General features: G+C 40.7%; 1 protein-coding gene across 2 annotated transcripts; it reads right to left on the minus strand.

The window, feature by feature from the left end:
• Positions 1–11958: 11958 nt before the first annotated feature.
• On the minus strand, positions 11959–239725 carry APP (amyloid beta precursor protein). 2 transcript variants are annotated; one of them, XM_074813921.1, is made up of 17 exons: positions 239517–239725; positions 191497–191664; positions 161418–161547; positions 130163–130275; positions 128468–128661; positions 108128–108330; positions 97716–97883; positions 84079–84212; positions 75391–75465; positions 74092–74250; positions 63390–63518; positions 61275–61374; positions 41470–41691; positions 34538–34591; positions 23738–23838; positions 20505–20651; positions 11959–13211 (listed from the first exon to the last, which is right to left on the minus strand). In XM_074813921.1, exons 1-17 carry the CDS (start codon positions 239571–239573, stop codon positions 13110–13112), a joined length of 2256 nt encoding a protein of 751 aa, XP_074670022.1. In that variant the 5' UTR covers positions 239574–239725; the 3' UTR covers positions 11959–13109. The 2 variants fall into 2 exon arrangements, with proteins under 2 accessions (XP_074670022.1, XP_074670031.1); XM_074813930.1 differs by lacking the exon at positions 97716–97883.
• Between the last annotated feature and the right edge of the window lie 48633 nt (positions 239726–288358).

The following is a 288358-nucleotide window of genomic DNA, read 5'->3' on the forward strand; positions in this document are numbered from 1 at the left end:
CAGCTTTTTTCTACCCTTGAACTGGGTTCCTCTGTCAGTAAATTTACCTACTGGGGTTCCTTTTTGGCCAGCTGGTGAATGTATAATACATTTATCGTTGGTTTACAAAGCCTCTGGTTTTGCTAGCTACTGTGGTCTACTTTGGTACACTTGCTCCCAATTTTGAACCAGGTTCCTTGTTGCAGAGCTAGTGACCCTTCAGTTAGCATCCTTAATTACTCCATTTTGTCTTGCCTCATTTTAAATCTCTATCATGTAGCTATGAGTAACACGTACAGAGTGGGTCCCTAAGACCCACGATGGTCAATGGAAAGGCCACTCAGGAGCAGATGCCTACACTGTAGACAGATAAAAGGAAACAAGAGGAACCCAGTATCTGGAGAGAGATGATTTTCTCCCATTCAGGCCAAGGTTATAGTTCCCCACTGGGATTTTTACATCTGTACTGCCACAAGAGGTGTCTGTAACAACTACAGTCCCCCCACACCCTACCATGTTGGCTGCCTCCTCTCTCATTTCAGTCAATGGTGATCTAGTTTAGCATGCAAGTTCTGCAACCAAATGTATACATTTTGGGTTGAGATGACTCATTTGCTTGATTGCACTGACTGTAATGCATAGTGTGAAAGCATAAAAGCATTGACAAACTGCGTGGCTTGGACTCATATGACCGGGATAGCAGTAAGAAAACCTAATGCAAACCTTTTGCTTTTTGGTGGTGTGTCTAGTGAATTCAAAGATTGACCCTGTACACTTGCTAGATGGGAAAAGTGGTTATCATGAGCAAACCCAGGGCAGTCCAAAGGGTAAAAACAAGTCTGTAGTTGTTTGTAATCACAGAGGGTTGGGGAAGGCGTAACTCAAGTAACCCTGCTTGCCCCATGTTTGTAGATTGATTGTTACTCAGGAGTGAGTGAGTGGAGTAGGCAAATCTTAGAAAAGGGTGTAGGAATAACGAGGAAAGGGAGTGGAGAAAGTTGACAGAGAGTCTCTTTGTACTGACATTACATCCACTGACATTTAATGACAAAAGCATCGGTGATTAAGCATGTTCCCCACCCTGCCATGCAATCCACTCCTGGTGACCACTGTGTTTGTGGTCCTCATCAATGACAGCCATTATCTCCATGTCCTGGATGCCATGGGAGGACTGGCACCTCATCAGCCACACAGGGCTCTTCTGTCAAGAAACAGCCATTGACTTCCACCATGCAAGTGGTGAGGGCTTGAAAAGAAAGGTACCAGCAAAGCTGTTGAATCCAAGGCTGAAAGCAAATGCCGTGGGTGACATGAGTCCTGCAGAGATGTCCATAACTATATTGTGAGAGTCCACGAAGGCCCCTATATGACTAGGCAGCCTTGGTGGCCAGAGCAGTCACGCCTCCCTGAGCTAAGCTTGGGACAATAAGGTGAGCACAGCCAGCAGCTCCCCTGATGGTCTCCCGTGGGGAGCAACGGCCAGGAGGGTTGCATTATTTTGGCAGCATCTCCCACTTGCACTGCTCAGAGGAAACAAGCCTGGAGGATTGGCTCACAAATGCTGAGCACCACCTTACCCTGGCAGTCTTGCCCACCCCAAACTGGGTAGTGTTTGACTGGCAGGACTTGCATGGTGAGATGCCCCAGGGCAGTATCTCCACTTCTGATCCCAGGGATATGCTCCCAAAAGGTGACATGGAGCACTGGAGTACACTCACAGCTGATGGTCTTGACTGTGGCCACTCACATCCAGAAACTAGATGTCTGGAAGCACCCCAAGAGTGATGCAGCCCCACATGTCCCCAAGGGTGTGATCACAATCAGGTAGAGGAGTCCAAGCATGGTGGCCACTCAAGAGGAAATCCTTCCATCCTCACCCTTTGGGAAAAAACAGTCCAGGACAACAGATGTCAGGTGTCCTCCCAGTACTGCTTCAGGATTAGGCTCCCACCCTCAGCCCTCGGCCCACAGCCCCTTGCAGATCACACTGTCCAAACATGAGCAGGGAGGTGGATGGAGAAGCCAGCTTCATGGTGCCACTCAGGACCAGCACCAGGAAAGACAGAAATAGAGAATTTTTTGGCATTAAGCCTTAAAAGGGAGATGATGTGTGTATGAACTGATGTGGGGAGTGACACTTTAACGGAAGACAGATGAAAGGACAGTGCAGTACTTTCTAGAAGGGATGACAAGTGAGGGAGACAGGGTTTGGTGGGGTCACTCAGCTCCTGAAAGTGCCAAACCGTATGTGCAGTCGAATTGTTTAGCCCTGGAGGCTGGATTATAGATACTCTGAAATGAACACCTTGAATTTAGGTTGTAATGGGGACGTGAGACGCCTCAGGACCAAATGCTTTGATCAGCAGATCCACACTTATTACACTGCATTAATTGCTAAGGTAGGCTCAGCCAGATGTCACACCAGCTTTCTCTTCATCAAAAGCAGCAGCAGCATGAAGTTTTCTATGCATCTCAGCACTCATTTCCTGCAGAACAGCTTTTATATTTCATGGTTCCCCTGCTGTCTTTTCCAGTTGCTTGAACAGCTCTGTCTAATTCAACCCTGGAAGAATTTGCATTTCTTTTGCAATATCGAGACCTATGCACTACCCTCTTTCATGAAGTCCTGAGCTGAAGGCTCCCAAACTGCAAGTGATACAAGATGGAAAATGTTACATGTTTACAGAGACAATACTTTGCCTGCTTTTAAACTAATTAAGACCTTTGCTCACAGAGAAGAAAAGGCTAACAGTGTTTATTAAGATCTAATTATTTATTATTGAAGAAGTATCAATTGTGGACCAGAGTGTCCTTCAGCTAAGTGCCATCAAAGCAGATTAAAAAAAGACACTTTCAAAGAGTTTACAGTTTATGTAGTCTGCAACCAGGTGGGAGGAAAAGAATCTGAGCAGAATTATAAACAAATCCATGGTTTTGTGTTAATGGAGCCAGAGTTTGTTCTTGGGTTGTGTAATAGTCTGCAGCACTATAAAAAACTGAAGGAACCATTATGCAGTAGCAAAATGTTGAGGACTTTATTGTGTACATTTACAAAGTAGTTTAGTCAAAAGCATATGGAGCCGTTTAAAATGCCATTCAGCTAACACTGACTTGCCTACACTGTGCATATATTTGGTGTTTATTGTAATTATAGGTTCACAGAGATGGATCTACAAGTGTGTATTCTTAATGTAGTTGACTGTGTGATAGAGGCCTATTTTTATTATGGCCTTTGACTTAGAAATTTTCCTGAGTTGTGTATTTAAATTTGAACTTTTAAATATAAAAGTCTATGTTAATGAGAATCTTGTGTATTTTATAAATCCACAGAGCTGCGGACCTCAAACAGCTCCCAATTATGTCAAAATAGAAATAATAGTAGCATTTTCTGTCTTCCTTCCCAGCCAGCAAGAGAAATTGTTTGATTAGGTATTAGCTGTGCTTGTGTTTCTACATACTAGTGGGCTAAGAGAGTTTACTGAGGAAAAAGTGAATCTTCATGCTCACTTCTGAGTCTAAATCCCCGATTCTAAATCCCTGGTTCTTGGTGTCTTGCCTGCATACAGGCATTGCATTTTGAACAGGTATGTATTTTAGGTATGCTAACTTGGTAAGATTTCTGACATAAAATTGCTTGGTTTTGCCAGCATGATATAGAAGTGTTGTGGTGCTTTTTTGTCTTTGGGTTTTTTTTTTTTTAAGGGCAATTTTATAATCACAAAATATGATCTTTTACTCTGTCTCAGTCTCAGCAGCATTAGGGATTTCATGTGGGCTGATGATGGACTGGACTAATCTCACAAGTATCTCGCCTTGCGCTTTGACCACCGCATCACAAGCAGGCTGTAGTCCGTGTGAGTGCAGCCAAGCGCTTGGAAGTGAGCTGTGAGTATATCTTCAAGGCCCTGAAAGCAGGAGGGAGATAGATAAGAATGCATAATATATTGAAGTCTCAGGATCTTGCATTGCTCAAGCACATGTTTTGAATGCATAGGACTGCTAATGCTGCGGAATGCTCCTTCTTTCAACTAAACTTGTTACAGCACTCACATATGGCTACCAAAGCCATATGCCCGGGCTTATGATTTTAGGCAGATCAATAGAAGGCTGATGCACATAAAAGCTGTGGTGTTGTTTTTTATTTCAATGTGCTTGGTTCCCAAGCCTCAGATGATGCCTTACAGTCAGGATAATTATTAGAAAGCCCTCTAGAGCAAACCAGTAAGAAAACCTGAGGATGTGGGTGTTTATTCCATATCCTCAGGGCTTCAGAGCTCTGTCTCTGCTTCCTCTTAAAGTAGGGCAATAAATCCTCCCCAGAGAGTAGGTTTGTATGTCTCCTCCTTCCAGAAACTGTGCAAGGTTTAATCTTCTGCTCATAAAATGCAGTTGAGGTTTTTGCCCCTTGTTTATTTTGTATTGAACTGATTTTTAACACAGAACTCCACAACTTCCCCTATCTGGATGAAAAAAAAACCCAAATCCTCATGATTACCTTACCAGAGTCTTCTTAGGCTCTTTTTCCCTCTCAGGCTCAGTTAACTTCATGCTATAAGGTGTCACAGGATGGGCAGGAGAGCCTCCTCCCAGTGCTGAACTCTGTGAATCTCACTGGGTAGGCAGGTTACTCTGCTGGGATAAATGGAAAAAGCATGTTTGAAACCTCTGCAGCTCAGGACTTGAGCCATCTTGTGTCCCATATGCTGAGGAAGGCTCCTGTCAGTGGGCTTATCACTAGAAAATAGAAACGATGATGAGACTAATTAACTCTTTATACTCTGAAGTCATGAAGAGCTGTATCTCTTCATTATGGTACATTCATTGTTAACAAGTCTGTAGGTGGGCATGGGGCTGAGCCTGTACTTCAGGAAAGACAGGAAGGAAAACCCCGGCTTCCTTGGCACATCTACCTGCAGCATGGTGGTGAGGGGTGGGCAATGCCTGGTCTCATTGCTACCTCTTCTGTCCCAGGAGCAGGGATGTGAAATCACAAGCATCTTCCCAGAACAGGATTCACATGGCTTTGCTGCAGCGGCAGAAGGGATTTACAGGTCTACAGAGTTCAGCAGTTTAGGTGGCAATATGGGTAAGGTCTGGAAGCTCCCTGAACTTGAGTCCTTTCCCTTAGCTGGTATCTGAGGCTCGTCTGCTGTTACTCTTACAGTCAGACATCCAATAGATTTCTAATTGCACATACTTTTTAAATGTGGCATTACAAAGAGAAGTCCAAAATGCCATTTACTTACCTGCCACAATACTGAGACTACCTTTTCATCTAGAGTTCAGATTTGAAAGCTGAAGCCACCTTCAATGTGCATTTATACTGTTTAGCTTTAGCCATGAGCTCAGTAGCAACTTCAACTAAAATCATACCGAATCCCAATTCCTTAATATTGCCAGAAGGCTAGAGAAGGTGGGAGTTCTGAGGAATCTGCAAAATTATCATTCTGATTTGCATTATGTCATTTAACCATTATGTTTAAGCATTATATTATTTGATCAAAGTCATGTTCAGAATGATGATTCAGTCCTCTGGTGGGACTGGTATATGTTCAACAAAATTAAAGAGAGTTTATTCTCTGACATGTTGCTTGCTTAAAAGTGCTGGGTTTTATTCTAATGATTCTGTGACACAAATGTGATTCTGCATTAAAGTGTCAATACAGGCCAAAGGCTATAACAGTTATCTTGGCTAGACACACTCTGCTGTGTATTTCTATTATAAAGAGGGCCTATACATCTGCATTCCATAAAGGCCCACATTGCACTGCCATGTTCTAGAAGTGCCTATCTGGACCAGGTGTTGTGGATGTTAAATGTTCTCTGAGGTTTGCACCAGCTGCTGTACACTCAGTAACTAGCACCCTTCAAGGAATCCTGGCAAAGAGATACCGCTGGGGGAGAACACAGTGGATGTCTAGGAAATCTCTAAAATTACTGAAGGGACAAGTGAAGATCAATTCCTCAGGGCTTCTTTTGGTACAAGAACTAGGGAGCATCAAATAAAATTACTATGTGGAAGGTCCAAAAGAGGAAAAAAGAGGTGGTTCTTCACAAACATGTACTTAGACTGTCATAGGATGCTAAAATGCATGTCGGCTTAAGAGTGGCAAGGCAGGCTGTGGAAAAAAGATCTTTACTCAGGGGAATTAAATACAAAACCACTATCTCTGGGGCAGGCAGATTCTCTGAACCATGGTTTTATACAAGGCATGAAGAATACCCAGGGAAAGCAGGACTGCAAGCTTGCCATGCTCTGACACTCTTCGCCAGCCTTCCATTTTTGGTCACCATGGGACGCAGGATCTGGGTTAGGTGGACCTTTTCTCTGACACCATATATCCATTGCTGTGCTTCCTCTATTCCTATTCTTTCTGTTCTCTTCTGGGTTGGCTTAGGATAGCCTTGGTCATGTCAGTGCTATGCAGTGCAAACCAGACTTTTCTCTCTCTGAGCCTCCATTGGTGGGTCCTACAAACCTTTTGGAAGATGTTGTCTGGTCCCTGCCTAAGGCATTGATCATGCATTGAAGAGGGTCAGGGTGAGGGAGTTGGTTGTTTTCTGGATAAACTACAGATCACAAGTCAGATGGGGATCATGGGTAAAATCTTTTTGTGGCTCCAGGTGTTTCCTTCTCTCAGCAGAGGCTGAGAGTTGCTCCACTCTCTGTGGGCACTTGAACCTTTAGTGTGCCCCAGTGTCAACAGATGTGATAGAGGACACCCTGACACCCTCTCTGGACCAGGTCGGAACTCGGGCTTTAGGGCTGTCCTTGGCAAGAAGCAGAAGGAGGCTTGGCCAGTCCTCATTGAGAGAAAGCAGCTCTTCTTTGCTGCCTGTTATCGGCTAGCTCCTCCTGCCTCCCTCTTCATTTATGGGGACTTTTAAGGGTAACACCTATCCTGGGGCATTGAGTACAGAGTTTCATTCTCTATATCTAGGTTTCATATACCTTTTCTATACTAACCATATAAAATTTAGTCTTTGCAAAACACAGGCTGTTGACTGCTACACTCTTTTGGCTACTGAATTTTGGCACCCCACAGACTTTCATAGCAGATTTTCCAGCAACCCTACTGCCAAAACCAGCCAAGTGCCTTGGCAATGCAGGTTTTCTATGCCAGAAAAACAAAAGACAAACTGTATTACAATGCTCTGTATAGGTAATGGGTACAAATGATATTCTAAAAAAGACCAGGTAAATTGCACCTCGGTCTTTTGTTGTTCATTGCTTATATCAGCTCTGGGGAGACTTTATTCTGTTGCAAATAAAGGGTTTCTAACAATCATACCTCGAAGGCAGGTGATGACGATCTTTTGCAGTGCTGTATCAGAGAGCACTGGCAGCAGACCAAGGGCTCCATAATAGCTCCCCAGGCGCCAAAGCCCGTTTTGCCGTGGTTCAGCTCCCCAGATCCAGCCCTTACAGCACTGATGAGCAGAGTCCCTCCAGGGGGTCACTGGGCAGCACATGCCTAAGACACCGAGTAGGATTCCAGTCCTCACTACAGCCGATACGACATTGTAACATCAAACTTGTCATTCTTGGGCTGGATCCCAGCTAGCCTAAAACGCTGGTGCATCCCCGTGTTGCCTGAACACTACAGACACCAGCAGCTGTGCCCCCGGGCCATTAACGCTCAGCGAAGGAGCGGTGTATTCGAGATGGCTGCCGTGGGCCAGCACAGCCGCATGGCAGGCCGAAGCACAGGGTTCAGTGCCCTCCCTCCAGGCAGCCCTCAGAGGGGTGCCCTGGGCCTGCAGTTTTAGGGGTTTCATCGCAAGTGGGTGCCTCATGGAGGGCAGCACTGGTTCTGCCGTTGTAACAAGGTGAGAAGCCACCGCACCAGCCATGTGCCAGAGCCATTGGGCCCAGGGCCTCCGCGCCTGCTGCCCTGGGGCCCATCAGCACAACCCATGGCAGTACGGCCTCCTCCCCTCCTCATCGAGGGCCAGACACCTTCTTCACACACAAAATCATAAACACAGACCTCTCCCTCCCCATCACCTGTTTTTTTCCTGAAGTGGGTTGAGGGATAAGGCTGTTGAAAGGGAAATAAAACCAGCTTCTTCCATATTTGTTTGTTCTAGGATTTTAAATTTTTTTTCAAGGGACTTAGAAATCAAATTACGTTGCCAGAGCTCGGTCCCCTCCTGACAGCCTGGCAGGGACCACTGCTGGCCCTTGGGTTTGTTCCCATCTCTATGCAGGGGTTGGAGGGGTGCAGAGCTTTTTCCATAAACCCTTTCTGGAGAAGTAGCATATGGAGTAAATGGTGTCTGTTTTTTCCCCAGCCCTCATCCTAATTAAATGGAAAAAACATCCTGCAGGGGAAATGCTCCTCAGAACTATAGACTGAAGTAGCACTTGAGCATAGTTAGTTGGACTTGGTGTTGTGATGAGGGACACAAAACAGCCATAATTACCAAGTCCTGTTTTGGACCAGGAGCAACGTCGCAGCTATTTCAAGGATCTGCTTCCTGCAGGTGCTGGACAGCCTCTGCTGAGGAGTGTCTGCCCTGTGCCAGCTAGTTTTCTCTCTCTGCTTTTAAAAAACGTGTTTATGGGCAGCATTTAAAAAGAGTAACGTCTACCTATCTGAAACCAGTGTGGGTGCTTTTCTCCATTGAGCTACCTTAGAGAAACTAGGTTACAAACACAGGAGGCACTAGTTAGGGAGACTCATTCTCTAATTCAGTGTCCAAATTCAACTTTAACTAAGAAACCCATTAAAGCCAAAATATTTTATTACCTCTATATAAATCCCAATACTTGTATTTGGAACCTTAAAAGATTTTTCTGTATAGTCAGACAGATAAATTTCCCAGGAACTGTAGGAAGTTGCAGGGAAGATTTAGTGCTTGCTCCTCCTAGGAAGAAGGTGGAGGAGAGAATTACCGGGAAGCAACAAGAGAGAAGAGCCATCCTGGACTGACCGAATCGAGACCCTCATTTTCAAGTGGTGGAAAAATTGCAGAGAAATACAACCAGGACACTGCACACAGCATTATTTGTAATCTGTTCTCATATGTCATTAGGATATTTTCAATCTTGCTGCCTGGAGGCATTTAAACAGCAGCTTACCCACCACCCACAGAATCCATTAGTTTAAAACAATAAAAATGAGCGATTTGGCCACACAGCAATGCCCCTAAAATTGCTTTGGTAAGTGCAAATATAATGAGGATGGAGACTTCAGAGCTGTTGCAAGGATCATGACAGACCTAACGGAAACTAGAGCCGCTGCAAGCTGCTCTCTGTAAGGGCAACACCAGGCCTTGGTTTGCTTTTCCTAGACCAACCTGTAGCTAGAGAACCAAATTTAGCATGAGGCAGGTACTGAATGCAGACCATGGCACATACATGCATATTTTTTAGGGTGCCTCCTCTAGTATGTGCCTGATCATGTCTGAAGCTTCACCTTGTATCCTGTACTCATTAATCTGAGCGGGTCTGTGCAAACCAACCAAGAGCACCTTCAAAAGGCAGATGTGTGAACAGCCGAGGAGGTTGGGGCTGACCCTCATCCATCCCTGCCCAGCCCCACTCTCCCTTGCTGGGGACTACCCTCACCATCTCTGCTGATGGACCCACAGCCTAAGTGCTCCCTAACCCCATTCTGTCAAAATGACTCGGGCTAGAAAACTTTTCCCATTAAATGTATCAACTCAACAGCCAGGGATATTTTTATTTTATCTGTTTTTCCCCCACAAGAGTAATTTCCTCAGGACTGGGGAGTGGAATTTTGTTTCCAGCACACAGCTGCACCCAACTGCCCCACTCAGTTTATTGCTAAAGTGGGTGATACTCAATCCATCCTGCACATGGAAGCAAGGTGCTTAGCTATCGTCCTCTGTCAGTTTTTCTACTTTATGAGCCTATCAAACTGTTTTTATTCACTCCTAATATAATCTTTCCACAATAAGGAGCTTGCATGGCTAGAGACGGGCGGGAGGCTGCCACTGTTACCTGGGAATTGTGATAAACTGCCAGGCAGGTTTGGTGTTGCAGCAGCTGCGGGAGTGCTCCTCTCGAAGTTTCAGGAACTTACTTTGCCCCCTGTGCATTATGTGCACGTCATGGTGTGTGTTTATTGCCTTTCTTTCAGGAGTGTACCTGTGTGGAGGGAATCATAAAAACTGATCACTTAGTGCATAAAACTGAGTGATTAATTAATAGCTCATCCATGGGTAGCAAGAGCAGCACCAATGTCTCACTGGACAAATAACCCCACACCAGGAAGCTTGACTACCTGGGAATTACAGTTCAAAGCAATTGCATTTTTCTATAACTGGGATTGCAGGGATTATGGTATTATAAATGAGATTTGCTCTAAAGGCCAGTGGCCCTCTGTATTTTATGGATTACTCCATCTTCTGAAAGGAATTTTGATAATGCTCCTTTAATGAGACTGCACTAAATCGAATTACATCCTGCCTTCCCCTTGAAGTGGGATCCTTCTCTATGATACCGGACATGCACACAGAAGAGAGTCTTATGCGTTCTTTCTAAGGAGTATGTGACCTATATAACAAGACCTACACAAACAGACACGAACCTAACCCTAAATATTTGTAAAAGAAAACAATTTTGGTTCTTTTGGAGCAATTTGGGGGCTGACTCCGCTCACCATTACCCATTATTCTGGCCCAAACAGTCCAGCTTTAAAACCAGAGATGGTAAATCCTCTGGGGACATTCTGCAAGTTCTTTATAAAACACTGGTACTCCAGGGCCTGCAGTTAGGACCAACCATTTTCAGGGCTCTGATCCCTTGCGCTGAATTCCCTTGATAGAGTGGGGATGGGAGAGCAAAGGGAATAAACACCAGGTTGGTGACAGGCAATGGAAGCTCTGCAGTTTTTCCTGCTACTGGTTCAGAGTAGCAGGTGCCTCTTCATCATCCTGCATCCTCGCAGGTGGCTTGTGAAACTACCTGCCCTGGCTGTCCCCTCGCTGGTTGAAGAGATCTCCTGGTCAGCTGGCCAGCACAGCCGTGTCCCAGGCCAGCAGGCGAGCTGGCCAAACAGGTGAGGTTTTGTGCAAGGTCATGGATGGGGAAGGACGCGTCAGCACAACAGGGCTGGAAACTGTAGTCTTAGGTGAGGTCTGGAGCAACTCACCCACTCACCTGAGCTGGGCAGCCCCACCACAGCCATGCTGCATCTCGCTGTGGAGACAAAAGCTGCAAGTGATGCTGGAGAAGAGGCTGCCATGGCTTGCAGACAAACTGAGTTAACAAGAGGCTTTCCCTGGATAGATCTTGCTTTCTTTATTCTACTTCTAGCTCTCCTTCCTCAGTCCTGCTTGATCTAACCCATTTGCTGTAGAGAAACAGCCATTAGCTTTCTTTTTCATGCAACATGCACCTTCAGTTTTACTCCATAACCCAGCTTGCAGCTCCATCAACTGATCTCCAAGCTCAACCTGAGGAGTCCTTGCTGCGAGCTGGGTACAGAGGCCACCTTGGAGATCACCAGGTCCGCTCACCTGCTGCGGCCTCGCCTCTCTCAGCAGGTCACTGCGCTCTCCCTGCGCCACAGGCCTGCCCCTGGAGGGCCAGGGGCTGAAGGAAGCTCTCGGCTGGCTTCCACCTGGCAACGAGCGGAAAGGTCCCAAGGCTGGGGTTTATGTACCACAGCTCAGCAACAGCTTCACCCTCTCCCTGCAGCTTTTGGGAAAAAATTACTGGTGGTGCTGTTTTACCCTTCATGGGCACCTGCTGTCATGCCACGGTGCTGGGCTGGATGGTCTGGCAACTCGGGAGGCTCCTCCTTGAGTTCACTGGTGGGGCGTGTCGCAGGGCACTGATCTCGCCAGGAAGCCGACAGGAGCGGAGCAGTGGTGGCGAGGGAAGAGCTTGCCGGCAAGTTGCTCCTGGGCACAGAGGGGGAGGCAGGAAGATAAGCACTCACACCATGCTCCTCTGCATGAGCGAGGGCAGCTGGTCAGCACAGAAACACACCACTACAACAGGGCTCCTCCAGGAATGTATTTATTTACATTAAAACACTATTATACAAACTGAAAGGAAAAGAAAAAAAAAGAAAGAGACAACATCTTAGAGGGACAGATGTGCCAAAGTTGGCACTCCTCACTCCCCACCCTGTCTCGCTGCCGCCTTCCTTCTGCTCTGGTCTGACTGCGCGTGCCACAACCCTTGTAGGAAAATCCCTTCCCAACCCCCTCTCAGTGTGAACATCCATGTTTTCTGTTTAAGTGGCTTTCAGGAATCTTTGTTTTCTGCCTCCAAAGAAAACTCTTGCCCAGAAGTTTTTTTCTTAATTTATTTATGTAACACAGTGTAGAAAGCTATCAATTCATAAGCAATGGTTCTGTACAATCATCCTGCAGAGGATCCCCGTTAATTTTCAATCAGCAGGCACTTTTCCCCCCCAGAAGTGCTCACAATTAACAGGGATTCTTTTTAATATTTTTTTAAGATCAAAAAGATACATGGAAAAGAAAATAAAGTTTACCTTTCAATGCCTAAAGTGTGCACATAAAACAGGCACAAAGAAACGAATGTGTATTCCCATGATTTCTACATCACTAATACAGCAGGAGCAACAATCTGTACAATAAAATGCAGCTGCAGAGGAAAAGAATTTCAGTAACTCATCTGGAATACTTTTTAAAAAATGTTGGTTTACTTTAAAATGCATAGTGATCAGAAAAAAACGCTCAGCAAAGAGAAGCAGCTAAACCCCACAGACACAGAAAGCATCCCCCATCAATTCTTAAAGCATATTTCAATTAGGACTTAATTTTTGTCACAAATCACAAGAATAATATACAACTGGCTAAGGAGCTACATGATAAATAATTGGGAAAGAGAATCTATCCATGCACTAGTTAAATACAGCTAACCTCTTTACAGTACACAAAAAACATTCATTAATAATGTAGTGTAAAGACTGAAATGTAAAGAGAAAGAGAAAATACATTACTGATTTTATTAATTCAAGTTCAGGCATCTACTTGTGTTACAGCACAGCTGTCAAAAGGCGAGAATGAGTAAATAATAAAACAGAGTGTTTTTCTTTCTTTCCACATTATTCTATAACTGAACACCGATGGGCAGTGAAGCAATCATTCTGCTGTCCAACTCATGAGGCTGCTGTGGTGTCCTAGTTCTGCATCTGTTCAAAGAACTTGTAGGTGGGATTTTCATAGCCATTTTGCTGCATCTTGGAAAGGTGACGCTCCTCTGGCGTCACTGCAGCATCCACCTGTCGTGAGAAGAAACAACCAGGGTCAGATTCTTGCTTAATTCACAGCATACTCCACACTTCCCCACTTCACGGCCATCCAACATACTCTGTACCCTCCCCTGTGCGTTAAGGTAGAAAGCATCCTCTGAAACACATGACAGTTTGTTTGACAGGTTCTTCTCTGCACATGCCCTCCCCCCAAGTGGGGAAAGTAAGTTAGGGCCCAAGCTCAGTCCAAATCTCCTAAGACAGTCTAAAATAAAGGTGACTGGGAAGTGATAGGGATACTTCTCCACTAAACAGAGTATTAAACCTAAGACCTGGAGACCCTCACTTTGTCTGAACTGTCTCTGAAAACTCTTCTCTCCAAGTAACACAGAACTGAGAGTGGCCTCATGAACAAAATCAACAGATGGCACTGCACCCAGCAATAAACGAGAAGCCAGCAAACAGCTTTAAAGAGAAACTTGAAAGAGATGGCCCCTCCAGCTTGGACAGTCATGGTTCACTTTTTGGACAGAGTAATATGCAGGAGAAGATAAGGCAACAGGAACAATTCTGCAACTAATTTTTTTGATGCAGGACTTCAAAACCAGCTGAGCAAACTCAGCAGTACCAGATTTGAGTTTTGTTTGTCTGGTTCAGGAGCATGCAACTCCACAAACAAAAAAAGAGGACATATTTTGCATCTCTCCTCTAGTCCCCCATTATTAGTTGTTTCCCCCAGGATATATATTGGTATCTGTCCTTGGGACCAACTGAATCTCAAAAGAAAAGAAAAAGCTCACTAAAAAGCTGTAGGAAGTGGCTTGAGGCTGCCTTCTGTCTATAGTATGCTCTCAGATGTGTTGCAGATGCTGTGGTCTCAAGGCAAAGAAAAATTAATTGGAAAGAATAAAATGAGAGTAGCAATGAAATGCCAGAGTAGCAAGGCACGAGGTGAGCAAAAAAATCCCACTGCACTCATGGAAACATAACTTCTCTGGCTCCACAGTTTGGTTCAGTTCAGTGACAAAAAGCTTGACATGTCTGCACTGGTTTAAGTATTTCTACTTAACTAAAATTGACTTGTCTTGATTACTTGGAAGACAGGCACAAAGACAGCTCAGTCAAGACTTCTCCATTGAATACCTGCTGCTCCACAAATTATTTTCTTCCTTCATTGAACATTACAGTAATATAAAACTCCATTGAATTAGAGTGGGCAAGAACAGCCTCTAAATGTTAATTAGGTATTTTACCTCTGCTGTATGAGCTCAATAGCTGTTGTGTATTCAAAACCTACCATATCCTGGCTATCTGGCTAACCACCTAAGAAAACAGAGCTAAGGAAGCCTGCTTGTCATTTTATTTGCTATCTGTTATCTCTAGTGTTTGACAGCTCTTATAAGAGAAGGTAAAAAGTGAACTTTACATTGTCAAAAATTTAAAATCAGGAAGGTCCCTAAGACTCTACACTAAAATACTAGGTATGAATATTTTCCTGTGGATTCCTGTAGTGACATTTAGGAAAAAAGAGCCATTTACTTTTAGCATCAAAATAGCCTTTTGGATAATGGAAAGTGTATTCTCTCAAGAAAGCCTTATATGGCAGGCTAACTTACTCTAACCTTTTAATAAAAAAGCCAAGGAGAAGTACTTATGTCCGATACCCATTTTAAATCTACTCTACAATACTGGAAATAACAGCTTAGTAAGGACAGACTATGACCTTCAGTAAGTTGTTACCTGATACCCTGGAGAAAGATTAAAGGCATGTTCTTCCATGCTTGGGACAAATGCAGGCTGCTCAGCTTATTTTTGCAGCTGTTCTTTTATTGTGGTAGGTTATACACCACAGTACACCACCTTACCCACAGTACCAACCAAAAAATGGCTCCTCTCAGAGACATCTTCTATCTTCACGTTCTTTTATTTGTTACTTAGGAGAAGAAATGGTTCTGTGTGGCACGTGTATTGGACTGCTCACATGAACTGCTAACCCCAAATCTGATTCGTTTTCATATCTGCCTCTTCTAAATCTCCTTGTCCATGTTCCAACTCTCAAACTGTATTTTCAGTATCTTCCATCATACATTTTTCCTACCCAATAATTGCACATTTTTGTGAAATACCCAACTTTAAGGGTCACATACTGCTTTTGCTCCAAGCTACTGTGAAACTCTCAATAGCTGGGAGCCCTGAGCCTTCCAGCAAGCCCTTGACTCCTGCCGGCAGGGAACAGGGTGCCAGGCAGAAAGGATCACTGTGCTGAGCTGACATGGTGCTTCCTGGGTTTCTGATTCTGTAATATAACCTAGCCTTTTTTGCTGATAAAATACTGCCATTCAAAGGCTGCCTTTAGCTTTTTTTTTTTTTTAAGTTGGATTTGCATAGAATAATTCTCTTATGCAATGAACCCAAAATCTATCGATTTCTTCACCTCCTGTGAGACGCTCTCAGGCAGCGAGATCCTGTTTAGAGAGATGGTGCTCTTGCTTTAAGCTGCTCTTCCCAGATTTCTCTTGTTTTAGAAAGTGGGAGTGGAAAAAAAGATAGTGTTTTTCTTTCCCTGCCCCTCTACCTCTCCAGAAGTGACAAAAGAAACTTCTCATTTTCTTCTGAAGGATGCAAGCTTCCCCTGGCCAGCCCACATGAGCAGCGGGTGCTCAGCTTGGCTGTCAACAATCATTTTGATCCATCAAGGACAGGAAAACCCCTGGGAATTTCACAGCCCGGCTCCTCTTCAACCTCTACACCCAAATCCCCAAGACATTTCTGTACAGCAGCGTACAACAGCGCACTCACATTTTAAAGACTCGTCCGCGCCTGCTGCTCAAGTCTCACCTATGCCCAGCAGAGAGGGCAGCAGCGGGGCTGGGCAAGAGGCAGCGAGAGTCGCCACAACTCACAGCACTCATCCCTGCAACCGTCTCCAGGAGCTGGGTTGCTTCCTGCTCCTTTCCCTGTCCTTTCTCTAGGGGCTGCCAACTTGTCCCTCCACAAGGATGCACTATCTAAATCCATATGCAGCAAATCAACCTCTGGCAATTCCTTGATGCCACTGCTGTTTGGCAGAGCACTTGTTTTTGATGTATGTCATCAGTATAACAGCAGTAGGGCTTAACAAATCCGTTCCATATAGGTTTTTTACAAACACGTAAAAGGCGTAATCCCTGCCCTGAGGACCATGCAAATTTAACAGCGTTAACTATTTCCGTTGTGACAGGGTCACCGCATGCCATCTGCTGCTGCTAAAGTTGTCACTAACATGGCTGCGAAGGGAAGAGAAGAACAAAGCAGGGAAAACGGCAAATGTCCCTGTAGCCTCTCCAGCACTTACAGAAAATAAGAATACAAAGCAAGTGCAGAGGAAAAGCCACCCTTCCTTTCATTCTTGAAGGGGCTGCTGTAGCATCAAGTCAGCCCTGGTTCTTGTGCACAGTAACATCATCCTACCGGAGTATCTAGTGCTTCTCCAAGCCAAGTGAGAACCTCACAACTCACAAACCCACTGACAGATTCTCTTCCAGCATGAAATTAAAGTGCAATATGAAGCTCTGGGGTTGAAGGATCAGGGATCTCTGTATTTCAATACATGCCTGAGAGAATCTTCCTTTCTCAGAAGCTGCTCCCACTAGGGGATGCAAAGGAGGGGTATGACAGAACCTGTGTTGTACTTCTTCATATTTAAGCTCCAAACAACACTATATTGAACTCTGTCACCCATTTTAGCTTAAGCCTCCCACTCAGCACTTCTTATTCAGGACTAGAAGATGTGATAAGCACACAGCATAACCTGCTTGTAGGAAAGAAAGGGGGTAAGACAACAACATAAATAAAAAAGAATCAAAGAAAGTGCAAGGCAGAAGAGACTAAAGAATTGATGAGGAACTAGAGAAACTTGGAAGAAAATCAGGGAGGAGAAAGAGATTAGGAAAAAAAGGAGGAAGGACAGTAAAATCAGACTGAAAGTTTAACACCCTTGCACAATATTCCGTATTAAAAAGTCTCACTTTGATAAAACAGGTTTATAGTGAAAGTCCAATAACCTCTTAAACATGGCATTTATAAATGAAAGGGATTTATTGAGGGTCCTACTTGCAGTCTTAGTCATTTTGTTTTTAAATTTCACCTTTAGCCTTTAAAATGACTAGTGCCGGTACTTCCTCTCCTTCCTGTAGCTGTTTGATGCAGGGTAATCCATCTCACCGCCAATGTACTGCATCATTGCTCATCCTGAATGTCTTCTACTCACTTTTACCCATTTCAACTCTGCCAAACTCTTCCTCTCATTCCTTACAACCTCTGTCCTAGGTATGGCTCTGCCAAACAACATGCCTTGAACCTGATTATCTTCTTGTTGGTAAATCCCTAAAGTCCTTTGCCACTTTAAGAAGCTTTTTGCACCCATTATGGAGGTGGCAGAAGTTGAACACAGCATGTAAGAGGTGTGGGTGCTCTGGTGCTGCTGAAAAGCAGCCTAAACACTTCTCTTTTCTACGACATGATGTCTCTTGAGAAAGCAGCTTGGTCAGGTAGATAACCTCTTTTGAGACTGTTTGTCCATCTATCCCTTTCTGCTCCAGCAGAAAATCCTAGTATGGAGTCAGGAAGATAGTAACGCTGCAGAAAAATTCACGTGCTGCCCCTACACACATGGGGCAGATCAAAAGGCCAGACAGGAGGTGCTGGCAGCCCTCACAGATGCACTAACACAACATTGTTGTTTAAACGATGGTAAATGGATGCTGCCTAATACACACATGCAGACTGGACTTTGAGAGATGGACTTTTGACAGTACTATAGCAATTTTAACAGCTTCTTTGCTACTGCTGCGAGCCCTCCCGTTGTCACTTCTCCCCACATGCTCCTGCTGAAGGTGCTGCCTCCATAACAGAAAGCAAATGAGCATTAAAGAGGAGGAGTTGAGACAGTTGGCTGTATTCTGAAGCACAGGAGAGGTGAGAACCTCGCTTTTCCCAGCTGCTTTCATGGAAGAAATAACCTCCTGCAGACAGCTGGGGTGGGCGCACCAGCAAAAAGCACCTTCAGAATGTTTGTCAGAGCTCCTATGTGCATATACAATAAGTAATTTTCAATCACTCAGTCATTTATTTAACTGTGGCAGTCCTTCTCCTGGAGGGGCTGAACCACTCTGAAACATTTATATTCTCAAACTTGGAAGACAATTACTATGACACTTTTTCTCAATAGGACAAGTATATTCCTCCTCAGAGGTTCAAAAAAGGCTAACAGCATTTTTAATAATGCCTTTTGTTAAAGAAATAGTGAAATGAGAAAAAGTACTACAGAGTTGTCTTTTTCTGGAAGATAAGAATACAGGTGGAACAGGACCTGTTTTAATTTCGCATCCATTATCAGAGTTATAATTCTCACAGTAACTTCTGACATGGAACAAACAGGTTGCAAGTTTGTTAAAATATACTCAGCCAACCTAGAGCTGATGTACAGCTATTTTTACATGAAGTGATTTTGCTCTTTTGTGCACAGCACATTAAAGGTTCACTGTTGCTGAATAAATTAATCCTCTTCAGAATGGAACAGCTTCATTTTGAAGACATTTTAACATTAAACATCAATTGTATATGGGCCTTTAGGTGTTGGGGTTCCCCCCCCCCCCCCCAAGTGCTACAAAATTTTCACCAACCTAAGACAAAAATAGATGTTATGCCTTTCTTGCAGGTGAGAAGCTCAGACAGTGAGGCTATGCAGTCTGCCAAGACCACAGAGCAAGTCTGGCAGAATAAGGAATCCTGTCTGCCAATGCCAGACACAATGCAGCAAACCTACAAGGCGACACCATCTACAGTGTAGTACTATAAATCAACTAATATTCTAGGTAGATCTGCATGATATAGCTTTACGGTTTTATCTGTAAAATTTTTTATTCCCCAAGTGATGCTGTCAGTTTGGCATGAATTACTTGTTCAGTTTGTGCATGTTATTTCTAGTCTAACACTTTCAAGTTCACTGCCACTGAAGAAAGCTTGTAGGAATCCAAGATTACCTTTCCCATGTCATTTCATCAGGTGAAGCCCATCTGAAATTTTAAGGTCATCCTGCAGTAATGGTATGTCCACATTCAATGTCTGATTTGGGTGTCTGGCCTAGCAAGCCTCCTGACCTATTCTGTTGTTGCTAAACTCAGTGAAAGGGGCATCTCAAGTTGCACAACTGTTGGTAGCAGCTACCAACTAGGTGGCTCAAATCTCACCCCAAACGGTTGGTGCTCTTCTGACCATGTGTCTTTGAAGGTTTCAAACCACATGGGCAATCACAGCATGGTCATAGGGACACACAAGCACAGACTTAAGACAAAGGCTTACTCAAATATTTTTAAGACCCTTCATTGCCCCAGATGGTAGAATACATGCATCAGGAAGTGTATATGTCTCCAGCAAGATCAAAGCAAGGTTCGTTCGACTCAAGGTGAAATCAACATAACTGTGGTCTTCAACAAGATTTAGTTTTAATCAAAAATTTAAAGTACCAGTTTTGGAAAGCAAAAACATATAAATGTTTCAAGTGCTGGCTAATTAATATAAGTACTATCTGCAAACCAGACACTCAACATGGCAAACTAGATATCAATACACAACGGGGGGAAAAAAAGCTACATGAACCCCCTTCCAGTTCTCATAATTAAGTTTTTCTTCTTACAGAGATCCTTTCTTATATCCAAGCAACAGATGAGGTATTTTAAGTTACTGTAAACTGACCACAAATTCACTTGGTAGTTTGGGAAAAGACAAGGGTTTTCATCTTGAAAATCCCATACAGAAGTCTTATATATTATTTCTCAAATCCATGAGTTTAGATTAGCCCTAAATCAAAAGCTGTTGGTGACAAAAGAAAATCTGGTTTAGAGAACAAAAAGTAATAAAGTATCTGTATAGGGAAAATCCTTGTAGTGTACAGCACAAGACGACCTGCCTCAAATGTTTATTTGCAAGCTAAATAAAGAAATCCATGTATGTGCATTCCCAACAACAGTAAAACCAGATTTCTTCTCTTGTGCAGTATCTGCTTGTTGGCAGAATTGGTTAAATTTCTTATAAAATGAACTTTCATAGTATGAAGTGATTGGTCTAGAACAGTTCCAGAAAGTATTCTTGTGGTTTTACATCCAACTTAACACAGTTTATAGTGTCTGCAATTTGATTACACTCTGCCAGATACAACCACTGCAACTCTGAATGTTAGGCTAGCCAAAACCATGTTTTCTTCATTTGTGAATATATTTACAGAGCAGCGTGTTGACTGTGCTGTACATGCGATGCCAGTTGTGCTCAGTAGTCTTTTCTTACCTCCACAACCCCATGATGAATAGATGTGTACTGCTTCTTCTTCAGCATCACCAAAGTAATGACAATCACTGTTGCTATGACAACACCTCCCACCATTAGTCCAATGATGGCACCTTTATTTGAACCTACATCTTCAGCAAAGAACACCTACAAAAGAAAAACAAAGGAAGGTGGCTAATAAAAAGTTCACCGAGTATTTAGCTAACCTGTCTAGCTGCCACAGCAATATAAAGCCTATTGAAGTATCAGCAGTTACGCAGCACTGCATGTCACACTAATTGTTCAAAACTGGATTGCCATACCACAAAGCTCTCATAGTTGGAGAAGAGCAATTTGGGAAATCTGTATTGCCTATGGTGTAGCAGTGCTGTGGCTACGGGGAAGACTCATCTCTATGTCTCTGCTTCACATGGGTCTTAGATAGTAGATGTTATTTCTTCTTGGGTAAGCAAGTCAAGAAAATTGCAAAATGACTGATAAGGTTGTAGGGAGTATACTAATTTCTTTACTTTTAGAATGCTAATCATAAAAGTGTTCATAAATCTACATCTGTGTGGCTTGTTTGGACTATGCCTGATGCATTTCTTTGATAAAGCAGCAGTGAAGATCTGTAGGACAACAGTGAAACTTGCACACAACCAGTTGAGAGAAAATTCTCACATCAAAGAGACAAGAATCCAAAAAACACGAGAATGCTGATTCATGTGACCACCAAGGGACACATCGAGATTATGCAGGGTAAAGGGAGAATGAGCTATACATGGATGATGACCATACTCATGTGAGACCTAGATGAGATGACAGTTGTGTGAAAAGCAGAGAAGATCCACTTGAATTATGTGTACAGATAAGGCAAATCAGTGAACAGCAAGATGCTTTACTATGCATTTAATAAGACTGGCTTTTAGCAACAGGAGCAGGTATGAAAACTGAGTGTTTTCACACTGCTTTGTATTCAAGGAACATACTGGATTATTTTACATCTATGCATACTTACAAACCTTTTGTCCACTTGTCAATAGTGGGCTTTTATTATTATTATTTTTAACCAAAATGTGCAAAAAGGATTAGAGAATAAATTACATTCACAGAATTGTAAGACTACCTCATTCTAAAAGACTAAATACTTTGATAAGTATTTAACAAAAATGCAGAGGGAAGCAGGAAAGCAACTGAGAATTCTAATGAGCTGTATAACATTTGCACTCTTTAAGAAACACAATCTTCCTCAGAGAGGTATTAAAGCATGCTGTATAAATATTTATATTGTTCCTAGTCATAAGCAAGAAATGTGCTTACAGTTAAGAATTCAATGGAAAAGTACATACAACGGACAGTGTTGGCATAAGATGATGTGAAGTAATAATTTCTTCTGTCAATTTTACCTGCCTGGGACTGAAATTGTGTTACCACGCCATTTTTGAGCACTGTGAAATGCCCCAGCTAATACACATATGCAACAGAGGAAGGCCTTAAGCACTCTGTGCCATGAAAAACAACTTAATGTACAGTTAAAACGTGAACATTCATAAGGGAGAAAATAACTGCAATTTTAGCTCACTTCAGAAGTTTGCATGTAAAATACAATGTGCAGCTGAATTTGAAGCAACATCCTAAGGAGACTGTTTCAGTAAAACCTACCAGGGCACAAGAGAAGGAAAAGACAGATGAAAGTATTTTCTGCTTACTGCTTTTGAATTAAAGCTAATGGAGAAGGGCATCAGCTAGGATATGGCATATGGTGAACAAGCAACGCCCTCTAAGGCATGAGTCCAGTACTTTCTCAGCAATACCGGACTCCTTGCTCAGTCTCAATTGAAAAGATAACCTAGAGGACAGCTTACTGATTTTTAAATAATGACTGTATGGCGTAAAATGCTTTAAAAAGCTGGAAGGATCCCATTTTAAGCATGACACAGATTATCCAAGTGCAGAGATTGCACTGCATTCCCGATCGGCCACCACAGTAAGGGTAGTTTCCAGCACCACACTGCTCGGGATGGTATCAAACCACTTAAACGTCAAAGGTTCCTGCTGGGAAGTGCAAGTGACACAGGCTCAATAACTACTGTGTCAAACACATTCCTGCAAGTTCCTTCCCTTCAGTAAACTACACGGGTTTACTCAATCAGGATGTTTAACCCATCTGAGCCAAGCACGTCAGAATTTCCCAAATTAGTGCTAATGCATTTTGGATTAGCTAGTCAAACTGGGAATTCTCAGTTCTCAGCATCAAAGAGACGGCAGAATATCTTTTCACACGGTGATTGCCTAGTTCAAATGCAAATTCGAGTCCCATGTTAATTTTAATTTTCAGCACTACTTAGCTTTAAGAATATATTAAGAAAAAAAAGCTTTCAAGTTTAATATCAGGATATTGAAAGTCACGGAACTGAAATCTCATCATGTAATATACCTTTACAAAAGAGAATGCAGAAAAGGTTTATAGTCAACACTGCTGTATGGGTTCTTCATTACTTATTAAGGGACCGAAAAAAGCTTTTAGAAGATGCTTGTTCTTTCTTACATTGCTTCTGGTTGTTATTTTTATGTTCATAAGAAGCACAGTTCAAATGGGGAACAATATTTTGCCCCTACCTGCCCTTCACCTGTTAATAATTTAATATACCTTCAAGAACAAAACACACAGATACAGACAAGTACAAATTAAAATTAAGGCCAATAGAGAATCTCCTCTTAGACCAAGCAGGCAATGTTGCGGAAGGTTACGCTCCATGGAGTTCAGACTCCTTCATGTACCACCACCATCTGTTCTGACAGAAAAGAAATCTATTCCTGAAACAGTGTCACTCTGTTTCTTGCTGCACCGTGCTGTGTGTCTCCAAATATATTTTTTTCTTTTTTAAACTTACCTAGCATTTTCCTTCCTCTGTATACCTTCTCTTTAGTTATGTGACCATGACAGATGGACTGTGGGACAAGTATTGTCCATATGATCACATCCAGCCACAGGGCAGTGCAAGGTCAAGAACTGTCAGAATTGTCTCATGCGAGACTTGATGGCTTTCCATCCTCTCTGCTGAAGTTATTCCAGGCTTACTCTCATTTAAGAGAGAACCAGAAAAATCATAATCTGTTCACGTGAAGACTTTTTGTTGGCACTCTCAGCATGGACATTACTCAGGGGAAACACGGCCATAATGGATCCACCAGTTCAAGACTGAATCACCAACTCAAAACTCACGTGCGGAAAGCACTGTTTGTTCACTCACCAGCTTTTGATGATGAACTTCATATCCTGAGTCATGTCGGAACTCCGCATCCATCTTCACTTCAGATATCTCTTCTGTTTTAACATTGGTCAGCCCGGAACCTGCATTGCACCGCAATAACAACTCATTAAAGTCATCGACTCAATTACACTCTGCTTACCTCCACCATTACAAGAGCAGAAGGCAATGGTATCATTCACACGGAGGAGGTGTGATGCAATGTGAAAGGGAACTGGGAGGAAAGTGAGGTACATCTGATGTTTCAGTCCCAGTGAGGTGACACAGAATGAGCTGGTAAAATTTCTCCTCTGTTACATGTTCCTTAATCCACTGCAGCTACGTTGGTACAAGCATCAAAGGCTTTCAGCACGAAACACTGCAAGAACTAAGCTGTGAGGGACCAACAGCAGACTCCTGAATTGGCTCACAGGATGCAGACAGATCTGCTCTGACAGCCTCTTCAGCAATGTCAAGAAAATTTGGCATTTAGGCTGAAATCTTTCTCCTCCCTAAACTCAGGCTGCTGTGAGGAAAAAAACACATACCTGTGGTGTGAGGTGGGGAACGTCAGATACTGTACCTTCTTGCTGCCTGGGAGCCCGTGCCTTTTGCACAAACATGTACAAATAAGAATAATGAAAATGTTTGTGAAGTTTACAGAGTTCTTACTTGTTTTCAGATTTCAGACTGCTCAGAATTAACATGATTCAAGTCTTGACTTCTGCCTGAGAGATGATAACTGTCCCTCTTGATTAGAAATATACAGTAAAGCAAATAAGCAAAGCTTGCAGCCATTTTAATTATAGATAGTTTGCAGTCCTGTTCTCCCCTTATGGGTACAAAGGGGAGATGTTGCACTTGTCTAACTAGAAAGAAGGCCAGGATTTCCTCCTGGAAAACAGTGTTAGGAGAATGAGCCAGACTTACAACAGCTGATTATAATGCTGTTGTAAGCTGTAATGCTTACAACAGTGATTGTAAAACAGTATATATGTATCATGTATCTGTGAATGTTTTGTCCTGAAAAGCTGGCTCTGGCTTATAGATAACATATGGGTATTCATGAAGCTGGTTATTTTCCTTTTCAGTACCAACTGACTGACATTATACTTCTTAGAGGTACAAACTCTGCAGAAGCATGGTGTTTATAAGTTATTTCCTCACCCTATCTAATGTGATAAGAACAAACTAGTTCTATATTTATTTTAGCATTTTATCACTCTAACTCCTCTCTCCAAGCCTTCATTATGATTCTTAGCACTTTGGGCTGACCTTAAGCTCTGCTGCAGAGGAAGAACATCTAAAATTCTCAACCCTACTGACTGCTCTTGTGCTCCACTGTCTCTCTGGACTCTCAATAAATTCTTGAAGACTTCCATGTGCCAATGAGCTCCACAGTCTTAAACTATCACTCAGTGCAAGAATTACTGCCTTTTTATTGCCTTTGAATATGCAATTTCTTTTTTCATTAAATGCTGATTTATTTTTGTGTTATGAGTCAGCAAGAACAGACCTTCCCACAAACTTTTCTGGACTGTACAGACAATCCCATTCTAAGGCTCTGATCTCTTTTTTTTTTTTCCCACAGTAAACCATGCAAAGGAGAGAACAAGAATCATCTTCATGCAGTAAAGTATTTACGGTTATTTTCTTGAACAGTCTGACTGCCCCATAAATTCCACCTTAGTAAACGTCTTTTTTTTTTAAGAAATAAAGCACTTAAAATCTCAAATTTCTTTATTAAGCATTTGATTTTTGAAGCATGTTACAGTACTGACAAGTATATTATGACATTTATATACAAGAGACCATTTCTAAATTCAAGAACCATAACGTACTTGAGAAACTGCAGTTTGAAAACAAACCATGATGTTCTGTCAGTGAAATGCAGGAGGAAATGGAGATGAAGGAAATAAAACCCACATGGTACCTGAAAAGAGGTTTAGCTTTCTATCCTTGAAGCAGCTATGGTTAGTTTTCCAAACTAAAATAAAGATGCAATTTACTCTCCTTTGTGCATCATATCAAAATAGCCCCTACACCTGCATCAATGGGAAGTGAAGAAAATGAGAATGTGTATTTGGCTGTAGAGAGGCTCACCTCTTCACCCCCCACCCTTTTTGTTTTTAGGGTTAAAAGGGGGGGGGGGGGGGGAAACATCAGTGGAATAGCAGTGCTTCACATAGGCAGCTGCGGGAAAGGTCTTTCCCAGGACTTGGTTCACTGCCCACTGCTGCAGCGGCTGAAGCAGCAGCCGGCTCCCAGCTGCTCACCACTGTCCATGGCCACACTTGCTGCCCCTTAGACACGCTGGCAAAAGCACCACGTGGAAACTCTCCCAAGGCAAGGGCCTGGGGAATGGAACAACTCTACTGCTACAGCTGGCACATTCACTGATGCTATAAATATTGATTAGAACATATCCATACAGACATGAGACACATCTGTGAAGAAACAACATGTCTTTTGAGGGAAGTCCTGACTCCCAGACCTCTCTGAGGTCACTGGAAGAGTTAGGAAGCACATGGGAAACAGTGATTTGTCTTGAAGTGAATCTGGATTTCCAAAAACCTTTAGGAAGGTCCCTGATCAAAGCTCTGGCAGAAGCTAAGATGGCAAGGATTAAGAGGCAAAGTCCTACATGACTTTCCATAATTGATTAAAAGACAGGAAATGAAGTGTAAATACACAGCCATTTTTCACAATGGAGGAAGGTTACCAGCAGGGTCCCACAATGATCTGTGCTGTTTGTAAAGTGATCTGGATAAGGGAGTGAGTAGTGATGTGACAAAGTCTATTGAGGAAAAAATAAAAGAAAAAAAGAGGATGGTCAAAGGAAAACCAGCTGTAAAGAACTGTAAAAGGATATTACAAATTCTGAGTGCACAATAAAAGGGAAATGGTATTCGATGTTGATATAATGTAAAGTGGTGCTCGCGGGGATACACAGCCCTAACTATACATACACAATACGCTCTAAATTAGCTCTGTTCCACCCAAGACAGAGACCTTGCAGTCACTGTGGATAACTCTGGGCAGTTGGCTCAGTAGCAGTCAAAAAGGCAAAGAGAAAGCTAGGAGTAATTATGAAGGAATAAAGAAAACATCGTTACACCACTGTATAAATGATGCATCCTCATAATTTTATGTCTATCCATTCTGGTCATTCCACCTCAAATGAAGGCAGAAGAACTAAAAAAAGATACAAAGCAAGGAGAGACAGAGGATCACTGGTATGGAATGGTTTCTGCACAAGAAGGACAAGACAAATTGGAGGTCTGTATGACAGTGAACGACAAGGAGAAAGCCTACAGGAAACAGTTATTCATTATTTCTCCTAAGAAAGTACAGGACACCAACACAGCTATGACACAGCAGATTAAAAACTAACAGAAGAAAGTGCGTATGTGTGTGTATATATATACATATATATATATAATTTGGCACAATGCAAAATTGGACTGTGGAACTCATTGGCACAAATCATGAGGATGTTTAAAATACGAATGAACAAATGCAAAGAAGAAAGGTTCATCCAGGGTTACTAAACACAACAGTGAAAATACAGTTTCCAGTCCTGGAAGTCTATCAAACACTGACTGTCAAAAGCTCAGTGGCTATGCCAGAAGTATAGGGCAGAGGTGAAGTCTGGAAGTGTCCTGTATGCACCAGTGCTAGAGGCAGGGTAATAGGTACCCAGGCTTGGGTACTCCTGCTCCTGGGCTCTGACCACTTGCTCAGGCTTTGCTAAAGCCACATTTCTTTGAGGGTTCCCTTCCCTCCTCCCATTCCAATCAAGCAGTAGCACAGGAGCTGTACTTCCAGCATGCAGCAAGTTAAACAATCTTTTGCCTTGAGATGTGGCAGAAATTTTTTGCTTTGGACTGTATGACCAGGGTCTGGTGGTCAACTCGGCCTTACTTGCCAATCTACAAAAATGCCATGCAATCTGAACACAAAGTAGGACCTGGTACTAGGAAGTTAATGACGTTAGAGTTACTAAAACTTGTTTTTGGTAGCTAGCACAGGAAAAAGGTCAGAAACAGAAAAACCTTCTGTTGACTAACAAACCTGATAGCAATTTTTTCCCTCCTCCAATTCCCTTAGAAGTGAGGAAAAAGACTTAAAAGTACAACTAGGGTAAACTGGTGGTCTTCTGCAAATAACTAATTATACTCTAAGAGAAGCATGACTCTGCACTGGAATCAGTTAAATACCTGGTATGAGACAAAAATATATATGGGGTTATATATGCCTTTCCACCATATTACATTATAGAATTTAGACTTTCTATTTAACAGACTTCTCTTTATTTCCAGTTCATTCACTCTTCTGTCCTGGTGACTACATATTTAGACCTACATGCTAAAATCAAAGACTTATTTTTCAAAGGTAGTAACTGAAGAAAGAAAAACTGAAGAGTCTTTCAAAAAACTTATCAGAGGTGTGTGAATCAGGGAAGATGGAAACAGCTAAGGGCTGCCTAATACTACCCTACTATTGCATTGAAGACAAGCATACAAAGAAAAGTTAACTACATGACAAGAACCTTAATTCTGACACATGATGTTTTTTCACTACCAAGTCTAAAATACACTACCCAAACACAAAAGCCAATGTAAAAGAAGAAAAGTGAGAGCAACAGCCTCACTGCAAATTCACAAATAATGGTAATTATTAGTGCTTTTTCTTCTGAACTACATATTATCTTTAGGGAGTTGCATCCCTAATTACTTCAATTTAAAAATGCTACAGTTCAGCTGGTAAATGTATTAACTTGCAACTCCTTAGAAAAACTGACAAAACTATTTAGCCATCAAAAACACAGGCTTAAAAGCATCTAGCAAAATCCAACAAAATGAGTTATGAAGGGCTTTTAATTAATTACTGTTAATTAGCAATAATTGCTTTTATACACACACGTGTACAGACGCATGCGTGCGCACACACACATCCAAACATCAAAAAGAGCAGCATATGCAAACCTTACCGTTCCTTGCCCTTAAAGGAAAAAAATCTTATGGAGTTAAAACTACTCATATGAAATAAAAACCAAGTAGCTGCTTTGGGGAACACTTTATTCTCACACAGATGAGCTTTTCTGTTTGTGTAAATATATATTTAGGCTTTAAGAACGATAAGAAAAAGATGATAAAATGAATTCCACCACGGAGGCAATTAGGTGGACATTATCTACTACACTGCTTGTAAATTGCTTTATCTACCAGTTAAATAACAGCCTAGCAAGATTTTGTGATTTTGTTTTGCAAGGATCTGAAACAGTATTGCCTGTGGTCTTCCAGTTACTTTTAGAGTTAAAAATTAAACCTCCAAGTGAAATGCAGTTGAAACTACCAGGCCTGGGTGGTCTCTATGTAGACAAAACCTAAAGTAACACGTTTAAGCAACAGATGAAATGATCGTGTTCAGGAAAACTTAAAACTCCATGTCTGTGAACTGTATCTGAGTAATGGCAAGAACAAGAAAAGATCTGTTGAATCAAGGCCTGTTACAAGTGTAGTAAAGAGCTTTATCTGGGTAAAGCTTCATCTAAAATGAAAGAGTGGATGGAAAGGAATGCAGTGTTTGAACAACTACCTGGGTAGACAGCTGCAGGTTCTTACTGAACTAGTTCAGTACTCACTGAACTAGTTCAACTACTACTTCCATATGACTCATGACTTTGTGCAGGTCATTTCATTTTGAAATGAAAGAAGAATGAAGATTGCATACTCCCTTACAAAGATTAAAATGAAGATTATATACTCAGTTTTGTAAGGACAACTCAAATATCTCTGAGGAGTAAGTACTTTTAAGACTGCATGGAACTAAAACTTTCTGGTGTCTCCTTGGAAGTTAGTAAAACGGTGGTTCGCTTTTACTTCACGGATGACTACAGGGCTCTCAAATTGGAGCTCTCAAATTGCAGAAAGCAGAAGATAAGTGCGAAAAAGAATGTTATCCTTTAAAAAAAAAAGAATCTAATTGGAATTTAGGATGAAATAATTCTCAGAATACCAGAGATTATTTTACATGTGTGTAAAAATGAATAATCAAAACAAGTAAAATTTGGTAATCTTTCTGGCGCGTCAAATGCAGATGCTGTGCATTTGCACACATAATTGCATTCACAGTTAATAACTACTGGATTTATAAAACAAAATAATCTAATAGGAAAAAATCCATTAATGATTTTTATTTAGTAGCTGCAGACAGCTGGTTTAAGACAACTGTACTGAACTAACATCACTAAAGACAGGAAAAAAAAACCCTGGCAATTTCTGGCAAGAAAATCATAAATAATTCACTAAGCTGCTCTATGCCCTCACCTCATACAGATGCAGCATATGTACTGATGATTCTGCAGAACAGCCATTAGGTGTACAGAGTCTCTGCAACATGTATAAAAAAAATCCCTCAGTTTTCTATATAATGTAATAAAGACAGACATGTCATGATTTATCAGCGGAAGGGCAAGAGACACAGAAGCAGCTTTATGTGCAATGTCTCTACAAAATTATTGACTGTTTGCACAAGCAATCAACTGACGACAAGTTGGGAGAATGCAAAAAAAACCCCCTCAAACTATACTACATGGAAGAAAGTAACACAGTTAATATCATAAAATCTTTGCATTGTGAATTATGGGCATCCTGTGAGTGATATAATTACAGCTGTTAGTGGCATAATTACAGTTGCAACTGTGCAACAGATGAGAATATGATCTACCCTGAACAGAGCACTGGTTAATTTCTTTATCACCTTGAATTTCAGAAAATCTGCTGATACTAAGCAACATCCATTCTGACGGCAGGTTTTCTAATCTTCACTCAGTTTCCACAGATCAAACCTGCTGAATTAACATGAGTAAAAAGGAGCTTGCTTATGAGTATCTAAACATGATTTTATACATATCTTTGCGTATATGTGTCTCTATGTATACACACACATACACAAAGAGAAAAAAGTTACTAAAAAACACATACCCAAAATTCAGCGGCAAGAAATTAAATGTTCATCACAAATAACTGACCTCCCATGGGGGAGAAGGAAACACTACTGAAAAAGCCATTTACAGTGAGGCTATGAAGAGGTATTCTTTCTATTTGAAGCTCTTCCTATGGAAGAGGCTGACTGAAGCCTTCTAACATCTCCTTGTATGAAGCAATTTATAAATAGCAAGAAACATGCCATAAATTTCTTATTTTGTGCTGTATTAAAAAATAGCTCACTGATGACTGCCTAATAGGTCTAGATATTTACCTTCCCTTTGACCTTTTATTATCTCCATCTCCTCCTTTTTCAGCAAAGAGAGTACAAGAAAGGGATTTAGGCATAATTTTTATTCTTGTTTCCCCATTTGTGAATTAAAAAGGGGAAGGACAGTGTGTGGAAGCACTAGGCTCCTTTTCAAATACCAGTGTGAATCACACAGATGTTGTATCTATACTAGGAAATGGGGGACCTCTGACATTACTCTCCTCCTGGGACCGATGCAAATCAGATTCAAAATCAAGCCTCAACTGCTGACAGCCAAGGCAGAATGCAACAGAGGTAGGGGTTTGGACAACTGGCCTAGATTTTAGTAAATGCTTTAAAATTGATCCTTACTGAAAAGCTTTTCTGCTCTACAGACTGGACAACTCTTCACATTTCCTGACTTCACTCACAGACTTTAATTTATTTATATTTTGAAAGAGAGAGAATGATGTGGTGAAATAACAAGATTTCAGTGATCACAAACACTACTAAGTACTTGGTCTTCTTTTCTGTACTGTGACCAAATTATCAAGGGACAAAGATCATCTGCATGATTTTGACCTACTTTTAAGAAAAACATTGCGATCATTTTAAGAACGTTGTGTGGGCAAAAAGTGGTAAAAAGAAAATGGAAAAAAGAAAAAAAGGCACATGTTTGTATGTTTGTCTTAGTCCTTTCAGAGCTGATTTTCTTCAAGGATTTTGAACACCTACAAAAAACATTTACTTGTTCTTATTCCCAGGCCTGGACTGTTGCAGGCTGACACGACACCAGTATTTTCACCCTGAAGAAGCAGGTCACCACCTTGTTCACTTGAGCAGAACAAGTAGAAGCATAAACTGTAAAGTCAGGATTATGAAAAGGGCAAACCTTTCAGGAAATCAACAAGAATCTAGGCAATTAATTAACAGAAAGTTACAAGCAGCTGTATGTATTAATTTGCCTCCAGGTCCCTTGTTAATACTTCTTCTTTCTAGAATAATATATACATTTTCCAGATTTTCTTTTCTGACAAAGAATAGCCCCAAACCATAAAAAACAACTATCCCAAAAGGACAGGGACTGTAAAAAGAAGTATCTATTTTCCTTTCTCTAACCTCTAACAGAAATTTTATTTATAATTAGCAAGTAGGACAATTTTAAAGCACACATTTTTAAACCGTCAGAATCACTTTTGTATTTCACAGTTTAATTAAGCATCCATTTGCTTTCCTCTATTCCTGGTTTATGAAGCTACTCAGACTGGTATCAGTTTTTTGTTAAATTTAAATTTTATCAGAGATAAATTGTTTCTAAAGGATGATGAAAAATCAGGTGGACTTTTATTGCCAGAATTTGTACTAGTAAGGAAAAATTTGCGGAGTCTGGATCTGGTGATTAAAGACATAAGGATAAGGTCTTCCAGGAATGGTGAAGAGAATATATTTTGCTTACTGTTACGATACATTTAGCACTATTATACAGGAGCAAAATCTGTATTTCACATGCACATATAAGACACTTTATGCTGTGAAATTCAGAATGCAGGCACAGCAGTGAAAGATTTCAAGTCCTCCAGTTCCTCTGCGCAGAGGAATGCAGCGTGTGTCCTTGCCAAGCTGGCTGAAGGGATTCACTCTCTGCACCAAAAGCCTTTGCAGCACTTAAACTCTAAAAGCGTGCTAAAAGCGACAAAGGCGGCACAGACCCCTGGACAGTACCACTTTTGCACTTGAGCAGAAAATTGAGGAACTATCCCATGTGATTTTCATAGTGCAAAAGTTACTGTATCTGCTTGAAATTTCAAGCCATAATGGTCACATGCTAGAATATTTTTTACCTCTCCTTAGTAGTCTATCATACACATTCACAAAGACCAGTCATGACCTATGCTAGCTATACTTTCAGTACTACTTGTATCACCCCAACCAACAAAGCAGTCTGATACAGTGAACTAATGCACATCATTTCACTCTGAAACTGGAGTGCGGCAGTGTCAGAAAATCCTTTCTCTAGTGAAGGGACACCAAAGATTTCTGTTACACGTGTGTATGTGTGGGGGAAGAGAAGGGAGGAAGGAATAATCTTTAGTAATAAATATGGGCCTCATAACAGGAGATTTTTCAAAACAACTGAAATTAAAACAGTTAACAATCACAATCTTTAACATTACAAGAAAACTGCTAGATTAAACTAACATTACAAAATTCTGATTAAACACATTTATGTTTCATTTGCGATGATATTTCTACTGCTCTTTGTGAAGAAATCTAATCCAGAAGGCAGAGATAACCCAGTACTGGGGGGATGTTCCATGATCCCATGATTTTTGGCACTGTTGTACAGCTAGCTCTGTACCTGTTTCTAGGCTCTCTTCATGGAATGAACTAAGACTCTAAACACAAGAAAAGATGTCAGGCTCCTAAAACAGTGCTAGGAGCACATCACCTGGCCAGCCTTGACATGTATCCAAATTGCTGTAACATAGGAGCTTATTTTACTTCCCACTGTAGCAATTTCTGTAGTCAGTAAACACAGTTATCAGAAAGATTTAAACACACTAGGAGGGTATTGACCATAATGCTATCTAATGGATGTTTGGAGGAAAAGATGAAGGGAAAAAGACGACATATTGATCAGTTTGATCCGATCTGAAGAAAACAACACAATGATGATGTGACACTGAAATAATTTTGACCCTAAAATATACCAATCTAATCTCACTCTGTGTTGGAGAGTAACCTCTTCTGAAATAAAAGGCTGTTTGCTCTCAATGGAATCAGTCATTTCTAGATAATCCTAAACAAAACCAAGGGGAAAAGCAATCTAAAAAGCAAAAAAAGTATGAAAAGCAAGCTCTTACTTTTGAAAACTGCATTTGTCCCATTTAACTTTTCCAAACATTTGCAGCCTGGCTCAGGCTAGTCATCTGCTATTACTCTGAAATCAACAGGAAGACACAGGTACCTACAGAGGGCAAATAATCACCCCTCTCTATCCTAGAATTGAATGAATAGCTGTATAGAGGTGTCTTCAGTGAATTCAGAGGGAGAATATATGTATCAATTTTTAGATATCTGGAGTTAGCTAAGGTAAGCATCACAGCAAAAAAATCTTCATGTCACCCGCAATTCTAAAATTGCATGCATGAATTCTTTATTAGCCCCAACTTACAAGAAACTGTACACTCTACATCGAGGATTTGACATTTCTGTCATACATTCCCAAATTAGAAGTACTCTGTGCACTATGGGGTACTGTGTCTACTGCCTCCTGCACCTGCCAAAGCATTACTGCTAGAAGGGGTGACAACTTGATATGAGTATCAGTCCTGGCTCTCTGGGTCCCACTCCCCCTGCAAGTACCCATCCAAACACCCTCGACGGAGAGTGCTCACACAGGCTGATGGGGGTTTGTGTGGGAACTCTTCCCCGGTTCATGGCATAGCATTACGTTTTAAGAGAGGGTTATACCAAAGAAAAGGTGACCATTTCAGCTCAAGCAGACCACACGCATGCTGGGAAAACACAGGTTAGGTAAAAGCCATGCAAGTTATATACCTGGTCGTGTGGTGAGTCCTCTGTCTGCAGCTGGGCGGGCATCAACTGGCTCAACTGGGCATGTGCAAAAAAGAAAACAAAAAAGCAAATAAAAAATAAACAAAATCCCCCAAAATGATAAAGTCAACTGCTCTTCCATTGGGACAGTGCAGGAGAGATAGTGCATAAACAAAGTTACCAAAGCAACAGCTAGAAAAGATCTGCCTTCAGTTAATCCTGGAAATAAAAGAAAGGGAGGGGCACGACTTCAAAAGGAGAGCTTCACATCCAATGTGTCAGTTTTACATCATATTCTGGTTACTTCTTAAAGTGAGAAACCATCAAGATCAAAAATTTTCTGTCTATAAAGCGAAACCATATTAATTACGTGCAAACTTTTTCCAGTTGTCTGATCAGAATCGATGCTGACTTATAAACCCACTGAATCCTGACTCCTTTTTCCTTTCAACAGGGATTCTTCACAGCACTAGCTATAAAGGTTTGAAAAAAGTAAAGCACATTTTGAAAATACAATCAATACTTCATTCTGATATGCTCTGATTTTTTAGACAGTAAATTTGCCTTCTGATTTTTGAAAGGGAAGCAAAAAAGAAACACCACTTTCTACTCAATTGTGTCATACACAGTTTTAAAACTCTTGTATTACTGTACTGAGGCTTTACCAGCTGAAATCTAAGATTGATGGAGCTCACTGACATGAATAGAAAATAGAATGCACAGAACTTTTATAGTTGAGTCATTACCTACTGCCTCAGTTAAGTCCAAACAGAATACACCAGACACATTCATTATAACATTCAGATTCCCCCCCCCCTTTTTCTTTGTTATTTCTCTCTTTTGCTCCCATACTGTTGCTTTCCTTATCTACCCGAGTGCCAGTGTCAGAAAGAAATTCAGAAATAAAATTTTACGTTGTAGCTTGAATTCAGAATTTTTAAAATAATGTATTCTCATTCATTTGAATTTCAGGATTCAAGTAAGAGCCTTCTAATCAGCACTAAGGGAGCCACAATAACATAGCCAACCTGACAAAAGCACAGTTTTCAAACATGAACTGCTCACTGTATTCAGCATAGGAAAATCATGCTAACCTGGCGATACTGCTGACTTAAACAAGGGAACTGCCCATCTTCTTGGGAAGCCTGTGTCACTTGCTTAATGTTTCTATGGATTTGACCTACCATGCTTTAAGTGAGAGACTATGTGGCACCCAAGTCCTTTGTACAGAGGAGGTGACTGCAATAGCTCCTGCCTCTGGGAAAAAAGCAGTAAGTCAGCTTTATAGTAGCCGCAGACTAAAAGTGCATCTGCACATCTGACTTGCTTGTGTTTCCAGAAGGGCAAAATTTTCATAGAGCTTGCTGGTCTGGTGCTGCAGAGACAAGCCATCAAACCACTTTCCTTCACAGCAGTTCAGAGTGGCACCAGCAGACCATGTAATTGCTTTCTTTACATAGCGCTATATAAACCCCAGTTTCCATCCTTAACTAAAAACTACAATTTTGAGTATTCTTCTATTTAAGTCTTCTGCTAGGTTTTCCAATATTGTCAGCACCAACCTTCAGGTAGGTCAGCAGTAATTTTCAGTGGAAGGACTGAAGGGAAGAAATAACCAAGGACCAACATTAAGCAAACTGCTCCTGTAGAACCCTCCTTTGTCACCCTGGCCCCCACCTCCTCCCTAGAAAGCTGAGGGGTTTTATTTCCCTCTCACTCAGCACTCTGTAACCCTACACGCACATAGCTATGGTGAATTGAAAGAGCAGGTTGTGGGTAGCCATAAAAATAGGAGTAGGTAAAGGGAGAAAAGAATGGAGGAAGTATCTGTTGTATAGTAGTATGGAGACCTAATCTCAGGCTAATGCAGCATTTGTGGAGTTAGGTGAAAGTATGAATAATGAATAATTCTTCTTGCTATCTATAGTTTTGAAAGCACTTTACAGGGGAAAAGGCAAACATCACCAGCACATTTCATAACTGACACAAAAGTGAAACGACCTGTTCAAGGTCACAAATCAATTGCAGAGCAAAAACTGGAGGCAAAAGCTCAGAGCCAAGGGTCTTCCAAAGCAGATTGTGATTCCAGGTGCACTTAAGTGCAGCATGCCCGGGGCAACACGATACAAAGGCAGGCTGGTTTCTGGAGAGCCCTGACCTGCCACCTTTTGAATTTCAGTTGCATTTTAAAACCTGCTCGCTCTTGCCCCTGATTTGATGTATGCACAAATAACAGTTAACTCTGAAAAATCTTGTCTGCGGGCTTCCTCACCGCCTGCCCCAATGAACCACACCACCTCACAACCATTGATAAAGAGGGGAGAAGTTTAAACCTATTACAGCAGTTATCAGTAATCAAAACTCTAAGATGTACTGTGTATTGTTGTAAAAATGGCATTAATTTTGATGCTCCAGAATCACATTTCTCTTGAACACACCCACGTACACAGAAGTACACAGAATTAAACTGAAAATTTATTTTCCAAATAGCCTCACAAAACTAAATTGGTATATACCTGCTTATGCTGACCACACAGGCTTCATACGGGGTACACACCCCACCTGTCTCATGCTAATACATCTCAGAAAAGTGAGAGAGAATGTGGTTACTTCTCTTTTCAAAAATAAAAGAAAGGTGAATGGTGAATCAGAAAGCTCAAAAGCTGGCACAAACCCACAGGCAAGGAGAGCAATGTGATGCTCACCTACCAAGAACAGCATTGAAGGGAGTAACTGGCCAAGTCACAAGGATACCACAGTACATTCACAAAAATCTCACTTTAGATAAATAGTTTGTCACTAATACCATAACCGCATGGTAAAATACAAAAGGTAAAACACTAAACCCAGTCAGTCATTGGCAAAATGCCCAGTTTTGGGACCTTGGCAGTTTCAGGGCTTCACAGCTGTGGGGGTTTTGCCCCCACCTCTGAATGTGCGTTTTTCATTGTTAAAATACAATTTCCTGACAGTTTGGCAGTGCCTTCTGCAGTGTCCTCAGAGGGTATTTTTCATTAACCTAATTTGTATCTCAATATGCTAGACATACGTTCAGCCATGCAAGTTGTGTAGTGTATCACCTGGTGCTTTGGATTAATTTCTGTGGACATTCACTGGGAAACTACCTCAGGGAAACAACAAGGAAGAAAACACTTTCAGAAACTACTGAGCTATGCTAGACTTGCAAGGTTTTTTCTATGTTTAGGCTATTTTTCACTCATTCATCAGAAAAAACCAATTTTAGTAAAATAAACTGTTTGCATAAAACCTATCCTTTTATCTAAACATGCAGTTTAGATTGGGAAAATTTCAAATGGAGTTATGAGACCTTGAGATTACATGGCAATGTACCAATCCAATACATTATTAATATCTCTGGGTGAAACCTGGGATTAGATCACAGCCATGGAAGAAAACAGGCATGGGAACTAATGACAAGGTATTTTTTGTAGTATTTCAACTTCATTGCTTGTACGCAGAATACTGGATACTTTGAAACAAAGACTTAATGGCTGCATTTCCTTCCACTTCTCCCACAATCCCGTTTTGGTTTAAGCAATCCCTGAATGGTTAATTAAAAACAGTCCCCTCGCTGTGGCTGTGCCAGAGGGGGTAGGATCCCAGGTCTTAACCTAGTCAGCTCCAGGATCTGTTCAGTTGCCTCTCAGATGTCAGCACTCCCATTAGAACTCTGTTTTGACAGTAACGCAAACTGCACCGAGGTCAGTGATTTACCTGGTGTGTCTGCTCAGGACTGAAGAAAACTATGGCTTATACAGTGCAACAGCTCTTGGCAGTGATGAAGTCAGGACTCTCATTCTACCTAGGAACCTACTTGCATAAGCCGAGCTGAGAGCACTCCGGATTTGTGTTCAGCAGAGTTTTAAAAAAGTTGACTTCAGCTTTCAAAGTAGACCAAAACAGTATCAACAACTGAACTAGTAACTTGCTTGCCATCTTAAACTCCTCTGGTAGCCTCTGTTAAATCTGCTGGACCAACCCCTCAGCAGATTTCCCAGATGCCAGGCTGTTCACATGGAACATGCTGTGATTTTCCTGATGGTGCTGACTACCCTCAGCCCTCACCCAAGTAAATGGGAGCTGAGATGCTCAGTTCTCTGACCTTTGCTGGCATGCTCAGCACCTTCCAGCAGCAAGAGATGCTGACTATCCCTAATACTGCAATGGTTACTCTACAGTATTTTGAGGTTTCTCTATCACATGATTTTTGAACTTATACCTTTTTTGGTCTATGGTTATTTGTTAAGAAACAGCAGTGACTTGCTCAGTACTGCATAAAATATGAAAACCTCCCTGCATAAGGAGAACTTACTGTGTGAAAAACAGACTATGCAAAAAAAAACCTTCAGTGAAGAGGGAGAGGAAAAAAGAGAATGAGAAAATTGTGTCAGTTGTTATTTACCTCTTGCTACTTCCAAAGCATATAATAAGAAGACAGACACATGTTTTTGGAAGCAATTTAGACAAAGCCTGAGATTAGACCATAGCCATGGAAGAAAACAGGCATGGGAAGTGAGGACAAATGGCACAGTTAGTCCTGGGTTTCTGGAACAAAGAGGTGTGAGACAAACACAAAGGGAAAAGATGAGGCTGTGAAATTCCCCTTTGATACTACAGCAAAAGTACGGAGAGGGTATCTAAAGAGAGAAGGTATTGTAGGCACTATCACATTAACAACATTCTGGTTTGGGTAGATGACAGAACTATAATGAGAAACAAGAAGGACTTGAAGAGGTTTAAGGCATCAAATATTTTTACTTCTAACTGTGCGTACTTAAGCGCTAATAATGGTTGGCCTAACAGCATTGTTTGCTGCAGTAACTTCATGACAAATACAATCCCGATATCAAAAAAACACCTAAACCCCAACAACTTACAGGCATGAAAGTTAAAAGATGTTCCCACAGTAAACATTAAGGAATGCTGCAGCAAAGTGTAGTGCAATAAAATACACAGGATTCATAATTAAACAGTATGTTATTCAAGGCAGGGGAGTTTTTTTTGCTTATTTGCTGTTACACATTTTAGAAGGAGAACCATGCTCAATATACTTGCCTATGGGAATTCAGCGTCACATTGTAGTATGTACCTTTCATTATTAAATTCTGAGCTTAGCCAGGTTTCTGAAGGAAAAAAAGGCTTGTGTGTTTAAACTGTGGGTATGTCTGGGTGCACCTGTCTACCTAATGACTTCTGAACTTGGTGACTGAAATCAGTAAAAGGAAAGCTGGGAGGACAGACTTCAACAGTAATTAAATCCCCCCTTGCAAGTTTCATGAAAGCAGGCAGCAGGTATAGCTGATGCCCTGTATGCCTCAGCTATGGGAAAACTGCAGCAAGAGCTGTACTGGAAAATTCCTGCAGGACAGACACTACCAGCCGGACTGGGGCTTGCTCCTGGCGGACAGCCTTGACACATGTGCTATAGCAAGCTGCAGCTGATTCCCCAGGAAATTGAAGTGTAGCCTGCCAGCCTGGTCAGCCCTTTGTACTACTCGCCAGCACCTGACGTAATCCACCCAGCTGCTCTTGGCCACTCAGCACATCACTTGGCTGCAAGTGCCCTCCAGACACATCTGGAACCCTTGTGACCATCTCCTGTCTTCTGGTTCTTGCTATTGCCCAGTTCACTGAGTTTGCTCCAGCTCTCTGCTCTTTTTCTTGGTCCCTACCTGTACTGCTAACTCCCTGGCAGTCTCATTTTAGCCCCACTCCTGACCAGCCTCTCTTCTTCCCCTCGAAACTGGTATACTTCTGCCTCACTGATTTGTTGACCTGTGCTCAGATCCTAGCCATGTCTTGTCTTTCACCCGATCTTACGCTGACTCCTGGGGACAACCCACTTTGATCACAAAACTGGTTTTGACTCCACTGATTTCACTTGGCACCAACACTGGACTTGACAAATCCACGCCAACATCCCATGTTCCATCTCCCAAGCACCCAGCTGCCCACAGTCACGCATCATGCTGGAGTGAGACTAACTGTATAAGGTTAGTCTCAAAACTCATTCTGAGAGCAGGTATAGCCTAAACCAGTGGTTTCAAAAGACTTCTGGATGTCTGTGCAGTTCAGCTATGAATCACAGATCCACAAAACACAAATTTACCTGAAAAAAGACTTCTATAGCTTCAGCCTCTGTAAATCTACTTCTGCTTTGTTGTAACAAACTTTTACTATTAACTTATCGCTAATGATGGTAGAGTTTAAATGATAAAGGAAAGCAAACACAGTAGGAGGAAATTGAATGACATGATCAAAGTCCCTCGGGTTTCTGATTAATTGGCTCTGGCACCTAAGTAAACTACCAATCCCAGATCATACATAAATTATTAAAGTTTTATGCAGTCACTTCAATAAATTAGTCCATGAGCAACATAAAATGCTCCTCAGGAAAAAAGTTTTCATCAGCCAGTTGCTTTGCTGAGTATACAGGAACATTTCTGCAGTACATTCCAGAGAACCAGTGGCAGTGGTGGTGGGGGGGGGGGGGGGTGGAAATCAACGCTTATGCTAGGATTGTGATGGTTCTGTAATCATTTTCATACCAGCAAATAAAAAGCTCTTCCTTAACTAAACCACTCATTTCATCATGGCACAAATCTAACAACTTATCTATCTCCCTTACCTCATCATCATGTATTTTATAAGACTATCACTCATAATTTGCTGGAATTTATTTTATTTGTTTTTAAAGCAAAGCTCGCTCAACACTGAAATTTATGGTGTGTCTAAATTCCAAATTTTAGTCAGGATTTTCTGTTCTATCAGAGACACAGCAGACCAGTTCTAAACATTTGAGAACCTCTGTCCTGCTTACGTCAGAAAGATGTAAATTTTCAGGGAACAACATGAAGATAAATCACAAAGCTTAACTCAAACTATTCTGTGATTTCTCCCCCTACTGTACATACCTTCATTTTCAGTATTGGCTGGAACAGAATCAACACCAAAGGGATGCCATGGCTGAAGGTCATCTAGGCTGAACTCTCCATCCACTGGAAGAAGTTCAACCGTGGTCTTAGTTTCTGTCAGTGAAGGCATGAGAGCATCATTTCCATAGCTGATTCTGGGTTCGCTGATCATGTTGGCCAAAACATCATCAGAATAGTTTTGCTCTTTCTGAAGTAATTCATCTGCAAGGAAATTTCAACACAGAAATTATCTAAAAGAGACGGCATTTCCGAGGACATATTTCCAATGCTATTAAAGTAATAATTTACTGTTACGAGATTCCGGTTTTTTGTGATAAAGAAGAACATAAAGGCTTGGGATAGTCAAAACTCTGTGATGAGCACTGCTGACAAGGCAGGCATTTTTTTTTGAAACATCAACCAGAATTGTTCAATACCATTTCCTACCCACATTTCCACCACATAACAGATCACAGGTCTGTGCTTTACAAGTCCCTGGACTCTTCTCCACCACTTTTAAAAGAAGCATAAATCAATTCCCTTCAACTCAACACATTGCCAGAAGTCAACATGTGAGAAACCTACAGGAAGGAATGTCTTTGTTATTTCCCCTTCCTCCTAAATGCTCACTATCAAAGCTCATCACAGTTCTTAAATCCTAGATCACCACAACGGTCACTGTATTAAATTAGGCTTACTACAACACACTGAATCTGAAGAAACATTTGCTCTTTTAGCACGTATAACTTCACCAAATTACTGAAGTAGTTACTTGCTAAAAATCTTTAGTAATAGACAGCTGTAGGCAAATTATTGTACAAGCAACCAGGACCTACGGCTGTACAGCATTATCTAGGTTGTGTTTTTTGTTTGTTTGTTTTTTTACTTGAAGCAAGGTGAGAACAATCAAAGCACATTTCAGCTCCATCAGGTGTATAGGACAGACTGTTCAACTCAGTGTTAAAAACATGTTTGGAGGGTGTGTGTGCTTCATTACTCCAACTCCCTTCTCACATCAGAGTTCACCTACTCTTAATCTCCCCTTTCATTGCCATTTTTTTTTGTAGGAGCAACATGCTATTTGCAAGTTCTTTGAGGGAGTGGTGCACAAGAGCACCTTCAAGTAAGCAAGCAATCGCTATGAAGATATATCATTGCTAATAACACACCAATGTAATCAGTAAGCAGATGTTACAGAGTTACAGAGCTAAACAGTTCAGAATGGAAGAATATAGAAGTTACGTTACCAGAGTGCAAGTGCTTGCACACGTGAGCACACGTGACAGTTGATGATACAAAAGCTTTTATTAAGTCTGGCTTCTCTCCACTTTGTTAAGGACACCCTGACTGTCCTGCTTCCCACCCACATCTGAACCCTGTAGCAGTTCAGGGACAGGAATCACCACCCTACTGCTAGACCCTTTATGTCACTCTGTAGGGGCTCACTTATTTCCCAGTATCATCAGCAAGAAAGGGCATCTAAATTTCTGTACACACCAGAGGTTCAGACCCCTCAGTAAAATCTTTTGAATGTTATTTCCCTCCCAACTTTACACCGGGCTGTACCACCACAGAAGTACACCGCACCCATGCAGCAGCCCTTGGTAAGGCTCCTCACCAAGTCACAAGGATTAGAGTTAGCACTGCTTCAGTGCCTTTATCAGCGATGATGTAGTAGGGCTCTGCTCTGCATACTTTTCTTAAAGACCACCTTGATATAGTTGACACAACTCTCTGCTACCCTATTACTATGCCAAATTCAGAACACCAAACTAAACAAGTTGTAACCTCAGCCCTGGGGCAAACACAGCTCCTGAATCTTATAAAACAATGTTTTAAAACACATTTTACTGTTTAAACAGCAATTGCTTTAGTAGACAGTAAGCCTAATGTGTATATAAAGTTTAATTCTGTGATTTAATTTGTTCATTAGAATGACTTACTAGAACAGTAGAGAAAGCCTATGTAACACTGAATTGTTTTTCCCTTCATGCTCATTTTATTGAAAACAGTATTATTTTATAAGGTACCTAATAAATCTTTAGCATGGAAGGCAAGTCCTATTTTTGTCTCCCCACTGCACTTACACTAATCCTTTACCAAATTAAAGTGTCTCCTTGTATCAGAGAAGAGACAGGTGAAGCACCTTGATATTCTGAGCAGACATTGTATCACAGTACAGTTGTTGGTTTTCATTAGCTAGGGATGAAGAGACTTTACAAAAAAGGAGTTGGATGTTAGTGGCCTGAGCAAAAAGTCTGGTGTCCAAGGGCCTTGCAGGGAGCCACGGGTGATACCAGTTGAGCATGTTATAATATTAAGTCATCACAGACCACAGGAAAGTGAATATTAAAGTACAGCCAAGCATCTTAGTGCCTGCAAGCCTTTCAGACCCAAGAACCAGAAGGGTTTTGGGGTACAGTTCCCCTTGTTCCCAATGTCCTCCCCATCTCCAGAGGATCGTGTGGGGCAGCTGTGGAGAGCTGTAACCCATGCAGTGATGGCAGGGAGCAGCGCTGGGGGTGCTGTGCCCCAGTCACCCCTTTTCCCTGGGGAGTGCAAATCCTCCACAACTCCTGTCTGTTCCCTGCTGCCGATGCACTCCACATTACCTGCGGACTGCTCCTGCCCTTGGAAAGGGACAAATAGTGCATGGAGGGGAAGGAGCAGAGGGAGAAGGACCTGAGCTCTGGCAGCAGAGGAGCTGGGTTGGCACGGCGCTTGGGAGGAGGCCGCAGCACAGGCACGGCTGGGCCTGCCAGGCTGACAGAGAGGGACATCCAACTCCCATCATGATACCGTGATTATATCTAAAATCCCTAAGGCTCGGAGGGATGCATACACAAAGTCTCTCTGCCAACGCTACCCAACTGGGAGCATGTCGTTGCTGGTGCTTGCAGGCTCCATTGTTTCCCATTCAGCTGTGGCACACAGCACGGACATTAACTGACCCGCACAATAGCTCAAGCGAGGCGGACAGATATTACAAAGAGCAGATTATGATCGCATCCATTTTACAAGGAGGCAAACAATGGCCAAAATTAATCAAGCCCATCTGACATGATGAATCAGACACTGAATGATAGTGAGAAATTGGAAGTGCCTGGCTTAGAAACTGTGCTGGAGTCCATCAGACTGAGGCAGCTTGTCTGCACTGAGTAAATGATTTGCAAACACTTGTTTCAATCTCTGGACTGCTAAAGAAGTTTGCCCTAGGATTTCCAGTTATTGACACTAGCTGGCAAAGTCCAAGATCAATTTTTCAGTGCTGATTTTGTTCCGAGTATTGATGGCTACTTGAATCATCAGTTACGCTAATAGAAAGCCACACAGCCTCACTGTTACCCATCGATACAGTATTCCCTCCTTTGTTCACAGTTGCCAACCACTTCCCCCACCCTGCAGAAGACAATTCCCTAAATAAGCAGGGAGGACAGACACAGCTGGAGGCTAGGATGTGCATGTTTCAGGAGTTTTCTTTGTGTGGTGAGTATCTTCATTATTAGGTGCCAAAAACAGAGAGATTCTAGGCTGCTCTTCAAAATTTCATCTCCTGTCAAACCAACAGGACAAAAATTCCATGGTAATCTTCCTATAATAAACTTGTTGTTTCTCAGCTCGTTATCTCCTTGTAGCATTCTGCTAAGTCCTGCCATTGTGAAGAATAAGAGGATGTCAAAACTTTCTGTCCCTCTGAAAGCATGTGCTCAAGAGCAACCATGACCTTGGGAAAAACCCATGCTCAGTTGGGACCTCAAACCTCTCAGCAGCTCTGGATTTGGTGTGAGAGTGCACAAATGCTGCTTCACTTTCAGGCACCCAAAGTTATCCTTCAGTCACCTAAACCCTTCCTTTCCCAGGATGAGACACAGGCTCATTTTCTGGTACTTCAATAAAACACTTCTCAGACTTATCATCTCTAAGGAAGTTTCACTCCTTCCTAGGCTGGTTGCAGGCATCTCCCCATGGGTCATTACTACTCAACAACAGCATTTAGAAAAATTGAAGTGAATTATGTTTGGGAAACTAGATAGGAGGGTAATACCACTACAACCTCCTTTCAAGACTATTCTCTTATCCCACAGACACACACAGAGCCAAAAGCAAAGAAGGAGCAGAGAAAAAGAAAGAAAATTTATTACAGAATCTTCTTGTGTATGCTGGATTGTTAGAAGCCTTTCGTCCACAGTGGCCCTAGACCACACTTCCACTTGTAAAGCTTTGCAAGGAAAACTGTACTAGCAAAGATACCATGACAAATCCCAGAGGTGATGGAGTCTTAAGAGTGGCAAAAACCATTCTATTTTGTAAGTTTATCTACTTTTTATTGGCATACAACATTGTTTCAAAAGTTGGACTGAGGCATACTTACCTCAGCCCTTACCTGGCATAGCTATAACGACAGAAAATGCGGAACAGTTCCACTTGTTGCCCAGGAAAATCAGCAATGCAATAGTTATCTTGCAAACCATCATTTTTATCTAGTTCATAGTTCATTATTTAAAATTTCCAAAAGTGATTATAATATTTGTTTGTGGTGTTTTCTTTTCAAGGAGCCTATCTACTAGATGAAAGGCTCTGTAATCACTATTATGTGCAGGACTTTTGAATTTACTTGAAAAGTAGCTTTAAAACTGGCAATTGTAATTTTCAAAGTTCTATAAAGCCATTTAAGGTCTTAAACCATATTAGAAACAAAGTGCATCCAAACCACCATCTACTACTAATTAAGACACCATCAAACTACATGTCATACTTTTGACCCAACAGCAAATTTCCTTTGTAAAATGACACCTACATGATAGAATACATATTGATTCAATACAGGTTTGGGAACCAGCTCAAATAAATTGGTTCAAATGGAGAGTCCTATTGCCTCATACTCATCATCTTATCCATGACCATTCAGTCTGAACAGAACATGTTTTTCCCAAAGTTATGGTTGTTTTTGAGCATACGTTCACAAAATGACAAAATTATAAAGTGACAGCAACCTCCCTATTCTTCTTAATGGCAGAAATTACAGAGTGCTTGAGTCACAGCAGTAACTTCATTTGCACGTGCACACGTATTATCTTACAACAGTTTGAAGACAGTTTAAATCATGCATATGCTGTATGTCACAATTTGGATTCACTAGGAACACTTACACAATCATTTATTACAGCGCATGTGATAAGAGGTAACATGTTTAGATGCAGCTTTCAGTTGTACGCCTACCTTATGGACTAATTCAATATGTCACTGTTCATAATCTTCACCATGAGCATGTGCCTAAAGGATTTGCACTGATGTAATGCAGTCAGGTTTTAACTAAATTTCAATGTCTGCATTGTCAGCTGTATGAATCAAAACTCCCCCAAACGGCTAAATATGAAAACAAGACCTCCTTAAAGGTTTTGCCTTGGTGAATACTTTAAACCAAAACAAAACCAAAACATTATTTACCTGTACATCTGCATTTATATTAGAGTTCTTACATAAACTGACAGCATACTGGTGACCCACAGTTACGCCAGTAGCACTTCCACAAACTTGATGCAAATGAACAGATGCATTTCACATTCAGCAAGTGCTTGTATTTCCCCACAAGCCACTTCTACTGAGACATGTTGTAAATAAGGGTTTATGTCGGGAACTCCAAAATACAAAGTGTTAGTAGCACAAGTAAGGGTTTTAGAGAGGTAACACTTACGGTTCAAAGGGCTTTCTGTACCTGCGATGAATGTAATTTCTACAGAGTTGAAAAGTAGTTAAGTCACCTGTATAACCCATATATGGGTTTCATATATGAAATTTCTTGCATCAAGTAGGAGTTCCTCCTCTGAGGTGAAAGAATATACCAGAAAATACCATGGGTATTTCCTCCAGCCTCTGCCCAAGTCAGAGGAAATTTCAAGCATGTGCTTAAATTTAATCACACTGAAGTCTGTGCCTTACCACAAAGAGTTAAGCTCCACTGAATTTCAAGTATGTTATTATTCTAAGGTGTTTTGCTGAATCAAGCATTATAAGATTATAATGTTACATACTACTAGATGTCATAATTATAACATTACCAAGCTGCAAAACACAATTACGTGGTATTCAGTGTTGAACTAATTCATTTGTATAGTACAAGTCAAATATAATTTAGAGAGCAACTCTGATGAGAACTTTATTGAAAGTGACCTGCCTACTGGAAGGTGTGAGACTGGCTTTGCTGCCTGCTTTGAAGATGATGATAAAAGAGAGATATGCTAAATCATTACTGCAAAATACTGGAAATGGGCCCAACCTGCAATGCTCAGATCCATGCTGACAGAGAAATGTGACCACTCTATTAGATTTAAGGTTTCTTCTCTTCTCCTGGTTAGCCCGTGAAATCAGGCCACAGGTGGTCTTATACGGAAACTTTAACAGTCCAATATGTCACACTCTCAGGGTTAAACTGAGACTGAAAGAGCAAGAACCATGGAAAACAGTATTTCATAGTTCTTATTTTCCATCCTTTAAGAGACATCACCACTAGGGCAAGAGTAAGTAGCAGCAGTAGTTTTTCAGATTTCAGAAATTTCTTACGTGTATGAAAATCTTGTTCAATAAGGTGAAAAGACTTTTTCAAGTTCTCAGAAAATGAACACTTAAGGTATTATGAAACAGCTGACCTAAGAAATTTATCCTACAAGTTAGTAAGAGAACAACCATCCCATAGCCTTAGACAATACCCTGTTGCCTAAACACCAAACTTTATAAGAAATACACCTCTGAACTTAAGAATAGCTGCAATATTTAGAACCATACTGAAAAGAACATGCTTCTAATGTTTTTTTAAAAAATCACAACTTTATCACTTCCATTTCTTTCCCATTTCTTGCCACTTCTGCTCTTTCAGCTTATGTAGATTTCAACATGTCCCAAATCACATCATAAGAACAACCCAACTGAGTCTCCTCCTGTAAGCAAGTACATATAATATTTTAGTTACATTTGCGTTGCACAGCATTTCTCTTAAACTACAAAAAAACCCAAAGATGTTTCTCATACACAGAGCAATTCACCTTTTGACAGTAGATCATGGTATAACAAGTTTTCTGGTAGTAAACAGTGTTCAAAGCATAAGAAAGCTTGGAAGATCCAATTCAGGAAAACATTTATTACCATGTAATGATTAATTTCAATATGACCTAAGTGTCTTTTTCATTAGGGATGGACTTCAATGAAAATTTGGTTTTGTACACGGCTATGCAATTGCAGAAAGCTTTGAGCAAAGGTTCATAAGAATTTCCACTCCACTTCATCAAGGAAGAACCAGAATCATCCTCTCTCATTTTTGCAGCCTGCTATGAAACTCAAGGGCTTGAAATTTTGTCTAATTTTGTAAGAAGGCTGCTATGACACTCTTTACCATCAGTGAAAGAATATTATAATTACTACAGACCCTTAGCTATCTGACAGCTATATAAATTAGTTATTAACTAAAATTAAATATCAATATATGGCTACGGATGTAAGCACATTTATAATTTTTTTAATATTTAACAGCCAGTCATCTGATTAATGACTGCATTTCCCCCTTCAGTTCAAAGCAGAGAGTATTAAAGGAAGTTTGTGGGATAAATTAAGTCCAAAACCAGAAACTTGTGTTATCTCTGAAAAAGAGTTATTAAACAGAAAGTAAAGACCCTGCTCTTCTCTTTCACAGCTTCAAGCCTTTTTGTCCATTTCTGTGGTCTTCTTCCTTCCCTCTCACACTCTCCTCATTCAATTTGGTTAAATTAGTAATACTGTCTCAGAAAAATAATTCATCATTCATAGCCTCAAAAGCTCTGGATAAAAATGCAAAAAATCCTACTTCCATGTTATGGCACTCTTTTGGATAAAAATTCTGAATGAAACAGGTTTTTTTGTACACTGGGCCCTAAGTTTTCAACATTAGGATCTCTCAGTTTTAGCATATGGGAAGTTCCTCTCCAGGTAAGATGATGGCAACCTAACATCAAGGTAGATGAGGGAATATTAAAAAACACTTGGGGAAAAAATTGAATTGAAACTCTACACTGTAATCAAGAACATACATTGTATGTCATCATCCTGATCCACAAAAGGCACTGTGACAAATTCCCCAGGTTTAATTTTAACTCCATCTTTAATTCCAAATTAACATATCATTAAGTGCTTCAAAATAGGCTGACGAGTTTAAATTAAAACAAATAAACAGCTCCCCCCAGTCATCACTGACATTTCTGCCAGATGAATCAGCGTTCATTATTCTTCCTCGGTCTTCTGCGGAGAAGAAAAAGCCAAGTACCTTTCCATCCTAAATAAATAGGTTATAAGGCTTGTAAGTGAAACTGCCCTAAAAAAAAGCATTTATATGAAAAACTGCTATGGAATTTATTGTCTTCTGAAAATAATTACTTTATCAATTATTTATCGGTCTTATTTACTGATAAAAATGATCAGATTTATTTATCTACCTTATAATGCACAGTAAAACTCAAAACTGCAGTAGAACCTAAAACTCTACCACCTTCTAACACCTGAAAAAAGTCAGTCAGTCATCATTTTCTAGAAACACTTCTAAAGGTCAGAGTACAAATACCACAACAATTTTTGATGTGTACTGAACTTAGAGGCAGCTTGGGAATCACTAAACAATCCATTAAAATATGTAAATCTGTACATTAATTCGTTGCCCCTGACTCCCTTGGCCAAAAAAGAGCATTTTCAGCTTGACTCGCTTATAATAGTTTAAATCAGAATTTGTCAAACCTGAATTCTGCAGCATCTGCTCCAAATATTTTGCCTATTTATTAACTGCAATTTTAGTACTTGATAGGCCAAATGTATCCTGGGTTGTGTGAGTATTCTAAAGAGATGCATTTATTTAATTTAACGAATATATTCATTACACGGGATATGAGCTATACTGATAGGTTTTAGACCATTTTTCATATGCATGATCTAATAGAAGGAAGCAGAACAGTGAAAGGACTGGAACCCTGCCTAGGTAGCACTATTCAGGAAAATGCATTTTTCAATTAAATTGGACATATGAGAATCACACAGCAGGAGAAAGCTATGCTGATGAAAGACTGCTTCATTTGTAATCCCACGTGCATGGGAACTGATTGTTAGGAGATTAATGCAACATTTTCATCAATCCAGCTGTTCTGTAAAATCACATATCCTCAATAATTCTTTTCGCTTTTTATCTCAATAGTAAGAGCTTGCCTAGCAAGAATACATCAGATACTGTTGGCCATAATAAGCACCCGTGAATTTTCACTTCGCGCATCTGAAGCGAAAGTTATGCTTGAGTAAAGCAAAACTTTGTACATCATTGACACTGAAGGCTTACTTAGCCCTCCCCATTCAAGATACCTGCCCATAGTGATGCATTTCAAACTTCAGTGTTTGAATTCCCCTGGATAACAATTCCAGAGACTGCTATGGGAACGACAACTGACACGCTAGCTCTGCAATATATAATATATAAAACTATAATATATACCTTGTGCAGACAGTCTCTACCTGGTTCTCACTGGACACTTGCGATTTGATTGCATGTAAGAATTAAGACGATTAATTTGCTTCTTTCACAATCTGACACTCCCTATAAGGAATCTGATCTTAGAGTGAATCACACAGAATGACACAACTGTGTTTCCAAAGCAAGTAATTGGGAAAAGAAAATCCAGCAAATATGAAGTGGAAGCTGTGGGAGTATCTGTGGTCCTATGATTTTGGGCTGCTTCTGTACTTGTGGACACTAACATTAACTTGATTTAAGATGATGAGAAGGTAACATATTTATGAATTAAATCACACATATACTCAGTGCATCAAGAAAACTTTCAGTAACTAACTGTAATGACATTTCCGTGAGTGGACAATGTCCACCAAGCCAGTGCCTCTCCATCTGAATGGAAGCTATGCATTCAGAAAGTCAAGCTCATCTGAGCTAACATGCTCTCAGATCGTATTTGCAAGCTGGACAACTGCAAGATGTTTTCAGACTTTTGTTATCCATCCAATAAAAGAATGACATCTTAAATTTGGCACGTGATGAACTAACTTACTAGTTCCTTAAAGTACAATGGTAGAAACAATTATTGGGAAATACAAATGAGAAAGGCCGAGAGAAGCTATCCCGGTTCATAAAACAGTAAAATCAAATTTTAAAAAAATGTTAGTACCACCACATGCTTTATCTGTGTCATCTCAAAAACAAGTGCTCCAGCTGTTCTTTTCACTTACACCGAAGACACAATAGAGCAGGAAATCAACTCAAATAGATGTTTATGAACAATCCATAACTATGAGGTAATCCTGACCTACTATGCTTTTTAAAAATCAATCATATCCAGCACACTGATTTAAAATAATACACGCACTCCTATATATTCAACATTCTCATAGAACTGTAGCCGCTCTACCAGCGGAAACAATGCTCTCCAAGACACAGTTTGTCAGCCTGTTGTCTCTATGACACCATGAAATGACATGTGAAATGACTGGAGAGTTAGAAGAAAATCCTCATCGAATCCACACACTTCCATGTATCCTATCAAACAAGAGAAAATAGAATACAACCAACCATTGGACAATTATTCAAAGTTTAGTACTTCTTTTCTTAATTCTTGGACAAAATCCATTGTGAACAAGGGTCACCTGTAGACTCCTCCAGAGGGCTATTTAAAAAAAAAAACCAACTGTGAAACGGTCATGGTACCAGGTTCAACCTGTTGCACTGCGAGTCCAGAGTGGTCATAAATTTCCTGTGGGACCTGTGGTGGGTATGATAACTTGCTATTTAAAGAGAAGTGTCTATGAAAAAATATTTTAGGCTAGAGTTAACGGAACAGATACAGAATAGAGACTTCAAGAAGGATCTACCAATGCAGGACAGAGTGCTCTAGCTGTCAGCTCCTGAAGAAAATCAAGGCCATACCTTTAAACCTCTCCTGCTAAAGGATGAATTATTTAGAATGAAAGATTTAAATACCCACTGAAATAGTAGACGCCCAGAAAATGAAAAAATTACTTTGTTTATAATCTATGAGTCCGTAATTATTATCAGAAGTTCCTGGTTTTCAGTTCTGACACTTGGCTCATAAGATCAGACTTCCTTACAAGCACAAGTGAAACAGAACAGTGTTTTTCAAACCAGAGGAAAAATATTCTCTTAATAGACTTCTTAAGACCTTTTTATTCTGATGAAATTTCTGAAAAGCAGGTGGAAAACAAGATGTCCCATATCCTTCCCTGATGAAAAAGCCACCCTAATCCAAAGTCATCTGAAGCCATTTACCCTTTTCATAATATCTGTAAAATCTGGGGGAAGCTGGCTCTTTCACTGACTAAAGTCATGTTCACAATATTTATGAGATTGAAAAGGGCTTGTGCACACAAAAATCAGGATTCATACATTTTCTGAAGAACATTAGCACCCATGACAAGACACAATAGACCATTTAGCTACAAAAGATGGGGAGGATATAGTATGCTACTAATGAAAGCATTTGAGAACATCAGTGGCAGTGAAGTGCATTTATAGCTATTCTAATCATCTACTATTCTCTGCCTAATTTTCTATGACAGTTAAATAATCTGGACAGAAAATAAGAGATGCTTAGAAGAGGAAAATGTTGGATCTATTTCCAGGATTTTTTTCCTTCTTTCCTAAGCTGCAGCAAAGGACATATTTTACTAGCAGACAGAGCTGAATCCCCAACCTGGAGAAGTAACTAAGGTTCTTCAGTTCATCCAAGCTCCTTAATGGCATACAGAATTTACAAAGCCTCAGCAACATGGAACTCTCAGCCCAGCTGGCAACTTCCTTTGCCTATTAAAATATAAGCCACTAAGGGAGGACAGTTAGTTCAGCAAGAAATGCAAAGTCCTGCACCTGGAGAAGAACACCCCCATGCACCAATATATGCTGGGGACTGACCAGCTGGAAAGCAACTTGGCAGAAGAGAACCTGGGGGTTGTGGCGGACACACCGAGCTGAACATGAACCATAAATGTGCCCTTGCTGCAAAGAAGGCTAATGGTATCTTGAGTTGCATTTGACAAAGCATTGCCAGCAGGTGGAGGGAGGTGATCCTTCCCCTCTACTCAGCACTGGTGAGCCCACACCTGGAGGGCTGTGTCCAGTTCTGGGTTCCTCATTGCAAGAGAGGCATGGATGTCCTGGAGAAAGTTCAATGAAAGGCCACAAAGATCATGAAGGGACTGGAATACCTCTCCTTTGAGGAAAGGCTGAGAAAGCTGGTACTGTTCAGCCTGGAGAAGAGAAGGCTCAGGGGGATCTCATGGATGTATATAAATACCTGAACGGAAGGTAACAAAGGGGACAGAGCCAGGCTCTTTTCAGTGGTGCTTAGTGACAGGACCAGAGGCAATGAGAACAAAGTGAAACACAGGAGGCTCCCTTTGAACATCAGGAAACACTCTTGTACTGTGAGGATGACTCAACACTGGCAACTGGCCCTGCTTGAGCAGAGGGCTTGCACTAGGGGTCCCTTCCAACCTCAGTCATTCTGTGACATCTGTTGATTCCCCACATAAACAGAATATTATCACCTTGCTCCCACAAATAGTTCAATGGTATCTTATTGAGCTATTTATGGCATTTAAATAATTACAAAAATATTTTACAGGGGTTACAAAGTGGCAAAACTGGTTGCTTAGTAAAGACCATAAGCTTGTGATGATTAAAAAAAGCCCTGAAGTGTGTGTGCGTATATATATATAAAAACTAGATAAATGCTTTAAAAACCCACGTCCTTGGGTGGAAGAGGTCTTGACTGCTTATCAGGCAGACCACCTGGGCCATATCATGTTCGTATTTAAGCATACAAAAAAAAATCTATCCAAATGCTGCTATGTAAAGCTTAACAGAAATAATTTGCTTTTGTGAGAGAACCCTCTGCTACTTTTAACCACTGACCCAACAATATATTTTCTTCTAGAGTTCTAACAAATCATCTGCTCAACTTAATGCTATAGGGCTTCAAGGGAGAAGATTAAATGTAAATAACCACTTCACAGAAAATTCAAATTTTTCTTTGAAAAGCTAAGGTTACTGGATATGCACAAATACATCAAGTTATTATGGGGAAAAAGCACAGGCACAGTTACTGCTGGAAGTCACTTCAGGGTACCTGTGCAAATATACATTTTCTGAAGGCTGCTCTCCACTGCTTGTTCCAGCTGCGTTATCCTTATGGGCAAAAAGGGCGGAGCAGAACAGGACAAACGGTAAACCTGTACGATACACCACAAATACACCAAATGGCCTCTTGAAAACTAGAAGGTAGGTTTTACACTACCTTAGGGGAAGACCTGCACATTAATTGTACTATTTTCAGAAAAATCTTTTTAAAGTTTACTGAGAAATTTCTGTATGGTGTAGATATACCCATCAAATCTGAATGGAAGAATTGCTGCCATGTTAAAATGTGCTGGTTTTAAAGAAATGAGGGTAGAAATTCAACACTTATGGTTTGGTAAAGATAATGTTCCCTTGTGTCCAAAATTGAAGATGTTCCCTCTCAAGTACTAGCCAAGTGCCTGGGGCAACTTAGAAATGACAATTCCATTGATCTCAAGAATGGCAGAAAGTTTAAATCTGAACAGGAATTGTCCAACCTTCCTTAGCTACAGATTTTTACTGCAACTGCACACTGGATTTGTGGCTGTTTATTTTACCCTAGGTAAAAAGTTCAGCTCCATTTGATTCCTTTAAAAAGAGAAAAAGAAACACTAACTGGAAAGTATGGATAACCAAAACCAGAGAGGAACTGCTTTTCTTCAGGAAGAACACTTCTAGTTTCCCAGTCCTCAGAATGCTTCTCTGCATCTCCATCTACTGCTAGAAAGTGCCTGTATTTAACAACCAAGTGGACCTCTCCAGTGCCTGTTCTCAAGAACAGTCAGAGCCCATGCTTACACTAGCAAGTCATGAAGTGGAACACCACAGTAATTAGGGATGACAGAGACATTTGCTACTAAAAAGTGCTCCTATGTGAGCTAAAATGCTACTGTAGACAGACCCAGGAGGATTTACATTGACTGGTTTAAGCAGGTTTGTCAACTGGTGCAAAACCCAACTGTTCTGAGGATGATCACCACTGATGATAAATTCCCCATCTTCCTCTATGCCAGTTCACTGAACTTGGTCCGTCCCAGTACAGATAAATCCTAAAGTGCTTAATCATTTACCCATGCTTCAACATCCCCATTTTCCTTCACCAGAAAAAAAAAATTAGGCATTATAACCACGGTGATACATGACATTAATTGCATCAAGCAACTGCTACCACAGTACTGTTGCCTCTAGTCTAAGAGGAACACTAGAACTGCTTCCCATGAAGCTGACTAGAACTGCCACCTCCATGACCAACAAGAAATTTCAAGAATTTTCTAGTGTAATGTACTGAAATTGAGTCATAACTTAATTACTGTTCTTACTTGATATGAACTATATTGTTCTGTAAGATTCCATTCCAACATCCTTGGTAACCTTACAACACCCTTTAACAAGCTATTGACATTTAATGTATGTCAACTTCCCTTTATTATTCTGCTACCTCAATATAGGAACCCAACTTCAAATAAAGGTGCAGAAATCCTAAGCATTGCTTTATGAATTTAAATATTTTTTGAAGGTAGAGTTCTTCCCTTCAGTTGAATCTTAAGACAGAAAGTACAGAAAAAACAATACACTGAGAAGTCCCACTGTAGTCTGAAAGACATTACTAATTACCTATTCAAAATATAACATTTTAAGCGAGAGGATGAAGAAAACAATCACAAAAGAAATGGCACCAAACAGGACAAACACAAAATTTGCTTTTGCAAAGCCCACAAGGGTGTGTTTGGTTTTGCAATATAAATCCCCAAACCACAATGGTTGTCATTTTTGGACTGTCAGCCTGCAGCAAGCAGCTAATGCCCTCAAAACTTCTTAAGAAGGATACCACAGAATGAATGGAGAACAGCATCCTAATTCAACTCTTGGCAAGAAATGCAGTAAGGCTGTGGATTGACTACAGGTCAAAATTAACAGCTAGAAAAAAGAAATTAACAATTACTCTTACAAATGCTGAAAGACCAAAACCATCTGAGGTAGCGTTAACTTTGCCCTCCACAGATGCAGACTGACAGGTATAGAGATGTAATGGTTTAAAAAAGCAAGTCTTCAGACATCTTTAATCTTCAGCTTGTCGTGTATTTACAGCTTTTTCTAAAATTATTTAAAAAAAATCTTCACAGGAAGTTGTCAACCAAATGTCAAGGGGCAAATCTCTCTTGCTCAAATTCTGTCATGCCAAGACAGAGCACACAAATACTTGAAACAGCACATGACCCACAGCACACTATGCATTTGAATGCAAGCAGTGATCTGGGGTCTGCTTGTGTTTGTCCTCTCTCCCAGCTATGTAATGTGAGTGTGGCATCCAGACCATGCTGCAGAACAGGATAGGCAGAATGGAACAGAATAATAAAATAACAACAGCTTGATTTTGTTTGTCAAGGGACAGATGAAATCCTAGTCTCTTACTTACTGCTCATAACTGAATGTTTCAGAACTTAGTTATGATACTGCTGCGGTAGGTGGTGCTGAATATTTAATCAGTGGTGGGCTAGAAAACATGGAGCTGAGAACATCAGTTTGGAAACGGAGCAGCAAACACAGAATTAAAAATTCAGCTCACTGTCTGCCCATTTGACTGATGCACAAATCTCTGACATAGCTTCTGATTCAGAAGCTGTGCCTGCTGTGCCACTCCCAGCAATAAATTGCCTTTTACATACATGGATAAGCAGTCTAATCAAATAAGGATTTAAAGCAGGATGTGCTCAAAGGAACTGCTGATTTCTCTTAAAGCCTGCCATTGCTCGCTCTGAGCTTTTGTACATATTAAATAGTATATGAGATTTATCAGAGGGAAAAGGTGAGTACAAATACCAAGGTAACCAAATGATCTGCTCACCTACAGTGTGCAAGTAAACATCACTTCTCAGATTTTTTTGTGCTGCTCTCCTATTCATGGGGTGTACTCCTGCCCATGAGAAACACCATTTAACACCAAGAACTACGCTGGTTGCTGAGAGTGACCTGGTTTGTAGCACATTTGCATCACTGCCCCTTGAGAAATCATTTGCAGCTAGTATGCCAAATGGAGGACTACACAAATGATCTGCTTATGCTTTCCAAGCTTTGTTGTAACAGTCATGGTCAGACAGATCTCTTTCTGCAACTCCTACACTGATCCTTTTCCCCTGCCCCAACATAAACAAAAGACAGGCAGCAGTATTCTTCCTTACACATCTGGAATTTGCTGCTACAATACGTGCCTGTCACCCTAATGGGATGGTTGCACATTACACACTGGTCAAATGCTTAGCAAAAAATTCCTCGCTTCATGTAAGTGCTGCTGTCTACCCTTGGGAGAGCTGTGGGTCTTCCTATGTATCTATATACTCAAATAAAGACATACTCTGTTTAAGCCAGAGGACATCAACTGGTGATGAAAACCTGCAGATAAGGACTACAACTCTTAAATTTTACCCTAACTTCCTGCCACCATCTCTGCTGGAGTTCTGAAAATAACCAGAAGTTTGCTTTTATCATAGAAGCTGAATTTCGTATTTTGGATTCCACACCTTAAAACTATGGCTGTGAACCTGCCTTTTGAGGTAGGAACTTCAAACATACCCTGTATTTTAAAGGAACTTCAAATGTCCAACTGCTGGATTGTGATTTATCTGATCACCAAGCATTAATTTAAAAATCTTCAGATTGTTGAAAAGAACATTCTCTATGCAGCTGCTATGCCCCAGGAGTAACTCCAGATTCTATTTCATATAATTCAAATTCATTGCTCAGCATAAAGACTTCAAAAGTAACAGACAGAAATTACAAGTGTACTCCTTATCTTCAGCCACATATACTTTCCAACGACAGCATACCACCACTCTCATGGATGAACCTTTTGTAGTGGACTGTCAGGAAAACATAAGGGAAATTTTAATGTATTTCAGGTTTAGTTTCTAAAAAAATAATTAAATCCCAAGACGCGAGATTCAAATTTGTCAACAGCTAATAATGAAGAAACTGTGCAAAATAGGGCATAATATTTCTAGCAATGAGAAGGTCTAGTAAAAACCAGCATCTTGTTAGATATGAGGAATTAAACCAATGGTACAAATTCACAGGAAACTAGATCTCATTTATTTTGCTGCTCACGCAACTACTTGCTCAATTTAGGGAATAACTACCTTTGTCAGAGCTGTGTCTTCTAAAGCAAAGATTATTCATTCCTCAAGGTGAAAACTGTTCATGAAGAACTCTGCAGTAAATCATGGAACTAGAAACTGAAAGAGTAACGAACAAAAAGCTGAACTAAAACATTAGCCATCTAACTTGCATCCCAGCCTAAGAGAAGAACTATTTTCAACTATGCTTCCTTACATGTAATTTATTATTTACACAACCATGTGTGTGAGATGTTCTTACCTAGGTTATTTTTCAACTTTTCCACTGATTCCAACTTTCTAAGTCAACAGTTCTAACCGTTCTAAGATAGTTAATGAAACATTTGTCTTTTTAATAAGAGTTGTAATATTTCTTAGGAATGTTACAAAGTGCGATTTTATTAGTATTTTACTTCTCGCCAGATTCTGAAGCTGTAATAGATTTCCTTTTCCATGGGTTTATGAAGAGCACAGAGACTAAGAAATTCACTAATTTCAGATCAGAATCTGAAACAGACTGATCAGTGCTCAAAGCTAGAAGGGCACTGTCTCCTTTAACAGATGAGAACGACCACAACAAACTTTCATGAAAACCAATATGTAATACCAAATGTACAGCCAGTGTTACAAACAAGAAGAATGTTGATACTGAAAGAGAATAGGCTTTCTTCTCATTACTGAAAACTATTTTATCTAGTACAGCCCAGATCTGATAGTGCTTTCTTTTAATTTTTGCTGCCTGGTAACTCCCAGTATGAGAACTTACTTTTCATTGCTTTACACTTTGCAATGCTTTGAGGAGTTTTTAGTATGCCCCAAATCACAAAAGAATCAAAGTAGGGAAAAAGTACTCAGGAGACTGTGATAGACTTTTTCTTTGCGATATCTTAGCTTCTCTCACCTTATTAGGAAATAATATCCTACTAATTTTAGGCTATTTCTTCCCCTAAAAATTAATATTATATTTGAGATTAGGAGTCAGATTTTTTGTAAACCACTTAGCAGTTAATAGACTTTTGTTCCCATGTCACTTCAAAGCCTCTAAAATTCCTATTCCATTTCAGTATTTAGGAGGGAGAAGAAAATGTAAAAGAATGTCCTTCACAACAAGCATTAACATTACCTAGAATAGAAGAAATTGAAACTTCAAGCAAAAAATCCTAATGATAACAGCTGCAGAAAGAAAACAAACCGAGCATCTTGAAGACCTAACAGTATCAGCATCTCCTTTGCTACAGAAATTATATGCTTTCAAATGATCAATAAAGTGTTTGGTTCCACCCCTCCCAAAAGGCGCTCTCCAACTACAGACTGAGACTGTTGGTTGTGCCTTATAATTGTGGAGCACAGAAACACATGGTGAAGGATAATTACTAATTCAGCTATCTTTTTGCTTCCTCCCAACCCCTTCCTCAACTTCCTGATCTCACCCCCAGGCCTCTCAAGCTACCTCACAAGTAGAAGCACATCTCCTTCCTAACTTGTGCTTTGGGCAAATGAATCCACCACTACTCCCTGGTCCATACTCTCCCTGTGTCCTAAATGCATCCTAATCCTTACCGCAATGGCACACCTCCCTCCCTTGTGTTTTAAAGAAATCAATAATTTATTTAGTCAGCAGAAGCTGGTTATTTGTGAAACTAATCCATTAACTGCTATTTGGCAGAGTATTAAATCTTGCAAAAAAAGCTGTTCCAAAGACAATGACTGTTCCATCTCCGGCCTTTGCATTCAATCATGTATTATTTTTATTAAAGAAACACATTAGCAACCTGATGTCCAGAGCTCTGGCTATATCTGAAATTAATATAGGCTAAGTGAAGTTGCCTTGCTGCAACACCAGCACATAGCAGAGTCCAAGTGCTATGACGGGGAGATCTCTGTTGCAACAATGCCACAGCCAAAAGCAGGAACCTGAACAGGAGGGAAGACCATTCTCCCTCCCAGCTATCTGCTGTGACAGCACTCGAGGAAGATGCAAACATGGGACTGTGGCTACCCAACTGCTCCACAGCCCAGCCTTTGTGCTGGAAAAAATGGAGGAGAGGAGGTACCATTTGACCAACTAACCAAGAACTAAATGCATGAAGATACTGCCAAGTTGCACACAGCAGCTTCGAGTTGATACTTACAGTTTTCTTGGATGCTTGGGCCTGCAACTAATTTTCTAGCTGGGGGAATTTCCAAAATGTCTACATCAGATAATGTAAATACTTACCATGCACATTAAATATCTGAACCCAGGAAGGATTTGTTAAATCTCATTGTCAATAGCTGCACCCTTACAGCATGTAGGCTCCAAATGTAAATTAATATATTTCAAGGAAGACATTTACAATAATACGGTGATGCCACTGCCTGGGTTATACAGGATGTGTCTTCCAAGTATTCATTAAAATGTAATTTATAATTTAAGAACATTAGCAAGTTTATTCTATTTTTCAGCTGGGCCAGTATATCAACAGGAGAAGTAAGATGCTGTATTTTAGCTTTTGGTGGTAGTTTCTCATCACAGAAATATTTGCCTTTATCTATATTAATAGCTTGCATACCGACTTCATCCTGGATCTCCTCTGCCACAGCAGGCACATTGTAGAGGAAGGAGAGAGACTGGTTCATGCGTTCATATATCACACGTAGATGTGTCATAACCTACAGAAATAAAAGTATTTTAAGGAGGGGAATACTACTGTTAACTTGACATTATCACAAATTTTATAGGTTATAGAGAGCAAGACAGTTTTGACTTGTGCTCGTTATAAGATTTCAGTATGCTCTATGTACTGAAACTGTCAAACCCACTACAAAATTCACCCCTCTCCTACAGTTGCTACAAAAATAGTTCTAGATGCTCTTCCATAGCAACTACCTGAAATCCTATGGGAATGCAGTAATTTAAAGTAGGGATTTACATTTGCTGTGGGGCAGAGCAGGTACACAAGCAGCTATTGTGGCAGAAATCCACAGCCTCATTTACCTTTCAACAACATTTACATTTGTCCATATCCGTAAGTTTTCACATAACATGCAGACCAAGTGAGGCACAATGATTGCTGCATCAAAATGCTTCAGCTGTTTGGATTTTTTCTTTATCCTAATATTGCAAAAAGAAACAGCGCTCTCTGAAAAAAGCTTCAATTTTCTTGGTAAAAGCATTTGCAAGCATTTTCAGTTGAAAACAAAAATATTTTCACCCAGAAGCATTACTGCATTGTCTCATGTGATTACAACTCTATTGCCTCAGGTTCCTGCACGCTGCTATGGGCTGAGTAATGACACCCCATGGTACATGTTCCCCCACAATACTCTCCACAAGTATCACCTCTCTTCAGTAGAAAGGGAAATTGAGGTGTGTCTTAGAAGACTTAGAAGACTGACAGGGCAATTAAGCCTAAAAAGAAAAATGGGTTGCAGGTAGCAATCTTAATGAAACAATGGTATGACTTCTTCAAATCTAAATATAGTATTTATGCTTTTGAACAAAGTATTTTGTTTTCCATTTTCCACTAAAAATAATTCTCATGAACAGATCCTCCAGTCTACAATTCCCCCAACCTTCTGACCAATTCAAGAAAGATACTATAGAAAAAAACTCATTCCTATGATGATACACTAAGCAACACACTGCATTTCTTGTATTTAAATGTCAACTTCCATTCTTCGCCTGTGCTGCCACACAATCTGGTTTTCATTATTAAATAATCCAGTGTTTTAGAAACTGTTAGATGTGAAAGGACACACTTTAATGTTTAAGACAACCGTCACTGCAGAGGACTGTTAGAAGTGTGCTTTTCAACTCTAGCAATTTTAAGACAGCATGATCTCCCTGTACATGTCTGGCTGGAATAGATGTCTGAGAACTCTAACACACAAAATGTGCCATTCAGGGAGGTATATGGGTTTGATTTGGCTTTTAGCGATGCCAAACAGTTCAAAAACTGTGGCTGGAACAGCGCTTCCCATTGCATCCCGCAGAGGGAACAGCAGCAGATTCTGCAGATCACTGCACACTTGTTTTACAGTTTATCCATTATGCCTACAATTTTAATCACTGTTTTGAAAGCCAGCTACACCTTCAATCTCCCCCCAGCCCCCCTTGCCCTCCAAGCTGTTCCAAAACATATACATTGAGGACTGTAGTAATATTCAGCAGTTCAAATGCCATGAACTACAGTGTCTTTTTTAAAAGAACATGTCAAACTTGAGTGCCTCGCAGTAATCACATTTATAGATACTACAAGTACCTCTGCAATGACTACAGAAAGGTTGATTGCAGTCAGATGGCTACACCACTTCTGGTTCTGCCACTTCAGCTGAGGGAAGCATAACCATGTGTGATCACTAAATCTAATACTGACATTTTTCCATAGGTGTTATTTACCAAAGCAGTAATAAAGGCTCTGGGCATTAATGCTCTGGAGGGCTCCTCAGGAAATGCCCATGATGGACTCACTGTCTGGATAGACAGAAAACTTGTTTTTTCAGTTCTTCTCAAAAGAAAAATTATACCTACCCTACTCCTACATCACTTTGTCTTCATCTTCTGCCAGAAAGCAGATATATTGCATGTAAAGCTGTCCACAGAAAGGAGTCAGGTATTTTTTTAAAAATTAGGTTCACAACAGTTATGAATAAACATGACACCATTAATCCTTAGTGGGGATTACCTGAGATCTGATTTGGGCAGCTTTCTTTGGGTCTACCATGCGGACGTGTTCGAAGTGTTTGAGAGTGTGCTGTCTGTCTTTCTGCTCAGCACGCACATACTTCTTCAGCATGTTGAATACGTGACGAGGCTACAGGGAAGAAATAGGGGAAAAAAAAAAAATCAGTTTAGAACATGTTTTAGTTCCTTGCACTGGACATGTATCCTAAACCAAAAGCACTTGGCCAGCTGGTGCCTGCAGCTATCTTCTGAAGGCAGGTCTGTCTACTTATAAGGAACATCCACGCACTTAATCGATTCACCAGAATGCACCATTAAACAATAGTTGTAGGTAGTAGATAAGGTCCTCGGGGAGAGCGTTCAGATTTTCTCCCCAATCATAAGGGGAAATTTGGCTGTTGCATTTTCTTGTCTAACTGACATACTATTGCCCCAGCAAGACAGCAAGTGCCACTTTAGCATGCTATTTAATGGACACCCAACATCAATTTCTTCTAGGCCTTGGGCTTCCATTCTCTCCATCTGCTTCTTTCCCCAAATTCAGGAAGCCCCCATCATCCAAGCTCAACCTTCACCACCACCAGGCAAATCTCTCCCCCAAGATCCCCTGAAACCTAGACTCCATCAGAAGCATTTCAAAGATTCTCCATATACACTCTACTATGCTGAATACTCAACCAGTATCAACATCTGCAACTACAGTTAAATTCTAGCAAAAAAAAGATTACAAATGGTAAGTTTTATCAACAGTAAACTGAATGTACATATTCAGATTCACATCACGAAGTAAACCTATTAAATCTATTCCTTGAGGCCTGTCATTGAATACAAACAAGGGAAAGGTCCACAGCTAAAGAGAACATGAAAATATACACAGACTGATGACAGAACAGTGAAGACTAAGAAATGTGTATTTCTACATACTTTTCTACTCTGTACTATAATACAGTGCCAAAACAGGGAAGTGTTCTCCAGCATTCAGCTAAGACATTTGTTTTTAACCTAGTGTTTATGCTGGATTTTGGAAATTCACTCCACCCCCCAACTCTGCTTGTGCTGTTGTGCTTGTGCATCCTACCTGGAGCTGCCAAGCAGTGAAAAGCATGAAGCTAAGGCAGGTGAGAAGAAAGGGAAAGGTGACCTTACTGTACAGTAGATTAAAGAGCAAGCAGAAGTGGTGAACAGCTGGTCTGGGCACTGGCAGCGATACAGGGACGAGGGTGGGGAAGTGACAAAATAAGCATCAGAGGCTCTGTGCACAGCTTTTCGAAGCAGGAAGAACTGTGGGCGAAGTTGGAAGTTTTAAGAAGACTTAGATTCATGGACAAATATAGAGCCTAAACTAATTTAACATTTACACAAGAGATGAATACTTAGCTACAGAGCTCAAAGATTTAAGAATCTCTTCAGCTTAAGAGAAGCAACAGATTTAAAAATGTCTGAGGAAAGTAAACCAAAGGTTATTTGAAGAAGATTTGTTGGACAGAAATAGAGAGATGTGAAGCCATTCCCTGCCAGAGGATTAAACTTAGTGGCTCCGTGACTGAAAATTCATTCATGAGGAAAATAATCCCAAGACCCCAAAGCCAAGCACCCTGGGACAAAGTTGCAAGAAACTGTGGACAAGTGCTGGAAAGCAAGTAATCCTAACAATGGCCAAACAGAAATGCCAGCTGTAAAGCTTTATAGGAACTAAGGTTAGAAGACCAGAAAGTTTAACAACAAGAAATTTCCAAGACAGAAAACGTTGTTATCTTTCCTGACAACTCAGCTTTCCTTGCCCCCAAGACACATCAAGATAGCAGGTTAGGGCAGACTAGAAAGAAAAGGATTAATTTCTATTTCTTCAAGAGATATTCCAATTTAAGTGTCATGTCTAACACCAGAAGGGCATAGTTTTTGTTTTCCTCTAGTGTGTTTGTATTCACTGCAATACAGCAATATAACTTTTACCTTAGGAGTCACAAGTAGACTTGTTAATAGGATAACAATCTTGAAAACACCTGTCAAATACCACTAACAGTAGTAGTCACTTGGGTAAATTAGTAGCCCACTTTCGGTGGCTTTTCTAACATTGAGGAATGTCCCAAACGTAACGCTATAAAGGAGAAATGGATAAGCAAACCTCTAGCATGTCTGGCCAAGAAATCTTCCTGTGATAGCAGCAGAAAACCATAATTCAAGTTTAGGACAATTCAGAAAGAATATTAAATGCAACGTGTTTCCTTACAGGGGCAGAGACTTTGCTTTTTCCTCCAGCAAAAAACCACCCTACTAGAAACATGCTGTATGTAGGTATACAAGCCTAGAGAGTTTCAGTGTTTTGTTTTTAAAACTAGTCATACACACGTTTTAACCCTGGATAGTAACTACTGATCTAGTGATCTCACACTACCTGAAAGCTCGTGACATTACTCTAACAACAAGTGATACAAAGCTAGGAAGTCCTTGTGAAGCATTCGGTCACCTTGCACAGATGCACCAGGCTTTCACCGTCAGCAAGGCACCGCACTACACACAAGCTCATAGGGTGGATGCAGGCACCTATGGAAACAACAAGATTCCCTGAACATAACATTAAGACCTGAGATATATATGTACTCAGGCTTCCCTGAAGGAGAAGCTGAAATGGATTAGAAGTCTTAGCATATAAACTTATTGCCAAAAATTTATGTATTGTGACCTTCAGGAAACATGCCCTGCCTCAACCGTTAAGGTAACATAGTGGGTAATTTCCACACTGATCAAAAAAACCCAAAAGGTGGCGGAATCCCCTGAACATTTGACAGTACACTAAAACAGCTCTGCTTTCCTGCTGGAAGTCCCAAGCACACCGGATCAGGTCAGGCCTCCAACCTTCCCAACAAATTTGCAATGCTACTGTTGCACGGCTTCAGGGCTGTGGCTGAAGGCAAAACTGCCAGAACTGGTGACAGGCAATGACAGCTCTCCACTGGGCTTTGCATACCTGAGTGTGGTGGTTATCATAAACCAAGTTCTACAGTCGAATGTAACTTAGATAGTAAAAGAAACATAAAATCAAATGAATCGATCATTTTCTCCTCAATGCCTAGAACTGTAGACCTACTGCTTGCAGAGTTTTAACAAATTTCCGGATCAACAAAACTACCTCACCCCAAGTCTCACCTCTGTATTGTATTTCATACACATTTTCCTTCAAATGTCATTTCTGAGTGAACTGGTTTTGCTTAAACATCCCACCCATGCAGGCACTTTTCAGAGACACTTTCAGCAGGATTTGTCCCCAAATCTAGTACATGGTGATGTGAACTCTCATGATGGTAGAGCAGAGGGGCCACAACAAAGAGGTGAGGGAAGGCTCCACAGGCTGAGGAGATGCAGTCAGACCCTGTGTCTGAAGCTGCTATATCCATGGCTGTCTATTACTTCAACCCTGAGCAGGAACCTTCAGATTAAATTATAAATGAAAGTGGTGCTATTATCAGCTAAATTAAGTTCACGAGGCCCCAGCTCTGACACTGTCTCTGGCAGAAGAACAAACGGCTGACACATCCCAGGGCCAGCTTGGCAACTCTTGCTCTACATAAATAATGTACCAGCCACCAAACTTCATTAAAAAATTCTGGGTTTAGCACTTGAAATTCTTCTGCATGTCTTGCCAGGGAAAACAGTGTGTTCACGCCTCTAGTCACCTTAATAAAAAACACCTCACAGAATAACTAACCCGTATCAGCCACCAGGGGCTACCTAAACCTCATGAAATAATTTCACTGTTTTCAGTCGTCTGTACTTGTTTTGTTGGCTTGGGTTTTTTTCGGTCTTCCTGTGAAAGCGACCAGGATATGACTTCTGTTACCCCCACGTTTTTAGTTACCCTGGCCAATGCTGTCAGCAACTGTCATTTATCCAGTGGCAAGAATGGTTGGTGACTTCCTAAGCAACAGGATCCAGCACCAAATTCAGAATGCATATTATTTCATTAGCAATGCTGTTCAGTTTGGAATAATATTGGCTACTGAGTACTGCAAAACCCTGGGCTGGCTGACAAGAAGCTTAAATCTAGTCTTATGGCACACATGCACCATTCAGGCAAATGCAGAAAAAAAGACACAAACACATCTGATAGAGTGGGCAGTGGCCAACGCAGGGTGAAGCAGTGTGGACGCTACCATTACATGCTGCTTCTGACTATTTCAAGTACATGCTATCATGCTATTTGCTCCCATGAAACTCATTCCAAAGCTCCCCCTCATCAGTGGATTCAAACACCTGTTTTTTATCTAAAACTAAGCACGGATTGATCATAGCCCTTTTACAAGCTATTGTGACAGGCCAAAAGATGTACTCACTCATGTCTGTGGGTATTTTAGTTTAAAATCCTGTTTATGCTGGAGAATATTGTCAAAGTATTATTTTATATAGTCTTCATGAGTATGTTGGGACTTGAATGTATTCAATACATTTGGTACAAAGTGGACAGGTTCACAGACTACATATGCGGTCTGTGTAGACTACCTAGGCTGACAATGCACCATTAAAAGACTAATTTTCTATCGAAAACTGTAGAGAAGATTCCTTGTCTCTTATTTGGAAGACAATTCTTCCTGTGAATATATATACACACACATACGTGCACCAGGGCAGAGTTAAAGACCTGTACTGCAACCCCCTGGTTTGAACATTTCCAGCTGCACAAGGCACAAGCACAAATGAAGCAGAAAATGCTGATGGCTCTTCGGCTACCTGGTGGTGAGTTCCAGCCTCACCAACTCTCTAATCCAGTACCTTTATTTCAGGTGGCATCAGCACTGAGATAAGGTCACCCCCATAAAAGAATCATATATGAGCTCTAAAATGCCCCAAAAAGTTTCTAGCAAGTAATATATATACACATAAATATAAATATGAATGTATGTGCATGCAGATGTCCTCCCATGAACTCTATATTGATCCTAGTCTACTATTTCAGATTTTAAAGGAGTGATGAAACAGTACAATTTTGTTGAGCTTGGAAAATGGAAACATCAAATGTAGTTTGGATTGCTACAAATATAACTTACACTCTTCTCATGGAAATCCAACATACTTACTACAGACAAATGACATAAAAATCATATTAAAGCATTTCTGTGTATTTAAAATACAACTTCCCGCCTCTGTGCCATGGAACTTCCATAGGAAATTCTGAGCTGGCCTGTCATTTTGATCTAAACTCTCTCTAAAACAGAGGGCAAAGTTTCACAATGCCATATTGTGCTATTTAATCTTAATTTTAGAGAAAAATGAAACACTAGTCCTTTCTGATTACTGCTCTTGAAATGTGCAACAATTGCTTCTTTTCATTCACTTATTAGGAATACCTTGCATACTGTATTAGGTATATATTTCACCTGCTATGTTATTAACTTGGGGGTCATGTTTGACACAGGAGTAGTAGTTCATTTTAAGAACATTCAAGAAAGGCTGGCTAGGATGAATGCAAGATTTTACTCATGGGTGAGACAGCTAAACCCCCATCCAGCTACCTTTCATGTGGAGTTAAAGATGCCTTCTCATCACTTCTGCTAATTTATAAGAAAACATGTTACTGCACACATCACAAATACATGGCTATAAGGGTATTCAAAACTTCCCTTTACCTGCCCTCACAAGGACTTGTCCTGGGGCAGAATAAAATTAAAACAGTATTTGATACAATCTCATTATTTGCTTTTCAGGATTTGAACTCTGACAAATTAAGACAAATTTTGTTTCTGCTCATTCTTTAAAAACTTTGCATTTTAGACATAATCAATCTGCGAGGGTTTTGCAGAACTTAATAGTCATTTGGAATTGCCTCCTCTGTCTTTAGATCACTCGTAAAGAAACCTAACGGCAAGCCTAGGTGTATGACTATACCATATGCTCAAACTCACAGACTGGGGAAAAAAACAAAGACAGTCTGGTTTTATTCACAAAAAAGCCTCAGAAGCTGCTGGAAAACAGACAATTTTTTTGAAGTCTGACTTGGTTTAAAAGCAGAGCTGAAATCCACACTCTTTCACAAAATCCTACAAAATTAAGTGTATGTGAGAAATTCCACAGCTGTACGTTTATGAGTTTGGAGGAGCAAAGCTAAAGGGTGGAGTATTAGAGCTGGCCTGTTCTTTCCTACTGCACAGGATTGGTATCACTAGATCAGCAGCAATGCTTTGGCCTGTCTCCAACTGCATATTTCCACAGCAACCTCGTTGGACTCAGGAAAGGCTTCAAGCTTCCTGAACGCAGAGGCACTGAGTAAGGGCCTCTCTGCAGATCCCTCTTCCACGTCCAAAGAGCCAAACTCAACTAGTTTCAGCCTGCACCATACTCTCTCTGTATGAGCAGACACCGCTCCCATAGCACAAAAGGTACCAGAGAGAATTCTGAAGGCAACAAGAAAAACAACACATGGCAACAAACTTCAAATGGATTAATGTACATGCTAGGGTTGATCTTAAATGATCCTGCTCTGCTCAGCAATAATTTACATTTCAGTAAAAGAGTGCCGAATTAGAAGAGAAGCATTTTAAACTGATTTTAATGATTATATGCTCACTTTAATCGATGCACAAAGTAAAGGAGGTTAATTAATTACCTTTCAAAGTTTTCCTGTATGTTTCCTTGCTCTGAAACCCTTTATTTCACCACTAGTAGCTGGATTTCTTTGCTGCTTCTCTCTGCCTCTCGCCCCTTGCCACCGGCTTCCCGGAGAATGTGCCTCTCTTACCAACGAAGATTAAACAGCGAGACATAAATCCAGCAAAATTTGACATGCACGTGAAAGAGGGAATATAAGCAAATTACAGAATCAATCTGCTCACAGAGAATGACGGATTTGAATTCCTCTATTTAACTTGCAAAATGAAGGGGAAAATTTCCAACTGTTTTTAAAACTAAAGGCATATTGGTTCCAGCTGCCACTAATCCTTCTTTTCTGTAGTAAGGCCATCAAGCAGGATGAAACAATACAGTATTTTGACACTGGATACTGAACAGCTGCACCCCATTTTCAAAGGCAACAAAGTACAGCAGCACAGCTAAGCTGCATCAGGAGTCAGGGATGAGGATCAAATTTTAAGTCTCTGAGCAGCCTGCATGACAGTGCTTCCGAGAACAGAACAACAGTACAAATATTTGGTTTTGCTCAAATTTCTTTTCTAGTAGACCTAGAAGCTATGCAATTTCATCTCTGTACGCTCCTTGACTCCCTTGCTGCCCAGAGTGGTACTCTGAAGCACACCTCTGACACTGGCATTGGGCAATCGTCTGCAGAACACCTGAAAAAAACCCTGCAGTTAAAGATTTTGGTCTGGATCATAAACTATTCATAACAGATTCCCAGACTTTTGTAGTTCTAGGTAGAACAGCACTGAAAACAGCCTATTTTCTAGGCATGTTCAAGAACATAATGACTACCCTACTGGCCCAGGCCAAAGGTTCCCCCACTCCCATATCTTGCTATACTACAAGGAAAGCCTCCTCCCAAGGAGCAAGTAAATGATGATACTTTTCCTCACACAGCCTTCCAGCTTCCCCCTGTCCAAAGCTCAGGGACTTTCTGAGCCTTCTGAGCTCTTCATCTCCCCTGAAGGGTCTACCACCCTTGGAACACAAGCACCATGTAACCTGTACATGTACAGAAAACAGAAGTTCCCAGTGGATCAGGATTTCATCACTCATGGAGAACCATGCATCACATCCATGATCAGTCTGATGACACCAGGAGTGCCAGACTCACTGTACTGCTACAGACAACTGATCTGCAGGAAAAGACTGGTCATGGATTTCTAGACATCCAAGAGTGAAATGAAATCCTGCTGTTCAAGTGGTCTGCCAGAAGTCCAAAAAATCTTGGGAAACGTTCAGATTCAAGTACAAGTGATTAAACAGCACATAGAAAATACTTTTTGCACACACACATCTATATACATACATATACACACACAGCAGACTTACGGTAGCCCTCCGAGCTGTGTGCAGAAGACATGCACTTCAATAAAACAGCCTAATTTATTTTTCAATTTAAACCCAAATTCTGTCCTTACGACTTCAGAGAAAGAAACTCCATCACTTTAAATATTCAGAATCTAATTTTGTAGTAAACATACTAATAGCAAATCATGTAATTTGAAGCAGGCTGTGGAAGGGGGTTCTTATAAATATTTTTTGAGAAATCCGGAAAAACTTCTCTTTTGTAAGATTACTTAACAAGTCACCAGTAAGGTTATGACTTACTCTCCCAAAGACAACACAATTGCATGAACTGAACTTTTGGTTTACTAGGGAACTGCCAGAGAGAAATATAGCTAGGGTATCAGAGTTGAATTTTCCATTAATCCCTTTTTCTCTTTGGGTAGGCAGCCAAAGTTTGGATTCACAGTATATTCAAATTTCTGGCTCCATACCCTGCAAAGCAGTTATCACACTGGATTCACTCATTAGGCCATTCAGCTATTATCAATCACTCCTCAGGTCTCACCCTGTGCCCCACAACAAAACCACACAAATCCTCCCACTGAATTCAAGGTCAGTTTTTTCATGTGTTTTGGCACACATCTCACCAGCAGTTCAGAGGCACATGCCTGAACTGTCAGTAACTACAGAGCACACAGCCAGAAAATGCTGAGACAAGGAAAGTACCATCAACAAGACTGGCAAAAGAACTGTTTAAAGACATTCTTTAAACTGTTCACTCCCATTAGTTTTGACATGAATCCCCATTTGGTAGCACCTTCAGCTGATGTTACCTCCATGCTTGCTGCCTGATCCTTTCAGAATGATGAGCTTTTGTAGGGACAAAATACAGGATGAACCTCAGTCTTTTAACAGTACCGTCAAAACTTACTTCTACTGGAGTCATCTATCAAACAGCATTCTTTGACACAGCCTTTCAGGCCTGATGCTTTCCCACTGACACAGTAAATGTATTATTAATTTAAATGTCCTGGGAGCTGACTACAAGCATCCCAAGCATAAAATGCAGGTTTTCCTGGTCCCAAAGTCAGTGTTAACATTTTCTTCCCTTAGTGTTATGCAGCTGAAGTTCACTTTTTTTTTCCAGTGGAGATGTCATCTGTATTCCACAAACATGAAAGTTGTGCTAGGAATGAAGTTGCACATTCTGGCAGCAATAGAGACCATTCTGCTGTTATGTGTGGGTTCCCATCTTCACCTTCCACAACCTCAGACACCTGCAGGACCAAGCTGTCAGTCTCATCCATACACAACTTGAAATCAAATAATTTTTCTGGGATACTTTTCAGACAGGATTACATTTGCACAAGGTTCAACTTTACAGCAACAGCTGACTGGCTAAAGCCAAATGTGAAATCAAATCTTGGGTGAACTACCCAAAACCACACTGCAAGAGAGCAAACACGACCTGCAGCCAAGTCTATGCACTCACCTCACCCTCAGTTCTGAGCTGCATACTCCAGTTTCCTAAACGAAGCTGCATCCCAGCCTGTAATTTGCTAATCTGTCTGCTAATGGGACACTCAAGTCCAAGCCCTTCACTACCCTCACACAACAGTCAGAGGTTACAATATGCATCTCACACTCAGACCAAACATCATCTGCCAATTTAATACAGATTAGCTTCATTTTCCACAAATTACTGTGTTGCAAAAAGCAGCTCATTTCTTATTACAACTACTCTGAAGTGTCCCCATGACACTTTTACCTAACTAGAAGATTTTTCTTTTACTTCGCATCCAGCAAAAACAAGATAGCTTTGCACCATGAGGTGGAGAAAAAAGTTTGATGGTGATAAAGGTGACGATGATCGCTTTTCCATGCTCACTGAATATGCAGGTTTCTCTGCAGAAGGAAATTCACTTAAAACATGCAATTTTATCAGGTTAGCCGTATTGATGTAATTCCCTGTGAGACCAAATTCAGGATTTAATGGCTACATCTTACACTGCTGATCTAAAGGTCTTTTAGTAACATAATGTTTTTTTCCATCTAGGAAGTGTTCAAGAGGCAAGAGGTATATAAAAAAACCTGACTGCTTTCCTGCAGTGTTCGTGCAGATTCTCTTCTTCTGGAGGTCACAGACCAGTTATTTTGGTATTGAATACAAACATCACAGATTTGGAGTCATTAAAAATTCCATTCAGTCCACATTCTGAACTTAGTGTTTACACCCACCAATAGCCATCACATCCAACAGACAACTCTGAATTGCTAGTGTGTTATCTTCACGCCATCCAACAATCCACACAAGATCCTTCACCAAACATTTCAACAGTTCAAAAAACAAAACAGAAAATCACAACCACCCTCATCCTTAAGTTCCACCTTGACGTGATGAAGTATCCTACTGTGCGTCACTTGGAGGAACACTTCATCATCCTTCTGCAGGATCTGTGAACAGCTGCAATTTCTGACAATCAAATTACTTTCACATTAGTTAAGTATCTTTATGTATGTGTATATCTACCTATAGGTATATACGGGGGGGGGGGGGTGTGGGGGGGTGTGGGGGGGTGGTGCGTGTGCTTGTGCCTACACTTTATTGTACACATGAAGTTTAAACTTTTAAACTTTCAAACTAGCTGACTGCTGTAGTAGGTCTGGCATGGGGAATACACACTCACTGCTCCATAGATGGACTGTACCTGGGCACACCTCCTTTTTCTCCAGCATGACTACAGCAATTTTGACACAGCTGACAGAGCTTGTGGTATTGTGCTTACCCTGGGCGGGACAGTCTGCAGGGCTGTGATATAGTTCTCCAGAGCAATGCGGCGACGGTCATTCAGCATGGCTTCCACCCGCGCCATATGAGTCTCTACTAGCTGTTGTCTTTCATTTGCTGCTTCTTGTTCCAGTGATTCCACTTTCTCCTGGAAATGCTGAAAAAACATCCATCACAACAGGGACAGCGAAGACATCAGCAGAGACCAGCTGATGTGAACACCTCAGTCTGCAAATCACCAAAATCCTTCCCCATGTCAGCCTAGCTTGGCTCGCAGGAACTCTGCACCGAACACACCTTTTACTGATTTCAGTGGGAACTGCTGATGCCCTGTATTCCTGAACACCTGCCATATTTTATTAATCTAATAAATCTAATAAAATCTAATCTAATAAAATATTCCTGACAAGTTCAGCACAATCACCAGTGAATGCTTCATTTGCCCCCTGAGACAGTGGTTCAGCATTACGGAATTGTGCCTAGAGGAGGGTGGAGTTTGGCAAGCATATGCCGCCCCACCATCACGAGTCATCAACGTGACTTCATGAGCAAATCTACATGGGGGGAAAAAGAATTCCAACCTGAACAGAGTCACTAAAATTTCTTATAAACTGGCCATCAGGAAGAAAAACTGAGCCCAAACTTATTCCAATAAAGGTAAAGATTGACTGGGTAAAACGCACAGAGAGCAAAGCTGTGGGATCTAACATGCAAAGCAATCTGGTTCTGAACATTACCTTTTTATACTTTTGCATTGAAATAATTCTAGAAATACTGAATAATACCTGACATAGCCACAGTGGGATTCAAGGAGTGTCTGGCTTGTCAGAATTTTTGAATTATAGTATAATTTTGGATACAATAGTTTTTGGATGAGGGTTTCTTTCAGATAAAACTGATGGTGATTCCTTCCTTAAATCACATTTTCCATCTCTGCTTTGAGCTTAGGTCCTGCAGCTTATATTTGTTTATCACGGCCTGAATTTTGAAAGGGGCCCATGGGAACCGAGCTTCCAGTTCTTACTGAAGGCAAATCTAAATTCAAGCAAAATTCTGCCCTGTCATACAGTCATGAGAGATGTCCTGCACTGCTCTTCCAGGGACTGGTGGCTGCAAAGTGCAAAGTACAGAGATGCCCAGCAGCCACAAACAGCTGGAAACAAAAATAGCAGCAGCAAGAGCAGAGAATAACATTAAATCCCCATAGAAATAGGTTTTAAAATTGTATCACACCAAGCATCCCTTGTATTTTAACTGCAGTCCCAGCTGGTAAGGTTGTGGTTGCGTTTTCCTTTACCTGGATAACAGCTTTCTTGTCAGCCTTTGGCAAGTTCTTTGCTTGGCGTTCTGCCTCTTCCCACTCTCTCATGACCTAATGAACAAAACAAGGAGCGTGACTTTTGTATTTTCCTCTTGTCTCAGGGCTTAGCAACAGCCAAGCACTGCAGCTCCCACAGTCATATTTTTATATTCCTCTCCTCCTTTTATCTCTATAAAAAAAGCAGTTACAACATTTAACGAAGGTAGGATCCTGTTATTAAATAAAACAAAGACAGTACTTCTGTGTCTGAACATCGTGCCAAGCTCTCACAAGTCCTCTGTGAAGCAACACAGCCATTAACCAGCCCTCAAGTGAGGGCTCTGGGTGAACACACCAACCCCTTTTCATCTCAGACAGAAAGGAAACTGCTTCCATCTATTGCACATCCTTGGTCAAAATGAGTTCATTTCAACTCACTCTAATTGACACTTTTTTTCAAAACACAAAAATTTTAGATTTATTTGGACTATATCGCTGGCCTTTGAGTAGGACAGATCAAGAATTGCATGCAATTTGTGCTAGTCTGTCCAGAAATACGTGTCCAACACTTCAATAACTGAATATATTTATATCTCAAGTACAACACTGACATAAAAATGATGTAGGAGAACTTTCCGTACCATTCTTTCAGCAACGTGAGAGGCCACCTCCTCCTGTAACATTGGGCAGTATGTCAATAGTCAGGGAATGAGTTACTCTTAACTTGCTGTCCATGACATGTGAAACTTTCTCATGGCTGTACTTAGGGACTTTACTCATTTCACACCTAGACGGCAATTTCCTCAGATTTTATGCAGGAAGAACTGCTTTCACCAGATGTAGTACACACACATAAGTGACTTATTTGCAGGATTAGCCCAACGTCAGAAGAAGACAGAAGAAACCTAGAAGCAATTACTCAAAATGTGCATTTCCTTTCCTTCCTTCCTCACCAAAAAACACACTTTCATACCATTTAATAGTAATAGTCAAACATACCCTTTCTAAAGGAGATTTTTGAAAAGCTTAAGAGTCTGCATGTATGATGTGAAATTTTACCACGACCAGTACCAAAGACAGGAGAAATTAGACCTGCTGTGTCTTGTGTCTGCAAGTTGAGCCCCCACCACTCATCTGCTGTCTCAAGTTCCCCAGTTTCCCCACATGCTGAACATTACTAATCAGGCTCCTTGATGGACAGACTGGAGAGTACTTGTTTGAGCCTGTGCCTTTAAAAAAAGGCCACCCAAACCTGGGCTCAAAGGAGACTTCTACAAATCCCAGTCCTTGAAATGTAATCCCCTCTCAGTCCTATATAGGGTTGCAGACCCTAATGATTAGCCAGCATGCAGATGCCTGTAGTCAACATATGGGATTTTGCTGTCAAGTTTTCATCTTCCTTTTGATCCAAAATCTGGGAATGTATTTCAAGACAGCAATAAATCAGTAAAAACTGATCAACTCACTACCAGTGAAATTATTTACCTGCAAGAGATTCTGGCCTCAGTAACAGCCCAAGAGAGTGGAGACATATATTTTGGGGAGCTAATGTGATGCTGAAAACTTTAAAGTGGGAAATTGCTTCTGGACTTCAGCAGGGGCATGGTTAGACAGCAACTGTAAGCACAAAGACCTGAAGTCAAGTATTCAGAAATCACAGACTTAACCTTACTCCACTCTTTTACTGGGTACTGTAAGCTGAAATTTATGTCCTGAAAATGGTACTACAACCTACATAAACTGGCAGCCTAGAAGTACCTCTTCAATTTACGTTATCTTCTCATCAGACAAATACACATTGATGTGCAAATCGCAGCCAAGCACTAAAGAGGTAGGAAACCAAAATTTACAAGGAGACATGAAAATTCATTTGCAAGGGGTTGTAGTAAGCAGCTGAGGACAGAGAACATGCATGATGTGCAGCGCACTAAAGTTACAGGTCACCCCACCACCAGTTACTTTCCCGGTACTTTGGCACAGATTTTACTGCTTCTCTGACAAAGCAGGACTAGAGGACATGAACTGACACCACAACTTAGAGCACTGTGACTTGTTCTGAAAAAAACTTACTAATGCTCAGAGAGCTGCTGTGTATTAAGTGCACATTAGGTATTCATCTCTTAATTGTATGCTTAGGCATGTGACTGTGGTGGTCGAAAAAACTTAATTCGTGTATACAGACAGCATCCTTCTACAGACCTGACACGTCAGTGGTGCCGGGATGTGAACATTACAGAAGACCCAGAAATTACAGCATTAATTCAAGTCATGAACTACAATGATGTGTTCAAATTTGAGCACTGGCCTAGGTTAGCAACTTTATGATTTTCTTCTCCCTCCTCTCCTTTTATGTCTTTAAATCACATCTCTGACATCTGCCTAATACTGTTTTTACTCTGAATAGGCAGTTGATGGGTTTTCAGAACAGTTCCCTTGCCATCTTTATCCCTCAAACTAACGCTCTGCTAATCCATATGATGAAAACAAGTATTGTGGGTAATGTGATAAGGAGACCTTTGGCTAGACCAGGTCTCTCTGCCCATTTTATTTCTTTAAACCTTTTAAGGCACAGAAGGCATGATGATAAACTGACAGCATACACCACTAGTTGGGAGGGATGTAAATTACAGGCTTCAGAGTTCAGCTCTGGTGCAACCAGAGTGAATGGCTAATAGAAAAAAAAACAGAATGACATGGCTGTTTGCAGAAACAATGTTCAACGTAAAGATTGCAGAAGCTGTGCTTCAAGTGCTGATTTTTGCAACTGCGAAGACTTGAATGGTTGAAAGCAGCTATGCTAACTAACGGAAGATATAGTTGCCCTACAGCTATCTATGAACAGCCATGCTACCACCCAGAGAAAACTTCTGCTCTCACTGAATCACCAAAGGTCATCACTTTAGAGAATTAAGAGTGACTAAGAAATATTCCATAGTACACTGTATGAAACCAAAGAGCAAGAAGGGAAAAAAAAATTCCCCAGATACACATGTGCAGAAAAAGGCTGAACTTGGCTTCTATGCACTTATAAACCTATTCTCCTTCATTGACAGCACAGACCTATCAAAGCCACACAGATTTATGGCTCTTCAAGGCTTGGCGGCTTTGTGCAGGAAAAATGACAACTTCTGGTTGAGATTTAAAAAGCAAGCCATTTCAAAGTCAAATTCCTTCAGAACCCTGGACTTAGTGCCTGGCAGACTCCTTTTGAAATTGGGCTGTAGGGGACAGCAAGAAGGAAAAAGGAAATATGGAGATTGTCATTCATTATTGAGATGCTAAATACAAGAATCTCATTATATTGAAAACAGCAGAATTTACTCTCATTTTTTAGTGTGGGGCACAGTAGCATATCTGCAAGAGAAGAATTTGACAGACGTTTAGGATACAGCAATCAGACCAGCAGAGGCGCTTGAAGGTTTGTTTAGTCAGAAGGTCAAAGTCACGCCAATAAGATGCCTACCTTTGTCAAGGGCTTTCATTCCACACTTGACCCTTTTTCTGGTAGTAACATCATTAAACCTCTCCAAAGAGCCCTAACTGTAACTGAGGTGGATACTGCTACTAACCTGACAGACAGTTTTAAGAAAGGAAATAGCCTTCCCACACACAATAATAGAGATGGTGGGATCCAGGGAATAAAGACACCAGTATTATTTAACATCTTTGTGGGGGACACAGACAGTGGATTGAGTGCACCCTCATCAAGTTTGCCGACAACACCAAGCTGAGTGATGTGGTTGACACGCTGGTGGGAAGGGATGCCATCCAGAGGGACCTGGACAGCCTTGAGAGGTGTGACCCTGCAAACCTCATGAAGTTCAACAAGGCCAAATGCAAGGCCCTGCACATGGGTTGGGGCAATGCCAAACATCGATACAGGCTGGGCAATGAGTGGATTGAGAGCAGCCCTGTGAAGGAGGACCTGGGGGTATTAGTGGGTGGAAAACTGACTATGAGCCAGCAATGTGCACTCACAGCCCAGAAAGCCAACCATATCCTGGGCTGCAACAAGAGAAGTGTGGCCAGCAGGTCACGGCAGGGGATTCTCCCCCTCTGCTCTGCTCTCGTGAGACCCCACCTGGAGTACTGTGTCCAGCTCTGGGGCACCCAAAATAAGAAGGACATGGACCTGCTCAAGCAGGTCCAGAGGATACCATGAAGATGATGGGGGGCTGGAGCACCTCCCTTATGAGGACAGGCTGAGAGAGTTGGGGTTGTTCAGCCTGGAGAAAAGAAAGCTCTGGAAAGACCTTATAGCAGCCTTCCAGTACTTAAAAAGGGCCTACAGGAAAGGAGGGGAGGGACTCTATCAGGTAGTAGTGATAGGACGAGGGGTAATGGTTTTAAACTGACAGAGATTTAGAGTAGATCTGAGGAAGAAATTCTTTCCTGTGAGGGTGGTGAGACACTGGAACAGGTTGCCCAGAGAAGCTGTGGCTGCCCCATCCCTGGCAGTGTTCAAGGCCAGGTTGGACGGGGCTTTGAGCAACCTGGTCTAGTGGAAGGTGTCCCTGCCCATGGCAGGGGGATTGGAACTAGGTGATCTTTAGGGTCCCTTCCAACCCAAACAATTCTATGATTCTATGGTGTCACTGGCACTAAAAATCAGCTGAAGACCTCTCTAGGATGTTGGAACTAGTGGCATGCAATGATCCAAAAAAAATCTTGAACATAACGCCAGCCCTGTTCAGGCTGGTTGAGGACAGCAGTATTTCCAGATGCTTGCTTTGGAAATGAACTTCCAAGAAGTAAGACTATTCTAGGAGACAAGGTATCATTAAGTTCCTGTCATAAGTATTGTACACGCTATGATTCCAAAAATACTGTAAACAGCCAGAGGAAGAGTAAATCTAAGACACGAGGATGTCACAAGATGTTTGAGGAGAGAAATGTATAAATATACTGCTCCCTGGAGTAAGGTTCAGTATCTGGTTCCACCAGTCTATTTAGCATTAACTATCTAAGTGAGGGACCTGTACAGGAATTAACAAACTGAAAAGAGAAGGAGGAAAAGGGGAATTGTACCAAAACATGAAACAAGAACCACGGTATCCTGCAATCAGTCAGCATAACCTCTCCCTGTTATACATCAGAGAACATTTAAAGGTTACACATGCATGGCTGAATGGCTATCCTGTTTGCATGGGAATGTAGCTTTGCTCTTATGTGGTGTTGCATTACTAATTCTTGGGAAAAGCTTAAACTTGTGTGTTAATACAATTCTCTTTACAGTACTACCTAGGAAAGTTTATAAGCCTTGTTGCTCCAGGTGTGGTGCAAGATGTAAAGGCAGAAAAAATTTCATGGTCTGTAGTCTAAGGGGATGGACACTTAAGAGCAGAAGGGATTAAAGCAGTCAGAACCAGAGGTACATCAGGTCATTGTACAAAAAGAGCAGAGACCCCCCTAGTAAGAGAATCTTTTAGGAATTGTGAACTATGAACCAACACAACCATCAACAAACGCTGGGTCTCTGCCTGTGTGAATATCTTTATGCAAGTGAAAGAGAAACACGAGTTGTCAGAATTTTATGGTAAACAAAGGGAAATCTCAGAAAGAGGATATATAGCATATGTGCATTTGCCCTGATGACATGTTTTGATTAAAATATTTAATTTCAATTTAATTTTTTTAATGATAAACTTCCCTACTCCTTAGATGATTACATTTTATAGGTGAACTAGAATGCAGCTGATTTTTTTTACTAGTTAATTGGCTGTTGCAAAGTAAAGTGTGCATCAAATCAAATACTGTTTTAAAACTAGTTGCTTTATTAAATATCTGTATTTTGTGAACAAACCTATTTATATCAGCTTATGACATTTATCAATATTAAAGAATGACTTGATCATTTTCCTAAAACCACTGATCATTTCCTCTCTTCTTAAATACAAAAAAAAAGGGCACTTCTGCTGCTTTATAAGCCCCCATTTCTCAGCTTTGAAAGAACTGGACTTTGAGTTTAAAAAAAATGTTCGGTGCAGCTGGAGGACTTAGATAGTGACTCTCACTTGCTTTTTTTTTTTTTTTTAAAAGAGAAAAACATTGACAGCAAAAGCTTACGAAGTTGAATTATTCAGCATTGTTTTTAACGTAACAAGTAACAGTTTAAAATTAATTTTTAGTTAAGTATATTTAAGAACATACCTGATTTTAAAGAAAATGTAAAATGCAATTTTTAAATATATTCCCAGAAAAAGAGACCAATGTTATGGGACACAGACATATCACAGTTCACATGAGGAAACACAGAATGGTAAACTAACTGGCTTTTCTACTTCTCCACAAGATTTTATATTTGCTAAACGTTTGAAATGTTAACTGCGAGAGGCTAGTTCAATACTGTATGTACAAAACATTACTCATAGAAGGGAAAACTAATTTTTAAAAACTTAAGTCTCTGCTTCAAAGCTCTACAGGGGTTCTGTGCACTTCAAGACATATGTACTTCAAGCTATGATTTCATAAGCAGCTTAAGCAAACTAAAGATCAAAGATCTGTCTTTCCTGATGTACCTATTGTGCTGCTGTTTCCTAGGTCTGATTTAGCTTGCTGAACTGACCAGAGTTGGTGATTTTACTTTTCTTTGGAAGAGTGACCTTGCAGTGAGATGAGGGAGCTGACCTGCGTCACCCCGCAGCTGTACGCTCATTAGCGCTGACAGAAAGGATGGCTGGGAGTGTGCTAATGAGGGCAGAGCAGGCGGCAGCGCCAGCATGATCGTCAGTCAAACCCTTGCACCACAGCCTTCATTTATGAAGCTGCCCCAAACACGCATGGTAAAATGTGCGATGCATTTACCCGCAGGTTTTCTGATGCTACAGTTCAGTGCTTTTCCCAGTTCATTTTGTTGGCGTCGAGCACTGACATTGTACGGTCTCTCTGTATGACCTTTTCTGGGTGTCTGTACATTCGGTTAGCTCTTTTCCACAAATCATCAGCTTTGTAGAAAATAGAAAATACACAGTTCACCCAAATACTGCCCTTAATTACTCAGCTTAACCTTCACATATTGGGATTTTGGAGTCAAATCTGAAACCACGGTGAGAATCTGAGGATTGTTCCAGGGAAACCTGCCTTTCGCACTGACTATCCTTTGTCTTCCAGACACCCACTCCTATAGTGTTTTTAAAAAAAGGTTATTTCAAGGGGAGATAATAAGAGGGTAACGACTGCCTTAACCCGCCAAACCTCCTCGTGCAGGATCTCTCTTCTCTGTTGGGCAGGCTGCATGCACAACATTTTTTATCCTCCCAACTCCCAGCCTGTCCTTCCCAAATGGTAGTCACACAGAAGTCTGTTACAAAGAGGACTGGAATGCAGGAGCCCATCACACAGGTGCCTCGAGAGCCATTGCCCATCTCCCTCCTGACTCACCCCATGACTTCAGGCCTGCTCCAAGCCAGGTGCTGCAGCACCCACACTCAGCAGCGCCTCGGCCACTGGTCGTTTTAATGAAGTCATTTAATCTTCCAGAGGAAAGGGAATTAAAACACTTAAAAAAAGCACATTAAATTGGGACTATTTTATCTATTTAAGAAGGAGATAGATTGTTTGTGCTACAATGCTTCTGAAGCAGAGGCAGAGGAGGAGCATGTATCTTCCTATCTATTAAGTCATATTAAGTCATGGCATGTGGCTTGCACCGATCGGGTGACTGCTTCAGGTAAGATGCCCTACTCTATTTGTTAGAAAAGTGCCAGGTGTGACTACAGTAACAGCAGATGGGGACTTATTCCTAGAGCTTATTTTCAGGTCTACTCAAACATTTTAGCACAGACCTGAAGGTTAATGTATCAGTAATACACAGAAACACTGAAAATACAACAGGGGAATAAAGTTACAATGAAAAATTATAGTAAAATAGCTACACAGATATATGCAGTGCATCTGAGTTATACTACATTCATTTTTGTGGTTCCATTCTAAAAAATATGCACCACGGGCTTTCCTTTAAACTTCTTATATTTTTTCTTTGTTGTTATTAGAGCAGAACTGTGACAATTTTTTATTGGCACTGCTATTATAAACTCTATTTCTCAGAGAGTGGATAGCTCATCTCTTAGTGTTCAATAGGATTAACAGCAGCGTATAGTTTCAGGCTACACAAATCTTTCTGGTTAAAGCAAAAAAAGGATTGATTCAGTTGGATTTTGCTTCAGTTCAAAAGCACTAATTTTTCCTCTTTTCTTCGGTTTTAGATGCATTTCATGTTACCTTGAGGCTCAAGACCATTAGATGAACATATGCAAGCTTATGTTACCCCAGGGCACGGTCACGTATGCCTGCACACAGAAAACGAAGCTAATCACAGGCAATCTCCCTCAGCTGCTACAAAGGAAGGATGACTAATACAGTGGTCAAGTTCTTTACTTAGAAATAAGAATAATCTCACAAACCAAATATTCTTCCGCAAAGATGAGAGAAATTTTTAACAGACTTTTTTCCTTTCTACCAGCACAAGTAACTGATCACAGCTGTGATCCAACCACAAATGTATGTCCCAGCCAGCTGAATTCTTAGATGGAGTCAAAAAGGCAGTAAATGGTGTATTTACAAAATTTCCAATAGGTAAGACAGCTGGCTGAAGCCTTGGGAAATAAGAAAATGAAGGACTCCAAGCATATGATTTGACAGACAAAACTCCCTCCCGTATTTAGAAATAAAGAAATCTCCCCTTACCTGAGACATCCTTTCACGATGCTTAGCTTCAAGTCTCTCCTTGGCTTTCTGGAAATGGGCATGTTCATTCTCATCCCCGGGTGTCTCCAAGTATTTGTCAACAGCATCAGGAGTGCTAGCAGCTGTGGTAGGGACTGAGGTGAAATTTTCAGGGCAGGGAGAGGGAAGGGAGGGGGAAGAAAAGCAGAATTTCTAGGTAAAATTTAATTGGACCAAGCAAGAAACATCTGTTCTAATTTCCATCAGAATGAAGTAATTCATTTAACCTCAGAGAACGATATAAAAATGTGGTTTAGGCAGATGTATGAGACACACAGCAAATATATGTAAATATACAAGGATTTCCCTTCCACCCCATTTTCTTATCCAGGAGAAATCTTCAATTTGAACAAAGCCATGTTATTCAAACCGGTTAGAAACTGCTCCCAAAGGAAAAATTCCAAGGAAAAAAAAGCTTGGTAATGACTAAAATGCATAAACCAGCAGAAAACCCTTTGCAAAGTTACATGCTTTGTGTATTAGTTTATTTTTGAAAGGTAAACTAACACAAGTGCCAATGCAAATGTTTTAAAGCACCTATGGACCCCGCACATACCCTAATGAAATACGTCAAATCCTTCCCTTAGTGACAGTTTGGCCTCATAGGTATTTACTTTATTTGTAACAACTTTGATTAAGAAAAGCCCTCATGGATGCAGGAAATAATCAGCAAGCATGCACTAATTGCCAGCCATTCCTGTTGGCAATACGTATCACACTGGTAGCAGAAAGATTTGCATTTGGGGTAATTCAAGCAGAGTGAGCAACAGCTCCTTTGCTACACAGTAACATTCATCAACTTCTAGGTTAACTAGAGTAACATTTCTGTGCCTGAGACTTAACATCAATTTAAAAAGCTCTCCAATGATGATCAACTATTTCATTTCAACTATATTGTCCCTAAACATTTTATTATATAATTAGTTTCATTTCCCTGGTCACATTTAGTTCAACAATTGCAGTTAGTTTAAAAATTCTGACAATTGAAGACTATACACATATTTGCACAAGACTTTTTTTTTTTTTTTTTTAATTGTTTGACTACATGTACTTTAGCTAACTTCACTTACAGAGGTAACACATTTTAGTAAATAGACTAATACAGGTAGGGAAAATCCCAGGACTCTCCCACACCCCAAACATTTCTCAATGTCTTCAACAGAAGCAAACTTTAGTCTGAATATCAGGCTGAGTAATAACAACCAATATTTATTTATGACTACTTTCCCCCAAATAAGTTGAAAAATAAACAAATCTATGTTAAATTATTAAAAAAGTTACAACATGTTAGTCCCAATAAAACACCATCTTCAAATTTCAAGAAAAACTTAAACCAAAATCCAAACTTTTCCTCCAGTTTTACCTTAGATGTATAATCCCAAAAGCAAAACAAACAAAAAACCAAAAATGAACAGAAAGCCTTTGGCTGCGTTTTAGATCTCTCTACGCATTCCTTACAATAGGCATGGGTGGTTTTCAATTCTGTTGGTATAAGTTGCACAATGAATTTTCTAAGTTACTCACTGGATCAAAGGAAAGACCTTGCTTGTCTCAAAAGAAACAAACAAACAAAAAATCTAAAAGCAACCAGAAAAAAATTGAATTGAGAAGTCATAGGCAGTGCAAATTATCACTCCTCCCATCATTTTTTACATTTTTTCATAAATATTTAGTCACACGTTTACACTTTGTAAAATTGTAAACTTTGTTACTTAAGTACTGTAACAAACAGGAACAAATAAGCTTCCTGACAGGTCACAAAAATTACAGAAATAGAATGCAACTCTTAGTATTTTCAGTGGTTACTCTCACAACTTTGGACAACTTAAAGTCTCTGATACTGTTATAAAAGCATAAAAGTGCTCTTTTTAAACCCTTAATTAATAATAACAACCCATCTTCAATAATAATGTGGTTTGTTCCGGGGTGCAGTGCTGCCTGCTGTAACTGCTATAGTCAGTGTAAGCAAATTCCAAAACCAAATCACCCAAAGCTTGGACTGAGTGAAAATATTATTGTAATGCTCAGAAGTATTTCTAAATATCTTTGCCTTTCAATCTTTCAAGCACCAAATTAATTTAATCTTTCCTGAAGCTGCAGGCGAGTACAGTACATTTTAATTTCATTTAGAAAATGAAAAGAAAATTTGATTTCAAAGCAGGAAGAAATTTAAGAGTGTCAGACTAAGCAAAGGCTATCCCTTCCAGCCTCCTGTTTCATGACGGGTTTACCAAACACCCCCAGGCAAGAGCAGTAAATACTCTTTTGCAATGTTTAACTGACCTTGCTGGATTTTCCCTCCATGACTCTAATTTCCTGGTGTGTCCCCCCCCCCCCCCAACTTGCATAAGATTTAACGTTCATAATACAGTGCGGCAATGAGTTCCACGGTTTAATCAGGTTCCATGTGAAGAGGATTCCCCTCTGCCTACACCCTCCTCTCGCTGCCTCTGCAGGACACAGCAGGGTTTAGCATGGGAAGATCAACCAGGAAAGAGCTCTAGTGCATTTGTCATCCTTATACATCTTTTATAGAATTTAAATTTTTTTTTTAACTGAACTTAAGTCTGTACAAATGTGAGTGGAAAGAAGTGACAATCTAAATAACTGTCCAATAAATTATGTAAATTTAACCTTTAATTTATTGAACAGGAAAAAAGGTCACCAGGATTTGCGCTGAGATCAGTTAAGCCACCTGTACATTCGAGGTCTGATTTTCAAAAGCTCCAGTCACACACGTGTGGCCTTTATGGCCCAGATTTTCGTACAATACACTTACTTCCCACTGGAATGCCTGATGGTGTGTTTCTGAACAGGTGAGAGTAGCGGGTGCTGAGAACTGAAAAACCTGATTCTAGTGCCTGCCTGGTGCAGAGGATGTCAGGGTACCAAGCCCCCTCCAAAAGCTGCGCAAAACCAAATCAAACAGCAACTAGGCATTAAATGCCACAGACCTGGATGCCTGAGACAGCCAGGCTGCACCCAGGAGCATGGGAAAGGGGCGGGCAGTACAGAATCACAGAATCATTCAGGTTGGAAAAGACCCTTGGGATCATCGAGTCCAACCATCAGCCCTACTCTACAAAGTTCTCCCCTACACCATATCCCCCAACATCTCATCCAAACGAAGTACATTGATACACGACCGCAACCTGCTCTTTCAAGCTAATACTAAAGAAGGTAACACTAATGAAGAGCAATACTGTGTAGGAGGAGAAAGCTACTACCCCGACCTCATGCAAAAGGCAAAAAGGCTGGTGTAATGCCACACATCCACGACGCACTCCCAAATAGAAAGTGGGCTTGGCAACAGGCATGTGAGCTGATGGGAGCTTGGGGGACCTGTCTCTTGGTAAGAAGCTCAGACCCATTCACCGGGGAGTGGACTACTAATTTCATTTAGAAATCTCCACTGAGAGAAGATTGCTGACAACAGCTTTATTGGAAGAGAAGCAACTACGGTGTGATGGTTGAAAACCAAAGCTAGGCAGAAATAAGTCAGGAAATCCAGATCAGAAATAAGCCACTCACTTTCAGTAGTATGTGCAATTAAGTATTTGAACAACTTATGCAGAGATACTCTGATTCATCCAAAAGCATCCTTGAAAAGATCCTGCTTCAGCATCTCCTTCCGAAACCTGGCCAGTGAACAGACCTGAAAGCAAGGGGTGTTTTCTCCCTCCCTGCTTGCTGCTGCCACCGGTCCATGCTCAGCACACGTCAGAGCAGGCCAAGCTTGAGCAAAGCCAGCCATAAGGACTCAGCCTGCCTACTGCTCCTGCAATGTTTATTTGGCCGCTGATGGCTGCAGAGACCAACCAACCTACTGACACCAACCCCATGTCACTCTGCAGACAGACACTGTTTGAACTCTTAAAAAAATGGGATAATTTTCATTAAAAAGAAGTTCAGCATGTATGTTTAGGAAAATACAAAAAGGTGAGATTAAATGGTCATATACATTTTTGTTTTCTGTTATAACTGTGATTCAGAAGCAGTTGTTTTATGAGTGTTTAGCTACTCGGGTAATTTGAAATCAGCAGTATTTCTCTGACAAGAAGTAACTAGTCTGCTTAAAACCAAAGAACCTTATTAGATTTTGCTCCCTGTATTTACAAAGCCTGCCAATGATTATGTGATAACTTCTCCATCCAGTATTAAAAAAATCATAATTATCAATAGTAAAAAGAATTACAAAAATACTGAGCTTTCTTTCTTCTGCATAAAGCAGAAACATTTTAAAATTGCTTCATGGCTCTTGGCATAAAAACTATCCTTTGCACTCCAAAACATTTGGGAACTTTGTTTCTAGAGACGTATTGCATGTTTTCTCAGAGCAAACTGGGAACATTCGGTCAGACATCAGTTACATATAAGAATTCCTTAAAAATCTGCAACCTCATCTTATTTTTTGACCACAGCTGCTCTTAGAAGGTTTCATTTTCTATGCACTGCTTGTTTCATAAGGTAACTCATTCTAGTACTGCATGAAGACAGATCAAAAAGTGTGTGTTGACAGGTGTGGAAGAAATGCAGTATCAGATGACATTTTCTTCACACTTGCACTCATTTTACCTGTCAATTCCCAAATAGATTTTTTTAAATTTTTAATTAGACTTTAAAATCCTAACCTTCCTAGAAACACAGGTGCTATTCAACAACAATCCTTACATACCAGAAGACGGGGGGGGGGGGGGGGGGGGGGGGGGGCAAGAAAAATGCAACAGTATGCCCCCAGATCCTGTTTTACTATTTTGCATAAAAATAAATAATCCGTTATCAGCCTCTTCAGTGAAAGAAAAAACAGTTGCTCACCAACCTCACATGAAGTGGAAGGATTAGTAGATGCTCCTTTTCTGAAGGCCATCGGCTGTTGCATATGAGATGGGATACCATTAGAAATGAAAGCATTACCCAACTACAATGTACTACTCGGTAGATGCATTCATTGACTCTGAATTCCACATAAGCAACTGCCTCATTAATGAAGGATTAAGATCAAAGCTTTCAGTTGTTGACTAAGATCACAACTAATTATAGAACTTCTGACAATCACAAGTGCATATGGAATGTCTTTAGTGGGAAGGGTTTCTATTTTGCTACTGCTGCCTTGGGAAATGAGCTGTTTTTACAAGACGGTATCCCCATTCTTTTGTGAATAAGCTACTCCACTTACATCAGGATGGCAAAACCAATGAACAGAATCTAAACAACGGGGAAGAAAAATGATTACCCCTCTACTGCAAAACAAATAAATTACTGACAGAAAGATACAAGACAAATGAAGGCTGGGAAAGGTTTATCGAAGACTGTAGCAAATTAGCATTATTTTAAACGTAGGGAAAAGATGTACCAGGATGAGTTTTTACATAGAAGTTAAGTTTAATATCATTTAATTACTTGGAAAGAAGTGTGTGCTGAACTGATATGCCTTCTAGTAGAGACCAATACTGGGGCACAGAACAGTAAGTGTATTTACATACTGTATATAAATTATAATCTACTGCATTTCACTCCTAATCAACTGTTTTCATTCGTAGCACTGTAAGCTGTAGGACTATCAGGCAAAGTGACATTCCTTTTCACTTTTAATTACTTTCTCCTCATACACACTTTCACCAAGACCACTTTCTGAACCCTGTCTAAAACTAAAGGGGAGGGCAGAGTTCCTCCCACAGTCAACAGCACAGGGGAGACCTTGTGAGAACGAAAACCAGACATGTCCCCAGTTCTAGTATTTTATCTGTAAGCGGCAAGTTGCTGCTGGTGCTCATTTCTTTCTAAGGTTTTGGGGGGCAAACAGACAGCACTGCTGTGCTCCAAGGGTTCATCACCCCTGGACTGGCATGAATTCTGGGAGCTAGATTTTTTTGCCTTGTGGCTTATCAGCACATCTCCCTGCCTGGAAGCCAACTGCAGAGCAGTGAACTGTCCCAATCATGATCAGAGACTGGTGCTCCTGTCCTTCAGGCCACCCAACTCCAGCTTCCCACTTTTTAATTTTCAGCAAAGCTGCTCAATAATGCAAACTCATTAAGTTATTCATTGATGTTTAGGCTTATCCAACTCAACTACATAGTTATCACCCAGCCTGATCACATAAATAAAACCCAGCTGAATGGTTATCTTGCACATTTTCTTTATCCTCATGTTCTGACAATTATATTTAAGACACCCAAAAAGTCATGAAAGTGTTCTTCATAAAAACTGAGGAATTCTGACTACAGTGGTGGAGACTCAGAAAACACAAGACATGGACTAACATACAAAACAGAAATATATTCTTCTGTCAGAAAAAAATATGCACATTGGTACTGAATTAAGAAAAAAAGTCCCCTGTAATAGTAGTGGTTGTATGCTCAGGGATCACATCTGAAGCAGTAAAAAGAATCACCAGTTCTGAGACTTGACTTCTCCACCTTCAATTTCAAGCTACCTCTTAGCTTCCAAAATTTTGTTAAATTAGATGAATGCTCCTAAAGTGGATTGGAAAGCACATTGTTTAAAAATGTCTACTAGTTTAATTGAAAGAGATTCTAGGCACAGGTTACATCAAGAGAGTTAACACATGAAAGAGAACCCAGTGTTCCAGAGGGATGCTTTTTCCTTTCTTAATAGTTGGGTTATCTCCTTGTTCTTATTACCCATCAAGGCTAAACTACTTTGTCCTAAAAGACTGCATATTGTTTCTGTAATATTTTGCAACTTGCATTAGTATTCAAAAAATAATTACAGGTCAATGTAGCAACCTTGGCCTGAAAATATAATTAAGTGTATTGAGATGGAAAAATCACATGTTTAAAAGTTACATTTCTTTTTGAACTTTACTTTGCAAAGACTGATCCTATGTTCCTTCAATATGTTATAATTTAAATAGCTGGCATAGCATCAAAACAGTAGGCAGCTTGAAAGACAGTTTAGTGAAATCCCTCATGGAGACTTTTTGGAGAGAGAAAAAAACCATACCATACTCATATTACTCCTCATCTATTGCCTTAACTAAAGTTGATACTTGCGACCTAAACTAGCTTTAAGTTAAAGTTTCTCATATAAGAATCCTTCTGTGAAAGAACTTCAGGATACATTTCCTATCCATGCACAGCTAGAACTTGGCAATCATGCTTTTGTTGCATCTCCACGAATGCAACTTCATTTTCATCAGTCCCAACAAATGCCATTTTGCCTTACTCATACCCGTTTGACACTCCTCTCGGCCATTAATTGCTCAGATCACCCCCTTCAGAGTTCTTTGATTCATTCTGTGCTTGGGAGAAGGTTCCCAAAGCAAACTTTCCTCAAGCATCTTTGCAATACTCTGCTTCAAGGTCATTCTGATTTGTCACTGTGAATTTAAATATTTATGAAGAAAAAAAGTCCATTAAATTCTTCACCTGTTACATCAAATAAGATCGCTGTGAACAAATATAAGATAGAAGTATTTTCCTGAACGTGCCTTCTGCCAAGGCTGTAAACAAGAGTTAAAGTTCCACAGTCCAGGCATGGACACAGCTTGCAAGCTCTGCTGCTTTTATAGACAGAGGCCTGCCAACCCCCCTCTAAAGCTCACGAGCAGCGAAAGGGCAGTATCAACTCAGTCGAGATGAACATACTCTAGATGTGGCCTGCTTTTTGTCTTTGAGCCTTCTACCTGACCTCAAGCTCAAGCAGTCTGTAGTTGTACAGACAAAATGAGCAATCACCCAGTAAATAAGACAAAGGATTAAAATGTACTACCTAACTAAAAATACAGCAAATCATTCTGCTTACAGGAATGTACTGCAGTTCTTTAATGCCTTAGACACACTCTGGAAATTGGCATGGAAGTTTAGCTGTCAAAACATTTTACTTGCTGCTAACTATGGAGATGTCAAGATCCCAAACAAGTAACAAATGGATAAAGGAAATTACTGACAACAGGAGTATCATAAGCTGCTGCTGCTAAGAGGTACAGATTGTTATTCACAGTACCTCTGAAGAGAAATTAAACTGGACACTGCAAAATGCAAGAGGTCATGAATTCCCCCCTCAAGAGCATGAACTGGAAATACATTAAGACCTATCTCATCAGTTATCAGGGACAGACGAATACTAATCTGTAGGCAAGCTGAAGTTAGCCTATATAAAAAGCAGTAAGAGTAGATCCTCCGTATTAGTCTTGTGCACAATATTTTAATCTATATTTAAGAGGCTGTGAAATTCCATGTATATTATGAAATAGTAGATTTTAGTGTGCTTCTTTTCCTATCTTCCATTAGAAATGGAAATAAAGTATCTGTCACTTAAAAATCAAAAAAGATTTAGCAACTTTGCAAGTTTACAACATTTAGTCTAGAGAAGAAATACTATTCTACCTAAATTCATCCAAAAATCCGTGATTGTGCTCTAAAATAATAAAAAATAAAACAATGTGTGTTAACACTTAAACTTACTACTAGGTTTTGTGGTTTATGCAAGGAAGGAGGCAACACTGAACCCTGTTGGTTTCCTCTGTTGCTAGCAGTAGAAAACCAATACAATGTTAAAACCCCCTATTTTGTAAAAGGTCATTTTAGTGATATGTCAAAGCTTTCAAAAACTGACTGTGCCACCAAGGTACAGTTCACTCCCACTTTAGATGCAGAACAAATGAAAACGTGATCACAAATTACACTCCGCTCTGAAGGCACCACGCCATGGCTGCAGGAGCTGCTGGGAGAGATGTCTCCTATGCAACAGCCGACAAATGAAGTTGATTGAAGAGAACAAATATTCCCAGCTTTGAAACTATTTGTGTCCCCAAGTCAAGACTTGAAAGTTAACATAACTTCAAAACAGTGTTTATTAAAAAAAAAAAAAGTATTTCCTATTTTAAGGATGTTTAACAAGCAACAATTAAGAAAGTGAAAAAATTGACACAAATTACTTTTTAGTATGACAATAAGAGAAATCATTCTTTTGATAACAGCAGTTTATCACCTTCTGCTTATTCTTGTCAATACATACCCATTCTGAGGTCATTAAATCTGAATTAACCACCTGACAGATCCTAATGACTTCAAAGGAGCCATTATGGTCAGTCACACAGTAGAAGTTTGAGTCCTTATATTGAATAGAAACTGTAGACAGTATTGAACATGCTTATAAAAAAATCAATAGAGTGAGTATGTGGTCTGGCAGGCTGAAGGAATTGGTAACAAGATCCTTAAAGCCTTCTACTTCTAGGGCAATTGGATATCAATTTCCACGTAGCTGGGTGATGAATGAAAAGATTTGACAGTAGTAGCTGCTGCCCAACAGACAAATCATTTTTGTCAGACCTCAGAGCATTGGTCAAATTAGTTGGTAGTGGAGAGTGTCTAACGCTTTGCATGACAGGACAGTCCCACCTTTTCAGATCAAGTCAAAGAGACTTCAGCAAAGAAGCAGAATAAAACAGGATTTTTTTTTTTTTTTCCTGTGGACAGTGTGTTCAGGATAGTAGTCAGTATTCACACTTCCAGTATTCATAGCATGAGCATTTGTGACAACATCCTCAGGTTTTGGTTCAGTCCAATTTCAATGCATTACAAGAAAAATAAACTCACATCCCATCCTTTGATCCTTTGCCCACTATTTAAGAGAAACCCAACTGCTATCCACTATCTCATGTTACTCTCTCTAAAATCTAACTAGTTTATCCTGCAAAGCAAGCTACAGATAGACAAAGGGAAGACTTGCTTTTAGCATCCATCTTGTCTCCTGCCTAAGAAAGGCTCACTGTTTTTTTATAGGGCACAAGGGAGAAACAATAATGTGAACACTGGAGAGAAAAGGAATAAATAAATAAGCATGAAATGGGGGGAGGCACAAAGATCAAATGGAAAGATGAAGTTAAGGGTGACAGGGCGGGAGTGATGGTGGGGAAAGACAGGATGAGAACAGAACAGGGGTGGCCTAGATGGAAACTCTTCACCTTTTTTCTTCTTTCCTTCTGTGGGATTGGGGTGAGGGCGGGGTCTGTGCTCCAGCCAGCTTAAAAAAAACACCTTTCAGCAACATTAGATCAGTATCAAAGACAAGATCTCACTTAAGTGCTGAAACATATTGTATTCATCACTTCTAATTATTTTCATTACTATTTCTATTCAGCAAAATGACAAAGAATAGGAGAAACAGCATGGTGATACTGAAACAGTAGATGAAACCAGAGGAAAACAAAGTTATTTTAGGAACAGAAATAACATGTATAGATCAGCGTATAGAACACACTGAAATAACATGAAAATACAAGGAAGAAAAATATACTTAAAGTAGCTTGGAAAGCATACCCTATAGACTCAAATGTTGTTTTAGAAACTACCGAAGAAATAAAACCAAACAGGAAAAAGCCCTCTGGGAGGTATATTTCAAAAGTCAAGACCAACTCTAGTTTTACTTAACATCAGTTGTGCAAATGAAGCCAAGCAGCTCAAGTACTCAACCTAACTCAATTTTCCTTAAAGAGAAAATCCCAAAGTAAACCAAGATAACTATGGAAAGAATACAAATTATAACACTCTTGGCATTGTTTTATTGAACTGAACCTAAGAAAAAAAAGAACCACAAAGCCAACTTCAATGAGATAGAGAGGAAACTCCTGGGCTTATCTGAATATCCTAATGAATATGATATATAGCAAATTTAGAAGTTGTTTATTTCATTTCCACATGCTACAAGAGAATTGCCAGTCTTAGAAGAGAAGATCATTTATCCTCCCAAACAGCTTGAGCTGAACAACTTCTGCTGCCAAGACCAAGTTTGAAAAAGGAAGACAATCTAATTTCCAAGTTTCATTCAATCCGTAATATTCTTTTTAAGATCATGGCTGAAGTCACCCCTTGTAGCAGACGATTTCCTGCAAAAAGATCACTAGGTTGATTGGCAGTGTATAATACAGTAAACTCTGCTAGTTTGCTACTACAAGCAGTCAGTGCTATGATTTCACCTACAACCTGTATATGAAAGGCAGCCACCACTGCATTATCAAAGAGGCAAATCAGAATCTCACCCCTCCAAGTTTTACTGTGTAAGAATAATTCTCACAAAGGCTGTTCAGCGATGTGATTGCTCTTCCCTCTGTGTAATAATTTTGCTGCACTATGAAAGCCAGAAACAAAACTCTCAGATTTGAAGTGCTGGGTGAGTAACTACAGCTCTGTATGCAAGATACACAACCTTTGGAGATCTTTGAGTCTGCACATAGTCCTGCTGCAGAATTTGGACAAAGAAATGCATCCATGTGTCTCAGCTTGAAGGGCAGGAGCCAAAAGCAACCTGTAAAAACTGGTATGTGACAAAACTGCAATCTTGCAAGAGTCAAGATCTACTACAAGTCCTTGTTTATGCTGTTGTCCAGACTTCACAAAAATATTATAGATTTGTTACTAATGCTGACAAAGGCAGTAATAATTCTTAATTTCCACCAGGTATGTGAAAAGGCTGACTTTTTCCAACAAAAAACAGTGTATGCAGCTTCTAGAAACTCTTATACTGACCATAAAAATAAAATGCTCAGCACAAAAGGCCAATAGCTATTCTTCATTTAATCCTACCTTGCTGGATATGAAATGTAAGGATGAAGGACACCTTACCCCCCCTCCCGCCCCGCCTATTTTTTTTTGTAATTTCTGGGGAAATAAACAGATACAGTTACAAGAGGTGTACTATCAGAGGTAGGTGACTCTCATTTGCCTCATACCAACCAAGGCAAACGCCTGAAGTATCCAAAGCTCTGTGCAGGTAAATCATGCTCAGTCCTGTCATTCTTCTCTTGCTAACTGGCACTACTTCCAGAGGAAAGGAGCAAAAGGTTCAGATTCTCAGCTGTTTTCCATTGTTAGTTTTGATGGTCTCATTTTGTCTGACATCCAGTCACCACTTACACGATACTCACATGTGACTCAAAAAGGTAATCATCCTTTACAATTTCTGTTGGCCATAACAGTAAAGAATAAACCTCATCTTGGCTACCTGAAACTAAATGTTCAAGTGGCTTTTCTAGGCTTACTGTCCAACATCTCTCTCACTGCAGTGTATTTTCTATGCTTCTAATCTGCATAAGCCAGCTATCTTCAGTTTACTTTTATTTCCTCCTTCCATGTCTACAATATCAACTGCTTGTCAATATCACATACCCTGCATTTTTCATTGTATAAATATTTCTTTTTTAAAATTCTCTTTTTTTCTACTATTGTCCTAATTTAACTCATTACAAAGTCCTAGTTTTTCTTGCCCATCATAGGGCACACAATCAGAGACAAACCATGTTTTGCATCTCTGGAAACGTCTTGCCTACCACAGGAAATGAATGGTTCAAAATGTCATTCTTTTAGCAAATCTATTATAGACCTCACTCCAAACTACACAGTTGTTCTCATTCTCCACTACGTTTTTTGTTTTGTTGCAGAAACAGATCATTGTCCATGAGGTATCCTCCTCACTTACCTTGTCGTAGATTTTCTCCACGTCCCTCCATAGAGTTTTGCCACGAACAACTCTAAAAGATGATGAGATGAAATGCAGCTGGAGCACGAGAGCATCAATCCTGCCTACACAACTGCTCTTGCTCCCAGTCCAATAAAATACAGCTCAGCTCTTCTGCTTCACAACACACAGAATACACCTTGCTGCCTGTGTTTGTGTGCATTTTTAAGCCTTCTACTACTGCAAATGTTCCTAGGTGCCATTTAGAAAATATTTTACTGAAAGCAGCCCTGATGTGCTGCTTCTGTTCCGCTCCTCCATGCCCTGTAACCAGGCAGGGCAGTGAGATATGTACTCCTTAATGCATCAGATGTAAACAGCAGCCAAAACTGTCCCAAGAGTACGTGCTGCAAAGGCAGGTGGGAGGGAAGTGTACCAGAGGCTCCCGAACCAAAACCTAGCTGATAAATCCAGTGTCTGATTCATCAGCTTCAATACCCTGTGATGGAGAAAGCCATCCTTCTCAAACCAAAATCATAGTGCGAACACCATTTCTTCATAGAAAATGATCATTAAAATAAATGCTATGTTAAACAAAGTAAGTAGAAGGTGAATCATATCCACGTGCAGTGCAGTCCTTCAGGAAACCTAAAAATCCAATGTCTTTCTCCCCTTTTTGTTGCGAACACAAAGTATTCAGTCAAACTAAAAACAAACAAAAAGAATTGGTTCTTCCAAAGCTGGAAATAAATATTCTAGTATTATGATGAGCTCATATTGTTTTGATTAAAAACAGTCAGAAATAATACGTGACAATACACTGTACAAACTATGAGCTATTTTTAAACTTACCTGAGGTTTCCTAAAGTTCATTTTTTCCCCTGCACATGCATTGTACGTGCACACACAGAGACACAGAAAACATTAGTATGCTTTGACAGAAAATTAAGAGAAGTGAGCGCGAAGGCCTCGTCCAGGAAGTGTTAGGCTTTTAGCTACCTACTTGCAGACCCCCCTCTACAGCACCAAGAAGTCACCCACTACCGTGCCGGGTTAGTGAGAGTCTAAGGAGGATCTAGCAGTGAGCGGAGGAGTTTGACAGACCGCGGCTGGGGGTTAGTGTGAGCCCAGGCCTGCACCCTCAGCACAGGAGCTAGGGAGGATGGAGGGGCACTTACTGACGCTGCCACAGACCGCCATGCAGTACTCCTCCGAGTCAAAGTTGTTCCGGTTCCCGCCGCAGCCACCGTAAAAGAAGGGCGCGCACTTTCCTTCGGCCACGTCAAAGTACCAGCGGGAGATCATCGCGCGGCAGGGACCAGTCTCAGCTTGCTCAGAGCACACCTCTAGTCACAGGAGACCCGGAGGAACCACATTTAGCATGTAAATGGTATTGTCTCCGTTTCTTCATTAGGTGCCTCTCTGTCCATGCACACGAGCGAGGAAGGAGATGCACCAAGGAGGTGTTTTGGGGAACAGGAAACCCTTCCCCAGAAAACCACCCCGGAGACAACATAAGTGAATTTTGAACTGACTCAGATTCATGCCACTAAAGACTCCTTAACCTGCCTATACTGTTTTTACTTTTTCAGCTATGTTATCTGTATACACTGAGGGATGTTGCCCTGAAACAAGCTCCAGCATGGGGGCAATGGTACAAGCATGAAGTTTTGTCTTCTTCCAGGCCAGAGGGGTACAACCACCCTCCTCAGCTCCTGCCCACAGCATTGCTGGCTGCCCACCCTGGGCAGATTTCTGCCCAGGCAGCCCACTCAGTACCTGTCTGGAAGGGGAACATCTGAGAGTAAACGGAGCAACGCTTTTTCTTGTTTTTTAGCTGTATACCCCCTCCCTGCCCAAATTGAGAAGGTTTCCTGGCTTATACAAAAGAAAAAACAAAACCAAAACGTTTATGAGTTATGGAGGAAAACAAATTCTCTTCAGACACTTATTTATATATAGTCTCTGCCAAAGAAACTCCCTTGCAAGCCGCCTGGCACAGCATTTTTAATTCATAGTTTGAGGGCTCACACATATAAAAGTACTGCCATAACTATAACCCATCCTTGGCAGGAAATCTCACCCCCAGTGAATATGCACAGGAAAAAAAATTAAAACTGTTTGTGTTCATTGTGAGCTGCCACAATCTCTGCCTACATCCTGCAACAAATGAAAACCTGAGGGAAGAACCAAACCACACAAATTAAAGGAAGACAAAGCAAATTCTGCCTGTAATTTGGAATTCAGCCAATTACACATGTAAACGTATAGCCCTTTACCAATAATGTTCCAAACAGACAAAAAGTTTCATCTTTCAGTGTGCTGCATAAGTCATTTCAAATCTACATAACATTAAACACCAGTACGCCCCTCATTTGCTTTCATCCCACGTACTGCATCGGCAGACAAACTGGTACGTTCAACTAGAGGCTTCAAAATTCTCTGCATATATTTGAATTTTGTGGAAGACAGATCCCTAAGGGTTGAAAGGTATGAAGAAGTATCAGTGCATTAGCACTGAAAATCCCCCGCACGCTCATCACCTCTCAGATGTTGGCTACAAAGAATCCTGCTTTTCAGAGTCTGTCCTGATCCATCACTTCACTCCCCCCAGGAGCAGCACTATTTATAAATAGATTTTACATCCATTAGCAGTCAGTGTATACCTACGCTTCCTTAAATATATAATATAGGTATAATTTTACATGTGTTTAACATATTCACATATCGTATATATAAATAATGTCAAGAATCAATTTTAGGGAACATACATTTAGTCTAAGAGAAACAGATTCAAGTGTATGCATCCATCAAGGATGTGCTACAAATGTCGCAATTCTGTACCAAGCAATTAGGGGAAAAGCAATACTAGATTTTTTTACTTTAAGAAAAAACAAAATAAGCATATTTAATTGTACAACATGTTAATTGCAGTTAATTGTTTACTACCATATGATTAATTATAGTTCATATTTAGTATACAAGTGTTTCTTCTGATTTATTTTAAAATCAAATCCAGCCCCGCCATCCAATTATACAGTCAAATCTTCACACAAAGCTAACTGCACAGCCTTGGAAGAGCTGTCACATGTCAATTAAAAATGAATAGTGACTCTTGACATTAAAGAGACAGGTATAATCAAGAGAATTTTTGCTGACAGGAAATGTCACTTCAAAAAACACAAAAGGTCTCAACAACTCAGTCTTTTTTAGTTAATGTCGACTATGGGCTGACCTCTACCCACACAGTAAGCACCTTCTAGGTTTCCCTCAAAATATTAATTCTGCTATAAAGTCTGATTTACTTCATCTTGCACTGTTAAGTGTTATCATGATGGGAATGGTTCACAGACTTATTCTGAAATTTCCTATAGGTACTTCTCTCACAGAAATAGCAGCAGAGATTTTTTTGCATGTCCAAAAGCAAAGGTAATTGCCCATCAAATAACAGATGCCAGTGATAACAAGAAATTTGCTCTCTGGAAACTAGAGTCGTTTATACATGTGAAGATGCACTTGAACAAGCATTCAGGAAACCACAGTGTAACATGTTAAAAAGAGCAAGCCTGAAGCACTGCAGCCCAGTGTTGCGGCCAGGGACCTGCCTCCTGCCCGACCTGTTACCTCCCACCAGGCTGGCAGTGACAGTGCTGAGCAGTGGAGGGACATGCTTCCCTCCAGCCTACACAGCCAACCGTACTGCTATTGGTGAGACCTAAATGGCAATTATTTCATTGCAGAGAGAAATGGCCTACTGTGCAAACAGTTTATGACCTAAATGAAGATTAAACAAGACAGGGGGGGAAAACACTCTGGGTTACTGTTTCACGATTGCTCTAAGGGAAGCACGTTGCTGCTCCAAGCTAGGAAACTTCTTGCCACTGTCATCCCTTTCCCAGTGTCATCACCACCATCCACCACCGCCTGTTCTCTATGGAGGGCTCAGAGTAGCATTCCTTCACATTTGCTCCGTGGTGAAGGTACATTTTTTAAACCAGCCTCAATGCCTGGGGCACGGTCCCATTGCTGCTGTTGGTGGGTCAGTTGCTCCTCCCATGCCTCTCTATATCCCCATCAATTGTCCTTACAGAAAAACGCCACCGCCTTTGATCCTCAGCTGTACCACTTCATCTGAGAAGATGGGGAAATGAAGTGCAGAGATGAGAAATTCAAAGGGTTTTCTTGGGCTATTAATTCAAATACCATTTCCCTTTCCACTGCTACTGAGTGGAGCAATTAATGCCTATGATGGATGAGCTACAGTATTTTCACAGATATTAGCAGCATGCAGGCAGCATACACTGCTACATGATTCATCAAAAAATTAAAAGCTGTCTTTGCTTCATATATTAATCTTGTTGCTGCAACTGATTAAAAGATGAGTTACTTTTTGCCACTGTGTAATCCAATTTTACTTGATACCACAAATAACTTGTATCCACAACAGCACTAATGGTGAGCTTTGCTTTAAGGAACTTGCTCACTCTCCCCTCTCCAAAGATGCATTTTTGCCTTCGACTCCATGTACCTGGGTAAAATTGAAGAGCACAAGCCTTTACCACAACCCAGGTTCATAAGCAGTCTAAACTCTGGTTTCAGATGCTTACAGTTTTCAAACCATCCTTCTTCAACATGAAAATTTCTCTCATCTTCCCTGTGCCCTAAACCAGAGATTACAGTTGCCAATACCTTTCTTCTCTGAAACCTTAGATAAGGCAAATTATTTTTGAGATAACCAGGGAAGTATAATTCAACTTTCCTCATTCCAAGCTTCTTATACTTATTCCAGCCTCTCGATGCAAAAAGAATTGTTTCTAACCAAGCAGGTATATCATTCCCTGAAGGACAGTGCTGTGGCAAAGCTTTTTGATTTGCTTTTAAATTAACAGTTAAAGTGATATACTGAAAACTAATCAGTTACACTAAACATCAGCACTGACTGTGTTATTTTTTTCTTTGAAAAGCACAGACTTCAGCACCCTAGGAAATACACAGTCTTCAAGTATGTGGACATTGATTTATAGTGGCTTTACACAAAGTACTTCCATAAACACTCATTTACCAAAATGCTGTAAGTAGAGCTAATTAGAATTTATGTGCAAACATTTTAGATACTTTTGATGATCAGTTTTTACAGAGGGAAATATAAAATATGATTCTGAATGTCATTTTAAAATTTTTCATTACCATATAAATTGGTTTCTTCTGTTGCTCGAAGAAAACCGATTTTAAACCAAAGTGAAATTACACTTGCTTTATTTCAAAATCTTAACTCCATGTTTCTTTTTTCCACATGGACTAACACTCTGTGAACACCAACATTTTCAACACAGCAATCTGAAATAAAATTTAAACTTCTAATTTGGGGGGGAATTAAAGCTACATTTACATACTTTTTTCGCTGCAAACATCAAGGTTACTCTGTATTTTCTTCAGAATTTGAATTTATTTACATGATCATGAGAACTAAGCTCATTTAAATGCTGGCTCAGTCAGTCCCAAATCTTAAACCAGAAATTAAATTTGAAGAGATTTAAGAAAAAAAGGACAAACAGTAGGAGTTAGACTACCAACTCTGACCTGTCTCAGAAGTTGGGTCCTATGTTTAGTTTACACCTCTGAAAAAGCTCTTTACCTTAATGTTACAGTAGAAAAATACCATCATTCTGGCTTATAAATATTATAAGTTCTTTAACTTAGCCATGGCAATGGAAAACATATTGTATTGATGACTCTTTCTATACTACCAGCCCTTCAAGTTGGAAGTTGATATTGTCAAGTACATACAAATAAATCATACTGGTGGCATGAACCAACTCACTAGCACTGGTATGTGTTTGCTTTGTCTATGCTGCTGTCAGTTCAACTGTGTATCATAATCACATGGGACCCAAACAAGTCTTAAACAAGGACCTAAAACACTTAGCTGCTTAAGCATATGGGATCACAGTCTTGTATTTTACCATTTATATTTCACTAAAGAACACAGTAATCTATTAATGCAGGAGAGGCCAAAGTAATAAACCTCTCAAATATATATTGTGAGGCATATGCTCCACTTTATCACATGCTAGTATATATAATATTACAACCAGAGTAATTTTGACTTCCGTGTCCTCAGGAACTGAGAGCTATAGTTTGAGATATTAATACACATGTATCTATATTAGTCTCCATTTTTTAACTAGCTGAGAAAAAGCAGACAAGAGTAAATGCACTTTTTCTTTTAGTTATGCTGTTCGTGTTCCAAAAAGGCACAATACTGTTTTGCTCAATGAATTAATCAAAAGGGAATATTTAAAGATAATTTCACTGAAACAAAACTTCCTCATTCTGAATATATGGTTAGAAGAGGCAGCCAAAAGCTAATTTCAGAAGAGGTTTTTGGAATTAGGAGAAGACAGCTGTGAAGCTGGCACATACTCTAGGAATAAAGTTGATGCACAAGCTACACAATTGCTAAAACACTTTCTACAGAGAAAGTTAAAAGAAAAAAAGCGCAAAATTATGACTTCTAAATACAATACTGAAGAACAGCTCTTCTAAAATTGTTAAATACCCTAAAATTGTAATTTCCATCCTGTGCAATTAAGATCAAAATTCTCTCTCTAATGTTTATTCTTAAGCTACTGAAGGGGGATATTTGGAACACAAAAAAAGTTTAATTGTATACTTGGCTAGAATACAAAGCCTTGCAATTCTGAAGTGAAACAAATACATGAAAATACATTTTCTATTTACTTGTGCACAACACATTTTGAACCAAAGTGCCACAGAGTTACTACTGATGGCCAGAACTCAAACAAAAAGCCCAGCTTGATTTTAAGTGTAGGTCAATAAAATTTCATTAATTTATGTGTATTTTAGAAAAGGTATCATTTCGACATAACATGATGATTATGCTAACACAGCAATACAGTGAATATAAGGATTAGCCCGAAAATGCATTCCAGTCTTTTTACATAGCAAAACAAAATATTCAATTAATTATTGCTTCAATATAGTAAAATGACATTTTCTCTAGGGAAACAGATTCTTGGCGGATTTCTTCTGGCCAGATGTGTTTGAAATGAAACCACTCTCCAACCTGATGTAAAATAATACTATTACTGTTTAGTATTCCAGTACCTTTGCCCTTGACCCAAAACAGTGATAATATATTGCTTTTCCATCAACAAGATTACTAGATCATAAAAAAGATTTCTTCCAATAGCAACGTATCTTGATTACGGTGGAATAGTTGTGCTTTAAATTATAGTGTCTAATTAAAAGCTATCAGTTATTTTAATGCAAATCCATTAGGTTAATTTTATCAGCTCTTGTTCATATGTTAGAGTAGATTATCATTCTTAATGAAAATCTCCTAACAAAAAAGCAGTAGAGTTATCATAATGTGTATTATTCACATAGAAACCTATCGATGTTTTCTTAATATGGAATACAATCACACATCATCACTTTCCAGCTAAAGCATACTGCATAGTCTTGAAGCAAATGAAGCAGAACAAGGAACTACAACTTTAAAAGAAAGATAACCTTTCAGAGAAGGAAGTGGGGCAAAGCTAAGGAGGGTGAAAAAAAGCCCAATTAATCTAGCATACACTACTATTATCCCAAAATTTACAGCTGATGGGTCTAACAATCAGGGTTAACCTCCTTTGCCTTAGAATAGATAGTAGCTGTCACCAAATGGATTTAAAGTCTTTTAGACATAAAAATTTTGAGCAAAAAAATCCCATGCTAGATCAATAAAACTAAGAGCTGCCATACAAACATCAGGCTACTTTTCTCTTGTTAGGAAACCAGCATATAGTCTCTCGCTTGCAACTCCAGATTGTAAACACAGTTAAAATGTCACCGTCAAGCAGCACTGATTAAATTCTTTCCTGTTTAAAGAAATCCAGCTGAATTAGAGAAAGCAAAACCAATTGCTAAAGGGCAACATTATATGCTAGACAAGGCAGGTCAAGCTTATGCTGCTGGATCCCCCGCATCTGCTGCTGATAGGTATGTGAAGAAGCGGCCAAGTGTTTTCTGCCAGGCTGCTGCACTGACCCCGCTGCTCTCCGTTAAAGGACACCTGATTGACTGCTATGCTGACGGGAAGCACTAAGCTGAAATTGGTTATTCTTTGTTGTACGCCAAGAGAGACTGATTTTTCCTGTCACCTGCTGTGCTGAAGGAGAACAGAAATAAAATCACAAGCAACTGCACATGACGGGGGAGCAGTGCTCCTGCTTGCTTCGGTCACGCGCTGGAAGAATCACTTGGAGCATCGATACCTCAGGAGCAGCTCTGCAACACCTGCAACACTGCGACGATGACAGCAGAAATCTAACTGTTCCCTTGCTTAAATCCTGGCCAGCAGAGAGTCACCTCTCTTGCTCCGTATGGAGACAAAAGTCAAAAGCCACAGCTTTCCTGCAGGGCTTCATAAACGAGCCACGCTTTCTCCAGCACAAATCCAGTGATAACATCTCCCAGTGACCAAAGGTGAAAAACATTGACCTGACACTAATTTTACTCTTTGGATCCCTCCAACCTTGGACCCACAATCAGCTGGATTTAACACCTGAATTCCAACAAGAGTGTATCTGGAAGTTTAAACTGGGTTTGCTGCCCTACTCGCTATGAACTGAGAGTAAAGATGGTCATTCACAAAAGGCAGGAAAGTGAATACTGGCAAGTACCATGTTAGGAATAATTGATTCACATTTTTGAATAAACACTATAGTTTATAAAAATACGGTTGCTGCAGAAACTGAAAAGACTGTCCTCCTGCTGATGACCTCTCCCATTCTCTAGGCAAGACTAACTTCCTTTTCACTGGAAATAAGTTTGCAAGTAGTTCTGCTATTACTATTTTGATCACGATTCATTAAAATATGCATAGAAATAAAATTGCCTGACAAATTGATTCTACAATAGCTCAAGTGTCTTTAAAGTATAACATTACGTTTATGCTTTTCAATTATTTATGGTTGATGGCAATTATTCAATTGATTTGGGGGAGAAAGAGCTCAGTACCAGCCCACAATTAGATCCTAATTTATTGTTTTAGAATAGTTGCTCTTTGTTGATTTCACATATGAAAAACAACTCCTCTCAAATTGGACAAACCCACTCTCTATGCTCTTTAATTCTAATGACATAATATTAGTTACAGCTTCATAAAGCATACATAAAACTGGCTATAAAGTGTCTGTGAAGAGCATCCTAGGATACATTTTATGAACTGCACTTAGTAACGCTTGGGAAAATTAGCCTGAGCAGAGCTCATGTGCATGAGAATGAAGCTCCGACACTTAATCTTTCAAGGTGTCTCCATAGGATGGACCCCTTCTTAATAATGTACGTTGTCTACAAGGTACCTCTGCCTCTTTCATTTGCACTGACAGCGACAAACTTTTCTGTCTGCAACAGCAAGACAACAGCAAATGCTCACCACAGAAATTCTTATTCTGGATCTGCTGGATGGATTATCAGGACTGGGGCCCTGTAGGAAGCTTTCTCTCAGGTGCAGCAAGGGAAGTAGAAGCAAGGGCCAAGGCTTTAAGTTATTTGAACATTTCTACATTTATAAGTAAGCAAGCATTTTGCACAGTGGAGCTCTGTCAGATACCAGTCACACACACTCAGGGACAGTCTCAGCACCCTCCATGTCCCAGGACAGCTGGAGGTCAGAAAGCCCAAAGGGCTGTGGCAGAACTGTGCTGAAAACTTGTCCTGGTAACAGATTGCCCTCGCTTCACTTGCAGCAACACATTTCACTCACAGTCACCCACAGTGGGAAATTCTAGACTTGGAAAAACAGGATAATAGCATTTCATTATCAGCTAGCAAGTGTATATACTTCTAAAGAATTTTTAAAAGGTGGCTTCAATAGTTCACCTCATCGCTTTTGTATTTTACATTCATATTATTATACACTACTTTCCTGAAGGCTAAACATCTTAACCTCTTTGAAATGTCAACCTGAGTAAAGAAACATGTTCTGCCTAATTTGTCCTCATTTCCACTCATCCAAAATCCCATTAAAGTCAAGTGTACTTTTTTTTTCTCTCTCAATATTCATTTACCAGAGAGAACAGGGCGTTTTATCCCCAGGTGGTGAAAGCTCACATATGGAAATATATTTAATTGGTTTAAAGATTTAAACATAATCTCCTGCCACCCCCTCCTCACTGAAATGGCTCTCCAATAACTGAGCAAAACACTCAACACAGTTATATAAGACAGAAACGCACAAGACTGTATCACCAGCCTTAGAAAGAAACATTTGCAAGTGATTTTAGTGAAGCATTAGCACTTTTGATTAGCGAGATTATCCACACACAGACTGAACAGAAAAAAGGTAAACGAAGTAATTCTGCTTTTTCCAAAGCATCCCCTGGGCACCTCTGTCCTTGGTGTGTGGGATGAGTCATAGCCAGAAGCCCTCCTCTCCACACCTGCTTTGCCAAATATGGGCACCATGGTTCAAGAGAAAAGGTCGCTGCCACATGCAAGGGACTCCACTGGCACTTCAGTCCCAGGCATCCCCAGAGACAGGGCGTGGGAAAGCAAGGGGAGAGGAAAAGAGCCAGGCCAGATGTTTTTTGTCTCATTTCACAACTGCCCCAATCACAGTCATTTTTCCTCTGCCTCCCATACATCCCAACTCCTTTCTTTTCAACTGCGGCTTTTACTCTCATTTTCTGCCATCATCTCCAGCACCTACTCGTAAAGATATAAGCACTGTAGAAGAAATGACATCTATCTTACCAAGATTTACATCATACGGAATTGTACTTATTAAAACAGAAATACAAGGATAATTCATTCAAACATGTATCACAGGAGAAATGTGGTGGCACTTAAAAATAGTATGTTGCTATGTTGTCCATAGACTAGGGTAAAAATCAAAGTTTAAAATGCAGTTATGTTAATATTATAAAAAACAAATTTTAGAAAAGAAGAGCTCTTTCTTACTCCATGCTTTTTTTTTGGGCAATGCACTCCTATTCCCCCACCCCTGCAATACAACTCATTAGTTAAGTTCATTTTTCTGCACAGCTATTTCTAAATTCACCTAATTTTACTGAATTACTAGTTCACGGAAAAATATTGGAAGCAGGTTATCTAACAGAAATCACACAAAATGACTAATCACTGCTGTTAATATAAGACGCCAAACCAGCTAGTGCTACCTCCTGCTCCGAACTGACACTCCCTATCCTTCTGCAACACATGCACATGATAACCCACACACATACTTTTCTTGTGTTATTCACACATACTTTTCCTGTGTTATTTGCTACATATGGCAGTCAAGTTTCATTTAATGTAACTTTAAAATAAAACCAACCTTTCTGCTTCCATCCACGTTATACACAACAATCACACTTCACAGACAGACACCTCCAAAGAATATTTGTAATGAAAAATGGAAAGAAGAAAGGATTCAATGTGTGAATTACAGAAGCCAAAGCATAACAATGCTGCAACTTAGGATATTTTGCTGTTTGGAACATTTTTTTGTTGTAAAGGGCAAACATGAAAAGCAACAGCATCAGTTTTCCAGCCCCAAGCTAAATTCCTAAGAATTTACCTCTGACAACCTCTTCCACAGATTCTGTAGTTGTGGTAGTAGTGGTTGCAATACTGGTAGTTCTTTCAGTTGCCTCCTCGTACTCTTCCTCTGTCTCCTCTTCAATTTCATCACCATCATCATCATCATCGTCAACATCTTCATCTTCCACAACGGTTAGCTCCTCATCTTCCTCTGGTTGTTCTTCCACTACCTTATCATCGCTAAATAAAGAAAATTATAATGATGTGTTAGCAACAAAATGATTTCAAAATGACAGGAGAGAACATTTTATTCAGAAACTCTATGAGGACAGAAGTCCTGTTAGTACCTGCACAAGTACAATAGTACCTGTTTCTCCATCTCCCTCTCTCCCCTTTAAATAAAAAAGAAACAATCAGGAACTCTGGAACATCCCAATGAGTAAGAGATCAGAAATGCTAAAAAACAAAGAAAGTCAACATTAACAACGCAGTGAGAAAACTAGCAAGATGCCAGACTGGAGCTCCTCCTTTTGTACAGGGATGGAAAAAGAACCCCATCAGTAATACTGTATTTTGACAGCTGAATAACACTCCAAACATGCTTGTTCCACACTGCCGTCAACAAATCAATTTTTATTTTGAAAGAAGCTCAAATTAGCTCAAAATGCAGTCAGTTCATACGGCCATGGAAACGAGAGAGTTCCTTACGACTTTCTCACCCAGGAGACACCTTACCCAGAGGCTTGCTGTGGTCTACCTTTCATGCTGTTCACAGAAGGACTACCAAGTGTTGAACTGACCTGGAATTGTCTACACTGCTGAGCTTTTTGTTCTGTTGTTAAAGTAGTGCTCTGTGAATGGAAAAGGCACTCCTACAGGAAGAGCACACAGAGCTGTCTGTTTTCACAAAGGATGGGACAGAGACAGGCAGCACACATGATGCTGCAACTCAAGCTTCAGCTGACTGTTGCTAGTTTTCATCTTTGAGGTTTTATCTCCTGGTGTCTCAAAGCAGATAGTGGCCACAACATCGCCTTTCAGGATCTAACACTCAGAAAAGAAAGGACCCAGTTTTGGTGTTCTGTGTGACAGCAGCACTGATGAAGAGGTGAAGGCCACACAGATTTCCGGAGGAGGCTGCTATCTCAGCCAACATGCGTAGCTGTTCAGCACAGCAAGCTCACCTCAGATGCTCTGCACTACTAACACAGCTGTACAGCTGATGTGTAAGGCCTCCATAAAAGATCCACTGTACCAATGTGTATTAGGATGGCAACACAAGCAACCCTACGCTCACAAAGAAACCCCAAACTATTGGGCTAAACATTGTTACCCATCATAGTGCTCAAAATTCATATAACTGCCTAAAATCCTCAGGACTTTATTCAGTCTTGGATGATAGGAAGGAATACTGCACTTGACTATCAAATGCATTTGGTGGCTTAATATGTCAAGAATTTTCTGTGATCACTCTTAATTTTGAATGATACACAGGCAATAGGCCAAAAAATGTACGCTCAGTTACTGCTACTGTTGCTGTTGAAAGGCTTCCTAACTCAGTGCCCAGCTGTGGCAAGGTCTCAGGTTTGTTAATCTAATCTTCTACTTGAAACTCACTACTAATGAGTAAATGATCTTTAAATATTCAAACTTGCAGTGGCTTTTTGCCACTTTCATACACAAGCGGTTTTGCATCTTTTTCATGGCATCACATATGCTTGAACAGCCTTTTATCTGAAGTTAGCAACTTCTTTCCTTCAGCTCATTTCAGAGACCAAGCCTGTAATATTTCATTTTATAAAAGGTTGCCCACTACAATATTGAAAGTGAACTCAGAACAAAAAGAAGGACAGTATGATCTTTCTTAATAGGGTGTTATGAAAAAGTTAAAAAATTTATTGATAAAAATCTTATATGCCACTGCGAGACACGACTCGTAACTCCCCAACAACAGGGCCTGAGAGGAACAGGCCTGCGAGAAAAAAACAGCCTGAGAAAGATAAGGGATGAGGGGGAGCGGAGGCCCTTGAGCCAAGGAACATCTCAAACACTCGCAAGTAGCGAATCTATAGTCGCAGGGTAGATAGTGTGGAGTTTGGAGCTGATAAGGCTGCCTGGACAGCACAGGATGCAGCTGGAGGAGGGAGCCCTGTGAAGGCAGGATGGTTCTGTTCTGGTGCACCTTGTGAAGTTTCAAGGGCCATCTGTCTAGTAAATGACCTTTGCTTCATTATCCATGAAATGCACATTAAAGTGACACCCCAGAATAGGCTAATAAAGATTAACAAGATCATGCTAATTACAGCATCCCATGAAACACCTTACCCCTCTCCATACATGGGATATGTAGGTATGTGGGCTGACCTAGGGGATGGACCCAAGGAAAGTGTGTATAAATTGAGGGGGGAGGGACGAGGAGTGAAAGGGAGAAAGAAAGAAGACGACATGAAGAAGTGAAGAAGACAGATGCATCCCTGACGAACTCAGACAGGACCAATGCAGGAACCTGGACTGGTGATCTCTGTTTCTCTATTCTATCTCCCTCCTTTCCTTTCTCCCCTTTTCTTTCACTACCATTAAGTAATGCAAGGCATGCTGTATTGCTTGCCATAACCTATTATATACTTTAGCCAATTATTGTGTATCCAATTAGTACATTGTAGAAAATTAAGACTTGTCTCACCATTGTCCACTACGCTGGGGGTTTACGAAACACTCGTCTCCCTCATCTGAGCAGGAGGTGACAGCCACAAGCCTGACTCTACTAGGAGAAAGCTAAGTCTCTATACAAACAAGAATGAATCTCCTGTTCCTTTCTCCCCAAAATATTTGGCCTCCAGAAACACAAGAGAGACTTACAGTAATAATGAAGCTTTCAAGCCCTGGTAGGTCATACAAGTGAGAAAGACTGAAAAAGGAGCACAAAACCACTTCTTCTTTTAATTTCTTCATTTCAGAGAACCAGCTTAGAAATTTCACCATCTCCACTGTGTGGTTTTCCCTGACATTCTAATTTCAGTATGTCCAAAATTTTCTACTTTTAGTAACTCCTTTCTGAACAATAGATTTCTTCTGGTTCTATTTTTCTTACCAAGTACTTCACCTTTTTATGAGCATGAAATAAATGTTTTATGTACACTATCACCTTTCAACTGCAAGACTGAGGTGGATTTATAAGCTCAGTATGTGTTTCTGATCTCCAGGTTAAGGCGCTTCTAGTATTGGCCAGCTACACATTTAAACTAGGCACGTTGAGTATAAGACATGCTGATTTTCATCAAGAGCATCAGACACCATATGCCTTTCAACATTAGAGAAAGCTGCTCTCTTTCTTTCACCTAAGCTACAAAAAAGGCATGCTTTAAAAAAAGTGCAATTATTTTCCTCTTCCTTTCACATGAATGATCACTCTCAGATATTGGCAAGCTCATAAAGTTAAAAAAGGACAACAAAAACAACCTAATGAAACAAACAAAGGAAAGTCAATTAGTCACATGGAAAGCCACTTCAAAAATAATTTCTATGTGTGCATCCAACACCCATCTGTTTTTAGCTACACAAAAGCTATGTCAGTCCACAGCATTTTGCTGGGAAATTCTCAGCATCAAAGCCCATCTTTTTGGTTTTTTTTTTTAGGGGGTGTGATAGGAAAGGGTGCAGGATGAAAGAACAATTCTCTGTGCATATTAGTTGGCTATGCCCACCGTTACAATGGGCCCTTGCTTCCTCTCCAGTAACTTACCAGAAGTAAATGCCTTAAGGTAGCTCCCACCTGCATCCCCTTTATGACTTGCTGCTTGCTGCAGAACTAGACATCTGAGAAGGTAAAAAAAGCCAGAAATGATGGAAGACTACAACAGTTTATGGGATCAGGCTCCTGAAAATATTCTAAGAAGCTTTCACAAAAATGTACTGGAATATTCCTTCTACTGTTTTGATCACTGCTAGAAAAATCATATTTCTGCTAGCAACATACTCTGCAAGACTCAATCACAGAGGTAGTATTTCAGAGGATTATATTTTATTGCAAGTTTCAAGAAAAAGGAACAATGAAAACAGAAGCGACTTTGCCTTAGATTTAGATACGTAAATGGAAGTAAGACTCACAAGGTATGCTTATAGAATTAAGATGCCTGAAATTGGGCTTTAGGTCATTTCACTATTTAACAAGTTTCAAAAACTCTCATTGTACAAAAGTGTGAAGGTACACTTAGGTTCTAAAGCAGCACTCCAGGCTTTCTTTAAAGGTAATTATTTTCCCAGCTTTTTAAAATTATTATTTTATTTTTATTTATACAAAGATGAGTTAGTCTCCTCCCCTATTAGTACTGTCTTTCAAAGAGAAAGGGCCAGGGAGATGAAATGCTTTACACTCTCTTAACAAGTTTCTTCTTGAGTGAAGCCAAATACCAGAAACTAACTGGACTGGCATTATTCTGGTAGTTTAATCATGCTCAGCTGTACCACACAGTATCACAGACCAAACAGCACAAATACACAACAGGCAGGTGTATATCCTAGCAAGCCCTAACAGTAACAACAGCAACAGCTTCACATTAGATATCAAGGCTACCCACTAAGTCACGCATTCCAAAGAGTCAATCACTGTAACCACGCTCAGCAGTGCATACAGACAACAACCACAACTTCTCAGAGGTCATGGTTATGAAACGGATGAGAAAAGCAGCAATACCATGCAGCCCCTTAGCAGCACTTCTCAGGAGCCAGGGGGAAGGAGTAGATCCCTCAGTATTTGTCAGTAATAAGGGAACTTGGAGCCTCATGCTTGACGACACGGGTTTAACATAAATAATGCTACATTTTGATGTGCATCTGTTGCAAACAAAGACAGTGGGTGGACTTCACATAGTATTAGAAAAGGTACTACATCTTGTAAGAAACATGAAAAATTATGCTTGTTTTTCTTTCTTTGGATTTAACCACTGTTATCATCCTGGCTCTTCTTCAAAGAGGGACCATAGAGAACATCAGGGAATGGAATAAACATATTTCAACATTTGGAATAAAGCATCAACCTTTCAGACTGGGACAAAACCCTCTCTCTTGCACAGTCTGTAGAGCTGTTTCTCCCTGTCATGCTAAATGCTCTGGTACCGTCCACATTTCTCAGTTAGCACCACTACAGTGCTGTTTCCCAGGCAGCACATCTAACTTCTGCACACCTTTCACCTCAGTAATCAGTTTAAATCCACTATTTTCAAACAAAATGTTTACTACCAAATGAATGTGGATACTGATCCTTTTCTCAAAAGTCTTGAAGTTTTATTTAATAATAATACCAGGTGTGCTTACTTCCTGTATTGTTATTACATTTTACCTTCTTCGGTAAACAGGTATGACTTAATCTTGTTTCTCCTGGAACCATGATGCCTTGACAGCTTTTTCTGTATATTCCCTTGACACCATCCCAGACAGCGTTTTATTAGCACCACCGACTGCAGCGTCTCATTTACAAGAAAATCTTGACATTTCGCCTTAGCTTTGTGGTGCCAGTCACAGTATTTTTCAAAGGCTACTCAAAAATACTTGATACACTGATAAGTTCACAGATTTGTAAAGCCATATTACCATCATCTGAATTTAACAGTTTAGCAGTAAACAACAGAGGTAAATAAATTGTTAGGCTTGAATGCAGCCATAAAAATACTTGCAAAATACTTGTACCACCCCCTGCATGAGTATTTCTCAATCTCCTGTCAGTGGAGACTTCTGGCAAAGACGGCTGGCACTTTCCTTTCACGGTGGACACAGAGAGCCTCATGGCTTTGAGCCTTCCGCTTCAACCTCCTCACATATGGGATATTAAAATCCATTCTCCCTTTCATGGAAATGACGCTTCCTTTGAGTGTCCAAGCAGCATGCTGGGTCACTAATACAAATCATCTACGCTCCCCTGTGTGGTGAAACGGGGTATCTGAAGTTGGGTGGTTTCAGCTCCATTTCCAATGCTGAGGACACACTGGGGTTCCAGGCAGCCTTAAGAGGTAACTGACCCCCACAGAAACATACCAAGCACTCCAACGGGCACGTTTCTGGTTTTAAAACACATACCACTGTACAACTCCTGCTAGTGTGCACCTAAGCACATCATTAAAAGCAATGTTTAAACCATGGATCAGTAATGTTTATCTATTAACTTCCTTTCCTCAATCCATCACTGCAGTAGGAGCTGACACCAATGTATTCACTCAGGAGAGTGCACTGCCCTGTTACTTTGTGAAGATAAAACTGAAAGAAAGATAAAGGAAAGTGAAGGAAAGCAAAAACTATGCTATGTCTTGCTGTTCAAGAAATAAGAAAATGTTAGTTTCCTTTTTGTATTCCAATAATCTGCAATGGGGACAGAAGCAGAACACGCATGACAAGAACAATGAGTTTTCTTCCTAACAGTGTTTCAGAACTCATGGGGCTGCAGCATAAGCTACGTTTTAAGAAGAGGTTTCTGTCTGCAACTATTAATTTCAGACAACAATGTGGCAAAGCTTTCAATTTAGGATAACAAATAACTATGGACTAATTACTGGTTTTGGGAAGTGACTCATGTTTGTCTGCAAAAATGCTCATCCATTTGGATGTATTTAAACCATAATTTTGCCAAGTAACTTGAACAAAAACATACACTCCATCAGTGGGTGAAAAAGAATGAAAAGGTGTTCAAGACAGGTATTTTAATATCTGGGAAAGACTAACATTCACTACATTTTGCAACTATATTTTATTGCAAATAGATTCCATCTGGACTGTGGTTTTAACCAGCCACCAAGCCTGAGCAGATAGTTGGGCGAAAGCTAATTCCAGGAGAGGAACTGAATCAGCAGTAGCGACAAGCAGCTGACTGCCTACAGAGAGCAAGGCCATGTATGCTGGCTCTAGACAGTCATGGGAATTCACATAGGAGAAGCAATCATTGCACGTAACTTGCAGCCTGTGCTCCTTCAACCTTACAGACCAAGCTGATGGTAATTTATGCATTCATAACCTTTACTACTGCAGGTGCCATCATCACAGGTTCCAGCATCTTGTGCTTCAGGTTCCCAAAAGCACAAAAACCCCCACCTCTCTCTAGACTCTACAGCTCCCCCAAATGAACTCCAGGAAACATGTGATGGACTGGATTGTCAAGCATTCGGTCTGGGTATAGCTTTGCTTACAGCAGAAGATTAATGATGAGCACAGATATGTATTTATCCCCATGTATAGGAAATCTCCAGAGCACAAAGTTCTTCAACTGTGGGAGTGGAAATGGACAGATTCAACTTTGAACCTCTATATGCTTTAAGAGTTAATGCCTTAAAAGAAAACACAAAACAGAATCACAAAGCAAATTACAAAAGCAGGACAAATGCTTGGAATCCAAAGAAGATGAGTGCATTTGAGGTGGTCTAATTACCAGGCTTTTAGTTAAAAGCAAATCAGAAAGCTAACAGACAAGGAACCAAACTCTCCCTCAAAAAACATGCACATCAGAGGCCTGGGTATTTTCTATCTAATGTTTTTCCAAACCCTGCATGCTAGGAAAAGTTCTTCTGACCAAAGGACAAGATTTCTCAGGAATCAGGTTTGATCCAACCATTGCACTCCTCTGAATAGTGGTGATAATTAAACACGAGTCAACACGGGAACTACTTAAAGCTAAAAACTAAGCCAACAGTGCACTCTGGCACATGAGCACCCACCTCACTGTATCTTCTGTTACTTAACCTTGACTTTGGTACACTAGCCAATGTCAAGACTAAGTTGAGTATAGTAACTATGTGAAACTTGAGTATCTACGTAGTCAATTTAAACATGAACTACCAAAGTAATTTTGCATGGAGTAGAAGAGAGGAAATGAAGTCAAAGCCAAGTGTGAAATGAAGATTCCAGCATTCGCCTTGAAAGTCTAGGAGTAAGGAGCTATACCAAAAATATCTATTTTCCTCAAGTGGGGGGGGGGGGGGGGGGGGGGCAGGGGGCTGTGGGGGTGTGGGAAATGGACAGCAGGGCAAGAATTAAACTGTGCTGCAGTGGTGAGATTAGGCACAGAACCAGGAAAGAAAGAGATTATACCAGACCTCTAGTCTACATAACTGATCTTTTAAATGGCTTATTGGCATTAAAGTCCAGAAGATTACTGTGATTGCCTATTGAATTGAAAGTCTGATCCACAAGGTACCTTACCAATAAAGTTTCTGGTCTATCTTAAGTGACCAAAAGCACAAACTGCTTAAAAACTGCCTTGGTTATTTTCATTAGGGTTGGATTATACTAGGTTAGTAAATCAGGTTATCTCATAAGAAAAAATAATGTGATATTCAAACACATATAAAAACCTATTAAGCAACAGCTAAATTTTTAAAAACTCAGACGGGCACCTTCCATTGCGCAGCAAGTCAGGATGAGCAATTCTTATCGTCTAGCATTTTTCAGACATTCATTTTGTCAATTATAATTATTTTCCTTTTTGCTTTCCTTTACTGAAGAGGTTGCAATTATGTTTATTTTCATGTTTCCTAACAGAAAAAAAATGTTGAAAGAAACTATTTCAAGAAGAGTCACACAGGCTGCTTTTAAATTCTTAGACCTTATCAAACAACTGAATTATGTGCTTCTCTCACTTCACTGTATTTGTTTTAATCTTTTATACAAAAACAATACCAAAAAGTGTGCCTGGTTTCATGAACTTTGATAGAAAACAAGAAAAGTTGTACTAAAAATCTTTTAATCTACTTTTTAAATAGAACATTATAAAACTCACATATTACCCTACCGCCTCTGACAGATACATTTATCTTTTTCCCCATAATGAAACAAGAAGGTATACTTTATACCATTAGAAATTTGTTTCCACAGCTGACCTGCTTAAAAAGATGGGTATACGAGGTAGCATGTAACATCTGATCTCCTGCATTTGCAGAAGGTACCTGTTGACTGATATGCAAGAATACCTTTTCAAAACTGACCTAATTTTCTCTCCGAAACAAAGCCTCTGTTAGTGTTACTGTTCTGACAGTTTTCTTTGGAAGGTGGAGGATTCAGCAAAAAGTATGGCATTTTTAGGGAAGGACAGAGTAATAATGTATTTAACCCATATTCTTTCTCACTTTGATTACTTTTGCCGAAGAGAAAACTAAAAAAGTAAACATATCTGCAAACACACAAAATCAGGCTCTGTGAGCCTGATGACACTGAATAAATATTAAATTCAAAATCCTGACATCAGAAATGCATTAAGACTGAATGTGATGGAAGATGGCAGAGTGAAGGTCACCTGCACAGCCCCATTTCTGCCAGCTTGAGAATCAGCAGAAAAATCTGCATCTGTTACAATACATTTGTTTCCACTGAACTTCTGCTGTACTCAGAATGGACTAATCAGTATCTCTTTGTCCAACCTGCTATCCTACAGCTTATCTGAGGCAAGACTGAACGCTGTACCAAACACAGTACTTGCCCTGTTTGTGGAGTTCATCATCTTGGTACCCTCACACAACAACAACAACAGGGTAAAACTGCAAGAATAACAGAATCACAGAACCACAGAATTGTCTAGGTTGGAAAAGACCTTGAAGAACATCCAGTCCAACCATCAACTCAACATTAACAGTTCCCAACTACACCATATCCCTCAGCACTATCTCGACCTGACTCTTAAACACCTCCAGGGATGGGGACTCCACCACTGCCCTTGGCAGCCCATTCCAATGCCTAAAAACCCCTTCTGTAATTAAATACTTCCTAATACCCAGTCTAAACCTTCCCTGGCACAACTTGAGGCCATTACCTCTTGTCCTATCGCTTATTACTTGGTTAAAGAGACTCATCCCCGGTTCTCTGCAACCTCCTTTCAGGTAGCTGTAGAGGGCGATGAGGTCTCCCCTCAGCCTCCTCTTCTCCAGACTAAACAACCCCAGTTCCCTCAGCCGCTCCTCGTACGACATGTGCTCCAGACCCTTCACCAGCTTCGTTGCCCTTCTCTGGACACGCTCGAGTAATTCAATGTCCTTTTTGTAGTGAGGGGCCCAAAACTGAACACAGTAATCGAGGTGCGGCCTCACCAGTGCCGAGTACAGGGGTAAGATCACTTCCCTGTCCCTGCTGGCCACGCTATTTCTGATGCAAGCCAGGATGCCATTGGCCTTCTTGGCCACCTGGGCACACTGCTGGCTCATGTTCAGCCGGCTGTCAATCAACACCCCCAGGTCCCTCTCTGACTGGCAGCTCTCCAGCCACTCCTCCCCAAGCCTGTAGCACTGCTGGGGGTTGTTGTGGCCGAAGTGCAGAACCCGGCATTTGGCCTTATTGAAACTCCTACAGTTGGCCTTGGCCCATCGCTCCAGCCTGTCCAGGTCTCTCTGCAGAGCCTCCCTACCCTTGAGCAGATCAACACTCCCACCCAACTTGGTGTCGTCTCCAAACTTACTGAGGGTGCACTCGATCCCCTCATCTAGGTCATCAATAAGGATGTTAAACAGGAGTGGCCCCAAAACCAAGCCCTGGAGGACACCACTTGTGACCGGCTGCCAACCGGATTTAACTCCATTGACCACAACTCTTTGGGCCCGGCCATCCAGCCAGTTTTTTACCCAGCGAAGCGTGTGCCCATCCAAGCAGCGAGCACCCAGTTTTGCCAGGAGAATGCTGTGGGAAATGGTGTCAAAGGCCTTACTGAAGTCATCCACAGCCTTTCCTTCATCCAATAAGCAGGTCGCCCTGTCATAGAAGGAGATCAGGTTTGTCAAGCAGGACCTGCCTTTCATAAACCCATGCTGACTGGGCCTGATTATCTGGTTGTCCCGCACGTGTTGTGTGATGGTACTCAGGATGAGCTGCTCCATCAGCTTCCCGGGCACCGAAGTCAAGCTGACAGGCCTGTAATTTCCCAGATCATCCTTCCGACCCTTCTTATAGATGGGTGTCACATTGGCCAAATTCCAATCTGTGGGGACCTCCCCGGTCAGCCAGGACTGCTGGTAAATGATGGAAAGTGGCTTGGCGAGCACCCCAGCCAGCTCCTTCAGCACCCTCGGGTGTATCCCATCTGGTCCCATAGACTTGTGTACATCTGTGTGATGCAGTAGGTCACTATCTCCTCCTGGAGGGTCGTTCTCCCAGTCTCTGTCTTCTGGATGAGGAGGCTGGATTCCCTCAATACAACTAGTCTTGTTATTAAAGACTGAGGCAAAGAAGGCATTAAGCACCTCAGCCTTTTCCTCATCACTTGTTACCATGTTTCCTCCTGCGTCTAGCAGGGGATGGAGGCTCTCCCTGGTCTTTCTTTTGCTGCTCACATACTTATAGAAACATTTCTTGTTGTCCTTGATTGCTGAAGCCAGATTAATTTCCAGCTGGGCTTTAGACCTCCTGATTTCCACCCTGCATAGCCTCACAGCATTTTTGTAATCATTGTGAGTCGCTAGACCCTTCTTCCAAAGGCCGTAAACTCTCCTTTTCTCCCTGAGCTGCAGCCAAAGCTCCCTGTTTAGTCAGGGTGGTCTTCTCTGTCACCGGCTTCTCTTACAGCAACTGGGGACCGCCTGCTCCTGTGCCATTAACACTTCCTTCTTAAAGAGTGCCCAGCCTTCCTGGACCCCTATACCCTTCAGGACCGTCTCCCAAGGGATCCTGTCAAGCAGGTGCCCAAACAAGACAAAGTCAGCCCTTTGGAAGTCCAGGATGTCAGTTCTGCTTCCCCCTCTCCTGGCCTCCCTAAGAATAGAGAACTCATTATTATTTCATGATCCCTGTCCCCTAGTCGGCCTCCAACCGCCACATCATCCACCAGTCCTTCTCTGTTCACAAACAACAACTGTTTTACAATTGGGAAAGCAAAACAAAAAATACCAGAAGCATGCAATAACTCTGCGTGTTCAATTTAAAATACTGAATAAGATTTTTCAGAGAATGTGACATCTTAAACTGTTTAAATACACCTGCCACCAGCAGCAGCTGCAAGAGGCCAGGACTTCTGCAGAGCAAATTACCTCCATTCATGCAGCCAGAGGAAAAAGGAGCACCTTTTGTATCAAGCTTTTTATGGTGGCCACAGCATCCCAAGCCTAGCAGACCACCTTCATGGCAGAAGCAAGCACAGATCTAGTTCTCCAGGTCAACATTCTACTGTTTTAACCTTTTCTTCTTCACTCAAGTCACAATTTGAGTGTTATTTTTTCCTCAGCACTGATCAAAATACAGATCCTGTGTGAAGAAACTGCTTGTCATCATGTAACCAAAGTCAAAACACTTGAGTTCAAGACTAGAAAACTTTTCTGTCAGGGAAAAAAAAAAACCTAGATTTTTTTGCTCTTTCATCCATGCATTTGAAGTGTGTAGCCTTTGTTAGAAGGCAAAAGAAAAAAAAAAACTTACTACAGAAAATGCTTTATTATACTGTGCTGTTAATAGCACGGCCTCACAAGAGGTGGAATTCTTAAATTTCTACAAGCCACCCCAATCCTGAGGTCTTATTTCTAGTACAGACCACAAAAACTGTTACATAGATCACTGAAAGGTAAAATAGAGCAGGAACTGCTGGGTAACTTTATAGAGGGATATCCAGCTACACATCCACCGGCACGCAGTCATGCTGGTGCAACATGTTGAAAAACCCAGCTGTAAATTTCTCACTTTCCATTTTTTCATGCATTATAAATAGTACAGCACTTGAAATGAGGTGGTATATATCACGATGTCACAAGAACTTCTCAGAACATGTTGCAGACATATCAGAAAGGTTTCTTGAGTTGATTACTACATGAACATACATAGGGAAGCTTTCTCCCTCCCCCACATTTCAGTCATTACAAGTCATTACAAGTGACAACTTAAAATTTTTGCTTATATAATTTTTGCCTATTAAGGTAAACAGGGCAGCCAATGGCTCTGTTTCGTGAGGTCAAAAAAATGTAACCCTTCTCTGCAAGTCAGCCTTCTACCAAGTGAAAGCCTGGCTATCTTCTACTTATCACTTCCTCAATTAGATTAATTCTCTCCACCCATAGCCTCACCCATCACTTCAGTTAATGCTTTATACTTAAATGGTGATTGGATTTGCCAGCTCAGCATCACTGTAATTACTTCTCAAAGCAATGCACTGTTTCATCAGTTCCATACTAACTTTACTTATCCTAAGAAGAAATCCAACACTTACCAGTCTTTCTAGTCATGAATGCTCTGGTGTTTCTACTCTTTCTGAATTTTAACAACCTCCATGTTAAAAAGGAAAAAAGTTATTAAAAATATATCATGAACTACCCAAATATTGACTAACAGCCAACATGAGAAACAAACCCAATTCATGTAACAATGTGAGACATAATATGCTAATAGCATACAAAATATGTGAATAGGACAAAACACTTCAGGAATTATCCAACATAAGCAGTAACATTATGCCTACAATTTCATGATGCCTTAGCTAAATTTATAAAGAAAAGCAATTAGGTTTTATCATTAAAATACTTTCGAAAACACAGAAGTTCTTAGGAGAAACTGTACTATTAATAATGTTTTAGAACAGGTATGAAGCACTTTTTCAGTTTCTAACAGTTCTACTACAAAAATCAACGAGATAGGAGCTTCTGACCAATTAGCTGAAATATTATATTGCAAAAATCAGAACACCTTCCACACTGTCTCCCCAAATGAATTCAGTTTCTCTAAAACACGAATTTAGAGATGGACAATTCACATAGTGCAAACTTTACCTCTTTCAATAATTGGTGTTAACCTATACTGATGACAAACTTCAGAAGAGGGAGAAAAAAAAGCAAGAAAAGCTAAGCAAGTTTGTTAATTCCTGTTGTTCATTTTAGGGCACTGACTCCCAATTAGGAACAATTTGTATTAGGACAGCTGATGAGAACACCACCTCTCGCCACACCCCTCCCTGCTCCTGTGTCACAGACGACTGAGCTCCCCACCAAGCAGACCCTGAACCACGGCAGTAGGCATACCACTGCTGGCACAAAGTTCAGATTTCCTTAAATTTCCTTAAATTTTCAGGGGTATGAACAGCCTACAGCTCAGTCTGCACAGTACAGAAAAAGGGAAATCTTGTTATCCATACAAATGCAAGTCACTTCTTGCTTCTACGTCAGAGCCTGCAGTGCAGACCCTTGGTCCAGCTTCATGCCTGGTTCAGCTGTACTGGCTCAAGTGCTTGGGGAGTAGCGGGTGGATTTTTGTTTTTAATGTTTTGCTTTTTTAAAGAATCATTTAGGAGATTTCCACTGGAGCATTCCTCAATGAAATTTTAGAAATTGACTTTCCGATTTAATGAAAAAAAGCTTACATCAATGAGAACTTGTTGTTTCTTTTAACATGAGTGACAAGATAGCTTGAAAACAGTTGAATACTCATGAGACAAAATTAATTTTTTTTTTCCGCCACCTCCAGTGAGCATGTTTCCAATGAAGAATTTAGCCTGGGCACTCTCCCTTTTCTTGAGCAATAACACTTTTTTAGTTTTAGAATAGTGAAAACTTCAAAAGGACTCTAGATATCCCATTTCTACGTCCTTCAGACAAATCTTTTGGGGTCAGAGCTGGACTTCCAATTAAACCTCAGATTTTTGGCTTAATGCTGCAAGAAGACATTAACAGTAAGAACAATGGGAGAGAAGGAGGAGGGAAGAATGGTCAAGAAACACAATGTCTCTACATACTAGACACAAGTATGAAGAAATTGAAGGAATTAAGTAGCAGCAAGAATCTCGGAAAGATCTGCACCCCTCCCCCCAATTTCTGCATCAAGAACGCTCTATATCCAGACACCGCTCAGGGCCTGACTCTTCCTCAGACATGCAGCACTTCCCCACTGCATGGGGCCTGACACCCCAGGGTCCGCGTGGCCACAGCAGGGGTTTACTCCAGGTGTCAGAAGCCAGCCTCCCTGCAGTGTACTTAAACCAAGGACAGCCAGCTGCTGACGACATAGGGTTGAAAGCCTGTCCCATTAAGGCTCTCTGGGGATGCAACACAGAAACCTCTCTTTGAAACGGGAGAAGGCAATGCATTCAACATCACCACCTTAATCCTCCTAGTTTTGCCAATTTTTTCCTCCATGTTGAATGTAGTTCAAATGCCAGAGAGCCTAAAGTACCCATCAGAGTAACAGATAAGGAAGATTAGAGCATTTTGGTTACTTTTTCTTAATCTCCCTGGTCAATTAATATGCAATGGCCAGATATATGCCTGGGTCAAACAGTCCCCTAAAGGCTCTTCTTTCAATACTATCTTTCCAAATACCTCTGAAGAGATGAGCAGGGGAAAATCAAGGGTGAGAGGAACACAGGGAGATGTAATGGGGAGAAATGGGGCAAGAGGATTTCATGTTTTGGAATGTCCTTGTGGACAAGACACCGTGAGCATAGAGAACACTAAAAAACTGTCACACTGTTTGTAGCATTTCCCTGCTTTCACCTGCATTCACAATTAAAACATCAACAGCTTCCCAACTCTTGCCTGCATTAACTCTCCCACTGCTCTGGCACACAGAGACCCAGACAAAGGGAATTATATGGTAGCTAATCAAAGCTACACTTGCAAAAGGAAAGAGAATTTCCCAAGTACAGAAATTACTAAACTCCATTAAATTTGACTTATTTAGGCATTCTTCATAAACATGTGCCACAGGCAGACATCTCAACTGCCTGTCTGCCTACTTTGTGCCAAGGCAGCAGTGCAACATACCACAAGAACTCAGTGAGTTGTTACATCAGGTCGGGGCGTTATACGACCGTGGCCAAATTAAACACACCTTGTGACAGCCTGATTTAATGACAGCACTCTGGGAAATTTGATTGTAACTAATTTGATGTTGAGGTTAACTCGCAGACATTTCTGAAGGAAAGACACTAAGTAAAATGTGTGTCGACATCTTTGTACGACTTAAGTCATAAAGACATAAGAAGAGGTAGAAAGCTAAAGAAATGAAATGTATGCTTCCTCCATGTCAAGTGAGGATCTCTAACAAATTACTCAAAACAATTCTGTCAGGCCCCTGTGACTCCTCTTCCCCAAATGCTAGAACAAGACTGATAATTAAAAGCATAAGGTCTCACCCGGAAACAATTCAGCATAACAGGCACATATACAATGCTGCTTTCACCATTAGAAAAAATTGACAAGTTTTAAAAGCCTTTCAGGATTTCTTGGATTAGGCTTGGAGGAGGCAATTAAGAAAAAAGTCAGTTTTCCAAATACCATTGACGAAAAAAGCTCTTTCTGGAGTCAAAAAGGATACAGCACTTTTTTTTTTTTTTTTTTTTGCAGCGTCTGGGAGATGAGCCCTCATCCTTAAGCTCAGTCTGGTACTGGGTGGCAAAACCAGAGAACAACTTGATTACCATGCTGTATAGCACATTTATTTTAGTTTCACAGATGCCTAATTATCAGCACAAAGTGGACTGCACCCTTTTGGGTTATTTATTGTAGTAAAAAAACCCTACTGTATTAACTATACTAATGGCAAGTAAAAACAAACCATAAAACTTCGCTTGGCAGAAGTTTATGAGAAACTGTAAACCAAATCCTTATAAAATACACTACTCCCTACAATGCGACATTTACAACACTACCTAATCATTACATCAGCCTGAACATATGTTTTATAAACCCAACGAATAAAATTAATCTGCCTTAACCTGCTGAGAAACAATGAGAAATTAAATTTCCTATTTTGCACCTTGAAATTATATTCAGATTGTCTAGAAAAATGAGACCTGGTTGAAGTTAAGGCACCGTCTTCTGCTCCTGAGCCACAGGACGACTTAAACAAAGGCTCTCTGTATAACCCTCAACAGTGAGACTTATTGTGCCTCAGTTTCCCTACTGCAAAAGAAGGAAAATGACAGGAGCCAGTTTCCCTGGTGGGAAGTAGAGCCTGGGAAGTCTCACACACAGTGACAGGAAGATGAGGAGAGGCATGTTTGAGATAGATGTAGACAGAGAAAACCTGGAAGTTTCCATCTTGGCCATCACTCCTAAAGATGTTCAACGCTGGACATCAAGGACACCAAAGCTTCCAGCAAAAGCCCAGGTACAGGCAGGAGGGCCACAAGGCTGTGCTGAGTCTCAAGGGCAGCCAGAGCTTGCAGGTCACTTGACTGAGTTCTAGCTATGCAGGGAGAGCTCTGCAGCTATACTGAAAGCCAGCACCTGCATCTGGCTGTCCCTCAGGCAGTCTTCAAGGTAAACTTTAATTAAAGGTGTGGATAACAGCAAGGAGCGCCACTGCTGAAAAAATGCTTGTGAACTCTTAATACGAGTTATATGCTATTTCAAGACGAGCATGACATGACGCACTTTTCAAAAGCATAGGCGGATCCTGCCTCTTGGCCTCATGAACAAAAGAGGGTATATCACACCTGTCACCAAAATACAGCCTTCCTCCTTTCCCCAGGTACTGCCAACAAGCCACACCACGAGGCAAGCCACATCCTTTTATGCCCAGACCCAGGTGGTGGTCAGATGCTGGGTAGGAAGAACATTCATCTGTGACAGCGCTGCAGCCCAAGCTGCAGTGGGCTCAAAAACAACTGGCAAACCAAACACAGGAATTCTCCAGAACGAGCAAGTGCCCCCCCTTGAAAAGAACAGCATGTGTCTCATGATCTGGAATGCATCCTGTGTGCATTAAAAGCCATCAACTGGAAGACACCAACAACTTGCACTCAGTTGACCTGACCTAAGTAAAAGCTATCATGATTCCAGATCAAAATACTTTGATGGACACTTTTCCCAAGACCATACTCCCTCCCTGCCCAGAGAGGGGCTCCATGAACCTAAAACTCCTCTGACACAGGGCTTTGCTTCAGAGCTGCTGAGCAGTGGGGTTGGTGTTAGCTGGTGCACGAGCTACCAGCACCTTCTGTTCCTCTCACACAGTGTCACACTGAAGATGGACTGACACACAAGGGGATGTTAAACTTTTTGGAAGGCTTCAAGATGAAGCAAACATTGCCAGTGTGAGATCACCCATGTAAGGTGAAAAACATAGACTTTAGTAAGCACTTCAGAGATGCTTTAACAGCAGCGAATATTGGGAATTTAGCATTAGAAAAGTGTCCCCCTATATTTCACTTCCTTTCTCCTCCTTCCTCCCTCGCAATCAGCTTAAGACTAAGATATATATATATTTATATACACACAAACATATGTTGATATATGTATGAATACACACACAAAAAATTTGAACTACCACCTACTGCTGCATATGAACCAAGTAATGTATTTTTTTTTTTAATATGACTAAATTTCAAGAGTATTTCTGGCTCCAGTACACATGGTTTAAACGCAGTCGGGAAGATGAAGAGGCAGCAAGAAATGAGTGAGTCAGTGTAAAAGAACTACAAATTGCTTGTCTCTTCATCTGCAGCTGAAGTGCAAGTGCCCCATAAAAGGATCCTTTCATTTTCCTTTTCCATGCACTTCTATGGGAGGGGAGGAAAAAACCTATCAGTATTTGCTTGGAACTTCAGAAATGGATCCAAATGCAGTTACAGCTCCTATTCCTAGAGGATACAAAATTTATGAAGTTATTCTTGAACTCATCTCTTCAGATATTAAACTGCTTTATGAGGAACAAAACAGACTAGAAAATTAAATGTTCAGTGACAAACATGAAAGAGACAGAAATAAACGGGATATCTGATTTACAAACAGAACTGTGTACACCCCTGTGAACTCTTTTATTAATATTTTAGGAATCTCTGATCGGATATATGAAAGAAAAGTTTTTTATCTATGTATTTCATATATATAATAAATGTAAGATATATAGATAAGACAGGTAATAGGTATGCAAGATAGATCTATGTATATCTTGTGTGTGTATATATATGATGAAAAAAAGCAAATTTGTCTCAATTGGAACAAGGTCTACACTAATTTCTTATTCTAAGAGAACATATTCTAATCAAACCTAAAAGAAATATACAGAAGTGAACACAGCAACAGTCCAAAGATTGGTTTACAAATCCCACTGAAAGGGTTATAAGTTGTGACACTTCGACAGCTGTTGGAAGTACAAGTCAGAAAAAAGCCTGAAGGTATCAAGGTGGAAGATGCAAAGTTGCTTGATGCAGGTTTCTTGCATCAAACAGTCGTGACCATTAATTCCCATTTATGAGAGAAAACTGGAAACCACAATGGGAAAGTGTTTATTTTAATTAAGTTTATTCCATTATTCACAAAATAACTCCTCCCTTCAACACTTACTGATGCTTTGTTGGGAAAGATTTAGATGCCCACCATGATTTCTAATTTTCCATTGTCTTAATGCATCTCTTTTCACCACATTACAGCAATTCAATCTCTGTCCTTCATCTCGGCACTGTTCCTGAACTTGTTTCCATTTGGATTATTAAAAAGTCCAGACATAACGCAATTCAGAACTATTAACTTCCAGCATTATTCACTTTGTTCGGTCCCCATTTATTTTCAGGGTTCTCCTTGAAACCACTTGTAATCTGCCCCAATTGGATTTTGTATAGTATTTGTAAAAGATGCAGTATCATCACCTAAGAAGTAGGACTGCATTAGCACAGTATGAAGTGATGGAAGTCTAGGGAGCACAAACAGAATTCGAACACAGATCTTAGTGTTTTATGAAGAAAGCCATTTTAGAGGGTTGTTTCAATTCAGTTGCAAGGATGCAACATTGTACTCTGTTCTCAGGGCTCTAGCACGCTCAAGAGAGGGATATGAAAGGGCTTTGACAGCACCAGACCTCTCAGTTGCAACAGTCATAACCCATATTTGGCTCAGAATTAGCCTACATGCACAGGGGTTGTTAAAGGGTAAAGACAAGCATGGTATTTTCCCATCCATGCTGTCTTGCAGATGAAACCTCAGTACTCCATCTTAGCAGCAGCATATTAACAAATCTGTCAAAGGCTAGATATTAAAACAGATTTTCTTTTAGATCACATTTTGAAAGTAATTGTCAGCAGAAAAATATTCTTACAGTAATAATGGCATACAGCTAACACCTATTATGAATGAAGACATTTCAAAACCTCCAATGGTTATGTCGGCTGAGTATCTGCTGCAGTACTCCAAACTGAACATTAAGCATCTTAGAGTACAGTATTTATAATTTAGTTGTCAAAAAGTATGTATTTAAGCATTTTTGTAATAAATACAGCAATACTCCTCATTGAAGAAAAGATGAAGGCATCAAAAGCAAAATAACTACTAACAATAAGCTTTTCTATTGAAAGTTAAAAATAAATGAGTAGAACATGTTTTCAACCACTGTATGTGCAAGTTCACTTATAAGGAGCAGTGACTCTTCCACACTGACGTCTTTTAGATAGATTTTTGGCATCTTTAAAATGATAATAACAAGTTGAAGGGTAAAAAGTCACTCTTACCTTCCATCTGCATAGTCTGCATCTGCACCTCCCCACCAGACATCCGAATCATCATCTTCGGCATCAGCTGAGTCAAGATTGTCACTTTCCTCCGCTAACGGGCAGCAAACAAACTCCACACCACGAAATTTGTCGATTCCACAGGGCAGCAGCATGCCGTAGTCATGCAAATTCATACTCTTCTCACTACAGGACTACAGAAAATAGAAAGAAAGCGGTAACAATATTGCCATGGAGGAAACAAACAAACAAAAAATCACAGACCTTGAAAAAACATAATGGGCTGCATACTGCTTTAGGAGGTTGAAGCTGATGAACTGCATGTTCTCTGAATTTTGAAACATGATTTAGAGTGGTCAAGTGTGCATTCACTATCTGCATTGTAGGCAGCTCCCTATCTGTGTCTGCATGACCATTTTAAGTGGCAAGCTCTCCCTTCCCCTGCCCTTGATCTTTCCCAGCCTACAAACACTTCTCTCTCCCATGTATGTGACAACTCCATATCCTCTTGTCTAAGATCCTCACAGGCTCTGCCTCATAAGCAGAAAACCTGAAGACAGAACAGTAATGTGATGCATTAATCCTGATGTACTAATGCTATTGAAAAGTTCATTGCAAGATAGATTGACATTTAAAATACCTGTTATACTGGAAACACTGGAAATATCTGGTCTGACACCTCTGCCAGTACAGCACCTTCTAGCCTTGTTGAGAAAACAGTCAGTTGTGCATAATTATACCTTGAAGATATAGTGATGTAGGACAGAAAGATATAGTGATGTAGGTCAGATGAAAAAAGGAAAATAGTTCATTGGTGCACAGCAATGATGTTGTTCTCGGCTATGCCATTCCAAGTTTGCAAGTACTTAAAATAGACTAAAATTTGCCTGCATGAAGTTTGGTGCCTTAAACACTTCATTTGAGGGGCAACAGTATGATACAAGCAAGAACTGAAAATTTGAAAAGCTGCTGAGCACATTTCAATTTTGATCTCCAGAAGGTGGGATAACATACAAGCTAAGAGCTTCCAAACAAAATAGCAGCCAGAAAGCTTCTTGAAGCTCATCTCGGTTTTTATTCCTAGAACCTCTCTACATAAGGACAAAAATGTCCAAAACGCATTAGCAATTATAATATTAGGTTTATTTCTGTTTTCAGTAAAGCACTGGTAAATTATTAAAACTCTGTGCTTGACTGCAAAATGTCTTTGGCTAGTCCTGCGTCCTATCAGCTCTCCTACCCTTTTATGCCAAACTTCATATAATGCATTCTTTGAGGCCTGTTTGATTGTTGTGAAGCACCTGGCATACCAACATCCATATTGAGGATGATGATAAAAGCAAAGCCTAGACATTTGTGATCAGTCTTTAGTTCCGGAGCACCACTAACACAGGAAGCTGGAAGAGGCAGAAAACATGGTGGGTGTGTAAGTGGATGTGAAGAAAAAAAACCAAAGTGCTATGAAACAGGGTCAATGTTCTAAGGTCAACATTAAGTGTTCAATAGTGGACTCTGATGTGCTCAACAGAGTGACTCCTATTTCCTACCTTACAAAACAGAACAAAAAGCCATTCACTCAAATATTCATAACTACTGCTTTTTGTTTTTCATGTCACTGTTATATTTAAACTCATCCTCAGAAGTGATACAGCTCTAAAGAAGGGAGGCAGGAAATTTTAAGACAGATGAATATACCTCTTTAGCAACAGTATGCCAGTGCAGGTGAGTTTCACACACATCCATCCTTTCCTGGTGAAGGAACTTGCACTTGTCTGGTACCAGAAGGGCATCACTCACAAACTCGCCCACTGAAAGGAGAAAACAAAATGAAGAGGAGAAAAAAAAAAAAGAAGTAGTTCATTTTGCTTCCAGTACCTCATCCTGTTAAACCTTTAGCTAGGCATAGGTCAGCTTTCACAAATGAGTGGCAGGGTCTGTTTGCAGAGAATGGAACAGTTTCTAAATGGTGCTTCCATTATCACCTTCTTCTAACTTTCCATTTGAAAGTAGCTCGTGTCTTTGATCTCAGAGATGTATTAGATTATGAAAACTTTAGCATAATATGCTAACTTCCATATACCCAGTGTGTAACTTCCAGGACCCACTGAAGATATGTGTGGTGCAACATGAAGTCAGAAGTTACTAGATGCAGCTCCTGTAAGGGGAGTGCAGAGACAGAGAGGGACAACTATATTCTGCATCTGAGCAGCAGTTGGGAGAGGTTAGAAGTGTTTTGAAATACTCATTTTTTCCACACAAATCAAATCTGACACATTGTTTCAAACAACTCAAAAGTGTTTATGCTGAATTACAGCACTAACAGCAACACAATCCACTTAGTTATTTTTGTTGATGCAGCCTCTTTATTGCAACCTCGTTTCATCAGCCAGACAAATTCAGGCTAGTCCAGAAGGTTGATGAGCAAGTGGAGTTCATCAGCCAGGGAACAAGATGATTCATGGATCACCTGAGTATCCGGTCAGATTGAAGTAGGGAAAAAAGGCTCTTTACCAAGGACGTAACTGACCAAAGAGATTGTGCTGTCTTCAGCAGTAAAACAAAGATTTACACGCTGATGAATTAAACAATGCTCACAGCTTCAATACTGATGAGTAAGAAGAAACTCCACTGATAAATAACATAATTTATTAGACTAAAATCACTGTAATTCTGTACAATTCTGGCATTGCAGTTAAATAACCCCAAAACACGTTAAAGATTTTTTTTTTTTTTAACGGAAAAATTACAGAGTACGTTCGAGAAGTCGATATACTGAACAGACACTGGATTGTGAAAGCACATGACTCAGCTGGCATAAATTATCAGCTCCCTGAAGCACTGTCTGTAACCTCCAAAAAACTACAGCCTGTGCGTGTCAAATGAATGAACCAAGGTGGCCCAGTGGCTGTGTGCATGGATGTAATACAAGTTAATTAATCAAAATGAGATGACTATGAGTTCACTGTTCAGTAGAGGGTCATCTTAGGGAGCTGATGAAGTAGCCCTTGAGGCTTACAATTAAAAAGTCAGTTTTAAAAATAATCAACACCCAATGCATTGGGAGAAAGCAGAGTTCAGCAAATAGATGTATATGCTGTTGCTAATCACCAAGATGCGTATTTCACATAAAATTCCCTCCTGTATTTCAGTGCTTTTGATCTGAAGCCTTTAAAAGCCAGTCAGTTAGTTTACTAGGAAAAAAAGGATTTTGTTATCTTTATCCTTCAATGACATACTCTAATGCCTGCAAATTATTAACAGAAATGCCTTGTAGAGGTGTCCAAAATGAACTTGCAGAAGTAATGAGTTAAAACACTTTCTGCTAAGCTAAAATACAAAACCTACAGCTTCTGTTAGCAAAGTCTCTGATTCCAGTGGTATAACACCCAAATCTTTCACTGAGATTTGAATAAATTTGCACCTTGCTTTTAGCTGTACTTGTCTTTGTAGGGGACCATCCTGCCACATACCCTAAGTCACTCAGTACATAAGTAATTGCTTCAATTTAGTCAAGTACATGAGCACTAAAAGCAAATACATGGGTGTTTTGCTGAAGACTCACAGACTATGTTGACTTTGCTCTTCTAAGACATATGACTTCATACAGAACTGCAGTTACACTTTTCTGGCTGTTCAAGCATGCAAAACATTCAGAGCAGATTTTATGGCAAACATTTCTATGAAACAAAACAAAAAAAATAATCCTGGAGTGTGTATTACTCTGGCAAACTAGATCCGATTTCAGAAGTTATGCACATAACGATGTGAGCAAGCTTGTGTCATCTAACTTCTATATGCACAGGAGTCCAAATACAAACACACCTGATAATCTCTGCATGAAGCTATTCCATTTACCTTAACACCCTGTAATATCTTCAGAATATCATGTCTGTGAAGTTAGAAGGCAATTAATGGTGTATCTGATTGCTGAAGAAAATAAGCCTACATCATTTTAGCAAAAAGTAACAAGTATGGATGTACCAGAGTTACACCCACCAAATGTAAGATGGAAAGCTGTATGTCCAAAGTTCTGGGCAATGCAGCCTGGGCTACAGTGTCATTAACAGTATGTATATGTAATTAATTTTAAAAAAATAGATTTCTGAGTGTCTGATTATATCAACCAACTCATATCAAGACACTTAAAGAAATACTAGACGTTTGGATTCAATTGAAAGTATGATATTATATTTGACTTTCGGACACAAAATGTGCATCTGCTTTATAAAATCAGATTTCTTGAAAATAAAGTAACAGCATCCTCACAGTAACACAAATTCTCATTTCAAATGAGGCTCCATTTTGTAGCCAGTTGTGAATTTTACAGAAACAAACAATCCATTGGAACAAGCTCCCCTCTAGTTTTCAGAAGGAAAGGAGGAGCTGGAAAGAAGGGTGGTTGTTTAATGTAACACCCCAGTATATAGAATTATAGTAAATTATTTAGGGTTGTGAAAACCTGGGCAATAGCAATCACTTGCAACTTTGCATGTGATTCCTATTGCCTTCAATTCAGTTTCTTATTACAAATAAAAATTCTGTCTATTATTCACACAAACACAGAGCTCATGCCCTGGAAACTTTTTTCATTAATTTCATTGTAATTATGACTGAATTTTAAATGCAAAGCTTTTGTTCTATTTTTGTTGTTTTAAAAATTAATGTTCAAGTGGCAGTTTGATGAACTAAATTGAATTCACTTGACAACCATAATGTTTATTTTGCCTGGGCTAGTCTAACAGAAACACAAATCCATCAGAAAGAAGCACTTCAAACACTTTGATTTGCAGACAAGCTTCTACTTGTATCGCTCCAGTACATGTTTAACTTTGAATGCTTCTAAATCATAAAACTTTGAGGATTCTTTGCTTTTTTGAACAAGTAGTTCAAAACAAGTAGTAACCCACAGACTACACAGGGGAAACAAGCATGTGTGAAGGGAGAGCAATCCTGTGCCTCTGAAAAGAGGGAGCCAACGTGCATGGCTCTGAAAATAAGGAAAAATTGTAATAGTTCTTCTGTTTGCCAGTACAAGCCATGACTGACGTAAGTGCACATCAGAACATTTTTTTGACTGATGGAGCATCCCGGTCCAGCACTGGTTATTTCCACTGTCAGGTGCTGGGATTGCAACACATAATTCAACTCCAGTATTATTTTTTCTTCTAACACATCAACATACCAACTTCCACCGCACTGGGCTGTCCTCAACACTGTGCCTGCGAGAATTAAGTTGTACGAGCATTTCCACAGGTAGCAGCACGGTCTTAAAAGCCTCCCTGGCCCAGTGTTGATCCGTTGTCCTTACTAGCGCCTTACCTTCACTCCCTCACCGCCTACCCAGCTGCCAGTAAGCCACAACTAAACCATGGCCACACCACGGACAGAAGCGCTTGCAAAATTTGTAACAAATCCACACAAAGGGTTGGTATTACTACCACCACTGGCACTGCCTCTGTCGGGCTTATATTGATCTCTTTTTCCTGTACTCTTCTGCCTTCTTCAGCATCTCTTGTATTTTGATTACAACTGTACATCTGTGCTCTGTTGAGGTACTCTAATAATAAACCAGGATGGCATAATTTATCTTTTGGTGAGCTCATAAATCATTAAACTCCCTCAAGTGATCCAACACACAAGTGTAACAGCTACTTGTTTTCCAGTAGCTGCTTTCCCACTCTTGCAGGGAAGGGCAGGACAAAACCAGACCCCTCTGGTTTGTGTGTTTCTGACCCATTCAGAGAAAATAGGCCCAGAGGGAAATTCTGAGTAGAGATCACATTACCCCATTAAAAAAACACCACCCCATGCCTACCATTCATTTAGCTGAAGACTGACAATCCACTGCTTGCCCTTTTGAAGAGTTGCTTGTTGCTAACTCAAACCTATGTCTTTTAACTGCAGGTCACCACTGGAACAGAGATTGTGTCACCACAGTAAGTCACTGTTTAATTTCATTTTACAATTCTCCTCCCACCCCCCCACGTCAATGCCCCATTGCCCAATGCCCAATTCTCCATTATGTTTGTAGCAGACCTTTAGATTGCCCCATCCTGGTGTATCACAACGGGATAGCAGTTCACATTTTTCAAAGACAGTTTTGCCAGAGGCTATGACGTCACATTTTACTACTACATAATTTTACATCAGACACGCACATCCTATTCTCTGAAAAATATTCTTGGAACAATAACAGATTTTGTGCTGTAAGACCAGAATTTCTGGTTCAGAAATTTCATTTTTCAACACAAAGAGCACTAAAAATCATCCTTTAATAAAAGAACTGGGATTATAGTGAAAGCAACTGATCACACACTCTTTTTAATCTTCTCTAGGAAGAAAAAGGCTCAGCAAGTGGGCATGCTCGGAAGATGACTACTGCCCTATCTGTGTAATGGCAGATATAATGTCAGGGCGACGTAATTAAAAATAAAAATACTATACCATGTGAAACAGTCCTGATCAGCAGATTTTTCCATCCACTGCATAAACCAGATGGGATGTGAGGATCCGTACAACATTGCACAGAAAGAGAGCAAAGATAAGATGATAAAGGTAATAAAACAAAATCCATGACAAAATGAAACACCTGCTAGCAGATGGTTGCAGATGGTTAGGATCCCAAGCAAAAAAATAAGCATGTTCAAATTATGTTCAGAGGAGTACTTTCAAACAACGCCTGTGCTAAATTTTGCATGAGGAGGCAGCACACATGCTGAGGCTCTAGGACTCAAGGCTTCATTTTCCATGTCACTGACAAGAACAAGGGCCTTGCTGAAATGAATTTACAAGCTCAAGTGCTTGCACCATACATACTTGAGAACGTTCAGAGAAATGCGTCTTTTCCCTACAACTTTGCGTAGATTATCCCGAGCCATCACATGCTCAGCACAGCACAGCAAGGAGCAGATCAACCCTGCACCTTTCCCCGTCCTGCTGCCGTGGGGCTTTGCTTTGCCTTGCTCCCAGGAGCAACAGCTCAGCTCCCGTCAACACCTATGGTAGCTCCTGTGCCTACCCAGGCACACTTATTTATTACATATTATGTTACACACACATTATTACATATATTTAAGCAGCTATATCACTTTAGGTGCTTTTCTTAAGAGCGATGTTTATATAAGTATTTATGTATGATGCTTTCTCTTATTTATAACGTCAGTAATTAAAACTTAGCTGCAATCTACATTGAGTGCAAGCCAAACCACTGGCCTCAGTGCAAAGAAACAACACTTTATTGAAAATGCTTCTTTTCTTCAGAAGTCCAGAAAAGCAGAGAAGATGCAAAGCACTACTAGATACTTTAAAAATGCATTTCATTTTTCAGTAAAATGATTCAGTAAGTATAATTCTCTCGTGACATACTGAACCAGTCATAGTGTACTTCATTATTTTAGACTCAGTATGAAGAAGGAGAGGCTGTGCCTGTCAAAACCTGGTTTGAAGGAGGGTTTGCTGCTCTGCCAAACCCTCGGGGATGGATACCTGCCCTGGACCACAGCATGGCTTTCCTCTGAACTTGGGCACAAGACATGTTAAGCCAGACTATTGAAGATCTTCAGTCTAGTTTAAAGAATTTTAATAGCCTAAAGTAAACAAGGGATTTGTAGATTTCTCCAGTTTCAGATTTAATTTTAAATGGAAGTTAAAAAGAAGCAGTGTTCAGGAAGTATGTAAAAGCCCACATAAAGGTAATTTCTACCTACACCGTTACTTACGAAGGACTACCAATATTAATACCAGTACCCAGCTGGTTACCAAATACCATCCTCTCCCAGTAACCTGCAAGCATAGAGAGCAGCATTGAACAACGCTGAAACGTCCGGGGCAGTCGCTAGCGAAGGGCAGGCTGCAAAGCCGCTTGCATGCAGGGACAACAGTGGGGAGGGCAGAGAGCCCAGCACTGCACTGAAACCCTGCTAACCTTAAAAGCTCAAAACCACCTCTCTTGACCCCAGCCTAAATGCCAAAGTTAGAGGCCTCCCCCTAAAACCCATCTATCAGCCAACAGAAAGGCAAGGTGGTGCTGATAAAACACAACGTCTGTGTCCCAGCAGCTTAGACCATCTATGTTTTTCTGATGAGTAACAGGCTTAACTCCTGCCTATAAAACAGCACCCAAAAATTGCTCTGTAAGAAAACCGTCCCCACTCCACTGTCTTATCTGTAACCTAAGGCATGAATTTCAGTGAGAGACCCATGGCATGGCAGATGGACAGCAATGCAGACCCAAATTTGAGGGGCAGGAGCAGAAGTGACAGCATAACCTGCACAGCCACCTCTGTGATATGAGGTGGGAACAGCTGCAGCTCTTCTGTCTTCCACAGTCTCAGCCAAAAGCAACACGGACCCCATCAACATGTCTCTGCATTGACCCTTTCATCCTCATAAAGTTCCAAGAAGTTGTTTCCCATAACTATAGCTGGAGTTTATTATTTTTTGAGCAAAGCCATCCACTATGTTTTAAGAATCTAAAAGAAAGGCCGGTGGTTCTCCAACAGACATTTTCACAGCATCAAAACAAATGCCTATTGCTTTAGTATTTTTTCCACTTCAAAGAAGTCCTTGAATGCTTCTGTATTCCTTCTTTCAACCAAACTTCAAAAAAGGTAAAGAGAGTGCACCCACTAAAATGTGGTTTATTGTTCCGTTATTTAGCATACATAGCAACGAATACACCCCAATGCAACATCTCTCAAGCAAACCACCTTCACTATTCACATTTACCTATTTATTAGACTACAAAAGGCAACAATTTGGGATGAGCAAAGCTCTTTTATTAGATTAAAAACTGAATGATAATTTTAGCTGTACTACACCTTAATGTCTTAATGCTTTTTCAACACTTTTGAGATATCACAACAATGAAGCTACTTTTCACAAACACTGCAATGGCACACAACATACAATCATTCTTTGACACAAGATCAAGGTAAAAGAAAACCCACCGTAATGAACTCATTGGCAACTAAATATCTACACATGCCTTAACAAGGACCTCCAGTCTTGATATACCATGTGTTCTACTGTGATTTTTGGAAAGTCCAAATACCTCACACACAATTCTGGAGTGGAAAGGTTAAAATCCTTTAGGTACAATCCATCAAAGTACACTTGTCCGGATGAAAATAATGAACTATATACCAAGAAATATACCTGTAATTCATGATGTTTATTATGTGTTCATTTTCATAAGGTACCATACACAAAAAATGGTTATTCTCAAACCTTCTTCCTCCTTCCTCTGTAGCTCTTTGATCATTTTGCTCACTTTGCTACTTTTTTGCCTGACTGCATTTTCTGATAAAATTGTCTTACTTTCCAGACAGAACACAAGCATCATTCAGATTTGATGCATTAGGCCAATAATGGATACATCTCTTTACATGCAAGAAGACTCAAATTCACATCACACGCTCTGGCATCTTTACGGACAAAGCATATAAACATTCCTTAAAGGTCTGCAGCACCTCAACCATTCATTGAAGCATTAAGTTCATTTACTTCTCTCCTTTTCTCCACTAGTCTCTCCCATCTTCAAGGAAAAATCTTGCCAGGAGTACAGAAGATGTCTCTTCTGTCCCTCTCTTGCTCATTAATGCAATGTAACAGAACTGTGCTAAAGCACATTACCCCAGCATCCTGGGTTATATCATGTGTTGAGATTCCTCCTCCTGCCCCATCTTCCTAAAAGGCCCACAAAGTCAAAAAACACCCTCCCAGAACTTGTTATCAGTATGAGCAGCAGCAAAGGTCACCCCAAAAAGACTAGCTGAAGGGTTTCCCCTTCAGTTTGCCTTCTCTAGGCACCAACCACTCATACTAGCAAACTTTCTCGCTCTGTACCACAAATCAAAATGCTGCCTCTCTAACATCTTTTACTGAGAAACAGGTCCAAAAGCAGGCTGCAAGTTCAGCTCAGGAAGTTTAGAAATTTGAGGACTGAGTTGCTCTCCCTTCCAACTGTTCAGTGCACTGGTTACATCTGTGAAGGTTCTGCCACAAATGAGCAAGTACTTGTTGCAGACACAGCCCACACCCTTCCTCCTAATTATATAATCCTGCCTAATTTCTTGGAAGTAGTGAGTTAGGAAACAGTAGGAATAATAAAGTCTTGAGATGTCACTCTGGATAGCTTGACTCTATCCTGCCTCAGTCACAGAGCTCCTACATGATGCTGCCCAAGTAAAAAGTCTCTTTCCCCCCCAAAGTGCTTAATTGCCTACTGCTTCCTTCCCCTCTCTTCTCTGTAGTGCCAGCACACTTCTCAGATCCACTGTTTACTTTTCATTCCATCATCACAGCAGTCCTGTGTGATAAATCTGTAACAGGACATGGTCAGCTGCTCTGGAGTGCTGGTGAACACATTGGGGACTGAAGCCTAGCTACTTACAGTGGAAAAAAGATTATAAAGTGAAGGATGCCACCCATGGGTACTTGCTGCAGAGTCATTTGGTGGGGGATTTTTTGGAGCAGGGGGGATTTTTTGGGGGATTTCAGGTCCCATCCTAAACTGACAGCAATATGTCTAGCTAAAACAGATCATCCGCAGTGCTATATAAAGATCAGGCAATGAAAAGCTGGAAGGTGCTAGAAGTCAAGGTAAGTTAGAAAAGACTACTTGATTCTGCATACAGCATAACAGAAGGAACTACTGGGTTCCTCAAAAAGGAGGACAGATAACCCAAGAATTTATTGGAAATTGCTTGATCTACAGAAAACAGCAGGTAAAATTTACAGAACAGAATAATCCTGAAAAAAAGAACACTACTAGAAAACTCTAAGGAACAGATTTGAAGTGTGAAAGGCTTAATGAGACCATTTTGTGAAGATTTAGTAAGATTTTGTCAAGATTCCCAAAACAGAATCCTGGGACAGTGAAAATTATCCTGGGGCACAACCAAGTAAGGAGAAAGAAAAAAGTAAGGAAATAGGATAGTGGTACCTTCAAAGATAACAGCACTTTAACTCTACAAAAAAGTATGTGCACTCAGGCTGGTTATACAGTACTGTCTGGAAGATGCAGTTATATGCCTGTCATTACATGCCAGCTGCCATTTTGTTTGAAACACATCCCGTCCCTGTGCAGCTTTTTACAGCAAGCTGCAGTAAAAGGAACACAGAAATGTTCCTCAGAGCTCTGACCACCTCAGTCTGGAAAGGAAGTGCAAGGGACAAGAGATTAGAGTATCTTGACCATCCGTGCCCCCAAAAGTTGCCATGGATAACAAAACCTGAAATGTTTTCTTCATAAATATTTCTTCTCCTTCAAAACAATTGAGTTCTTTTTCATCCACACTGAAGTGCACACATCCCTGTCAAGTAAAGCGATGTGTGGGTGTAGGAGTGCAAGGAATGGGAAACGAGGGAAAGAAAAACAAAAGATCTCTGAACCACACCTCATATGCTAAGGACTTCTTACTACCAGAATGGTGCAACAGAAAAGACTTCAGGTATTTGGAAATGCTTCTTTTACCAAAGTAAGATTCCCCTTGGTCTCATCCCCCTTATTGTGACAGTGCTGTAATACAGAGCAATTCTCCCTCACACAGTGTTTAAATCCACCAAAGGCCTTTTGTTCTCCAAAAAGTATTTGGGGAACTGGCTGAGACAAAGGTTTTCTTCTTAAGGAGACATTTTTTCCATGAGCTCCTTCACCAGAGGTCAAACGCACAACACTTTCTGGACTCACTAACTTAGGAAGGTTCAAGAGGAGGAAACAGGAACACTACCCTGGCCTCATCATACACACAGGTGCTGCATGTGTTCTTGGTAAAGGACCACCTATCACCTCAAGGAAGGACCTATTTTGTTCAGGACAGAAAAAGATCATTGGTACACAACCGAAAGTCTTTATATCAGAATCGGTCCAGTATTGAGATACTGTTAATACAAAAGAAACAGGGATACTAAGAAAAAGCCTCAGGTGGGGAGAATTACTTGGCTGAAATACATTCTTTTCATCATTTTCAGGCTCTTTTATATAAAGTACATTTTGATATTTTTGTGTGCATCTCAAAATATTAATTGCTTCCTGCCTTGTAGTCTTCTGACTTTTCGGAGATTCCCTTTATTCCTTGTACTCACGTACTTAAGTCCTCTCTCAATTATGCACCTCTTCATGACTGATGAGCTCCTTTACAGTTCTGCTCACATCACTGCCAGGTGTGACATTCAGCATGGCATGAGTCAAGCACCAAGCAAATACCAAAAAAGCCTGTCAAGGGAGAAATTGCTTGTGGAAAGTCAGCCCAGGTCACCCACAGATCCTTTTCCAGTGTCCTTGGTTCCCCACGGCAGGTGACAGAAACCAGCAGAGCCGCACAGGATACCACTCGGTCACATTTCCCTTCAACTGGTCCTCCAACTCCTGCTCCTGCCACTGGCAGGGGAACCGCCTGCCTCTGCCATGCTCTAAATTCATGAGGAGAGCTGGAGACATGTGTGCCAGGTATTTGGCAATCACAACATGGAAAGAAGAATGGTAAGGAAGAGTTGAGAAGGTGTGATCTCATTTTATAACACAGGATCAACACATACCCTTCCCCAGACAAAGTACTTCTTCATTTACAGGAGCTTTTTAGTTTCAGGTGTGAGTGCTGGACCTCTTCAGGGCTATCTCTTGCACCTTAAGTTTCCCCATCAACAAACACCAGTCAGCACTAGTTAGACAACAAATAAAAAGAAATCCCCCTTGTTTGGTTTTAACTGTTTTCAATCTGTATGTTAAATAGTTTGTCTGAAGTAGGCAAGTAGTTAACCATTCCCAGGCTTATTCAAGGCAACATTCACTCTTCTCTGTACTCAGTAAGATTTTAATGAAGTTGGTTTTCCAAAAATGCCAAAAGAGAACAAAAGCCAGCAGCTTTTAAAAAATAAAAACATTAATCGCAGAATCATCTCGGTTGGAAAGGACCTTGAAGATCATCTAGTCCAACCGTTAACCTAACACTGACAGTTCCCAACTACACCATATCCCTAAGCGCTTTGTCTACCCTACTCTTAAACATTAAGAGTAATTCTTAAATTAAGAACCCTTTCAGAAATTATTAACAAAACCGCATACCATGATTTGATAAATAAAGATCAGTAATACTGCAGGACCCATTTTAAAGCTCTTCCTTATATTTAAATATAAATACCAAATATAATTTAATGATATTTCTCAAAAGGGGAAACATTCCAAATCTTAAGAAATTGTATCTTTGTGAATCTTATTTTTCCCCCCGCCGCCTTCAGGCTTTTACAAGTTATAATATGGCTGAATTTCAAAACAGATTATGCTTCATAAATGCTACCAAATGCAGGAATTTTAACACTCCAGATATTAACATCACGTTCTGCTGCTGCCAGGATGCACAACAAGCTGCATGTCAGTTGTTACTGTTTCTGCTCCCTCTCTCACACCAGGCAGCAGACATGTTTTGCAGCAAGGTCTGCAAGTGCAAATCTCCAAGCAGTTTCAAATTTTGTGCTTCCCTTCTGGTTGAAGTGACACTTAATGCAGTTTATTACATAAAATGAACTCAGAAAATGGACTCCGAAATGGAAACACAATACAGTAAGAAGTAATTGGATTAATTAATCAATACCCTATGTATTCATACTAGTGACTTGCTAAAGACACCAATCAAACAGTAAGATGGCATAAAGATAGGATGCTTGGAAACAGTTCAGTACAACTGGGACCAGTAATCCCACTGTGCTTTGCATTATTACATGATGAGATGTTTCCCATGGGCAACTCTCTGTAACTGGGGTAAAGCACTGGGTACTGGGAGTAAGGCTAGAGAAAGCCCCACTAATCACTGATGTTTAGAGGGAGTAATGATCATAAACTATATATAGGTGGAAAGAATGAAAATGCTGCAGACACCTAAGGTTTGGCCATCAAAAGCCATTTCAAATACTAGGATTACAATGAGGAATTATACCACCTTTTAAACAAGGAAACATTTACTTCAGTAAGATTTCAGTTTTGTGAGTTTTTTTTCCCCTTCCAAAACAGCATCATACTGCGTATTTATTTGTAAAAGTTTTGATTCTTTTTACTTCAGCAGTAATTTAATTCAGTTGTCGCTTGCTCTCTTCTAGCAAAGAACACAAATCTCTATGAAATGAAGTTCAGGCAGCAATTGTTTCTGCAATAGCACCTTGTGCAAAGCCTCTGATGAGTGAATAAATAACTCCATAAGCAGCCGCTGAAGATCAACTTAGAAATACCTTGCTGATTATTAACCACCTAAGCAATCACTTCCCATAAGACTGCTGAGCCCTGAATATTCTGTTTGCCAAGACCAAACTTCCACTCAAATTGTTACCACCTGTGGGTGAAGGACTTTGCCATGTTACCAGCAACATGGGAAAATAAAAAAACACTTTCAGGCTTTGCAAAGTTTACAGGTAACCAGATTAACAACTAGCTGACAAAATGTGGTTTTGCTCTACACAGAGAAAAGCCTTTACTCATCTTGCAGTAAGGATGGCAGTGTGGTCTGGCAGCTCAGCTACGAGGCTGCTGGGATGGGACAGCCTGGGGGAAAGAGAAGAGCCAACTTGGGCACAGTAATTCAAGGAAGCTACAAGATAAGCAGTCATGTAGACTAAATGCAACGCGACATTGTGCATTCAGCAAGCATCCCTTTTTAGAAATAAAATGCTACTTATAAGCAATGGACGACTGATAAACACTGTCATTTCTTCGTGTAATGACAGTTCTGAATGGCTAGTTACTCATGTTTTTAAGTATTAGGGCAACAGAGGACTCCCTGAAATTTGTCTACAACTATCATACACTGATTCACCAAAGCTTCTGGTCAGAAGCTTCAAGTTGTTTGATTTATAAACCAGATTCTGATACACGGTTCAAAGCAAAACCTGACTGATTTACACATCTCTGAGAGATCAGAGAATTTGGGGGAGGGTCCTGATGTCTGGAGAAAGGCAGAAGCTGCAATCACATTGCAAGAAAGATGCTTCAGGGAATTACAGGCCAGTCTGCCTCACTTCAGTTTCTGGGAAAACCATGGACCAAATCCTATTGAAAGCCATTTTTGGGCACATGGAGATGATTATTTGCAATAGCCAAAACAGATTTAACAAATGTAAATCACGCTTGATCAACCAGACTTGCCTTCTAGGATGAAATGGCAAGATCACTGAGCAGAAACAAAGCAAAAGATACTGTCTATCTTAATTTTAGCAAGGAATTCAACATCATCTCCCTCTCGCAACCTCTTTGTATCCAGATTGGGATGTTACGGTATAGGTAGATGGACTACTAGTTGGGTGAAAAACTGACTGTGCTGTCAAGCTCAATGATTAATGGCTCATGGTTGTACTCCCCCTGGAAGGAAGTAATGAATAGATACCTCTGGGCTTCATTTTGGCACTTGTTTTGTTTGATGTATCTATCGATATGGAGAAGACAGTACATACCCTCAGAAAATCTGCACCTAAATAGAATTTAATTATTCACATAAGAATTTTGTACAGGCTGTCGTGGTTAAAACTTTTTCTTAGATACATTTCTTGAACTCCATCATCTACCCAAGGCTTCTGACCACAGCTAGTGAAAGAGGTTCAAGGTGAGAAGGGTCTGCTGGAACAGGGAAGGTGCTTAAGCACTTCTTACAGCACAGCTGTTCTCGCTTAGAAATCTGAACCTGCCACATCACAGAAAAGGGTCAAGTGAGCTGACATCCCAATTCAGCAAAACAAGCACTGTGCTTTAAGCAGTACTTCAAAAAAATTAGTTTTGCCAAATGAGAGGCAACATCAATGAGTTCTTCAGAAGGTTTTCCACAAAGGTGCTCTTTTACCCCATTTCATCCCCAGCTACAGTTGCCATGAGATAAACAGAAATCTTGAGAGAACAATGGGACGAGGGAGGGAAGGAGGGAGGGAGGGAAGGAGGGAGGGAGGGAGGGAGGGAAGAGAAAAGGTTATCATCTACTGATAACCAACTTCAAAAAGGAATGCTTGGGTACAGAGTTAGCCCACATCTCCTGATGTGGCACATAGACCAAAACACAGTGAAGACACCATTCTCCTGTGGAAATGCAGTTGACAAAAAGAGGAATTTTGGGCAATGAGCAACCTCAGAGGCACCTTACAAGCCATACTGCTGGAAGAGAGGAGGTGGCAAATGGAAAGAGGTAGCACCTCAAAGCACTCAGGAGGCTCAAAAAGGCATCCTCCCACTTCTCCAATGCCCTTAACTAAAACTAACTGGCCTCAGCAGAGCGCATGCTGTTTTAGAGCACATTTTTCCTTAAAAGCTTTACCCCTGATAATGTACAAAAACCTGCTGTAAATTGATTCTGTTGTAACAGACCTGATAACAGTAATTGTACACAGTCAATTGCTCATGCATAATAAAAATGGCGTTAGAGTTTAACTTGAAATCACACCTTCCATTTTTATTAGAACTTAAAAACTCTTGAAACACCCTTGACATAGAAGACATTTTGTAAATTATGAGGGCAGTTACATAACTGAAAATCGAAATAAAACTTTACAGCTGCCTATCATTTTAGAGATTTTAACAAAAAAGAAAGGTATATGAGACTTTAGTATTACTCCTTTATGATATGCCATATTAACTTGAGGGATCATTGTTAGTTATTAAAGGAGAACAAAAGTAGTTCTAAAAGGTTCTGGGTAGGCTACAGAAAAAATGTTAGATTAACGTTCAATCAAGTTTTAATTTAAAAACCTTGTTTCCCTAACTGAGAACAAAGTGACATATCAAAATATTTATGATTTATAGAACAAAGCAAAAGGACATGTGGAGGGGAAGTTCACACTTAACTAGACTGAAGTTTGACTTTTTTCCCCAAAATTTGAAACAGGATAAGAAACATAAAAGATTTATCACTTCAGTGCTCTACAACAACAATACAATGACTGATTTACACATGCTGTTTTCTATTTTCAAAGTCAACCCAGTATTTTAGAATATAAACCCCAAAACAACTAGCAAAAACCACTCTGGCTAGCCAGTTTCACAGGCCATTGATAAGCATGGGAGCTTGCGTTTTCAAAAAATTGTGAATACTGGGAACATTGTTTTAGATTAGCTTAGGCCAACCCAGCTCAGTGCTTCTCTCAGAAAAAGGGTGGCTCCGTGCTCTCCTCTGCCTCACCTGCACCCCACAGTCTGGTCTCATGCCAGCATTACCACACCTGTGACCATGCCATCAGCAAGATCAGAGAGCTGGATTTTAAGACACTACTACTGAAAGGCAATTTTGGGATCATTTATGTAGTCAGCTTGGCTCAGATTTCACCAATACTGTCTGCCAACTGATCTTTGCCGAACTGAGATGAGCTGCAAGAGAAGGGCAGCAGAAAGACAAACCCAGATCCTTCAACCCCTGAATGCTTCCTCCAACTCCGCTCCAGCAAAGCGTTCATAGACTGCTATTGGCCAGACTGTGGCAGTACAGGCACCATCAGATGGAAACCCTGCCCAAAAGACTTCCGTCTCTTCCCAGACTGAAGAAAAATTACCTAATTCAATTTGAGCTTACCCAGGTTATGAAATGTATGTAATACAAATTGCCTGGTACACAGGGAGCCAAATTTGAAGCCGAGTACAGAACTCAGAAGGGATTTCACTGTAAGAAGGAAATATTCCTGAAGGTTATTCTCCAAAGAGAACTATACGCACACATAAAAAAAGTCCACGGTACTCAGAGGGAAGGAGTCTGCCTATCACATCTTTAGAATAGACTGAATAAACAAATCCCAGAGAACAGGTAAAAGGAAACAGCTCCAGCTATAGGATGTGCATGCTGTTTATCATCTCATTTGTACTGTAAGGTGAAATACAGGCTTTTCAGTCAGAAGGCAGGATGCTCCTCTGTTAAGTAGCATATAAACACTAAGGTAGTCCTTTTCCCAAAGGGTTTGTAATCTCTGTTGGGTGGACTGGTTCCAAACAGCTGTAGTCACAGGGAGCTGATCATAAATACTGAATAATCTTGTAACAGGTTAACAACAGTCATGAGGGGAAAATAACTTGACAAAATAACGGATATTCAGAAATTGCATCCTAGGTTAAACTATAATAAAAAGATATGAACACACATCATACATAAGACCAACTCAATGAAGAACAGCCAAGGGAAAAACTAAAATAAAAACCAGTCTCCTTCAAAGCATGGAGTATTAGACTTCCTGAGAAGCAGACACTGTTTATGTATTCACCTGATTACCTTCTGGAAAAAGAAGTGGAAGCTGTTACTATTACACAGTTAAAATTAATTTGTGTTACCAAAATTACCTTTGATATCAAGTTGTTACGATTCAATTTTCTGTTGACCTAGTTGCAATGATCTAATAGATAAAAATGGGGTAATTTAAATATTTTACACATCAAGAACCTACTGAAAAAGCCACTGGGAGTTAAAGATCAAACATATTAATGTAGAAAGTAAATAATTTCCAATAATCATGATCTTCATTCATTATCCCTAGCACAGGTTTTTGCTATCTTTCAGTATTTCAAACTGAACAATTAGGAAGCATTCTTAATGGCCAGGTTAAGTATGGAACTAAAATACAACACTTACCTAACAATTCTGCATTTTTTAGGTACACACAAAAAATTCCTGAGTAGAAAACAACAAAAAAAATTCAGGACATCAAGAAGAAAGGCTATGACTATATTTTCTTCCTTTTTTTTTTTTTTTTTTTTAATTTTAAGGATACTTGTATGTCCTACTAAAACTGAAGTGCTTTGTTATTAGCTTCAGGTTCACATATTTAACTGGAACAAATTCCCCTTTTAAGTTCCCTTAGTGATAATTAAGAAAAGTTTCCATGTGATTCTGAACATACTGAAAAACCCTACTATTATTTCTCAACCTGGAGGTCAGTAAGGAAGTTCAAAATGTCTGAATAAAGTTTAAATTTGTAGCGAAAGCAAAATGCAGAACTGCTCATACATTCACTAATACACATGAAACCACTCATGAGGAAAGACTATACTGTAATCAGTAAATCAGCAGCAATTCTTCAAGCTAATGAAGTATTAAAGTTATTAGCTTTATTTTTGTTAACAAGCAGGCTGTGGGTATTATTAAGTATTATGCTGGTATGATCTACACATAAATAGATCAAGTTAAGACGTTTAAAACCAATCTGGTCATGCGCAACTGCTCTGCAGAACCAGATTTTTCACTTCCACCACTTTGTAACTCCCCTATGCTGGCATGTTTCTTCATTTTTAACCCAGTGAAGGCACAAGCAGAGAAGACTAGTCCCTTCCAAATAAAACCAATGCAAGTCTTCTTGTGAAGAGTAAATAAATAAATGCAAGCATGCAATTAAAAAAAAAAAAAACCCACAACCAAAAAACACCACACCCAGACAATCCCATCATATGCTTGCTTTGGTAAGTGAATGCCAATGCATTCCTACCCCTGGGTACTGCAGTTGTTCTGCCTTTAGCTTCCTGTAACAACAAGGATGAGCAAACTACAGAAACTCATGATGTCCCTACACTAACAGGCCAGACAAGGCTGGCAGGCAGATGACAGTAAGAGGGAATTAACAGCTAGCTCCAGAGAAGACAGTGCCACCCCACCAGCGGCCCCCCAGCTTCCCAGAGCCAAACTGGTGGTCCTGTGGACCATCCACCCCAATCGTGACCACTTACACCCCTGCCTGACCTCCATGCAGCTTTCTGAGCAGAGAATCTCACACACAGTCAAAAATGGAAGAGCGGTTGAATGGAGGACTGCTAGTCTACTCAGCTCTCAGTTTTCAGGGCTGTTGACAAACCATGTGTCCAAATTTGAAGAGCTTCACAAAAAGCAAACTTAAAAAAAAAAAAAATCCATTACCTCCCCCCCCCCCCCCCCCAACTCATCAAAAGTAAGAATTGAGAGAATTTGGGACAGTTCTATTAAAAAAAAAACAAAACCACCAAATACACACTGCATGAGAAAGTTCTTGGATTTCTGTTGCCACTGATCCCTTGAGAAGCATACTAAAAAATAGCTTGCTTTTCCAATTTCAAAGAGAATCTAGTATCTACATAGATTCATCAAAACCTGAATGCCTAGATGGGTAATGGATGCTTCGTTCTTATGAATCGTGTATAAACATTCTCAACTTATATTTTCCATTGCAGCAGTTTTCCACAAGAAAACAACCCTCTGCATTTGAACACAAAATCTCTCCTGTTACACAGTAGTTTTTAGCATTGATCATGAGTATAAGCTTTCATGTGGAAGAAAAAGCAATCCAAAAGGAATTTCTGCTTGCGTGATAAAGATGCCTGTGCTTGTGGGTAAGGGCCTGGAAGTGTTGAAGCATGTTTGACCTTCAAATGTCAGCATGTTCATCTTGCAAAGATTGCGGATGTTTACACAAGCATGAAGTGCTGTAACTCTTTCCCTAGGGACACACTCTGAGCCCAGCAATCCGTCCAGCGGGAAGACGGCTGGTGTCATCCCAGCACAGCTCCGTGGAAGCAGCCCTGCAGCCGTTGAATCCCAGCTTGCCATTTCATGGGAATGCTGCTGGGTCTGAGCCCAGCCAGCACGAGGCTGTACCTCTCCTTCATCCCGAGGCTGTCAGCGACAAGGTCTGATGAATGAACGTGTGCTAGACCTGAGTGACTTCCAGCACTTCAAGCATGGCCCTATAATGCTGCCATGCCTCCCCTTGCCAGTTATGGACAATTTATCCTTTGAGGGCGGATAAACACTGAGGCACTGCATTGTCACATCTTAAGTACTCGCTTTATCCGTCCTCTTTGCTTGAAGGACAATGTGCCCTAAACAAGAAATACTTTACTGAAAATTAAGCAAGTTCTTTCCTACACTTACTGAAAGTCATTTTGCAAACACTTTTCTAAAGTTAGAGATAAGCTCTCTGACACAAATTTTCCCCAAAAGCCAGGCTATCCACTAGGAATGACAATGTAAGGGCATGTTTATAAACAAATGTCTAAAGTCTCCTAATGAAGAGACTTTCACAGAAAGCCACTTAAATCATTAAATACATTAAATAAATTGCCTGCCTAAATTAAAAAAACAAATATGGAGATTAATTCATACCAGCACTCTGACAACAAAAAACTAATACATATACTGTTGATTACAGTACATATATTCTATTTAAAAAAATAATTGTTGTTGTGGTTAACAAATTAAGAACCATTTTACTATGCTGTTTAAAAAACAAACACATTTTTCATGAAAAGCAATTCTGATGTCTTGGTGAAAGTATTGTGACATAAAAAACCACCAAATCTAGATCTTAAATTCAAAGCGATAGAGCTTTAATGCAAGGCCACCTCAAAATTACATGGGCATAATAATACTGTTGAAAGTAACAAAAAACCCAACATGGACATAACATAAAACTCAAGGTGCACAATAACTTTTGTCCAGAGGCTGCTGATACCCTGGAAGCACTGCTAATTTACATTCCACGAAATAAGAGGTGGCTCAGCTGTTCCCAGACCCAAGTGGACTCTAGAAGCAGTAACAGACATTCAGTGACAAAAACCAAGGAACCACACCCAGCATTCCCAAAGAATTCCCTCATTTGCTTCTGCACAAAGTAACCATCAAGTGGAATTGCTACCTTGCTCACTATTTCCTTTCTAAGGGACAGAGGACAGTGTCGCCTCAGGCGTGAAACAGGTATTTTAAAAGCCTGTCACAAGTCTAATCCACTCTCCCGCAAGACTTTGGAAATGCAGTTTCTATAGCATCACTCGTAACCAAGAGGCTCTTTCCCAAAGTTCTGCCCACTACTGTGGCTTTTTCTCCTTCGGTTTCCAAAACCTGAAACATGATTATTCTGAGTTTCCCTGTTTTATTCAGTTGCAGTGTTGGATTTGGTGCACAGAAAGAATAACAATGCCAGCACTTAAAGAGACAACAATGTTCTTCCATCCTGCCTACAAGATAATGGACGTCAAATAAAGACTAAAGAAACAGTCAGCTCATCCAATATTATAAGCCACATATGGGACAGAAATAGTGGAGGGAAAAAAAAGATATCTGAAGGATTTAAGGTGGGAGTTTTTTGTTTGTTTTAAAAGAAGAATTAAATGCAGCTGTAAGGAAACATGGAATCAAGATCTGCATTTTTCACTGAAAAAGGGAAATTAAAGACCATTTAAAACATTCATCAAATACCATGAAAGGGGAAACCAATGACCATTTTTGTTGTACAACACAAAGTCATCTTAGCTTAGCTAAGCTTTAAGTAGAATATCTCACAGCAGTTAGGTCATTTGACAAACAGAGCAACAGATCTTCCTTCAACACAAATAGCAACATCAGAAACAACCCTCAATCTGTGTCTATAGCAGTCATAAGCGAGAATGCTTTAATAAAGCAAATTTATTGCAATTTGTTGAAAAATAAAATACAAAATAGAAGCTAAGTTGAGGCAATTACACATCTCTTTATACTTGAAGAAGCACTGACAGGTGTGCACAAACACCACTCAGAACACAGAGTATGTTTTTGCCTGTGACAGAAGGGTATTTTTTTTTTCCTTTAAAGTGCCACCTTGCCTTTGTGCTAGAACAAGACTGATCTCACTGCTCCCAGGAAGTATCACAGGGTCTCTATCTGCCTGGCTCAGGTAGCATCAAGTGAGATGTGAAATGAGATGACAGGAGATGCGTGGCTGAGCTGATGAAGAGCTGGAAAGCGGACACAAGTAAGACTGGCTTGGATAGCAGATGCTGAGAGGAAGCAGAAGAGGACATGCAGAGAGGAGGAGACAGATACTAAACTAGGAAGAAGGTTACTCAGAAGGAAAAGAGAGGTGAAAAAACATCAGTGCCTGAGGGCAAGGAGACTTGAGTGGAATGGTGATAAACAAGACAGTAGGACTCAGTGAGCCAAAGAAGGGAGTTTCTTGCTGGGAAACCTGGAGGGAGAGAGAGAGAGAGACTCAGTGAGAAGGACAGGGGCAGCAGCCCTCAGAGATACATAAAAACAGGGGAGCAGCAGATAGAGAGGACGGGGCTACGAAGTCTGACGACAAGTACTCTTTGTTACAGGAAAGACACCTATGTAAGCACAAAAGTGTCTATCTTGGTCCAAAAAAACCTTTTAGCTTGAGTGGTCAACAGCAGGTACCTACAACAAAACATCAAACAAGGGTGTAAAGTGTAGAAGACCATATGGCAGTACTACCTCAAGACGGTGTTTCACCACCACCTCCACAGACGCAAGGCTAAGGTCCTTAATACCTGTTGAGTTATCCTGTAGTGAACTGTCCTGTTGGGCTTTGAACCTTTGTAGGCTCTCGGCATTCACATGATGAAGAGGTGGCAGAGGGATGAGGAGCTCATATACACACTGTGCAACAAAATACACAACTATGCAATGATTTCTGTTTGCTTGGACCCTGAAGCCTGCTAGTCTCATCTGATAACCCAAGGTCTCATCATGAAAGATAGGGTGAATGACCATTCCTCATCCATCCTCTCCAAGCTACTCATGACTTTGCAGAGCACTATCAGAGCCTCCAGGCAACTTCATTTCTGTGCTGGAAAGTTCTAATGTACTGTGTCATTCCTTCTACAGGAGCTATGTCATACTTCAAGCACTCACCATCACTTTAAACTCTTGTGTTTCTACTATATACTTATTATGAGGAAGACCAGAACTCACAGTGTTAACAAACACAGGTAAGTCCATAATTGGCACAGTGGTACAGTTATGTTCTACATATTATTCCCCATTCCTTTCCTAATAACCCCCAATACTGCTTTTTGGGCACTAATGAACCTTTGTTTTCACAGAGCTATTAATACCCAAGGTCTCAGTCCTTGTTAAGGTTAAGAGGCTACTCGCAGTATCACCATATGCATTAAGATAAAATTAATTTATTTTGTGCTTCTCCCACACACACTGCCTTTACTGTATCAATTTTCACCTGCCATTTTACTCCCAGTCAATCAGTATCAGAGGGTCAGCTGAAATTCTTCAGTAAGCCTTTATTAATTCCACCTTGAATAACTTAGTGTCATCATCAAATGGGTCACCTCACGACTTACCTTCTTTTCCAAATCACAAGTATTTTCAATGTCACAGGCACAAGAATTGATCTCTTGAGATTCTAGTGGTGACCTTTCTCCACCTTGAGGATGGACCATTAATTCCTGCCTTTTTTTATCTATCTTCTTATTTAGCCACATAAGAGTTTTCTCTTCTATTCCATGGTAGATTAATTTCTTTAATAGCTTCTGGTAATCGACCTTGTTAAATTTCTTTTGAAAAATCAAAGTGGACACACTATCCATTTGTCTACCTACACTCCTTTAAAAAAAATAATGAAAAGAGCCTCTTGCTCAGTACCACACTCACTGAGAAGTCCAATATTCCTAGGTGTTCAGCACGTCAAAAAAAAGCACCACCACCCCCCCAAACAGGCTTACTGAAAAGCATTTCCAGGATCTTCCCTAGCACCTTTTAAGAAACATCCAGTGATTCCCATCACTGACTCCTCCTTTGCAGTTAACTGCATCAAATCTGTTGGCAACATTTTATCCTCCTCTGAGACGAGAATGTATTTAGCATTAGATCTTACACTGCTTTCAGTTAGGTGACAGAAATCTGTGGGAAGATATTTCATTTCCAAATCAATTTAATGACACGTGGCAAGACCTACACTTCCTTTCTCCCCCCCACCTCTCCTTCCTAAAAGGCTAAGCAAACAACACACTTTAATTAGCAGAATTCTCCCATTGCAAAATTAAGTACTGTATGTTGAAGGAAACACCAAAAAAAAAGGATGAATCAGCTCCATGGCACTACAAAAGATGCTTGGATGAAAAGTTCCTGATTTGTCTGTTCCAGAAGCTGCATGTGTGCTATGAAACTCATGCAGTGGCTTCAGGCATTACTTGCAGGCTGCATTCATGTGTGAATGCACACACCTATCAAAACCAAATATATGTACATGCTTCATAAAGAATCATTGTGTACATATGGACACATACACATAAACACTGTTTCAAGTGCTTCACAATTTGGAGCCCAACTATCAACAGATACTTCTGGTTTTGAAGCTTCTCCACAGCCTTTCTCCAGCCTTCCAGCTACAAACTAGAGATGACACTCCTCACCCTCACGACCTTTATGAAACTAAACCTGTATCTCCATAGTGCTCAGGTAAGGTTAGAGAAACTTCTAAGAGGAAAATTAATTTTGACTTCAGGCAGGATTTGAGTGGCAAGCAGTAATTAAGGCTGTGGAGAGGCCGAGCCAGGAGGTCAGAAGAAAACACCAAATAGCTCGCTCAGGCACATGCAGTGGGGACAGGGTGGGCAGACGGGGCCACCCTGCAATTGCAGTCTCCCTGGTACTCCCTGCACAGGAAGAGTAGGGCTTAGCTTCCGCCTTTCCTAATTTTTGAGCTCTTTTTAACCTTACTAATACTCTTTCAGCATTACTTTTTGTGGATACCTCATTTTATATAAAGCACTGCAGAAAAAGCAGGAACATGCTGCTTTTAATCCCTGACACACTCAGACTGGGCAGAGTTAAAAGAGACAGAAAACTTAGTCCAGCTAGCACTGGTCATTCAAGCAGAAAGCTGACTTATATTTTCAAGCTCCTAAACATTAAAAAAAAAAAAAAGAAAAGAAACAGTATTTACTACGATTTGTAATGCTGTCTTTAACAGATAAGCTATGAAAAAGACTTTCACATACCAGTGACACTTCCTGTGAGCTGTTGCTTAAGTGTATACACCACCTGCCTTTGTTTCCTTTGTCCATTGTAAAGAGATAAACCCCTCATTTTCAATGTTTACCTACAATGAATTCTTTTACTGCTTTAGGAGTAGATCTGCAGAGCTGTTATGTTCAAGATCTCAAAAAGTTTCTGTTGTGACCTGTTCCACAAATCCTCTTCTTACTAAAACCTTCATGAAGTCACCAAACAAATAAAACATATGTACACCCTAAAAATGCAGAGAAATACACGAGTTCGGATTTATTTCTTCTCATGGACTCATTATACAAAAATTAAGATGTTTTATATTTACTCTTAGTCATACATAAAGGCACATTCTGGTCACCATCAGAATGCTAATTTTGCTTTATCTTTTCACTTCAAGGTTTCCATGCCTTCAGCTAGGATTTGGCTAAACCAACAGCTGAACCGATGTTTGGCTCAAGTGAGGAGGAGGTGGAAGCCTCCAGAAACAGATCCATGACTGCCTGAGGAAGTTTTTGTGTTACTAGTGGGCGATCTCATTCAGGATTTCTCTGCCCACTCCCCACCTCTTCCTCCAGCTGATGATATTTTGTTCCCAAAACATGGCAAAGGCCACTTTTAATAGTTTATACAGTCCTGCTCTGTGAAGAAAATACTAGGAAAGACACAGTTATAAACCACAAGGCAATACAGCTGCTTAGAATTATAATAAAAAGATAAGCTCATTATTGCTTGTATGAACGATCAGTAACCCAAATGATGCTTCACAGACACTTTCTTCTCTATTACAGAAGCTGACCATAAAATTCGAGCCAATAGAGTTCAGGTATAACACAAAAGCATCCTATTCAATGAAGCATGTTGGGGCATGCTCTTAATTACACCGCTGCATATTTAAGAACACACTTTAAGAAGTGAGGCTCTAAAAGCTTGCCACAATTAGCTCAGCCATGAGGATGTAGAAACAGGAGAAAACTGACTGCCAGCACAACTCTAAGAGCTGCCGGTGTGCAGCCAAGCACAGTTTTGGACCTGGGCAGGAACCTGGCTAGGGAGCACCTGCCAAGGCTTTGCTGCAGTGGAAGGAAGCCAGTGTGTTAGGACATCTCATTATCCCTGCAGTGCTTGCAGTTTCACAAAAAAAATGTGCCTAGCCTGTGCAGGCAGGGCTTTCTCATCCGCCCGCTAGCACTATACCAAAAATACCACTACTAGGCAAGAATATTGTCTGTGAGGGAGTAAGGAAGAGAGATGAAATATTTCTCCCAATGAATAGTTGCGCCTTTCACTGCACCTAGGATTTCTCTACCCGTGGTCTCCCCACTAAGTAATTCAGATTGTCAGTATTTTTGGAGATCCTCTCCTTCCTGTCAGCTAGTGCTGTCAGAAAAACTAGACATGATGTAGTCGTGTAGGCTGAAACTAAATGCATTTTTTTATTTTAGGAAAAGATTGTGGTGTGAGGCTTGTCTGCATCACTCACATGGCTGAGCAGACACTGAGGCAAGCTGGAGGCGGATAGCTAAACTAGCAGGGACAGGAAAACTCTGCAACAATTATTTAATGTCATTCTGTTGATTAGGCACTGCATGGAAGAGCCAGTGGAAAGTGCTTCCAAAGTATCCAGAAGAGAAGCTCTGTCATTGCAGTCAGAAATAGGTGCTCTAGACAGCGAGCTGAGAGGAAAAAAAAAATAGCAAGTACTGCCATGTAACAGACATTTCAAATCTTCCGTGGAAAAAATCCCACAGTTGAAATCACTCAGATGAACCAAAAGAACTGTCAATTACATATATCTCCATTTAAATGATTCATTCCAGGCATAACCTTGGTGTTTTCTTTGGTATAATTGGCTAGGCATGTGTATCAAAACCTGAGTATGCCTTTTCTTCTGACATCAGCAAGTGGTTAACTTTACAAGCTGTTAAGAGTAATAAAGCATGACAAGTTACTAAACATTTTCAAAGATGTTTTTGTTAAAAACAGAAGCCAGCTTTTCACTACAGAATCAAACAGCAAAATATACTTGTGATATAACCTAATCCACTTGTTTATGAACAAATGATTGCAAGTAATCATGTTTTGATTGACAGAGGCTACATACATAATGATATTACAATACATCTGGATCTGAATACAGTGCTTAGCAGTATACATTAACAGGATAATGAATCAGAGTCACATGTCAATACGCAAGCACACACTTTACACAGCGCAGTTAATCAATGCCCTGATACTTCCCCTTTACCCCACCTCGCAGTTGTTTGTCTGCCATGCCCACATAGCAATCCAGCAACATGAACATCTGCATAATCAGCTTCTCCTCTCTCTCCGGGGCTACAGTGCACAATGAGCAGCTAAACTGGGGTGTATTTCACCAACAGTAAATGAAATGTCATCTATTCAGAAATGTATAGCCATTCATTTATTCAAGGTATTCAAAGAATCATGGCATTGGAATAAGGATGCCTGCTCCTGCTGCCAGCCAGGAACACAGAGTGAATTACCTCATTGCACAGCCCACACTGCACAAATTCGCCAGCTGCTTTTCCTCAGGCAAGAAGTAAAGAGAGGAGAGAGTAAAACACTACTGCTTACTGCCCACACTGCCCCAGCACAGGTAGAAATCCTGCCCTCCTGCTGCAGCCAGTGGCAGATCTCCCTCACACGTTAACAAGGCCAGGTTTGCAGTCAGGGTATTTTTCAAGAAGTTTCCATAAAACAAAGTGGAAATCATGGGCTTCTTGACACTGCCTGATGGAACCCTGCAGCCATGCCACACAGCAAGCTTACTGTCACCATTTTGGAGGGCTTGGTCTTCAAAGCTCGTGCTTTTTGCATTCTGCAGGTGTGAGAACGCCAGCATGCACACCCGACACCATGCCAAGGAAGTGCTGCAGATCTTCACTCTTCTGCCAGCACATCTCATGGCTTATCACCTTTGCCTGAGCACCAAAATACATTCATGGCTCTATGTCAAGGAGCATACTCCTTAAACAGCATAATTTAAGCCTTTAAGCTTTGTATTACTGAAAAAAATCCCCTCAAATCCCGTATTTTCCCTTGAAGACAGCAGTCTGACACCATCATTCAAAAGACCTAAATATCCACCTAAATTCCTCTTTCTGTCATAAGGTGGCTAACAGAGCTTCAAGCCATAATAAGCACACACTGGAAGATGTCCTTTTCTAAAAGCAGGAAGATAAAAATAAATAAAGTTTTAAGGCAAATGCCTTCATTGTGTTAAGAAAGGTAACTAAAATTTACTCAAGAATTTTCGTCTTCACAAGAAGTTTCCCCTCTTCAATGAACTGAAACTGTACAGGTAATCCCATATCTCTGGAAGCATGCAGTGTATACACCAGTAAATCAGGTTTATTGCACAAGAACATTTTCTCAAAGCTTGCAGTTTTAAGAACACTGCAAAGTCCTGCACACAGGCACAAAACTGTATCTTAAATTTAAATTAAACCAGTAATGCTTTTCTTTAGGGTCAATTTGAACATTTTTAGGGGGCATATTTATGTGGTCACTGCAAAGACATGACTCAAATAAGGGACTTTCATTTTGCCTTATTTAAATTATTGCTTTTATGCTTTAGTTGCATCCACTTAAGAAAATATGAAGCTGTGTAATCTAATAAATCTGATAAATATTACTAATATGTACTGTTACAAAGTAAGTAACTGCAGTAAGTACCATCATGCACAAGTCTCAGAAAAAAACCTCATGAAGCAGTCAAGTGCTGTAGTGATATGTTCTCTGCACGTCTCAGCCTCGGCTGAAGGCTGGGATGCAAATGGACTGTGAAGATGCTCTGGCCTGAAAGCAGACACATTTCTGTCACTCACTGTTTCTCACCTCGGTGGAAAAAGATGTCAAGATGCAAGAAACTATAAGCTGACTCAAGATACTGAATGTGATTCTCACAGCAAAGTAAAATCTATAGGACTCATCCCTGCAATCAGCTGCCCACTGACAAACTTTCTTTTGGCATCTTAATTCTTACCGGAGTTGATGAATTTAACAGTGATCTACATCAAGGGTCTACCCGCACTAAAATTACTGAGGAAGGGACACTGCCAGTGCCCAACTTCTGAAGTTTCCCACTAGTAGCTACCACACCAAGAGGCACATTCAGAGGTCACAGGCAAGATTCAACTTTTAAAAAAAATATCTTTTAACATTAACAAAGCATTAGCAGGAGAGAAAGAGGAAAAAAAAAAGGTCTCGGGACTCCTTAGAAGTAGTCTAAGACAGACATAGTACTGCTTATGCTGATAATAGAATCAGTATCCTCATACTGATCTGTTTGTGCAGGCTGCAAGATTAGCTATCAAAATAAAATAAAAACCCACAACATGATATTGCATAAAATTATTAAAAAAAGATAATCTGTCAAAGCTGTGAGACTGGCAGACTGAATTCAATCAGCTCCCTGTCTCCAGTCTACCCCTTGATGTACAAGACAGGAAGAATATTCAAGGTATTTGACTGCAACTTTTAGACAAGAGAAAAATCAAAGTAATAAATTAAAAGGGTAACTGTCCAACAGGAAAAGTAAATGAACAGTCTTTGTTAAAAAACACAAATGACACTTTTTTTCCCCCTTCAAGACTTCTGCTCTTTTCAGTGGATCTGTTCATCTCATGACCAGCTTCACCACTCTGAAGGCAGGGAGCCAACAGAGGAGGACAACATGGGCTGCCAGCAACAGATGAACACCCCACTGCTGGGTACTAAGCCCCATTTTCCATGATGGGCTGTACTCCCAGCCTCACATGTGGAAAAACGACACACTCCTCCAGCCTCCTCCTATAATGCACTTTCACCACATGCAAGAAAATCCAGCTTTAACCATACACAACAAGCAGAGGGCTGGTTGATGGACAAAATGACAGATAATGGCCACGTTCACCATTCTTCCTCGAGTGGATGTAATTACGTGGCCACTCTTCCCCCAGTAAACTCTTGGACATCAGTATCTAAGGCTTTTGTTTCTATTGGTTGTATTCCAGTCACAATCAAAAGATGAATGGCAGCATAGAAGAAGGATGACAAACACAAACAGACACAATTGCATAAGCCTTAATTACAAGGAAATCAGGCAAAAGAAAGCATATGGGGGGATTTTAAAAAGGAAAATTGGAGCTAAGGGCAAAGCATTAATGGGCATGAGGTGCTTAAATGTCTTTGAAATTTTTGCCTCCAGCAAGCAAAGCCTACCTTGCTACTTAAGATAGCAGACATTAACCTCCTGATAATTTTTCATTTGAAACCACAACTCAGGAAAGACACCTTAAAAGTCCAAGTCCAGTTCCTCACTCCTGCAGGGAACTGTATATAGGCCTGTTCATAAATTTATGAACTTCCTTCTAAATCAGTAGACTTCTTATTCCTTTTACCAGAAGACTGTTGGAGCTCTTTACTCTTGCAGAAACTTCCTTGTAATTTCCAGATTAAATTTATTCATGGCCAATTTATATTCATTTGCTCTTGTGATGACATTGTCTTTTATCTTAAATTAGGCTGTAAGTTCTCCAGGGCACTGACAAAATCTACATAAGTATAGACAGTCCTGACCATAATAGTTCCCTGATCATAATTCAGAGCTTTGCTTATGATAATACAAAAAATAATAAAAGTTAGTTTTTATAGTTCCACTAGTCTGATCTTCTTCTGCCACATCTCTAATTAGTGCAAGTGCACTCGCATGGAATCCGATAAAATACATCATGATGAAGCTAGGTGAGACTGCAGGTCTGCCCCACCTCCAAGAAGTTGCTTATCTGGCTCTACAAGTGTATTGACAATACAAGTTGATGTTTTTATCTTGACTATGGAAAACTAGAGAAAACACAGCAACAAATGGGTAGAAGAGCATGTCTCTTTTAGCATTAAAACTTTTGGTGGAAGCGACCAGCTCACCTCATGTAGAAGTCTGGAAAACACACAAAAAGCAGCAGGTCCCTTCCTGCAGTCAGGATTCAGAGGCAGGTCCTTCCCTGCACCAGAAGTCTTGAATTTGGGTTCTCCTTGAACACTTTGCTCAGAATAAACTAGACCTTCTTACCTACAGTAGCATCAACAACAATATACTGCAGGTGTAGCAATGCCTATTTCATATCCATACAAACAAACATCAGATCTAGAAATTTTAGTGAACAATAAAATTTCACTGATACTTCTTAGTACAGATTTTGCACATCTGCTGTTTTGGCACCTTTGACCGTAGTGGTAGCATGCTTGTTAGCTACTCTGCAGTCCTATCTTTGTTAAGTTGGCACACTCACTGCCTGGGCATCAGGCAGAGCGTGACGCATTTTACCTATTCTACACAAATGATCAAAAATTCTAGGAAGATTGTGTATTTTCTGGATCACCTTCATTATTTAGCTCACGGAATAACTGGCCTGAGCTGCTTTCCACACATTTTATCTGCCCCGGCTTAATAGAAAAGCAAGTTCCAACTCTGCACTCCAGCATTTAAACATGAAACTAGGCAGCCAATTTATCACCATTCAAATGGCAGTGGTAAAGCAACATACTTAAATAGCTCATGGAATAATCTCAAAAAAGTGTTGTGCCTAGAATGTTAATGAAAACAACAAATTAATATGATTCTGTTTTCTGAATGCTAATAGAAGTAAAGGTTAACAAAAAAATTAAGGCCTGAACCTCCTTTTTAAATTGGTGAATTGATTAAAAGCACCAAGGATACAGCAGAGAATAGCAAGCAGCTGCTACAAAAATGAAGTTGCAGAAAGAGACAAGGGAATTTATAATCTAGCTTTTGCTTGCTTTCAATAAAAACAGATTCCCATTGTCATTCACAGTAAGAGACCAAGTACTAGGTATTGAAAAAATAATGGGAAGGAAAAAAAAAAGTACTTATTTAGGGAAGAAATGGATAGCATATAAGCAAAAAAACTGGTAAACTGGGCACACACATGCATGTCTGTATGGGAGGAAAAGAAGGGAGAGGACAGATAATGACAAAAATTGGAAGAGTAAGCAGAAGCCTGCTTTGCAGTCACTCATGAAAACAATAACAGGAAGAGCAGGAGTGTTTTCTCTCTAGTTAATGCAGTCCTAAAGGACTGAACAATTGGACAAAACCCACCTCGGAGAAGATGATAATATAGAGATGTAAAAAATAGTTATGTAGATCCCCTTTTTCATGAAGAGACTGAAAAACCAAAGAGCAGGAAAACACAGACTAAAACTCAGTCACTCACCCAAACACCTGTAGGGAACGACAATATGCGGGTGACCGTTGCACTGCTTCCATCCCCTCTTGCACCAGTTCTGGATTGTAACTGGCTGGTTGGCTTCAACAACGTTGGTGATTTGTAATTCAGGGTAGACCTAGCATTCAAAGTATAAAAAAGACAAATGTTACCACAAGTATGCGCTCTGGGTCACGCAATACTGTTACATGTGTTTGTAACATGAATATCACAATACAATACTCATTTTCTTATCTATCCCCTCTTCTGCTGTGCAAGGTACTTACTTCGTGGTATGAGTACGTGCACTTACCTGGAAAGCTGGTGTATTTGTTCATCAGTAAAAACATGTGGCAGCCAGCTCAGAATACAATGGTGGTAACAGCTAGCTGTCAAAATATAACTTGGCCAGTGATACTTGCTTTAGCTGAAGATCAGCTAAACAGGTGTTTCACAGTTGACTAAAATACTCTCTCCTCCATGTCTAGGCTATGGCTCTCCTTGAAAGACTCCATATATTGGGCCTAATCTCCATATGTCTAACATTAATAGCATACCTTTACGTTTATCTCCATCATTTTAATAAACATCATAATTCTTTCCCACTGCAGTCTGCACAGTATTAACAGTCTGTTGAATCAGTTATTCATATTTAGGTTTACATCACCAAAAGCCCATTTCCAACTTTCCTAAATTGCCAAGAACAAAATCCTATCTGCTCTTAATACTGCAATACACGTCTACACCCACAAAGATGCAACCAGCAAACTGGATGACTGATTTATTAGCAAGTCACAACTTTGATCAAGCCACATATTTGGCTTTTTATCACTCCTCTTTTTAAATTTTGCTGTCAGTAAAGGCTTATCTGGTCTCTTTCTCCAAGATCAGGTCTTCACCACTGACTTTTTGTGCAGCCCCACCTCCCGGTCACCTTCTACATGCGCATTTGAGTTCACTGGGAACACATTACTTTGCACTACGCTGCGGTTCACGCTGTGAAAGGATTTCAGAGCATGCAAACCACATTCCTTACAGATAAAACTTAACAGGAATATGTGCTCCTGCAGCATACCTAATGGGTGGTTAGTCCATGCCACCAGGCTAGAGCTGACCAAAGCAAAGCCTGCAAAGAGCATTCAGCACGGATGCTCAGCTCCTGCTGCTTCATTCTGCACTCTCAACTCACTCCACCAAAGGATTTGCTAACACAGACTATGGCTCTCGCTTTTGATTCTTCAAATTGGCAATCTATCAGACCTAACATCAAACTCAGAAGGTATTAGTTTTCCTTTGCCTTTCCTCAAGCAACCCTTACTAATTTCCAGGTATGTCAGATCAGAGTATTTAAGTGGACTAAAAACTACAGTCTACTCATACTTACCACCAGAAAAGAAAACAACAATAGGAACAAGCCTGAGGAAAAATAAGTAATTGGAGATGGTTCAAAAACACCCTGCAGAAAAGGAACATAATCCCAACTAAAGAAAACTAGGTTGAGATTAGGTGAACTCTGGGAGTCCAAAACCAATGCTTGGAAAACCACCATAAGAACCTTGACAGCCCTGCCCCAAGGAAAAAGTATTCCTCTCAGTCACAGATCTCCCCTAAGCTCACAGCAACCCAGTGGGCTGGTGCGTCCTGGCACTCCTCTGACCAAAGGTTTAAAACGTAACTGTGGCAAAAATGAAGGAAGCAGGCTATTTAACTGCAGCTCCAGTAAAAGTTTCAAACTTAAAAAGATACTAACAAACAACAGTACAGCCCTTCCAGATTTGAGATCAGTAGTTTTTGAATGAATGGGGCCTGGTCCACAGGCACCGTAACAACAGAAAGTAATCAAAGCATGATTGGAAATACTTGGGAAGAACTTACTTTCATTCAGCAACAGGAAAGGGCTTGTATAATTGTAAAATTGAACTATATTAACAGCTTAATGCATAAACCAAGGCCAGGTACAGTAACAACGCCAAGGAAATGACTACAGAAAGAAACACTACTTAAACAATTAATTTTATGCTAAAGAGACTGAACATCGCTTGTCTTCTATTACGAAACAGCATTTTTTAATCAGATACCTCTTGCTTTGCATAAGCAGTTCACAGAAGCCATCCAATATGTCTTTGTCAGCTTCAAAAGCACCCTCAGCTCACTACAACAGATGGTTAAAGCACGTGCAGAGGCTTCAGATGCAACCTTCTGTGTTAATCCAGCACAGGAGATACAGTTCACTTCAAGAAAGCCCACAGAGTAGAACTGAAAACTAAGGAGTGAAAGTTTCCTGCACTCAGAAGATTGTCGCTTTGCTTTGTTCTTTTTGTCAGCAGGTAACCAGGGCTGATGGTCATTGTCCACATTACAAATACACCATATATTCTATGCTACTTGCAGAAAGCAGCTCCAGAGGAACTTGCTGCTCCCCCTGCTCCATCAGTGCTTCAAATACCAAACTCTGAACTGAAACAGCAAGGTTGCAAATTCAAGGCAAAGCTCCCCTTTCCTCTTCAATCTCTTCATCTTTTCCCTTTGGTCTCCTCAGTTCCACCAAACAGGTCTGCACACGCTCATGCTCCTGACTCTTGTCACAGCACTGCCAAAATGGATTAGGATGTCACCGTGGCAGGAAATTTCACACCTCAACTGCTGTGTAAATATTACACTGCAAGGCACCATAGCTGCCTCAAGAACTAACAAGCAAGATGCAAGACAGAGAGATGGTATTCTTTGGACACCGCCTTCAGCATCAGCAGCTGCACTCTTCCAAGTTCATACATCCGCAGACATCACATCTCAATAATTACAGCCCACAGTTACCTAATAGTGGATGCCATCACAAACCATGTGCTTGATATATCACAGTGTCAACTGACACATTCTCATCAGGGACATTTTGACATTCCTCAGGGTTAAGTGTGACTTGTCACGTACAGAGGAAGTAAATGCCTTGAATGAAGACAAGTAAAAAAAAATTACACAATGGTTGGACTGGAATGTTAAAAAAGGAAATTAAGAAAAAACCTTAAAGCAATTTATGCATCCACAGGAACATGTACATAGCTTTAAAATGCTAGAAAGTAGGTTTCTGATCCACAAGAACAATGACATGCTTAGCTGCTTTCCTGAGGTGAATTTCTAGTAAGAGTAAACTATTACTGTAGAACCTTATTGAAACAATAAGATTAGAGGGGAAAAAAATTTAATATATTGTTTTTATTTTTGCTATTTCCCCAAACCACCATTTTAACTTCTGGTTAGTACAGTGGACCAAATTCTAAGTAGTTAACAGTATTTGTCAAAAGCATGAGGACAAAAAAATACAAAGAAGCCTCTTCTTCTGTTTCTACATCAGTTACTAAACTCCTAATTTCCTTTGACATCTCACACAAAGCTCCGTCTACCCTTCACAAGAGAAAACAGGCTTTGAATTTCATTATCAATAGGTTAACGCCAGTAACGGGTATGTGCTGAGGAAAGTTCCCCTCACTCGACTTACATAAGGTATTTGCTCTGAATTGAAGTGGGACCTACTTAGTGGCACAGAAAATTGAGCCTTGTATTTATAGTGTCCCTAATGAGCGACTGCTCCTTCCAGAGCATCAGAGCAAGCAGCTCCAGAAAGTTACAGGAGATCCAAACTTTCAACATTATTGTAACTTGCTACAGAGTAATTCCTTTAATATATTTTGAAAGAAGTGCTGGAAGAAACAAAGGTCAACATAATCTAAAAATTTTAACTTGCAATCAAAAGTTACAGCTAGGTTTTCATTTACTTCTGTTTTCATTACTAAGTTTCCTTATACACCAACTTCAGAAACAAAAATCAAAAAAGCCTCTCTACTCAGTCTACTCAGAATTTAATATAATCTTGTTCACATTTGTGTTTACTACTACTAAGCCTGATGACACGTGGATTTAGGACTAAAATGAAGATGTGCTTAATAAAAGGTGGCTTGATCTGTCTACATACAAAGGTGTTGATGATAAAATGGTGACAGTGTTACAATAAACCAGTTGAATATGTATTACCTAAAAGGAGATTAGGGATTATTTTGAAACAAATCTTGGAAAAACAAGAAGATACAGCAGAGAAAAAACAATGAAGCAAAGCAGCAGATGGGGCCCCACCCCACAGCCATCCCTCCCGCCTGTGGAAGGAAGAGCAGCTGAGAGGCCTCTGGGCACGGCCAGCGCAGGCAGGTGCATCCCCAGGCCTCCTGCTCACATGGGACAGGGAGACCATCTCAGGAAGGGCCGGCTGGGGCAGTGGATGACAGCTGCCGGCCAACGCGAGCTCCCTGCGGTATGCTGTGGGCAAGAGCAAGGTGAGGCCTTTCCTGGAAAGCCAGGCCCAGCAGCGGGGACAGTGATTCAGGAGGACTTAGATAAATTGTAAGGAGTTCAAAGAAGAGTCAAAGAGCAATGATGAAATCATGTATCCTGGGCAGAGGAAGTGCCTGATGCCAGGAATAGTCTGTTTAGTGGGGCCAAGCCTGGCTGCAGTTTACAACCACCTTCAGAAATGTAAAATCTGTGAACGCCTTAAACACAAATAGCTAACAAGAATGAGTTGCTGAGTGTTGAGACTGAACAACTGTGACCTCTTCTCCAAGTAGCCCACCCACTAGTAGAGGTTTCTCTTGTTAAAATGGGAAACGCCTACCTAACAAGGATACTCCTACTCAGCCACCACAGTGATACTTGGAAACATGTCCTACGAATAACACTAGTCACCTTTGATGATCCATACAGAATCACAGACCAATTGAGGTTGGAAGGGACCTCTGGAGATCACCTTGACCTCACTCCCCTACTCAAGCAGGGCCACCCAGAGCTGGTTGCCCAGGACTGCGCAGACAGCTTTTGAGTATCTCAAGGATAGATTCCATATCCTCTTTGGTAACCTCTGTCAGTTCTCAAATATCAGCATTAAATGCAACTGAAATCTCCAAGAGAGGTATTTTTTTTTTTTTAACTCAACCCCTGATATATGATTATATAAATAGGTCTCTCTTCCCAGTCATATGTGCTCAGAAGAAGCAAACAAACTCTGTACATCTTGGTGCAATCCTGAAGTAATACTTGAGCACAATCAGATGAGACAGTCCTCTCTGATACTAAAAGACATTTAGATACAGAAGAATAGTATTTCACCTCTTGATATTATTCATTATGCCCCTCATCTTCTGAAGTAACTCTGGCCATTCAGAATATTATTTCTTCTATCATATTTTCAAAGAAATTTGAAAGGTTTACAAGGTTAGCTGATGATTAGGAGGTTAGTGAAGCTATTTCAATTTACTTCTGAATTCGTTTATTACACAATTAAAGTAACAATAACAATAGAAATAAGTATACGTAAATCTTGAAGTACTATCAATGTGTATGATGGGCATTAGTGGTAGAGATTTATTCTTAGTTCCGCTTGAATTTAAGGATCTTTCCCTATATGTTCCAAAAGCAGAATCATCACAGGGAAGGGAACAAGATTTAGTTTCAGAGTAACAAATGGTCTGAGTTACTAACGGAATATGCTCCATCCATAGGAACTTAAATGTAACACACACATGCTCGCACTTCCATGTACTCACAGTACCCCTTGTAAAATACAGGGTGGTGTTACATTTTAATACGAATTAAAACCAAAACCAAACAAATAAAAAATAAACAGTATCTTAGACTAAAGAATGTAGAGCATAATCAGGAATTGGTGTCCATACTTGCCAACAATTTGGAATGGTAGAGAACCTGGGGAGGACGCAAAAAACCCCTGATTTAAATTAAGGTGCAAAATTAACACGTAATCATCACTATTTTTTATTTAAACACCTTAGTATTCTTCTCCAAAGTGCATCTCAGATCAGTCTGAATTCTGACTGTTCCAGAACAGTTGGTTTAACTGACACCAAAGGCTGTATCAGTCTGAAGTGGACACTTTTTCTTATTATTATTTCCTTCTATTCTTTTTCCTTAATCCTTCAGTTGTTTGTTGTACCTCCTCAAAATATCTTGGCTTAAATTAGATCACACATTTGGTTTCTAGATCTTCCTTTTACCCTAAGATTCAGCACCTGGCATGGCAAGACTTTGAAGCCAGCCTGAATTCAAGTGTAATTCTCAACTCCGTAGCCTGACAATGAGAAAAAGCTGCTCAGTCTCTCCGAAAGCACACTGCCCAGTCCCTCTGCAACGTGACACAGAAGAACTGGTGCTAATGCACCCCAGATCTGACAGGTATGAGCTGGCATTCTGCTTGAAATCTGTCTCAGGCAATCAGTGACAACATCTATATTAAAAACTAAATGCAAGACTGACCATAGAAGCATTAGAAAGGAATATTCATTCAGATAAAAAAAAAAAAAAAACCTGAAGAAATTACTGCTGTAAATAGAACAAAAATTCGGGTGGTTTTAGCAGTTGCATCTTTAGCAACTTGAAACACTTGAATGCTTTGATTTACTTAAAGGGTAAGATAACTTAAACTAGGATACAATTTGACTACATCCATACTCTCCTCCCCCACATTCCCTAAAAAAAAAGGAAAAAAACAACACTAAACAAGTTGGTCTGTGGAAAAGTTTCCTTCCAACAGGACCATGTAACTTTGTACTTTGAATATTCTATATTTACAATACCAATGTTACTTTAACATTGAGAACTGTTCACAGAAGTTATCAGACAATTTGCTTTTTAAAATTGTAAACAAAAAAATCACAGATGTGTCACAAGTAACTATTTGCTTCTGTGCTTTAAATGGACAAAGACTTTTTTTATCACTTCAGTGAAGTAGTCTGCAAACAGTTACTGCAAGCACAAAAGAACACACACATTTAATAACCAGTGTTTAGGAAGACTGTCATCTTAAAATTGCTTGTGGAAAACGTCCTTTGACAGCAAACATATCTGAAGGATAGCTAAACAATACTTCAACTGTGAAAAAAAAAAGATGTAAATTCCAGATTAACAAATTATAGTTGGATCAAAACTATTTCTATCCCTTTCTAGAGTATATCTTTAAATAAATAAATAAAATCCTTGTGATGATTTTCCTGTCAGAGGGCAAAAAGCAACCTACATGTTAAAACAACAGGAAGAAAAGATCAGCCGCTTCCCAGTATTTTGCATAGATATGTTACTGAAGAGCAGCAACAAGCAGACACACCCCACTCATTTTCAAGCGTTTACCATGAACACACCGAGGAAGTATACAATAAATATTTCCGCGTGTCCGTGCACAGTGTCCCTGCAAGCTTTCCAATCTGTAACTTAGGCAGCAGCAATGCTGCAGAGTCCCAGCTGTTGCAGATCAGCTGCAGCAGTAGTGGTACCACATGAGCAGCACTGTCACATGCACAGCCAACCCTGAATGAAGTGCCCTGTTCTCAATCTTGCAGTCTGTACCTGGCTATGCGCAGATTCAAGTTATTATACATGCTATGTCAAAATATTCTAGTTTATTATTGGTTTTTACAACTACTTCTCTACATTACTATAGAGGGTCTCTGTATAACTTAGTTTTGAATCTTGATTGATTAAGATTTAAATTCAGAATTGGGACTTCAGAAGCAGGAATGTTTAGAGAGCCTGGATGTTGGGCTTTTTGGGTTGGTTTGGGGTTTTTTTGGGGTTTTGTTTTATTTTGTTTTAAACTAACTGCTGCAAAGTCATGTTACTTAAAGGCTAAAAATTATGTCAAACTAAAAACTTCCATGAAAAACAGGAACATGAGCCTCACAAACTCCTGTGGAAAAACCCTCCCTTGAACTCTCTTATTTACAAATAAGGAAAAAACCAAACATTAAATTGCACACACTTAACACATGCAACTATGGATGCTTATTACCTTTATGCTCCCACCAGTTATCCAAATTTTTTGCCTGCTTCTTCAGCAACTGCTGGCCCAAGTTATGAATTTTAACCCTTGCTTTCTGTGCAAGTTATGGCTCTAGCCATAACTGTTGATTAGACCTGCAGGCTAACCAGGTGAAACAACACCTACTATAACCATAAAAGCACAGTAAACCTCTAGTACATAAGCTCTGCAGTCCTCTTGCACGGACAGAGTTATCAGAGGCATGGCATAGCCCCTGTACCGAATCACCAAGTGAGGCCGAGAACAGAAGCCATGCAAGCTTTAGAAAGATTTTAACACGTCAACACAAAACTGTGCTATGTGAAATCGACTACTTCAGAGAGCCCCAGAGGTCCAAAATCTGCAGACAGCAGCTGTTGGGTTTCACAAGAGATGAACCATATATTGCCACGCTGGCTATCTCCCCCCAACCACCACATCCTGGTCTCTTCTGTTTTTCCTGTTGCATGTTTACACAGCCAGTGTTGCCTAACACAGGCCTGCCCCTGGCCAGGACCCAACACCTCTACAGTCCAGCACACTCCCATGGACAGCAGTAACACCTCTCTTTCTCAGCCACGTCCCTGCTGCTTCAGGGACCAAGCTCAGCCACTCGTCCCTGGCTTTCTCAACCAGGCAGGCACTTCTACACAGAAAAGCAAAGCCACAGGCCTAGTTGGCATCTCAACTTTTCCTGTCATTCTCTGTAACGCAAGCAACTCCTTCACTTGCTCAAAGAGAATTATGAAAGTAGAGTCAAACCCAGCACCAGCTGCATTAGAGCAGTTTCCAAATTCACTGTCATGGGCCAACCTGAGAAACAGCAAGGCAACCAAGAAGGAATAGCTCTGGCCCTGTACCACAAGTCCCAGGTATCTGCTGCTGCAACTTGATCACTATAACATTTCAGGTATTTGCACTAATTCCCAGCTGCCTCTTGGGAGGAGAGAACATTTTTAACCCTGCAGTTTAAAAGAAAATAGAAGTAACAAATTCTTAAAACTATACCCAATTAGAGTAAATAAATAATCCCAGGCTGAGTCTCTTCCAAACTAGCCAGAGAATTATTTCTTTTAATTCAACCCTGAGGACAAGTTTCCAAAGACATAGTACTACTTCTCTTCAGCCACATCACCTAGCATCCATTCATAACATCCTTCAGTTTTTAATGGCTGAGCCTCACTAGCTGAGTCAACCCTCAGCCTCATCCAGGAGTTTCACATATTGCTCTTAAAAGTATTTCTTAGGGCTCATCTGACAAAGCATCCTTCTCCCTTCCAACATCTCAGCTGCTTCACTGTTACACACAGAGCTGCTGTTCAAGGGTTTTCTGTCACACAACTCACCCACAATTTCCACTCCTTTCACCCCAACTCTTGCCTCTCCAATCCGCTCATCCTGGCATCCTGTTAGTTCCCGTTTCCAATCTGTCTCCTGTGACTCTTAAGTCCCATGCTAAGAGGCAAATGCTCTGTCCTCCTCTCCCAAGCGTCTTTTAAACCTCTTCATTTTTTCCTCCAAGCGTGCAAAGCCAGCATACATTTCAACACTCAAACTAGTTTCCCTTGTTACTGAAACTATCCTACGGAAAAGAAAAACCAAAAAAAAAAATCCCAGAGGGGTGTGTGTGTGGGATGATGAACCTTCTAGGCATTATCCACAGATGGGGGTGGGAGATGGGGGCGGAAAGGGAGAAGAGATCAAGATGTTGCTGTGATTTCACTCGTGGTCATGATAACATGCACTCACTGTTTTTTTCTGTGAACAGTGTATATACAAAACCCTGGTATAGTAGCCTAAGTGCTTTTGGTACTGAGAGTGGTAGAAACATGAGCTAGTTTTAATACAGTGGCCAGTTGGGTTGGTTTGCCCACATGAAGCTTCATATGTACATGATCTCTTCTCCTAAAAGTCCCTAACGTGCTTTTATCTGGAATTTCATGGAAGACTGCCACTTACCTTGTAATTAAAGCAATCAGAAAAACTACCAGACATGAGGTAGCCTGCCTAACCCTAATTCACACACAGGGCTCTGTGCATTAGCACAGACTTAATTGAACACTCACACACTGGCTTTCTCTGAATGCTTTTCTCTGCATATGGGGAAGGCAGAAGCCTATGGAAGCAGATAAGGCTGCACGGTCAACCACATTCTCCTCACTGCCTTTAAAGTCCTTGATTTTATAACACAAATATGTTTGCGTGCACTAAGAAAACCAAACCAAAAATCTTAGCCCTGCCAGGCAAATTCTGTTTACCACATCAGGTCTCTAAAGTCTCTCTTGGGTAATTACAGAGGATATCCAGCTGCTCATACTGTAAAACCTCAGAGTGAACAAGGTTGGACTTAACAGTCTTTTCGAAGCTGCTTCCCTGTCCACGTTAAGCACTTACTCGTTTAAATGCAGCGAGCACTTTTATTTCTCTGTAGGCAGAAATTTTTATTCATAGAGGAAAAGCAAAGTCCACTTTGTCATGCCACCGTAAGTCCATCCACAGTTTTACTCTTCTCAAGTACAAATACAGAAGATGAGACTAGATTTGCCTGTTACTCTATGGCATCGCCAGAAGCAATTAACACTTCTGAGTTTGGGAGGGGTTGGGGTTTTTTTTGACTTTTTTTTGTTTATTTGTGTGCTTGGGTTTTTTAAATTAAATTTCTGCAGGAATAAGGTTAAATATTACAGCAGTAAAATGGAACAATACCTAATCCAGTTAACAGGGTAATTTTTATCTCAAAGTAACACATCATGTACATCGGATAAGGACTGCTGTTCTCCCAAGAGGGATAAAAGCTGGCAGCCAGTAGTAGTGAAAAAAAAATTTTAAAATCTCCTCCTCTAGGCATGATACAAGATTTCATCCACCCCATTCCCTCTTTAAGGGTTGCCTGAAGCACTGTGTCACCGTATCAAGGGACAGTGTAAGCAGCTAGGGAGCCTGGGTCTGGTTTTTCAGATTCTCCTGCAGGCTGCCATCCCTCTGACAGCACACACCAGTGGGAGGAAGGCGAGGCACATTGCTCTCCTGGCAGCAGCTCCTTTCTTGATTACATCAATATATGAAATGTTAGTGATCTGTGTAAGACAACTAATACACAAGGAGGGTGTCTGAATGACTGTGTTGGCTACAGTACCAGCATCCAAGGGACTGCAAGAAAGGCTCAGCTCCCTGACCTGGATCTTCAGCAGCAGTCCTTAGTATGACTACTCTTCTAAAAAGGCAAATATTAAAAGAAAACCAAACAACAAAGTCTGACCTTTCTTCTTGTTATATTATCATGATGATGATGAAACATTGTACTTCATCTCACGTATGTCACATTTCAAAAAGGGCTGGCATCTTGTGCCAGCAATTTCTGCCCAAAGGGGTACTGTTCTGAAGGAACGAAATCAAGCAATTTAATAGCTTTGTGAAAATCACTACACGTGGAAAGTTATGATTTCCTTTTCCCCAGGTTTTGAAAGAAATCATCAATATAAATGGGCTATAATACACATTTTAAATCATCAAATTATCTAACTGAACTAGTTTCAAAAGCTTCACCTAAAGAATCCTCCCACTTTTCTCTCAAACGGGAACATATGTGACTACAACTGAGTTGTTAGTTATGTTTGTTGAGTAGACCACAGTACAACACATACCTAACAGTAGCATAAAATCTATGAAAATATACTTGAAAAAAATACCATTGTTCACTATTCAACTATTTCCAAGTTCCACTGCTTACAAAATGACCTACTTTATGTCATAGTTGTCCTCCAGGCCATTCAAAAACTGTCACAAAGTAACAGGCCTGGAAACTAATTTTTAAAAATCTAATTAACTTATGCATTCTTGAGTTTACTGCGGAACTAGCCAAAGGGTAATTTATTAATCTAAGATTCTAGATTCAGTTGTATGCGTGCCCCAAGAGACAAATGCAGCTGTGATTTCCCTTTTCATGAAATTGACTTCAAGCTCTAGTACCAAGAAAGTGAAGTGGTAATGTAAGGTCATATTCTGAAACAGTGGTTGTACTCCATCATCCAGGATACAAGAAAACCGTGCATGGTTTAGTCTTGTAGTGAAAGGAATACAGGAAAAGGTTGGGAAACCTGCAAGTTAGAAACAGACTACCTCATGTTCTAAAATAGGACTTTTAAAAAAAAAAATCAGAAGTTGAACCTGAGGAACAAAGCTATAGGGAGCACATCTGCAGAAAATATTCAAATCAGTAACATTTCTTGTTTGTGAACCACACAGGAATGTGCATTCAGTGTTTTCTACTTCTGTGTCATGGTCCTTTACAACAGGATACCTACAGTAATTACCTGAGTAGCTCTAAGATGACACTGCATTTTTTTCCTTTTACATCAAGCAGCAATGTTTTTTAATAATTCCTGTTCTTGTGCACGAGATATGCATTATATAGACTATAGCTATACACAGAGTATTTAGTGTCAGTATAAAATAGAGTAAAAGTTTCCTTCCTACAGAAATCATCTTTCTTCACAAGTATTTATAAATTTGTGTTTTTCTCTTAGTTCTTTCTCAAAACATTTGGTCTAGAGTAATCAGAACTGCCTCACACAGATACAGCTATTCTGCCTGCAAACAATTCTCTTACAACAGTAACCTGGAGAGTACATGACTGAAGATAAATTAGGCATTTCTTATTTCCATTACTAATATTAACTGTATCTCAGATTAAATGAAGTTTACTGTCAAAGCTCACCTATAAAAACTGTCACTAAATGTTTTCTGAAGCCCTGTCTACTTAAGGGAACTGCAGTTTGGAGCCACTACCAATGGTTCATTTAGTCTTTTACATTTCACATGTGTCTGTGTTTCAAATAGAGGACTCTATAAAATAATGATGCTTTAAAACACAGACAATAAATTCCAGTACTGCTGTTTACAAGTAGAATAAGCTGAACAAATGTACTTCAGCCTAATTAGAACCACATGGACATATTCAGGATTTCATTTTAAACTTGTATTATACTTTAATCTGAAGTAATTTTCAAAAGTAGAAAAACCCTTATGATACAAATGTTTGTACAAAGATATGGCCCCTGTACCCCTTAAAAATATTCACTGAGAAACAAACTATTGGAAATGTTTCAGAAATTTGGACACTACACTTTAGCACACCAGAAAACTTCCACAACACTTTCACTTGCTTCATATATTTAGATTTGAAGTGGATATTTTCAAAGAATCATTGCTTCTTCCGCTTTCCCCCCCCCCCTCCTACTTTTGTCCTTCCCTCCCACCCCCTTCAATTACTGCTGTCTTTTGTGAACTCCCAAATAAGGAGCTTCTTTTCAGTCAGGGAAAACAGAAAAACAAAACCAAACCACTAATACAAGGAAACAGTTTCTAAAAAAGAAACTATATTAAGAAGTTGAATGCATTTTCACTATTCTTTTCTAAAGTAGTAGAGAACTTTGTAAAAAAAGAATAAAATTACGCATTATAAACATTGCTGAGACTTCTGCAGAAATTTGCTTCATATTTCCATGTTGGGAAAAGGCAGGAGGCAAGTAAGTAAAGGGCAGCATAAGTGCCAGGTAATGGACACCTCATCAGGTCACACAAAGAAGGAAATGCCCGCGGAAGCAGCTCGTACAAACGTGGTGCAAATTGTGCTTTATATGGAACATATGTCTTTGGTAACACTCACAAAGCATTACTGAAAGCTAATGTCCAATAGGATATTAAGAAATCTTTAATAACCATTGAAAGTATTATGGCTCTCCAGATCACTTAGAATTCACTTGTACTCATAAATTGCACTTACTGTTTTTCTAATTCTGCTTCGTGACATTTCAAATCCCCAGTGTGACAGGAGGAGAAGAAGGGTATGGAGAGGTCTGTAGCGACTGCCACCTTCGAGGGTCTTTGCAACAAAGCTTGGAAATTTGTCCAAGATAGATGTAAAAATTCTGGCTTATTTTAGTAAACTGGTTGGCACCTTCATTTCCAGATGATAATTGGACTGAAAACCCAACTAATCCCAGTTTTCTACTAAATACTGTAGCTGCTAGAGAAATAAGCCATCATCCTGAGCCCACGAATGATGTCCTCCTGTTAAATACCCACATGGACCTCCCAGCCATCTTCCCTCTTGAAAGCAAGGGCTTTCAGCCAAAGATCCTTCAGATGATGCTGTGCCCTCAAGTCCATGGGTGACTGCCTATTTGGGTGACTGCCTATTTGAAAGCAAAGCAAGAAATGAAGTGGACATCATCATCTGTGCGTTACCTTAAAGCGAAGCCCTACCATCCTTTTCAACAACAAACTTCAAAGTCTGCCAGACTGCACACACACACACGCAGACACAATGCCTGTAGTGGCAGACTGAGTTAGTCCTGGGTCTGAAACAGAAGTACACATGCAGTGTCTCCCAGGGCAATTCAGCCACGTAACACTTGGTCTGCACTCTTTTTTAGTAAAATCATAACATCTTATTACTGTTTTTTCAAAGTGAAAACCCATGTAGCAGAAAATCCCCCTCTGTTGCCGCATTACCACAGCAGACCCACCTGGCTTGGTTGATTTCCAGCAGTGAGAACACATGAGGTGGAGCTCACAGCCCCTCAGACCTGTGCTCCACCATTAAGCATTTGCAGCAAGCCCCACTACTCACAGGCTCCAAGTTGTTCAAACAGCACAGGAGAGGTTAGCGGCCAAAACTTTTGAGTAATTTTTTTAACTTACAGGTAATGAACATTGCTGCAGAGCTAGCTATTGAACCTTGTAGACATGAGGAGGAGAAAGGTTCTGACAGAAGCTGCTCATAAATAGGTATATAAACACCAAATCTAGATGTGTATGAAGTTCCCAGTCATTGGGCTGTCTATAGGTGTCTGTAGGTTTAACAGAAGCAGCTCAGAAGCATGCAAACCAAAGAACAAACTGTCTTAGCACTCCATCCCCCACAGAAAAAGCTAAACAATTTCTTGCCAGCCTTCTTCCTCCTGCAGTCTGTTCCCACACAGATGGCAAATCGTTTTTTGAGGCCTTGTACTGCATGCTCCACTGAAGTCAATGGGAACCCTGACACCGACTTCTCTAAAAGAAAGACTGAATCCACCAACTCAAAGAAAGCCAGAAAAATGAAAGGCTTGGGTTTTTTCCTCCTCCTACAAAAGAACAATCTCAAAAGGATTAGGACAGTTGCCAAATGGAGAAACCAGAAGCACTTCAAATTGCTCCCTGTGACTCAACTGACCACAGTGATGTTAATCCCTAGAGAACAACACTGTTGTGGCATAACACTAAATCCAACCATATCCAACAAAACTTCCACACCAATACACGTAAGACCTTATTCTCAGGATAAGCAGAAACAGGATGTGCATTTCCAAGTGCTCAAAGGCATGCTGAGCAAACAGTGTCAGAATAAACTTAAAAAGTCCAAGTCGATTATGAATCTTCTGAGATGTGTTGATCCTAAATTTTAAAGGACGGAGTAAGATGGACTGTAATCCTGCACCTGCTTTTCAATCCAAAACACTGCAGCTGGAACATGCCCATGCCTCTCTCGCCAGCTCTCCCAACCCACTCACACAAGAGACAAACACCCAGGCCAAGAGCAAAGAGCGCCCATCTCAACCACATACTGTCACAGGCTTGAAAGGGCAAATATCACCACACATTCTCAGTCCATCTACTGCATGAATCAGGCTTTCAACATGAAACAAAAAAATTATGTCTACTTAACATGAGTTACAGTGTTAACAGGTTGCTGACAGCGTGACAGAACTACTTGCCAAGCTCTGACTCCTACCCTGGGTGAACTGCTCTCTTACTTGAAATCTGAACCACACTAGCTCAGCAAGGTGATGCCTAAATATGGTATAAAAACAGTTCCTACCACCTCTAAGTACATGGGTGGAATAGGTAAATAATACTATCATTTTTAAGAACTTAGCACCAACTCCACTCTACAGACATTTCTGAACTTCACACACCTCAATCTTGTAGAATATTTTGCTCTTGAAGAGAAAAACAATGAGGTTTGCAGTAGGATTTCATTTCTGTTGAAGCTTGTACCCCATTCTCACTGAGGCATGATCTCCAAAGAAATAAAAACCATTTAAAATTCTCTACTGTGTTAACATGACTTAGGCTTCAGACTGCAAATTCAGCCATTCCTTACTGCTGGCACTCCCAAGTTGGTTTCCTGTCTTGCGGATCGTTATTTTTAAAATATGCTGGACAATGGTACGGTAACATTAAAAATCAGGAAAGCAAATGTGACACCGGTTGAATATTCTTTTAAAGAAGCCAGTCGAGGGAAATGCCTGAGCATTCAGTTATTCCCATGCTGGTTATCAGTGCCGTTTGCACAGATGAAGAGGAGGTTCCTTTACAGAGCCCTATCAGGCAGATACAAGTATCTTTCACAGATGAAACAGTATATGAAAACCATGAGTTACTTTACTTTTACTACTGGTAGGAGAAGGAGAAGGAAAAAAAAAAAAAAAAAAAAAGGAAGTTTTAGCATGATGCAGATTAACATTTCCAATTTTGAAGCTAAGAAAACAATTTATGAATGTCCAGAAGAGGACACCACATGCTGAGTACACCAACTGACAATAAGTGTTAATGGAGTCTACTGTCATGCTACAGGATGAGAAGGTGAGGGTGAAGCTCATCTCCCCAGAAGGGTTGGTGGAAGATGCCAGCATGGGGTAACTGAGGGTCACAACACTGGCTGAGCAGACACAACACAGGTTACAGGCAGCCTCTGCCAGGCTTCAGCAAGGATCTGGTGATGCCAACCATCACCTGAGAAGCTGTTGCTTGCTTGGCAGGATGTTCATTCACTGGGAATAGTGAAGGAGCATTGTAAAGTATTAGCCTTTGTGTTCAGGCTTAGGAAATATTTTAAAATAGACCAACAGGATATTAAAAGAAAGTAAAAAAACCCCACTAAAATATATGTAATAAAACTGAATCTTTGCATGTAACAATTTCACAATTAACCAGTTTCTTGAGGCAACTAACATGCAATTGTTGTGGCTGTATCCAACTAAACAAGCTCAGATCACCTCAAGAACAGGACATTCTGTGCAGCAAAGGTGTCAAGGAAAGACTAACAAGAAAGGCACCTCAAGTACTATTTGACAAGTACTAACTCACTCAACCTTTGGCATCAAACTGACTTGCCCTTCATCAATAAAGGATTTAACAGACTGGCATCACGAATAGTAGCTTAGTAGAAAAACGTATTTCTTGTATTAACAGCTACATACACAGGGATATTTGGAGTCATTATGGAGTCATCACAGCTCAGGTGCCAGTAACACAAGCAAATAATTTCTGCTCTTGCATGATCCTCCAATTTGCCAATTCCTTAAAATCCAGAAAGAACTTTAATATTGAAAGCAAGTATGATAATTTATCATATATATCTTCTTTTACTTTTGTTTCACAGTAAGACTGCAAACAATACATTTAATTGAAAATTATCTTTGGCACCTTTTCTCCAACAGGAACTAAGTTCACTGAATTGGACTAAAGTGAAAATAAATAAATAAAGTTTGACCATTCCAATCAAGAAATACTTGATGGAAAGGATTTTCAAACAGATGAAGAAAGAAACAAAAAAAAAATCTTTAACACTCCATAGTGTCTTGGCTCATCCTGAGAGAGAGATTACTTCTCACCTCGCAGAACAGCACCTACGCTTCTGTTGAAACTTTCGGAAAGGAAAAAAGCAGATCAAAGCTTTAAATGCTCTTATCTTCAGGATTATGTTATGATGTAATCTACTTTATTACTGCACTCTGTGGCTTACCTCTTTCTGTTGTTTAGCAGGGTAACTGTTTCAGAGAGAAGCTTTCTTTAGTACTCATGAAAGTAAGACACTAAACTAGACTGAAGTTCCTTCTCCAAAGTTAATCTAAGCAGCAACGGCAATGTAAGGATTTGCACAACTTCACGTAACTCTGTATCAAACTCCTAGCACAGTGTGAGCCATTTTGCATCAGTCTATTGCTGTAACAACTGCCAGGCTTGACCCTATAACACTCTGTAAGACAGCCCAGCACTTCTTCCACAAGAAATTCTATGACATGGCTACACAATGTTATAAATCAATACATCACATTAACTTGCAAATATCAAGTCTGCGTTATGCTTAAGATGGGATTTTAGTTTGCTAAACAACAGCAACAAAGAACCCTAAATTTAGAAAACAGCATGCGAGACTGGTGCTCCTGAGTGCAGCCACTCTTCCCCTCCACCTCCAGCTGCAAAACCCTGACAAAAGCAAAAGCAACAGCAAAATCACCAGCAGTTGGGACTCTACATTTGAGATGGAAGGTCTACATCCTTTTTCTCAAAATACTTATGGCAGGCCTGTAGAAGAAGAGTTCAGCAAATGACCCAAGAAAACTAAATTTCAGATGGGATCACCACTGCAAGGATATTGCATGATATCAAATTTCTCAGTCTTTCATTCATCTGTCAATTCTCCTCTGTTCTTCCTGCTGTCATCATCCTGCCTAAAAATACCAGCCTTGTTCACATTTCTTTATTTTTACCTGCCTTCTTTCATCTCCTTTTCTGCACTGATTCTGGTATTTGGAACCTATTTGCTCTCCAATTATGTTCCTACTGCTGCCCAAAATTAAATCATGGAACCACATTTGCATCTCTGATTAACATGTGGCCTGCTCTTTGTTACTGGCTTGATTTGACATCTGTGTTCTAGACCTAACAACATCCATTTTTTTCCCATTTAAATTGTTCATGTTGTCTATCACCAGAGAAAACTTGCTGGGGAATTTCAGGTATTAACTACATATGTTCTTCTGAAAACACACAGGGATCAAGAGGCAGAAAGATGTAGTGCCTTCAGAAATATCCAAAAAGCTTTTCCTTCACAGGCTACTCAAACACCACAGTAAAGCCATCCTCTGGTCAGCTGTCATAAGAAGGGAAAGTCATGCTCTTCCCTTCCACCTCTCCCACATTAGCATTCCAGCTCATCCGACCCTCAGTGAGCTGGGTCAGAGAAAGAAACTCATCCTTTTTTGTTTGTTTGTGGGGGTTAGCTTTGTGTCAGTTCAGCTCCCTAAATTTCCTCATCACAAGATGAGACATATGCTAAAATCTGGCAGAGCAGAAATGAGGAGGAAGAGGGGAAGAAAACTGACTCTTTTTGCAACAGCATGCACCGCTTAAGCTCAACACTTCTGCTACACCGTTCTGTAGCAGCACTCCTGTTTGCTTGGTAAGACACTGAAATTAGCTCTCACAATCTAACAGTCTCATAGGAGAGACTGTTCTTGCTACAGATCTTAAGCTACAGTGGCTCAAGATGCTGAAGCTGAATGTCCCCACTTTTGCCTACTTTCAGGAATTTCAAACCTGGCTGAATATGGGAGGCTTCTTGGTCCTCTGTGTTGCTCCACATCAGAGTGGTGCTCTTGTATGAAATGCCTGGTGTAGAGGAATGAAATTGTGATAGGAACACATCAGCCTGCTGCTCAACCAAGTGGTTCTGATCTGCACCAGCACCAAAATCTCAGAAGGCCTCTTCCAGACTTCAGCAAGTAATGGCCTATTAGCACCTATGTGTCCTCAGCAATAGCTCAAAATGAGAGTTTCTTTGACAATCTCCTCTAAAATACTAAAAAGTATACACATATCAACTTACACAGTATTACAAGTTTAGCTTTAATAAGATCAGTCTATCAAATCCCCTTAGGATCCTTGTTTAGAAGCATAAATGTAATTCCTGCTTCTTGGATGATCCCTTCTGATTTTTTTCTCCTCTTAGACTGAGTGTACAGACTTGCCAAGCTGTGTGGGAACTTGGAAAAGCAACGTTAGCTGCAACACTTCACAGATGTTTAAAGAAATACTCATCAAAATCAAATTTTCCATTTTATTTTTAAAGTCTGTAATTGGCTCAAACAAGAAAAAGCAAAAAAATACTGAAAGATCTTGATACTGCCTCAAAAAATTATTATTTCCCATGTGCAACTCAGAAGCTGAATTTACAAAGAAGCTGTTTACTGACCACAACTCTTTGGTAGAGCTGTCATCCCAGGCCAAGGGGAAGAAGTGAATAATGAATGGAGGAAATTAGACATTTTATAAACGCTTAATTATCACTGTTCTTCAAGAAGACTTGGGATAAGAACGAAATAAATTTTATTGCATTGGTTTATATTCTTATGGAAACATTGTGCAGTTCCTTCAAGTAACTGGAATCGGACATCTTGCACATCATTAAATTTCTATGTGGTCAGTGCTTTTCTGACCTACAATGATATTTATAGAAACTATACTGGCAAGAAAAAAAATTTTCTATCAGATATTTCCTCATACCCAGATTAACAGTATTTATGTTTCAATATTCATACCCAGACAGAAGAAAAAAAATTTAAACACAGTATTGGGATTATTGTACAAGTAATTTTACTTTTTTTGTATTACTATATGCAACAGCTATCGGCACCCACAAAATACAAAGTTGATGTTTTAACAGATATTGTGATGCATCTTCTAAACACTACAGTGTCTTTCTAGTAGAAGCTCCTGTCTTAGCTAAAGAGAAGGACACTTTCCCTTTCCCTAGCAAGGATTCTCCCTAAGGCCTCATAACAATTTGAAATAGTCTTAGGAACTTTAAATCCAATGCTCTGTCTTCAGTCTCAACATTAAGTCAGATGCCTCAAGAGCGCTGAAAAAAAAAAAAATATCAAAATTTAAAATCCTTTCAAAGTTTTTCATTAGCAATTTTCAACACCCCTTGAGTGAAAAATCTCACCCTACCCAAGTAAAAAAAAAAAGCCAAAATTCCATTTAAACTATTAGAAAAACCCATGCTATGCATATATAAAGGAAAGAGGTGGATAAAGTCATGAATAATTGGCCAGATAGTCAGAAACCTCTCCGTGATTATAAATTGTAATTAATCCACAACCATCTAGAACAATTTTCTGTAACAGGCACACATCTATAAAAACATATTATCAGGGGGATTTTTTTTATTAGCCAGAGGTATACAGTATTTAGAAGATTAAAGGAGACACTCAGTACAGTACTACATAATAATTTTAATTGGATAAAAGCTAACCAGATGATAATGCTTCCATATGAATTAGAAAGCAGTGGTAATAAACTGCTTGTGAAAAAATGGAATGTCCCAGAAATCAAGAAATATTTCCCCCATCCAATCTTGGGGCATTGCCCTGCTATGAATTCAAGCAAGCATCACCTTCCTGACAGCTTCAAAGCTACAGAGCAAGAGAAACTGTCTTTTCCTTTTTTATTTTTGCCTGCAGAACTGACAACTGAAAATATGTGCGTGATGCCCTTTTACTTGCAAAGACAGACTTCTGAACATGAACCTATTCTCTGCTACCAATCTAGACAGATCAGCCCACTGTCTGCTACTAATAAACTTCATATGCACTGTTATAGTGAAATAAACACATCTGTAGTCAATTTTTCTGATTTCCATGTATCTCAAAGTAGATGGACAAGGCTGAAACGGGGAAAAGAACAAAGAGAAAAAGAAAACTCTCCTCCCACCCCCCCAAAAAAGAAAAAAATTAAGAAAACTCCCAGAAGAGAGTAACATTACCATCACGAGAAAAAACAATAAGATATAGCACAGGAAAGCTACAGAGTCATCCATAAGGGATGTGGATGACCCCAAAAATACAGAACGCCACAAAACATACTACCTATTCACACATACACAATCACGCACAGGGACTTGATGAAGACCAGAAAGAGCTGAAGCCCCAAAACACTGGAAACCACCCAGACCCTGCAGGTAGCCTCTCAGGTCTCATGAGGATCGTTCCCAAGAAGGAGTCACACTTGCACTCATCCATCTGCAGAGGTACACCATGGCTTCAGTGCCTTTAACTGGACACAAGCCTGATGCCGCCAGGGCTCCTGCCTTATTCCATCTCTTGTCCATTTACTGCTAACACCTCTCCACAAGCCAGTGCTAACACAGAAGCTGGATCAAGGAACTGACCTACCTCTGAAAACATCCCCCCTAAGAATAAAAACTGCATCACAGTGGAAACTGCCAGGAGTTAGAAGACCCAGGATGACCTTTAGCAAAAGTGGGATAGATCTGTGACAGACTGAAGTGTCCATGCAAGCATGGTCTGAAAAGGTGGAGGAAAGCAAAGTAGATTAGCGTGGACATTTCATTCTCAAAAAAGCCAATATGTAACAGCTGTACCTTTATAATAGATTCTTCTTAAGGTAATCACCACACTTTATGCCTAGTATCTCTTAGACTTACAATATTATTTATTCAAGGAACAGCTGCTACCAGTCCACCTCAGAGTTACATAGTGTAAGATGTTTGGCAGATTTATCTGTAAAGAAAATAGCAGACAACTTACTACGATAACTATGTATCTAAGAATGAAAAAAGAATGGTGAAACGCAGCAGTAGAGGTCTGCTGTGTTGTCCCCACCAGGAAACATTCCATGCAACATCACAGGTGCAGGACAGGTAACACCTCTACAGACCACATCCAATGTTACACAGTCCTCTCAGAAGTTCCTTGGGCTTCAGTAAGGCCACGAGTTGGGCCAGTCAAGCTTCACTCCCTTCCGTAGGCACGCAGAGAGACTCTGTGCAAGTGTGGTTAGCTGGTCCTTTTGTAACCTTAAGGAGCAAACCACAAGCACAGACCACAGCATGCTGATGATAGTTTAAAACATTTTCTTCTTGTCTTTTAAATCTCCAGTTTAGCAGATGTCTTTTGACACCTTGATCACATGCTATATGGTTGTCTGCTAGTTCAAACATGAACCAAAAAAGGCAACAGGACTACCCTGCATATGGCCATTGCATTCATGTATTTTAGAGGACAGAAGTAACAATAATATTCCTGACATAAATGCTATGCTGGTGGAACCCACTGATTAAGTTGCGCCATTCATCTAGTCCATCATATCTGTGAAATTCAAAATTAATCTAGGGCAAAATGCAGCATCACAGCTTCATTAAACACTGCAGCATGCATTTACCTAAATATGTATTTATGCAGACAATCATCATCCATTTTCATTCTTTTTCCTCCCTCTGACTCAAAGCAGAAGCACCCTCCTTTCACAAGAAAAACATGTTACTTCAAAAGGAGGTAGAAAAAAGCAGTAACATACTGAGAGCCTGATGTTTTTCATTTATTTTCAAGACTTGTAAAACAAGGCCTGTGTAGGGAAAAAAAATGAGAGGGGACCTTTTTATTAACAACAAAAGAATGGCAGCATTATCTTGCAACATATGCTCCAAGTTTTATTAGTCACTTGATTTGAAATATATTTAAATGGTACACTACACTCAGGGCTAAAAAGCCCAGCCTTCTTTCTCAAGAGGTTATATGGTGAGTATACTAAGGTTTAACTGCAGGATAAATATACCATCAGTAGTAGACTCTGCATTTCCAAAATCTAAGCCGTCATTGAAGCATATGAGATTTAAGCACTGGCATAGAGAGTGAATGAATTTGACTTTTGCTGTGGACCAAAAGCTAAGTAAAACAAAAGACCTCAATAATCAATGCAAAGAATGCTAAGATACCGTTCACCTAAACTTTTAAGCACGACTGTGCACATCTCAGAATATACCAACACACATTAATCTTGAAAGTGTCATTTGTTTTTAAGGACAGTCTGTGCTGCCAAAAATCTGTATATTTTCCATGATGTTTCCCTAAATGGACTGTTTTCCTCAGAGCAAAATGTATGGCTTTTTAGGCTGCTGAATTTAGAGTAGTACAGGTTTAAAATTCATTTTCTTCAATACAGTGGCTATTTGGTTTGAGAAACTAGAAAGACAACATTATACAGCCTAGATAAAAACAACAATTCATATTAGGATGAAAATGGCAAGGTAACATGGGAGAGAAACCATTATCAAATCAGCAAGACCATTTTCATCACGTCTCAAATTCTCTTCTCAGAAGAAAATGCCAAATTGTTTTATTCTTTTTAAAATCACTGGCATGCCTGGCAGTTCAACAAACCCTTTAACAAATCTTCAGAACCTCTCAACAAGGACAAACACTAGAGAGGGAGAGAATCACTGCCATCAGTCTTGCCTGATTCTGCCTGGTGTGGGCCCCAGGGCAACAAGCACTGAATATCGGACATGGTAGCAGTAGGGAGCCAAGCAAGCAAGTAAAAATGAAGACGGGGCAGCGGTCTGATAGCCCTTTTGGCCCATCTATCAAATAGGGGACCTGAGGACTGCTTTGAAGCTGGGGGTTGTGGGGTGAATTAATGCCAAAGCCTTATTATGGGCACATTCCAGCTTGTACTGGATCTGGCTAAGAAGTGGCTTTGGGTTTCACCAGCAACTTACCTAGAAACATGTCATAAACACAGAAGATTTGAGAAAATTACAAGATGATAATTTTTGGAAGTATTATGATTAGAGATTAGAAACGTCAACATTCTGTCTCAACAGTGACAAATAATGAAATACTTATCTGAATTTACCCTACTATTTTCTGCTCCACATAACACAGACACAGTTAAAGCATAGTAGCACGCTTTATAATTCAATTTTTTATTTCTGGGGAGGACTCCTGTAAGAAATACACATTCAGTGAGTGCAAGACATTCACGGATCTCAATGATGTTTAGAAAGAAAGCGGACACATATAATGACTTTACAAAAGAAACCAAGCAGTCATGATGCGATTTCAGAGATGCCAAGTGTAACACCTGCAAAATCAATATACACTCTACATCTCAAAGTTATTCTAAGCATCTAGCCAAAGACTGCACAGCAAGCCAGCTGCTGACTACAAGGCGCAGCTAAATCGCCAGGCTCCTGGGTTTACACTCCATCCACTCAACCATGCATGCGATATCCAGACCGAAACTAGTTTTACTATAGTTCTGGTTTGGTCTTGGGGAAAAAAAAACCCAAACAGTTCCATGCATACTTAAAATGGAAATGAGCACCTCCAAATTACACTGAGTGGAGAAAAAACATGCATTAGACAAAAGGAATTTTTTGCCAGCTGTGAGTGTTGTTTTTACAATTCATTTTGGACACTGAGTTCAGCATAGATGGCAAAATAATTTCAGTCCTTCAAGGAACTCATATAACGCATTCCTAATTTCTAGACAAAATTCAGCACATAGTAGCTGTTCAAAATTGCTAATATAATAAAACATACACCAATATCTTCCATCTGAACACTCATTCCGTTTAAACAGGGAACTGAGCACACCTAAATTAACTTCCTACTCTGCATATTCATGTGACTGAAAACACATACTTTGCCAAAGGGCAGGCTCCAGATCGTTTTTCTGAAAACTGTTTAGCGAGACAAGGAGCTGACTGGCCTCTGAAACACACCTTCCTTCAACAGTAATGTGCCACCCCAGCGCTTGAACATGTGTGGGTGGGGCACTCGATTTCTTCCACAAAACAACAAAAAGCAAAATCCAGGAGCAGCAGGTCCCCACCTGTTTTAGGACCTCAGCTAACGACCCACCAGGGGCTGTTAGGAAGAAACTTTCCCCAGGGGGCTAGTTATCCAGTAATCATGTATGGCAGGGTTTTTCCAACATCTCTCTGAAACAGCTGGTACTGCAGATTGACCGATGGCTTGATTTAAAGTGTCAGCTAGTACACTCACAACATGCTAACAATTTTGGCACATACACAGGTGTAACTACTCTGTTTACATTAATACAACGTTGTTCAAGCACCTGCAGCACTTGCATTTGACAGCTGTTTGCAGATCAGGCCCATGCTATTTTACTTTTCAGTAACAGGTACAATTAATACAACAGCATGCTAGCTAGTTTGACATTAAAAGAAACCACTAATAAATTGTACTTCTCTAACCAGCATCTCATTCCACCCAAAAAAGCTTGATTTTCCTATATTAAAAAAAAAAAAGCACCCAGATTAGGCTGAACACAGGAGAATGTGCAGATTTGAAGGCAGAGGAGATGGATGTACTGTGCTTTCAGAGCCACTTCTTCTGACTTCAGTAGCAGAGTTTAACTAAGTCAGGGAAGTTAGAAGACAGCATTGAAGTATCTTCCATTTCCTTTCAAATAAGTAATGCACAGTCTGAGCTTTGTCATCTTTAGGTTGTGTGATGTGTTGTCCAAATATAAATTCAGACAGTTCCTGTGCTGCACTGAGCTCCCACTCAAAAGAAGCGAAGTAACAACAGATGACATAAATCTTCAAAACATGTAGGCGGTTCTGCTTACTTCCCGTTCCTCCCTTTTTGCCCCTGCAATGCTCCTCTACTGCTACTTCCTGCATCAAGAATTCAAAATCCACCTACGCTGGCAGTGGACGAGGAAAGACAATGATGGCAATCTCAAGGAAAAGGTACGAGGCTCCCAGTACATGTGCTCAGCAGGAGAAATATATGTCCTCCTGTACACCATGCACCATCCAGCCCAGTGCTCTGCCCACCACTCAGGCATCTGGCCTTGCACTGTCAAGAAAAGCTCTTTTAAAACAGCTTACAAGGAGGCAGCAGTATGCATCTACTTGTAAATTCTACTAAAAGGGGAGATGCTATTTTTTATTTTTTGAAAGATACCTTCAAGGAACAAGCCAGAGAATACATGGAGTATCATTTTGGATTAACAATAAAGAGGAGTTTCCTGATAAAATATACTAACTCTGTATTATTTTAGAGCCAAGGAGCCAAAGAGCAAGATCTCTACTGTACTCGCTTATTGAATTTCTGCCCAGTTGGCTCCTTTTAGTATGTCCCTTCTGGTCTTTCCCTGGTGTAGGAGGAACTGAGTGAACAGGCTAACTCTACAGGATTTACCTCAGTAGAGCATCATCTCTTGCATTACAATCATAATCACAATGCCTGGCACAGAGCCACACAAGGTATCTGCAACAAAAACCAGGATGGACAGATTTCTCATTAGAAGTGCGGGGGGGGGAGAATCTTACCTTCCCTTGCTCCCTGTCATTTCAAGGCTCTGCTCAGAGCTGGGGAAAAAAAACCCCAGTACCTCAGCAGAGCACAACTAACAGCTGCTGCTACAGCAAGACCGAAAACGAAGGAACCTGCCATGGTGCCAGGGAGCATGAAGAACATAGATTCAGGAAGAGTACCTGTCTGCTTGATTGGCAAAGCATATACACTCAGCCTCTGCCTATACCGAGGAAAGAATGCACCTCAAGATGCAGCAGGCCTTCTTTTGGGAAAAAAAGTAGCATGAAGAGAAAAGAAGGAAAGGGTCATATTTGGCAAAATTAATAAAAAAGGAGATGTCTACTTGCATACTATTCTAATCCAAGAGGTACCACATCTCAGCCTTGATGTCTATTGCTTCTTGCTAAAGGGAAGATGCAAATTTGTCCCATTCCCTGATAGCAAGCACTGTCTCGCAGCCAAGGTAAACCACAGAAGGCAAGGGGAAAACCACCTCCCTTACCCACAGGATACTAAGCCTATTTGGAGGATCAAGCAACAAGGGGCTCCCCAAAGATGACAAGCTTGTTTGAGTTACATTTACTAGCACTTCTCTACAAATTAACTTCTTTGGTAGAAGTGGGTGCTTTCACTCAACTCGTTGGTTTCTCTTGTCAGGTCATGGGAAAGCTTACTGAAGCAGAGCAGTAGTGCTCTTTTCTGGCCAAAGCCAAAGCCCAAGCCCACCATGCTACAGTCCCAGCCACAGGGGCACGGGGAAGCAGGGAGGACTACGGGGGAGAGTCATATAGAACTGGGAACTTCTTCCCATGCTGCTGGGCTGGATTAGCTTCCACGTGGTTGGTTTTTTTTTTGTTTTAACTTGCTGTCAGAAGATCTGACCTTCCTAATATTTGCTATCTATTTCTGAATTTATTACCAGCATTAAAAAATAGGAGCACACATGATTCACCCTCACCCCCAAACCAGCTGCTGACAGAGCGCCCCAGTGCTGCCACCTGCTCTTATGCCCGAGACCAGCTTGGCACTTCTCCACCAGTGTCCTACAGCCAGTTGTGCTGTGCAGCTCAGGTGCGTGGGGGGAGAAGGATAGGGCAGGACAGCCAGGACATCAGCAGTCCCCCACGAACAAACAGAAACCATACTGGTGAGTACAGCAAGGAAAAGGTTGGTTTTTTTTCCTCCCAGATTCCCGTGTTTTAACACACCACAATAGAACTGCTCACTCCAAGTTAACGAAAGCACAGTTTAATCACACATACATAATAACACAGATTAACTAAAATCAGCAAGATGTGTGCCCCATTTTTAGCAACTAGACCTGCCAGCACCTTCCCCATCACAAGGCAGAACCCCCTAAAGCTATGCTTTTAACTGTAGCTAAAGAGACACTCTAAAATTGTGACATCATCACCTAATACTAAGCTAATGAACTGTCATCACGCAAATCAAGGCTACCACCACACTCATGTTTAAATATTTACCCTAAAAAACCCAAGTAACAGAAGGTCTCTCCTCTGTTTCTCCAGTCTGGAGAAAATTTCAGATTCCGGAAAAAACCAAAACCCAACAGGTTAAAAAGGGACCTATAGAGGTCACCCAGACCTTCCTCTGCTAAAACCAGGGCTTACATCCAAGTCAGATCAAGTTGCTCAAGCCCTTATCCAGTTCAGCTCTCCCAGTCTTCAAGGATGGGGACGCCACAGCTGCCTTCATGCTTGTGCCACCACATGGCCACTCTTACGGCAAAGAATTTTTTCCTTATATGCAATTGAAATTTTCCTTATTATTCCCTTTGTAATCTAACAGTATATGGCTACTACCTTCTGACTGCTTTTGCTTTCCTCTTCCATTTATTTTTAAGAGGGGTCTCTTTTTTTTTTTCTTTTTTTAAAAATGCCACCCAAAATTTCAAAATCACTGGACATTCAGCAGAGATTGAGAGCTCTGAGTCCTTGTTCTGGAATCCCTCCCTACCTGCAGCATTTGTAACTGAATTGCCAATGTACTGAGCTACTCATGCCTTAAAACTCCCCAAACTTTCTACTCTTACTTCCCGTAAACTCACATATTACTTTCTGTAACCTTTAAGTCCACTACCTTGTGGACTTTTATTCACTGATTCTCTACTTCCATTTTCTTATGCATAAATCAACTTCATTTAGATAAATCAAAGGACACAACTGAAAAAACAGAAGAAATCCGAAATGACTTACTGGTAGGTTAGGTTTGGTATTTTTGGTAGTGGTAAACAAAAATATCATGAATTTAAGAAAGTAATACTCCTAGTAAAAAGACAAAGCAACTGGTGAAAATCAATTTTAATAGACATTACAGTATCTTCCTTAAAATGACTATTCTAGACCATAAAGCCCAAACACAGAAAAAACTGAACAAAACACTGCAAGAAACAGAAGGAACAATCAATGGGTAGAAGAACAGGAATGAAGATTCTAAGAGAGCAAAGATCTGAAGAGTGAATTATCTTACTTTCTAAAAGAAGCATTTTCACAGGAATTGGTTTGACATTTAGGAAGCAAGACAGCTACTGCTGTGGCAATAAGCAATAGCCGCTGCTTTAAAAAAAAAGAAAGGCAAGGGATGGTATAGAAAAACATAAGTACTAAAGCGACTCAAGCCATGCCCTTTTGTTTCATAGCATGAAATCCGCATTTTCTTTTCAAATTGTCACACACTGGTACGAGGTTATCACGCTTTCACAGCATGGAGACAAAACAAAATTAGATCCACAATCTGTTCTTAGGACATAAGCGAATGGGTAATAAGTTTCTGCTCTCAAATATGAAATCAGTCCTTGTGACTTCATCTGTAGGGCAAGCTTTTTCTATTAAGAAACTCTGAATGGTTCAGTGTGCAGCAGAGACAAATAACTCTGGGCTGCCCTAGTGTATTTCAGTATCATGGTAGGATGACAGAAGACATGTTACAGCTGACGCTTTCAAGATCAGCCCAGAAAGAACAAGGTCATTTTAAATAATAAACTATCATCTCAGCTTTATTCAAAATACTTTATAACTAAGCTCATTGTGCATATACTATACAAAAATTATCCCCAAGGGCAGAAGACAGAGGGACAAAATTGGTCCTAGTGACCCCCACAGCAACCAGTTTTTGAAGTTGTTTTAACAGGGTCTGAAGAGAGCCTCTTTAAAAAGAGCAAAAAGGCAATGGAGCAGAAGAGGATAAAAAAAAGAAAGGGAAGGTCCCTACAGACTCAGCTCTCCAGCACATGCCTGCACCTTAGGGCTTCAGAAGAACAAACACCATAGATGTTTCTGAGGATGGGACTTACTTCCTGGCAGTACTGGAGAATCCCTTCCTTCGTCCCGATGCAGGTCTTGGTGCCAGAGGGGTCCGATTCCCACTTTCCATTCTGCACATTCATGTGCATGTTGAGTTTCCCACAGAACATGGCGATTTGAGGCTCTGCCAGCAACCCAGCATTTCCATCAGCAGGCACCTGAAAAGAGAAGGGAAAAAAAAAAAAGTTTTAATCTCACATCTAACGTTTCAGTCCATCCAAAGCAGGAACAGCTCAAGCAAGCCTGAACCAAACTCTAGGCTTACCCACCCACGGCAGCAAAGACTGAAATTGTTTACTTCAGGCAGATTTAAGAATTGTAAATGTGGTCTTCATAGAAATCCAGAACACAATAGTGTAACACAGAGTTTAAAGCTGTAACCAAACTGTTTTGCGGCCCAAAATTTTCTTCTTATCGACTTGGGCTAAACACAGAACAATGAGCATACTTGGAGCACGATTACAGATATTTAATTTTCCAAGTATACTTGGTCTACTGAAGGGGAGGGATTCATCAACAATATACAAAGAAGTAACAAGTTTTCCCCAAGAGTTCCTAAAAAAACCCCCAGTGTATCTTTTTTCAAGGTCCTCTCTAGTTCATTTAGATGTTGAGCACGCAGCCTGTATTTTATCACGCCTTATAAAGATGAGGGTTAAAATGAGCTTTGTTTCAACTGAACCTTAAAATGCAGTGGCTGGGGTGGTACCAAAATGGGACTGTTGTGAGCTAGGTCTTCAGCAAAGTCTTACAGAGTAGCAACGACCTGAACATGCACTAAAATACTCAGGCTTAAGACAGGCCACCCAAAGTGGTGGTCCTTGCCTCCCATGGGCACGCTGCCCACAGCCCGCCAGCCCAGCCAGCACCACCCAGCTGCCCCAGCTCTGCTGGGGTGTGGAGCCAAACATCAGAGCTGCCCTCAACAATTTCCCAATTAAATGCAATTCTCTAATGTCTGTGAGCTTCCTACCTGCATTTATAAACCAACAAACCTTCCTCCCCCATAAACCTCAACACTGCTTTAAATGCCTCCCATGAGACCACACCATTAAGACAAATCAAGAGCTCTTTTTCAGCCCTCTGACTTCTGGCGTAGCCAACCTCAGAAGGTATAAGCCAGAAGTACTCGCTTCAGTTTTACTATCTGAGAAACACAACACAAAGATAAACCTCCTCTGAAGGTTAGGTTCCTCAAGAGAGAAGTCAATGGCTCTCCACTGTCCCTCCTGCTCCAAAGGCAAGCCTGTTGTATTTGAGGTATCACAGAGTATGCAATTAAGTTTAAATATCTATTTTTAACTTTTAATCTTTTAACTAGAAGGCTTCTCAAGGGGAAAATTAAAAACATTTTAAAAGTTAATGAAAAACTGCAGAAACAAAATTACTGTCTTGTAAGAGGTATGCAAATCCCGTATCTTAGTTCCCCCACTCTTTGTTTAAACAAACACAAAAAAACTTCATGAATTTTATATGCCTACAGTAATAAAAAAAAATATTAACACCAAGAAACATTGCAGGAGTCAACATCTAAATACCCTAACACATTAACTTAGCATTGTAAACTAAAATGCTGCAATTAAAACAAGTTTGGTGTTTTTTAGAAAAGGAGAGAACATTTTCCTGCCTTCTTTAAGATGTTAATATGTTACTACAATTTAGCTTAAAAAAAATAAAGCAGGAACACTTCTACTGGCAGAGATTTCCCTTTACTATCTCAATTTCTCTTTTCCTGTGGAACGAGTAAGCTCTGTACAATTTAGCAGTCAGCCATCGCTGTCCTTCCACTAGGTAATTAGAGAATTTTCCAATAACTGGGATGACACCTTGTCTGGCTTGCTTTGATCAGTAAAACTATCACATGCTTACTAACATCTTCAGAAACTCTGGAAAGCATCTCAAACGTGACACATCTATAACAAATACTTGCACAAAAATCCTCCAAATTAATGTTTTTTCTTCACAGATGCAACATAACCCTAGCAAAATTTCAATAAATATAGAAGCGAGTCATTCCACAGGTGACATGTGAATGTGAACTCTATTCACAGTCAGCTCCTCCAACTGAGATCTCTATTAATTTAATAAAGCACACAGCAGTCATACTGTAGCAGATTTTAATTTTTTTTTCCACTTAAAATCTTAAGTTGTAAATTTAGGGAGACCTTGCCTTCTGACTTTATAATAGGGAGTTTTTCAGTATTTTTGCCTTAGCTAAGACAGCTAAAGTTGAGGGGAAAAAAATGTGGCTGTTGACTTGGAGTGCTATCAATTTAACTCTAACAACATGACAACCTATGACTGTCTACTTAAAAACTCATTCCCTTCAGAAAAGACATGACATCTCCCAGCTTAATGAAATTACCAGAGCAAGTCATGATCACATTTAGCTTTCTATATTTTGAGCTGACAGGGCCATACTAATGAACTGCTCAGCAGAGCACTTCATCTTATTGATTAGGACAGCTAAATGTTTCTAATCATAAAGAAATACTGAAGCAATTAACAGACACTGTAAACAGAACTAAAGCTTTTAGATCATGATCATGAATAATTCAAATACTCAACTTCCCAAGTTGAACTCTATACTGAGTGTCCTTAAAGCAAGGATAGTAGGTTAATGGATTTGTCTGTTACATCTCCGGCTAAGATGCAGCACTGAGCTTTCAAATTAACTTTTAGTGAACAAGTGGAGTGGAAATAATACCTTTTTAAACATTTTGGAGGGGGGGGGGGGGGGGGCACCAGGAAAGACACATTAAATTATTTAATATCTGAAGGTAAGCACTTGCCACCACTGTGTAGCCCTGGTGTTGAAACTGAAAGCCTCTCACCTTTAGTAGTAAGCAGCAATTTTATACATCGCATTTTCAGCACAGTACCTGTGAAATTTGCAGTGACATTGCAATGTTTTAACAGAACAGAATAATTGTTGAGATAGCCTTTGTGCTATCTCCTTGCTCATTCTATAAAATATGTGTCTAAGCCAAGATTTTTGCCATCTGATACTTCATTTCTGAAGAAAATAAGAACTTGATGTGCTATGGCACTTTTCCTGACTGAAAACTGGCAGCTTCCTGCTTGACAAGAAATTACTCTTGCTGCACAATCCACAGAAACAGCTGACACTGACAGAGGCTTGTCTGCAGAGATGATGGTCAAAACACAACAGTCAAGCCTAGGAGCATTTTTGATGTGAGGTCAAAGGAAGGGGGCATTACGAGTTCTGACCTTGGCCTTACCTATCCTAGATTTTGAGCTTCTGCTAGACCTTTTGATGACATCTGAGCAAGATACTCCTATGAAGGGTGTATGACTAAAAGATTTCACTCCATTTTGCAAGCATATGCTTCAGAACATTGTTACTTCCATTTCCCCCAGGAGTGAACATCGCAAACAGTGACTGACTAATTCTAACACTAAAAAAGGAACACAAATTTTACAGATCATTGGCCAAAAACCTGCAGCTACTGCATTAAGCTATATATTCCAGTACCTAAAGGGAGCCTAGAAGAAAGCTGAAGAGGGATTTTTTTACAAGGGCATGCAGTTGTAGGACAAGGGGTAACAGCTTTAAACTGAAAGAGGGTAGATTTAGATTAGATACAAGGAAGAAATTCTTCACCATAAAGGTGATGAGGCACTGAAACAGGTTGCCCAGAGCAGTTGTGGATGCCCCCTTCCTGGCAGTGTTCAAGGCCAGGTCGGACGGGGCTTTGAGCAACCTGGGCTAGTGGAAGGTGTCCCTGCCCATGGCAGAGGGGTTGGAGCTACATGATCTGTAAGGTCCCTTCCAACCCAAACCATTTTATGATTCTATGACTACACTGTACTCTTCTATACACTGTTTTCCTCTGCAATCAGACTACAACAAAATCCACAGGAAAAAGCTGAAATCATAAAGTTAAAAATTCATTCTTCATCCAAAAAAACTAATTATGCTAAATAACAGTTAAGAAGAATATTTCTGATACCTAAATTTTCTGGTTTCTTCCCACTTCTCTATGCAGCCCTCCACAGCAACACACAGACTTTTGTTAGTTTACTTGAGTGAAGTAGCAAATGAAAACTTGGTAGCAAGATGCACCACGCTGCCTCTCTTGCCAGTGCCCCACCACTGAACACAAGAGCATTCCCAAGGCACCTGCTGAAAAGGGTGCCTGGAAGGGATTAGTCCTCATAGCCTTGATTTTATGGGATCTATTTTAATCAAGGGACATTCCTAAATTAAGAACTGCGAATTAACCAATGAATTCCAGAAAGCATTGCTGCCATTTAGTTTTGTAAGGCTGATGGATACAAGAGGAGAAAACAAGGGACATGTGAAGCCTCTCAGGCTCCTTTGGTCTGGACTGGCACTGGTGCAGGTCTCCCAACACTTCACTACCTGTGCCTGCTCTCTAACCTGGGGGTCCCTCCCACCTACACAAATCCCAGTTTTATAAACACTTCAGTAGTCCCTTATGCTTTAAAAAAGTCATTACAAGTAATCCTAGCCAATAAGGCCTGCATGCCAATTTCCAACCTTGCATTGTAATTCTGTTCACATGTTCAGTGTGGTATCTATTAGTAGGGAAAAGCACAAAAACTATTAAGGGACAGTAACAAAATTACTGCATACCATTTCATCTGCCATGCAAACGTTCAGAAACGTTCACCTCCAACATGCTCACTTGCCTGTCTCGTGGGTTTACACAGATCTTCCACCTTGAGCTCTTACAGCAGCCTCTGCCATGGACTTTTGTCCCTCCAAAGGTAACAGCTTGGAAAACTAAACATTGAAAGCTTTTCCAGCTGATGTAGTTAAAGTACCTCTAGGCTATGTTGTCATTTGAAGAGTAAGCTTTACTCAACACCGCAACTATATTTTCACTAGGACAGTGCTAGAAAAGCTTTCCAGGGAATGAAAGGTGTGCTAAAAACTGCTGGCAAGTCTATTCTGAGATCTCCAGGTAAGAGACTAAAAATATCACTTATGTATTGCATATCCCACCAAGATAAAGAAACAACTTTCTCTTCAGCCCTCTCCCTTCCCATGAAGTTCGTCTTGAAGACCTCAAGCATCATAGCACTTTGGGAAGAAATACAGTTTTCTCCCCAGGGATTGCATCATGATGATGCCTCACTATCACAGCAAAGCCAAAAATAAAAGATCAGACTTAGTTGAGATGATAACTATTTCCAAGAGAGGTCTCTAGTCTGTGCAAGTTACTGATAATGTAAGACCTAATGAACTATTGTTGATTTAAACAGAGACATCCAACAGCAGTTTCATCACAAAGATGAAAGGGGGGGCAGGGGGAGGGGGCGCAGCAGCAGAGGCAGGGCAAGAGGGGAGTAGCACTTCTTTTAAAACACATACACTTAGAAAGATGAAAAACAACTCAAAAAAAAAAAGGCAGGAGAGTGAAATGAGAGTAAAACTAGATATGGTGATAAATGGTTTGTCCCATACATGCTGTTATAACATCTTAAACACATGAATTGTTGAATCACTGGTCACATCAAAGGTATATCATCCAGCTAAAATAAGTGAGTTGGTGAAGAATTTTATGTGTCATTCAAGTCTTCTTCACAGCCAATAGTTTAATTCATTACATTCATTCCCTGCCAAGAAAAATTATCTGCATTACAATGTAATTAAATAATCTAGAGCACCGATCTACACAGATAAGCAGCTTCTATACAGTAATGCTGAATAACATAAAGCTACAGCCCAGTTTGTTACAATAACGCCTGTAGTGGCAAATCTCTCCTTGACTAATCCTAAAGCTCTCGGGCAGATTAGTCTACCAAAGAATAACTCATGCGACACAAATTACATTAACAGCAACTATTTGCTTTATTAGTATTCTGCAAAAGTAAAAACTCCAAGCATATTAATGAAACTGTAATCACATATTATTTTGTCTACTTTGCATATGACCTCGAAGAAGTAGCATGTGCTTTTTTTCTTGCCTCTTGGCAAATCATTAAGTAACAGTTAGACCAATTAGCACGCCGTCTCAAGGTAACTCCGGTTTTCACAGTATATCCAGTTTTCAAAGACCAAATAAAATGCTACTCATCACTTTTACAAGACATCTGGATCAGAGAGAATGGGAACTACCTAAATTTGAAAAATGGCAGCTACAGGATTCTGAAAAAAATTACCTCGATTGTAGGTTATTTAGAGCTCTGTGTAACAAACACATTGGTCTAACATCACAAGACTTTCAAGCACCAGCCTGGCATTTTTTATATAAAAACCAAAATTATTAATTTGTTATACGTTTTTTAATTATTAAACTTCAAAAGTGTAGTAAGTGTACAAGCTCTGAAAGAAAGGGTGCATGGCTGTGGCAATGCTCAACAGTGACTGCAGGTGCTCCCTTAAAGAGTTTCAGGCCCGTCTTCCAGCCACAAGACTCATTTCACCTCCAGTTGTGTGCATCTGCCTGCATGCTCCTCTGTTACATTTCCTTTTTATGAGCAGCTAAATGCTGAAACACTTAAAATGTTATTTGACAGTAAAGAAATTTAAAATACCTTTCAAGTATAGGTTTTCAGTATTTTGTCTACTCAAAAAAAAAGCACAGTAAGAACTCAATCTTTTGGTGGGGATATTAAAAAAAGGAAAATCCAATCAGCACTAAAGACCAGGATCAGAAGACAACTCCGTTAGAGAAAGTCCACTGGGTATGTAACTGCTTATCAGTTATAACTGCTTTGGATAAGGAAAGGACATAATCCATCTGTTTTCCCATCAGATTATGTCAAAGAAATATTTACAAACCTGGTCAAATTAGGACAAAACAAGGTAAATCCTGGCAAAGCCACCTGAATGACAATGTTTAATTACTGAAGCCTTTCTTTGAAAATAGGTGTTTCATGGTATTTTTCTGTTTGCTTTGAGAGGGAAAAGACATTCCAAGTATCTATTTGATGTCAAAATGTAGACTTTAATACAATACAGAAAAAAAAGTATGACATTACACAAGCATTAAAAGATGAAGATGTAGGGAATCTGTTTCCTTCCCATGTTAAGACGTAGTACAAAGATGCCTTTGTTTCCCTCTCTTCCAGCCCTGGTAATTAAATCTGAGGAAAAGTGCAAAGGGTCTTTAGTACATCCATGTACTCCATGTCCACCAGGCATGCTGGATGCCATTTATACAGTTTCTGAGACACTCAAAAAGGATTTTGGTAGCCAAGCACAGAGGACTCAAAGAAGTTTAACCAGAAAATTAAAAAAAAGGAATACTTTAACAAAAAAAGCACTTGGAGTTTTTTAGCTCATTACCATTTCATCTTAACATCAAAAGGCCTTTTCCTACCAAACACCATTCTTTAAGACAGAAAGTGTAGCCCTCTCCCCACCCACTCTCTGTCATTGCTTTCTGCAGTTACAAAAGTAATCAGTGTATTTGCTAATAGTTCTTTATAAAGCCTATTTAAACAAGTGTTGGCTCTGTTCACAAGTAAGGTTATACTCAGAAAACACAGGCTGCAAAGGTTGTACCCTCAAGATGTTTTCCATCAAGGGACCACAGTAACACAACTTCTCTCCAAATACCTCTGCTATTAACTTACCATTAGGACTAAACATAATGTGAAAATAAGCATCAGACCTTGTATGTGCTATTATTAAACATCAAAATATCAAAAAACATTCCCCAGAGATCCCTAAGATGGCTGCTATGATTCAGGTTGTTTTATTCTGCAAACACCAACCTGAAGCCACTTTCATAAGCCTTCAAAGTGTATTCAATTTGTATTAATTGCCTCATTTGCAATTACTTTCAAGGAGAGAACATTCAATAACAACTTCCATATCTACAACTTAAAGAACAACACCCTCCTTATTTTAAGAGATGATTAAAATAATCCCTCCCTACTTTCTATTTTTAATGCTAACACCAGTTCCAGTCCTTTAGCTGAGAAGTCAATGAATACAGTTTTAAGGTTTAACAACTACTGATAACAAAAATCAAAAGGGGGTTCAAATATTGTGAAGACTTAAATATACCCGAGAAACACACCAGCCACCCTTCCAGCCCATACCTGTGCTTCCTCCGAACTTTTAAACCAAATTCAAGGTTTCCTGCTAACAAAAGCAGCACCAATTTGCACAGAAAGCAGTTTGCTTACTCTATGACTATTATCAAAATAAAAGAAATTCTATCTTTGAAGTGGAGCTGCTCATAGCTATTTTTTCCTATAAAGAACAGAGGTAAAAACAAAATAGGTGTAAAAGGTCTCTTGACTTGGCCTTACACATTTAGTGAGCAAAACATGAAATAACCTTGTTATCCCCAGTGGAAAGACCAAGTTTCTTCCACTGGACTATGACTGGTGTGCTGCACCTTACAAGTGAAGATCACTGCTCAATTCCAGAAGTCTACAGTTCAAACCAGGCAAATGCCATGCTAATACAGGCTCATGTCACCAGGCACAAATCCATGGCTTCTTGCCCACTGGTTAACCATCAACTTTACAGCAGACCATAACAGAATACACACTGCCAGACTTGTTATTTAAGCCACAGAATACTAGTTCTCCTCCTAGTCTCATTAGGTATCTACGCAGAACACAAATGCTTTAAAGACTATTTATATTTTAAAACCTGCTCATGTAGATAAGTAATGAAAAAATCCCTTCATTTCTTATAAATGCAATCAGGACAAAAAAAAAGCACCCAAATTAGAAAATTAAGAAATACCAAATTATTGTCTCCCCACAACTTTTAAGACGGCTGTTTGTCAAAACCAAGGAAAATTTTCCATCTCCCAACTTCTCCTTAGAGACAAACAGTGTCACAAGAGTAAGAGGCTGTCAAAATCAACATGAATAATTTAGAAACAGTGTTTTATTGTATAATGTTGATATAGAAACAGCAGCGGCAATTATTATTGTCAACAGCCAACAGAAATAGGTCAAAAAACATTTTACTGATTGCTCAGTAAAACTGCTCAGTACAGTTGCTCTCTCCTGGTAGACAAACATTTCTGGCAAACAGTAACGAAAGGGGCCATGTCCCTAAACCACAGAAAACCCTGGGAAGACCCACATCTCCTTTACAAAAAGCCAGAAACTTGGGAAAAGGTCAAGCACTCTGTGAACTAAAGGGCACCTGAAATTTGGTTGAGAAACACATTCCCATTGAAAAGCTTCTGGAAAGTGAGACACGTTTATTTGCCCTGACCATGACCTATTTAACCAAAGTGTAAAGACTTGTGTGTAGTCCTCCTGGCATGCTTCATAAAATAGCAATGCCAAAAAAGCATCACAACAGCACACTGCCCACTTTCTCCATGGCAGTTCAAGGATTGCCTGATCCACAAATATATTAAAAGCAAGCCTGCTCCAAGGCTGCAGAGGAAGCAATAGTTCTCTCAAAACCATCTTCTTTCTCCTCACCCATACCCTTCACAAGGACCTAAGGCATATGTTGTTTTATTCCATACATCTTAACACTTCCCTTGGGTCATGTTCCAAGTACGAGTAGGATGCTACCAGAACCCAGGCCCAGGCATCTGTCTACCCTGAAATCAAAATAATTATCAAAAAACAAACCAAAAATATGCCAAGATTAAGCACTGAGTTCACAAGGCTATCTCATGGAGCAACCAGGAGGTAAGTGCTCCCCACCCCAAACTGCTGAGTGACCCAGCAACCAAGTGCTTACAAGAGATATGTGCAAGACTTCAGCAGAAACTTTGCTATCATATCTGTAACGAAGAACAGACCTGCATACATACACACACGCGAACACACACCCAAGAGAGGAGAGATTTCCCCCGCTAGGGCCCCTGGAAACACTAGGAAGCAATGAAGAGGACAAGAGCAGCAAAAGCCTAGCTCATGTGCAGAGCCCATAGAGCATACAGGAACGTAACAGACATTTGTCTACCCCTAAGTGCAGTGTCAAGAGTCCCTTACCCACTGCCAACACTACTGAGCCCCCTATCAGCAACATGGCTGCTTCCAAAAAAACCCCTAAAACCCACACTCCATCAACCTTCAAGTTGAGTACCTTAATTCAAGATGATGTTAAAGTGCTGGAATGCGTCCAGAGGAGGGCAACAAAGCTAGTTGAAAGGGCTGGAAGCCATGTCCCATGAGGAGCAGCTGAGGACTTTGGGTTTGTCTAGTTTGATGAGAAGAAGGATGAGGGGTGACCTCATTGCTCTCTACAGCTTCCTGAGAAGGGGAAGGGGAGAAGGAGGTGCTGAGCTCTTCTCCCTGGGATCCAGGGACAGGATGTGTGGGAATGGTTCAAAGCTGCACCAGGGGAGGTTCAGACTGACATTAGGAAGCATTTCTTTACCAAGAGGGTGGTCAAACACTGGAACAGGCTTCCTGGAGAGGTGGTCGATGCCCCAAGCCTGTCAGTGTTTAAGAGGCATTTGGACAATGCCCTTAATAACATGCTTTAACTTTTGGTCAGCCCTGAGTTGCTCAGGCAGTTGGACTAGATCACAGTTGTAGGTCCCTTCCAACTGAAATATTCTGTTCTATTCTATTCTAACCTCTACGTAACTTTGGTCACAACCAGACCAGCTGCACAAGCTGTTTGACAGATGTGCATTGCCAAAGGTGGAGGGGGACAACAGAGGGAATGGTCACAGACAGATCCAACCAGGTCTCTCTTGGAGTTCTCTTAAGAGTCCACAGTCAAATTTATGGATTTTGCAGTTAGTCATCAATATAACAGTAACTGAAAACCCTCACGCCTACCAGGTCTCCTCAGCCCACTGGTACCTCTGCATGGTTTAGTTAAGTTTTTTATAAAAACTGCTGTTTTGGCAGGAAAGAAAGTGATGACAAACAGATTGATCAGAATTATGCAAGATTTGAATGACTTTCAGGAAGCATTAAATCTAATGCAGCACCAACTAACACTTAACACTGAAAAAAAAAACCCAAGCCAAATAAAAAGTGCATTAAAAAGGTGGAAGGAACAAAAAAAAGCCAGTATTGCTCCCCACCTGTTCATTTACATTGTGAAACAGTCTTTGGTCATTTACATGGCTATATAATGTGTTGACTAATAGCAGCAGGGTAAACAAGAAACTAAAAAAAAAATAATTCCTGTGAGAATTAAATATCTCTATCTCATTTGGAAAAAAAGAAAAAAGATGCAATCCAGCAGGTGTGCGCAGTTGACAGAAGTGTTTAATGATACCAATAAATATGACAAGTGTAATTTCTTTTGGTATGTCCACACATGCAGAAATGTTATAATACTGCATTTAAATCTCATCACCTGAAAGCCTGTCATTAGCCCAAAACAAACATAAGACTGTTTTACAGAAGCCAATTAAGGTTTTGTACTGAAATACATTCCTTCTAAACCATCTAATTCCAGCATTGTGTTTTCTATTCCAGTGCTCACAGACACCACCACTTATTTTATCTTAAATAAATACATGGAGTAGAAGAAAAGGAAGAGTGTATTTCACAGTGACACAACAAACTACAGAACTATTCCAAGCTCAGTAATAATTTTTGGGTTCCTGTTATACCCATGAAACTCACTCCTGTAAAATTGAAACTACAAGGTGAGAGCAAATACACAAAAAAAATCCCCCTAAATAAGATCTAGTTTTCATTTATATTAAAGGACCTTTCTCTTGTGAAACAATACTCTAAGTTGGTGTAAGTTATTTTTTAAACCTATTTCAATGCATGTGTACCCAGGAAGGATGTGAAAAGGAAAATTACTATATGCAGAGCCAGACTCCATACCCTGAAACAAATTTAAGTTATATCTGTCAGGTCAAAAATTGAGGAACAATCCTAGTTCAACAAATCTGATAAATAAGTTAACATTTGAGCAATGTCAGTTTCTCAAATGACAGTGCTCTGTAATTTACTGACTTATTTTCAAACAGAATAGTAGTCTTCAGTTTTCAGGGTTTCATTTGAAGTAGCTGTTGACTTTAAGATAGCTTCACATCTCACTGATCACATTTCCAGCACCTCACTCACTCAACCATCTCACAGAACAAGAATTCTTCTGTATAATATCTTCGCTCTTTTTTTATGCTATTTATTTTTTCAACTTTTCGTGCTAAAACTGGGCTGCAAAAGGATAGTTTGTAAGAGGATTATATTCCATTTGAGGGATGCTTACATCTTACCTCCATTCCGTAAAATTTATTAGCACTCAACCTCTCACAGAATCATATCTTTAATTTAGAAGCATTTTGAAGAAGGAAGAAAGGAAATAAGCTACTTAAATTACCTCTTCAGCACCACTTTTATTCTTTTTAGATCCTATATAGGATGCCCATATGGGCGAATCAGCAGACTTTGTTTACAGTACAGTCACAGAACAGATGACAATATGATTACAAACACTTCTGTTTAAATGTTTGGACTTGTAACTTTCTAAATAAATAATAATAATAATAAAAACTTTAAACCACAACACTCAAGTTGCACTTCCAAGCATGACTCTCATATGACTCATTTATTACACAGTGCTACCACCCTATACTTTTGACAATACAGTAATTAGACAAAGTGAGTGAAGGTATATAAGGCACCTAGAGTTTTGCTGAAATAAACTTCCCTGAAAAAGAGATAGCAGATTTTCCAGATTTGGAAAATCCTGTAGGCTTACATAATATTCCTATCATAGAAAAACTGAACTACTGAACTATTTACTCTATAGCTACAGAATTATTACTGCAGTGGGAGAAATACACAGTCCATTTTGTAAGCTCCTCCAAGAAGGAACAGAAGCTGCAACCCATCTGCTCAGCAGATTTCTTTTGTGTACAGTCTGACTGAACAAACCCTTATCTACTTGAGCAGAGAAATTCACCATGACCAGAAAAGCTGAAATTTTGCTTGTGAAACAGGACCACCACCCTGCATCAACTGAATTTCAAAGGAAGCTCTGATGTTGATATTTTATTCTCATTATTTATTTTGCATACAGTTCATTATCCACCCTCAGCACAGAGGCACAACCTACACTGCTCACAGACCATGCTGCTTATGTTATTCTTCAAACTCTGCAGAATGGTATCCTCCTCTCATGCCATTTGGCTGAGCAACAAACATCTGAACAGAGCCACGTGAGAAGTCTGATGTAACTCACTAGTTTTAACATGAAGTGTCTCCGCTATTTCACACTGTTACAGCATTCCATACATAGACCAAAGGTCCCTCTTGTCTTCACTGGGTGCAGAACTATTCTCTGCCCAGGCGACAAGCGTGTGACTCACAGTCTTGTCTGCAAGGTGTCTAACTGGTTGGCTTACTAAAATTATTATTATTAATAAAAATAACAATTTCTCAATTTAATTACACAAAGAATGTGAAGATGAACAAGATATTTCTAGCATTTGCTGACTTTAACCAACAGTGTTTGCAAGGTGAGGACTCACTGACTGCTACAAGGAAGAGCACGTCCTTAAGATCCTTCCTGAGATATTATTTGCACTACCCAAGATGCCAGCAAGTCTCTAATTAGACAAAACTTTTTTTAGCTCACAAAAACACCAATATGAGCAACCCAGAAGGAACTAATCTGTCAACACTAGGATTAAACAACATAGTGAATGACCCGGATTACTTTCAAGACATGTACAGAAGCCTGATACTAGTTGCCATATGACAGAGTCAAATAGATGGCTGACAGATTTTGATTCATTTTGAGTCCATTCTTTCAAGTCTTCCTCAATAAAAATGTATGAAATTCTACCTCTCCACAACAGCAATACTGTGATAAGGGAACTAATAGAGCATTACTAGGCATCCTGTGCTGAAACAGATACTGCTCCGGGTCTGTTTTTAGGATACTTGAGTCATCCATTACTAAAAAAATGAAAAAACCCACCCAGACCCTACTGTCCCACTAGCCACAAGCTTTTTCTACATCACTGCGCACCCAGCTTCTCTTTTTTGAGCAGTTACTCCATATTCAGTACAGGTTTTGGTAATAAAAGTTGCAAGTATTATGATTTTTTTGATAGTAATCATGTCGCACTTTAGAAAGAAAGTCTGGCCTTTAACCTCTTATGCTATGCCCAACTCTCACTGTCTCCAAGATGAAGCCATTCCTCCATCTCTCTGCTTTCCAGCTCTAGTAGACAGTCAGCTTATTTCATTTCATCCACCACACCAAAACCAAGTCCACCATTGCTGCATATATAAAATATTAACGATAAAAGACTAAGTAATAAAGAAACAGACTCTTAGAAGTCCTTAACAGAAAAAAAGTAGAGGATTCTACAGTTTGGGGAAGAATTAAAATATTCTATCATTCTCTTAGCTGGGCACATTTCAGGTTTCCCCTCTACAATTTGCACTCTACATGTTCTTTTACTCATTAAATGTTACTGTACTATGTACACCATACACATGAACTTCATATCATTGTGCTAACGCTCAAAATCAAGAACATCTCCCTTCCTGGAACTTGCAAGCAAGAAACAGAGGAAGAGAAAAGAACAAGCAGATGAAGACAGAGGGAAGCCCTCACAGAAACAACCCAACAGCTTTGTTCAACAGACTGGGCAACAGTAATACATGATGGGTCACAGCACAAATTCTCCCTTTAGCAGGGATCATTCAACAGGTTTATACACACCCTCTGCACAATCATGATACACTTACAAGGGCAAATCATGTAAGACAAGGAGTCTTAATCTTATGGGAAATTATAAACTGAATGAGTTACCAGCTTGAACATGCAAGCCAGTTATTCTACAGAACACAACTCTTCAGCTTGAAAAACTGAGTAAAACCACCCAAAACGGGACTTAAGGGAATTCAGTCAGTCTCAAATCAATTCAATTTCCAATGACACAAGAACCAGAAAGATAATTATGATAAGCCTACGACTTTCCAAAATCCATTATCTAATTCAAGAAGACAAAAAAAAGCAACTAATATGCAGGAGGCAATAGGGGACAAAGAGAAAAGACCCAAGCCACACTGTCCAATACATGAAGGCCAATGCTACAGAAATACATCAATTTTTCTGATTCATGCATTTAGATTTTCAAACCCTACCTGTGGTATCTAACAGCAACTGTTCTCTGTGCCTAAAAAATGTTTAAAGACACAGCCTTCATCTGAATTCTTCCACAAATGGTGTTTACAAAAAGTCTTACTGATTTCAATGTTTTGAATGTTAATACAGAAAAGACAGTAGAGTACCCTATTGACATTCTCACTCTTTCCTATTCACAATGCATTTTACCACCATAAGTTCTGGATTTCTGATCATATTGAGCACTATGGAGTACCATGACCTACAGCACGTGGCAGTACTCCAGACTGTTGCTTAGGTCTGTGGGAGAAACTAGATCTTGTAAATCCAAGGACTTTCTTCCAGCATGGTATTCTTATAACAACTTTCTAATAATGCAGCAGCAGGTACCTCATGTAAATTTAGTTATCCAAAACTTCGAAATATGACAAATATTGCACCAGACAGCTCTTGTTCTTCCATGAGAAGACATGCTGTTATGATGGTTAACAGAAGCTTGCACAAATATCTCCCATTCAAATAAGGACAGAAAAAGTAACTGAAGAGGTGAACTAGAAGCCAAAGTTCAGAATGGGAGTTTCTGAGGGTTTTTAACTATACTAAGGACTCCAAGAGCCCTCTGCTAGGTCCCTAACACTAGGCTAGGTCACTAACAGCAGCTACTCTCAATCTTGACAACAGTGAGACCAGAAGAGAGATGCTCACATGCATTTGATTTGAAGGCTCATGAGAAGAATTGCATTCAAAAAGAGCATTCTTAAAGACTATATCAAATTCATGCTAACTGCATTTAACAGACTTTTATAAAAGACGTTAAGATGAACTTTGAGGCACTTTCAAATCCTCAAATGATGCAGATAAATGAGACTGTTCACTGCTAACTATTGTTAGATGTGAGAGAAGTGATCCAAATAAGACAACATGATAAAGATGAAGTACTGTTTCCTGACCAGTAAGTAGACTAAAATCCCCACAGATCATTAAGTATAAAAAACCCAAAGCATTAGCCCTCTCCTTAGGGAGGGGAAAAAAAAATTTCCAGTCTCTTTAATCATGTTGGAACCACACACTTCAAAACAAAAATCACTAATTTTTCAATACCTCCATTATATTATTGCATTTTGAACACATAAATCCTTCAAACAGTGGCTTACTTGTGAGGATTTTTTATTTGTCTCTTAAATGAATAATCTGGAAGATTAATGTAACACCTTGCTTTTTAAAACTCATCAGCTGTAGCATCCTGATAACTTTCATCACAAATGAAGAAACAGTACTATGCTTCCTCACCTCCTGCTTCTTATTTTATTGAGATGTAATACGAACGAGTTATACCATGTAAGATGTCACACACTCTCCAGCCACGGGGGGAAAGAAAAATCTGTTATTTGGTTACTGAGCCTGGAGCTCTACTACAGAAAGTCCCACTGAACACTAATGGTGCCTCATAAGGGGAGTACAGGAAACCTTATTTATACTCACATGCACGATGGCTGTCAATTTTTATTTAAGACTAGCTAGGTCACAACATGCAGTGAAAGTAGAAACAATGTTTATTTTATTTCACTTGATGCAACGCCTAAGGACTCTAAGCAGGGAATTTGACCACAGTACTAGATATAGAGCATGAGCTCTACATGCTATCCATGATCCGAACACTGCAGAGCAGCAACACATAACAGATTATTTCTCCTCCAATTCTCCTCACAGATTTATTTGCAGATATTAAAAATTGCTTATGACCTACATTGACAAAACAGTTGCCCCAAGCTGCAACACAGCCTCGTCTCTGGATGTTTTTTCCCCTTCTGAAGAATGTGCTCTCTGAAAGTTGCACACATTTGTTCTCACACTCTCAATCTTGGGGCAAGAAATCTTTAAATCCGATATGTCTTATACAACTAGTTTTCACTTCACTTGTTATGCTCAGAGGTTGAGAGAAACCGTACCACTAAAAATACAGCTGACACGAGGTATTACCTTAAAACCTTGCTCTTATTCCATGTACCTGCTAAGATATTCATTCTAGAGCAGCCTACAGCTGCCTTCTTATTTCCCACTTTCAGAAGACTTGTTTCATGTTCTCCTTCCCATTTCCAGCCCTGTTCAGTTGCCGAAAGAAGCAGCAGCCTAGAATACCAGCTGCAATAACTTTGGCAAAATTCCTTGAAAATGCCAAGGGGAAAGGAAGAGTAAGAAAATGTCCTGAAAGCGCATCATAGAGCTGAAATGTCCAAGTAGGGAAGCCTCCAGCTTCACGTCAGCCTTGGACCCATCTCAAGCACTACCTTCATAAAGAAAGTCACTAAGAATTGTTTAGTGTTTTCAATCCAAACTAGCTGAAAAGGTCAGAGGCTTAAACTGGAGCTTAGGGTCCTTCTTCTGGGTGGTAACCACCCTCTTCCAGCAAGACACAAGCTTGACGGTGAGCTATAAGCAAGCAGCCGTCCCCCAGCTCTCCCCTTCCTGCCCACAAGCTCAGGAAGGAGGGCACAGCTTCACAGAGTTTGCTAAGATGTCAAGAAGGTTCAGCTGAAAACGGCGCAGCAGCAGCACAGTGTTCAGCTCCAGAAGCCCTGGCAACATTCACAAGAGGACACAGTGGCTCCCTTACTTGCTCCCTCACTTACGCTCAGTCTAGGTTTAGCCAGGCTAAGCCTTATCATGTTTAGTGTGCAGCGATGTCCACACAATGCAGGATATAAAACAGAGGATTTACTGAAAATAAAGTGATTCCTAGTATTACGTTCCCAGTATGTACATGCATACCAGTGGTTCTTTATTGATGGTATAGCTCTATGTCGTCCAATCACCCACAACCACATTATCTTTCATCCTCACTCTCTGGGGTCAGCCCGTGTACATTACATGGTTCTTCCCTCTGCTAATGTAGTATCATCCACTAACATCAGCGTTGTTTTTCATCACTTGTATTGTTACAACCATGAGGAGAGCTGAAGCTGTTTCAAGGTAACCAAGAGTATGGTCAGAAGAACATATACTAGTTTCAGATACACTTTTATTTTCTTTTGTTACATAAAGGCAGAAAATAAGCATCAAATCTAAACTAAAAAAATAAGGTTAAGAGACAGTATGATAACAGGCAAGAACTATTAATATTTTAGACAAGCCATAAGAATAATCACTTGATGTACTTCCTTTGCTCTAGATGCACTCACCACGGATCACGCGGCCTTTAGCACAGACCTTGAAGCAGACAGTCACCTGGTCTCACGTACTGACCTCTGAACAGACTGACTTTGAGGGAAGGCTCAGCACACCTACTGAGGGCACCGGCAAACCCTTCCTTCCCTTAAAAAAATGTATACTTTTACATAAAACATCCTATTATTTTCAAATGCGAAAAGCATACAAAGTAAAGTAATACATCAAGATATAGACATTGCTCAAGTGTTTTAATTCACATCTACATAATAAAGTTTTTGAAAAGTGAAAGCAATTGTGTCAAATCACAATAAAAACCATTTGTCACATCCCAGAAGCATAGCAATGAGCTCATCTCAGGCTCCAAAGAGCATTAAGTCTTGGTAAATTATCCCATAGGGATTCTTCCTTCCCACATCATTTCTTGACCTTGGCAAACATCTGTTCACCTTATTGATTTCCAGATGCAAACTACTGTGAGAGTTTTAGTTTTTCTACAACAATTTATCAGCTTTTAATAGGAAAAACAGAGTTACTGTTTTCACCAGGTGTGTCTTCACACATTCACAGTGAATTGGACTCCATATCCATGCCTTTCACCATCTCTGTAAATCTTCAGGATAAGTTTGCCTGGCAAGTTTAGAATCTACAACACACATTTCTTCCCACATTGTACAGCAGAATAATTAAATGCAGGTTTGTTTTAAATGTCAAGTCATCAGTTCTTAAGCCTTTTCAAACAAGTAGGGGATTTTACAGCATTTTTTCTGATGTTTGCGAGATTTCAGGGTGGTCGTGTCACCAGACCCTTTTGGCCCATTTTCATAGGACTTGAAAAACTCTCTTCTTCACACAAATACTACATTCTGTCTCTAGCTCAGGCAACTTTCTTATTTCTAATATACAAGCTGTCCAAACATGCATCTACCCATTCTTGATGCAAAACTCTTTATTAAAATCTGTCAAAAGCAATTAGCCTGAATAAACAGACACTATAAATCCATTTCAATGATCACACAACCGATGCATATGATTATATGTACAGCAACATTTGAAGCAGTACAAAATCTGTTTGATCTCCTGCACTAGGGCTTTCATGAAATAACAAGGTACAGGAACAGCTATATGAAGATTTTTTCAGAGGCAGCTATAAGGGAGGGACAAAATCACCACTAAGTTTCTTTTCTAGGTTCAGGATCATTCAGGTCACTGGCAAAGTACTTTGCATCAAGGGAAACGGAAGAAGCTTTAATAGCAGATGTCCAAACAACCTTCTGAACCATTGAAAAACCACCACTGTCATTGAAGAGGAGACTGAATTAAAGACCTGTAAGATTTTAAGTCATACTTTCTGTGCTTGTTTATTACCGAAGTATGCTGAAAATCTAGGTCAGAGCTGTAAGGTGGACAGATCTAGAAATGGTCCTACAGTAAGATTCCCCAAAAGGATGTCTTTCCTGCTCCCCCAAAACAACCGTACATTTTACTAGAAAAAATAAGTAGTCATTTTCAAAAATCCATATAGCACAAAGTGTCAGGGCCACTGTAGAGGCCGGCACCGGGGCTGGCAGGACTGCAGTGCCCACAGCCCACAGGGAGCATGGCCATGCAGGGCTCACCCCATCCTCCCTCCCAGGAGGGGGCATCCCTCAGGGATGCAGCTACACAGACAGGCTGCATTAATTCTCAAACGTTATTTCACAGTACAGTAAGTACATTACTCAGCTTTCTACATTAAGGCAGCAAGCTTGTTAAAAATAATCAGTGCCTTCGCCCCATCATGACTTGCCCAGTATTGGCATTGCTTCACTCAAAATGCACCACTGAGAAAGGCAGAAACTTTAAACAGAGGGGTTGAAATATCTTAAAACTATTCCTGTAAATCTAGATTTGGGGATATAGAACTATTTTTACTGTACTATCTGTATATTACACAGTTTGCAAAGTCTGTCAGGAAAAAAAAAAAAAAAATCAAAGTTATGATGCAATTTACTATCGCTAAAATTTGATGTGAAACGCACCTGAGAGTTAGCGGCAAACTGTTATAAAAGCCAACACCTCAAATCAATTTTGTTTGCCAAACAGCTTCTTCAGACCACCATTCAAGCACTCCTTACCTCATTCTTTACTGAAAAGAGTACAGAGCTACAAAATCTGCATTGTCCCAGCTGCCATTCACTCTTTCACCAATCCCAGGTCTCCAGCACAATACAAATAAACCCAAACATTTACTCTTGTAAGGGGGCTCAGTGTTAGATGGCTTATGTTTTCATTCTGAACCTGCACGTGAAGTTTGCTTATCGTATTATCATACAAGAAAATGCATGTGTGTGAAGGAAAGGCAAGAAGTTTGTCCTCTCTCTTTGCACAGGACAGTTTACAATGAATGGGAAGTGCAGTCTTCTACCACAACAGGACATTTCTTTTCTTGCCATTAGTGAAATGGGACCAGCTGTAACAAAAATACTCTCTACAACAACAGGTCCCTCCAAAAGAAACCAATTCAGGCTCTTCTCAGATAGCAAATGTGATAAGGAAGAGTGGGACATGACTGAGGGGACACCAGGGGAGGGGACAGGAAAGGACTCCCACTTTTTTCCCCTTTTAGCCCACTCCACCTTCAAGCCTTACCCAAGCAGTTCTGTTGACTCTTCAAAGGTGGAAATGTAACATGAAAGCATCACAAAAAGCATTTGCTACTAGTCAATCCAAAATATGGCATTCAGTTTTGGAAACCATTTGTTATGGACAAACATACTGAGGCAGAGCAAACACAAAGACAGTATCAACCGAAATGTCTACCAAGCTTCAAGGAATACAAAAATAAATGCAAGACTTAGAATGAAGTGGGCTGTCAGGAGCCAGTTTCAGGGACTATAATTGGGCTCCATGGCAAAAATGGTTTATTTATGTTCCTTCCCCCCCCCCCCGCCCCCCTCCAAATCAACCATCACAATCAAGAGGTCAGAAAGGAACATCACATTTCATGAATATTGACATGTTTTTACATTACTTCAACTATCAGAGCTGGCTTTAATACAATTAACCAAAATAATTTCCTTCACAAACTGAGCATCTCATTTTCACAAACTCATTGAGATCATAAAACCAAACTCAGTTTGAAATTGCCAGCAGTTAAATCCTTGCCTTAAAGTTTTAAGAAAAAGCACATCACACATACAACAGCTCTGCAAAACACCCACAGCAAAGATTTTATTCAAAATATTCATTGATTTTCTTGGATCCGTAGTCTCTCTCCACATCCCTCTTAGCTGATCTAAGAAATCTAGTTACTTTTAATAATAAAAAACTTGAAGAATCAAAGGCAGTATTACTCCTCATAAAAACTGATATGTAGGCTGTCTAGAATACCCATCTCTGAGCTTTGGGCAGGAAAGAGGGGAGGAGAAGAGGTAGACAAAAAGGAAGGAAGAGAGTTAACTTTCTATTTTTCCTGCACAAACAAGACTGCTGTAATGTATACACTGGTACATCAATGACAATTCCATCCCATACACCAGCTAAACCCACTGGGGAATACAGAGCTCTAGCCCGTTTGCCAAGGATGAAAGTTAAAGAGTAAAAGGTGGAATTATTTTCTCACAAACAAAACAAACAGTAACATCAGGACAGTGTCCCACACAAACCCACATGTGAAATGTGAAACGCTCCTCGCCCAGCCGGATCAACGCACCCGTGAGGAGCATCCCTCACTCCCCTAGAGTAGAGCAATGCTTCCCCACAAAAATAAGCTGCCACTGACACTACAGAAACCGCTTATAAACCAAAACACTTATCTCCACAGACCAACTCCAAGTGGATTTTCTGTTGACTTCTTGTTTTGAAGAACAACATTAGACAATCCCAGGGACTGACAGCTTCTTAAAAGCAGGACGGTGATGAAGCAGGCTACCAATCCAGCCAGGGAGCCTGCTCTCCTTCCACCAGCAGGGTGAAGGGCTGAGACAACCAATTCTGAGCTACCACACAAACGTAACTGAAGTGCACATACATATGGGTCACACAGGTGGTTGGTTTTTTTCAAGAAATGTTATTCCATTTTCTAATGCTCCATTCAATTTATCACAAATTACAAAAAGCAGAAAATAAACTTGTCTGTGGTCAGACAGGCATCAAAACACTCAGTGTAAGCTACAGGATGCGAATGTAATGAGATCACACAGAGCAACATTTGATCTGGTCGCACCAAGGCCAAATCGATTAAGAGGCATCCGCAAGTACCCGAGCTGGCAGTACATGAGATGGAGCAGCCATAGCACAGCAACATACTTGCAAGAGTCTCTGCAAAACCCATCTGTCAGCAAAAATGACATACAGCAGCAGCCTAATTAACATCAACTTGCAGAGAGGACAATACACAGAAGAAAAAACAAGTATGCCTCACACAGTGAAAACACAACCTTGAAATAATTAGGAATCCGAAAACTGAAGCCAAACCCAAAGCAACAAAGCAAGCTACCCTCTGTGTCCCTTTATAACACCATACCACCCTACCTGCCTCCCTGCAGATCCAGCCATGGGGTTGCCACGCTGCAAGCATGGTGCTGCACAAGCTGCAGACTGCATCAGCTGCTAACTGCACAGGTGGCGCCCCAGTATCAAACTTGGGCTCACCTGGTCACCCTACAACCGAATCAAAAGGAGCCTGGGTCCATCTCCATCAGCCATCATAATGAAGTTCCCCATCCTGAAATTTCTATTTGCATAAAAAAATTTTTTGGCAGTAACCCTGTGTGTTACCACCTGAGGTTTCAATGTGTGTCAGCAAAAACACAAGGTGTTCAAAAAACTGGAATGTTTTACACAGCATTAATATGAAGATTCTCAGCTTATATTCCTATGGACAAGGGAATGTGTGGGAAATCAATTAAATCCATCAAATTAACCTAAGGACAGGCTTCTGGACAGTGATACAACTAACTGGCTGTGGCATTATCCCTTAACACACTGGTGTAAGCTGTAAGTGCTTACAGAATCACAGAATCATTTAGGTCGGAAAGAACCTTTAAGATCGAGTCCAACCTTTAACCTAGCACTGCCAAGTCTACCACTAAACCATATCCCTAAGCACCACATTTACATGTCTTTTAAATATCTCCAGGGATGGTGACTCCACCACTTCAACAGGCAGCCTGCTCCAATGCTCGAGAACCCTTTCAGTGAAGACATTTTTTTAATATCCAATCTAAACCTCCCCAGTGCAACTTCAGGCCATTTCCTCTCGTCCTATTGCTTATTACTCGGGAGAAGAGACCAGCACTCACCTCACTACAACCTCCTTTCAGGTAGTTGTAGAGAGTGATAAGGTCTCCCCTGAGCCTCCTTTTCTCCAGGCTAAACAACCCCAGTTCCCTCAGCCACTCCTGATAAGACATGTGCTCCATCCAGACCCTTCACCAGCTTCATTGCCCTTCTCTGGACACGCTCCAGCACCTCAATGTCTGTCTTGTAGCGAGAAGCCCAAAACTGAACACAGTATTCAGGCTGCAGCCTCACCAGCGCCGTGGGCAGAGAGGCAATCACTTCCCTCGTCCTGTGGGCCACACGATTTCTGATACAAGCCAGGATGCTATTGGTCTTCTTGGCTACCTGGGCACACTGCTGGCTCATGTTCAGCCAGTTGTCGACCAGCACCCCCAGGTCCTTTTCTGCTGAGCAGCTTTCCAGCCACTCTTCCCCAGGCCTGTAGTGTTGCATGGGGTTGTTGTGACCCAAGTGCAGGACCCAGCACTTGGCCTTGTTGAACCTCATACAGCTGGCCTTGGCCCAACAATCCAGCCTGTCCAGGTCCCTCTGGAGAGCCGTCCTACCTTCCAGGAGATCAAACATTTCCACCCAACTTGGAGTTGTCTGCAAACTTACTGAGAGCACACTCAATTCCCTTGTCTAGATCTTGATAAAGATGTTAAACAGAACTGGCCCCAGTACTGAGCCCTGGGAAACACCACTTGTGACCAGTCACCAACTGGATTTAACTCCATTCACCACAACTCTTGGGCCCTGCCATCTAGCCAGGTTTTCACCCAGCAAAGAGGCACCCATCCAGGTCATGAGGAGCCAGTTTCTCCAGGAGAATGCTGTGGGAGACACTGTCAAAGGCTTTACTAAAGTCCAGGTAAGCAACATCCACAGCCCTTCCCTCACATCCACTGAGTGGGTCACCTTGTCATAGAAGGGGATCAGGTTAGTCAAGCAGGACCCGTCTTTCATAAACCCACGCTGACTGGGCCTGATCACCTGGTTGCCCTGTACATGCAATGTGGTGGCACTCAAGATGATCTGCTCCATAACCTTCCCTGCACTGAGGTCAGAATGACAGGCCTGTAGTTCCCCAGACCCTCCTTCCAGCCCTTCCTGTAGATGGAAGCTGCATTTGCTAACCTCCAGTCAACTGAGACCTCGCCGGTTAGCCAGGACTGCTGACAAATGATGGAAAGTGGCTTGAAAGTCCTTCTGCCAGCTCCCTCAGCACTTCTAATTTTCTCCCAACATAACCTCACAGCATCCTTGTAGTCCTCCTGAGTTGCCTGTCCCTTCTTCCAAAGGTCATAAACGCTCCTTTTTTTCCCTGAGTTCCAGCCAAAGCTCTCTGTTCAGCCAGGAAGGTCTTCTTTCCTGCCAGCTCAACTTTTGGCACATGAGGACAGCCTGCTCCTGCACCTTGAAGATTTCATTCTTGAAGGATGTCCAGTCTTCCTGGCCTACTTGGTCCTTCAAGACTGCCTCCCAAGGGACTGTCAAACAGGCCTCTAAACAGACACAGTCTGCCCTCCAGAAGTCCAATGTAGCAGTTTTGCTGACCACCTCCCTTATTTCTGAGAATCAAAAACTCTATCATTTCAAGATTGCTATGCCCAAGACAGCCTCCAACCATCACATCACTGGTGAGCTCACTCACCAGTTGTGTCAGGAAGTCATCTTCTTCACACTCCAGGAACCCCCTACACTGTTTCCTCTCCACTGTATTGTATTTCCAGCAGACATCTGTGAAGTTGAAGTCCCCCAAGAGAACAAGGGCTAGCAATTGTGAGACTTCTCCCAGCTGCTTACATAATATTTCATCTGCCTCTTCACCCTGGTTGTGAGGTCTATAACAGACTCCCACCATGACATCTGCCTTGTTGGCCTTCTACCTGATTCGTGTGGAAGGCCTGGTTGGCCTTCCACGTGCAATCCTATCATCACCATCATTAAGCTCTAGACAGTCAAAACGCTTCCTAACATACAGGGCTACCCCAGCGCCTCTCCTTCCTTGCCTATCCCTTCTGAAGATTTGACAGCTGTCCATTGCAGCACTCCAGTTATGCAAGTCATCCCACTAAGTTTCCATGGTGGCAGCTATGTCAATAGTTTTCCCGCTCTACAGTGGCTTCCAGCTCCTCTTGTTTGTTGCCCATGCTGCATGCATTGGTGTACATGCACTTCAGTTGGGCTATTGATCCCACCACCTTTTTGGGGGGAGAAGCCTTAATTCCTACATGACCATACTCAGGTGCTACTGTGGCTTTTAACACATCAATAACCCTTGTGTCTTTGCTGCTGCATGGATCTCCATCCCCTACCTCCACCGAGACGGAAGACCGAAAGACCTTGCTACCACCCCACCCCTCAAACATTGGTGCGCTGCCCCCATGCCCATCTCTAGTGAACCTGGTTTTATCCCTTTCCCCCTTCAAATCTAGTTTAAAGCTCTTTCAATGAGCCCTGCTAACTCCTGTGCAAAGATCGTTTTCCCCCTTTGAGACAGGTGTACCCCATCTGTTGCCAGAAGGCCTGGTATCATGTAATCTGACCCATGATCAAAAAACCCACAAAATTCTGCCAGTGATACCAGGCTCAGAGCCAGGGACTGATCCGCTGGCTCTTCCTATTTCTTCCCTCATCATTCCCTGCAACTGGAAGGATAGAGGAGAACACTACTCGTGCTCCTGATCCCTTAACCAGTTGTCCCAAGGCCCTGAGCCCTCTTGATTGCCCTTGGACTTCTTGTTGAAACTTCATCACTGCCTACCCAAAAGATCAATAATGGATAATAATCTTAGGGCTGTACCAGGGTAGGAAGATTTCTCTTCACATCTTTACAGAGCCCCTAGGAGGCAAGACATTTCCCTAAGAAGTGGGTCCAGCCTGCATATTGGACCTTCTGTTCCCTTCAGAAGAGAGTTTCCTATGACAATGACCCATCTTTTTTTCTTTATGGAAGCAGTTTTGACACAGGCCGTAGCCCCACCTAATGTCAGCAACACCTCCAAGCTAGACGAACTATCATCCTCATTATTGTTTGGTTCCACTTGCAGAGCCTTGTACCTATTATGTGAGGGTGCCTGGGAAGGTGGGGTAGTCAGAGGAGACACGCCTGCTGTGCCAGGCAGGAACTTGTCACCATTCCCCTGGAGCTGCTCGCCTCAGCAACTGAGGCAATCATTTATAAAAAATGATCCTCTTATAGCAAGGAAACAGAGACTAAAGCCACCCAGTACCTCACATTTACTTAAGGCTCACTTCTCCCCTGAGTATTTTCCAGTCTTTCTTGCCCAAATCCAGGGGGGGAAAACATATAATGGTGACATTATCGGTCATTTCTGTGGGAAATATCAGCAGGCACACACGGAAATTCACAGTACAGTAAACAAGAAACCTCTTTGCCCTCTTGTCCAGATGCAACACTGACTACTGCCCTAAAAACAGTAACTGGAGACAACTACATTGGGTTGCCTTTTTTTTTTTTTTTTTTTTTTAACAGCTGCAGCACTGAAAGTCAAGTCAGTGACAGGAAAAGGCCTGATTTTGGCTGCTCTTTTTATTACTAGTCCTGACTAAAAGCATGATTCCAACATTTTATTTTTATCCCAATTCAACAGAAATCATAAGGATACAGCAACAGCAATATATGTTCTTCTGAGAAGGATGTTCCATAAACGCCAGGCAGCCATATAAAACACAATGTACCTCTAGGAACAGAATCATTTTAGTGTCCAGTAGACAGAAAACTTAAAATGGCTCCTAGTACTTCTCTTTACACTCATTGAACTTCAGCTATGGCAGAAGAATAAAATTACTAGTAATGCCTACTGTGTAAGTGTTGGCTAGTTAAAACCTCAAGACTTAAAACCACCTTGCGTTCTTCTTCTTCTTGCACAATTACTGGACCCCATAGCACCCCAAAACTCCCAAGCTTAGGCATAGCATATAATCTTACGCACAACAATGCTATGTTTATTTTCAGGGCAGTTTCCTCCCATTTCAGGATGAACTTGGCACAATAGAAGTGAAGAAAAGAAGGACAACTCCCAGGCTGGCAGGACCCTTCAAAGATGACATGTTTGTTTATTCCACACACCCAAAACTAGCCACTTGTGGTCTCTGCTATCACAGATGGCTTGCATATAATGCTCTTCACTCCTTGAGCAGCAGAGAGCTCCAAAGCAGCATGTGCACATCAGACAGGCTGGAACCACCTCAGACCCATGCACCCTGCTCTGCCACCAGACTTGTATCCATCATAGTACATGTCTGATGCTATTTTCCTCGCTTGACATCATCATAAAATATGCAGCAATACCCTCAATAAATCACAAGTGCTGAAGTTGCAAGCACATAATCTCATGTGACGAATCAAAGCCTAAAATTAAATATAAATAGGAAGTGTTTTCATGTCAGAGAGAGTGCTGAGATATCAACATATTTAGATTTAGGAGACCAGCTATCCAGTCAAACACTTCCTCTATGTCATCAAATTTCAGACCTGTTTTTTCTGTATCCTGAGTCATGAATAACCTCAGTCCACGTTTCACTATGCTATTCAAATCTAATTGGGCCAGATGGACAGTGGCACAAGCTTATATATAAACCAATCATGCCTACCACATAAAGCTCTTGCCTCGGTCTCTTCATCTTTACAATAATGCATCAGTGGCTATTAATATCAAACCTTACTAACTTCACACTATTCATACAACAGCAAGTATATGAACTTGGGTTTTCAAAATTTCTGCTCCCATGAATTTGTGGAGACCAAAGATCACCCTCTAGAGAACCAAGTTCAGACCAAATCCAGTAGCCTAGCTTTCAGCGTTAAAGAGTTAAGACATCTCCCTCCAAGACAGACAGAACATTTGACTTTTCATCTCATCCTCATTTGAAAATGGCAACTCGACATTTGTTTTTTGTCAGCCACCTCCACACATTTCCCCTCTGCTGCCTACCTAAAACACTGGAACAGCAACTCCAGCAAACATCTGAAAACCATAAGTGAAAGTAATGCTTTGGTGAAAATATTACTGCATCCATTAAACTACATTACATTTCTGAAAACATTGCTTGCTTTCTGCAAAAGAAAAGCCTGCCACTCAGATGCGAGCTGCCATATACACCTGTTCTTCTTCATACTCTTACAGCTCCAATCTCTTCTCATTTCTAAGGCCCTGACACACAGCAGAGCCCAGCCTAGTGGCATCTCTGTCAGCCCGATTTATCTGCAATTACAGGTAAGACAGAACATCTCTTCCAGCAATAACAATGACCAAGGAAGACTCGCTAGAAATCAGTGCCACAGTGGCTAGAGACATGTGCATGCTGTACACATTCACAGTTTCTGTAAGTACATTCAGCTTCAACGTATACAAAGTGCATGGTCAATGCAGTATATTCTTCAATTATACTTGATCATTTAGTCCATCTGCAAGACCAGATTTGCAATTGGCACTTGGTTAACTTCACTGTTTTACATATCTACCTTTAGTACACCTGATACATAATTAGCAGAGAAATATTCTGCACCAAGAGAACAGATCCCACATAATGCACATTTATACCTTATTCCCAGCAGACTAAAAAGTGACACTCTCTAGGCGATTAAGGAAAAATTAGCATATTTACCAGTGAAACATCAAACTGGGACTATCACCTAGATGATAATAACTGGCCATGGTTTATTCTTCTTTCATTGTGTACCTTGATCATTTTTTCACTTCCAAGCATCATGTTGGGAAATACCTACAGCAGCTGCTGAAGAAAGACCCTGCAGTTCTGTCCAAAGCTCTTCTTTCAAGATTTTTGATTGCAAAATTTTTATGCAGTTCTACAAAACACTTCCATAAAGGGGCATAAGCAAGTTGCTCATTAGAAGTTTTTGAAGTTACAGAAACTATGATAGGTATATTCCTTCTTCATTTTATGTATTAAGCAAATATAAAAAAAAAAAAATGACAGCTGGAAACTCCTAACAGATTGTTAGTTTAAGAAAAACACAAAAATAAGCAAGTAGCATTTTAATGAGTTTGCTAAAAATTCTGAAATAGAGCATTATCATCAAATTTTCTGCAAGCCATCTGAGTATCTGACCATAAGCTAATTTAATTATAAATGGGTGATTTTAATAAAAAATTATTAAGATCTACCTCAACTCAAACATAACATCTAAGCTGTGCTGCTAAACCTAACCATGTTGTTCTTACGAAGAAGTAAAAGCTGAAAAATAATTCAGGTGCTCAGTGAAGAAGACATAACAGCACAGCATCTACCTGGACTTGTGCAAAGCTTTTGACACTGCCCCACACGACATCCTTGTCTCTAAATTGGAGAGGCATGGATTTGATGGATGAACCACTCAGTGGATAGGGAACTGGGCCAATGGTCACACTCAAAGAGTTGCGGTCAACAGCTTGATGTCCAAGTGGAAGGGGGTGACAAGCGGTGTTCCTCAGGAGGTTGGTGTTGGGACCAGCGCTGTTTAACATCTTTCTTAGAGATACAGACAGTGGGATTGAGTGCACCCTCAGCAAGTTTCCCAACAACACCAAGCTGTGCGGTGCAGTCGACACACTGGAGGAGAGGGATGCCATCCAGAGGGACCCTGACAGGCTTGAGAGGGGGGCCTGTGCAAACCTCATGGAGTTCCACAGGGCCAAGTGCAAGATCCTGCACATGGGTCAGAGCAAGCCCAAGCAAATACAGGACGGGTGACAAGTGGATTGAGAGCAGTCCTACAGAGAAGGACTTGATGGATTAGTGGATGGAAAACTGGCTATGAGCCAGCAACATGCACTCACATCCCAGGCTGCATCAAGAGAAGTGTGACCAGCAGGTCAAGGGAGGTGATTCTCCCTGTCTACTCTGCTCTTGTGAGACCCCACCTGGAGTCCTGTGTCCAGCTCTGGGGCCCCCAACATAAGGAGGTCATGGACCTGCTCCAGCAAATCCAGAGGAGACCATGAAGATGATCAGGAGGCTGGAGCATCTCCCTTATGAGGACAGGCTGAGAGAGTTGGGGTTGTTCAGCCTGGAGAAGGCTCCAGGGAGATCTTACAGTGGCCTTCCAGTACTTAAAGGGGACCTACAGGAAAGGTGGGGAGTCTTATCAGGGGCTGTAGAGATAGAATGAGGGGTAACAGTTTTAAACTGTAAGATTTAGATTGGACATTAGGAAGACATTCTTTACTGTGAGGGTGGTGAGACACTGGAACAGGTTGCCCAGAGAAGCTGTGGATGTCCCCTCCCTGGAAGTGTTCAAGGCCAGGTTGGACGGGGCTTTGAGCAACCTGGTCTAGTGGAAAGTTGCCCTGCCCATGGCAGGAGGGTTGGAACTAGATGATCTTTAAGGTCCCTTTCAACCCAGACTGTTTTATGATTGGACAGTAATTTACCAGCATCACAGCTTTCGCAAAAAAGCACAAAAGTAGAGACACATTCTTGGAAACCTTTACATACCTATATGAAAAAGTCAGGGTGGGTTTTATTTATTTTTCCAATTGGATATCATTTTCATTTTCTAGAGATGTTTTTGTTTGTTGGGTTTTCCACTGAGAGCTGGAGCATTCAACCCTACATGTGTGCAGTCACTCTTATGATTTTGTCTGATGCCATGGAACTGACATTACATTTGTTCGTGCAGACAAACTATCAGAGCAAAAAAGTCACATCTCAGTATTACCTGAGCTGCTACACTCCACCTTTGATTTTATTACTCCAGAGGTAAACTTGAAGATAATATTAGTAGGATGAATTTAATGTACTATTTATTAAGAGGGTGGGGGGGTGGGGTACAATAACCACAACCTTACATTTTCCACTCAAGCAAGTGAATACAAATTCAGAGATACTAATGAACCCTGTCCATCTGACTCTACCCTCAGATAGGCACTCTACAGTTAGCCATAATTAGCATTAGTTATATTTAGTATGCATACACATCAACACACAAGCACAAACACTGTTTGCAACCCCAACAGCCTGCAGTGCTACTTCAGACTGTTTGGACTTCACCTACAATAGGCTTTATATTTCCACTCTATGGTCATTACCCCTTTTGACAAGGGTATTCTTATTTTCACACCTATGAAGCTGTTAACATCTTCAACAAATAGCTAGCAACACAGGAGATGACTTGGCAAGGATTTAAATTAAAAAAGAATTAAAAAAAAAACAACAAGAAAACTTGAGCTAGCCTCTATGTTAAATTCACAGAAATTCTTGGTCACTTCATTAGCAATTCCAAAAAGTCAGCACTTAGAGAAAAAACTAAACAACCAAAAACAAACACGCTGGTGTAACAGGTTAGGCATCAGGCATTGCCAGTGTTAGCCTGCATCCAAACACAACATAAAAACCACGTGAAAAATGTTCTTAAAACATCCACTTTGCAGTCAGAAGAGAAAGCAGCAGCTACCCCAAAGGAGGCAGGAAACTGTTTCTTGCTCTTGCACTGCTCCTTTAAATGACGAACACAATGACAAACCCCTCGAGATTAGGAAGGGATGCTTGGGGAGCCTGGGTCACAGCCACATGCCCACTCAGCACATTTCCTCAGTGCCAATCCACTCGCAACAACGGATGCGACCGTGCCCTTGGAGGAATCCACTTGTAGATTACATGAAGGAGTCATTAAGTGCTTTGTAAGAGATATGGATTGCTTTAATCGATCTTTCCCAAATGGCAGCATACCATTCTTTGCCGCTATAAAAAGGGGAGAGGTGCAAAAACCCATTCTCTTCAAGCTGAACTTTATTTAAGACTATATCGCCCATTCCCTTCACCTGGAGCCTTAACGGAAGGACAGTGGTGTGTAACTGTAGCTTCTGGCCATGGTGACCCCAGTGCCTTCACTAGACAGGTGACGCTGGAAGACAGGAGAGGCAGCAACTCCTTGCATTATACCAACCAGTCACAAGGAAATTTCCAAAGTAGTTTGATACTCACATTTTTCTCTTTAGCATGCACTGTTACATTTCTGACTATAGTTCAGTGACTATGCTACCTTAGACAAACTAAGTGTCCCTACAAGCCGTCACAGCTGGAGGACATTGTCCCTCTCTCCACCTCTGCGGCTACAACTACATCAGATGTGGAGAGGACCTGCAGAGCAGAACTGCTGAGTTTCCACCAGTCCTCGGTGCATTTCATTTCCAATCACACCTAGTTCAGTTATGTGGCATGGGCATTCATGAGGGGCCTGGACATTTCAGGTGTGCTCCTGAAGAACATATTCTGGTTGGGTTCCACCGTGTAAGCAGCCAGCCCACGCACCGCAAGGCCACCCTTCAGCACAGCACTGAGCTCAGCGAGTCAGCACATCAGCACTTGCTCCTCACTCATGCTTGTGATTTGAACGTAAGTGCCAATATAGGCACAGCATAAAGCCACCAACCTTAATCAAAAGGGAACAGTAAAATCAGGGTCACTGAGTTTCTGGACACCAAAGCAGTGCACCAACCCACATCTTAGTCCAAAAGAGCTAGGCTTACCAAAGCTGATCTTTTTTTCTTCATTTACTTTTACAAAGTTTTTAGAAATAGACCTATCAGACCTGCTGGCAAACCGACAACCACTGCACTGTGGTATAAATTAATGCAGAATTGCTATCTGCTGGGGAAGAAAAAAAGTTTCCCTCAAAGCCATAATAACTGTTCAAAACTATCTGGGGTGCCTCACCTCCTAAAGGTGTGCGCAAAGCTAACAAAAAGATGCGGCTAGTAGGGGAACTGTAGTGCCTTGCCAGAGCCTGCTCTTTGGTCCAGCATTACACACCTCTTCAGGAGGGTATCAGTAGACACTTGCTCACCCCCACTTCAGAACATCATCTTAAGAGCTAAGCTTCATTGAGAGAATATTGTTTCCTTCTGACACCTCAGAAAAATTATCTGTGTGGGAACTGTATGTGCTCACACACACAGAAGGGAAAACAACCACCCAAGTCAAGTACACCCACACACTATCGCAAACCAGAAATTAAAGCAGGATGGCAGAAACGTCATCGCTGCAGAGGGCTCAAGAGAGGCGCTTCTAGAAGACAGTCATGGCACATAGCAGAAACCCATGGCTCACACTGCAGCTTCAAGGCTGAGGACTGACGAGGGGAGGCAGAGACCAAAAAATGGAGGTGGCAGGTCTAGACGTCACAGTGCGGAGGGCACGCCAAGCAGACCAAATGCAAGTTAGTAAGACTTTCCAGCATCAAAGCCAACATAGGCATGTACTACTACTGAGCATCGCCTTTCCTAGCGATAATTACTGCAAGCAATGCATGTAATTTTAACACATCTTTTCCATCTCCTCCCATCATCATGAACTGGGAAGAGAAAGAATCTACCCTGAGACATGGGTGTGTCTGCTTTCCCAGCATTAACAAAATATTTGTTGTATGTGTACCTTCAAGTACAACTGGACTACATATTTCAAACTGTTTCACACAACCAAACCCATTCTCTAATTCAGAATTAGTTTTACAAATAACTCCAGCCACTAAGCATGTTAGTGGGGGAAGGTGTTAAGGATTTGTGTACATGCTTCTAACAACCCACCTAGAAAAAAACCAAAACAAACAGTAACAACCATCATTACATAAAAGCATATATTTTTATTAAACAGAAGTAAACCTGTCTATGCAACAAATGCACAATCTATATCCACATCAACAAGTTAAACCAGCCTACTTCTTCACACAATTCATAACATCCCTTGCATTAGCATGGAAACCAACTACAAAATTAAAAATTTACTGAAGATTGAGGGGACAGTAAAGCCTTACTGAGATGAAGCACTTATTCCAAATGACAAGCTCTCCTTCATTAATATTGCAGTTTTAGCTATGTCTAAACAAAATTTTGTTTTTCCAACACTCCTGTGGTATGTTTTAAGTGAGCAATTTCTCAAAAAATCCCAGCCGCCTGTTGCAAGTGCCAACGATCCAGCAATTATGATAAGCATTTCTGAACACCTAATCAAAACAATGCAAGCTGTAGAACTGCATTATTTACTCTGTTCTGCAAAGACAAATTCATAATCAGTGTGCTGCTTTTGGAAACGAAGCCATTATATCCTTTCCATTTCTTTTTTTTTCAAAAAAAAGGTATATTGAAACTCATATAATTAACTTGTCAACTGTTGGTTTACAAGCCACTTGCCCGTTATTGTTACTTATAAGGGAATCTAGCTTGCATGCTTAAACTAAATCTAGGCATTGCCCACAACTAACACCATGTACTGTATATAAAGCTTGTTAAGACCAAAACCAAAAAGACCAAAACATTTACTATTCTGGGCACAAGAAACACTTTTTAGTACAATACACATGATCCAACAAAGATGGGAGAATCAGTGTGGGAAGTTTCAAGAATATTTTTGAAGTATGTCAGAGAGGAAGCTACTAAGGGTTGGGTAAAAACAAACAAAACACACAAAAAACCCCAAACCACTCACAAAGAACCCCACCAAACCAAAAATTCATGGTTTGGTTCATTTTTTTAAATTAAAAAACTTTAAGTATCATTTCAGGTCTGAGACAGAAAGACGGGGGGGGGGGGGGGGGGCGGAGTGTAAGCAGACTAAACCAAACCACTACCACAAATTTGTACAAATATGTTTAAAAAGACGTACGAAGTTTCAGTTTAACTCTGTAGGTGATCAACCTCCACTTCCATGCTCTTTGTATCTTTGTTCTTAATACTCAAATACTACCAACTAGAGATAAACCCTCTCTGAAAGACCTAAGGGTGTAGCCAGAATATTAAACTTGCAACTAGTGACACCCACCCCCTCCCCACCTCCAATTTAAACAAAGTTTCCAAAGTAACATTTCTAGAAACAATAAACATGATTTTAAAGGAAGTTCTTCAGAAAGCTGTGCCCTCTCTAGTTTCCTAAAGGAAAACATAAAAATCATACATACGAAGGCATCTCTTAGAGACTTAGAGCCACATCCCAATAGCGCAGGCAGGCTACCCACAGCCTGTGTGCTCTTCTTGCCCCAGATTCATTTTCTCTTTTGAAAGCACAAGCAGAATGTGGCACACACAATTCAAAACCGTCAATGTTCTAGACATTGTACCAATTTAGATGCCATAAGTGATTTGACTACATAGGTTTGAAAACGCAGAGATGCTTCCCAAAGGAATTTTTATGTGCTTTTTTTATGACATGTAATTGAAGTCATGGGAACAGTTGGCTAAAAATATTCCCCCTTTCTTTTCTGAACATTTTGACTCAAAAAAACACCTATCAGTTCTGGATTTCTGTACCACCTGGTTTAGCAAGAAAACTTGGTATTCCACACCACCCACTTAATTCAAACAAGGCAGTGGAAGGTTGCATCTGCAAGGTATGCATTACCAAAACCTATAGGCATTTTAATTAGGAAGCGCTAAACCACCTAGAGATTAATTTGTAATTTTAAGGCTTTCTCCCTCCCCTTCCACTTGATTCTTGCAAAAGATTCACCAGTTTTCCAAAAACACTCAGTTGTTTATTACTTCTTCCCATCAACTTGGGAAAACCATTCAGTCTCGTTTTTACAACATACACCCACAGAGCAGCATATAAGATCTTCCTGGTTTTCTTCCCTTGCAGATCACCTTCAGGCAGACCAGCAATTTGGCTGCTGACATGATTAAAAGCAGTCTTTGAATTAGGAAGCCAGCAACGCCATATGTTTCTCAAAGTAAGACAGCTTGAATGAGAATTGGGGGGGAAGATGGGTGCATGTGTTTCTTTGGGGTGTTTTTTGCTGGGACTTTTTTTTTTCCTAGATGAACCTTATACTGCACTGTTTATCCTGAAATAAAAATTAAACCCGTTAGAACAAGCCAAAAGCAGCTGAATACCAAAAGACGACCTGACAGAAACAGCACTGACCCAAAGACAAATCTAACAAGAATTAAGAAAGAATTTGACTACACAGTAAATAAGAACAGGGATTTTCATTCGTGTGGAAGCCACCCAAAAGCACCTCAAGCCCTAGATGGATGGCTCCTGACAACACCCATTGGCCAGGACAGGCAGGAGAGCTGCAGAGGAACAGCACCAGCACCACATTGCTCGGCAAGGGCAGGGAGAACCCAAGAAGTCTTCCCCACCCATGCTTTTGCAAAGGGCAAAGGCAAGAATTCAAAGCAAGTCTTAAGACTTCTGACAAGCACATTACGAACAAAACAAATAATTCTTTGATAGAGTGGCAAGATAAGCAAGGAGACCCACAATTACTTCAGTCTTCCTTCACCTCCCTGGCCAAGCTCATACCTTGCCAGAAGCATAATTCCAGGTAGAGCTGCTGGCAGCCAAGCCAAGGGTACCATACTGAAATTTAACTTGCAGACTTCTGATGTACTCAATTCCTCAATTTTTAAATATTTTCCTTACCCAAATTATTCTCTGTAATTAAAAAGCAGTAAGTAACAGACATAAACAAAGCCTGTGCTCCAGCTTAAACACAGCATTCCCCAAAGGCTTGCATGGCCTTTTACACCGGCCTCAGCTGTTAAGAAACACTAGGGAGCTATCACTCCTAAGATACATTATTTAGTGATCATCCTAAGGTTTTTTTTTTCCTTTTGCAGGCTCAGTCATTAAAAAAAATTAGAAGACTTGAAAATGCACATGCTCCTTATCTGTTAAGGCCATTTACAACTCAAGCCAATTCCTTAAAAACTGCTTCAGTCTTTCTTTAAAAATCTTGGTTTGGAGAGCCACAGAGCTGGGCTGGATGCATGGAGCAAAGACAACTGTAAACATACAATCTGAACTTGCTCAGCACTCCCCAGCAGCATGGTAAATAATACCAACCAGCCCAGCCTGCTGGCGTCCAGCTCCAGGGTCTTTTGTTTTAGCAGGACTGATAAAAAAAAACCCCAACCTTTTAAACGGTTCAGAAAACTTACCACTCACTTTTTATCACAATTTAACACTAAGAACAGACTCTTTCCAACTGTTTCCTTGAATAGTTCTGCAAATATTAATGCATTTTTATCTGTGAAATCCCAAACCATACTAAGCAGTTTGTCACAGAAAATGCTAATTCCCAAGAGGCTTAAAAAAAAAATAAATCAATCAAGTTTAAGGCTTAATTATGTTTTGATAGCACCAAAACTTGTATCCTAAAACCAACAAGCAAATAACTTATGCTGTATTTGCAAACAGTGTTATTGTCTACAAAACACTGCAGGACCAGACACCGCTGTATTCCCCTCGGGGTGCAAGTTTAAAGGCACTGGGACTTCCCCCTCAAGTACAGAATTTAAATCCCACGATTAGAACAGAGAAATCTGATCTGACCTCCTGCACATCACAGGCTACTACATTTCTCCTGTTTATCATGATGAAGTCCAATATCCTGCATTCACCTCTTTGGAAAATTAGTTGCACAGTCTTCACATCTGGAGGCAAAAAATGTATTTCCCTTCTCAGCTTGCCCCAAGCCCATACTGTCAAAAATATGTTCCCGGTTTCCTATCTGAATGCCTTCCAGACAGTGGTACTTGGTATGCCTTTCCTTGCCCAGTATTTCCTCTTTGTGGAGGCAACTAAGGTGCTGTTCAGTCTTCCTTTTAATAAATTACAGATTGTTTTTTTCATCTGATTTTACCTCCAGAGCTGAATTTTTTTTTTTTTTTTTAGATTACCTCTATCCATCAGAGCCGCTAATTCCTGTCCCGGCCCTCTCTTCTCTGAGCCCTTCTCAGAGAGGACAGGCTGAGCTCTCCAAAACTACATCTAGCACACAACAGGGTAACCTCAAATCCATGCTGAGTTTACTAAACTCACTGTGCAGCAAAGCCCCACTGCTCAGTGGGAAGGGGGCAGGAGGTCTGGGCAGAAAAGGAGTCCATGGCGGGGGGGGAAGACCTGTGGAGTACAAGGTGGGTGCCTCAGCGTCGCCCAACACTAATTCTTCCCCTGGCCCATTTTCAGTATGGGCTCCAGACCTCAATATCCCTCTTTAAAGTGAGGAGACCACTTAATTACCAGGCTCAAACACCAGTTTTAGAGCAACAACAGAAAACTCACGACTCCTACCCGATACTGTCAAGTCTCACAAATCAACAGCACCATATTAAGTCACATTTCATTTTTCTGCTTATAAAAGGAGTACATAACAGCCTTTTGTTACTCAGAAGTTTTCTTTGAAGTGACAGATTAATTAAAGCTTTCTTCTTCTTATCAGTTAAGAGATACAATTTTCTTAAAACACATTACAAACATTTATGCATGCATTTACATTCAAGCATGGGCGGCCCCACTCAAATGAAAGGAGACTGTTCAGATGAACCAAGCAACGTATGTCAACCTCAATTTTCAGAGCCTGGGTCCTGACCTTCAGTATTTTTGCCCACTGCCCACAAAAGTTTTGTAGTAGTTTAGAATTTGTATTGTAGCTATAAATTGATCTAAAGCTGTTTGACAAATTCTAAGTCTCATTTAAATACATCTTCAGAAATAGTTTAGACTGTGATTTCAAAGTAAAATGCTTGGATTTAATTTTACCCTGCTGTTTATCAGAGATTACATTTTCTCTCCAAACTCAGCCTTCACAGAATTTTCTTGCAAACACCTTCAGAAAGGCATTAGCTCCTCTGCCCAAAGGAAAGTTCCCCCAATATTAAAAAGCAGGGACTTAATGAAGCCTGCTGGCCATGGTGAGCCAGCAGCTCAGTGCGTGGTGCCAACGCAAATCAATACCATAACCCTCCCTCTCTGACCACACAGCAGGAACTGCCCGTTGTGGGCATCTACCCCTCTTGCACTGACCCATTTCATCTTGGCCGTTCACCAAAATAAAATAGTTTGTGACCCAACCAGGTAAGTGCCAATTTTTATGAGAGATGTCTCCTCAGCCTGGATTCAAACAGGCCCAACAGGCTAGCAGTGAAAAGTGAAACGCTTCCCTTCAACAGCTCAGAGATGTGATCATGATTATGAAGAACACTCTGCACATGGAAAAAGAGAAACTGGCTTTTCAGGCATTAAGATTAGCAGGAAAAAGAAAAAAAAAAATCCCCACAACTCACATTACCACTATGAGAAACAAAAGACAACAATGCAAAAGCGGAAATAAATCTAAAGAAAAGTGAAAGAGACTGACAGCGTCCAGGTCCTCTTGGGGACCCTCAGAAGTCTTCAAAACTCCCTCAAACACTCACATGTATTCTGGGTCTCTTATTTGGTCTTTGACTTTTTAGGCTAACTGTCCTTCTTACTCTTCTGCATAAAGTGTAAACAATAAATTCTAAGTTTGGGGGTCTTTTTTGTTTTGCATTTTTTTCCAGTGACGTGAAGCTGACATTCTCATGATAAATCATGATCTTCTGGGTGCTGGGATTACAGACAAGTTCTCATCTGCAAATTGCTTGCAGTGAAATTCCAGGAGCTAAGCAACACTGAAAGAAGGACAAGTTGGAGTTCCAAAATTCTCAGTTTAAGAAGTTTGTTGTTAAGCAACTTCAGATCAGTGTTATCCCTCTAAGACTTAATGGTACTGAAGACAGAACTGCCAAAAAGAAACAGTGACAAAGTTAGGGTGCTGAAAGACATGTTGTTAAAAACAATTTTATTCCACTTCATAGTTAAATCTGGACAGAGGACAGCTGAGACACATGTAGCAGAGCTGTAGAAGAATATCCAGCAAGCTTCAAAACAATCCAACAGTTTAACGCATGCTGCAGGTCTAGATGGTTACGAATGCTATGCATGCACAAAACCCCCTCATTTCCATACTGTAAATACTCAGCATTTAAACTACAATCATTCAACGTTTAGTACATTTAAATTTACAACCCTATAAAGAAAAAGAGAAATACCCAAAATAATGAATGCCATTTTTAAAGCCACTGCCTTTTTGCTGCATTGAGTTTTCTTCTCTTCCTCAGTTTACCTTACCCTATATAATACTATATTTTTCACAATTTACATAAACAAATACACAGACATTATATGGGATGTATATTAAAAATAGCTCTTTCTCAAGCACGAAAATACCCTAGAAGCCATGACTTAGTTTAAGAGAAGCTTTGAAAATTAACTACAACAGAATCAAACCTTTAACAATAATACATCAAAAAAATCTCTCCCCAGGTTTTCAGGTGAGACATAGGGAACAAATGTAGCTGTTCAAGTTAGCTTTCAAATTATGAGAAAGCAGAATGCAATAAAACTACTGCATAAGCTCAATACTCCATATTTCAGATGCAAAACTCCAGCCACAAATAAATTTACATAACTAAGCATAGAAAGAAGAACAAGTTTGCTGTTTGTCTCAAAACTGTATCATGGTACCTGACAAAGCCGGCGGGGGGGTGGGGGTGGGGGTGGGGGGAGTGGCGGAAATCAGCCCTTTGCAGAAACCATAATTTCGAGAAAAATCAATTTTACAGGGTCAGAGCTTCAGAATGAGCAATTAAAAATGTGCTGATAAGAGGTTTGCTGCAGGCACAAAGGCAATGTGATAGCATGACAAGGAGTTTGGAAATCAACTCCAAAATCTTGCCCCATGTCTATTTTTTTTTTTTCCTATGTGTGCCCATTGGATAGTCTAAGTTTTGGAGGTGGATGAGGAGGCAATTTCCACCTTCACCACAATAAAAAAAAAAATAATGGTATATTTCAAATCTATTAGCATCAAACAACCGTATTACCTAAATTTGAACTGCGTATGTGTAAACTCCTGTTTCATAGTTTCAAAAACCTCAGAGTCCAATATTAATACAGTTCCCAACTAATATAAGGTTTTACTCACCCTCCCCCTGCCCCCATCTTGAACTCCTATTAGACATGCACTTTGTTTTACTAATTGCAATTCCAAACAGAAATTACGTAAATCATACAAACTGCCATACTGGGTCACATTGGTAGCCTGCTCTCAAAAGGAGCAATTTTTAAATGCTTTTACTAACAGGTACAACCAGTTTTGCTCCATTCCTGTCATATGTTGTCTGCTGTGGTTGAACAGATAAGCTCTGCTCTAGGGGAAGACAAGACCAGAAAAGGATGAACAGGGAATTCCTATTTGGATTAGCTCAAAATGGGTCAGTGGGAACTGAATGGAGTTATCCATCCCTGAAGGCAGCTCCTTGGGGATTCTTGCCTTTTGCAGTGACTTGACACTAACTTTTAACAATCAGAAACCAAAGAGGGGCTAGGTGTGAAAAGACTGTTCATGTCCTGATGCAGGTCACCAGAGGGAGGCAAAAGGACTAACACCTTAATTAAACGCTATTACACAAACTTCAGCAAATGTGGTTTCAGAGGTTGGTGCTCTTCTCCAAAGAAACTGCCTGCTCTTTTAGGTGGGCCAGTTTGACTGCTCGTGGCCATTTTCTCACTTGAGTCTCTGAAGCATCTGCCAGAAGATGACGCCTACCAAAAAAGGCACAGCTCATTTTTTTTCAACACAGCACAGGATCATAAAATCAGCCAGGGGCGGGGGCGGTCAAAAAGCACCAAAAGGGCTGAGCTTACAGAGTGGTGGCCACTGGTGGAAGTAGGAAGAACAGATTTCAGCAGCCAGCTCCTGAGCTAGGTCGGCTGCCAGCCAAACAGCAGTGTTTAACTACCACAGGAGAAGAGCGGCCGGATTACAAAACCACAAAGCACACTGGCTCACGTGCTCCTCTGTTTTAAAGCTCGGCTGTCCCACAGTCCATGGAATGCCATCAGTTGACCAGAAGGTTTGCTTCTTTTGGCAAGCCTTGTAAATCACTGCAATCTACACTTACTCCTTAAGTCCTCAAGAGAAGATCAAGTTCTCCTGAACTTGCTGGGAGGACTATCAAGAAAACACAGCAAGCCAGAGGACCAGCTGAAGAAGTCACAGCACTTACAAAGTTGTTACACTGGGAGCTACGCTAAAGAAACCAGCAATACCCATACCTATTGCTCTCTGCCATTTCTCTTAATCAACGCAGGGCAAGAAACCTGCAACACACAATTGTGAAATAGCGGTGTCCTTACAATCAGTAGCTGGTTTAAGGTTTCCCACCCTTCTAAAAAGCATCACTTATTTTAATATCTTCACGTTCACACACAAAGATGTGCTTGTCATCAGGAAAGCATGTTTTGTGAGCCACTGCAAGATACTGGCATTAATTACACACCGTACAGTGCGCTTCCCCTTACCCATATTTCCATCATGCGAAATTTTGTTTTGTAATTACTTGAATCATTGTCAAGTACTCGTTCTGCTACAAAGTACAGTATCAAAACAATCCTATAACCTGCATATAGCAAGGAGCTTAAGGTGTGGTGGTTCTTTTTTAATAAACATATATATACACACACACACATTAATTAGCTGTCATTCAAACTGATCCCCTTGAACAGAGGCCATTATCCCCAATTATCTTGTTTCTCTCTTGTTGTATAGTTAAATTCTCACAAGGAAAGATAACTATTTTTGGTAACTGAAGGCATCTCCACAGCTTTTGGAATCTACTGTAGAGCAGAAGAAGATTTAATAATCAGGTAGCTCTCTAAAGGTTTTTTAACTGAAATGAATAAAAAAGGAAGACAAATCCCCAGGTTTTAAAACCAAGGGCAAAAGACTCAAAACCACACACACACCAGCTATTACTAGCTCATATTCTCAGCCGGTCTGGTATCACCAAAAGGGATGGAAAATGTGTTTTCAAAACCTCAACTGTAGGTATTTCCATAGGAGATTCAGGGAAGGAGGGCAGATTCCAGATCAAGTTGTGAGAACAAGGGCTCATCACACCGACTGCATTCAGTTTTAAACAAAAAAAACAACAACAAAAAAAAGCAGGTCAGAGCAAAAGTTTGACTTCTCTTAGGAGGAGTCCTCTGTCTCCAAATTATTTCAGGTGCACTCTCATTATCAACTTTTCTCTTGGCAATCCTCAGCCTGGCAGCAACTGTTGTAAACTCTCATCGCAAAAGTACGCTCTAACAGTTAACCAAGCTTACAGAAAGTCCTTCAGTATTTTTTCAATTTGCTTCACTTTTAATCTTCTTACACCACAGGATTTTTTTTTTTTTTCAAAATCCCCAGAATTTAAATCCAATAACACACAGCTATAGACTTACGTGTTAAAACCACACGAGACAGCTCACCTAACAACTTCAATGAACCTATTACTGTATATAAACCCATTTATATTTTTATCAGTAGCAGTCTAGAACTTCATCTCTTCATTGCCTGGATATAAGAAGGTATGTAAGTGACTATTGGTTTAATACAGCCTATACACTAATACAATGTATATACACAGATGTATGCATATGGTGATTTTAATGTCATACATTAAATATGCAAATATATTGGGGGTTCAGTGTATATTTGCATACATTATGTTGACATATTAGGTGATTCTAATACATCATGTGTATACATATACATGGACATTTGACAGACAATATTTTGTTATTAAACCCAAATACAATTTTTTCAACTCCTGGTTAATACTTTTTTTGGAAGACGTGACAGATGTCAAAACATTCAGAGAATTCAGGATTAAGGATGTAAATTAAACCTAGAGACACTGCCTTAAAAATAAGCAAATAACAGCTTGGAGACATGTTTCAACACAGATGTGAACCAAATTGTGAATGGAGCAGGTTGCCCAAGCTCTGAACCTTGACACTTCATTTTCAAGACCCAACTGCAGAAAGCCCTGAGCAGCCTGGTCTGATCCCAGAGCTGGCCCTGCTTTGGGCAGAGGGCCAGACCAGAGACCTCCTGAGGGATCCTGCAATCCCATCTACTAATTTCTTGACCAAGTCTCCACACCCAACAGCTTGTGTTAATTATTTTACTGAGTCACTAAAAAAAAAAAATAAAAATTACTCTGCTCAGAAAAACAGCTGCCAGTTCATCAAGCAGTTACATGAAGTTACCATGCTGTTGAGCTATTTTGTTAAGCTTTATATTGGAAAAGGACTGCCAATTAAAATAAATTGTCATACCTTTTCTTCACACAACTTATAAACCACACTGTTAATAAACTGTAAAGGATAATAAAACACATGCAAAGAGAAAGTCATGAAAAGCCATCAAAGATCATCTAACTTTCTTGTAGGTTTGCCATACAATCCAACACCGATCAATTAAAACTGATTAAGAAGGATCAATTGCATGTCACACAAACAGCTCACGGAAAAAAACAAATTTAAAATACCAAAATCTTGTCAGCTCCCTCATGTTTTCATACATGTTTTGCGAAGAAGCACAGCAGCTGATCACTTCCCCCCCTCCCCTGAAAAGGCATGTGAAGAGACTGCAAGTCTCAAAATTGTCTGTTGCTCATTAATCAAGCAAAAGACAAGCAAGGGAGGCAAGGTAGAAGCTCATTTTTCACTCTTCTAATTTGTCTACCTGACTGCCAAGGATCCTGACAGCGACCAGAACCACAGCACCCACCCTGCCCCGCTTACCCATGCAGCTGCCCACCCCAACACAGCAGCATTTTAAATAGGAAGCGCAAAAGGGACCCTTCAACAAAGGCAAAGCCTTTGCCAGGGGAATTTGGGAAAAGGAAACAAAAGCCTGTAACGGAAATGAAGGAAAGGCTTCGTTCCCCTTCCCATGTTGCAAAGTAATTTCTAAAGATCTGCTTGAAAACTAAACAATGAAGAAATATTTGGGATCTTTCACCAAAAAAAAACCAAAACCCAAAAATAGACTGTATAAAGCACTACATCACCCAGTTTAAAAAAAAAAAAAGCTTTTAGGCAAGATACTTTTTGTCAGCTAACCTTCTGAGGGCCAGCTTGTATATCAATGCCTTAACAACTTGATTTCAGTCAGTTGGTAAGAGTCTCACTTATAAACATGGAGCTGGAGCACCAAGCAGAGCAGGCATGGCAGAAATTCTGATAACCTCAATGTGCTAGTAAGAAGAAATCTTGATTTATAAACCGGGATCATTCACGCAAATTCACAAGGATAGTTACTGTCTGTTGCATTTATCTGCTGAAATCAGACAATTAATGAAAAGAGATTAAATGGAAAAAAGGCTGCTGAAGAATATAACAGTTTCGCAAATTCTGAGAGCTCTTGGCCAATGGATTTAACCCCAGTATGATTCACATGAGTGACAGAAGCAATGTGCTAAGCAACCACGACATCACCAGAGCATCACTAAGGAGTATTTCCTTTAAAACTGCATAAATAAATATTAATCTACCCATAATTTTAGAAAGGAATTCTTCATGTGTAATATAGAAAGAATTTGTTTTGTTCCTGCTTTCCTTCTTCCTTATACCATTCCCTGTGAAAGCAAAGTACAGGTTCTTTGCTGTTTTCCAGAAAGCATTTGTTAATACGGCAGGAAAAATGTTGAATTTCAGGAAAAGAGATCTAAAGAGAATCTAATTCAAACATCAAAATTTCATGCTTTACCATATGAACTAGTGCAGTAAATGCACACATGCAATTCCTATTATCAAATATTTTAGCATTATAAAAACAATCACTCATTCCAAACATCAACCTTAAGTACCAAGACTGACAAACGCCTGACCACAAGAAGACTGGATGTTAAAACCCACCCCACTATCAAACATTAAAAAAACCAACAAAGGCAAAGCCTCAAATGTTCATATGGAATGACAGACAGAACAAAATCGAAAGCTTCTGCATAAACATCAGTGCCCATTTAAGCAAATATTTCAAGGCAACGGATGTCTCTGAAAATTCTGGATATCACTGAAGCAGACACCATTACAGAGGTCTCTCAATACACTCTCACCTGGACGTTTTTGGTGCAAAATCCAAGTCCCCTTTCTTGCAAGCACCTTTACAGTGGCAATACCTACATACCTATCTGTAAGGCCAGGGCTACAGGGACCCAACAGAAATGCCCATCCCTCTGTGGTCTATTCTGAAGCACGGTCCCAATCGTAAAACCTCATTTTTCACTTCAGCTATGCACCCAAGGCAGAGATTGCCTTCTGTTGCATTCAGACAACAAATGGTTGCATCAAGCTGGTAAAACCCAAATGAGTCTTGTAACTGGAACCTTTAAACCTCTGAGCATCTTTACAACTGCTCGCCTTGATATATCCTGCTCAACATTGGCAAGATCACGCCTCGAAGCAAGAGCCCGTGCCTGGCAGCCTGGGCGGTGGGGATGGAGAGCCGGGATGCAGAGCTGTCTCCCCTCCTCCGCCAGGTACCAGGGCCCCTCCCGGGAAGGGCACCTGAGCCGCAGCCCTGCGTTCCCCCGCCTAAAGGGGAGCGCAAGCTTCAGCCCGCTTGAGGCTGAAGGCTGGCACTCACCTCACCCCCACCCACCCCTCAGGCAGAGGCGGGGGCTAATACTGGGGGAGGACAGAAGCTGAAGTCTCAAGGCCGAAGTCTGGCAACTGGGGACCGAAGGAGAGCAAGAGGTAACCCTCCCCTTCCACCCCTTTCTTTTGCGGGGGGGAGGGGGGGGAAGCACCCAGCCGTGTCCACTCCTCCTTGGAGATCGGGGCTTGCGGAGCCCCCCGGGGCTCTCCCGGCTCCCCACGACCCCGGCAGCAGCCGCGGTGCGCTCACACCCCGGCCGGAGGGGGGGGTACGGGGGACACCTCCCACCCCCAGCCCCACCCCGGGGGGGCCCGGCGCAGGATGCCGCCAGGCCGGGGGCGGGCGGAGCCGCCCCCGGGGAGGGGAGGGCAGGGGCGGCCGCGGAGGGGCGCGGGCTGCTGGCGGCCGCAGCGCGCACGGCGGTGCCTCTCTGCTGCACTGCAGAGGCGCCATCTTCTCGCGGCTCCGCGCCGCTCGGCACCGACCGACCGGCCCGCCCGCGGCGGGGGGGGGGGGGGGGGCACGGCACGGCCCCGGCCACCGCCCCCTCCCCGCGCAGCCCCCGCGGGCGCCGCCTCCCCGCGGGGAGCGCCCCACAGCCGCCCCACACACCTGCGCGGGGGAGGCGCTGCTCTGCCCTGCCCTCCCCCGGCAGCGCCCACGCCGGGGGCGGCGGCGCCCGCAGCTCCGCGCCCCCCGCCCCGCGGGGAGATGCCGCCGGGTCCCCCGCCCGCAGTGCGCCCACACGCGGGGAAAGTTTCCCTTCCCCAGCACCCGGGGGGAGAAATCCCCGCGGCGGGGCCGGCGCCCCCACGGGACGCGCTCGGCCCTCCCCGCCCTGCCCGCCCGCAGCACCGCCGCCGCCCCCCGCCCGCCACGCCAGACGGCTCCGCGGGCGGCGGCCGAAGTTAACGGGGAAGAGCCCCGGCGGCGGCGGCCGTATCAGCGAAAGCAGCCGGCCCCGGCGGCAGGGACGGCCCCGGCCGCCAGCGGCCCGCCGCGGACACGCGTGGCGGGGGTGGGGGGGGCACCGGCCCCGGCGGCTTCCAGCCCGCTTCCTCCTCGCCGCCTCCGCCACCCCCCCGGCTCGCCGCCCCGCTCGGCGGGAGCGGCCCTATTGTTCAGCGGCGGGAGGGCGACGGCAGCCGGGGAAGGAGCACCCCCGCCGCCCAGCTGCGTGACGGGCGCCGGCGACCCCCGCCCGCCCCACCCCGCCGCGGCCGAGCCCACGCCGCAGGGGCGGCTGCGGGCAGACAAAGCCTGGGAGAAGCGGAGGAGCACGGCGGGGAAGCCCCCGCCCGGCCGCCACCTGCCCCGCTTACCTCGAGAGCCCGAGCGGCGCCGGAGGCCAGCAGCAGGAGGGCTAAGTGGGGCAGCATCGCGGCGGCCGGGAGGGGGGCAGGGAGGAAGGGAAGGAGGGAGGCCGGCCGGCGAGACGCGGCGGGGTCCGGCTGTAAATCCGCGGGGCCGCGCCGCTGCCGGGGAGAGCGACTGAGCTGCGGCGGCACCAGCCGAGCGCCGCGGCGGGGCCGGTCAGCTGATGGCCCGGCCCGCCCCTGAGCGGGCGGCCCGCCCCGCCCCGGCCCGGCCCGGCCCGCCCCGCCCGCCGAGACCCCTAGCGGCGGCGCCCGGGCGGTGCGGGTCTGCCGGGCGGCCCCAGCGCCGGCGGCCCGGGCGCGGCTCGCCGCCTGCCACGGTCGTGGCGGCCCGCCCTGCCCCTTCCCCCCGGCCCGACGGCGCCGCGCCCCCGCCCCCCCGGGCCGCTGCGGGGTTAGGCCCGAGCAGCGAGGCGGCTCCTCAGGCCCCGGCCCGGCGCGGCCTCGGGCCGGCTCCCAGGCCAGTCCCAACCCGTGAGGCGGCTGCCCTCGTACCGCTGGTTGGCAGCCGCAGCACCCGTCCCCTCCGCGGCCGCTCCGGCAGCGTCGGTAACCGCTTCCAGAGCCACCGCGCCGCCCTGCCCGCCGCTGCCGGAGGCCCCCGCGGCCGCAAGAGCCCCGAGGCCTCTCTGCGCCGTCGCCCCTCTGAGGCGTCGCGTGCAGAAATGCAGCCCCCATCGTTGCAGGGTGTTCACAGACAAACCCGAATCCAAGCACGTGTGTGATTTACAGGCTACTGAGCGAATTCTCCCTTCTCTGGCAAGGTTGTGCACCAGCCTGGGGTCTTCAGTTCCCATCCCGGTGGAGGCAGTGAGCAGCGAGGCCCAGGGGCTGTACCCAGGCCCCAGTGCACGCTCCCACCGCCTCAGCCTCCTGCTGAGGGGCCTGGGGATTCTGCGGTGGCCCCCACGGTGTTCCTTTGCCCGCTGCTAATTGCAAGATCAATGTGAAATTTGTGGGAGTGCTATTGGTAATGAAGGCACGTGGGAACATCAGCAGAGCTGAGGCTTACGGCAGCTGAACGAGGAAGAAATCAAAATGTAGGGCTTTGACACATAGCTTGTAATCAGGAGGCCGAAGCAAACTTACTTTCTCGCCTTTTCAACCTCATTGTAATAATCCGCATAGTAAACCTGTAAGGAAAGCTAAACATGAGTACTAGGGGAGTTTCATGTTGAAACAGCTGCTATTGTAGCTGAAATTCAGCATGACACAGCCTGACCCATTCTGCCTCTGACCTGCAGACCCCGTGGCAGCGTCTGCGCTCCCACCAAGCTCCCAGGACAGCAGCCACCCACGAGAGCCACCCCGTAATGGGGACCTGCAGCCAGGCCACGGCCAGGGCAGGTGGTGGACATCTCCTCGGTGCGTGGCTCGGTACAGAGGCCTGGGCTGCGTTGTCCTCGCTGCCGCTCTCACACTCCTCTTCTACTGCAGTCAGAACAGAAACCCACTGCGACTCTTGGCCAAGGCTGTGTCCGAGGCAGAGAGATGCTTCCCGGGCGAGAGCCGCCTGGGCTGCTGCAGCGTCAGGCAGGCTGTAACGCGCACTGAGAGACCTTAGTGCCACAGCGTTTCGCCCCCACAGCCAGACCCTAGAGTTAGAAGACCGTTCTCATGCAAATATGAATCTCCTCATACAAATGAATGAACTGGAGATGTATGAAGGCTTTGGGGAATTCCTTGAGTCACGCTCACTGAGTTTGAGACACCTCTGACAAGCAGGAAACAGATGAGGCTCCTCCCTCCCTTGCCAACATACAGATGCAAACTAGATCCAACAAGTGCAATTAGTAGGTGCTTTTAAGAAACACACACCTTTGACACAACACAACCTGTAAATTAAAATGAGTTAAACAGCAACAATGGCAGGCTTAGTGATAGTAATTTAATACTGTTATCTGCTTGTTAGGATAATGATCATATGGCTTTGAGGGGTTAGAGAAGGATTTGCTGTGCAAATGTTTCTAACCCGTTGGCTTCTAAACTCAGTCATTGGAAAGGCAGCACCATGGTTGCAAATAAGCAACATCCTGCTAAAGCTGGTGGAGGTCATTCAAAAACAATTCTTCCCCAAAACAATGGAGGCAATCAGAAGGAAGCTCTTTGCAAGTTCTGGAAAAAAAAAAAAAAAAAATTAGGCTTCCAGATGGGATGGATGGAAGACCAAAATAGATTCATGTAGCCCTTTTATTATAAGTTGGCTTGGTAATTCTTTGTAATCACTTCTTCCTAGTGCTAAAATCAAACAGTATTTCAACTGCTGCTTCTCTGGATGAGCCAAACCCTCTTCCTTCCTCATGGTGGGCAGGCAGGCAGGCAGGCAGGCAGGTCCCTCTTGTCCATGGCTAGGAGTGGGGCAGAGCTGTGGGATTGCACGTCTTGGGAGAGAGCAGGGAAGGCTCAAGTGAAAAGGTGGAGAAAAGTCAAAGGTACTGGAAAACCACTATGAGAGAGGTGTTGTTCACAGCCATAAAAACCAGGGACAATATTTGATAAGATTTCATTAAGTTAGCCACGCTGAAAGGTCATAACTAAAGAACCTTCTGAAAGCTGTTTTTAAGGTCTATGAAATTTAGAGATGACCTGCTGATAGGAAAAAAAAAAAAACAGAGATTGTGTCCTATTTTCCACTCTCTGTCTTCTTTCAGGATCTGTATAGAGGGTGCAATACACTTTTTTCCTTGCTTTCTTCACTTGTCATCTTAGTATAGAAATTCAGTCTTACCAGACCTTGAAAGCTGACACAGCTGGATTACAACGAAGCTCACTACCACCTCACAACAGGGTGAACAATGGAAACCCATCTTCCTGAAGAGGAAAGCAGCACAAGCTGGATCACAAAATGATAGGGCTTACATTCAAATCTAATAAAACGCTTTCAGCAAATAATCCCAAACTATGTTCAGATGTGATTTTCCCTTTAATTGCTGAGCTTTGTTATTCGATCTTAATGTGATAACTTTCAAAGTGATGACCAAGCATGCATGTCAAGTTTCATTTTTTGGCCACTTCTGTGCATCTTTGTATGCAAGTGATGTCTAATATTATTTTACAGCCTTTTCATTTTAATATATTATGTATATGGAAATGCTGTTCAGCCATACAGTTTCGCACTGAACACTCGTGAAGCAACTGGACCTTATCCACAAATGCTGATATTACTCTACAATAGGCAATAAAACACCTCAGCCTGCTTCATAACCTAATGAATTTCAGTGGTAAATAAGTGAAGAGATATTTCACTCCACCTTTGTGTTGTTGCCACACTTACCAAAGCAGCACATTGTCAGGTCAGATGTCTATTTTGTCCTGGAAAAGAGTCTGTTCGTTTGGTGAAGAGGAGAGAGGGAAATTTTTTAATTCTCCAGCCCCCCTCCAAAAATAATAGCTAATTGAAGGTATTTGCTGGGGGAAACAAAAGCAGTATCACAGCCCTTGGAACATTCTTCAGTTACTTTTAAGCCATAAACTTCCCCTTGATGCTCCCATGGATGTCTGAGCAGAGAGCCGTAACAGCAGGACTCCTACATGGTTTCTGAAGGGGGACAGGCAGCTTGTGACACAGAAACAATGACAGCATTGCCAAATATCTCCAAATAAGTGCAAGTGGTTTTATAAAATACATGCAATTTACCAATGTTCACAGAATTTGTGGTTGTGGAGGTTTATTTCATTCAGACCAACAAAATCAGTGTTATTAGTCCAATTTCAGCTGTATTTTATTCGTATTAGAGATGATTCCTCAGACAGATTCTTTCAGTATAATGCTACAACCAGTGCTTTCACGGAGATGATTTCTCCATTTGTTCTCAACTCTGAGGAGAGGGCTCCAAGTTGGCAAACTTGAGTTTTGGTGCAGACTTTGATGCTGACTCACTGTCTCCTTCTGGAGTCGCTTTGCTTCAGTGCTCACCATTTTCTGTACCAGAGATAATAATGTTCCCCTGCCTTTGTGATTCATGTAGGGGACAGAACAAAGCGCTAGGGTTAGTATTTCTGAATGAATCTCTGCAAGTTAAAGACTTGGATCCTACTGAGCTGGCACCTTCTGTGTTAGTCCCAGTTAAGGAGTTTTTCTGTACTCTGAAAACTACTACAGCATAAATTACCAGATTTATTTCAGATGACTCCAGCAGGAATTTGTATTTTCGAATAGCACAGAATTAATTTTAATGGAAAACCTTTAGGTTTTACGCTACACCTTGAACCACTGCAGGTGTAATTAATCCACTCACTGTCATGCAAGCGTCCTCTAGAGACATTTTATTTTCCTTTGGAGTCAGCCTGCAGCCCTGAGAAAGAGGCTCTCTAAATATTAATCCAAAATAGGAAGAGAGAGATTGTACCTAATCAACCCCACACAAGTACGTGCTGTTAGCAACAACAATGGGTGCGGATATGATTTCAAATAGTGAACAGTTGATCCTTGTTTGAATTCTGCAAAGCACCTTCAGGTTTTGGCTCTTACAGATGCAGTACACAGTTAGGTAGCCAGTAGCCATAGCGACCTACTCAAATGCAAATGATTTGTTCTGCATAGCACAGGAGTATTAAGAGTTGATGATATCTACTCGAGCAGGTACACAATACAAATGGCAGAGCCAAGTGAATAATGAAATCACAGTCCAAAATCCCAGGAGTGCTCAGCCAAGGAAATGAAATGGAGATGCAAACAACAGTAATTGCTCCAGTGATTAGGATGTGAACATACATGGACATCACTCCATACCAAAAAAATACGGTGTTATTATGGCTTCTCCCTTTGTTGACAGAAGCTGTTGTTGCTTGCTGATGGTGTCAGTAAAGAGGAGATCTTCAGGATGGCTGCTGCTTCATTTGATTCTGTACCTCTGATATTATTTACCCAATTACTACATAATGCAAATATTCCTAGCAGTATCAGGGTTTAACATTTATTCTTTTTTTTTTCCACTGCATGCACTGAATCTTCAGAGATATTTTTGGCCTCATGCCTTGTGTGGTCAATTTACTAGTAAAGTATTGCAGGTGTAGGCTTTCTGGTGGTATTTTTCCTCACCGTCCTATATGCAAACAACTCAGTACTAATATGCTTCTTCCAACCAATAAAAAAGTCACCCTACAGTACAACAGGCCAATTTCTTTTCAGGCAAGTCATGTCTGGTGTTGCTCACAGATCAGCATTTCTGAATGATTAAAGCAAACCCTTGAGAGCATCTAACTCCACAGGAACTCCAGAGCAGCTATGCAAATGACACTTAGCTATTTGCACCCCTGTAACTGAAAGTTATGACGTGCTTTTTGCATGTCATGAAGGCCACCAGATGAGATGGTTTATGGTCCTCTCGGCCTCTTTTCAGCAGCTTGTCCTACTATGATTTGTCCTCCCAGATAAAACAACATTGCAGTTTGTGGCATGAATATCCCAAATCATAAATATTTAACAAAAATAGAGGCAACTAACAGTATGTCTTTGATTTCTCTCAATATCTGTGTGCACTAGTAAGCTTTTTTAGCACTATTTAAAAGTAATTAAGTAATTTTTTTTTTTCTGTCAAAGATTTTCTTTGTTTTTTTATCCCCCCCCCTGTGTCTCCCTGATGCTTTGCCCATCTCTCTACAGACGCAGCTCTTGAGCTTTGTCCACGTCAGGTTCCCCTCCATGGGATCTAGCTCTTCGTAGCTTTGCCCAGAGCTGTCCTGCTATCTGACATCTGTCCAGCCCTCCCCAAAGACCAGGAATCCTCAAACACTACTCTCAGCTTTTGGGCTTTTGTTACCTCCTCTTCCACAGAATGAGACTGAACATATTAATGCACACCTTGTTTCCCTTACAGACTTCGTACATGAGAGAAGAGTGCTGCTGATAAATCAACCAACTGTATGTGGAAGTAGTGAAGTTATTAAACAAAAATCTTGGTATTTTGGAATTGTCTTCCACTTTTTCCAGGCCACACAAGCCTTCCATGGATGTCTGAATGGATGCCAAGATAAAAAAGAGGTTGCTAGCTGGGCAAAGTTAGACATGGTGCTTTGTTTTAACACTGTCTTGGAACTGAAGTAAAAAATGGAAACAGGAAATTTAGCAGATGGTGTATGTATGTATATATATACATAAAATATATCTTAGATTCTGAGTTCAGATAACCAAAGACAGTTGTACAGAATGAGAAAATTCATTGTTATTTTGATTCTTTCAGCATAGTGTCGCAGATCCTAAAATACCTGCTTAATTGCTAAGACAGCAGGTCGGGATGCTCAAAGACCTGTCCTACCACCTGTTGCTAGAAATACAATGCTCAACTCGATTTTGAAAGTCCCAACTAGCTTGCAATAGTGAAATTAAAACCAGTAAATTTAAGAACAGTAGCAGACCCCACTTAATACAGAACAGCTGTCAAGAAACTTTAACAAAAGCATCCCCATTCCTCAACCTGCTTGTAGAAAGCTTAAGTCACCACATAATTTAGTCTTTCCTCAACTGTCCCTGAAAAAAAAATATAGTAGCTTTTCTGAAGGCTGTGAAAATCTGAAACAGACAACAAGAGACTGTTCAGAGGAAGTGAAGTCTGAGGCCTTTACATTATAAAATGACAAACTCAGCTGGAACACAAACCCACCGATATTCAGCAGGTGACAAGGAAGTCTCTCAAGCCATAAACCTGCACATCAAATGTGGATTAAAAGCACCCAATCCAAGAAATTGTTCCATGGGTGCAATGACTTCAGCAGCAGCTGGGTGTGTTGGTGCCACAGGTTTCTGTCTCTTCACTCCCTATACAGCCATTTGAAAGACTAAAAGCATTACCTGAAAGACTGTGGCTCCAGCTGGAGGGATGGCAATGGAAGCTATAAATACCGGTGACGGTGCTGTAGCCCCAGATGCTCTCTCTATAAGTGACCGGGGCTCTCATTCTGACAATTGCTATCACCCTCCACAGTGCTGGCATGTTTGCATTCCCAGTGCCATGCTGCAGCAGCATTTGTGGTGGGAGGAGTGGGAGGCAGAGGCTAAAGTACGCATCTGTAACTCTCTTAGCTTGCTGTTTGTAAATGCGTATTAGGAGACTGTGAAAGAGTGTCATGGAGTACCTTGTGCAGTGCCTATATGTGCAAGGTTGTTATTAAAGAGGAAACAAAGTGGAAAGAAAAAAGAAATCTCCCTTCATTCCTATTACCAAAATCTGGTAGTTTTTTTCTCAAGATGCAGCTCAAGCCAAATGGCAGACCTGAAAATAAAAGGAAATGTATTAGTTTTAAATTAAAGGTACTGCTTCTTGTTGGCTTCCTATATTTATACACGCTGCAGAGATTGCTAATGCCTCCTATGGTTATCATCTAGAAGTAAATTTATTTTGCAGAATAAAATGTAAGAAGGGGGAAGAGGAGGAAGCTTCAAAATATTACATCCTTTGCCGAGTCCTGTTATGGACCCTCCCCACAGCTGTAATTCACATTTGCCAGGCAAGCTGACTCGTCCCCCAAAATTTGCACGCAACTGTGGAATGTGAGGCATTTTCTCATATATTATCGGGTGCTCAAAATAATGTGTCTAGGCTAATATGCATGCATGAGAAAGTACAGATCAGATTGCTTGGTGAGACAGTTAATATTGTTCTGGGACAAGGACCGGTATCATCTCACGTGGCCTCGAAAATTGGCTGTAGGGTAGCTATCAGGATTTTGGAATCACGAACTGTTATCACAAAGCATAGTGCACAGTGCAGCTATGCAGATTAGGTGATCATCAAAATATAAATTAACTCTTCCAAGAGATTAATTTCTGTGGAGTCTCATAGTAAGACTGAAATCACTGATGAGAGGCCAGGAGCATAATAAAGCAGCTGCACAACAGCACAGGAACAGACTCGCTCAGTCCATCTAGGAATTGCAACCATCTTTTATAAAATGCTCACAGTATTAGAAGCAGGAAAGTTTGATCACAAGCACATAAATCAGTGACTGCAGGAGCTCTGTAATGGATGGTTTTGTGTTGAAGAAGCGGGGGTGGGGGGGATTGCAATGAAGAACTGCAGACTGTTCTGTATACAAGAATAATGCCATCCTCAGATGCTCTGTGTTTTGTAATCATCCTGCAATTTCTTTCACCAAAAGGATTTTAAAATGTTTGTTCAAGTTGATTTGGCATACATCTGCCTTATTCCTTTGCACAAAAAAAAAAAAAAAAGGACATATCTTTCCCTGACTTATAGCAGAGACACAAAAACATATTGAGAGCAGGAGAGCAGGTGAAATTTCCTTGCCCCATAGCAGGATTTGTGAAAGACGCTGTCAGGTATGGACAAGGTTGGTTCCGTTGAAAAAGGCTATAAAACCAGACTTTGCATACTGGCAAGCTAAAGCAAGGCTCCTCTCGGCAGCTGTTAGCACATAGCTCCAGCATCATAACCCGCTCATGCTGGGTGCGGAGGGCTTGTACACGCTGTGCCTTCGGGGCTGGAGGGCAGCAGGGCTGCCCCCTCCCTGCCTTTGGGCTGGGGCTGGGTCCCAGGCACCCAGCACCCGTGCAGCTCACACGGTCTGCTTGTTCAGGCATCCATCGGCAGAGGTGTGAACGTCAAAATATTCATCGCAACAGAGATGCTGACATTATTCTTTGCATTTTTTTAATGAGCTACTAGTGAAGCGTTGAAAGTGATGTGGCTGCTTTTATATTAGCATGGAAATACAAGGAGTTAAAGAGGATCAGTGTCATGTTAGACATTTCAAGAACCATCTATTTTTTTTCAAAATATCAACACAGTGCAGCAGAGAGAACAGATTCTGACACCTGCATATGAAAGCCTATCTTTGTACACAAAAGAAGACCTTTCCGGGAACTAACTCTCCGTTCAGTTTATTGTGAGCTACTGCACTACCTAATCATAGAGGGAATCAGATCAAGCTGTAAAAGCTAATATCCAGTTAAAGCTCGCTAAGTTCTATTTTCAAAAGCAATTCGTTTGACGTTGATTTAATTTCATTTAAAGTCACTTTTGAAAATGTGAGAAATGACTCTGAAATGGCTGAGGTTATTTCAAATGCATCACCTGACATTTTTTACTTACATGTTCATTGCCTCAAATGGAGCCTCAATTGTTTTTCAAATTAAAAAAACAAAACCACATTCTGAAAAGGTGGCAGGGGGTTGTACAGCACAGCTGAGATGGCGAATATATCTGTCATTTGCTCTGAATTTTGAACATAATACATTCAGGAAACCTCATACAAGTTCAGTTTTCAGAGACAGAAGGGGAAATTCTCATGTCAGAGAAAATTAATGAACAGTTATACTGGAATTAGCAGCATCTCAAAACATAATGCGCAAATATTTCCATCATAGTAACCGTACAGTGTATCTACTAAACCGTGGCTATAAACCTAAATATATTGAAAATAATAAACAGATAAAAATACTGATGTTTAGCCTCTAAAGTCTCAAATGAAAAAAAAATTTGCAGGAAATTAAGCAGATAAATCCAAAACTAGTGGGTCCAATATCTAAGCTGTTCCATTTTGCTTCTTATGCTTTTTATACCAAATGTAGTACAGCTCTTACTGTGACACTCTGAAAGTAACTATTCTTTCCCCCTCCTCCTGGCACTTAAACATTATATCTATACCCAGAAATTATTTCTATACGTAACTACATTAAATATATTATATACACTTATATAAATATAGACATACTATGATACAGTCACTATGGTGTATTTTACAGCTATGTATCTGTTAATGTAGTTATTGATGTGACTATATGTCTAGATGAGAGAAACAGTCATGACCCCCATTAATCATGTGGGCTTGTGGAAGCAAGATATTAGCATTGCAGCAGCATTGGCGACATTCAAAACTGACTGAACCATCACTGATCACTTAATCTTATGAAAAATGTTTTAAAAAGCAGGACATTTATTGTTTTTATTACATGCTCATGGGCTGATCCAAGTCTCATCGTGATCAACAAAAGCCTTTCTATTAACTAGCAGACACCAGACAGAACCTACAGCCTCCAGTTCATGTCAAGAAATACTGAAGATATTCTGGTGCAATTCCACAGCCATTTAAACCAACCTGTGTGAGGGTGCCTTCAGCCAGGCTTCTCCACCTGCTGTCTTACTCCAGCCCCAGTATGTAGGTAGTGAGTCCACTCAGAACTGTTCTGGCTGAAACACACACATATTTTTTGGTGAGATTTGTTTGTGCCATCATCTCAACCTATGTGGCCTTAAATTACCATGGAACCACAGCCTCATTCTTCAGGAAACATCCTGAATCTGGTGTGAAAGAGGCATTAAAAATCAGTGTGCTTAAATTAGCGAAATATATGTAATATATGTCCATGTACATATCTATGAATATAGATATATAGGTATAAATGGGGATTAGCATGATTAAGGATGCTTTTTTCTGTTCTTGCAGAACTGCATCATCAACTGTCTTTAGTTGGATGTTAATGGTATACTGCTCAAGCTCAAACATAAATTACCTAAATTCCTTCAGATATCTGCATTCAAAAGAGAAAAAAGGAAAGGAGTTATGTATAGCAGCAAGGATGCAAATGGCTGGTATATTTCCCACACATTTCAGGTAAACTTTGTGAGCTACTAACATATCATAACAGCAACTTGAATTAAGCAGCAGTATCCATAGGAAGTATTTGACTTATTCTGTGGGATGTCTCTGCCTGTGCAGACAAGGCACCCAAGATAAGGAGAAAATGTGGACTGAAAATATCACGACATATCTAATTAAATGTTTTTTTACTTCATTTCTTCAGGATTATACCTGGGGAGCATTTAGTCGAAATGACTCTTAAGTTGTGCTTTTCAAAACTGTTCAGAGTTGACATAGTTCTACTCCCAAGTAAAAATCAGTAGGAGTTTTACTGCTGACTTCCACAGAATATAACCAATGCTGAGCACTTCTGAAAATAGCTTTCCATCTGTATATTTATTTAAATGAATAGGGACTGTTAGTAGAAATAGGAACTGAAAAGATCAGGCTTTTAATTTTAAAAGTTAAAGTTAAATATGGGTTACTACACTAGAAAACTAAAACATGAGAAATACCCAGACAAACTTTAACACTTTTTCCTCTCATTTATGGCAGGAATGGATGGAAAGCAGCTACACTGCCCCAGGTGACACAGCCCCAGGATTTCTGAGGTCATTAGACACCACTGATTCTTTAGTAATGGCATTTCATGCTTCCAGTGGGCAGATGAGAACTCTAACAGAGTCAGTTAGTGCTGGGTAGTCAACCTCCCCTAGAAGAAATTATTTTATCAGCCAAGGTAGTTAAACCCACCCTTTTCTACATACAGGTAGATTTCTACTTCTCCCTTTCCCAAAGCGGTCCTTTTCTTTTGTGGCTAAATGCAGTTGCTTTCTTTAAAGGAATAGCCCTTTGTGACAAACAAATGTCTGTTGGCTCTGAGCCAGCACAACATTTACTGTAGCCAATATTTAACATATGAATAATCCTCCTGACTGCATCGAGTCTGCTTGTGTGCTTGAAGTTAAACAGCTATACGACCACTTTGTTGGCTCAAGGCTTGACTACTACAGAAGCTAGCAAAGTTCACGGTAAGATCTGATAATACCGCTTTTTGGTATTTTAGGTCCTCTAAGATTTGGTCCCTTTAGGCCTTCTGACCTCATTGTGCTTTCAGAGGGCTTTACTGCTTGAAAGGTCACCTTGGATTCTTGCTCTGTTGTGTACCACTATGGACATAAGATCTAGTGGGCTAGAAGACAAGCTGATATATATCGTCAAGAGCCTTATCAGCTGCAAATTTAGCTCCTGAAGTCTTGAATGCTCACTTCTGAGCGGTGTGGGAAGGAGTAGCTACACAACATGGCTCTTGGGGAGCAGTAAGAAGAAGCTGTGTCTAAGGGAGATGGTTCTTTATCTCCCTCTTCTCTAGGGAGTGAGACAGGTTGCTGCAGCTCTGCAACCAACACTGGTTTCTCTTGCTTGCAAATTCCAAGTACACAAAGCAGTAAACTCCAAACCAAAGACTCCAAAGTCAGTGCAAGATGGCCCCAGGAAATCTTCTCAGTAACACCTAAGTAACAAAAACCAAGTACAGTCACAGTCTCCTGATTTCTGATTCTTAAGCTTAAAATATACGAGGCAATAGAGGAAATAACACCCTTTCTAGTTTTTTTTTCTATCCTTTACTTTTTTCATTCATAATTTTACATTTAAGTATTGCTTCGTGTTTTGTTGTAGGTTTTTTCATTGAGAAGTGCCTGTTGAAGTTCATCTTTTGCAAATGAGAGAGAAGTCCAGAGACTGAGTCTATCCTAAAGTTTTCATTGGATCTCAATGGTAGAAGAAAAAAGTCAAAGCTACTCAAGTGACATTCATGGCATGGGAGGTCAAACTGGGTCTCTGTTCCACTCAAATTAGGATGGTAGTTGTTTTGCCCATTGCTTTGCAACTATTTTTTTATTTTGTTGCAGGTCAACAATTATCTACTTAGAAAAGTCATATTTTCTGTTTATATTTGGAATGCAAATTCCAGTTCCAATTTGGTAAGATATTTTCTGATTTTACTTGGGGTTGATTTTTGCCCTGTGTAATCTCTGACTTCATGAGTACTGAAACATGCATTTAGAAACAAGATTATGCAAAGTCATTAAAGTCTGGCATGTTTTAAGAGGTTTTTTTCTGGTTAGAGGTTTGAAATCTTTGGTGTACTTTGTTATATTACCCAGTTTAGATTCAAGTACATCCTTTACTGATTTGCTGACCCAGGTGGCACCTCCAGTTTTACATTTTGGGTTTTTTTTCCTTCTTTTCTTTGAATAGGTCTTTTAAAAGAAATCAGGAAGTTAAGAGGAAACAGTACTGAAGATGAGATAAGCTTATCTTCCCATGGCACTCAGAACTTGATGATTCCATGTTTTGAGCATATTGGGTTGTACTTGCAATCTCAGAAAAACAGTGAAGTTCATTCCAAAATCAAGGTCTGCAGAATGGAATTAGTTTTGTCTTTTTTTTTTTCTTTGGTTTTTAGATGCTGTAGAGAACCAATAATGCCTTCAGGTTAGTGCTAATATTTGATCTCTACCACCAAAGTACAGAAAGCCTCACATCTAATGCTTCACATGGAATATTTCTGCCCTGTGATCAGTCTAAAGTTGACTTAATTCAAGTTGAAACTATCCTAGTCAAAGCTGTTAGATCTAGAACAGACAACCCAACTAAGAAGATGCAAAAGAAAGTACAAGGGTGAAATATGAATACTGATGCAGATTTTAGTCACTCTGACTTTCCACAGAATATTTTCTCAAGTTCTAGAACTTGTCCCTCAACCCAACATATCTTAAAAGTTACCCCAGTGCTCCTTGGGGTTGGAGTTGAAGTCTGTGGTTGACAATCCTGCTTCATCCTCAGCAGTGTTCTGCCATGTGAGTACCCCTGTGTTTAGGCAGGAGACACAGATCTCAGAGGCTGCTCTGAATTTGTTAATGGAGATTCCTCAGACACTCATAAAACTTTATGCCAAGTGCTAGGAGAATTTCTTTGACCTGTCTTCAGTGCTATATAGCAACCAGTAACACGTTCACACACACAAATCATTCCTAAAACCCCCACAGTGCCTGCACAGTTTGCAGCCTGCAGAAAGAATCACATTTTGTGTTTGTCACTTATCCTAAGGAAAACAGTATGTGAGCACAGCAGAGTAGAAGAAAAAAGGTGTCTTTCACTAAAGAATTGTTCGTTTCCTCTCATCAGTGTCACTGCAATCACAAGTGGACGTGTTTACTGAGCTCTGATGACTAGGTAGCAGTGCTATGTAAACCTCTTCATCACAAATCAAAGTGTTTGTCTATGCATGTCATTTCTAGCCACATCGTGGAGTGTTTGTCGGTCTTTTGCTGGGTGTACTTTCCTAATGTCTCCTATAATGTGTGGTAAGTTATGAGCAGAGCTGGAAACTTCTGCATAGCTAGATCTACAACACAATCCATATTGTTTCAGGATGTGATTTAATAGAAGTTCTGTTCCTCTAGTCTCATGCACACATCTGCCAAAATGTTCAATTTAAGTAAATTGTGTTAGGAATGAAGTCATACTGTCATACAATATAATAATGGAAAGTGGCTGATTACATTTTGTACTATAAAGAGCTGGGTCTCATCATAGCAGGAGATTCAATGCCTTTTAAGAAAAAAAAAAGACTTTCCAAAGTAATGACATTTAAACATTATTTGTCAAGTAAGAAAATATTGGAGCATATCTTTTTAGGCTCAAGTCTACATTAACCTTATTAACCTGAGCAGACCCTCCCTTTTTCAGAACACCAAATTAAAGACAATCTCATACATCCACTTCCTTAAAAAAAGAACCATAAACATAACAAACCAAAAATATCCACTACCAAAAGATGCCCAAACACACACAGAGAGTTAAAATCAAAGGAAGTTAATGTTGGATTGAGCCAGTAAACATCAAAGGAAGATATGACCGATTCATGCCAATAAATTGGTAGTGACGCAAGAGGTTTACGAGCCTTGGCAGTCCTGTTGGCCCAGACATTTTTGCAGGCATAACAAACTGAAGATATTATCTCTTACTGTTACTGAGATATTATGATTTAGAGTGATCCGATTTTGTTTTCTTTAGGGCAGACTGAGTTCACACTGAAGCAAGTGCTGCGTTGAGCTAAATAACAGAAGTGAATGGAAAAACAGAAACAAGCCAAGAAGAATGAATAGAAGAATTTCACAACTAATGAATCTTTTAATATCAGTGATTTGAATAGTGCCCCTGCTTTCCAGATATTCCCACCTACAGTTAGTTGGATCTAACTTTGTAAATCATATTTTGCTGTGATGCTAAAAGTTGTGCATGTAAAAATAAATCAAAATGGACAAATGCAGTAGACAAAAAGAACAAGGTCTTGTCAATAAAAGTGAAAATGCCAATCTAAAGTCCTATGGAGAACCTTTGTTTTGCCACCTGTGGCATTTGTATTGGCAGCCAGAGATTTGTGGAGACATTTCTAATTGCTTGCTGAGACACAGGAGAGCAAACCTGATAATTTTTGTGAGGAGGAGTGCAGCCAAATAGGAAATGACCAAGTCAACCAAAAGAATGTCATCTCAGAGTTTTGATTCAGGAAAGCATTTAAGGAAGTGCACAACTCCAGGCACTTGAATAAACCCACTGAAAAAAACAGCATCTGCTCACAAGTAGGTACCTATCTCTGAGCAATGAAACAATGAGCTTTGCTGGGCTCAGTAAGACTGCATGTTGGAAGAGAGGCAGTTAAATCCCCCTTTCCCTCCCCAAGACTGTAAAAATACAGCTGTTTTAGTAAAAGACCCCTAAAGCTCCTGCAGTTAATAAAACAGATGTAACATTTTAAAAAAAATTATAAGGAACTCTCTCCTGATAAAAACTTTTTAAGTTGCATGGCTTATCTCATTATTGGATTTCTTTAGATCAGCAGCATAACTGAAATGATCCTACTGAGTGTTTAGCATCAGTTGCAAAGTCTAGCTGAAAACCTGAAGTTCCTATCCTGGCAAATGGAAGTTGTGGGTAGAAGGTCCTTTATCCAGTATGGTCACAGAACTTTGTCTATTTGGCAAGTCTTTATTTGAGGCAGCACCATCTATACCATAAAACTTTGCTGTGGTTGAGTATTGAAGTGGAAACTGATCTTTTAGGGCATTCTAAAAATGGGCATATTTCATTGTTCCTGTCAGTGCATGATAAATGCTTCTAGAGAATGTAAATGTTTTATAGGTTGTTCCAGTACCAGAATGGCACACTTAATGAACTGCTGACTTCAAAGTACATCAGAAGTCCAATATTCAGAGTGAAAACCTCTGGATTTCAATCTTTCTCTTTTTTTTTTTTTTTTTTAAGGTTACAAGGGACAGTAGTAGAGTTGTGGAGTCTATCAGAGGCGTATGCATGGTAGGGATACATTTCATTCTGTCAGGTTCTGACACGCATTCTTTTTGAAGGTGATTATTGATTTTCTGCCTCCACAAGAAAAAATGACTCAAAAAAACCCCCAACCTGAGAATATAAATCATGGCTTAAGGAAAAAAAGAAACCCCAATCTTGCTGTTTTAAAAAATGTATATATGTTAAAATAGAAATGGGGAAAGAAATAATAATGCAAGTACTTTTTACAGAAAGAAGTGTTGCTCTGAAATAACTATGCATTACTTAACTAGCTTGTAGAAGACTTGGACATTATCAGATGTGGCAAACCAAGGCTTCTTATGATATCATTTTCTTTAGGTTGATGCTGAGTGTTTGTGCTTAATGCGCTCTCTCTCTCTGACATCACACAAATAATCATCATCTTTGCTGTGAACTATGACTTTGGAAATTGAACAAAATGGCTAAGTACGTAGTGATAAAATTTATATTTTACTCTCTGTCATAAGGATTTACAAGTATGGCAGCCTTGCAGTGTTTTTAGATGAATTGTGTCTGTTCTTTGCTGTGGGTTTTGTGTTACGCTCTCATCTCAGTAGCAGCTATACTTGAAAATGATCATGAAGAACTGAACAAGAAGTCAAGGTTTTGACCCTGCGGATTTATATGTTTGGGGAAGTAGCATTTTTACATTACTGATAACATTTTTTAATATTCCAGATTGTATTTGTTTGCTTTTTCTTACCTCCATGCAAAAATGTAAGCAAAAATATAGAAGATATCTAGGGGAAAAAATATTCCAACTGAAAGAGAAGAACACTCAAATATTCGTTTTTTTGCCAGTAGCCATCAAGGACAATATGGTTCTACAATACGATGAGATGTTTGCTTTCTCTTGGCATATAATTTAGATCCTTGGTATCCAAGAAAAATAGTAAAGAATCAGGAGCAAGTAGAAGGTTGAAATCAGGAGGAAGTTGAGAAATTGAGATGGGGCATGGAATGCAGATGGAGGAAAGGTACATGAGGGAGGCAGAATAGGTGGGAGGAAGAAATGAGTAAGAAATAAAAAAATAGAATCAGCAGGAATAAAAACTGGAAGGGCAAATACAAGGAAAAGGTGGGGTGGAGAAACCTGGATGGTATGGAAAATTAAATGCTCTCTTACTCCTTAAGGCTTTCCTTTCAGGTGAGGCTAGGAGAACCCCAGCAGGAAAAGGATGAAATTTGTGCCTTTTCAGATTTCACTGAGGACAGAAGTTCCCATGCTATTTTGGCAGCCTTTTTAAATACTAAATTTACTTTAAAATATTTCCCTGCCCCTTACTCCCTAAGAAAATGTCAGCTGAGAGGAAAAAAAAAAAAGTCTTATCCCAAACTGTTGGTAGTCAGGAAGTGTAAAAGTGACAGGGATGACTCATATCACGTACATCAGGCACACTGAAAACAGAAGATAGGAACAGCAAAATAGGAAGATGAGTGTCTTGTGGTCTATTTGAAGTGCTTTAAATCTGTAGTTTATAAAACAGCAGGTGGGAATAGGTGCCTGGAAATAACTAGCCAATGGATAAAATGCCAAGGGATTTTTTTTTCCCCTCCAAATCATATATTGCTTCAAGGATAAAATACAGCTATTTTGGTACCGAGGTACCACAAAAAACACCAATAAAAAGTTCCAAACCTCAAACCATTAAAAACATAAACTGGCTGCCACCTCTCTCCTCAACACTGAAAGTTTTTCTTCTCCAGGCAAATACTAAACTGCTTGTCTACCACAAGGCAATATTTTTTTCCTCATACAAATGCCCACAACAGTGGTATTTATACCATTTTTGTCCTGAAAAGAATGGCAGATCTAGGTTTTGGGGCAGGTCCTAGGGAAACGTGCACTGGCCAGTGAAAGAGTAGGCAGAGCTCTAGGGGTGATGCTGAACCACAGGAAAAGAGCATCTGAAGTGATGCTAAGGCTAGCTACCTTGTTTGCTCTTACCGCTTCAGATTAAAGAGAAAATACCATTATTTACTCTTTCTTTTTACACATAAGAGGCAGTCCCAGGAGTAGTAACTCAGCTGACAGGAATAATACCAACTTAGGACATAATTTTCCAGCCTGGTCCTATGCCACTTCCTTCATGCTATGGTACCGATAAAGTCAGTGTGTTACTGGATCCACACAAGCACTATTGTGAAATAAATGCTCCTTACAAGCAAGGAGAGCACATTCACTGCGTCTTACATCTGCTTGTGTTCAACCCTACCTATTTTGTGAATCCCTAAATGAAAATAAGCATACATTAATTTACGCTGGAAGGGACATGTTGAGCATGCACTCAGTTGAATTGTCCACATTGTAAATAAAGCCATTAACAGTCTTGGCCGTGGAATTGATCCCTGAGGCACGCCACTAGTAATCATCTGCCAGCTGGATTTCATACTGCTGATCACCACCCTTCGAATCCAGCGGTCCAGCCAAATTTCCACCCACCTCACTGTCCACTTATTCAATCCAGATCTCACCAATTTGGCAGCAAGAATACTGCAGGAAATGTAGTCAAAGGCCTCACTAAAGTTAAGGTATACAACACCCACTGCTCTCCCTTTCACCACGCAGCCAGTGATCTCATCATAGAGAGCAGGCAGGCTGGTCAGGCATGATAACAAAATATTTCTTCTTCAAATAATCTTTGCTTCCTCTCTTCTTCTGGGGCGTAAATTAAACATAAAAACATGCAAATCCCAGATATAAATTTGCCCAGTATATGTGCATGCAACGCATTATTACAGTCATATGTTACTGTAACACCCAAAGTCTCAAATTCAAACTCAGGGTACTATTACAGAGAGATGAAAGAATACTATGTTTGCTCAAAGAGAGTTTACAGTCAAGGACCAAACCTTAACATAAATGACTTGGGATTTCCTGTTACCACTGTAATACCATTTCTCTTGGAAATGACTGCGCAAAGTATTGCTTGCTAATAAAAGGTAGCTGTTTAAGAGTCAGCTTACAGTTTTATCTAAGAATTCACAAAGCTAATAACCTTAGAAAGAATTATCAAAAGCTACGTTTCCACTGTATGTTACAATCAAGGGTATAGTGTTATGCGTTTTTGCATACCTATGCAGTAAACATTGTTAGGCAATAGAAACTTGTATTTGAGGGACTAAGGCTTATGCTTGTCCAAGCTTTCCAAAACACAGAATCTTCCACAACCTCTTTCACACCTACAAGCAGTGTTTTAGAGAAGAACAGCTTGTTTATCTGCATGATAGATGTGTTCTGCCCTCTGATGAACACAAATCATTACCGTTACTAATCAAGGATGATCTCCAGGGTACAGGTAGTGATTTCTTTCTGCAGAGGCTTTTGTTGGCTCCATCGGCTTCTTAGGGAACTCAGCACTACATGAGTGCTCAGAATCCACTGCAAATCCATCATAGTTGGAAAATTCACTGTAAGATAGCAATAACACACAAAAAAGTTATTTCCTTCTTTCTCTCCCAGCTCAGTCAGAGAACATCCAACATAGAGCCGATCCTGTAGAGAAAATGAGATAAATTGGTTTCAGATGACTTGTCTCTATAAATCATCTTGGACCTCAACAACAGCAGTGGACATGAAAACCTTTCTTGAGTTTGCATGGACACTAAAGTATTGCAAAGAAATTTCAGTCCAATTTCAGCAGAAATGTTTCTTGGTCTGTTTTGTCCAGATCATTCCTTATTCATACAAATTTGGCTAAGTCAAAGGTAAATGACTTTCAACCGTGTTTGATTCAACCTTAAAAATTTCATACAGTTTCTGTTGCCAGAGCTGAGGAGATGCATCACATAGAGTCACCTGCCAGGACGGACTGACAGCGATCTGAGTCCATTCATAAGTCCAGACTCATTTACGCACAAGCAAAAATAAGCCAAACTCCAGTGTATTCTTAAAACTGAGATATTCAACATACTCGGTGCATCCCAGCTCTCTGTCATGCAGCCTGGACAGACAAGGCATAGCACTAGCCTCCACATAATATAACTGCCTACCAGTGGAGGCTCTAGTTTTAAACCTTTCTTGGAGACGGGAGCAGGCATAGTGTCTGAGGAATGGTAGACAGAGCCTAGCAGGTGTCTGCCCAGCCCAGGCTCCTCCTGTGTGAAGGATGAACACAGCAATGATATTGCACACGACTTCCCAGCCCCTTCCTTTTAAACACGGCAACGTCACTGGGCTGCTTGCAGAGCTTTGCCAGACAGAGACAACCTCATTAGCCAACCCTCTGGAGGGGGTTCTGCACTAGTTTGGGTGGGAAATGGATTGAAGCCTTTTTAGTTTTCAAAAAGAGTAAGGAACAAGTGACTGCGCTGCAATAAGGGAGCAGTGACAGATCGGGTCATTGGTTTTCTTTCTAAAGTTTTGAAAATTCAGTCTGCAGAATCATAGTCTAGAAGTACAGATCAAGTTCAGGTCTTCTGTAGACAAAACTGAAGTAGCAGGACATACTGAATCAGGCTTTTTCCTGGGTTATACCTGAAATAAAGTGCTTATAAGCCTGTTGTCATAGGGGGAATATGACAGACTATTCACTGTCAACAAAGGCTAGAAACAAAACACTGCAAGAACAGTGCAGATGGTTAGATAATGGTTTCTCATGTAACGTTGCCTTTATGTAGAAGTGTCCTCCTCCATCCTCCAACATCAACAGGAAACAGTCGTGTGTCCTTCAGCATGGCTTGAATACATTTTTATAGTACTATCCCGTGTTGTTGCTTTTAGATTTAAATCATATGCAAAGCTGAGTGCTCTACAATGATTAGGAGAATTTTCTTTTGAGTTTGTAGGTTCACTTCATTCCAGAACAGGAAGCCGTTTTATTTACTTGCTTAATACAGCATCAGCATGATGAGCAGGATAGCTTTCTAGCTGCAAATGAAAAGGTTCGGAGATTAGCACTTTCCCCAGTGGATGTTATGGCTCATATACCAAACAGCCCCTGAATGGAGATGCTGGAGATGTTTAAGGCCTTAAAACTGTAAAACTGTGTTAACTCAGATGAGTCTCATGTTTTATTACTACAGATAAAACATACAATTTAATTAAACGTGCACCTATAAAATGTAAGGTTCTGTTAACTGTTGGCTTTATTTTAATACAACCTACATAGGTAACTAATGGTAATGTTATGTAAAGAATGAATAGCTTTTCAAGTCATAAAACACCTTGGAGCTATGTTGTTTTCTCAATTTATAACAGCTCCAATTTCGAGCTCAGTTTCTGCTCACATCATCACTTAACCCTTCATCTTCTATGCTCTTCCTCACTTGTCTATACATTTTATCTTTAGACACTAGAATAGATTCATTGCCACAGTTTTCTGTATCATAAATGTAAGTGAATTTCAACCTATATGCATCCAAGCACAAGGCTGAATTTTAAATAGGGAAGATACAATATTTAAAAGCATGCATAGATAGTGTTACAGTCAGAACATCAAGAGCAGCAGAGGCGATGAAAGTAAATTTGGGTATGCTCTTTACTTGGGTGCATATTTGAAAGTCAAAAGAATTGAGTCACGTGACGTTATTTTCTTATGTGTAACCAGATGCCTCGAGGATTCATCTCTTTCTTTGGTACCTAGTAAATTTTTTTTTTTGTTTTTTTGATCAACAAGTCTGAGCAGGGTGCTTTTCATCCTGATGCTGATAAGACTTAGAACTTTTGTTGTCAAAATAAAATCTAAAGCATTGCTGCTATGCAAACATATATTCATATCCACTTAGCAAGGTCAAGAGACCTGATCTTCAGCTGGGATAAACAGAAGAAAATGAAAATGCTACACTTGTTCTGAATTAAATCAACTAATGAGCCATCTGAGATGACCTTACAGCAAGTACCTGTACTATTACCCATCTACCATACATTTAAAGTACCTTTCCTGAAAACAAGACGACCAGGCTTCCTTTCTCCAAGACATTGCTTTTCTTTGCTAAGGCAGCCTTAGAATATGCCCTTTTCAGATGCTCATTCTTCAACCCTTTCTCCTCAGAAGGGTGATATTTCAACTTCAATAAATAATACTGATGGGTTTTTTTGAGAAAACAAGTTAGCCCAAATTCTCCCAAATTCAGTTGGGCATACTGAACACCATGTTTGCTGTAAAACAGGAACAAAACAAAAGGAACTCTACTCTTTGAGGCAGTAAGTGCACTAGATGACAAGAGCAGTTTATGCTGTACATCCTTTTGTCTGATTTAGGATGCTTCCTTAGCATACTCAGTAGGCAGCATCTCTGAAGCTTTCTTCCTTCCCTTCTCTGATCAGTGCTTCTTCCCTCATGCCTGGCTGGTTTGCAGAAACCCTCAGCACACAGATGCTAACAGCTACAAGTGCCAAGAGCAACAGAAACAGAAAGCTCAGGTAGCACAGTACAGAAACATCAGGCCTGGGGAGAGGAGAACAAGGGCAAGTCAAAGAACATGGTGCCCTGCCTCTCAGGGTTATGGGGTACTAATACTCCCCTCCTGCAGCTTTCTTGCTGAGGACCAGGTCAGGCAACTCCACCTCACACATCATCATGGACTACCAGTGTAACACCAGGGACCTTAGTGCCCAGAGTAAACCTCAACACCAGGTCTTTACGTTCCCTTCAGAGGAGTTTTTGCTGGCCAAACAAGTGCATGGTACAATTCCTCTTCCGCACTGCTTGGAGCTCATGCCCTGAGAGTTGGTGTAATCCTCACCCTACTGCCTTCTTAATTTGCTCTGTTTTAGGAAAGTTATTCTGACATGTGGCAGGGTTGCCTAAAGTTAGGTCTCTCCCTTTGTGTCATGCAGAGGTGAGCCATAGTAGAGACATAAGGCAGTTGTGGAACTGGCCTTTTGTCCAGATTTATTAACTGTAATTACAACAGATCTATTCCTTTGGATTTTATACATTTGTTCCTTGATGGTTTACAACACTTTTTGCCAATGGAGTAATGCTGATTGACTCAAAGGATGGCTCATAATATTTTTCACATCTGTAGCCCCTCAGATTTCTAGTTAAGGAACACATTTAATTAAGTTAATTAGAAGTAAACTTAATACAGTTTACATGATAAAAGAGATATTATTACATTAATGAAAACATTTTAATTGGCATTTGACAGATGTTAAAGATTATTACCAATCACAAATTATCTGCCTTGTGACAGCAATAAAAATTGGGATCTTGACAGTGTGGGAATTTACCATCACATCAAAGTCTTTCCCCAGTCAAAATCATTTGAAACTCATGTCTAGAACCATAAAGAAATTTTTAAAAACCCCAAACTTTTGTTGTAAGCTGAAAAAAGTCTCATGAAAATTTCCACTGAATTTTGGTTAGTAAAAAACCCTGATTTCTATCAATGCTTTATAAATGTTTAATTTCAAACTTGTGAGAACAGCTTTTATTGATTTATCCTCCCTCTTGTGTGCCTTCCAAACCAACCATCCACACACACGCACAGGGTCAGGAAAACAATTGTAATATTGGATAAAAATCATTGTTTTCCTTGCTCTCTGCTTCCTATTCCTCACCAGGCCCTCCCTATCTGCCACTTTCCTAGCAGCAGGTGATAAGGGAATTAAAACCAACCGGAATGAAGAGCAGATAGATTTTTCCACCTGAACTGAAAACAGTTTGTTAGAATGATCCCAAAGGAGAAAAGAAATCCATGTGAAAAAGCAGTGTTTTCTCCCTCAATGTTTCACAAGGTGAAACATTTTCAGCCAGTTCAGTCCTAGCATGTTTGCTTGTGTATATTTAGAAATGGATTCAGCACTTGGTCTCCTGCTGCCGCCTCTCTCCAAAGCTTCAGGTTTAGCTTAGAGAGGTAGTACCTAGGAAGAGGTAGGACCTGCAATGATCATAAACATTTAAGTGAAAAAGAACATTTGTGTTTAAATGGGATAGCAGAATTTTTACTCCTAAATTTGACTTAGGCCAAATTTAGTTTGAAAGTCAATAATATACTAAAGTTGTTAACTTTTACTGCATTTTGGTGTTTTAGTTTGTATAACTGCAGTTTGAAAATTGAAGACATACACTTGTTTTCATGGGATCAGAGAAGGCTAACACTGAAGCCTTCTCCAAATCTTCATGCTTCTAGAACAGGGTCAAACTTGCTCTTGTCTGTGTGGTGTTTGGTACCCATCCTTACTGATGGGACACCCAACTAACATTTTTAATTTATTTTGCAAAGAACAGATTAAATCCTCTTTCCTTTTGGACAGAACTTAATCAGCAAGAGAGGGACTATATTTTCTGAAATCTCTAGCACAAAGTTCACAAAATTCAACATAAAAATGCCTCCTTGGTGCTTTTATCTGGATCTCAACAGCTCTGTGTACTAGAATTTTTTTGGCTTTTTCATATTATCTTCTTCCTCATTTCTCTTACATACAGAAGAACAGTATAGGAGGCTGCTTGAAGGCAACCATTTTCAACAAGATTTCCTGAGTCAAATATTTATAGAAGCCCTAATGAGGTCATACTCAAAGAAATGCATCTCTCTGCTATCCCTTTTAGATATACATTAGGAACTTCATAAACTTTTGTGTGAAGCAGCAGACCATGAGTCTGGTATTGTAAAACCATACACTGAAAATGTCCAAGGATCTAAGGCCTTTCTAGCAGCATCTCTCTCTTCTATTTGGTCCATAACAGAGATGTGCAAAAGCTAGGTTTATTTTCAGTTGGACAGCGAGAGAAGCAAAAAATTGCACGCGCATATAATTCAGATAAAATTTAAGATCTTTACTTAATAGGAATGAAAAATCTTCCACAGTACATTTAATTTCATTCAAAAAATGCCACCTGAATCCATTTGAATCCCTAGACAGCTGGGGATGGTACCTTTGGCTCTGTATTACTCAAAAGCACAGGGTTAGAGCATTCAGAGGGAAATTTGAGGCACTGGAGGGAAAGGCCACAATACCATTCCCCTCAGATCTGTGGATTTAGTTCCTCAGTTTTCCATTTATACTGCTCCCTCCTCTCACCCGCCCCAAGCAAACTATTTTGATTTGGCTGTAACACACAGCTCATGTGGGATAACAAAAACCAGGTATTTCCCCAGATTTATTCTTCACTGGAAAACATTCCACATCTCCTGAAGAGCAGTGTGCCAAGAGGGGCCTCCTTGTCGGACTCAGCATGGTAGGCTTGAATTCAGAAATAAAAATACTATATGCCTGGGATTTTATGGTTACAGATCAGATTAAGGACCAGAAGACAGCAGATGCAGCATATGCCTCAGATTGTGTTCCAAATACTGGATAAAATAAAATTAAAAAAACCCTAGCATGGTGGCTGTGTGGCAGCCAGCCTGCCAGCCAGTGCAAATGGGCTGATTTATTCAGGCCAAGACTCTTGCCGGGGGGGGAAACAAACAGCGCAAATTTATACACATGGGAAGACTGGTGATCCCCTGCCCAGGGGGGGCATAAGGGCTCATGTAACAAAACTTGTCCTCTGTCACATGAACTTTTAAGGAGGTTTGCAATGTTTTTGCCATGGGACTCTGATTTAAACAGGAGTTTCCCCCAGGAGCTCAGTGCAGTCTTTCTGGAAACAGTCAGCACAGGAAGGGTGAATGCTGCCTGCAGGGCTGCTGGGCAACTCCACCTTCACCATTTCTGAACATCCCCGTCAAGGGCACTCCTGCCTGCCCCACCTTGTTCCTGCTTGTCATTTGGCCCAGCAGAGAACAGATGTGGCAGCTCTAGGCTTCACCCTGGTGGCCTGGGTCTCCCCTCCACCCCACAGTGTAGCACTGGCAGAGGGGGCCATCCTGCTTGGATGGAAATATGGGACCTCAACACCCTCAGCAGTAGCATGGCCCAGCAACCCCAGGGCTGTGTCACACTGGAGAAGGAACCACGCTCACCACAGGGGTAGCCTCAGGAGAGGCTTTCCTGGTCCTGCCTGGTATCCTTTCTGACACCTGTCCTGGTGGGATACAAGGCTTTAAATGGCCCATAAACAGCCCTTGGGGACCACAGTCTGGGCAAAGGCAGGAGCAGGCTCTCATCAGGACCCAGGTCTCTGCATGAAGGCCAGCCAGAGTGTCTCAGCTTTGAGTGATGGAATATCTGCTTTTCAATGGGGATCCCAGCTGTTCAGGACAGGTGGCCACCAGCAGAGGACACACACCACAGCAAGGCCCTGGGCACTGCTCCCCCAACGCACCGCTTGGGGGTGAGGAAGGAGGGCTGAAAAGGTTTGTGGTGGGTGGGCAGCAGGGTGCAGCCAGGCCCCAGGGAGCCCTCGCTGTGGGGCCACAATGCCAGGGGGAAAGTGCAAACCCAAGAGCAGCAGCGCAGGGCAGGGGTAACTGTGGGGGCTTTGGGGCGAGGGGGGACACCTGGGGCTGTGTTGCTGGGGCGCACCTGGTGTTTCCTGGAGGCTACCTGATAGGCACCCAGAGCACTCAAGCCAAGGTAGCCCTTAATAATTTAATAGAACAGCAAAGACGTTATCAAAACTATATTTCTAAATCCATCATTCCCTGCTTTCTGCAATTTGGGTGCTTATCTAAGTATACATCACACTACCAGTAATCACAACATGATTAGTATCTGCCCATCAATATTAGCAACACACCTGTGTGTAACAGCACTTATCTCTTATCTATGAGACATCTCAAATGATTACACGCCTAGAATGCTTTGCCAAGTAAGTCTATAAGTGTCCTGGCTAACGATTTCTAGACAAGACACACTAATCTTCATTATTTTTCATGGAAAATGTATGGCATACCTAGTCTGAAAACCCAAACCCGTGTGGCTACGCTACAATGCAGCAGTTTTGAACTTCAGTGGAGTGTTGGCAGTAAATAACAAGTTACCTGTAAGGCCTAAGAATCAGCCACAATATTATAAAGGCAGGCTTCAATTCCTTAGAAAAAAATTTAAGTAGAAAAGTAAATTTTGCAGCTGCTAACTAGCATAGAATTTTCCAAAAGTTTTTCTTAGGTTGAGAATTAAAAATTACATAAGAACTAAAGTCAACAGTCACATTTTTCTTAATTTTATATACCAGTGCATTTATATAAATGATTGTCATTCCTTTATCTTGTAGGCAGTATGAAATTCGTTAATTTACTCTTTTCATAGAATCACAGAATGGTTTGGGTTGGATGGGACCTTAAAGCTCATCTAGTTCCAACCCCCCTGCCATGGGCAGGGACACCTTCCGCTAGACCAGGTTGCTCAAAGCCCCGTCCGACCTGGCCTTGAACACTGCCAGGGAGGGGGCAGCCACAGCTTCTCTGGGCAACCTGTTCCAGTGTCTCACCACTCTCATTGTAAAAAATTTGTTCCTTCTATCTGATCTAAATCAACTCTCATTTTGTTTAAAACTGTTACCCCTTATCCTCACAACAGGACCTGGTAAAAAGTCCATCTTTCTCATAAGTCCCCTTTATATATTGAAAGGCCACAATAAGGTCTCACTGGAGCCTTCTCTTCTCCAGACTGAACCACCCCAGCTCTCTCAGCCTTTCTTACTAGGAGAGGTGTTTCAGCTCTCTGACCATTTTTGTGGCCCTTCTCTCATGTCTGTCTTGTGCTGGGGACCCCAAAAGTGCAATACTGCAGGTGGGGTCTCACAAGAGTGGAGTGGAGAATCACCTCCCTCAACCTGATGGCCATGTTTCTTTTTATGCAACTTTTTTCAGTTCCTCCTTGTTATGTGACAACACCCCAAGAACATACTTTTCCCTTTATCATCTCAAATGGTACTGAACAAGTGTCCACAGCAAAATAAGAACAAAAGAAGTTTCAGGGATGTTTTTCTTTTGCTTGTAAGCTTCTTCTAGAATCCTCCATTGTCCCTTTTTAAGTAGATTTCTAAGTTTTATAAAACAAAACCAAGGATATTAAATCTTTACCAGACTACTTCTAGAAAAATACCAATGTTATTTTTATTGCATTCATGACAAATACTTGGTGCATGTCAGCACACAAGTGCTCCTGCTGCAAGCGCTCGTCAGCTTTCACTGAGAATATCCACATGGGAACTATCAAATCCAAAAGCTTATTTGGGCCCCTGGAAAGTATTTTCACATAAGATGTTAAGGCAATTTTGGGCTCTAATGGTTAAAACAGATTTAACCGTGTCATAAATCCCTTGAGGCAAACTATAGTGGCCACAGAGCAGGGACAATGACTGCTAACAAGACAAAACACAAAAGAAAGTAACGTTTACATTTTTTTCTGAATGGTATTGTGAAATTTAAGAAAATTCCTACTCAGAAGATTGAAGATAGTGTACTGCTTATGGGTTATAATCAGGGCCTCATGGTAATCAGGATGTTTATCAGGATGTGGTAAGCAAACCATCCTCAAACCCATGAAAACAAATACCCATGTATTTATGATACAAAATAGGAATGTTACCACCTGATAAGTTATAAGGAAAACAAACAAATGCATGTAGAAGAAAGTAAGAAAATAGCCTACTGCTTTAAAACTCACTGGATCAAATGCATTACTGATATAACTTTACTAAGATCAGTTGAGTCATATCTTGGAGTGGTTAATTGAACAGAAATGATGAGGAAAAATTAGGTTTCTTTTTTGATCAAAAGAGAAAAGCTGGCTATTCTAAGTAAAGAATGAACAGGAGAGCTTAAGAGTGGGAAAAGCTTATTCCTTCTTTTTTGTTGAATGAATAGGAAAACAGATTAATTCTGGGAGCTGGTCACGATACAACCTGCTTGCTTACGTTTCACAAACCTTGTGTCCACAGGATCCTTGATGAGCTCTCATTAGGCAGCTTCTCCACTCCAGTGTATTCCATAAGCAAAGCAAAACAGAAGTGATTGCTTGGAGTCTAGCTGTACTGAAGCTACTCAACTAGAAACAACCCTTTTATTGAAAAAGGTTATAATCTCTAATGAATCATTTCAGTAATGTGATCATGAGTTACATCATAGTATTTCTATGCCCAGCATCTGAAAACTCAGGTCATAAGTAAAGTAAAAGTAAAGTGGAAGAGGCAGGAGTTGAGCAGCTACTCAGACTCACTTTCCTTTCTTAAAGCAAAAACAAACAGCTTTGTGAGTGTTGGAAAGATGTAGCATAAAAAAAGCTATTCTGTGACTCATCATTGTATGATGTTCATCACAAGTGTGAATAATTTCTTAATAAGCAGTGAGAAATCAGAGCAATACAAGTAAGAATCCAACAGCTGCACCAAGTATAAAATTTCTGTACCTTGCACAGCATACAATTCAGCAGAACAAACAGATTCTGATGTATACAGTGCTTAAATCTATTATGTCTTGACCCATCTGCTAGTGCAAGAGCATACATGGGGGCTGGAGGTATTTATCTTCTTCCTTCAGTTCACTGGTTACTCACATAGATGGTAGGACACATGGTAGGTAGGAGGCTCTTCTGAGCTGTTTCATCCCTGTCCTGCACAGAAGGAATACACACAAGTCAGAGATTATCATGAGCCCTGTGCTGATCCAAATCTTGAGCAATAGGAAGATAAAGGCAAGCTGGGAAAATCATGTTGCACAGGTGGTAGCATCATTCCAACAGACCTCCACTCTTCGATTCCTAAACTATTAATATTAAACATTTCTAAGTGTGTAACAAATGAAATTGTTATTTGCAAAGTCTTTTTTCCAGTTAAGCAATTTAATACATCAATGAATTAGCAAACAGAAAGAAACAGAAAATAAATTAGATCATCATACTTGTGTTGACACTAAATGGTCACTTGTATTAATGTTTATAGCTGGTTTATCTAAGGGCAACATCCTAGGATTCATTATTCATCAATATTAATGAACTTTTTGTCCTTTAATTTTGATAAAGAGCTTTGCCCACAACATAACTTGAGTATAATTTTTGAAGGATGTTTTGAGAATGTCAAGAAGCTGAAACATACTCTTCCCCTGTCAATGGTCTGTTACAGAGAAGATGCGTCCCTATGTTTGTAAATAAAAAACACACAGTTAAGTACCAATAGATGTTATTTTATCTACTGCCATTAAATCAACCATAAAATCAATCCTGACTTGCATCTCCTGAAAGCCATACTCCAGTAGATGCTCTCAGAAGGCACCTGACAATCACTGGCAGACCTGAATGTTTTAAGAGACTGTAGTAGTGGCTCCAGGCTTGGTAGAAAAGGTGGATGCTGCTATTACGCTTTGTTATATAAAATATCAGAACTCCCATTCTGCTAGGGCCTGTTCAGCCTGTTTACTTAAAGAGAATGGTCTGATCACCAGGATAATGGCTGTCATCCATGGGAGAAGAAAGGAAAAGAAACCTCCATCCATGGGGATTTTCAAGACCTGCCTGCAGAAAGCCCCGAGCAGCCTGGCCTGATCCCAGAGCTGGTCCTGCTTTGGGCAGGAGGTTGAGCCAGAGACCTCCTGAGGGCCCTTCCTACCCAAGGGGTTCCATGAAAAAGGAAGCATGGGAAAAAGGAGCCATAATCCCCATCTCTTTTGCTGAGACTGTGAAAGATCTGAGAAAGCAAATAATATGAGTACCTATATGTCCAAAACAGTCATCTCACAGAAAACGAGGAGGACCCATATCCCAGGTTATATTACCAAAGACTTTCCACACTTGGCAGTTAAAACTTGCAACAGAATACACAAAAACTTTTCTTGAGCAATGTTTTAAAAGAGAAAACAATCCTTGATCTGTTCTTGCAGGGAAACAAAGACATCTACTATTAAACACAGGTATCGGACGTGAGATCCTAACTGGAAGGACGTGGAGCCACAAGTAAACTCCAGAGCCCTAAAGAGAAAGAATTTGTGAGATGCCCTTATCCTCATTTTCTTTAAGATTACATTTAGACAGAATACAGAGTGAGGAGCCGTATAGTTTTTGGATCCCCTTCATGGTACCCAGCTCTTCCTATTGCAGCACATGAGAAACCAGCACATACCACTACTCCACTGAGGTCAAGTGCCTAGAAATTCACTGTGGCAGTATCCAAATTGTGAGCATGCTGCAGTCTCAGGGCTTGAAAACAAAACAAAGATCAAATGAAAAAAAAAAAAAAGCTGTGTTCCTTCCTCTCACTTGCAAAACTCATTTTTTTTAAATGCAAAACAGCATTCATGTCTAGTCTGTACAGGTAAATAGCAGCAGAAGCTTTATAATCCCAATTTTAGGTTGCATAGAATAGCTTTTAGGTAGCTAAATTACATTCTGAAGTGCTAAACATTGCTATGTTTTTCTTATATAGAGGCTGCTTAATTGGATTCTCTGTACTACAGTAGCCTTGCTCTGGAGTCAGGTGACTGCTGTTAGAACATCAGAAAGTAAAGCAGTTTTTCTATATAATATATAGTACCTCTGATCTTTTCGGTGGAATGAGATATAAAAAGACCTGTTTAACTGACTCATATGATGTCTGATAGCTGAAGCTGGAGAAATTCATACCAGAAAAAAGCACATCTCACTAGATGAAGGGTATTTATTCTCTATCCAAGCAAATCTATAAGTCAACATTAAATGTTTAGGAAATATGCTCAGGCAGAAGGTAAGGTTTTGATACAAAAAACATTTGGTAAAGTTATGGACTGAGCTCTGCAAGACATCAAATTATTCCAGTAATGCCTTCTAGGGCATTATTCATTTTGCTAGCAGCAGTGTTACCACCACCAGGCCACTACCATTAAACCCTGCACGAAACAGAACTTCAACTGGAAGCCAATAATCAGGCCTTCTCCTCACAGACTGATCTATTTTTCAGAACCTAATCTGTGGAACGAATAGATCAAATCCCCCCTTGTTTGATCCTTTCTAAAGCCTCTTTTCCTCATAAGGGGTCTATTCCCATTCACTCCATGAACATCTCCAAATAGATCTCCTAGCCAAGGAGTACAAATATCCTCTGCTCTTCTGGTCTGCTTTTTTATGGGGCTGTGTGCTGGCTTTTTAATTGAGATCCAGGCTCCCTGCAGACTGCCACCTTGCTCCATAAACGTTTGTCTGGACAGTCTCTTATTATTCACAGCTTCAGGTAAGTCCATCTCCATTAATGAATATTAAGCCATAAACAGGAACTTTAACAACTGTTGTACAGACTCTGTGTCTCTAAAATAGTCTTTAAGCATATTTTGGCACTTTTTTGTCCTCTTTGTGTGCTAAGATTAAATTCTGACTTTGGGGCAGAATTCTGTCCTTGCCTGCCCTGTTAGAGAATTTTGATTGTGTCTCGATATTTTTGTAAAATAATCACTGTGTAAGTACCAAAGATATCAAACCTATCAGTCCTGATTTGATTCAGGGTAAGACCATTGCTCTCAAAGCTCTTCTATGCTAGGATGAGACATTATGACAGTAAGAAAAATTCTTTAAAATTATCACAACACTGGACCTCATAGAAATCATTCATTTGTACTTAACTGAAGAACTCAGCCTGTTTGCCTCTGTTTCCTAATGTAAAAATTGGAGATACTTGGTAGACTTTCATATTCCGTTAAAGGCAGTCTGCAATGTTTCATTTAATTCTTTTATGTTTCCACTTCAAGAATACTTCTTGCGATCCCATTTCTTCTGAATATAGAAGAGCTGTAAATCAAACTCTGTGGCTGTGCTTCAAGTTTCCTAGTTGATATAGCATAAGGTAAAAGTTAGAGACCTCGTGGATAATGCTTTGGTTAAAACTGTTAACATTATAGGTCCCAGACAATATGCTATTTTAGGATAAAAGACCATACTAGAGATTTCTCAGGATGTAAACATATACATATAATTTCTTCAGTAGTGGACTGAAGTGGCCCCAAGTCTTCCCATCTCCACTATCAGTTCCTGTTCATGCATCATGGTGTATCACCATCTCAGATATACCTATGCAATATGAGATCACGTTGTAATCCTGGTAAGCACAGAAATCCACTTTTTACAGGAGAAAAACCCTCTCTGGTGCTGGTCTGCAACCAGTTGCAATGGCATGCCTGAAAGGGCAGTCAACTTCAAGAGAGTACACAGGACAAGGGAGGGCTTAAGCCTCTTAAAACTGCTTTGTCTCTAGAGAAAATGTAGTTTTAAAAGATGTGATTTAGTCTGAATACCTCACATATTGTGTCTCCAATGCTATGATTCAGCTGAAAACCTTTAAAGTAGGAAGGTAAAATTAGAGTTTAGAAATGTCCTGTTCAATGATGGTGTTTACAGTAGGTGTAAGCCACCTCCTTTATCCCCATTTCTGTATACCAGTATAGCTGCTGATTTAGCAAAGTAATTAAACCATGCCTAATTTTAAGCATGTGAGGAGTCCCACTGGGTTCAAAGAGATTATTCATATGCTTAAGTACATTGCTGAATCAGTGCTGAAATGAAAATAGTTACATAATTACAGGATTATATGAACATAGAGTTGCAAATGTGATGTTTAAAAGAGAAAGGCTAATTTACAGGATGATAGGAACATTTAATTGCAGTTTAGAGATGGAAGGAAATCCACAACCATAAATGATGATACAAAACACAGCATGTCTTTTACAATCACTGTGGCATCTTTAGCTTGGAAAGCTTAAACTGAAAACTCAACCAGGTGTATGAACAGCACAGTGCTGCAAACAAATTTTCACATATAGCCTTTGTATATTCATTCTGTACCTGTACACTTCTATATAAAAATATCTGCTTTTCAACATTCTTGGGTTTTTACTCTAACCCGACACCAGTTTCACTGCACTGTAATACTCAGGTAGTAACTCTGAACTATTTCACAAGCCATTCCATTATCCCAAGCTATAGGAGCAGAAATCTCCAACAGACTACTAGGCTAAATTGCCTTTTTAAAAAAAAAAAAATCATCACCGATTAAACCCAGCATCTATGTCCATACACACAGATTTTAGGGGCTTATTATCCAGAGTAGGATCCAGAGCTAAGCACCAAATCTACCAACAGTAAAAGGCAGCCCTGCCTTGCAAGTAGGGACTATCTCATGTTGCAGTGGTGGGTGACATGGGTGCCCCCCACTGCCCACAACACCCTTCTCTTAGAAGTTTCCACTTTTTCTTCCTACGGGGAAGGACAAGTTAGTCATGAAGCCTCTGAACTTTCTCTGATGGCAACATGATGTGTTCAGACAAAACCTTCACATGAACTGCTTCAGGCCTGCACAGCCTCTATGAACTGAAGGTAGATGCATCATCTGCTGACCCAATATAGGTTGCCCTGTTTCCAGCTCTGAGCTGGTCTAAAGATCGGAACAGAAAACCTTTGTGTGCCTGGGTCCTGTCCCTCTCTGAATTTCACATCCCTGAATGATGCATTAAGAGGAAGCAATTGAGACACTCCTTAGTTTGTTTGGTTAGCAGGCAGAACAAGTTTGGGGTGGTTTTAGGAGAACACCTGATGTGTGATACTTATTTTTATTTGCTCTTCAATTCCACTGAGTGCTTGCTCTAAAAGAGCATAGGGCTATCAAGGCAGCCCAAAACAGTAAACCAGTAACAACTTCACAATAAAGACTTAAAAACCACATCAATGCAAAATATACTTGCAGAAGATCTTGGTAGTGTTAAGCTATATCATGCCTCACAAAATGGTTTCCCAAACATATAAACTTGCAGAAATACTAGCAAAGATCACCAAGATCAACTGAGGTTGAGACAACTGTTTTCTGTGGTAAGACAGAAATACTCAAAGCTTGCTGACAGAGTTAATATATTGTGCTTTACCTGTTAGAAGAGCACAGTGTTGATTTTCCACCATTTAAGTCAAAGTTTTTGAAGGACAAAAGCCTGTTTTTAGAAGACAGAAACAAGTTACTAAGTTTCAGAGTACAAACCTGGCACTGAAAGTTGCCTTTTCACAGTCTTTGCTACACTATTGTGAGCTCGGTACATCCTCTGTTCCTGAGATGGAAGATCACATTCACGTCTGGGAGTTTCTGGAGTTACAGACTCATGACTATGCTGTAAGAGTAAATCCTGTGCTCAATACTCTGTCTTCACCTCACTGCATCATGTACGAATAGATGTCTGAGGGCACATTTAATCCAGTCAATGTAATCCTAGTATCAAGAATAGTTGTGGGCACTTGTCTCTGCTGAAGTGTACTGTTGCTCAGGTATGTGCGAAAAGGTTTGCCAGCTTTTCCTGGTGGACTTCAACTCCTGAGAAATGAGGTAAGTCTGAGAATCTGCGTATAGGTGACTTTTTGCTGTTTCTCTCCTCCTGATTTACCTTCTCTAAACAGCACAAAGTAGTCAGTTTTGTTATGAATAAATTGCCTATTATGCTTGCAAAAAAAATAAATCAAAACCAGACTCGAGCAGCAGGGGCTTCTCAGCAGTCAAGGGCTGTGGCTGTGGGGGGCCATTCAGCCCAGGCCTCCTGCCAGAACCCCACAGCAGCGCCCTGAAACAGCCGGGGATTTCTCTGGGCACCCATACCAAGATCTTTATCTGAATGTGATGAGACCCCTGCTCACATTCATTTTAAACTTGCACCTGAACCAAGCAGCCTAACCTGCACAGAAACAAGAAGTTCAAAGGAAGTAATTTTCCATTTTAAAAGAATTCCTAACCCTTTGATACTCTCCCCAACAGAAACAGTGGCAGTGCCCTCCTCATGATTACAGGAATTACTACTCAAGCAGCTGGCAAAAGAAACAAAATGGCATTGTCTGGTCAGTCAGGAAACAAGGGGAACATTTTGAGATCAATCACGGCTAACCTCCACTGCTCAAGTTTAAAGCACTATCTATCTACCTATTCCCTGCAGCCTGAGGTCTGCAAGCACTGAATAGAATTAAAAAATGAAAAATAGTTCACTTGAATTCATTCAAGCAAGCGGTTTCTTTTTAAAAAAGATGTAATGCTTATGTTTCATGAGGAAAAACACAATTTAATGAGCTTCACTTATGAAGTAAGTGTGATTTTTCACATCGTGAAGTCAAGTGTCACATCATGAAGTCGAGTATACTTTGTCTTCACAGGTGGGCTCTGATGTCAAATATTCCCTTAGGCCAGTGTCACTGTTTTGCTGTCCCAGAAACATTCATCCCAATAAGAACCTTAGCAGCTTGGTGTTGTAAAGGTGAGTTGCAAAGGTTTTTTGATTTCTTTTTCCCCCTAATTATTTTCTAGAAGTTAAAAACATTTGTTAGGTCTTTATACAGTAAGAAAACACACCCTTTTAATCTTTTTTTTTCCCCCTAGTGCTACCATTTTTTAAAATTTGAAAATTATTAAAGCAGTATTTTTAATAAAAAATGGCAAATTACAAACAAATCTCTCAAAGCAACACGTTAAGCCAAGAATATGTACAAACATCATAACCTTGCAATTCCTTGGCTTATTTCAGTAAACTGTTTAAAAGCTTCTTACATATTTTAAATAATTGACTCAAATAGTTGTGGAACAGTCTTAGTTCCTTTGTGCAGCCAGATATACTGGAAGTCATTTCTATGACAAAAGTATTAGCTGAAAGAAGAAAAGGAAATTCATCACTTGAAATTTTCTTGCTCTAACTCGGAAACACCCTTGGTACATAATCCCATCATCAAATATCAACAATCTGATTACTGAACATGAAAGGTTCAACATAAATTACCTCCCTTCTGCATAAGAGTTAGATTTTCTGCTCTAGGATTAGGATAATTTGTTTTTAGAAAAAAAAGAACAAATAAGCTTTGCAAAACAGTCTAGTATTTCCATTTTTAGTGAGCTTTCCTCAACCTCATGAGAATGAGCCTGCAGAACACCAACTGACTGCAAAAGCATTTAGCTGATTATCAGTGAAACCCTTCTAACTTTGCAATTACCTTTGATTAGCAAAGGGCACTTGAGGAAATATGATCACCAACTTTGCCTAGACATTTTGCTCTAGATTTCAGCATGAGAGAAGTGAGCAGTGCGCCAGGAGCTGAAGGGTAGCAAGAGAAAGCACTGATAAAAAAATGTCAGTCCTTATAGTACTTTTAAATTTGTAGGCTGTAAGTAGGCTGGTTTTCTCCATTTTTATATAACTATTTTAAGAGAGGTTTAGAATCTTCATGAAATAAAACCTGATGAGGAGTAAATAAAGCCCTTTATCATCTCTGGCTACATCCTGTCTCCTTAATCATACTTCCAGTCACAGTACACATCTGTCAAAGATCAGCTGCTATCTCGGTAGATAAAAAAAACAGGCTCCCAAAGCCAACAGAGAGGCTGATCACAGAATCACAGAACCATCAAGGTTGGAAAAGACCTCGTAGATCATCCTGTCCAACCATGAACCTCACACTGACCGTTCTCAACTCCACCAGATCCCTCAGTGCTGGGTCAACCTGACTCTTCAACCCCTCCAGGGATGGGGACTCCTCCCCTGCCCTGGGCAGCCCATTCCAACACCCAACAACCCCTTCTGGAAAGAAATGCTTCCTAAGAGCCAGTCTGACCCTGCCCTGGCACAGCTTGAGGCCATTCCCTCTTGTCCTGGTGCTTGTTCCTTGGGTCAAGAGACTCATCCCCAGCTCTCTGCAACCTCCTTTCAGGGAGTCATAGAGGGCCATGAGGTCTCCCCTCAGCCTCCTCTTCTCCAGACTAAATCCCCCCAGTTCCCTCAGCTGCTCCCCATCACACCTGTGCTCCAGACCCTGCACCAGCTCCGTTGCCCTTCTCTAGACACTCTCGAGTCATTCAATGGCCTTTTTGGAGTGAGGGGCCGAAATCATCCAGGTTCTCTGTATTTGTGGGCTCCAGGGAGTTTTCATCCCTAGCTTCAAGCAATGGATTAACCGTGGTTGCTGCAGGGTGGTGGCAGACCAGGCATCAACAGTCAGCAACATCCCAGGGCAATATCCCAGAGCAAGTGGAACCTGAGCATTTCCCAGCAAGAACAGATGAAGCTTGTGACAAAGTTCCCCTCCACAAGATACATCCCAGCAGCCAGGAGCACTCCTGGCAAGTCAGAGTCCATCTTCCTTTGTTTTTGACAAGCTATCAGCATTCTTCTGGCCTTGTATTATATTTGGCTGCGTGGCAGCGTCTTTGGGAGTTACAGTGAAGCTCTGAGCACATCTTGTCAGGAAATAAATGGTGCATAAAATGCCATAAAATCTCTTATGAACACTCTGATGGGCCATGCAGCAGATCCATCTGAGCAGCAGCTGAGAGCCGTGAAGGATCTTCGTATTGTAGCTGGAGACTGACCAAAGTTACCCCTTCAGCCTGCAGACCTCTGGGCACCAGAGGAAGCTGAGGCTCTGCAGGGGCAAGGGAAAGGCTGGAGCTTCTTCTAGCTGTCCCTGACTGCACTTCAGGGACACTGTTCACATCCTTGTCTTTCAGGACAAGTGATATAACTCACACGTAAAAGGACATAGTATGCGAGCAGAGCGTAGATCACACACTGCTGTAATACACTTCTTTTCTAGCTCAGGTCCATGATGTGCTTTGGGCTATCCTCCCCAGCTCCCAGCCCAAAGCCAAAACTGAGATTCTTCCTCCAAAGCTTTCATGATTCTCTCCTTATTTCTTTCTTCTGTCAGGCCACATGTTGAAGCAGCTTTGCTTATCAGCAGAAAGTAGCATTCCTCAATAATCCATTTTACTTTGGATTGCATTTAGGCAGATCTTCCAACAGCTCCAAAGAGCTCACTCTTGCTCACTCTGTCTCAAAATTTGGGTGAGGTCTACTACTCCAACAAGTTTACTTGCAAAGTTATAGCATGATTTGTAGTTAAGTTTTTTTTAAAGACTACTGTTTCTTAGGCATGCGAGAAATTACAGAATTAGAGAGGGATATGAGCAATGTTTCCTTGGCTATAATGGTGACAGAAAAACTACATAGGCTGAGCATTTATAAATCACATAATATTGTGGATTCCATACTGATTTCCAATACAGTAAATCAAGATTATCTAACCATTATTGCTACTTAGAACACCTATGGAACTCGGAAGCCTTAGCCCCCCTATAGCAAGATTAACAGTATATCATGTAAGGAACTAGGGTATGTGTGTGAAACATCTGACTCCAGCAAAGTCAGTGAAAGTTTTAGAATGGAGTAGGAGTTTTTTTGGACCACCAAGGTTTCACTCCACTTTGTACTCCCATTAGTATAGACTAGGACAGCATCAGAGCCAGCCTAACTCCATACTCATATGTTAATACAGGGCTGTCCTGTGAAAGCATCACACAAATGGGAACATCCCGCAGAACCTGGTCAGAAAGAAAAAAAAACCCACTTACTGAAGTGCCACAGTCCTTGAAGTAGCACTCATAAAAGTCAGTCAGGTTTCTCTTAAGGTACAGGATTAAAGGTCTGGAGATCCTTCTTTTGATGCTGACTAGTACAGATTTCCAGGAACATTAAGTCACATATCCTCTTGGTTCTTCAGCTTTCCTCACTACAAGCTGTCAAGAATCCCCACCTCACAAGCACACTGAGAAGCAAAACTTATTTTTTCAGGCATGTGTGGTCACAGAACAGAAGGTATACATGTGTGGTGAGTTAGTTCATGCAAGCTGAAAATGGGTAGCATGACTTTTTCCTTCCTCAAAAGTACCCAGTAACTGTATTCAGCTTGTGTCAACCCTAATTCCACGCAGATCAGAGTTTTCTTTGTTGCAGCTTGTAAAGAGTTAATCGCTAAGCCAAGGGAAACAAACGCTAAGAAAGAATAACACTATTATGGCTACATTACATCCTTTAACATACTCTTTTAGGAGGCTGAGTATACATATTTGAAGGAATAATTTTCAGACCATTAAGTACAATGCCTTCCCCAAAGAAAACATTCTTGCCTGATCACTTCTAGAAATAGCTGATATCAGAAGCTATGAGAGTAAATTGCCATGGATCAAGTTGAAGTGGGATTTGAAACCAGTCCATCTAGACTAGTGAGAAGGCTATATATTCACCCTCATTCTGAATTAAAGTGGATTTTTTTTTTTAACAAAATAATGGGTTGAAAAGTTTTTGCTCCTTAGCAAGGAGGTATCAACACATCAGAAATACTAAATGCAGAACATTTCCTTGAATTTATAAAGTAGGTTTTCTGTGCAACCCATTAAGAGTAAAGTGATACGTAAAATCACCTCAGCTTGTGCAAGATTGGCATTCTGAGCTTTTTTTTACATTATGGTGTTTGGGAAAAAAAATCCAGTGGATTAATTTAAAAAAAATATGTAAGAAGGGTTAACACAGTAATGAAATACTTCTTTTAGGTGTTGTTTTATAGGCTTCTTCCTCTGTTTTATGAGCACGGCTGGAAAAGCTGGATTATGATTTTGTTATTTTCCAGCCCCTCAGTGTTTCCCCTTTCCCCCAGGATCATTTTATTTGCAATGAGAATTTATGAGAGAAAGTCTTCAGTAAAGCTAACATTTTCAAAACATGCAGTTTTGGATCCTACAAGGCCTTCAGCAGGCATCTCACTTCCCTGCTGAGCTTGGGAGGAAGGCTGCAGGCATGGTCAGTAAGAAGATTAATGTTCCAAGAGATTTTTTAAAAAAAGGAATAAAGCAAGATATTGGCACACATGTTGTATCTGTTTGGTTTAACAATTAAGATACACCAAATAAAAGCTTACTGCACCATATGCTTAAAATAAAGAATTTAGTGTTAAGAAAACTTGATACTATTTCAGCTGAGAAAGCATATCCATCTCCCTCACTGCATTCTATGCATGCACATGCAGGACACAGATATAATCAGGGGCTGAAGTCATGCTGTGTCAAAAAGACTAAAATATTACATTTATTAGATTTCATGGATGTAGCAAAGGTTCATTTTTCTGGGGAGCTATTTATAACATCTTATAATGAAGGTAAGAGGTTCCCTTCTCTACGATCATACAAATATTCCTTCAGAAGGATTAAATGCTCTGAATTGTAACTCAGAAACACTGAGCTCTGCTGCAAATTTGATGGCAAGCCTGGCTCCGAATACCGTGTTTTTGTATCTCAATGGAATAGCTACATCAGTCACATTTGTAACTCCGTCTGCCTTTAGTGTTTCGCAGAGTTGGCTTTGTGCTTCCATTAAACAGAAGCTGTGGGGTTTTAGGTGTCTGACAGCCACTTGAAAGTCAATTTGTAGTTGTTTATGCCTATTTTACTAGAGCTGCTCCTCATGGTATTAGCCAAAGGGACAGCAGCAAACATGTAGCATAACATTTCAAGTGGCCTATGAAAGGGAGGCAATGGGGAGCTTTACATGCTGTTACTAGCAGTCCTGCATTTCCACTTGGCAGGACTTGGTTGCACACAAAGGAATTCATTTGTACGTGGGGCAAAAATCATTAAGAGCTAGACTGGTTTAGGATTCCCTGCAAGATCATAAAAATAAATTGGTGTCCTGGACTTATTCATAAGATTCAATCTGTTTTCCCCCAATACTTTCTGTATTTCAACACTTACACATTATTCTCCTTATGGTTGCCTAGCCACCCCCATTTTACATTTACTACATTTTATCTTTTAGGGATGAGTTAAAACCAGAAGCTCTGCTGCTTCCTCTGCCTGTAAAAAAAAAACCCAAACATAGTTATAACTGCTTTTATCTTCTGAATTTTACCTATCGTATCCTTTTCATTCTCCAACAAGACACTACTGTTGCCAAGTCTGGGGTGATGCTATATTCTGTCCTGTTATCATGAGACTTCATGCTCGTAAAATTTACCACAAAATCCATTTTTCTTCTTGCCAAAGGAATACGCTCTAGTATACAAGCTTGCTTTAATTTTAAATTACATTTCTTGTCTATATGGTGTGAAGCAAACTTAAAATGGAATAGTATAAACAGATGTAATGATTCCTCTGAGCTTGTGGAGAGGCCAAAAACCACCTAGTGTAAGAAGGAAGGATTTACACTTTATAAAGTAAAACTCACAATTATGAACAAGTTACTCTAGCTTAAAATTATCCTTCAGTCTCTTTCCAGGCCATATTTGGCTATTTGATGTTTGACATTCACAGAACACCAAGTGCATTATCTGTATTTTGTTGCCTTTTAACATCACCCACACAGTCCATGTGGGACACCATGTAACACTGACCCAACAGTGGGGAAGAGATAATTCTGCATCTCAAGAGAAGGATGTCTCAAAACAGTATTAAATAAATTTAGATGCATGTGGACACCCCTGAACCTATCAATCTACAGGCCCTACCAGCTGGAACTACACCCAGGTTGGAGGGACCAGGAGCTTCTGCTGAGCTCTAGGTTTGGACACACACACCCCGCTCACATCCCATGTTCATTATGTGTATTAGACTTCAGTGTAGATCACTGAGAGGAGTCTAGTGTGTTCATGAGGACAAGTAGAACAACCCCTCTGTGCTCCCTCACCTCCTCCCAACCCTCCATCTTGCTTGGAGAGTAAGGCTTCAGGGTGAACTGCAGAGCACAGCTGTACCGCCATATCAACATAGTTTTAATCTCCCCCTAGTTAAATTATATTAGCACATCAAAGTCACAGAATCTCCTCTTACTATCACCTCCCACAAAAAAGGTTGATCAAAATAAAATAAGAAAAGGTCATAGTGCTGGAGAGACAGAAGCAAATTTTTGCATACATAATAAGAACATCCCAAGTGGATTAACATGAAATAAAAGTACATTTAATGTAGCACTGTGGTATACATAATGAAAGACAAGGCAAATCAGCCATTAATTAGCCATCTTTTATCATTTCTGAAGACAGCATCTAGCATCAGTCAAAGCCTGGGGTAACAGCTCAACAGTATACCAAAATAAGCATCCCATATGCCATGCTCGATTTCTGCCGTTTGCTGAATACTTCAACTCAGAATCCAGATGTTACAATAGCAAACCTCACTATCTCCTTTCCAGCAACTGGAAGCTTGGCAACAACTAAAACAGTAGCATTAACTCCTGAGTGAAGGGTTATATCAAGGTTAAGGGATACAAGGTTGCCAAAGCTTGATCTAGGGAATATTCAAAGGCAAGCTTTTATCTCTAGAAATATATCTGTCCTCCAAGATGGACTCAGATTGTCTAAATTAAACTCCTGCTTTTAATCTGCTTCTAGAAGATCCAGCCTCTAAGATTATTTTGAGTAATTTCTTATCTTGAATGCAATGTGTCATTTTCTTTAATGACTATCCTACTAAAGGGTTGCTCTTTCCTCCAGGCAGTTGCAATTCCAAGTTTCTTCAATATTTAATGGTGCTTGCTGCCTAATCCAATATTTCCTTTTTTTCCAAAGCCTCATTTGCACTGGTTGGGTAAGCTTCAAGTTCAGATTCAAAGTCGTGATGGTTGGAGAGAAAAAACATTAGGGAAAACTTCCACAGTGCTAGATCAACATTGAAGCATATACTTTGAGTAGATGCTTAAGACTCATTAAAGTCTGTTTCTCTGTATACAATTAATGGCACAGAACATTTCCTAGTTAAGTACCACAAACCAGCATACTGGCTGCTTCTCTTCTGCTTCCAAGACAACATGTCAGGAAGTACATTTGATCACTACATCATACCAGCTTTCCATTTAGAAAGTCTTGAAACCATCCTTTGCATGCACTGTGAGAACTAAAGCCATGTGACAAGACTTCTTTAACCAGTGTCTGGGAAAAGAGCCACCCACACACACACAAAAACCCCACAAACTCATGATGCTACACACTTATTCAACACAAAGATGTAATGTTGGAAATTTGTTTTTAGAGAAGAACAGATTTTTCTTCCAGCTATACAGAATAATCCTTAGTTTTTATTCTAGGATAGAACTGAGACTCACAATACACATCTTTTTAAACCTAGTCATGATTATCAGCACTGTGTATAGGCAGTATTTAAAAAGTTTATTCCCATTTATTGAAGTACTCCAATGTTTATTTGCATTGCAGTAGTTTCTTTGTCTCTTTCATCAAGTCACATGTTTTGATGTGCAATTGTTAGAAATGAAATCTCTGTACTTACATATTTCACACTTATGCATTGTGCTGATTTTGGCTGGAACAGAGTTAATTTTCTTCACAGTAACTAGTACAGGACTGTGTTTCAGATTTGTGCTGAGAACAGTGTTGATAACACAGGGATGTTTTAGTTACTGCGGAGCAGCGCTTGCACAGAGCAAAGGCCTTTTCTGCTTCTCACCCCACCCCACCAGCGAGGAGGCTGGGGGTGCACAAGAAGCTGGGAGGGGGCAGAGCTGGGACAGCTGACCCCAACTGACCAAAGGGATATCCCATATCATATGGTGTCATGTTCAGCATGTAAAGCTCAGGGGAAGAAGGAGGAAGGGGGGGGACATTCGGAGTTACAGTCTTTTGTCTTCCCAAGTAACTGTTACACGTGACGGAGCCCTGCTTTCCTGGAGATGGCTGAACACTTGCCTGCCGATGGGAAGGGGTGAATGAATTCCTTGTTTTGTTTTGCTTGCACTCACAGCTTTTGCTTTACTTATTAAACTGTCTTTATCTCAATCCACAAGTTTTCTTACATTTACCCTTCTGATTTCCTACCCCATTCCAGCCAGGGGCAGTGAGCAAGCAGCTAGTTGCTGGCCAGGGTTAAGCCACAGCATGTACAAGAGACATCCCACAGCAAGTAACAGGCTGGACTGGGCCTCATGTGATTGAAGTTGGTTAATGGTCTGTGCACCAGATCCCACTTCAACATGGTTTCCAGCTAGAAAGAAATACATTGGGACTAATCTGGTCTGTCACTGCCAATTTAGTACCCAAGCAAGTCATTATCAAGGGCTAAACCAGTGAAATGCTAAACACAGGGGCATGGAAGTAAAAGGCGATCTTCAACAGGAGAGCATCCCAAAGTGATGACCAGAAAGCAGCAGAGGCACCTCAGAGGGCATCCTCCAGCAGTTCAAGGCAGTGAGGTAAGTGATCGTTCACTTTGCCTGCCTCCTGCAACCCCACCGGCTGGGGAGCAGCAGGCAGCTGGGGCTGGTGCCAGGAACTGGCAGCAGCCCTGACAGAGGCAGAAGAGGCAGCCAAAGGAAAAACCCTGCAGGGCCCGAGTCACATTTCTTGCTGCTTCTCCAGCAAACAGCAGGGGTGACATGTAACAGGGCTGTAGTGGGTCAGGGTGCCTCCGTGGGGACTGCCGCCACCACCTCCTCCTCCTCCACAGTCCACAGGACTGTGACCCTACACCTTTGCCCTCGAAGGTGCTGGCAGCACTTTGACAGTAATAAGATGGATACTCTTGGCTGCTTGCACATTTTCCGGAATAGCCACTCATTCCCGACCAATACAGAAAACTCAATAAGTATGAATTTCATGTCTCTGGAAGATTTACCTTCTATTAATACAAGCTACATCCCAAACTCACATATTCCAGTAGTCATTTAGAAGAACTCTCTGGACAAACAGCTGTTTGTCAAGAATGATAGGAAAGATACGGTCTTAAAGTACACTGTAGCAGGCACAGTTTGGTACTTTTGAGGTGTTTTAGCAGTAAGAAGTTTGGCTAGTTACAAGACAACTTATATTGAGAACACCTGGCATCCCACTGAAATACTTGGTATTTCTCCTAACTGATCTTATAACTAGATCTCATTCTTACATGAAATAAAATTCAGACCACTAACCAGTAAGCATAAATGAAATCAATCCTGTTGAATACCAGCTGACACAAGGATATGTCCTATTTGCCTTCCAGGTGACACCCCAAAATATACTGACAGTTCTTGTATTGACCTTTTCTTCCTTATTCATGGGTAAGCCTCACTGTGGAACAGCAGTTTTTCCTCCATGGAGCAAGTGAATAAAGTTATTATCCACACCTTTTCTACTTGAATTAACACGCTATTGCCTCCAGAATTATAAAAGGTTGAAGGATTAAACCCAAGAAGAGGTTGTTCCTCTTAGTCTAATACATACCAGAAACACCAAAACAGCAGTCATCACACAATAACTGGCTTCCTGAAACATGGCAGATCTGAAATCTTTACACCAGCTCCTGGCTGATCAGAAGAATAATAAGCGGAAGAGGCAAGGGTTCCCTCATTGCTACTGTGAATAAACATAATGTTTAAAAATACATATCTTTGGAGACCTGTTCACGTTTCATCCTTGAAACCCAAACAATTCCGTTTACTACAGAGAGATGAGGCATTCAAGAAATGTGAAGTGCCAGGAAATGAATCCAAAGTTTATTTTAATAGATTCATTGTTACCTGCAGACACAGACTAAGCAAACATTTCCTTCAGCAATAAAGTCAATAGCAGCCTTTCCAGCTGCTGTAATGACTGCCTTTTTTGACATCTCAGTTGATAGTTGTCTGCTCCATACTAGTTTGTTGAATTGACAGCCACACAATAACAGGGAAAACTGAGACGGTTTTAATCTCCACACTCTAAACAGATGAGCAGTTTCCTCACATATTCACAGTATAATTAAGAAGTTATATCAAACAAAATGTGATTATCAGACAGGGAGCTGAGTTACCCAGCACTTCAGAGCTCCATAAGGCAGAAGCTGGCAGTGGCTGAGGACTTACCCCTGTTGAGGCGCACAGCTCCCTGCTGCAGCCCATGAAGCAGTCTGCAATAGGGTGCAGCACTGAAGCTCTGTGGAGGTTGTCAGAGTTTTCCCACCTACTTACAGAAAATGAGCTATGAGTATATTAAGGATATTCAGGGGCAATACTAGGCAGTTGAGGAGTCAAGAAAGGAGGGGAGGAAGACTTTCACAGCAAACATCTTCCTTTCACATGTTTTGTGAGATACTACTGGACTTGTCCCACAGTCATCCCTCCCTCTGATTTTGTTTGCTCTCATTTATGTCACTAGCATTGTTTACATCAGAAATGCAGAAGCATGAAAAAGAAGTTACGGAAAATGGTACTGACAACAAAAAAACTCTAATCTTCCTATTCCTTGAACTTCTTCTTCCCCATACATGCTGGGGAGGTAGTAGACTTCATATTACTTTCAGGATCTTACAGGCTGAGGAGTGTGCTGGCAAGGGATTCACCGCCCAGCTGTAGAGATTTTTCTGTCCATTCAAATTACTGTGCTGCTGCAACAGGGAATCATGTATTTCTGCGCCTTCCCCTTCCAGGATTTTTGCATACTCATGCACAAAGGTATGTGCTTGCTCACATACACATATGTATGTCTAAATACATGCTTACACACAAAGCAGGTCTTGTTTCCACAGCACTAAAGAGATTCTCTTATATATCAGAAAACAAAACCCAACAAGCAATTACAGGTCTAAAGCTAAATGAATGACTTGTGATATTAGTGTGTAAATAAGAAGTCTTAATGGATACCACAGACAAAGTGCACATGGGTGAGGATCTCTAGAAACAAGTGTTGATCAGGAGGATACTACTAGTGTCACAGCTCCAGCAAAAGATTAGATTTAAAAACAATTTCCTGCTTTCTTGAAACAGGAACTGGAAACTCAAGAACTTCACCAGTCTTGAGTTCTCATAGTTACAATGGTGCCAGAGAACGAGAACAATTTATAGATACATACACCCCTCCCACCTTGAGCTGATTTCACTGCTGTCACAACAGTAGAGCTCAATGGATGTTACCCAGAGCTACAGGGCATGTTAAGAACAATTCCTGAAGTTGCCATAATTCCTTGTGGCTTAAAGTTTATTTTTTATCACTCACATAATAAGAGCCTTTTCTCTGCATTGAGACAGCTAAAAGAGATTTACATTGCTTTTCTTGTCTTTCACTTGAAATTTCAAGAGCTGCAGATCTCTTATCAAGGCATATTGCCCAACAACATGCAAGGGGAAACCAGAGGAATGCTCTCCTGTGCCAACTATGGTATTCTAGGTATCAATCAATTAAAAAGCCACAAAAATCCAGTGTTATTTGGGTACCCTCAGCCTAACCTACCTGCTATTTCAGAAGATGTATGCATTCAGCAGTTCCAGGTCATCTCTGCCAGCCCCAAAGAACCTGAAATAATATGAGGACTGATATTTAAGCAACTGAATCCCACCCCAGGTGTTTAGACTACACATTTTATCTAGGATCCATGTGCAGGCAATGAAGAAAATGAGGTGTCTTCAGCAGGTGATCTATCTAACTTAACAGCTACCTAACTTCTAACAGCTATCCTGTACCGGGTAGTTTCTTCTTCAGGAGCTCAGAGTCTCAGATAGCCTAAACAAGACATATGTTAAAAGAGATGTGCCAATACTTGCTATTGCTATGAAGGTCAGTAGATTTCATATTTATCTACCTTAAAGCTAGTAGCAAGGGAAAAAAAAAAGAAAAAGGCCTAACTAAAAAAAGCCCAGAAAAAACCCCCTAAGAAGCAGGGCATATTTCCGTTTCAGATAATCTTCTTTTTTATAGCTTCTTTTTTTTTCCTCTTTCTAGCAAAGTATTTAAGTCAAGAGAACAATGACAGCATAGGCCATGAGATATCTGATATACATAATCACTTCTATGGTCTGGTTTCCCTTCTCATCAATATTGTTTAGGCAACATGACAGATGTAGCTTTTATTATTTTTTTGGTTACTTTAATGGCATCAGGGTGAGTTGCTGCCTGCATGAAGGCCATTCATTGGGCTTTTAAAAAAAAACCAAGGTGGCAAATTGACAGTGGCCTGAACAAAAGACAGGAACCAATTATTCTGCTACCAAATATCAAATTATATTTTTGCTATCATGCTTCCCTGGGTACATAAACTTCAATTTCTGTGGAGAATTTCAAACTAAGAAAAGAAACAAAAATCCCTGTTTGCTCAGTGCATATATATATATATAAATACACCAGAGAGAGGACCTGCCACAGACCCAAAATCTATGGCAATTTTTGAAATCAAAGCCAATATGCATAGATTGGAGGTGTAGTAGTAAATCAGACCTACCCATGACTGTCCCCTGGCTCTGAGGCCAGGAGCCACAGAGCACCCTGAGCCCCGACTCCCCCGCATCGCCTGGCTGTGGGCAGGCTGCCGATGAGCTCCCTGCTC

Source organism: Strix aluco, chromosome 2, assembly GCF_031877795.1.
Source record: "Strix aluco isolate bStrAlu1 chromosome 2, bStrAlu1.hap1, whole genome shotgun sequence".
Taxonomy (NCBI): domain Eukaryota; kingdom Metazoa; phylum Chordata; class Aves; order Strigiformes; family Strigidae; genus Strix; species Strix aluco.

Coding starts and splice junctions, on each gene's coding strand:
- APP (XM_074813921.1), bottom strand. CDS start 239,573: ATGCTGCCCCACTTAGCCCTCCTGCTGCTGGCCTCCGGCGCCGCTCGG. Junction 84,213..97,715: donor GGCGGTCTGTGGCAGCGTCA/GTAAGTGCCCCT, acceptor ATTTCACCTCAG/TCCCTACCACAGCTGCTAGC. Junction 23,839..34,537: donor AGGACTCACCACACGACCAG/GTATATAACTTG, acceptor GGTGCAATGCAG/GTTCCGGGCTGACCAATGTT.